The sequence below is a fragment of the Bubalus kerabau genome, chromosome X (assembly GCF_029407905.1).
Source record: "Bubalus kerabau isolate K-KA32 ecotype Philippines breed swamp buffalo chromosome X, PCC_UOA_SB_1v2, whole genome shotgun sequence".
Taxonomy (NCBI): Eukaryota; Metazoa; Chordata; class Mammalia; order Artiodactyla; family Bovidae; genus Bubalus; species Bubalus kerabau.
In genome coordinates, this window is record NC_073647.1 from 88,893,880 (window position 1) to 89,137,672 (window position 243,793).

The 243,793-nt window shown below is 38.1% G+C and overlaps 3 protein-coding genes across 6 annotated transcripts; 1 reads left to right on the plus strand and 2 right to left on the minus strand.

The window, feature by feature from the left end:
* Positions 1–14,310: 14,310 nt before the first annotated feature.
* On the minus strand, positions 14,311–152,106 carry ATP7A (ATPase copper transporting alpha). 3 transcript variants are annotated; one of them, XM_055565107.1, is made up of 25 exons: positions 151,873–152,106; positions 102,404–102,498; positions 89,026–89,166; positions 88,046–88,117; positions 71,325–71,814; positions 70,076–70,801; positions 64,927–65,133; positions 61,243–61,406; positions 50,543–50,704; positions 48,768–48,844; positions 48,344–48,569; positions 47,000–47,233; positions 45,644–45,735; positions 43,692–43,819; positions 42,531–42,685; positions 42,183–42,317; positions 36,316–36,510; positions 32,168–32,350; positions 30,244–30,460; positions 25,325–25,471; positions 24,456–24,598; positions 22,731–22,934; positions 22,097–22,214; positions 19,950–20,052; positions 14,311–19,545 (listed from the first exon to the last, which is right to left on the minus strand). In XM_055565107.1, the coding sequence occupies exons 3-25, from the start codon at positions 89,143–89,145 to the stop codon at positions 19,269–19,271; spliced, it is 4,575 nt and encodes a 1,524-aa protein (XP_055421082.1). In that variant the 5' UTR covers positions 89,146–89,166; positions 102,404–102,498; positions 151,873–152,106; the 3' UTR covers positions 14,311–19,268. The 3 variants fall into 3 exon arrangements, with proteins under 3 accessions (XP_055421082.1, XP_055421081.1, XP_055421083.1); XM_055565106.1 differs by lacking the exon at positions 102,404–102,498 and having other exon boundaries at positions 151,873–152,105; XM_055565108.1 differs by lacking the exons at positions 88,046–88,117; positions 102,404–102,498 and having other exon boundaries at positions 151,873–152,105.
* Positions 152,107–164,540: 12,434 nt separating this feature from the next.
* LOC129639167 (cytochrome c oxidase subunit 7B, mitochondrial) lies at positions 164,541–169,115 on the minus strand. Its single transcript, XM_055564113.1, has 3 exons — positions 168,958–169,115; positions 165,878–166,002; positions 164,541–164,740 (listed from the first exon to the last, which is right to left on the minus strand). The coding sequence occupies exons 1-3, from the start codon at positions 169,010–169,012 to the stop codon at positions 164,663–164,665; spliced, it is 258 nt and encodes an 85-aa protein (XP_055420088.1). The 5' UTR covers positions 169,013–169,115; the 3' UTR covers positions 164,541–164,662.
* A 10,560-nt stretch (positions 169,116–179,675) lies between these two features.
* MAGT1 (magnesium transporter 1) lies at positions 179,676–243,162 on the plus strand. 2 transcript variants are annotated; one of them, XM_055563056.1, is made up of 10 exons: positions 179,676–179,932; positions 195,191–195,360; positions 198,987–199,104; positions 209,290–209,430; positions 210,128–210,268; positions 210,769–210,858; positions 211,498–211,561; positions 219,036–219,110; positions 224,114–224,204; positions 242,894–243,162. In XM_055563056.1, the coding sequence occupies exons 1-10, from the start codon at positions 179,831–179,833 to the stop codon at positions 242,904–242,906; spliced, it is 1,005 nt and encodes a 334-aa protein (XP_055419031.1). In that variant the 5' UTR covers positions 179,676–179,830; the 3' UTR covers positions 242,907–243,162. The 2 variants fall into 2 exon arrangements, with proteins under 2 accessions (XP_055419031.1, XP_055419030.1); XM_055563055.1 differs by lacking the exon at positions 242,894–243,162 and adding an exon at positions 225,467–227,714 and having other exon boundaries at positions 179,677–179,932.
* Positions 243,163–243,793: the final 631 nt, after the last annotated feature.

Sequence of the window (243,793 nt, forward strand, 5' to 3'; positions counted from 1 at the left end):
CTTTAATTCTTCATTTCTGCCTTAAGTGTGGTGTCATTTGCATATCTGAGGTTATTAATATTTCTCCCGGAAATCTTGATTCCAGCTTGTGCTTCCTCCAGCCCAGCGTTTCTCATGATGTATTCTGCATAGGAGTTAAATAAGCAGGGTGACAATATACAGCCTTGACGTACTCCTTTCCCAATTTGGAACCAGTCTGTTGTTCCATGTCCAGTTCTAACTATTGCTTCTTGACCTGCATACAGATTTCTCAGGAGGCAGGTCAGGTGTTCTGGTACTCCCATTTCTTTAAGAATTTTCCACAGTTTGTTGTGATCCACACAGTCAAAGGCTTTGGCATAGTCAATAAAGTGCTTTTTCAATGATCCAACAGATGTTGGCAGTTTGATCTCTGGTTCTTCTGCCTTTTCTCCATCCAGCTTGAACATCTGGAAATTCACAGTTCATGTACTGTTGAAGCCTGGCTTGGAGAATTTTGAACACTACTTTGCTAGCATGTGAGATGAGTGCAATTGTGTGGTAGTTAGAACATTCTTTGGCATTGCCTTTCCTTGGGATTGGAATGAAAACTTACCTTTTCTAGTCTTGTGGCCACTGCTGAGTTTTCCAAATTTGTTGGCATATTGAGTGCAGTACTTTCACAGCATCATCTGTTAGGATTCGAAATAGCTCAACTGGAATTCCATCACTTCCACTAGCTTTGTTTGTAATGATGCTTCCTAAGGCCCACTTAACTTCACATTCCAGGATGTCTCGCTCTAGGTGAGTGATCACACCATCGTGATTATCTGGGTCGTGTAGAATTTTCTTGTATAGTTCTTCTGTTTATTCTTGCCATCTGTTCTTAATATCTTCTGCTTCTGTTAGGTCCATACCATTTCTGTGCTTTATTGTGCCCATTTTGCATGAAATGTTCCCTTGGTATCTCTAATTTCCTTAAAGAGATCTCTAGTCTTTCCCATTCTATTGTTTTCCTCTATTTCTTTTCACTGATCACTGAGGAAGGCTTTCTTATCTCTCCTTGCCGTTCTTTGGAACTCTGCATTCAAATGGGTATGTCTTTCCTTTTCTCCTTTGCTTTTCACTTCTCTTCTTTTCACAGCTATTTGTAAGGCCTCCCCAGACAGCCATTTTGCTTTTTTGCATTTCTTCTTCTTGGAGATGGTCTTGATCCCTGTCTCCTGTACAATGTCACAAACCTCCATCCATAGTTCTTCAGGCACTCTGTCTCTCAGATCTAATCCCTTGAATCTATTTTTCACTTTCACTGTATAATCATAAGGGATTTGATTTAGGTCATACCTGAATGGTCTAGTGGTTTTCCCTACTTTCTTCAATTTAGGTCTGCATTTGGCAATAAGGAATTCATGATCTGAGCCATAGTCAGCTCCTGGTCTTGTTTTTGCAGACTGTATAGAGCTTCTCCATCTTTGGCTGCAAAAAACATAATCATTCTGATTTCGGTGTTGATGTCCATGTAGAGTCTTCTCTTGTGTTGCTGGAAGAGTTTGTTTGCTATGACCAGTGTGTTCTCTTGGCAAAACTCTGTTAGCTTTTGCCCTTCTTCATTTTGTACTCCAAGGCCAAATTTGCCTGTTACTCCAGGTATTTTTTGAATTCCTACTTTTGCATTCCAGTCCCCTATAATGAAAAGGACATCTTTTTTGGGTGTTAGTTCTAGAAGGTCTTGTAGGTCTTCATAGAACCGTTCAACTTCAGCTTCTTCAGCATTATTGGTGGGGGCATAGACTTGGATTACTGTGATATTGAATTGTTTGCCTTGGAAATGAACAAAGATCATTCTGTTGTTTTTGAGATTGCATCCAAGTACTGCTTTTCGAATTCTTTTGTTTACTATGATGGCTACTTCATTTCTTCTAAGGGATTCTTGCCCACAGTAGTAGATATAATGGTCATCTGAGTTAAATTCACCCATTCCAGTTCATTTTAGTTTGCTGATTCCTAAAATGTTGACGTTCACTCTTGCGATCTCCTGTTTGACCACTTCCAATTGCCTTGATTCATGGACCTAACATTCCAAGTTCCTATGCAATATTGCTCTTTACAGCATCGGACTTTTCTTCTATTACCAGTCACATCCACAACTGGGTGCTGTTTCTGCTTTGGCTCCATCTTTCATTCTTTTTGGAGTTAGTTCTCCACTGATGTCCAGTAGCATGTTGGGCATCTACCGACTTGGGGAGTTCATCTTTCAATGTCTTATATTTTTGCCTTTTCATACTGTTCATGTCGTTCTCAAGGCAAGAGTACTGAAGTGGTTTGCTATTCCCTCCTCCAGTGGGCCACGTTTGTCAGAGCTCTCCACCATGACCCATCCATCTTGGGTGGCCCTACACGCTATGGCTCACAGTTTCATTGAGTTAGAGAAGGCTGTGGTGCATGTGATCAGATTGGTTAGTTTTCTGTGATTGTAGTTTTCAGTCTGTCTGCCCTCTGATGGAAAAGGATAAGAGGCTTATGGAAGCTTCCTGATGGGAGAGACTGACTGAGGGGGAAACTGGGTCTCGTTCTGATGGGCAGGGCCATGATCAGTAAATCTTTAATCCAATTTTCTGTTGATGGATGGAGCTGTGTTCCCTCCCTGTTATTTACCTGGGGCCATACTATTCATCATCCCTGGCTCAGAGGTTAAAGCATCTGCCTGCAATGTGGGAGACCTGGGTTTGATCCTTGGGTCAGGAAGATCCCCTGGAGAAGGAAATGGCAACCCACTCCAGTATTCTTCCCATGGACGGAGGAGCCTGGTGGGCTACAGTCCATGGGGTCGCAAAGAGTCGGACACGACTGAGCGACTTCACCCTTCAAACTATGGTGGAGGTAATGAAGATAATGGCCACCTCCTTCAAAATGTCCCCTGCATGTACTGCTATACTCAGTGCCCCCAACCCTGCAGCAGGCCACCGCCGACCCACGCCTCCACTGGATAGTCCTTGACACTCCTGGGCAAGTCTAGGTCAATCTCTTGTGGGGTTACTGCTCCTTTCTCCTGGGTCCTGGTGCACACAAGGTTCTGTTTGTGCCCTTCAACAGTCTACTTCCCAGTCCTTTGTAAGTTCTTGCAGCTCTATGGTGGGGTTAATGGTGACCTCCTCCAAGAAGGCTTATGCCATACCCAAGTCTGCTGCACCCAGAGCCCCTGCCCCTGCAGCAGTCCACTACTGACCCTTATCTCCAAAGGAGACACTCAAATAAGTTCTCAGTCTCTGTGGGGTCTCTGGGTCCTATTGCACACAAGACTTCTTTGCCCTTGGACGTGGTGTATCCCCTCAAAGTCGCTCCAGTGCCACGTGGCCGCCGCTCAAGTGCATATCTTGCTCAAGGGTATGTTTTTCCTAAGCTCTATGCTAATGATTATATAACAACAATATATCTTGATCTGGGACATGTTTCTCCTTAACAAGAACCTTCTGACTATCCTGTTATCTTAAGATGTATGTTGTGTGAGTGGGTCTGGTAAGACCTTTCCATTGTTAGTAACCAATTGAAAAAGTATATAAAGTGAAATTGAAGTTGCTCAGTCATGTCCAACTCTTTGCGACCCCATGGACTGTAGCCTACCAGACTCCTCCGTTCATGGGATTTTCCAGGCAAGAGTACTGGAGTGGGCTGCCATTTCCTTCTCCAGGGGATCTTCCCAACCCAGGGATTAAACCCGGGTCTCCTGCATTGCAGACAGACAGTTTACCATCTGAGTCGTCAGGGAAGCCCCAAAATATATAAAGCCCTACACAAACTAGTGAGTGGGACACTCTCTGCCCCCTTCTGATGTCTATGCCAGAAGCTTTTTCTATCCCTTTTTCACTGTAATAAAACTTCCCACACGAAGCTCTGAGTGCCTGAAGCTGACTCTCTGGTCCTGAATCAAAATTCTCTTCTTCAGAGATCACAAATCTGACACCACTCACCATAAGCCATCACTTCAGAGACATTTTTGAACTTGTAGAAAGAGGAAAGGACCAAAAGAATTTTCCCTCTAAAATGTGGGTAAGGTCCTAGTGAAGGTTTTTAGAAAACACAGTTTCATGACTCACACAGAACCTGAGAGTATGACACTCCTTCATTTATTCCTTGGAAGGAAAGTTATGACCAACCTAGACAGCATATTAAAAAGCAGAGACATTATTTGTCAACAAAGGTCCGTCTAATCAAGGCTATGGTTTTCCCAGTAGTCATGTATGGATGTGAGTGTTGGACTAGAAAGAAAGCTGAGCACGGAAGAATTGATGTTTTTGAACTGTGGTGTTGGAGAAGACTCTTGAGAGTCCCTTGGACTGCAAGGAGATCCAACCAGTCCATCCTAAAGGAGATCAGTCCTGTGTGTTCATTGGTAGGACTGATGTTGAAGCTGAAACTCCAATACTTTGGCCACCTGATGCGAAGAGCTGACTCATTTGAAAAGACCCTGATGCTGGGAAAGATTGAGGGCAGGAGGAGAAGGGGATGACAGAAGATGAGATGGTTGGATGGCATCACTGATTCAATGGACATAAGTTTGGGTAGACTCCGGGAGTTGGTGATGGACAGGGAGGCCTGGCGTGCTGAGGTTCATGGGGTCGCAAAGAGTTGGACACAACTGAGCGACTGAACTGAACTCATCTGCAAACAGGCATTCTAACAGTATTGGCTGAAAGTCTGCCACAAATTGAACTGTTTATATCTTGTTATTACTATTATTTTTTAAATATTCTATGCTTTCTCTGTGAAATTGGAAAGAGTGGATGCTTTTATTTCAATTCTTGGAAGTTTCTTGACAGCATTATGACTTGAAAACTCAGCTGAGGATAGGGGAGATGAGAGCAGAGATGATCCATACTTCATGCTCTACTTTGAGGAGTCTATGGGCCTGACACCCAGAAAAAGACGGTCTGGAATTAGCTCTTTCCAATTTACAGTTCTGTCACATATTTCCCTGAGAAATTTTACAGGAGAGGAAAGGAGGCCAAGACAAGTAGCATGACTTTGCACTCAGCTAGTAACTGATTTCATGGGGTTGAGACTCAAATCCAGGCCTCTTGGTGCAGAGAAAGGGAACCCTCCTACACTGTTGGTGGGAATGTAAATTGGTACAGCCACTGTGGAAAACAGTATGGCATTTCCTTAGAAAAAAACTAAAAATAGAGCTATCATATGACCCACCAATCCCACTCCCAGGAATATACCCAGAGAAAGACATAATTCAAAAAGATACATGCACCCCAGAGTTCATTGCAGCACTCTTTACAATAGCCAGGACATGGAAACAACTTAGATGTCCATAACAGAGGAAAGGATAAAGAAGATGTGGCACATATAGACAATGGAATATTGCTGAGACATAAACAAGAATGAAGCTGTGCCATTTGCAATAACATGGATGGACATAGAGATTATTATACTGAGTGAAGTAAGTTCAAGAAAGATGAATATCATGATATTACTTAAATGTGTGATCTAAAAAATGATACAAATGAAGTTACTTACAAAATAGAAACAGTCTCTTAGACATATAAAATTAGGGTGACTGAAGCAGAGATGGGGAAGGGTAAATTAGGAGTTTGGAATTAGTAGATACAAACTACTATATATAGGATAGATAAACAACAAGGTTCCACTGTATAGCACAGGGAACTATATTCAATATCTTGTAATAACCTACAATGGAAAAGAATATGTATATGTATAACTGAATCACTTTGCTGTACACCAGAAACTAATACAACATTGTAAATCAGCTATACTTCAATAAACAAATATAACAAATCCAGTCCTCTTGACCTCCACTCCAGTGCTCTTTCCACCTCAGCGCAGGTGGTGCAAACAGATCTTGACACCTGCTCTCCAAGTACTGCTGAAGGGACTGTGGGTGACATGGGCCCAGAATGCTATCTAGGATTCTATTCTTTTCTTTTAAATGCTTACTCTTGATACTTCTGAGGTGTTGTGAAACCCAGTCAAGAATTACTGTGGTAGTCAAAATCAAAATTAGCTCTAAACTTGCATATGTAATCTTAGTGAGTTTATTAGACTAACAAGTGCATTTTTAAAGGACTGTGAAAAGTTAGAAAGTATATTCTGCCCAGTAGTTACAGCAGCACCTAATTTAGGATGTACTTGGGGATCCCAAATTCTTTTATTCCAGTTTTATTGTTATATAATTGACATAGAAAATTGTGTAAGGTATACAACACAATGATGTGATATTTGTATATGTTGAAAATGATTATCACAATAAGTTTAGCTAAAATCCATCACCTCACATAGCTACAAAAAATTTTTTCCTTGTGAAGAGAACTGTTAAGACCTACTATTTTTAGCAATTTTCAAATATACAAAATGGTACTTTTAGTTACAGTCATCATGCTGTACATTAGATCCTCAGAACTTATTTATCTTATAACCGGAAGCTTGTACCTTTTGAACACCTTCACCCAATTGCCCTACCCTCACCTCCTGCCTCTGGCAACCACAAATCTGGTCTTTGTTTCTATGAATTTGGTTTTTTAGATTCCACATAAGGGCGAGCTCATATAGTACTTGTCTTTCTCTGACTTATTTCACTTAGCATAGTGCTCTCAAAGTGTATCCATATTGTTGTAAGTGGCAAGATTTCCCTATTTTTTATGGATGAGTTTTATTCCCTGCATATACATACCACATTTTCTTTATCCATTCATCCGCTGTTGGACATTTATTTCCAGATCTTTGCTATTGTGAATAGTACTGCAGTGAACATGGAGGTGCAGATATCTCTTCAGGTCCCAAATTCTTAGAGCTTCTCAGGTCATCGGGTACAGGTGGAAAGGTAGGAAATAAGCATTAGGAAATAAGGCTTGTTGAGTGATATGAAAAGAAATGCTATGCCGCCTCCATGTAATGCCACTGTCTATAGTGGAATTTGTGAACAAATTACTTTGAAAAAAAATTATTCTCTTGATCCTCCAGTCTCTAATACTGCTATCTATCTCTTGCTACCATTCTGGGACGATTTCTTCCCATAATTCCCTGTATATTGCTGGGATGCAACCAAGGGTCAAGGAAAACAAAATACCTGTGAGAAGCTCTTGGTACATATTCCCACTGCTCATCTTTCTGTAGTCAGATTTTCTCTAAAATGAGAAACTTTTCTCTTGGGAATTTTCAAAACCTCAAGATGATTGCTGAGCTCTTAGGACATGTGACCAAGCTAAAAGCATTTTCTTCCTCTTTGGATCGCATCTTTTTTTTTTTTTTCCAGGAACTAAGGGAGTTTCAAATCCTGCTTGACATGTGTTATGAAACAAACATTTTTAGTGAGAAGATTTCACCTTCTGCCCACCACAAGTTTCTCCAGATTTCTTCCTCCCTTGGAGCTCTTGGGGTTACCCCGCTGGTTTAAGCCCTGCATTGAGAGAAATTCTAACCAAAATGTCTAGAATTGCACATATGGATTGGGTGTGCTTCATCTTCATCCAGATCTCAGCTGTGTCTGAGCATTGTGGTCAGGCTGTCTCATCCTGCTTCCTTCCCCTGTGACTCCTTTCTACCACAAACTTGGCTGCCAGTTTGACAGTATTGCCTGTGTTGTCTTATATTTTCTTTGGTTTGAAGTGCAGAATTTGTTACTTTCTCCTAATGATGCCCAAGAGAAGCCTGTTGCTGGGAGCCACCACGGGAGATCCCACCCATGACAAAGGTCATGCGGAAGAGACCTGACAGGCAAAGGCGGATCAGGCCTTGAGGGACCCCCTGAATCTGCTCGAGCATCTACCCCAAAACCACAATCTGTCTACTGTTTATTATATTATGCCTGTCACCAACTCTTCTGACATTAACAAGGGGCTATCCCCGACCACCTTTCTCTGGAAAAAGTCAACTTAGGGCTTTAATTAATAAGTCTCCTGGGCATGAAAGGAATATTTCTATTTTAACCCCTCTGTTGGCATTCTAGCTTGCCTGACAGGTTTATCCATACTCTTGCAATTAACACACATGATTGTTCACAATTCCCCAGCCTTGAAAGGCATGGGAAGCCAAAACATTCTAAAAGTCCTAATGAGCATAGAGTCCTTTAAGGGATGAAAAATTATTAGAATAGATAGTACTGGTGAAGGGCTTCATTATTGGGCCAATGCTTGCTGCCAAGTTCCCATATCCCTTATCCATTGTGCACCTGGGAGTGCATTGGTTAACATAGTTGGAATGTAGGAAAAACAAGTAGCAGCCTTGGAATTAACCACATCAGACCTTTGAGCTAATTGGTTCTTTCTTTGTTGTGACCCACTGCACCTTTGCTCCGTGAGAATGTAACTCTGTTTAGTACTTTCTGAGGCTGGGAGAAATAAAGAAGAAACACTTTAAGGGAAAACAAGTTTTATGGCTGATCAGCCTTTATCAAAAAAGGGTCATAAAATGTCCACAGGCCTCCAAGGCCAGAAGATAATGTACACAACATTGTTTATGGGAAAGGTATGCAGAAAAAATCCTGGTTTTGATAAAGACAAAACAGATGTAACGTTTGGGCTGACTCTGTATGACTTTGCATCTTTCATTTCCCTCTATGTACAAGTCAAGGTATAAAAGTTCCTTTGGAAAATAAAGTTATGGGCCTCGCTCACCGAAGCCTGGTCTCCCCGTGTTGTTCTTTTTTTCCCTTTTCTCTCCTTTTCTCTCTCTGTTCTTCTTTCAGGATGACTCCTTGGAACACAGGAGCTTTATTGGCTTTCTGTGTTAATCAAGGAGGATCAAGCCTCTGATCTCTCCGCTTTGCTATCCTTATCGCCTAGGCCATCATCCTGAGGGTACCCCTGGATCCTGCTGGGGCTGGACCCCGGCAGCCTGTAAAGAGACTGAATTCTGAACCTACAACATGATCAAGAACTAACTTGAAACCATTACTAAAGGGTGGGAGGAAGAAACATCACAAAAACCCATTTACAGGACCAATTCTTGGCAGAACTGAGAAATTTCTAGCCAGGTCTTAGTAGTTTTAACCTTAGTACTCTCTCCTTCATACACCTCTAGAGTATCTGGGGCCAAGATTTTCTACCATGTGTGTCACACTCCTTTGAGAAACCTTCCTTTGATAGCCCAGTCCTTCTCACTTTTAAGTACTGAAACTACAAGATTTCAGTAGAGGTGTTTCTCAGAAAAAGAGATACAAGCAGAATAGTATGTTTTGCAAAAACATCATAATGGGGAGGGGGGTTAACCCCTGGACAACATATTTTTTTGTGAGTCAGGAGACATTCCCTAGCAAGATCCCTGAGGTTTGTAACAATGCCTTTTTTGGGAGGAAAGGACCCCTTTTTGGCTTTTACAAAACTCTCACCTATTCTATGTATCCTCTTTTGTTTTTGAATAAAAATAGGCAATGGCAACTTCCCTGGTGGTCCAGTGGTTAAGAATATGCCTTCCAATGTAGAGGACATGGGTTTGATCCCTGGTCAGGGACATAAGATCCCACATGCCTTGGGGCAACTAAACCTGTGCACCACAACTAGGGAGAAGCCTCTGTGCCACAAGGAAAGATCCCACGTGCCTCAGCTAAGACTCAATGCAGCCAATAAATAATAAATAAATAGAAATAATTTATCATGTGCCAGGTGTAATTAGTATTTTACATGTATTTACTCGGGTAACAAGTAACTCTATGAAGTACATATCATTGTTCCAGTTTTTAGATAAGGAAACAGACACAGAAAAATAAGTAGTCCAAGGTCATCTAGCCGGTAAGGAACAGAGCTGTGATGGTATCACTGTTTACCCAGGACCATGTGGCTTCTCTTAATCCCTATACTTTCTGCTGGTGAACTGGGTTGATACATGGATCTAACTATTCCTATGCAATATCCTTGGCAGGTTCCTATGTAATATTGTTCTTTACAGCATCGAACTTTACTTTGACCACAGACATATCCTCAGCAGAGCATCATTTCCACTTTGGCCCAGCCACTTCATTCTTTCTGGAGCTATTAGTAATTGCCCTCCCTTCTTCGCCAGTAGCATATTGGACCCCTTCCTACTTGTGGGGCTCATATTCTGGTGTCATATATTTTTGTGTTTTCATACTATTCATGGGGTTCTCAGAGCAAGAATACTGGAGTGGGTTGCCATTTCCTTCTCCAGTGGGCCACATTTTGTAGGAACTCTTCACTATGACCCATTTGTCTTGGATGGCCCTGTACGACATGGCTCAGAGTGTCATTGAGTTATACAAGCCCCTTTGCCACAAGGCTGTGATCCATGAATGCAAGAATAGCTGGAACTCTCCTATAATACTGGCAGGAATGTAAGATGGCACAACCAGTCTAGAGGAGTTTGGTTATTTCTTACCAACAGACACTCATCATATGACCCAGCAAACAAACTCCTGAGCATTTACCCTAGACCAGGATTTCTCAACCCTGGCACTACTGACATCTCAGGCCAGCTAATTCTTGATTGGGTGGTGGGAAGCAGGCTGTTCTATCCTTTGGAGGATGTTTAGCAGCATCCCTGATTTGTGCTTTCCAGTGATGCAAGTAGCACCCCCTTCCACCAAGATGAGACAAACAAAATGTCTCCAAACATTGTCAGATATCCCTTGGGATGGCAAAATAGCCCCCATTTGAGAACCACATTGCTAGAGAAATGAAACTTAAGTTCATGCAAACCCAAGTTCATGCAAATACCTAAACCCAAATGTTCATGAGTGTCTTATTCACAACTGCCAAAAACTAGAACAACTAGTTCTATCTAGTTCTAGATAGAACAAATATCCTTCAATGGAGAAAGGAATAAGAAAACAATGCTAAGTCCATGCAATGTAGTACTACTACTAGAGCAAAAAGATAAATAAATAAAGTCATTAATATACACATTAAATTTAATGGACCTCAAAGTTATTATGCTGAGTGAAAGTCAATCTCAAAATGTTACACAATGTATGGTTCCATTTATATGGCATTCTTAAAAAGTCAAAATTATAAGGACAAAAAGGTAGATCGGTGGTTGCCAGAAGTTAGGAATGAAGGGCAAATGTGGCAAAGGGATAACGTGAGTTGAGTTTTGGTGGAACTCCTCTGTGTACTGACTACTGTGGTGTTCACATGTACTACAGCTTACAGAACCGCATACCAGAAGAAAGAGCCAATTTTATTGTATGTTCAAAGTAAAAATAATTAATTTGGCTGCATCAGGTCTTAGCTATGGCCCATGGGCTCTTCCTTGCAGGGTGTAGGCTTCTCTCTCTAGTTGTGCCTCACAGGCTTAGTTGCCCCATGGCATGTGGGATCTTAATTCCCTGATTAGGGATTGAACCTGCGTCCCCTGCACTGGAAGGTAGATTCTTAATCACTGGACCACCAGGGAAGTCCTAAAATTTTTTTAAATAAGAAGTTTTTAAAAACCTGGGACACAAGGTTTTTGGAGGTTATTAAGTGAAGCTGTGATTCCAGGAGCTGCTATAGCCATCTTGTCTTTGATTATGTCAGTGGTAATGAACTTTGGAACTGCCCCTCTCAGGACTTCTTGCTGTGTGACATAATATATCTCCTTTATACTTAGGAGATGTGGTACATATACACAATGGAATACTATTCAGCCATAAAAAGAAAAAAGAATGAAATTACCATTTGCAGCAACATGGATGCAACCAGAGATTATCATATTAAGTAAACAAAGACAAATATCATATGATATCACTTATATGTGAAAGCTTTAAAAAATACAAATGAGAATGGATAAAATAGCTGTGGTACATATACACAATGGAATATTACTCAGCTATTAAAAAGAATGCATTTGAATCAGTTCTAATGAGGTGGATGAAACTGGAGCCTATTATACAGAGTGAAGTAAGTCAGAAAGAAAAAAACCAATACAGTATATTAATGCATACATACGGTATTTTAAAAAGATGGTAACGATGACCCTGTATGTGAGACAGCAAAAGAGACACAGATGTAAAGAACAGACTTTTGGACTCTGTGGGAGAAGGCAAGGGTGGGATGATTTGAGAGATAGCATTGAAACATGTATATTATCATATGTGAAATAGATCACTAGTCCAGGTTCGATGAGACAGGGTGCTCGGGGCTGGTGCACTGGGATGACCCTGAGAGATGGGATGGGGATGGAGGTGGGAGGGGGGTTCTGGATTGGGGACACATGTACACCCATGGCTGATTCATGTCAATGTATGGCAAAACCACTGCAATATTGTAAAGTAATTAGCCTCCAATTAAAATAAATAAATTAAAAAATACAAATGAACTTATTTACAGAATAGAAATAGACCCACAGACATAGAAAAAAAATTTACAGCTACCAAAGACAAAAGGGCAGGGGAGGGATAAATTAGGAATATGGGATTAACATATATACATTACTACATATAAAATAGATAATCAACAAGGACCTACTCAATATTTTATAATAACTTATAGTGGGAAATAATCTGAAAAAGAATGGATATATGTATAACTGAATCACTGTACTGTACACCTGAAACTAACACAATATTGCAAACCAACTATCATACAAAATAAAAATTAAAGATACAAAATTTATTATAATCTGTTAAGCAGCAATAGGAAACTATTAAATAATATAGTCACCCAGCTGGTATATAACAGAACTGGAATATTGCAAATAGGTCTGGTGGACTCCAAAATCAATGCTCTTTCTATCACTATGGAGATGTGGTGCTTTTAAAGAAATGGTGGATGGGACTTCCCTGGTGGTGCAGTGGGTAAGAATCCACCTGCTAATGCAGGGGAACACGGGTTTGGTCCCTGATCCTGGAAGATCCCACATTCCATGGGGCAATTAAGCCTGGTGCTGCAACTACTGAGCCCACGTGCCCTAGAGCCCATGCTCTGCAACAAAAGCCACCACAATGAGAAGCACGTGCACTGTAACTAGAGAGTAGGTCCCACTTGCCACAACTGGAGAAAGCCCGCATGCAGCAACAAAGACCCAGTGCAGCCATAAATAAATAAATAAATATTAAAGAAAAGAAACAGTGGATGCAAAAGTGAAAGGTAAAAAGCTACAAGAAGGAGGAAGAGCTTAGAACTGATTCTATGTTCTACAATGACCTCTTCTACATGGCCTGTTGTTTTTCATTTCAATACTTATAAAGTTATTTGGGTTTAAAATAACCTTTTTAAGTAATTGCTAATACTTCTGGCTAGATCTAAAGGTCATTAGTACTTTAGAATGAATTAATCTCAGTTTTTTATTATGTGATGCTAATAACTGCAATGAAGAAATTGAAATTTTGATTGGGTGAGGGAGAAGCAAATAATGCTCAAGTAATGGCAGCACTTCAGTTTACAGACAGGCCTGAGGGCTGGGGGAAGGGCTTTGACAACGAAAAGCTGGGGGCCATTCAAGGGCAATAGATACGATATGCCAAAGACTATTTCAAACTTTTTCAGGGAACTGCCTGCATAGAAGTTTTCAGATTTAAATTGCATGAGATCCTATTTATACTAGCAATTTCATTTAAACCTTGTCCTCAAGAACCTTGACTTTCACACCTTACTCATCACTCATTTCCACAACTAGTGGTCACATCTATGAAAGGAAGCATTAAGCAATTCACAAATTTGACTAGGGCTCACTGGCTGTAGTCAAATTTGTGAAAGCAGCAGCCCAATCTCTCTCATCTCTATTTGAATTTTAGCAGGGCCTTTAAAGCCTCCCTCAACAGAAGGTTTCTGGCTTCTTTGTTTTGCTTTGGTTTTGTCTGGAAGGTTTTGAAACCTGACTGCACGTCTTTCTCAGAGGTCAGTCAAGACTCCAGTAAGAAAGAGGGCTGGCCAGCCAAGCAGATACCTCAGTGATTTTTTTCTTCTATTTTCATTTCTAATCTTATTTTCATACCCTGAGTAATCCCAAGGATTTGAGAGGGAAATAAAACTTAGTTTTTCCTTACAAATAAATTTAAAACCCTTCCTTAACTTGAATAAGTGTTTAGGTATGGGAATATATTTTGGGCAGGATCCTCATACACACTGTTGTATAGGACTCCCCAGTTGCTAGAAAAGCTCTTGTCTCCATTTAGCTCATTTAGGTTAGACAATCTATAAAGAAAGTATTACAGGCTATGAAGGAAAGGAGGACAATTATATTCCTTTGTTTCTTATCCTCACTAAAAGATACAGCAAGAGGAGTGAAGTCTGAAGGGAAACAGATTTCTTCCCTCTCATAGTGAATTTGTGGTACTGCCTCCAATCCTGCCCCACTGTTGATTAAAAAAAAAAAAGACACCTAAAACCACAAGGTAGTTTGGAACTTCTGGCAGAGGAGTTGGATGATATAACAAAACAGACACTGACAAAAAAATTCTTTTTTTTAGAATACTATAATTGTAAAGTTGAAGGCACATCCTTGGCAGAAATATGATCAATTGCATGCTTATGGAAAAACAAACTACTGAATATCTTGACTACAGAAGATGATTATTGCACAACATTGTCCACTGATGTTTTGGGTATTAACCAACAATGGTTAATTAAACATTTCTTTAAAAGCATAAGATTGAGACGCCTGGTTTTGGCTATAAAAGGCATTTATTATCAATGCCATTACAGAAGCTCTTTTCACTGAAGAACAAGAATTCGTGCTTTTGTCTTTTATCTGGTTACCCATACCAGATAAACTTTCAGAAAGACTACAGAAAGTTAGTGTAAAAATAGCTAATAATTTGGCATGAATCTAAATATTTTATATTTGGTAAAACAGTATTTTTAAAATATAGAAAAGAAACAAAAAAATCTAAAAGGAGTGAGTCCAGAAATGTTTTTATTCTTATTAAAACAACCAGTAACCAGATGCCTCACCCAAAGAAAATAACAAAATAGAGTAAAATAAATATTAAGGAAAATAATTTTAAAGCAAGATCCACAAGTAATGGAAAAAATTCTCTAAGAACATACATTTTTGATTTTTAAGCTGTGTATATAAAAGATATGGACATTTAAATTTTTGGAAACATTTTGTCTACAATGCAATTTTAAGTATTCTTAACAAGGAATACATCCAATAGAATAACTTTTAAAAAGTTAAAGCAAAGTATAAAATTATTTGTTCACAAGGCATCAAATCTAATACTCTAAAATGTTGATGCTAAACTAGGAAAAATAACACTTCTATTGTCACAACTGACAACCATACTTCTTTAGACTATGACACTAAATAGTTATGTTTTAACCTTTGAAATTTAAAAGGCATCTTTGGGTATTTAAGATAAAAGATGCCCCTTAGTTGAGTCTGAATCAGCACTGGATATGAAAACATCCTTGTTATCATCAGACTGAGGGCATGGTTGCTGAATGAATACAAAAGAGTGACGAAGGAACAACAAAAAACGAACTTCAAATATTCTAATATCAAATTCAAATATAAATCCATTTCCTTCTATATGGCAACATGTGTATACGTGTATGATACGAGTAAACACAGATGCATATGCACACATTTATAAAGTTTGTTCTCATAGTAAATAATTACCTAAAGCTAGTTGCTAACTAAAAGCAGGGTTTTTGATCCCCTCCATATATCACCTCTCTGTTTGGTGACTACATATGCTCTAGGAAGCTAATGGGAGCTCAGAATTGCAAGAGACTTGTGGAAGAGAATTCAAAGATAGTGACAGATATTTAAAGCAGGATTCTTTCGAAATGGCATGTTTTCTATTCCTGTACAAAAGGCTAAATTATATTCTTGATTTTTCTCAGATTATATAGGCTCTCTTCTCATTGTCCTATGACGTGCATCTCTTGGCATGTGGGGCCAAATGGACAACTCTAACACACACATGAAATAAAAGTAGTAACTGGCTATGTTCAAGTGCTTCAGAGAGACAGGAATGAGAATGAGGGGAAAGCTGTCTCTTTTTTCAAAAGTCTCTATTATACATTTTTTTGTATTAGCTATTTCTTCTAGAAGAAACAAGTTATGGTATGATGGACCACTGGAATTGAAATAAGAAACAAGTATTAAAATTCAAATTGAAAGCATGGAAGATGGCATAGGCATTGGTCTAAAAAGAGCCTAGATATACAAATTCATTCATTTTTCATTAAAATTGGTTTGCTTTTCTAGATTAAAAGCACCTTCATCACATTTTAGTTCTCTTTTTAAGATAGATGAGATAAAAATGAGATCTTTTCCAAATCTTAAAAGTCAATGTAAAAAAAAATAAGTCAATGTAGAATTATGTTGTAAACTTTTTGAGTCTGTATGAAAGAACAAGAGAAAAAGGAAGTTGGGGAAGAAGAAATCCATCCCCTACTCCCACAGGATTTGACTCTGCTCTGTAAAAACAATTTTTAATATAATAACTAATATTTACTGAGTATAAATCTTATGTGCTAGGCATTGAGTTAGTAGCTTTACATGTGAAAATGGGAATCGATTTTAGGAACTTACGAGTTTTTTTCACTTACATATTCTGCATCTGAAATCCACCTTGCAGATAACAAATTAGTTTAAATAGTCATACAAGTCCCATACCTCTGACCAATGTATTAACTCCCAGGCACTCACAGGGCAATTTCTAAATTTATATGCCAATGAGAAGCCTATAAATCTGCCAATCACACTAACTAGCAACTGCAAATATTTTAAACTACAGACAAATATAGATTTGGCTAAAACGTATCACAATCTAGGGAAATTCTTATTTCTGTATTACAATTTACTATAGTTTTTGGAAAAAGCAGCTTAGTGTAATGGCATTATTTTAAAGTCATTTTGAGAGATTATCTAAAACAATAAGACAATTAAAATCTATTAAATTATAAATATCAGCTAATGTCTTGTATTCTTTCCAAAAAGGACAGATTTAGTGAATCCAGGCTTTCATTCCAATCCCAAAGAAGGGTAATGCCAAAGAATGTTCAACCTACCACACAACTGCACTCATTCCACATGCTAGCAAAGAAATGCTCAAAATTCTCCACACCAGGCTTCAACAGTATGTGGACCAAGAACTTCCAGATGTTCAAGCTGGATTTAGAACAGGCAGAGGAACCAGAGATCAAATTGCCAATATCCACTGGATCAAAGAAAAAGCAAGGGAATTCTAGAAAAACATCTACTTTTGCTTCATTGACTACACTAAAGCCTTTGACTTTGTGATCACAACAAACTGTGGAAAATTCTTAAAGAAATGGGAGTACCAGACCACCTCACCTGCCTCCTGTGAAACCTGTATGCAGGTCAAGAAGCAACAGTTAGAACCAGACAAGGAACAATAGACTGGTTCCAAGTTGGGAAAGGAGTACATCAAGGCTATATATTGTCACCCTGCTTGTTTAACTTATATGCAGAGTACATCATGCAAAATGCCAGGCTGGATGAAGCACAACTGGAATCAAGACTGACAGGAGAAATATCAACAACCTCAGATATGCAGATGACACCACACTTATGGTAGAAAGTGATTAGGAACTAAAGAGCCTCTAGATGTGGACAGTGAAAAAGCTGACTTAAAACTCAACGGAGTGCTCAGCCTTCCACTGAAGACTGGTCTGCAGCCCCCACTGCCCAGGCCACAGAATGGGTAGGAACCACCACTGAGTGGTCGTAAGCTGTTCTTCCAGACACTTGTAGAACTTCCACAAACTTCCACCAAAATGGAAATTTGGTTTGGAAATTGGAAAATAAACTGTTTCTAAAAAAAAAACAAACTCAACGTTCAAAAAACGAATATCATGGCAACTAGTCCTATCACTTCAGGGCAAATAGATGGGGAATAAATGGAAAGACTGACAGACTTTATTTTCTTGGGTTCCAGTCACAGACTGTGACTATAGCTTGTTCCTTGGAAGAAAAGCTATGACCAACCTAGACAGCATATTAAAAAGCAGAGATATGACTTTGCCAACAAAGGTCCATATAGTCAAAGCTGTGGTTTTTCCAGTAGTCACGTATGGATGTGAGAGCTGGACATAAAGAAGGCTAAGCAGCGAAGAACTGATGCTTTTGAACTGTGGTGTTTGAGAAGACTCTTGAGAGTCCCTTGGACTGCAAGGAGATCAAACCAGTCAATCCTAAAGGAAATCAGTCCTGAATATTCATTGGAAGGATGGATGCTGAAGCTGAAGCTCCAATACTTTGGCCATCTGATGCAAAGAAATGACTCACTGGAAAAGACCCTGATGCTGGGAAAGACTCATGGCAGGAAGAGAAGAGGACGACAGAGGATGAGATGGTTGGATGACATCACCGACTTAATAGACATGAGTTTGAGCAAGCTCTGGGAGATGGTGAAGGACAGTGAAAGCTGGCATGCTGCAATCCATGGGGTGGCATAGAGTTAGATGTGACTGAGTTACTGAAGAACAGCAAGAATAACAACGAGGTAACTTTATGACCAGTATATGTTAAAGATGGTAGTGTCAATCTTTGGAAAAAAAATCAATTGTAGAAGTGGCACAAAATCTTAAGTTTCTGAACCAAGGCTGACAGACAATACTAAGAACTTATAGCTGAACTCAGCGGGAATGAACTGAAAGATTACACAGAGCTAAGGAGTCACTGAAGGAAGAATCTGATCTATTTTTTTTAACAGTGGAAAGATGGGAAGCAAGGAAGTATATAGGCCCTTAAGGTCTTTGAGCTACAAGACAAACAAACAAAGAAGGTACTGGAAAAGTTGTCAGTTACTTTTGTCAATGAGAAGCTATCTACACTTAGCTCACTTGAAAGAACATAACAAAAGTAAACACACTGGGGCATCTAAGAAAGCAACCACAAAGACCAAGATGCAGGGAGAATAACAGGGGAAGAAAGCCTGTAATAAATAAGGCACGTCTATTTTTAAACAATTTCTACTGTTTTTCTTCAAAAACTAGATGTTTTATACAGTGCTTTGAAAGCCATTGCTCCCCAATCTGGCAGGCAGGGAGAAGGGCTCAAGAATCTCAAGATTATGCACTCAAATTTTGCAATGTTTAATTATCTTTTCTTGAACTTTTAGTCAAATAAAAAATTATTTATGACTTCAGCAGCAATTCAGCATCTTCAGCTGTAGGACTTGTAAACCTCACTGCTCTACCTTATCTGTTGCTAGTGAAAACAAAAAATACTGGAATTTCATTTTCAATAAAGCTAGGTTCTGAGCTGATGCCCTGAAAAAGATATTTTTGCCATCAGACAAATGCAATTTAAATAGGTTCCCTAAAATGAGAGCATGAGACCAACATAAAGCCTTGCAATATTTTAAAAAGCTAAGGTGATCATGAATACTGTGTCAGTGCAGGACATCATCCTCTAGCAGCATCCTCTGTGGCCTGTTACAACGCACTGTCGTCATCTTCCCTGCAGTCTCCGACCAGGAGTGAGTGCTTGTCAGGTTCACTGGTACCAACGCTGTTTAGTGATCGTTTATCAGACAGTAGTGAATTTATGGAGGCTCTGCTGTAATTAACAATTCGGTCCAGCAAACCCAGTTTAGGAGAATTTCTTGAGGTATCATCTATTCCAACATGAACACTTATTTCTGAAGGACTTTTCTGTCCCATTTGGTTTCGGGCACGTAGTTCATAATTCTCATAAGTTGGTTTCCTGTAACTGGAAAGATGAAAAAGTATACTAGTTTGAAATAATCAAATGTGAACCAGGTGCTTGTTACATTCAAAAATGAAAAGAGATTTGGGAAAAAAAATGAAAAGAGATTTGGATAGTATGAAATGTATAAAGGTGGCCCCTGCTATGAAATGAGCTCAAAAGGAGTTGTGTGAGGTCACATGATCCGAAATCCTACTTCTCAGAGCCGGTGCATAGATTTTACACCCCACAGTGCTTGTGGCTGCTCTGTATAGACTACACAAGGAGGTAATTACATAAAGTTAATATTTATTATTAAAAACAGTTTGGGCTTATCATTAATCAATACAAGAATAAAACCTAGCAAGACTCACTGTGGGTGATAAAAGGAATACAAAAGAGAAGCGTGAGCAAGCCATTATACTTACAGTTTAAGGAAGAGTGAAGAAAGTACTACTGAAACAGATGAAGCAGCCATTGCAGCAGATCCCATCCAGGGCTGCAAAACCAAACCAATGGGCATAAAAACTCCTAGGAAATAAGTTTGGATTAATTAGAGCAGACAGTACTAAACACATTACCAATGTGTTCCTAATACATATATACAAATCATTTCCTTCCTCAATATTTAATCAGCAATTTATCCTTCTGTTGGTACAGATTTATGTCAGTGCCGATTTTTCACTAACAGAGTGTTGCTGTGAACATTCTTGTACATGTCTCCCTGTTTGAGAACTTCCCTAGGGTACATACCTAGAGGTGAAACAGCTGGATTATAACATGGGCACACCTTCAACTTTAGGTAGATGCTTCTCAGTTGTTCTCCAAAGTGGCTATACCAGATCACAAACCCCCCAATAGTGTATTAGAGTTCATATTCTACAAACTTATCTACACTTGGTTTTGACAGACATTTTAAAATTTGTTCAAATGATAGAGATCAGATAGACTTACTGCACTTGTAGTTTTCTTATGTGCTACTCTGTATTTTTGTACTTTTTCTACAGTGACCATATATTACTTGTATAATTTTTCAAAAATAATTTGCTCCATGAATTAATCTCCCTGGACTTTGATTGTTCTTCTACTTTGTCCTCTCTGTATCTGTGTTTCCCTGTTGATAACCAGCTTTGTAATTGTTCTCATGTTCTTCATGTTCATCTTTGGCTCTCTAACCAGAGAGAACAAAATGTGATAACTATTTTTCTTTCTTTTTTAAAAAAATTATTTAATTTTTATTTATTTTTGGCTGTGCTGGGTCTTCATTGCTGTACATGGGCTTTCTCTAGTTGCAACAAGCAGGGGCTACTCTTCACTGCAGTGCGCAGGCTTCTCACCGTGATGGCTTCAGTAGTCGAGAAGCGTGGGCTCCAGCAGTTGTGGCTCATGGGCTTAGTTGCTCCACAGCATCTGGGATCTTCCCAGACCAGGGAAGATTGAACCCGTGTCCCCTGAATTGGCAGGAGGATTCTTAATCACTGGACCACCGGGGAAGTCTGATAACTATTTTTCTCATGTTATTGTTAACACCTACCAAGCCCCTAGGTAACAGGGATGATCAGATGCTTATTAAATAATTCTAACTTGCTTTTTGGGGGGTCATATTCTTTTTTTTGGAGGGGTCATATTCTTTTGTTCAATCTCTCTCTCTCTCTCTCTCACACATACACACACCCCTGGCTCCCCAACCTAAAAAACTGTTGGTATTTTAAAACATTACGAACATTCTCTCTGTGTTATAATTACAACAATGAAACAAGATAAAAACTGATACAGAGTTAAAAAGATCAGAAAGATATGTACAAACTAAAATACCAACAATAGTTGTATTTGGGTAGTGAGATTAAAGGTAAATTTATTCTCTTCAGCAAAAAAAAAAATAAATGACCAAGTAAATAAGTACATATGGAGAAAGAGATGAAGCAATGTGGCAAGATATATTAACTGTGAATTTAGGCGAAGGGTACACAGATTTTATTATATCATTTTTTCCCTTATTTTTGTAGGTTTGAAAATTTCAAAATACAAAGTTGGAGGGGAAAAAAAGGTAAAATAAAATAAACCTGTCTGAATGATTATACATTTTAAGGCATAATGAAAATGCTGAAAATTTAAATTACTGATTTTCCCTGATAGCTCAGTTGGTAAAGAATCTGCCTGCAATGCAGGAGACCCTGGTTCAATTCCTTGGTTGGGAAGATCCACTGGAGAAGGGATAGGCTACCCACTCCAGTATTCTTGGGCTTCCCTTGTGGCTCAGCTGGTAAAGAATCCGCCTGCAATGCAGGAGACTTGGGTTTGATCCCTGGGTTGGGAAGATCCCCTGGAGAAGGGAAAGGCTACCCACTCCAGTATTCTGGCCTGGAGAATTCCATGGACTGTATAGTCTATGGGGTCGCAAAGAGTCGGACATGACTGAGTGACTTTCACTTTCACTTTAATATTATCTCTCACCATACTAGCAGGCTACATACAAAACTGGGCTCAAAACTAGTAAGAAGAAGACTAAAACTTCCAATATGATAGGCATCTAATGACTTAAGGAAAAAAGCAATACAAGTTAACCATCACATACCAGCAGCTATAGGAATTCCAATCAGATTATAAATTAGAGCAAAGACAAAATTTATCCAAATCCTCTTGACTGTCTTCCTTGATAAATCAATACTTGCCACTACATCCAGAAGATCATTCTGAGAACAGAAATTTTTATGATATTAGCAATAGATTCTAACTTAACTAGTAACTTGTATTTGATACCATGTATGACAAAGATGATGCATATCTTAGGGAAATATGTGAATTAACTCAAATCTCAGATACTGCTAAAAATTTGAGTCAGTCTTGGAAGAGGTTTTTCAGAATTTTTTTCTCAGGGTTCTGAAAAAACTTTTAGGGTTGTATGCTGGTACAGGGACTAAACCCCACTAAAATAACTTCAGCAAGTACTTGCTGAAGATAATTGTGCTCTATGTATATTCCTAAATTTAATTCATTTAGAAGTTTGTCATTCTCATTTGCTCCCCTGAATTGAGAAAGTCTGAAAGTAATTACTAAGACTTCTCATACTCCCATCCTGAATTCTCCCTTTCTCAAAGGCCAGGAGGATGGAAATTAGAAGGACAGAGTCATTGTGTTCAATATACAACATCATCTCTGACCATGCAGAGCAGTCTCACACTCCTCAAAGGTCAGGCCACCAGACTTACCCTTATCAAAACCACATCAGCTGCTTCAATGGCTACATCTGTGCCTGTGCCAATAGCAATTCCAACATTAGCCATTGCAAGAGCTGGGGAGTCATTGATTCCATCTCCTACCATTGCTACCCGTTTCCCCTCCTCTTGAAGTTGCTTCACCTTAGCAACCTTGTGGGAAGGTAGAACTTCAGCAAACACTTTAGTAATGCCAACCTACATGAGGAAAAACAAACTCCACTCATTTCAAGAAATATTACTGAGTACGTGAAATATAGGGCTTCCCTGGTGGTTCAGTGGTAAAGAATCTGTCTGCCAATGCAGGAGATGCAGGTTCGACCCCTGGTCTTGTCTGGGAAATTTCATGGACAGAGAAGCCTGATGGGCTACAGTCCATGGGGTAAAAAAGAGTCAGACATGACTGAGCAACTAAATAACAAAAACAACAAAGCCTAAAATATAACTGTTATATTTTATATAAAATATTTACTATTTTATATAGTGATTTTATATACATAACAATGATGGTTCATCATTTTATATGATGAGGCGCCTTCATTTTCCACCTACCAGATGTCCAAATTTTAAAATATTAGTAATATCTAGGGATAGTAAGACTATAGGGAAATGAGCTCTCTTAGATACTGTTGTATCTAAGTGTGTAAATGTGTACTGTCATTTTGGAGGGCATGTACCAGCATCTATCAAAGTGTGCATGTCATTTGGTTAAGGAATTCCATTCCTAGCTATATTTTGGACATTCTTATACATGTATAAAAAGATGTATGCCCAAGGATGTATATTACTGCCTTAGTTGTAACAACAAAATTTTCAAAAGCACATAAATTATTATTTTTTATTAGAGGAATGGTTAAGCCGATTATGATACATTCACACCATGGAATTCAATGCAATGATGTAGAAAGAATGAAGTAACTTTATATGTTCAGACATGGCCAAAGCTCCAAGGACATGGACAAGGCATATATATTATTATCTGAAAGACAGCAAACTGCTAAACAATTTGTACAAAAATGATCCAATTTATGTTGAAAATACCAGAACTATACATCTGTATATGAACAATAAGTATATAAGAAAGTGTAAGGGGAGAGGGCTGGACAGGAAGCTTGGGAAAAGGGTGACAAACTTTTTACTTTATATCCTTCTGTATCTTTTTGTACAAGACAGTATTTATATATTACTTCTATTAGTCAATAGAAGAGGGGAGAAGGCATTCCAAAGTAGAAAAGACTAACATGAGAAAAATTTTAGAGGGAAGGCAAATGTGGGGGATCAGTAGCAGGAAAATGCTACGGAAGAGATGGTTCGTTCTACCCGTGGTATCCAGGATGGACTGGAGAGGGCCATGCATGGAGCTACTGCTGTACTTTAGGCATGAGAGGATGAGAGCCTAGCTTAGGCTGGCAGCACTGGTAGAGACTACGAGCAACATTTCAAAGAAGCATCAACAGAAACTGTGTACAATGTCACTAAGCATCTCATGAATTAAGCAAATAGCTTTTTACTTATAACAGTTCCAGAAAAAAGTGCAAAGCCCTTCCTGCGCAGACAGTATGTCAATTCTTTTTTAAGGAACCAGGTATGGCTACTCAGGGATAATGAAAATAATAGGTAGTACCAATTCTTTAGCACCTGAAGGGAAGAAAGAAAAAGTACATGAAGACTTAGAAGTTAACACATACTCCCACCCCAACTACTAAGTAAACCCATTACCTGAGAAGCAATAGATCTAGCTGTTTTACTGTTGTCTCCAGTCATCAGAACTACTTCTAAGCCCATAGATTTCAGAATATGGACAGCCAGTTCTGCTTCAGGCTTCACTGTATCAGCAATAGCTATCAAACCGCACAGCTCATCTAGTATAGGAGCACCAGAAAATAGAATTTGGAATATGGTGAAAGCAGAAGAAGTCTGACTTAAAATTTCAGAAAGAAATGATTTTTGTTAAACAAAGTTGTTCAGGGCTTAGCTTAACTCCAAATACCCCTAAGCCCACATAACCCCACAGTAAGCCTCTATTCTTGGCTGTGAAAATCTCAGAGTGAGATAGGGGTTACTAATGAAGGTAATAATAGGAAAATGAAAATAAACTTTACTAGATACTAAAAGACTTACATTCTTCCTTTAGAGAAGTATTGCCAAGAGCTCCAAACACTTTAGCTAATTTAAAGGCAAATGAAACTGAAACCCAATACCTTCTTCAAAACTGGCATTTTATACTGGGGGGGAAAAATCACTGCAGTAGCTATTTTATTTCAAAAATGAAAGTAAATGGTATTTTCTGCTTTTCCCTGGACCTAAAAAGGCCATAGTAAGATACTGCCTTCATACTTAGCAAAGATTATAAATGTTAACTAATTAATCTCACAGCTACAAACTTACCCTAAGAAATAATTTAATAAAAGCCAGGCAAATGCAAGAGAATTTTAAATTAATCAGTAACAATTATGCATTGCTGACATTTTTATTTTGCATTCAGGCTGCTTTTGAATAACCCTCATAGTTCAGATATCTCTCAAAAATATACAGAAAACAACTGAGATCACAACACTGAGTCACAGTGTACTTAAGGAAAACCTTACCATCAACTGCTACCAGTACAGCAGTCCGACCTCTTCTCTCATGTTCAGTCATGGAATCATTTACACTGTTATTAATGGCAAGACCATTTCTAATCATCCACTCCCGGTTGCCAATGAGAACTTTGTACTGCTGAGCATTAAGAGCATCTGAAAGAAAGTACAGAAGAAACATTTAGTGAACTTGTTTAATATTTATAGCAACCCTTAAGGGACATTCTTCCTCTCTAAGCTTGCAGTTACTACATCGGTTTTTTTGGTAGAACATAGCCTATGACAGTGATTTCCAAATGTTCAAGGAACATACTCTGCTCTTCTATGCCTCTGGGCCTTTGCACATGTTGCTGCCTCCACCTGGAGGTCCTCATCTCTCCTCTCCAAATACCAAATTGCATCATATTCCTTAGAAGCTAGTTCAAGCATTACTTTCTTGGTGATGCTTTCCATTCAACATTTCCTTATGATCTTCCATGGCAATTGAATAAAGTTAAAAATATTTAGTGTACATCAGTACAACCATCAATGGTTAGATAAGAACACAGAACTACAGTGATATCTTACTAACTTTAAGTGGGCCCTTAGTGCTTTCTGGCAATTCTACTGTATTTCCCTAGTCCATTCATTCTCCATTCCTTCTAGATGGCTATTTTATACCTTTTTTTCTCCCATTCTCATACCAGATAATGATGTGCTTCCTACTTCAGGAAGAAAATAAAAGCAATCAGAAAAGAACTTTCAGAAGCTCTCATTGCCATATATACCCAACTACCTAAGCCTCTGTACATACTGATCTAGTTTATTTTCTGTTACTATGAACAGCCCCAACTCCTATTTAAGGCCAACTTCTCCACTTGCATAAATAGATCCCTCTCCTTCGTCTATTTCAGAACATCTCTCCAACAATTCTCTCCTCTCTCTTCTGCATCATCATATTTTCTACTTCTGCTGCACACAGTCCTATTTTTAAAAAAGAAAACAAAACAGATCTCATTTATCTCTCTAGCTACTGCCCCATTTCTTTGCTTCTGTTCATAGCAAAACTCCTACAAAGTGTTGTCTGTATCAGCTTCCCATTCTCCTGTGAACCTGTTCCAATAGAACTTTTGTCTCTCTTATGCCAAAGAATTGTTCATATGGTACACCAGTGATCTTTAATAAACGTAAAGGGTAATTCTTAGTCCTCATCTTACTTGCTCTATTAGCATTTAACACAGTTGACTTTCTCTCCTTGAAATACTTTCTTCATTTGGCTTCTAGAGCACCACATTCTTATGAGTTACCTCCTACCACTTCTGTTTTCTTTACTGATCATTCTTCATCTCCCTGATCTCTTACTTTGTAGTGTTTCATGGCTTAATCCTTAAACTTCTTCCCCACCAGTCTACTCTCACTTCCTGATTTTTTGCAGGGGCTCACCTCATGGCTTACAGAATCTTAGTTCTCTGACCAGGGATCGAACCCAGGCCCATGGCAGTCAAAGTGCCTAGTCCTAATCATTGGCATGTGTGAATACTCAGTTGCTTCAGTCATGTCCAACTCTTTGAGACCCCACGAACTGTAGTCCACCAGGCTCCTCCGTCCATGGGATTCTCCAGGCAATACTGGAGTGGATTGCCATGCCCTCCTCTAAGAGATCTTCCTGACCCAGGGATCGAACCCACATCTCCTGCATTGCAGGTGGATTCTTTACTGCTGAGCCACTGCAGAAGTCCCCTAACCACTGGACCACCAGGGAATTCCCAACTCTTTGAAGATTTTATGTAGTCTCATCACTTTAAAGACCACCTATATCAGCACTGTCCAAGAGAACTTTCTGTGATGACAGAAATGTTCTATATCTGCTGTTTAATACAGTAGCCACTAAGAACATGAGGCTATTGAGCACTGAAATGTGACTAGTATGGCTGAAGGGCTGAGTTTTAAACTACATTTTAATTAATTTAAATAGTCACATGAAACTAGTGGCTACCACACTGGACAGCACAGATCTATAAATGGATGACTCCCAAGTCTACAGACTTGTACAGCCACCTGCTTCCTTGATAGAACATTTACACATCTCCACTTGAATACGTAACAGGCACTCAAACTTAACATGTCAAAAACTGAACTCCTAATCACTTTTCCTCAACATTATCTCTCCTGTGATCTCTATCTTGTTTAAATGGTAACTCCATCCTTCTAAATTGGTTAGGCTGCAAACTTTGGCCTAATTCTTGACTCTTGTTTTTCTCATACCCCATTTCCAATATGCGAGATATGTCAGTCATCTCTCCCTTCAAGATACATCCTGGAGAAGTCCCTGGCAGTTCAGTGGTTAGGACTTCCATTGCAAGGGGCACAGGTTTGATTCCTGGTGGAGGAACTAAGATCCCACAAGCCATGTGGTATGGTCAAAAAAAAAAAAAGGAAGAAGATACATCCAGAATTTGACCACTTCTTACAACCTCTACTGTTATTACATTGGTCCAAGCCATCATCTTTTACCTAGATTATGGCAACAGCCCACTAACTTATCCCCTTGCTTCTGTCCTTGTCCCTACCCACAGAAACAGTGTATTTTTAGCAGAGAAGCCCAAGTAATACTTTTAAAATATTAAGTCAGATTCTGTCACTCCTATGCTCAAAACTCTCCAATGGCTTTCCACCTCACAGTAAAAACCAAAGTCCGTACAAAGTTCCCAATCATTTACTCCGTTGTAGCCACAGGGTTCCTCAAACTAGTCAAGCACACTTAAGGCTTCTGTACTCAACATTCCTCCTAACTGGAATGCTTTTGTCACAGATATTCACATAACTTTCTCCCTCTCTCGCCTTAGGTTTTTGCTCAGACAGCACCTTCTCAATAAGGCCTACCCCGATCAGCCTATATAAAATAGCATTCCCTAGTATGCCCAATACCACTTGCTCTTCTTCATTTTCTTCATAGCACTATCCATCAGACAGACTCTACTTGCTTATTTATTTGCACACTGTCTAGTGTTCTTTCACCAGGAATGTAAACTCCATGAGATAGGGTCTTTGTCTATTCTGCTCATTGCTGATTCTTTAGTATCTTGAACAGTGCTTATAAAACCTGTCAGATGAACGAAATCACTATGTGTCAGTGTGCTTGATACTATGAATTCATTGACAAATAATAAAGAAATCACAACTTAGTAGAATCAGGCAGAAAAAGAATTATCATGCAGTGTGCCAGATTAAGTATAGTTATGCCTAAAAAGGAAGAGCAAATATCTCTGCCTATGTATGTCAGTCAGTGGAGGCTTCACTAAAGAGAGATGTGAGCTGAGTCTTCAAAGATGAGAAAATAGTAAATAAAGTGATCTAACAGGCATGCAATGACACCATGTACAGAGAAACTTTAAGTAGTTCCATAAGAACGAAACACAGGGTACATGCGTGACAGTGGAAAAACACAAGATGGGTGGTGCAGGGAGGCAGGAGACATATCATGGGGAATAGATCTTGAACAAAAGACAGATAGACTGGACTTTGTCCTGTCAGAGATGGAGAGCCTATAAGGCCAGGATCCTTAACAGATTTCCAAGGAGGGGCTTAGGGATATATACAAATGTCCAAAACAGAAATTTTCTGAGTAGTGGGAATAGCTTTTATCTCATTTCTCTAAAGGTTTGTGACTCAAAAATAGGTTATAAACCACTGCAATAAAGGGTATTCGTCAGAAAGTGATATAATCAGGTTTGAATGTTAGCAAAATTACTCAAGTACAAATGGGTGGGGAGGTGCAAGTACACTTAGGTATGTATATCTTGGTTTTGGTCAGATGGATAGACCAACAAGAAACTCGCTAAAGTGGTGTTGCTGCAGATACGGATTTTAGAGTGGCAGTGGAAACCCTACAGATGGTAGAATAAGCAATAAGCATGAATGAGATTATATAGAGAGAATATGTAAAATCAGCAAAAGACAAAAGACCAAAACTCTGAGGACACCCAACATTTGAGAGTAGGAGAAAAGAGCAATCAGGTGAGGACTTAAAAGAACAGCCAAATTGGTGAGAGGAGACTCTAGAGAAAGCAGGGTCATGGAATCAAGGGAGAAAAAAAATTTAGGACAGAAGAAACGGTCAACATTGTCAAATGCCTTAGCAAAGTCAGGCAGCAATGAAGACTGAAAACTGACCACTGGAGAGGGGACTAAACAAACTTAAATAGTTTCACTAGTATGGATGGGGCAGAAGCCAGACTGTGCATTGAATTTAGCCAGCTTAGACTAGTCCTTCTAGAAGCTTGGATATTAATGAAAAGACAGACAGATGGGACAAAAATCTAGATGGGAATACAGTGATTTCAATGGGAGAAATGTTTCTATGTTTAGGAGAAGGAGCTATGACAAAGAGTTGGAAAAAAAAGAAGCAAGGGGATATACTCTAACAGAGTGTGAGGTCCTTGAGGAATCAAGAGAGGGTGAGATCTGGAGCAAAGATGAGGGGATTCATTAGGTAAGAAGAGGCATACTTCTTTCTCTGAAAATGGAAACATTCTGGGGAAAAAAAAAAAAAAAAAAAAAAAACTGAAAGAACACATGTCTGAGAATCTTAAATTTTTGTGTGAAAAATAAGCCAGACAATTTGCTTAGAGAACTAGGGAGAAGGTCATAAGAGCTTGTGAAAGATACAAAAGGTCTGGAGCAGCTGTGGTGAGAAATAAAGACAGCTGAACTAAGATGGAAGATCAGCTAGAGCTAGGGTTTATCACCCTCTACTGTAATCAAGGAGTGAAGTTGAAAAACATTCTTCAGCAATTCAGTGAAATAATTAGAAGGCCTGTGGTGAAACTGATTTACAAGAATGAAACCATGATGCCAATCTTTGTTTCTTATGTAACAGTTCAATTTATAAGGTTAGATACCTGTTAATAACTGTCCCATAATTGGTACTACAAAGAAAATTAGCTTACTTGAGAACTGAGCATCAATAATCATGGAAGACGAAGTTGATGACTGTTCATTACTCTCATCTATTTGAACCAGGGATGCATTTTTAATATTATTTTCCTCTATCTTCCAGTTATTCTTGTGTAGCAAGGCTTCGATATTGGTGACTTTACAGTTAATGCCACAGCCTGGCACAACCTGGAAATCTATGCAGGTACCCAAGGTTTCAGTATCCAGCTCCTAACAAATAGAAACAGAAGGATTTCCTCTGCTGTTCTAACAATCCAAGGTCATCATTAGCAAGATCAAAGATTACTGCTGGTTAATTCTAAATGTTTAGATACAATCTACAGGCCTGGTTAATTCTAAATGTTTAGAATAAAATTGTCACTTATCATTGCCTATTTGACAGTGGGTTTTGATAAGGACAAAGGAACAGAGCATTGAGTATAATGTTCAAAGTTACAGGAGAACCTCATAATCCTTTTAAAAAATCCCACTCCATAAGATTTATACCAAATTTAGGGGAAGAAAATGTGGAAGGTTTATCAATATTCTCTGTCCTTTCCAGTAGAGAATTACAAGTTAAATATTTAATTCTATTGTCAAGTTAGATTTTCTATTTAGTACAGGGCAAAGGGTAACAAAGAACAGAGCCTTTAGTTACCAGAGGGCCTCTCTAGTATGATTCTGTGTCCTTAGTAAGCCAAAGAATTCTGGTGACCATCACTGTTTCCTGGCTCTTTATATCTTTGTCCTCTCCATTGTTTGATTTGGGTGTATAGAAGCCAGGTCAGTAATAGTTAATAGGTATAAAGGAAAGAACAAATAAAGAAATGGCAACATCAATGGTGAAACTGCCACATTTTAACTGAAAAATTATGTGAGATAATTTACAAAGAACTTATACAAATCAATAAGACAAGGTAAACAATCTTATGAAAAAAATAGGCAACAGATATAAGCAAACAGGGTATAGAAAGAAATGCAAATGACCAATACGCATGTGGAAAGATGCTCAACCTTATTCACAATTAAGACAATGCAAAGTAAACAGTCAACAAATAAATATTTTTTACTTACTGAATTGGAAAAAATTAAGTGTTAGTGAAAATGTGGGGAAATGTCATTCAACTTCTGGTGAAAGTATAAACTGGTATACCTTTTTGTGTGGATGTTGATAACATTTGCCATTTAAGCATTGGCAACATTCATAAAAATTTAACTGTACCTATCCTTTGATCCAGCAATTACATTGATAGGCATTAAACATTAGAGATAAACTTGCAAAAGCTGACAAGGATGTTAACTACAGGTTTTAAGAGCCAAAAAGCCAATCATACGATGGAATATAATATAGGCATTAAAAACAATGAACCAAATCTGTATGTCCTGATAAGGAAAAAAATCACTTAATACAATTTTTTAAAAAGATACCAAAGACTGGTCATTGTATTATCACCTTTCTATGTAAAGTTTAAAAATAACAAATGTCAGTATATACACTAAAAATGGTTAACAGATGTACACTTTTGTAAATATACTAAAAATTATTGACTGTACACTTTACAAGGGTGAACTTCTATTAGAGTATGTGAATTTTATCTCAATAAAGCTGTTGTTCAAAAAGCCTATTAACAGGTTAATACTTGTTAAACTTTGGAGAGAGGAATTATGGAAAGGGGCAGGGAAAGAGGCTTTCCTTTTTCATTATGTAATGCTGAACTATCTAAAATTTCCTCCCATAAATATGTATTATTTCTATTTTATTTCTTAGTTGACTGAGGTTATCTGTGCTGTAGGGTTACAGTTAATTTTCATTTTCATCTTTATTCTTTTCTGTATGAAGACATTAAGACATACAAAATAAAACGAGAAAACACAAATCTCTGTAGTTTCATACCAATTATATATGTAAATCATGAATAAACAAGGGAAAAATTGTACCTGCTTGCAGTATTTCGTTATGGCTGCTCCCAGAGGGTGTTCACTGTTACTTTCAGCAGTTCCCACAATAGCCAGGATCTTATTGCGTGATATTCTATTACTTTCCACTAGAACCTTTACTTGATTCACTACTGGGGTTCCATGGGTAATGGTTCCAGTTTTATCAAATACCACTACCTTTACCTGTAAGAAAATCAAAACAGAATGCACTGTATGACTTGATAATTCTTTTTTTTTTTTTGACTTGATAATTCTTAGTATCAGCATTCCAGAAATGAGAAAAAAGGTTTACTGTGACAAACACATTACTGTTTTGTTTCTTAATAAACTGACTTTGATTTAATTGGACCTAAATGGTCTTTGGGAGACTAAAAACAAGGGAGAATAAGGGAAGAAATATCATTAGTTACACCTAATAACCCTTCCTGGCAAATGTTCAGGGTGCTGTGAACATGTATTAAATAGTTAGAACTACCTGTTAAGAGTTGACTGTTAATAGGTAACTTAGAGATGCCTCTAGTGCCTCTAGGGAAAGAAAAAGACTTTCAATACTAATGAATTTTAGATCTGTATGGAAAAAAAAATCTGGGCAGTAGGTAAATAATTACAATTGAGTAATTAATTTGAAGTGTGCACAGCTAAAACCTTCTGGGTTGCTTTGACTTTATTGAGACTAGATGAGAAGCTTGGCCAGAGAATACAGCTCAGGAAATCAACGAGGGAACCTCAGATCAGGCAGGAAGGAAGAATAATCTGGAATTAGAGAACATAGTTGCCTCACAGTACACTCAATGAACCTTGAGAAATGAATAGCTTGAGGAACCAAGATGAGAAGAGATCAGTTCAGTTCAGTTCAGTCACTCAGTCGTGTCCAAATATTTGCAATCCCATGGACTGTAGCACGCCAGGCCTTCCTGTGCATCATTACTCCTGGAGCTTACTCAAACTCATGTCCATTGAGTCGGTGATGCCATCCAACCATCTCATCCTCTCTCGTCCCCTTCTCCTCCCACCTTCAATCTTTCCCAGGATCAGGGTAATTTCAAATGAGTCAGTTCTTCGCAACAGGTAGCCAAACTATTGGACTTTCAGCTTCAGCATCAGTCCTTCCAATGAACATTCAGGACTGATTTCCTTGAGGATGGACTGGTTGGATTTCCTTGCAGTCCAACGGACTCTGAAGAGTCTTCTCCAACACCACAGTTCAAAACCATCAATTCTTTGGTGCTCAGCTTTCTTTATAGTCCAATTCTCACATTCATACATGACTACTGGAAAAACCATAGCTTTGACTAGATGGACCTATGCTGGCAAGTAATGTCTTTGCTTTTTAATATGCTGTCTAGGTTGGTCATACCTTTTCCTCCAAGGAGCAAACGTCGTTTAATTTCATGGCTGCAGTCACCATCTGCATTGATTTTGGAGCCCCCCCAAATAAAATCTGTCACTGTTTCCACTGTTTCCCCACCTATTTGCCATGAAGTGATGGGACCAGATGCCATGATTTTAGTTTTCTGATGTTGAGTTTTAAGCCAACTTTCGCACTCTCCTCTTTCACTTTCATCAAGAGGCTCTTTAGTTCTTCTTCGCTTTCTGCCGTAAAGTGTGGGGTCATCTGTATATCTGAAGTTATTGATATTTCTCCCGGAAATCTTGATTCCAGCTTGTGCTTCATCCAGCCCAGCATTTCTCACGATGTACTCTGCATACAAGTTAAATAGGCAGGGTGACAATATACAGCCTTGACATAGTCCTTCCTGATTTGGAACCAGTCTGTTGTTCCATGTCCAGTTCTGACTGTTGCTTCTTGACCTGCATACAGATTTCTCAGGAGGTAGGTCAGGTGTTCTGGTACTCCCATCTCTCCAAGAATTTTCCACAGTTTGTTGTGACCCACACAGTCAAAGGCTTTGGCATAGTCAATAAAGAAAAAGTAAATGTTTTTGGCAACTCTTGCTTTTTCGATGATGCAATGGGTGTTGGCAATTTCATCTGTGGTTCCTCTGCCTTTTCTAAATCCAGCTTGAACATCTGGAAGTTCACGGTTCACATACTGTTGAAGCCTGACTTGGAGAACTTTGAGCATTACTTTGCTAGCATGTGAGATGAGTGCAATTGTGCAGTAGTTTGAGCATTCTATGGCATTGCCTTTGGGATTAGAATGAAAACTGACCTTTTCCAGTCCTGTGGCCACTGCTGAATTTTCCAAATTCGCTAGCATATTGGGTGTAGCACTTTCATAGCATCATCTTTTAGGATCTGAAATAGCTCAACTGGAATTCCATCACCTCCACTAGCTTTGTTTATAGTGATGCTTCCTAAGGCCTACTTGACTTCATATTCCAAGATGTCTGGCTCTAGGTGAGTGATCATACCATCATGAATATCTGGGTCGTGAAGATCTTTTTTGTATAGTTCTTCTGGGTATTCTTGCCACCTCTTCTTAATATCTTCTGCTTCTGTTAGGTCCATACCATTTCTGTCCTTTATTGTGCCCATCTTTGCATGAAATGTTCCCTTGGCATCTCTAATTTTCTTGAAGAGATCTTTAGTCTTTCCCATTCTATTGTTTTCCTCTATTTCTTTTCACTGATTGCTGAGGAAGGCTTTCTTATCTCTCCTTGCTGTTCTCTGGAACTCTGCATTCAAATGGGTATATCTTTCCTTTTTTCCTTTGCCTGTCACTTGTCTTCTTTTCACAGCTATTTGTAAGGCCTCCTCAGACAACCATTTTGCCTTTTTCTTGGGGATGGTCTTGATCACTGCCTCCTTTGCAATGTCATGAACCTCTGTCCATAGTTCTTCAGGTACTCTATCAGATCTAATCCCTTGAATCTATTTGTCACTTCCGCTGTAAAATCGTAAGGGATTTTATTTAGGTCATACCTGAATGGTCTAGTGTTTTCCCTACTTTCTTCAATTTAAGTCTGAATTTGGCAATAAGGAGTTCATGATCTGTCACATGCCATAGTCACCTCCCAGTCTTGTTTTTGCTGACTGTATGGAGCTTCTCCATCTTGGCTGCAAAGAATGTAATCAATCTGATTTCAGTATTGAGTCTCTGGTGATGCCCATGTGTAGAGTCTTCTGTTGTGTTGTTCCAAGCGGGTGTTTGCTATGACCAGTGCATTCTCTTGGCAAAACTCTATTAGACTTTGCCCTTCTTCATTCTGTACTCCAAGGCCAAATTTGCTGGTTACTTGAAAAGAGATATGACAACTAAATACAAAGCATGATTCCAGACAAAAGAAAATAATAACTATAAAGGATTATGGAGTCAACTGAGGAAACTGGAATATGGACAAGAGATTAGACCACAGTATTTTATCAGTATCAGCTTGTTGATTTTCATCTTTGTACTATGTTTATGTAAGAGACTGTCCTTGTTCTTAGGAAAGGAGCCTGATATCTTCAATAAAGGGTATGTGAGATTTCTTTATACTATTCTTGCAAATTTTATGTAAGTTTGAAATTATATCAAAATTTAAAATTACTATAAAAATTAGTAGCTTGTATTCACTGGCTAGATGAAGTTCCAAAGCTGTTCTAAGTTGTGTTCTGTGTTTAGTACATGCATGTGTATATAATTTATATCCTCATAATAAGAATATACTAGAAGGAACATGGTTTTAGTTGAAGTCAAGTGGCTTTGATTGAGATTGTAATGGAAATTCTAACATGAGAGAGATCAGGGACAGGATTATATATTCCTGAAATCATAGTTGCAAACTGTCAGCTGGTGGCAGCAAAGACGAAAGTAAGGGCAAGCACTATCAAATGTTGAACAGCACGAACATGGAGTCACACACAAATAGGGGAGAAGCCTGATAGACTTGGGCAAACTGCCTCAGCAAATATCTATGATATCTTCCTGCCCTAATGACCAGTCTAGAATGAGTTGGGACAGGACTCTAGGTTTTCCACACGAGGGTATACTCTAAAGAGAGTAGGTCTGGAGTAGAGATCTTATACTCTCTGCCAATTCAGAGCAGAACCAAAATAACACCTTTTCTACCTCCACCCTCAGGACAATACCAGAAGAAGCTCAGCTTATGGGCAATGTAGAAATAATTTAAGAATCTGTTTTTCAGTAGGGGTGCTATTGCCAGTTTGGATGAGACAACTCGCAGTTCTAGGGACTATCTTACCTTATGAGCCATCTCCAATGGCTCACCACCTTTGATTAGTATGCCATTTTGAGCACCTACTCCTGTACCCACCATCACAGCAGTTGGAGTGGCCAGTCCCAGGGAACAGGGGCATGCAATGCACAGAACTGTGATAGAGGCTTGGAAAGCAAAGCGTATTACTGTTTCTGTTCGGGAGATACTTCTGTTGTAGCCCTTGAGAAGAAAGATGAATTTTGATTACTGATTTAGAGCTGAACAAAACAAAAAGAACAAAGCATAACTCTAAATAAAACCACAATTCTGGAGTAACACATAATCCTACTTAGCTACCAACATGTTTTAATTACTAGTAAGAAAACACTTTTTTTCTTTTATGAATATAAGAAATTATTGACATAACTCTAAAGTTACAGTTCTAAAATTCAAGATTTCAATTTTGCTGATTCCAGAGTTACACACTATGGAGTGAATATAAAAAACAAGAAAAGTAAGCTTCTCCACTCCCCATATTGAGAATAAGTGTTTTTACTAGGCACTTTCAGAAATACTGCAAACATGGGACCTAATTCTCAAGAAATTTGACCCAAAACAAAAATAATTCTGTCCTCCTGTATACTAAGACCATAAAACTGTCTTTCATACTATTCTTTGAAGACAATGAAAAAATCACTCAGTTTGCAAAGGTTGCTTAATTACATCTCAATAAAATTCTTTTGGACAAAGCAATATTAATGAGTATATCTGGTAGTATAGCTCTTACTGACATTGAATATGTGCTTCCATGAGTAAAAATGATTGATAGTATTATGAGAAATCTCCTAAGACCCTCTGAACTCATGAGAAAAATTCCTGAAGGAAACACATTCCAAAATACTTCTCAGCAATCCTCTTGTTTAGTGAGCATTTAAGCAATGGGTGGTGGTTTCATCACTAAGTCATGTCCAACCTTTGCGACCCCATGGACAGAGGAGCCTGATAGGCTACAGTCCACGGGACTCTTCAGGCAAGAATACTGGATGGGTTGCCATTGCCTTCTCCAATTTAACCAATATGAATCATTTCAAGAAACATTTTAATATTATAGTAATGATCACATGATGGAATAGATGTTCTGATTCTACCAGTTCTTTAATTGAAGGGACAAACACTATGAAACAATGTATATATAGCATGGCGTTTTTAAAAGAAAAAAACACAACAAAGATCTTCTCAGTAATAATGGTTTTACAGTGCTGTATGACCTAAATCAAATCCCTTATGATTATACAGTGGAAGTGAGAAATAGATTTAAGGGACTAGATCTGATAGATAGAGTGCCTGATGAACTATGGAATGAGGTTTGTGACATTGTACAGGAGACAGGGATCAAGACCATCCCCATGGAAAAGAAATGCAAAAAAGCAAAATGGCTGTCTGGGGAGGCCTTACAAAGAGCTGTGAAAAGAAGAGAAGCAAAAAGCAAAGGAGAAAAGGAAAGATATAAGCTCTGAATGCAGAGTTCCAAAGAATAGCAAGAAGAGATAAGAAAGCCTTCCTCAGTGATCAATGCAAAGAAATAGAGGAAAACAACAGAATGGGAAAGACTAGAGATCTCTTCAAGAAAACTAGAGATACCAAGGGAACATTTCATGTGAAGATGGGCTCAATAAAGGACAGAAATGGCATGGACCTAAGAGAAGCAGAAGATATTAAGAAGAGGTGGCAAGAATACACAGAAGAACTATACAAAAAAGATCTTCACGACCAAGATAATCACGATGGTGTGATCACTCACCAAGAGCCAGACATCCTGGAATGTGAAGTCAAGTGGGCCTTAGAAAGCATCACTACGAACAAAGCTAGTGGAGGTGATGGAATTCCAGTTGAGCTATTTCAAATCCTGAAAGATGCTGCTGTAAAAGTGCTACACTCAATATACCAGCAAATTTGGAAAACTCAGCAGTGGCCACAGGACTGGAAAAGGTCAATTTTCATTCCAATCCCAAAGAAAGGCAATGCCAAAGAATGCTCAAACTACCGCATAATTACACTCATCTCACACGCTAGTAAAGTAATGCTCAAAATTCTCCAAGCCAGGATTCAGCAATACATGAACCATGAACTTCCAGATGTTCAAGCTGGTTTTAGAAAAGGCAGAGGAACCAGAGATTAAATTGCCAACATCTGCTGGATCATTGAAAAAGCAAGAGAGTTCCAGAAAACATCTATTTCTGCTTTATTGACTATGCCAAAGCCTTTGACTGTGTGGATCACAATAAACTGTGGAAAATTCTGAAAGAGATGGGAATACCAGACCACCTGACCTGTCTCTTGAGAAACCTATATGCAGGTCAGGAAGCAACAGTTAGAACTGGACATGGAACAACAGACTGGTTCTGAATAGGAAAAGGAGTTCGTCAAGGCCGTATATTGTCACCCTGCTTATTTAACTTCTATGCAGAGTACATCATGAGAAATGCTGAGCTGGAAGAAGCACAAGCTGGAATCAAGATTGCCGGGAGAAATATCAATAACCTCAGATATGCAGATGACACCACCCTTATGGCAGAAAGTGAAGAGGAACTAAAAAGCCTCTTGATGAAAGTGAAAGAGGAGAGTGAAAAAGTTGGCTTAAAGCTCAACATTCAGAAAACGAAGATCGTGGCATCTGGTCCCATCACTTCATGGGAAATAGATGGGGAAACAGTGGAAACAGTGTCAGACTTCATTTTTGGGGGCTCCAAAATCACTGCATATGGTGACTGCAGCCATGAAATTAAAAGACGCTTACTCCTTGGAAGAAAAGTTATGACCAACCTAGATAGCATATTCAAAAGCAGAGACATTACTTTGCCAACAAAGGTCCATCTAGTCAAGGCTATGGTTTTTCCTGTGGTCATGTATGGATGTGAGAGTCGGACTGTGAGGAAAGCTGAGCGCCGAAGAATTGATGCTTTTGAACTGTGGTGTGGGAGAAGACTCTTGAGAGTCCCTTGGACTGCAAGGAGATCCAACCAGTCCATTCTGAAGGAGATCAGCCCTGGGATTTCTTTGGAAGGAATGATGCTAAGGCTGAAACTCCAGTACTTTGGCCACCTCATGCGAAGAGCTGACTCATTGTAAAAGACTCTGATGCTGAGAGGGATTGGGGGCAGAAGGAGAAGGAGAGGACAGAGGATGAGATGGCTGGATGGCATCACTGACTCGATGGACATGAGTCTGAGTGAACTCCGAGAGTTGGTGATGGACAGGGAGGCCTGGCGGGCTGCAATTCATGGGATCGCAAAGAGTCGGGCACGACTGAGCAACTGAACTGAACTGAACTGATTCTTACTAAGTTCTCAAATACTTAAACTAAGTGATGGTCTAAGAGTTATATTTAGAGAGAACTGGAAGGTATTTTCATAGACATCTAAGCTTATGCTTTCATATATGTCTTAAATATATACACTAATTCCAATCCTGAAATTTAGGTATTATTATCACTATGTTACAGATGACAAAACTAAAGATAAGAGAAGTTAAGTGAATTAAAGGTTATATCTCTAACATGAGGCACAGTCCAGGTTTACTATGCCACTTTATAACACCATACCATAGAGACTATCATAGACTTTGAGAGAAGCAGACATTAATATTACTTTAATATTGGGATTGGGGGCAGGAGGAAAAGGGGACGACAGAGGATGAGATGGCTGGATGGCATCACCGACTCGATGGACATGAGTTTGAGTGAACTCTGGGAGTTGAGGATGGACGGACTGGGAGGCCTGGTGTGCTGCAATTCACGGGGTCACAAGGAGTCGGACACAACTGAGCAACTGAACTGAACTGAATATTACCTTATATTTATAAAGAGTTCAATAAATTACAAAGAGTTTCTAATATATCATTTAACTTTTATGACAACTGCAAGTTATGTTGGATGAGTATTATTAAAATCTCACTTGAGGAAACTGAAGCTCAAAGAGAAATTAAATTGACCTCAGATCACACTGATTCTGACAGAGCTGAGATTTCAAGGTTTTCCTCAATATATCCATAGTCCTTTGTGAAAGCAAAATCATGCTAGTATTGAGACTATGTATAAAATGTGAAGGGTCAGTATAGGCATCGATTGAGTTCAGTCACTCAGTTGTGTCCGATACTTTACAACCCCATGGACTGCAGCACGCCAGGCTTCCCTGTCCATCATCATCTCCCGGAGCTTGCTCAAATTCATGTCCATTGAGTCAGTGATGCCTTCCAACCATCTCATCCTCTGTTGTCCCCTTCTCCTCCTGCCTTCAATCTTTTCCAGCAACAGGGTCTTTTCTAATGAGTCGGTTCTTCACATCAGGCGGCCAAAGTATTGGAGCTTCAGCATCAGTCCTTCCAATGAATATTCAGGACTGATTTCCTTTAGGATGGACTGGTTGGATCTCCTAGCAGTCCAAGAGACTCTCAAGAGTCTTCACCAACACCACAGTTAAAAAGCACCAGTTCTTCAGCACTCAGCTTTCTTTATGGTCCAACTCTCACATACATACATGACTACTGGAAAAACCACAGTTTGATTAGATGAACCTTTGTCGGCAAAGTAATGTCTCTGCTTTTTAATATGCTGCCTAGGTTGGTCATAGCTTTTCTTCCAAGGTGCAAGGGTCTTTTAATTTCTTGGGTGCAATCACCATCTGCAGTGATTTTGGAGCCCAAGAAAAGACAGTCTATCACTGTTTCCACTGTTTCCCCATCTATTTGCCACGAAGTGATGGGACCAGATGCCATGATCTTCACTTTTTGAATGTTGAGTTTTAAGCCAGCTATTTACACTCTCTTCTTTCACTTTCATTAAAAGGCTCTTTAGTTCTTCTTCGCTTTCTGCCATAAGGGTGGTATCATCTGCCTATCTGAGGTTACTGATAATGATATCAATAACCTCATTATAGGCATACCTCAGAGATACTGTGAGTTCAGTTTTGGACCACCAAAATAAAGTGAGTCACAAGAAGTTTTGAATTCTCAAAGAAGGTAAAAGTTATGTTTATACTATACTATACACTGTGTGTGTTAGCCTCTCAGTCATGTCTGATTCTGCGACCCCATGACAGTAGCTCACCAGGCTCTTCTGTCCATGGGACTCTCCAGGCAAGTATATTGTAGTGGGTTGCCATTCCCTTCTCCAGGGGATCTTCCTTATCCAGGGATCAAACTCAGGTCTCCTGCATTTCAGGCAGATTCTTTACCAACTGAGCCACCAGGGAAACCCATACTGTATACTATACTGTAGTCTATTAAGTATGAAATATCATTATCTCTAAAGAAATACATTTGGTGTTGGTTTAGTTGCTAAGTTGTATCCGACTCTTGCGACCCCATAGACTGTAGCCCACCAGGCTCCTGTGTCTATAGGATTTTCCAGGCAAGAATACTGGAGCGGGTTGCCATTTCCTTCTCCAAGGGATCTTCCTGACCCAGGGATTGAACCCAGGTCTCCTGCACTGCAGGCAGTTTCTTACCGACTGAACTACCAGGGAAGCCCCAAAAAGGCCAAAGAAATATGTATATACCTTATTTAAAAAGTAATGCTGTTGTAAAAATGGCATCAATAGACTTGTTCAACACAGGGTTGACACAAACCTTCTATTTGTAAAAAACACAATATCTGCAAAGCACAATAAAGCAAAATGCACTAAAACAAGGTATGCCTGTACTTGCTTTTGGAAAATCACAAGTTATAATGAAAAAAACTTTCCAAAAGGAAATCTTTTATGTCTACAGAAATGCAAATGTTATTCTTATCAGCTTCTCACTCCAATCTGTTAAAGATACCAGTAATTATTAAAATTATTTTCAAATTAATTACTTATGCAAAAGATTCACAAACTGTTTTATATATGATAAAGAGATGTTTGTAAGTCACTCACGGGAAAGTAGGTTTCCACGACTTCAAAATTCAGAAATCCAATTATAATCCAAACCAAAAGGGTAGCAATGGAAACAATAACAATAAAAGGAACAAAGTAGCCACTGAGTTTGTCTGCAAACTGCTGGATAGGAGCCTACAATTAAAAAATAATAATAATGATATGTATGTGAAAGTCTCTTGTTTTGATAATGAATACAGAGTATATGTAGTATTGAGCAGAAATATTTTAATAAACTCCATATTAATACAACTGGAATTAAACAAAGGAACCTATCAAAACTAGACCAAGATTTATACTGAGTGGGCTTTAATGAAAATACTTTCTGTTTCTAGGGAGTTAAGTTACCTTTGATGTTTGTGCCTCCTCTACAAGTTTGACAATTTGAGAAAGGGTTGTGTCTGCTCCAACATGGGTTGCACGGATAAGGAGTGACCCATTCTGGTTAATGGAACCAGCAATCACTGTGCTTCCAGATTTCTTTGCCACAGGCATTGCCTCTCCTATGTAAGGAAAAAAGATAGATTTAGGGAGCATAAGTAAATACTATCTTAAAATACACCATTATTTGTTAATTATCAAAAAATCATCTAGAAAGGAGATTCTTCCTTCATGCAACAGAATCTGGACAAACCTAGGAGAAAATTGCCTGACTTTTTCCTTATGCCAGTTCTGGGCCAAACCCCAGGGATATATATCTTCAACTGGAAAAACCTAATGTGATAACTCTTTTGGTAGGTACTTTTGGAACTCCACACTAGTCTTAGATCATTGGTTCTCAACCTGTTCCCAAGAAGCATTTATAAATATAAGAAGAGAGTTCTTGTCTGTAATAACTACGGATGGGGCACAGGGTACTGCTACTCCAACTTAGTGGGTCAGGATCAGGGATATTAAATGTACCATAATGTACAGGATAGTCAGACAGAACTAAGAACTGTCCCATCCAAATAAGCAATAGCACCCCTACTGAGAAATGAAGAATCCTAAATTATTTTCACACGCCGTTCATAAACTGAGCCTCTGCTGGTACTATGATAAGGACTGAGGTAGGAAAGGTGTTAGTTTGGTTCTACTTTAGATTGGCCTTAGTTATCTAAGATCTCCAAAACTACTCCAGGTCTATTCTCTTTAGAGCTGACCCTGATGTTGAAAACCTGGAGTCCTATCCCAGCTAAGACTAGATGGGTCTTTAGGGCAGGAACTCAGGAAAATTTGCCAAAGTCTCTTGTATTTGGCTCTACAGCAGGATATGACAACTTCTTCTGGTTATACATTCTAGTAATTAACAATCCTCAGTGAAAAAGAGCCTTCAGTAGCATAAGTAAAATCACAAAGTAAATCTTCAGAAATTGATTTAATATGGTCTTAAAAAGAACTCATATTCTCTATGCTTATTATTTATTCAGTCCACAGTTTCTATAAAAAGCTCTTCACGTTTCATGCAATTTTTAATTAATACTTTGGATTCACTTCACCTTCATGTCATGATCCTCTGAAAGATCATACCTGTGATGAGGGACTCATCTACCATAGAATGTCCTTCAATAACACGCCCATCCACTGGAAATTTGCCTCCTGGAACCACTTTAATAATGTCTCCACGTTGTACAAGTTCCACATCCACTTGCTCTTCACTACATATGAGTTAAAATAAAAAGTACTATGAAAATCTGCTTCTCCCTCTGATCTTTCCATGCAAGCTTTATAGTTCACATCATGCTTGTGGCCCCATTAACTGCTACCAATGGAAGTTAGAACCAACACTTAAGTCAGGAACTACAATGTCAGTCAGTCCTTTTCATTGTTGGGGAATAGCTCGGTACCTGGCACAAAGTAGCACTCTAAATATTTGTTGAATAGTCATTGAACAAATACATGAAAGCTTTAGAAATAAAGTAATAGGTTTTATTTAACAAAACAACTTATTTACACAATTTTATAAGGACAGAAATGAGAAATACAAAAGAATGAAATCTAATCAAGTCTTTAGCTCTAACTTTCAGTTTATAGGTAATATAGGAGTTATAGAACAAGTTAAATGATTCCAGAAGGAAACAGAGACAAATGGACTGTGGGATATTTTCAGGACAACTGACAGATGTTTCTTTAACAAGTTAAATGTATGGAGAGAGGGAGGAGCGGCAAGAAATGAGGGAGGGAGAACTGGAGAGAGGAGTTGTTCTAGATTAAAACAAACGTGTCAGGAGAAAGACAAACTGTATGATGTGTGTGCATGTGTGTATGTGCTCAGTTGTGTTCGATTCTTTGTGACCCCATGGCCTGTAGCTTGCCAGGCTCCTCTGTGCATGGGATTCTCTGGACAAGAATACTGGAGTAGGTAGCCATTTCCTTCTCCAGGTGATCTTCCTGACCTAGGGATCAAACCCACATCTCCTGACTGGCTGTGCTGTGCTTATTCACTCAGTCGTGCCCAACTCCCTGTGATTTTTTCCACTGCACCACAAGTTCTTATACTGTATGATATCACTTATTATATATGTGGAATCTAAAAAATACAACAAACTAGTGAATATAATAAAAAAGAATCAGATTCATGGATACAGAGAACAAACTAGGGGTTATCAGTGGGGAGAGGGAAGGGTGAAGAGCAACACGGGTAAGGGATTAAGAGGTACAAACCATTAGATACAAAAAAACCTACAAGTATATATTTTTCAATACGGAGAATATAGCCAGTATTTTATAATAACTACAAATGGGGTATATAACCTTTTAAATTGTGAATCACTATACTATATACTTGTAACACATAATATCATACATCAACTATAACTCAATTAAAAATAAAAAAATACATGTTAGTCAAATGCAATAACACATGGACTTTGAATTCCATTTTAAACAAAGAAACTCAAAACATTTTGGAGACAACAGGAGAAATGTTAATAAGGACTGTGTATTATACCATATTTAAGAATTATTGTTCATTTTCTTAGATGCAATATGGTATTATAATTATATAAGAATATGTCTTTTTTTAAAGATACAACAGGAATATTGGCAGTAAAACCATATGACTGGGATTTATTTTAAAATTCTACTACAACAAAAGAAAGATAGATCATACAGATGAAGTAAAGTGTGGTAAAATATGAATAATTGTTAAATCTTGGAGAAAGATTATGTGGGTTCATAAACCCTTCTCTCTGGTGTGTTCTCAGTCACCAAGTCATGTTCAACTCTTTGCGACCCCATGGACTGTAGCCCACCAGGCTCCTCTGTCCATGGAATTTTCCAGGCAAGAATAGTGAAGTGGGTTGCCATTTCCTATTCCAGCAGACCTTCCCAACCCAGGGATAGAACCCACGTCTCCTTCATTGCAGGCAGATTCTTTACCACTGAGCCACCAGTGAAGCCCCACCCTTCTCTCTACTTCTGTGTATATTCAATATCTTTCCTAAAAGTTAAAAAAGAAGAGGAATAATGAAGATAAATACCTCAAGAGGATATTATCAGAGTCAAGAGTTACAATAGTTGCTTCTGTAGCTTGTAGTGAAATTAGTTTGGCAAGAGCCTCTGATGTTTTGCCCTATAAATTAAAACACACATGTAAACAATGCCAAGGAAGAAAAAGTCTTATGTAAAATAAAGACACAATCTTTAACATTTACCTAAGAGATCACTTTAGGAATGTTAATTAGTTCATATCAGATGTCTGACTTCGAAAATAAAAAGTACACAAGATATAAAATATATTAGGTATAATTCATAAAAAATAATGTAAATTAATAAGAAAAACATCAGAACCCAATAGGTACAAAGGCAAAGGACATAAATAAGCAATTTATTTAAGAAGAAATATAATACCTGATGTGTAGAATAATGTTTATTACTGATACTAATAAAGGAAATGAAAACTAGAGCAACTCTATGATACCATTTAATACATACTAACTTGGCAAAAATTTAGATAGGAATTGGTGCTGATGAAATTGTAGTAAAACTACTTACATACTCTTGATGGCAAAAATTAAGATTAATAGCATGAGCCATAGAAAAATTCATGTCCTTTAACCATATCTTTTGTAATTTATCCTAAGATATTAATTCAACGTAAATAACTATTAAACATGAATATGTTTAACACAGGATTATCTAAAATTAAACACTGGAAACAATTTAACTTAGAACAAAAGCAGAATGGTTTAGTAAATTATAGCACAAAGACTTGAGAGAGTATTATTTAGAAATACTGGATAATTATCTAGACTGCAAAAATAGGGGAAAAACTTTAAAATGTTAAGGGTACAAAGTGGTATATATACCCTATTTGCCACTCTGTAAAATATAAATGAATATGGAATAGGATTGGAAAGTTATTTCCATTATAGCATGGGACTGTGGGTGAATTTTTTCCCATTGTTATTTTAAATCTTGTGGCCACATCAATTTTTCCATTAATAATGTGATGTAAGTAAAATGTGCTTGTGTTGTGCTTGTGTTTAGTTTGTTCAGTCATGTCCAACTCTTTCGACCCTTTGGACTATAGCCCATCAGGCTCTTCTGTCCATGGGATTTCCCAGGCAAGAATACTGGTAGGCTGCTGTGCCTTACTGCAGGGGATCTTCCTGACCCAGGGATCAAACCATTGGCGGGCAGATTCTTTACCACTGACCCACCAGGAAGCCCCCCAAAGGAATACTTAACCTAAAATACTGCTAAAATAAGAATATTTCTTTTAGTACATGGTTAACAACATAAATCAATGTATATTTCCAATAATTGGTCTAGAAAATATTATAGTCATTTATCTACCCAAGATTTTTAACAAATGTCACCCTTTTTTACTTTACCTTTGCTACATGTTCCAGCCACCGGCCTAGTGCAATAAACACAAATAGCATAGGAGGTGTGTCAAAGAAAGTAACAGGGTTCACTTTGGCTCTCTCATACATTGCAACCAGAAGAATAACCAAAGAGTAAGCAAACGCAATGGTTGTTGCCAGCACAATCAATACATCCATATTTGCAGTTTTATGCTTCAGTGCTTTGTAGGCCTGAATATAGAAGTGCCAGCCTCCAAAAAACTGTAATACAGAAACAGTGATCAGTGCTTTTTTAAAAAAGGCTGACATTCACATTTATACCTCAATAACTAAGATAAAATATCAATGTTAACTTCCTTCGGCTTTTATCTAATCCATAAACAACTAAGGAGAATTTTTTTTTAGCCACACCACGTGGCTTGTGGGAACTTTAGTTCCCCCATCAGGGACGGAACCCAGGCCATGGAGAAATTCCCCTAGAGCTTTTTTAAAGCTGAAACAAAAGTGTTTGTAGTTTAGCAGATACATGTGTGTAGGGATTCAAATTGCTGTAAAGCCCTTGGCAGCCATCCTCAATGATTTAATGAATATTCCATAATATAAAGGAAGTAAAATGATTCTTGGATTTTTCTTTTGAAGCTAGCAAAAACAAGAACTAGGGAAAAAATTACATTGACAATGATTTTTTATATAAAACTTGCCTTCTTTTCAAAATTCAACCTGAATGGTACATCACAAGCTACTGGATCTGTCCACTGTTTTCATTAGAATACATAACTGAAAAGCTTATTTTTCATTAGTTAGAGAAACATACTAGGGTGTTTTAAAAATCATTATTGTTTTTTATGAGGATCAGAAAAAGGGATAAATCTATTAGAAGTGTTCCACAGGAAAAACTTATCTGAAAAGAAGAGTTGAAAACATACAGAGAATAATAAACTTAAGTGCCATGGAGAAATAATAAAAATAGTATCACTGTTATGATTATTTAATAGAATAAATAAATAATAAATATGCTAAAATATATCATATAAAATATTTTAATGAAAATATAAAGAATTAAAATAACATTTTATTATTATAATAACTAAATATGAAGTTGTACAGAGTAGCAGATATGAATGCCAAATTCATATCTAAATACGAATTGAACTCTTATTATTTGCTCTGTCATTAAACAATATTCTTTAGGGATTAAAATGAAATTCATTATCTACTTTAATCCTCAGTTTAAAATTATTTTTGTAAAGCATCCAGCATAAAATGATCATACTTCTGGCCAGTATTTGTCATACAACTGAAAATAGCCTCACCTACTAGTTTTGACTAGTTTTCATTATTAACAAATATACTTGCTAACATTTCACTTGCCTGTACAGGAACACACAATAAAAAAGATAGCAAATTCATAATGGACAATCCTGGCAGGATCTGGCGCTCCAGGAACATAGAAGAATGAATGTTGATCATTTCTTCTTGGCTCATGTTCTGATTATGGTGAAGACTTGCAAGATGGTGGTCCATAACCATCATATATATCATCAGTCCCATTACAGGTATACAGAAAAACAGGCTCACAAGAAAGGCCCGTCGCCACCTAATATAGAAAAGAAAGATCATCTGAGTAAACATCTAATGGTTAAAGATTCTGTGTACCATAGCGAAATATAACTTGTGACCAATTCCCACCCAGTGTATGGATGCTATTGAAAAATTAACTGACATGCTAACAGTATGTTAAATTTGTAAACACAAATCAAAATATGTTTTTTATTGACACTCCAAAAGTACTTACTGTCTTATTTCCCGTTTATGGTCTAGGTGGCTTGCTGACCGGTCCTTCTTGACCAAAGAAGCTTCAAAACCCAAGCTCTAAGGAAATTAATGAAAAAACAATTATTTCTCTGAATGTATAAACATTATGTACAGAAATTTTAAGCTGTGGTATTGTCATTAAGAATAATTCAAGTGCAAATCACTACGGGGAATATAAAGATGAAGATGTGCTTCCTTCTCTTGCATGCTCAATCGTGTCTGACTGTTTTGACACCTCAGACTATAGCCACCAGGCTCCTCTGTCCATGGAATTCTCCAGGCCAGAATACTGGAGTGAGTTGCCATTTCCTTCTCCATTCCTTCTCTTAATTATCTTTGTTTCTAGTCTTTCATCAAAGAAATAAATATTTCCTCAATTCTAGTTAATATCTATTCCTACTATTTCCAAATTATTGACTTAATTCAAGCGTAGTTGTCCTCAGTAGAGGTTCTTCTATCAAGAAGTTAAACTAAAGCCTCTAATAAGTAATTTTGGAAAAAAAGCAGAAATATATTGCTTAGTCAAGCTGACAGACTGTATGATGATCTAATAACGACAGAATTCAGCAGTAAAATCATAAATCTTACACTTTGACAAGCATTTACTAGTACTGATGTATATTAATCAGTTTATTTTTACTTTTAGTTTTGACATCTATCTATCCATCCATACATCCCCGAGAGCACAGAAAACTGAATGATAGGCCATAAAAGTTAGCACCATGCTAAACATATTATTCAAGGCTTTGCATATGTAGTCTTTACTCTTGTTCTAGCAGGAATAAATAACAAGAATGAAAATTTTCCTCAATAAAGTACTGAAAGAAAATTATACCTAAATAACATTCATATGAACATAGACAGTAACATACACTATATTTTCAGCTGCTAGGGAAAATGCTGCCTTCTTATATTTCTTGACAGTGTAGCACAGAGAAAAGAGCAAGCATGAACACTGGAGTCAGGAAGATTAGGCTCAAATCCCTGGAATGACACTTACTAGCTTATGTGACTTTGGGGAAGTAACTTAACATCTCATAACCTGAGTTTCCTCACCTACAAAATGAAGACGACAGTACTGTTGTGAGAATTAAATCAAGAACTGAAGCTTTGCAATTTGCATAACTGGCACATAGAAGATACTCGAAAATGCTAGTTTCACAAATATGTTAATGGTACTACTGTCTACATTAACAGGATCTTATCTAAATGATTAATATGCTTTTTAGGTCATTAGAAAAACAATGCTACACCACACTGAAACAATATATGCTATACTTCACCATGTACTACCATTTATGAGTTACTGAAGAATACAGGATGAATTTGTCACAATGAAAAAGGTTTGGTCTTTTATATTTCTTACTTTAACTAAGGTAGTAGTTAAAGCTTTGACTTAACAAACAATATAGCATCTAGCAGGATATTTCACTTTTGTAATGATTAATATGAATTTTACTCAAAAGAAATTATCCTTTACTTATATTTTCTAAACATTTCAAATGACCTGAGGTTCTACTTCAAGTCCCATCCTGATTAATACTATCAATGTGCCTTTTGCTAAATCCTCCTGACAAAGTCCAAAAAATAAAAAATAAAACGGTAAAATGCTTATTAAATTTTGAGACAATTATTACCTATAAACAAAGCAATCAGATTTTTTTCATCATTTCTTTCTGATATAATCCAGAAGTGATCTGAGGGAGTGCTGACTGGATAGGTAAGAACATGGAAATGTAAAGTCTTGGCACTTACTTCAATTGTATGAATAATATCTCTGGGACCAATAATTTCTGGATCATATTTAATATGTGCTTTGTTGGTTGCCAGGGCCACAGAGCAGTAGAAGATCCCTCTGTGTTTTGTGAGGGTAGACTCTATTTTATGGACACAGGAGGCACATGTCATTCCTCTCACCTGTTAAAGACAAAGGCTTTGTTATTCAGAAATGCACTTATTTCCCTCCATTAAACTTATTATTACTTTAAACTGAAAGAAATCCTATAACACGGTATAAACACACAAAATCTTATCTGCACTATTAATATGCTTTAGATATGACCATTAGATCACTGTTTTTATACCACATTGAACAAAGATATGGTCCCAGCTACAAAAAGTAAAAGGGCTTCCCAGGTGGCACTAGTGGTAAAAGAACCTGGCTGCCAATGCAGGAGATGAAAAAGATGCAGGCTTCATCCCTGGGTTGAGAAGATCCCCTGGAAAAGGAAATAGCACCTCACTCCAGTTTTCTTGCCTGGAGAATCCCATGGACAGAGGAGCCTGGTGGGCTACAGTTCATGGGGTCGCAGAGAGTCAGACATGACTGAAATGACTTAGTTAGCAACAGGTTAAACAGAAGAGGATCTCATTAAAAGTATCCCTCTTCCTGTTACACTCAGTAATAGACGATTTGACAACTATCACAGTTTCTTGTATTCTGTGCCTTGTTTCCCTCTAAATTTTTCTCACCCTGCTCAGTTCAGCTCAATTCAGTGACTCACTCATATCCAACTGTTTGAGACCCCATGGACTACAGCACGCCAGGCTTCCCTGTCCATCACCATTTCTGGTAGCTTATTCAAACTCATGTCCATCGAGTTGGTGATGTTATCCAACCATCTCATCCTCTATCGTCCCCTTCTCCTCCTGCCTTCAATCTTTGCCAGCATCAGGGTATTTTCAAATGAGTCAGTTCTTCCCATCAAGTAGCCAAAGAATTGGAGTTTCAGCTTCAGCATCACTCCTTCCAATGAATATTCAGAACTGATTTCCTTCAGATGGACTGCTTGGATCTCCCTGCAGTCCAAGGGACTCTCAAGAGTCTTCACCAACACCACAGTTCAAAAGCATCAATTCTTTGGCACTCAGCTTTCTCTATAGTCCAACTCTCACATCCACACATGATTATTGGAAAAACCATAGTTTTGACTAGATGGACCTTTGTTGGCAAAGTAATGTCTCTGCTTTTTAATATGCTGTCTAGGTTGGTCATAGCTTTTCTTCCAAAGAGCAAGTGTCTTTTAATTTCATGGGTGCAGTCACTATCTGCAGTGATTTTGGAGCCCAAGAAAATAAAGTCTCTCACAATTTCCATTGTTTCCCCATCTATTTGTCCTGAAGTGATGGGACCAGATGCCATGACCTTAGTTTTCTGAATGTTGAGCTTTAAGTCAACTTTTTCACTCTACTCTTTCACTTTCATCAAGAGGCTCTTTAGTTCTTCTTCACTTTCTGCCATAAGGGTGGTGTCATCTGCATATCTGAGGTTATTGATATTTCCCCCAACAATCTTGATTCCAGCTTATGCTTCATCCAGCCCAGCATTTCTCATGATGTACTCTGCATATAAGTTAAATAAGCAGGGTGACAATATACAGCCTTGGTGTACTCCTTTTCCTATTTGGAACCAGTCTGTTGTTCCATGTCCAGTTCTAACTATTGCTTCCTGACCTGCATACAAATTTCTCAAGAGGCAGGTCAGGTGGTCTAGTACTCCCATTTCTTTAAGAATTTTCCACAGTTTGTTGTGATCCACAAAGTCAAAGGCTCTAGTGTAGTCAATGAAGCAGATGTTTTTCTGTAATTCTCTTGCTTTTTCGATGATCCAACGAATGTTGGCAATTTGATCTCTGGTTGCTCTATCTGTTCTAAATCCAGCTTTAACATCTGGAAGTTCAGGGTTCACATACTATTGAAGCCTGACTTGGAGAATTTTGAGCATTACTTTGCTAGCATGTGAGATGAGTGCAATTGTGCGGTAGCTTGAGCATTCTTTGGCATTGCCTTTCTTTGGGATTGGACTGAAAACTGACCTTTTCCAGTCCTGTGGCCACTGCTGAGTTTTCCAAATTTGCTGGCATATTGAGTGCAGCACTTGCACAGAGTCATCTTTCAGGATTTGAAATAGCTCAAATTTGAATTCCAAAGAATTGATGGAATTCCATCACCTCCACTAGCTTTGTTCATAGTGATGCTTCCTAAGGCCCACTTGACTTCACATTCCAGGATGTCTGGCTCTAGGTGAGTGATCACACCATCATGAATATCTGGGTCATGAAGATCTTCTTTGTACAGTTCTTCTGTGTATTCTTGCCACCTCTTCTTAATATCTTCTGCTTCTGTTAGGTCCATACCATTTCTGTCCTTTATTGTGCCCTACTTTGCATGAAATGTTCCCTTGGTATCTCTGATTTTCTTGAAGAGATCTCTAGTCTTTCCCATTCTATTGGTTTCCTCTATTTCTTTGCACTGATTGCTGAGGAAGGCTTTCTTATCTCTCCCTTCTATGCTTTGGAACTCTGCATTCAAATGGGTATATCTTTCCTTTTCTCCTTTGCCTTTCACTTCTCTTTTCACAGCTATTTGTAAGACCTCCTCAGACAGCCATTTTTCCTTTTTGCATTTCTTTTTCTTGAAGATGGTCTTGATCCCTGTCTCCTCTACAATGTTACAAACCTCTGTCCATAGTTCTTCAGGCACTCTGTCTATCAGATCTAATTCCTTGAAGCTGTTTGTCACTTCCAATGTAAGGGATTTGATTTAGGTCATACCTGAATGGTCTAGTGGTTTTCCCTACTTTCTTCAATTTAAATCTGAATTTGGCAATAAGGAGTTCATGATTTGAGCCACAGTCTGCTCCCAGTCTTGTTTTTGGTGACTGTATAGAGCTTCTCCATCTTTCTGCAAAGAATATAATCAATCTGATTTTGGTATTGACCATCTGGTGATGCCCATATGCAGAGTCTTCTCTTGTGTTGTTGGAAGACAGTGCTTGCTAAGACCAGTGCGTTTTCTTGGCAAAATTCTATTAGCCTTTGCCCTGCTGCATTTTGTACTCAAAGGCCAAATTTGCCTGATACTCCAAGGTATCTCTTGACTTCCTACTTTTGCATTCCAGTCACCTATAATGAAAAGGAGACATCTGTTTTTTGTGTTAGTTCTACAAAGTCTTGTAGCTCAACACAGAACTATTCAACTTCAGGTTCTTCAGCATTAGTGGTTGGGGCATAGACTTGGATTACTGTGGTATTGAATGGTTTGCCTTAGAAATGAACCGAGTTCATTCTATCGTTTTTGAGATTGCATCCAAGTACTGCCATTTCCCTAGTGGTACAGAGGGTAAAGTATCTGCCTGCAATGCAGGAGACCCGGATTCAATCCCTGGGTCAGGAAGATCCCCTGGAGAAGGAAATGGCAACCCACTCCAGTATTCTTGCCTGCAGAATCCCATGGATGGAGGAGCCTAGCAGGTTACAGTCCATGGGGTCCCAAAAAGTTGGACACGACTGAGTGACTTTACTTTCTTTTCTTTCACTGCATTTTGGACTCTTTTGTTGACTAAGAGGGCTACTCCATTTCTTCTAAGGGATTCTTGCTCACAGTAGTAGATATAACGGCCATCTGAGTTATATTAACCAATTTCAGTCCATTTTAGCTCCCTGATTCCTAAAATGTCGATGTTCACTCTTGCCATCTCCTGTTTGACCACTTCCAATTTACCTCGATTCATGGACCTTACATTCCAGGTTCCTAGGCAGTATTGTTCTTTACAGCTCGGAATTTACTTCCATCACTAGTCACAATCACAACAGGGTGTTATTTTTGCTTTGGCTCTGTCTCTTCATTCTTTCTGGAGTTATTTCTCCACTGTTCTCCAGTAGTGTATTGGGCACCTACCAGCCTGGGAAGTTCATCTTTCTGTTTCCTATCCTTTTGTCTTTTCATACTGTTCATGGGGTTCTCAAGGCAACAATACTGAAGTGGTTTGCCATTTCCTTCTCCAGTGGACCACCCTGCTAAAGCTTATGTATGTATGTAGATATGTATGTACATATATATGAATGTACATTCATATTTATCCTTTAGTATTACTTCTGCTAAGTCGCTTCAGTCATGTCCGACTCTGTGTGACCCCATAGATGGCAGCCCACTAGGGTTACCCCCGTCCCTGGGATTCTCCAGGCAAGAACATTGGAGTGGGCTGCCATTTCCTTCTCCAATGCATGAAAGTGAAAAGTGAAAGTGAAGTCGCTCAGTCGTGTCTGACTCTTAGTGACCCCATGGACTGCAGCCTACCAGGCTCCTCCGCCCATGGGACTTTCCAGGCAACAGTACTGGAGTGGGCTGCCACTGCCTTCTCCGTTAGTATTACTTCTAGTGACAAATGTGTCATTACTTCTAATGACAAAAGTGTTCTACCTTTGTTCAAAAATGTATTTTGCCCTATGTCTTGAGTGAAGTTATACTTCATTTACACATAAATTCTACAGTGGAAGGGCAGGACTTCTGGAATGACTGTGCAAGGAGTTCAGCAAATCCTTGCCCCAAATGGCAATGATTAAACTGCAAAAGTTTAATCATTGGACAAAAGTTTCAAAAACCAACCACTGAAATATTATGAGAAGTAACCAAAAGGATTATATAACAACTTACAAAGTGTTTATTCAAGAATATCTACTAAAAGAACATCATCAATAGTAGAGGAAGGATTTCTGAAAATTCTCCCCTCCCTAAAAGCAATGAGAAAATCTGCAAAAGTTGTCAGCACCAACTTTTTCAGAAAAGTTAGAAAGTTGGTGGGAATGAAAATTGCTGCAGCCACTATGGAAAACAGGATGGATCTTCCTCAAAAACTAAAAACACAACTACCATATGATCCAGCAATTTCACTTTTGGGTACAAATCTAAAGAAAGCAAAAACACTAGTTCACAAAGATACGAGTATCTCAATGTTCATAGCAGCATTATTTACAATAGCCAAGATATGGAAGCAACCTAAGTTCCATCAATAGACGAATGGATGAAGAAGATGTTGTATGTATGTATATGTGTGTATATATATACACACACAGGGGAATACTACTCAACCACAAAAAGAATGAATATTTGCCATTTGCAACAGCATGAATGGAGTTGGAGGATATCATGCTTAGCAAAATAAGTCAGAGAAAGATGAATACTGTATCTTATCATGTATATGTGGAATCTAAAAAATAAAACAAATGAATATAATGAACAGGAACAGACTCATAGAGAACAAATTAGTGGTTATCAATGGGGAGAAAGTAGGGAAGAGGGATAATATAGGGGTAGGGATAAAAAGGAACAAACTACTATGTACAAAATAAGCTATAAATATATATTGTACAGCACAGGATATAGAGCCAATATTTTATAACTTTAAACAGAATATAATCTGTAAGAATTCTGAATCACTATGCTGTATACCTGAAACTAATATAATATTGTAACTCAACTACACCTCAATTTTAAAAAACTGATTAAAAAAGAAATTTGGAAATTAAAAGCTTACAGCAATGCAGGAAACATTTATTCAAGACAATCAGATAAATTCCAGTAAAATAGTAAGCTATGTGGTGTTACATTTTGCTGTATTCCCATCCCCTCTCCTCCAGCTCGGTGGTAGCTATGAAGACCAACAGGCCACAATCATGATGAAAAACAGCATCAGGGGAGCCACCAGAGAGAAAAAAAAGGACTGGCATGTCTTCAAAGTCTCATTCCCAGAGAACTGTCATTATTTGACCTGTCTGATGGTTCTCTCAAATATTCCACTTGCAAAGCTGTCTGTCTGTCCCTGACGATCTCAGTGCATACAAAAAGCTTTTTCCCCAGGAGAATTTGTCAAAACAATTAGGGGAAATTATTTAACCTTATGGCTGCCTGAGCCAATGGATAACAGCTGGGGAAAACAGTAGACTAACAAAAGACCCTAAAAGGGAAAAAGCTGGGAAGGAAGATGTCCATAAGAGTTCCAGCACATTCCTAGGAATCTAGAAGACCATGCACATGCATAGGGCTATGCACATGTCCAGGGCTGTGTGTATCTTCAGAAAAGAACTGAAAGAGCCCTAAGTTCTCAACTCAGGCTGACCTTTAGGCTCTGTAGAAGCAGGAATTAAAGGTTAAGGCAAAACTGACAACTGCTTGGCTGAGTGTTCAAGGCATGCCTCAACATTTACAAAGAGCTCTTTAGCAAAGACTTGGATACTTTTTTTTATTTAAAAAAAAATTATTTATTTTTTAATTGAAGGTAATTGCTTTACAGAATTTTGTTGATTTCTGTCAAACCTCAACATGAATCAGCCATAGGTATACATATACACCTATACGTCCGCTCCCTCTATAGGTATACATATATACCTATATGTCTGCTCCCTCTTGAACCTCCATCCCGTCTCCCTCCCAATCCCACCCCTCTAGATTGATACAGAGCCCCTGTTTGAGTACCCTGAGACATACAGCAAATTCCCATTGGCTATCTATTTTACATACAGTAATGTAAGTTTCCATGTTACTCTCTTCATACATCTCACCCTCTCTCCTCCCCCCTCCCCATGTCCATAAGTCTGTTCTCTATGTCTGTTTCTCCATTGCTGCCCTGCAAATAAATTCTTCAGTACCATCTTTCTAGATTCCATATGTATGCATTAGTATACGCTATTTATCTTTCTGACTTATTTCACTCTGTATAATAGGCTCTAGGTTCATCCACCTCATTAGAACTGACTCAAATACATTCCTTTTTATGGCTGAATAATATTCCATTGTGTGTACGTGCCATAACTTCTTTATCCATTCATCTGTTGATGGACATCTAGGTTGCTTCCAAGTTCTAGTTATTGTAAACAGTGCTGCAACAAACATTGGGGTACAAGTTGTTTTTCAATTTTGGTTTCCTCAGGGTATATGCCTAGGAGTGGCATTGCTGCATCATATGGTGGTTTTATTCCTAAGGACTGGGATACTTATTGGTTCCAGATATTTAAGGAAATCACTGTGGAATTGTTAGCTGACTACTGAGCTAACCAAACAGAGACTTCAGTGGACACACAGAACAAAGAACATTGACTTTATATAATCAGCTCAGAAATCACTAAAAAAACAATAACAATGACAAATAACAACAAACAACCAGCCATAAGGCTAACAGCCAATCTTTCAACAGAAACTCTGCAGGCCAGAAAGGAGTGGCAGGATATACTTAAAGTGATGAAAGGAAAAAACCTACAATCAAGATTACTCTACCCAACAAGAATCTCATTCAGATTTGAAGGAGAAATCAAAAGCTCTATAGACAAGCAAAAGCTAAGAGAATTCAGCAGCACCAAACCAGCTCTTCAACAAATGCTAAAGGCCCTTCTCTAGATAGGAAACACAGAAAAGGCCTATAAAATCAAATCCAAAACAATAAAATAAATATTAACAGGATCATACTTATCAATAATCACCTTGATGTAAATGGATTAAAAGCTCCAACCAAAAGACAAAGACTGGCCAAATGTATACAAAAACAAGATCCCTATATATACTGTCTAGCAGAGACTCACCTCAAACCTAGGGACACATACAGACTGAAAGGGAGGGGCTGAAAAAAGCTGTTTCATGCAGACAGAGATCAAAAGAAAGTGGGAGTAGCAATAGTTATATCAGATAAAATAGGCTTTAAAATAAAGACCATCTATAAGAGACAAAGAAGTGAAGTGAACAAGACAAAGTTGCTCAGTCGTGTCTGACTCTTTGCAACTCCATGGACCATACAGTTCATGGAATTCTCTAGGCCAGAATACTGGAGTGGGTAGTGTTTCCCTTCTCCAGGGGATCTTCCCAACCCAGGGATCAAACCCAGGTCTCTCGCATTGCAGGTAGATTCTTTACCAGTTGAGCCACAAGGGTAGCCCAAGAATACTGGAGTGGGTAGCCAATCCCCTCTCCAGTGGATCTTCCTGACCCAAGAATCAACCCAGGGTCTCCTGCATTGCAGGCGGATTCTTTACCAACTTAGCTATCAGGGAAGCCCTAAGGACACTACATAATGATCAAGCGATCAATCCAAGAGGACATAACAATTATTAATACATATGTACCCAACATAGGAATACCTCAACACACAAGGCAAATCCTAACTACTGTTAAAGGGGAAATTGACAGTAACACAATAATCGTGGGAGACTTTAATACCCCACTCACACCAATGGACAGGTCATCCAGACGAAAAATTAATAAGGAAACAAAAGTTTTAAACGATACCTTGGACCAATTGGACCTAATTGATATCAACAGGGCATTTCACCCGCAAACAATGGATTTCACCTTTTCTCAGGAGCACATGAAACACTCTCCATGACAGATCACATCCTGGGCCACAAATCAAGCCTTGGTAAATTTTTTAAAAACTGGTCATTTCAAGCACCTTTTCTGATCACAATGCTGTAAGATTAAAAATCAACTACAGGGAAAATCTATAAAAAACACAAACATATGGAGGCTAAACAACATGCTTCTGAACAACCAACAGATCATGGAAGAAATCAAAAAGGAAATTAAAATATGCCTAGAAACAAATGACAATGAAAACATGACAACCCCAAATCTATGGGATTCAGTACAAGTGGTACTAAGAGGGAAGTTCATAGCAGTACAAACCTACCTCAAGAAACAAGAGAGACATCAAATACACAACCTAACCTAACACCCAAAGCAACTAGAAAAAGATGAACAAAAACCCGCCAAAGTTAGAAGAAGGAAAGAAATCATAAAGATCAGAGCAGAAATAAATGAAAAGGAAATGAAGAAGACTATAGCAAAGATCAATAAAATTAAAAGCTGGTTCTTAGAGAAGATAAACAAAATAGATAAACCATTAGCAAGATTCATCAAGAAAAAAAGGGAGAAGACTCAAATCAGTAAAATTAGAAATGAAAAAGGAGATGTTACAACAGACAACACAGAAATACAAAAGATCATAAGAGACTACTATGAGCAACTATATGCCAATAAAATGGACAACTTCAAAGAAATGGACAAATTCTTAGAAAAGTACAACCTTTCAAAACTGAACCAGGAAGAAATAGTAAATTTGAACAGACCAATCACAAGCACAGAAATTGAAACTATAATGAAAAATCTTCTAACAAACAAAAGCCCACGACCAGACGGCTTCACAGGTGAACTCTACCAAAAGTTTACAGAAGAGCTAACACCTATCCTACTCAAACTCTTCCAGGAAACTGCAAAGGAAGGCAAACTCCCAAACTCATTCTATGAGGCCACCATCACCTTAATACCAAAACAAGACAAAGATGCCACAAAAAAAGAAAACTACAGGCCAATATCACTGATGAACATAGATGCAAAAATCCTCAACAAAATTCTAGCAAACAGAATCCAATAACATTAAAAAGACCATACATCATAATCAGGTGGGCTTTATTCCAGGAATGCAAGGATTATTCAATATATGAAAATCAATCAATGTGATACACCATATAAACAAATTAAAAGATAAAAACCATATGATTGTTTCAATAGATGCAGAGAAAGTCTTTGACAAAATTCAACAGACATTTATGATAAAAACTCTCCAGAAAGTAGGCACAGAAGGAACATATCTCAACATAATAAAAGCCATATACAACAAACTCATAGCAAATATTATCCTCAGTGGTGAAAAACTGAAAGCATTTCCTCTAAAATCAGGAACAAGACAAGGGTGCCCACTCTTAACATTACTTGCCTTTTGACTTTGTTTATGGTTTTTTCTCCAAACATGAAATTCTTATGTACCCGAATTTATCAATCTTGTCTTTTATGGATTTTGTATGATACTTAATAAGATTCTTCCTACTCTAATATTATTTTTTAAATGTTAAATTAGGTGTTATCATTGGAAAAAGCTAGGTAGTGGCTACAAGGAAATCCTCTGTACTATTTTTGCAACTTCTTTGTGATTTTAAAATTATTTCCACAATGGACTGATTAAACAAATAGAGTAAAACGTTAATTGTAGAATACATGCAGTGTATTTGAGAGTGTTCAACTGCACAATTCTTTTGACTTTTCCAATGTCTGAAATTTTTATAATAAAATATTGAAAAAAAACTTTAAATATGTCTTCCAGTAATTTCATGGTTCCATTTTTTACATTCAAATTTTTGTCTGAGCTGGAACTTTGGTACAAGGTTAAATTTTTTGTTTTAATTATTTAAGTTATACAAATTTAAAAAACAACAAAACAAAACAAAAAAAAACAAATAAAATATTTTCTGGGTTGGCAATAATGTCATTTTAAACCAATACCTATACCAATAACTTATACCTAGCTTTATGACTTTATTTATAAAATTTAAGTCTTTAATGCATCTAGAATTTATTATTTTACATACTACTAGGTAGGAATCATACTATATTTTTAAAGTAATTTTCATTTATTCATTCAAACCCAATTCCTGTTTATTTGTTCTTAACAGAAGTGATGATTATCTTTTACATTCTGCACTTGAAGGTCACCATTGTCAATATCTTTCCAGTTTCCTTCATTTTCATTTTATGTTTTACTTTCCCAACATTTTAATTATTTTTGGATCTCTTTTCTGAATTCTCGCCAAGTTTTTCCTGGATATTCTATTAACCACATAAACCTTCTTACTTACAACAAGTTCCAAAACACCATCTCCTTCATCAGCATTTTCTATCACAATGGCTCCAAATCCAAGCTCTCGGATTAACTCAGCTATCACTGGGGGTTGTATGAGAGCAGGGTTATACCTCACTTCTGCCTTGCCAGCCATCAGAGCCACAAGTACGGAATATATTCCTAGGAATATTGATAAGAAAAACAAGTCAGTTAACATTTCTCATAAAAAGAGTAATCTTTTAAAAAACATTTATTTATTTGACTGTGCCAAGTCTTATTTGCCGCATGTGGGATCTAATTCCCTCACTGGGAACTGAACCCAGGTCACCTGAATTTACAGCATTGAGTGTTAGCCACTGACCCATCAGGGAAGTTCCCAAGAATAATTTTATAATAGTTTTCTTTTCATTTAACTATGAAAGGGTTAAGTGAATCTAGAAAAATTTATTTCTTCACTTTTATACAATCTTGAACCCAAATAAAACTATGTGAAAACTTGGCCTCATTTTTAAAAACTTTTTATTATGGAAAATTTCAAATACACACACACACACACACACACACACACACACACTCAAGACAGAACAACATAATAAACTCAATGTACCCATCTCTCAGCTTCAATAACTATCAATAATACTGGGCTGCTCAAGTTTCATATATATATTCCTACCCACTCATCCCTACCCTCTACCCTGATTATTCTGAAGCAAATTCCAGATATCATATAATATGTAAAATTTTAAATATGTATCTCTAAAAGATAAGACTCTTTTTCTTGGACTTCCCTGGTGGTCCAGTGGTTAAGAATCCACTTGCCAATGCAGAGGACATGGGTTCAATCCCTGATCCACGAGGATCCCATATGCTACAGGGCAACTAAGCCCATGTACCACAACTACTGAGCCTGTGAGCCACACTACTGAAGCCTGTGTGCCTAGAGCTCATGCTTCACAACAAGAGAGGCCACCACAATGAGAAGCCCTCGCACTGCAACTAGAGAAGCCCCACTCACCACAACTAAAGAAAGCCCACATACAGCAAAAATTGAAAACCCAGCACAGACAAAATAAATAAATAACCTTTAAAAAAGACTCTTTTCTTTAAAGAAATAATCATAATACCATTATCAAACCTAAAATAATTCTTCAATATCATCAAACATCCAGGCAATATTCACATTTCCACAACTGTCTTAGAACTGTTTAACACTGTTTGAATTGCAATCCAAATATAAAGTATTTTTAGGAAATGAATATAAAGTATTTTTAGAAACCTGTAAGATAGAGTCCTAGAGAAAAGAACTCATTTACTTAGGAAATCAATGTAATTGTAGCAAACAATCTAAGAATATACCAACATACACATTATAATATTATAAAATAACAGTCATTTCTCTCTCAAATTGTATTGCCTGACACACACTAATCTAAAATGCTCTTATTCCTCCCTCCCTCCAAAAAGTGCCACACAGCTTAACAAAGCAGTTCATTTTATGGCAGTCATGCTGTTCTCTGGTATCAGCATTTTGTTAACAACCAATCCACTTCTCTAGGTCAACTACTGCTGTCATTTCCAGGAAGAAAATTAATAACATGCAGCAGAAATGGCAGTTCTTTCTGGGAATCTGTGGCACTTGGTGGCTACCTGACAGGGAATAGGAATCAACAGTCCATAGGTCAGCTCTGGGGTTTGATAAAAAGAAAAAAATATCCAAATACTAATTTAATAATAGTTTTTAATATGAAAATAAACTATCTAATATAATCTAAGCTTTCTATATGAAATTGGCTACCAAAAAAAAGTACTCTTTTCTTTGGAGAAAAAGGTAGTTACACACTGGGCTTTGTGAGTACCAAATAATTCAGAGGATTGGATCACAGGAGAGTATCGGTGATAAGAGAAGGGTATAGAGAAAGGAAAAATATCTTTTCACTTCTGTTGAATGTAATCTATAGTCAAAAAGAAACAGAAAATCTGTTTTTTCAAGTTTCAAAAACATTTTATGCTTATATAAATTATGGACAATTTTTAAAATTTTTACTTCAAAATACAATTAGAACTTTTTTCTATTCATTTTTAAAAATATAATGCAGATGAAACTGAGGGAAGACCAGTGCCACTTAATTAAAAAAAAACAGAAGTGAATATCGTTAGATTGTGAATGCAGTGAATGTTGAACCCAGCTAGGCCAAAGGTATTTCTAACTAGGTTAAAAGGTGGTAAAGGAGCAATAGAAAGTAATTGAAACAATCAGTTTTAGGGATTAAAAAAAAAGATCTGTAATTGTTATCTGTAGTAGCCATTGCTTGTCTCATGAGAAAGTCTATATCTGAACTGCTCCTAAAATAGTTGGTTCTAAAGTTAAACAAGCCCCTTGGAAATTTCTTTTTGCTTTCATTTTCTTGCAAACTTCCTCCTGTTCTTCTTAATCACTCAAACAAAGTATAATTTAGCCCAGACTGCACTCTAATTAGATATAATGCAAGATGAAATGAAGGATGTTGAAATGATAGAATGTGGACAAGGTAATATTGAAATTAAGATGGCTCTAGTATATAACAACACATTTTGTTATAATAATGTTCTGATCTTTACATATAAGTTGAGTTTACTAGCCATAGGTCTGTATTATTACTCTATATACTTTATTTCCCCAATAGTGATGATAAGCTTATATTAATCATATTTATTCAGCCCTTGTGACTATCATTAAGATACCTGGGGCTAGGGCTACTTACCAAACCTATGACTTCAGGCTCATTAAACATAACCACCTATCTCTATGGTTAACAAATCTACTACACTATGCAATAAGTCCATTAATGTGAGTTTAAAATTAAAAGCTAAAACATCTGAGTGTGACTAAATAAAAAACATATTGCAGATTTTCTAAGAATTTGTAACCAAAAATGAAAACTTGTACACAATATTGAGTAACTTTTGAACACTCTTACTGCAAGTAAAGATCAGTAATCAAACTGCTGGAAGAGAACAATTCTAAAACTTGGCTTTGGTCCAGTGCTTGTCCTGGGTATAGTAACACTGAAAATTATGGATTCTAGCTGTTAGTTTTAAGCATAACTTTATCAGAAAATTTATGTTTCTTAAAATCCACTGCAGCCAAGGTCCATAAAGAATAGTAATCTTATGTATTTCCTTCTGCTGCTGCTGCTGCTAAGTTGCTTCAATCGTGTCCAACTCTGTGTGACCCCAAAGACGGCAGCCTACCAGGCTCCCCTGTCCCTGGGATTCTCCAGGCAAAAACACTGGAGTGGGGTGCCATTTCCTTCTCCAATGCATGAAAGTGAAAAGTGAAAGTGAAGTCGCTCAGTCGTGTCCGACTCTTAGCGACCCCATGGACTGCAGCCTACCAGGCTCCTCCGTCCATGGGATTTTCTAGGCAAGAGCACTGGAGTGGGGTGCCATTGCCTTCTCCTTTCCTTCTGCTATTTGACTACAAATTTCACCGATATTAAAATGCAGCCATGAGATTAATGAGACAGGAACTATATCTAAGGGAACAAAAACACTAACAAAAACTGGCTATCAGCAAGTCAAGGTTGTCCTATAAATCACTGATAAGTCTTTATGAGGCCTTGGCAATAATCATAAACATGGTTACAAAACACATAAGAGGACAAAAAGGACAGAGTTCTCAAATTAGTACATAAAATAGCAAGTTTTAAGAGTGTCTTACCTTCTTCTCGTCTTAAATTCCGTTCAATGTTTGCTACACAGGAAGCACAAGTCATACCAGTGACCTGTATATAACACTTGGATGAAGTCTTTGGCTCCTCCTTGTCATGAATTGGTGTCATCATTTTGGTGTGAAATTCATTAGTTGAGGTCAAAAGTGGCATTTCTGATGAGGGCTGAGCTATTACTACCAATGGCTCATTTGTATCTGGTGGACAGGGAAAGATTCTTTTCATTTGAAGTATTCTCCAGCTGCACCCTTGTCACTTATCACAATCCACACACACCTCCTGGCACTGTCAACGCTGCTGCAGCTGCTGCTGCTAAGTCATTTCAGTCATGTCCGACTCTGTGTGATCCCATAGACAGCAGCCCACCAGGCTCCTCTGTCCCTGGGATTCTCCAGGCAAGAATACTGGAGTGGGTAGCCATTTCCTTCTCCAATGCATGCGTGCATACTAAGTCACTGCAGTCGTGTCCAACTCTGTGCGACTCCATGGACAGCAGCCCACCAGGCTCCTCTGTCCACAGGATTCTCCAGGCAAGAATACTGGAGTGGCTTGCCATTTCCTTCTCCAGGCACTGTCAATCCATTCCTTTAAAACTGTCATGGACCTAGAGCCCTGTGCAATGCTATCTTTACACTTTCCAGGATGTGACTTCCAAGTTCAACGCTGCCCATCCCAAATCTTGGGAAAATCGGAACTAGCTGAATAAACAGAACTTTATATCAAGATCTTCAAGCCCATTATCTCTACTTCAAACTCCAGTAGACAGTGGTTTATTAATAGAAAGCTCTTAGTTTTATAATGAATTTCTATCATTATGTTAATGATTTAAATACTGGCAGTAAAGCAATTCGTGTAAGTGGGACAAAAAGCAATCTGCAAAACAGCAATGCAGTACAATGTCATTTAAAAATTGTTAAGAGTGTATACACGAGAACATGCATAAGGAAGCCTAGGAAGGTACATAGCAAACTACTAGTAGAGGCTATTTCTGGGGAATGAGGTTATAGCAGGAATAGAATAACAGAAAGATGAACAAATTTCCTCTATAGACACTGCTGTATGCTTGAATTTTAACAATAATACATAGTGTTTTTTAAATTAAAATGTCTTTGGTGGACAATGGAAGAAGAGGCAAGGAGCAAGTCAGCAATAATCTTAATTTTTCACAAAGTAATCAGAGAATTTTTCTGTAGAATGTTTATGGACTGTGAAACAGTGGAAAGCATCTGTCATCCCAGAAGCTCCCCTGCAGTCTTAGTGGAGACTTAGCTTATCCATTTCAGTATTAATCACCTCCCAAGAAGGGAGAAAGTATTCTTTTTAGCACATCCATATACCTGCAAAAAAGCTAAAGATTTTCATCTCTACTGCAGAGATAAGGAGGAAAAGAAGTGATGTGGAAATTTCCACTAACGTGTTACTTCTTTCCCTTTGGCAAAAAACTGATTCAAATCTATTTGGCTAGTCCATAGAGGAAACCCTTCATAGCAGAGCTGGTTTTTAGGATACAGAAAAAAGGCATCTTTTGAAGAAACTAACAAAAGCCTGACCACTTCCATAACAAAAGCCTGACTTCTCAAATCAGTTATAACAAAGGCTCTTAAATTTTGACATACAATCACCTGGGGGATCTTGTTAAAATGCAGATTCTGATTCAGTACATTGAGGGTGAGGCCTGAAATTCTGTTCCAATAAGCTTCCAAGTGAGGGCAGTACTGCCAGTCTGGGTATAGCAAAGGACACTTTGAATAGCAAAGGATGAGATTCTCCTAATTCCAAAATTAGACAGTCTCTGATCTTATATGTGAATCAATTCAGAAAATGATATTCATTCAGATTACGAGAGTATTATTTAGAACAAAGAGGATAAAATTTACCAAATAGTACCAAAAATTCAAAAAGGAGGCTCATTTGTCCAAAGGAAATAGCTTTGGCTTGGGGGAAAAAACATTATTTTAGTCTAGCCAGGAGCTTATTCATTCTATCATAATTATAATGAAGATTTAAAATTTTGAACTTGGACAATGAAAAGAAAGTTTATATTACTAATTACTTTAAGTCTTATTCCAGAGTAATTTAGTTATTTCAGGTACCTGCTGCTGCTGCTGCTGCTAAGTTGCTTCAGTCGTGTCTGACTCTGCGCAACCCCATAGACGGCAGCCCACCAGGCTCCCCTGTCCCTGGGATTCTCCAGGCAAGAACACTGGAGTGGGTTGCCATTTCCTTCTCCAATGCATCAAAGTGAAAAGTGAAAATGAAGTCGCTCAGTCGTGTCCGACCCTGGAGTGGGGTAAAGGCAAAGTGCCATTGCCTTCTCCATTTCAGGTACCAGAAGTAACTAAAACACCATCTGCAATTTCACACTCTAGAAGTACAGTATTGAATTAAAATAAGTCATAGAGGTAACCCCTTTTAGTTACAATGGCATGATTTCTCAACAAAGATTCAAAAAATTTTGACCTTTACCCCAGTGAATGTGGCAAGAAGAGCAAATGCTTCCATCTTTCACGGAGGCAGTACAGGTGTTAAAAAGCCACAGTGAATTAAATGGCTAGTTTCTTTAAACTGGCTTTTCTATAAACTGTACCAACACTGCTGCTGCTGCTGCTGCTGCTAAGTCTCTTCAGTAGTGTCCGACTCTGTGCGACCCCAGAGACAGCAGCCCACCAGGCTTCCCTGTCCCTGGGATTCTCCAGGCAAGAACACTGGAGTGGGGTGCCATTTCCTTCTCCAATGCATGAAAGTGAAAAGTGAAAGTGAAGGCGCTTAGTCGTGTCCGACTCTTAGCGACCCCATGGACTGCAGCCTACCAGGCTCCTCCATCCATGGGATTTTCCAGGCAAGAGTACTGCAACACTACTTATCCATAAATGAATTCAAAAGAAGACTGACTCTCCTGCATGTGAGGCAACAATCAGAAAAGAATCCAAAAATTTCAAGAAAGGGTTTCAAGTCTGATCCTCAAAACTGGCAGGTTTAGTCTAAAGTAATATGAATAAATATATAATCAGAAAATGGCTTAAAACCAACTATGTTTATGTTTAACTATAAACACCATGTCTGCAACTTACTCTTAAATGATTCAGAAAAAGATAGCTACACGTGTGTGTGTATTGTGTGTTTGAAAATATGTCTTATCTGTCGATAGAGAAAAAGAATGATAAAACAAATGTGGCAACAGTGTTAACAATGGAATCCGAGTAAAATTGGTAAACAGGAATTCTTTGTACTATTCTTGCAGTTTTTCTGTAAGTTTGAAATTAAAGATTAAAAAGTTACAAAAAAGGAAAAGGAATTTAATCGAGTATTTTGTTTGCTTTAATTGGTTAGTGAAGACAACTTCATATATTATATATCTTTTCACGATAATGACGATATTGATGGTCACGATAAAAAGCACCTCCTATATTTCTATTTCCTTTATTAACATTTATGGTCCACCCAGGACTGGTATGACATGAAGGCAAAATGCAATGATCCCTCTTAGTCTACAGGAACAGGTTTCAGAGTGGTAGACTATGAAGCCTGGACCAGCATTGACACTAGCATTCAGAAAATGGGCAGCCACAATTCTGGTGGCATCTTAAACTCTGATTGATCTATAGCAGAAACACACAATGCAGTCAATTGATATTAACTTTTTATCCCAATAATATGGGTTACTGTAGTCACAATTCATAAGTTATTTTATGGTCACAATCACTTTGCCAAGGTTTTCTATCTATTCATCATGGCTTTTAACATGTTTGTTATTGTTGCTGCTTAGTCTCTAAGTCATGTCTGACTCTTTTGTGACCCCATGAACTGTAGCCTACCACGCTCTTCTGTCCATGGGATTTCCCAGGCAAGAATACTGGAGTGGGTTGCCATGCCCACATGCCATGCCTCATCCAAAGGATCTGCCTGACACTGCAATTGAACCCATGTCTCTTGCACTGCAGGTGGATTCTTTACCACTGAGACACTGGGGAAGTCCAATGACACTGTCTAGAAATTAGTTATTCAACTTTTCCATTAATATTCAGAGCAAGAAATTTCATTTAGGGAATTTCCAGTTTAATTAGAGGCTAGGTTCAATTCTAGTTCAAAACAAGTTCACATGGGCAAATTCCATTGGATATACATCTCTGGTTTCAGTTCAAGGTAAGAGCTGCCAGAAAACAGGAAGACTTTGGGCCAGTTGTAGAGTCAGGTTAATTAGAATGCCTAAATTTGAAACCACAGCTTAAATTCTACTATTTATCTCTACTATTTTCATTTTCTTTTTAAAATTTTTGTTTGCAATATAGTTGATTTACAATGTTAGTTTCAAGTGTACAGCATAGTGAATCAGCTATACATATACATATATCCACTCTTTTTTTTTTTAAGATTCTTTTCCCATATAGGCCATTACGGAGCATTGAGTAGAGTTCCCTGGGCTATACAGCAGGTTCTTATTAGTTATCTGTTTTATATATAATAGTGTGTATATGTCAACCGAATCTCCCAATTTATCCCTCCTCCCCTTATCCCCTGGTAACCGTAAATTTGTTTTCTACATTTGAGGCTCTATTTTTTCTTTTAAAATAATATTTGCTTCTCCCATTTTATATATACATAAATACATACAAATATACATATAACCCTGTCACAAAAAACTTAAAATACATAGGAAAGCACAATGAAAACAAATTATCACCTTTATCCTACCACTCACAAATAACTAGGTTAAAATTTTGTTCATATTCTACCAGGAATTTTATTCATATACATAAATAACATATACATAGCATAAACCCTTATACATGTGTTTATAAAATTTTGACCATATGACTTTTTCACTTGCTTTTTTATTTAACAAAATATCTCACTTTCCCATGGCATTAAGTATCTTCAACACCATAATTTTTATGGCTTCAGAGCATTTCCTCATATGGAGGTATCATGCTTTATTTAATGCTTCTAGTTTCTATATAATTATGCAAACATCATTATGCATCTTTATATATGCTTCATATATGCTGCTGACATATGTCATATTTCCAAAAAGTAGAACTGCAGTGCCTATTACTTATTTTTCACTGATAAAAGCCAAAAGAATTAGCAAAGTATAAATAAAAGAACGTTAGAGGAATCAAAGAAAAAAATGATAATTACCTGACAAGGAAGCATCAAATCCCATGTTTTCTATTGCTTCTCTCAAGGTTTCTGGAGAGGTTAGTAAAGGATCATACTCAACAGTCCCTTTGCCATTTGCAAGTGATACTTGTATGGATTTTACACCTGCCTTTTTTGATATGACACCTTCAATAGACTGCACACACGAATTACAAGTCATGCCATCAATGTTTATCACAGTTTCTTGAGTTAGAGGCTGGCTAACTATGTTCAAAGGACTCTTTTGAGGAGATGAGCTGGAGGGAGAGTTTAAGGTACTCTCCATTTCACTTGCACTACTAACTCTATATTGCCCTTGTGATATGGCCTCTATTGCTTTTCTCAGTGTTTCTGGAGTGACTAAACTTGCATTGTACTTTACTATGGCAGATTTATTCTCTAAAGAAACTACTACACTGCTTATATGTTGGAGTGTAGATAAAGCACTTTCAATATTTGACACACATGATTTACAATGCATGCCATCTATGGTGAAAATGACTGTTGAATTACTGGTGTATGATGGACTCTTTTGCTGTGATCCTTCTGAGGATTTGACTGGTGTGTTCTTTAGACGTTCTATGTCAATAGCTCCCAATTTGAGGTACTTGGGCTGTTTTTTGATGAATGCTGTAAAGCCCACAACTTCAATCTGCTTTTTTATTTCCTCTGCTGTGATAAGATGGGGTTGATAAACAACAGTAGCTTCTTGATTGTCCAAGGAAACTAGTTAATAAAAAGAAAAACATTTAATTCAGTTATTCCTGGGCCACTTCAGAAAACATTCTGTAGACCAAATTAATACCACACATAATTGTTTCTCTCTCATTGTTGTCATTATCCTTTCTTAAAATAATTCTGTTCTTTTCAGAAAATTTTACTGATGTGGACTAGAAAAAAGCAAAAGATGTGACCACTGTATCTGCGGTCTCCAAGTTTCTGCATGCCTGAATAGAAACAGAGGTCAAGAGGACCCTAGGCATGTTGCGTTAAGAACCCTGAACTCCATGAATGCCACCTTGGCTGCTGTTTATGCCAGTTCAAGATTCATGTAACTTTTAATTATAATCATTAACTTTACTTGACATTAATCCTGGGAATACACTGTTTCTCAGACTTCAATGAAGCAGCAACATTCTAGTCCCACAGATTCAAAACCCATGTTTAAAGGAAAATGCTAAAGTTCAAAGACCAAAACAGCAAACCAAGCCTTACAAAGCAATCAAATAAACAATATCAGTCATATTACCTTTAATTCGCTGAACACCTTGCAGTTTCCCAATTTTTCCTTCAATGGTGCTAGTACATGAATGGCAGGTCATCCCTTCCACCTTCATCTTCAGCATTACTTCACCTGGTTGAGCCATACTATAATCTTCGCAAGTTCCTGACTTTTTTTCCAGAGTTCCAGTATCTAAACTGAGATCAGGAACCAGCTCTACTATCTGATTGGCAGTCACTATAGAAGGGATTATTGTCACCACTGCAGTTCTCTGCTGAGGGGAAATTTTAATATCTGTTACACCCTTGGTCTTGAGCAATGTGCTTTGGATATGGTCCCATGGCGGAACCAGTGAAGCAGTAACAGTCAGAAACACAGTTTCAGTTAAAACAGGGAGAGGCTTAGGATTGTGGAGAATAGCATCAAAGCCCATGTCATCAATAGCTTCCTGCAGGGTCTTTGGAGTTTGTAGTTTTGGGTCATAAATAACAGTTGCATTTTTTTCTTCCAGTGAAACCTTTTGGAAGGAAATTGCAGAAGTCATTTTAATTAAATTTTATGATATGGAACTTAAAATTATCAATCATTACACCACCATAAAGAATGAAACAAATAATTAAATCAAATAGAGTTTCTTTATTAGTTCTCATCTTTCCTATTCTCTTTAGAAAGCAGCACAAAATGTCTTGTGTACCTACAGGAATGGTAAAGCTCTGTGTAGGTGTACTTAACTCAGGTAATGATCAGGCATTTGAAACGTGCACAGACAAACACACCCTAGAATTTCATAACAGAGAACAAACTACTCTTCATCTCCTTTCACAAAGTATTCCAACACTTAGCATTCTACCAATTCAAAAGATAATTTCAGGAAAGAGGATCAGCTACATAAAACAAATTGGAAATCAAGTTTAAAGTTTTAAAATGTTCAATTAAGATAAACTTGTTGCAAGAAAAGATATAAACATGCTGGTTTATGAAGGCAATATTCATAGGGTTTTGTAGCAAGTATTTCTATAACCTTCTAAGTCACTATAGTCCAGTATTACTTTTGTGCAAAATAAGAATATATCATTTTTCCTGATTTGATTATTAAAATAATGATTGTATTCTTAAAGCTCAGCAACTGAATATAATTTAACTACTACCTGGACATCTTACCCTGCATCTCTTTGGGTAACATATGGGTTATAAAGATTTATGAAGTAGTCATACATACACACACACACACACACACAAAACTGGGTTGAGAGTCAGAAGATTTGAGCTCCAGTGTCAATTCTCCACTTATTAGTTAACCACACTCACTAGCTCTACCATCATAAAAATGAAGAAATGTGCTCTACTATCTTCCAGGGTTATTATAAGGATCATATGAGTAAACAGGAAAGTAGTTCTTTGAAGCAGTAAGTCATATAAAAGTAAACACTGAAAAACTAATATTTATCAAACACTTATTATATGTGCCAGGAACTAAGATTCTCATGATACAAAGCTGATCATGACATAGTCACAGGGAGCAATGCTAGAACAGAGGACAGAGAAAATGAACACCCATTCATCCCTGGGAATGTGTGTCAAAAAAGCTTTTTAGGGGAGATAATACCTGAATGTTAAAGGAATAACAGAAATTAGCAAGGACATTTGAAGCAGGGAACTCATGACAAATGTAAACACAAAATTAGAGAAAAATGAAAGGCTGCATAATTAGGTAACTGCTTTATCATGGGGGCTCTTGTACGCCAATAATCATCTGTACTTCTATAGGTAATAGAGAGTCATGGAAAAGTTAAGCAGGGGATTGACATAGTTATATTTGCATTTAGAGAAGAATCATTTTGGAGTGACGTGGGTGATGGAACTGCGCTGTCCTGGCTTGGGGTAGTTAAATTAATCTATGTGTGTCAGTCGCTCAGTCGTGTCCAACTCTTTGTGACCCCATGGTTTGTAGCCCGCCAGGCTCCTCTGTCCATGGGATTCTCCAGGCAAGAGTACTGGAGCGGGTTGCCATTTACTTCTCCAAATTAATCTACACATGTGTTAAAATTAACCAAACCTAAGAAAAGCAAGCAAGCAAACAAACAAAAAATTCACAGAACTGTATGCCAAAAAGAAGTCAATATGGGGGTATAATTTTAAAAACAAAAATGAAAAGATTAAAAAATTCAGTTCCTCAATTGCATTAGCCACATTTCTAGTGTTCAATGGCCAATGTTGCTGCCACAAGGGACAGAGTAAATACAGAACATTTTCATCATTACAGAATGTTCCATTGGACAGTACTGCTCTATGTACTACTCTATTTCTGATCAAGTGCCAAACTTTTAAAAGAGGGAAGGGGAATTTTTCCCCCTCTAGGCTTAAATATATCTGGTATTTCATAAACAAGTCCTGATTTTGAGCTAATCCCCCACTCCCCCTGCCAAATTTCAATTTACCAACATACCCAATAAGGAAGTGTTGTGAAAATTGATTTTTAAAAGCAAAAATCACTTTATCACCCAATGATTTGCTATACTTTTGATTGCCATAGCCTGTCTTCTAGATATAAAAGACATAAAAAAAAACAAGGAAACTATGTATATAAAATACTATACAAAAAAGTTGTATTATCCTATGTTGTTTTCATGCTGCAAACCAGAAAACACTTCCTTATTCAGTAACTTCTATTTGTGTGTTTTAAGGCCAGGTCAACCATACCTAGCACAAAAAAATGTTCCCCTTTGGGATAACAGCACTTGACTTTTCCTCTGAATGTTAGATATCAAAGAGATTTTTCAAGCCCAAAGTCTCAAAGGAAACAAAAACAGGCAGCACCTTGTGTAAGAGGAAATTCACAAAGTGTTTATCACAATACTATTCTGGATGCCAAATCCTTGAGCAGGAAGCTAAAATAGCACTGATTTATTTAACAAACATTTACTGAATACCTATTACGTGCTAGCTGCTAGGGATCCAATGGTGAGTAAAAGCAAGCACAGACTCCAAAGAACTGGAAATTGCTGGGAGCAATCTGTCTGATTCTGGGTCTGTGCCACTCTCCTTGATCACCACCAACGCAAACCACCTTCGCCTATTCCCCACAGTGCTCTGAAGTTTCAACTGCTTGTTTTTCTTCTCAGAATCTTTCACTAGGAATCAATGTTGTTTTGATTTTTCCCAGAGGAACTATGTTTCTATTTTATCAATAGTTCCCCTGAAAATAAACATCCAAAAGTCTACAATCTATAATCTATAATCTATAAATGTGGCTCTTATGAAGGACTCAAGATGGTGCACTGTTCACTATATTTAGATGAAGGTAGGAGTGAAAGACGGAGAAGGCGATGGCACCCCACTCCAGTACTCTTGCCTGGAAAATCCCATGGACGGAGGAGCCTGGTAGGCTGCAGTCCATGGGGTTGCTAGGGGTCGGACACAACTGAGCGACTTCACTTTCACTTTTCACTTTCCTGCATTGGAGAAGGAAATGGCAACCCACTCCAGTGTTCTTGCCTGGAGAATCCCAGGGACGGGGGAGCCTGGTGGGCTGCCGTCTCTGGGGTCGCACAGAGTCGGACACGACTGGAGCAACTTAGCAGCAGCAACAGGAGTGAAAGAAGAAAAGAAACCAAACACGCTCTGTGTCCTCAACAGTATTTACAGAGGTGTAGAGGGTGCTGTCCATAGATACTGTAAAGATCCATTATTTTAATGCATAAGGAGTTATTTGTCTACTGAAATGTCTAAAACATGAAATTCAAGCATCATATACTTTATCTGTATGTAATTTCTGTATAATTTGCATAAATATAAAAAGGCTGCATCATCTATTCTCAAGTAAGAAACTTAAGACAAATCTAAGGGCTTAAGTTTCTTGAAAGACAGTTCTTTTGAGTTCTAATTTTCTACAAAAGCTAAAAACTGTGTTATTACCACTTCTTGGGTTGTCATTAGTATATTTTCTTTTGTGTATTCCTTCTCATCTGATAATAAAAGGTGATCCAATTTCCTATCTGAAGGCTAGGACACTGAACAAATTGCCCAAGAAACTCAGCAAGAAAATTAAAGAGCTAGAATTCAAATGTATGTCTCTGGAACTCCAAAGTCCATACTCTTTCCATTTATAAATGATGAGGCTAGATGATCTTTGATCTCCTTGAAAAACCAAAATTCTATGTGTGTGATTTGAGCAATTTGTGACTTATAAATAAAAATACCTGATAAGTATGAAATATTTCTAGTGTGTGAACTAAATTTTAGTTCTATGTTTACTTTTCCCCTCTACATTTCATATCTTCTCCCATACCAGTTTAAATTAAAAAATGACTAAGAGAATGTATTTCTTTAGGTTTTTACCAAGATTTGACAATTAGTATATTCTAACATTTCCCCATTTTTAAAAGTCACTTTGGGAAAGGTACTTTGCTTTAGCACACTGAAATTCCTTTTTATCTCCCCAGGAGTTAATTGATACGTCAACATAATAAATTCATATTAGCATGCTTCTAAGCCAGTGGGGAAATCTTCAAATGGTTTAAAGCCTATTTGCTAACATTTTCATAACAACTCAATATAGAGGGATTCAGAGGTTTTGCGGGAGCTTGAAAGGATCCTGTCCTTCTACAGAGACTAAACTCAGAAAAGTAAAATGATTTATCAATAATCTTGAATTTCTAATATGTCTGATTCTTCTTGCACAATATATTTTGCCAACTAAATACCATATAAAATACATAATAGGAATCCCATTTATATTACATATGTCTCAATACAAATTTTATTACTGTTTGCTGAAAGAATAATATATATATTTTAACTGAGTAACACTCTGATGTTTCAATAAAGGATACTGAAAATTAAAGTATAAGAGGAAGGCATCAAGTTCTATTGATATTTATCCAATTTGACCAACCTAAATAAAAGTTACAACTTAAAAATTTTAAATCAATGTATGAACTAGCAAAAGACAATTCTTAGAGACTAAGACAACAGCCCAAAACCACTCTAAAAATTCAAAGGTCAGATGTTTTAAAATGAAAAAGATGTGGAGATTTTGTTAGTTTAAGTTGTAGTATTGTTTTTCTGTAAATTGAGTGTTTTGTCTGAATTTTCATTACTAATATAATTTCATTTTCTTCAAAAATTACATAACTAATGAATGATTATTCATTATAAAAATTTATATACAAAGAAAGGAAATAGTAAAAGTCCTTCTTTACATGATTCCTTTACTGCTAGTTTTTAACCTTGGATTTGATATTTATTTGATCCTTGGTTCAACTAAATCAGAAACCTAAGACTGTTTGAATAACTGATTCTACATCTTCATGGATGGCCATTTATTACCTAAGAATTTATACAAGGCAAAATGCCTATATTACTGTAATACAACATTTGAAAAAAAGAAATGTTCAATGCACTATCATCATTTGCCATACCAAATGTTAGAGGGAAAAAGTTCCAAATAGAAATAAAGACGGATTTCTGTATGCTGACAGGAAACAATAAGATGTATTTGCTAGGTGAAAAAAAGCAAGGTTAGAACAGTATGTATACAGTATGCTTCCATTTATATAAAAAGGAGATACACACACATATATACACAGTTAACCCTTAAACAACAAGGAGATGGGGGTGTGGGCACCCACCTCATGTATAACTTTACATTTGGCCCTCCATATCCTCAGTTCCACACTCTCGGATTCAACCAACCACAGATCGTGTAGTACTATAACACATATTTATTGAAAAAATGTGTATAAGTGGACCCGTGCAGTTCAAACCTAGGTTGTTCAAGTCAGCATATAGATCTACAAATGTTATTCATCTTATATTCAGTCTATTTCTAGGAGAATTCATACATAGGAAATTGATAACTGGTTTCTTTTGGGAAGGGGATTTTACTCTGGACATATGTTACTTTTCCAATAATTAAAAAAATAGTTAATATTAAGGGGAGCAAGGAATGTATTGATCCACAGGATGAACTTGGTAACAGCTAGCATCTAGATTGGTTTTTTTTTTTTTTTTGGCCACACTGTGCAGCTTGTGGGATCTTAGTTCCCTGGCCAGGGATTAAACCCAGGCCCTCAGCAGTGAGTCCTAACCACTGAATTGCCAGGGAATTACCTAAGTGGTCATTTTTTTAAAGGATAGTCTGTGTTAGGAAAATGGACTGCAGCCTTTATCTGAATAAAGGAAAAAGCACACAAAATGCAGTTAAGTTTCAAGGACAAAGTAATCTGTTAATAAGGCATTAGCCTTTAAAGCCATTTGGTGCTTATATCTAATTAAATTTAATTTTACATTACCACTTTCAAAAAGGCCAATCTCAGAGAAAGACCTTCACATTATCTACCCATTTTATTTTCCCCCTGAACAGACCACTGGGGTGATTAAATAAAGCTTCAAGTTAATCTCTTTAAAGTCTACAGTCTTGGCAGAACAAGAGTATAACACTCATTTATAAACTTTGCAATTTAAGACATAATACCCCAAATATATTTAAATGCTGAAGATGCAAAGAGGTATAATCATATTCATTCTACTTATTTCAAAATTAGAGACTTCTTGACTATTCACTTGCCTTGAATCCTGTTAATTAAATCTCTAATCTGTTCCACTGCAACATTTTCTAAATAAAACAATCATACTCAATTTAACATCACAATTATATTAATTCATATCAGAGTTTTATTCCAAACACAACAAACATCTCTTTGACTTTAACATCATAATTATATTAATTCATATCAGAGTTTTATTCCAAATACAACAAACAGCTCCTAGACTTAGCTGAAACAATGTCCTCTTTAAATCTGGTTTCTGAATTGACTACTGCTACTGCTGCTGCTAAGTCGCTTCAGTCGTGTCCGACTCTGTGCGACTCCATAGACGGCAGCCCACCAGGCTCCCCCGTCCCTGGGATTCTCCAGGCAAGAACACTGGAGTGGGTTGCCATTTCCTTCTCCAATGCAGGAAAGTGAAAAGTGAAAGTGACGTCACTCAGTCGTGTCCGACTCCTCGAGGCCCCATGGACTGCAGCCCACCAGGCTCCTCCGTCCATGGGATTTTCCAGGCAAGAGTACTGGAGTGGGGTGCCATTGCCTTCTCCTGAATTGACTACACATTAGTCTTAATTATAATCTCAGAAACTATGATCCAGAAAATTTAAACCTTAACAGTCTTTGAGAAGTGACCAATATTTATGTGTTAACATCTTAAGCTGCATTCTAACTATAAATTATGTTCGGACAAGGACAATTTTCCATACAGTGCCTAGAAAGAGGTGAATCCACCTTTTGTGGCCTCTGAAATGTAAGCATTTTGAGGGACCTTCATTAAGGAAAATAGCACAAAACTATAAATGAAAAAACATCTGTACAAATGTAAATATTCTAAATGAGTAACAAAATTACAAGTTATAAAGTTTTGAAACTTACCAAATACCATAAAATCCACTAAAGTAACTTTTTTATTAATAATACCTCCTACACCTGTATAATATTTTCTCTTTCTACATGTTTGGCTATATATGTACTCTGCTGCTTCATTTAACAGTGATTCTGTAAAATCATTTTATGTATGATTGTCAAATTTGGGAAAACTACCAAGTTTCTTTCATATATGAACAATAAGATCTCGGGGCATTTCAGAAAAGTTTACTTGTGCAATGAACTAGTTTTAAATACTCTTTGAATTGATAACACTCATTTATCACTTTTACACTAGGCCCTAACTCCTTTGTGCCATGACCCTGGTGAGTTGGCATCATGGGTGGTAAGGACATTATCCTACCAGAACCTGTAGCACAAATTTCATTATACACAGAAGCAACTAAGAACCGTGTGTGTATGTGCGTGCATGCCCACGTGCGCACACATGCTCAGTCATGTCTGACTCTTTGCGACCCCATGGACTGTAGCCTGCCCAGCTCCTCTGTCCATTAAATTCTCCAGGCAAGAATACTGGAGTGGATAGCCATTCCCTTCTCCATTCCCTTCTTCCTGACCCAGGGATCGAACCCGTGTCTCTTGCATCTCATGTGTCTCCTGCATTGGCAGGCAGATTTTTTACCACTAGCACCACCTGGGAAGCCCCTTACAGCCAAATATTTTACTAACCCCAAACTAAACATATCCTCAATTCAACCTATTAATCAGATCCCCAAAATGCCTATGGCACATCCAATACTACTTACATAAAAGGGAAGTCTAAAACAGGTGGGTCGAAGTGGAAGTAGACAATGGATTTAAAGGATTGTGGTTAAATTATTTTACTTTCACAAAAACAGATAACCAAGGGAACACTGCTACAATTCCTTCCAGGTCTTAGAAGGGGTAGATGCAAGTGGCAGGCTTTGACACTTAAGCTTAACTTCACCATAAATCTGTCTCTGGGCCTAGAAAACAACACTTAGTAATATACTTTTTAAAGGAAGGAGAAAAGAAGAAGGATTACTAGTATACTCTGTATCATATGGGCTTCTGACTGTAGAGGCAGAGCTGGAAAAGGCAGAAAAAGCATGTCTACCTTCATTTTTAGCAAACAAATTTTGAATGTACTCAGGAAATTATAGCCTTAAGTTTCTGTCACTAGGATCCATATAAATCACTGTTGATAACACAAAGTGCTTTCATGTTATACTTCTGCTACTTTTCTTGTACAGCATAATCCAATTTAATTGCATTTTTCTGACTTTAGACAGGTCATATTAAGCAGAGGTGAATTCTGGGAAGATGCAGTAAACATAGCAGCCTTACATATGAGTGGGGTGCAATAAGTCTCTAGGGGAAAATTTATACAGGAATGTACTTGCAAATATCAAAGAGAATGTCATCCTTTAGTTTTACATAGATAACTAGGAAAAATTTAATAATCTAAACCAGTTTGTCAGAGAGTTGAGGGTTTTGGAAAATACATTAGTTGTCAGTAGACAATAAGAACCTAAGTAATTTGGAGAAAAACTATGTGAACTAGTTTCTAGATGGTTAAAACAGCTTTACTGAAATTAGCACACACTTAATTATTAAGACTTAGCTTCTATTCTGCCCCTCAGTTCAGTTCAGTTGCTCAGTCGTGTCTGACTCTCTGAGACCCCATGAATCACAGCACGCCAGGCCTCCCTGTCCATCACCAACTCCTAGAGTTCACTCAGACTCACATCCATCAAGTCAGTGATGCCATCCAGCCATCTCATCCTCTGTCGTCCCCTTCTCCTCCTGCCCCCAATCCCTCCCAGCATCAGAGTCTTTTCCAATGAGTCAACTCTTCGCATGAGGTGCCCAAAGTACTGGAGTTTCAGCTTTAGCATCATTCCTTCTAAAGAAATCCCAGGGCTGATCTCCTTCAGAATGGACTGGTTGGATCTCCTTGCAGTCCAAGGGACTCTCAAGAGTCTTCTCCAACACCACGGTTCAAAAGCATCAATTCTTTGGCGTTCAGCTTTCTTCACAGTCCAACTCTCACATCCATACGTGACTACTGGAGAAACCATAGCCTTGACTAGACGGACCTTTGATGGCAAAATAATGTCTCTGCTTTTCAGTATGCTGTCTAGGTTAGTCATAACTTTTCTTCCAAGGAGTAAGCATCTTTTAATTTCATGGCTGCAATCACCATCTGAAGTGATTTTGGAGCCCCAAAAAATAAAGTCTGACACTGTTTCCACTGTTTTCCCATGAAGTGATGGGACCAAATGCCATGATCTTCGTTTTCTGAATGTTGAGCTTTAAGCCAACTTTTTCACTCTCCACTTTCACTTTCATCAAGAGGCTTTTGAGTTCCTCTTCACTTTCTGCCATAAGGGTGGTATCATCTGCATATCTGAGGTTATTGATATTTCTCCCAGCAATCTTGATTCCAGCTTGTGCTTCTTTCAGTCCAGCATTTCTCATGATGTACTCTGCATATAAGTTAAATAACCAGGGTGACAATATACAGTCCTGACGTACTCCTTTTCCTATTTGGAACCAGTCTGTTGTTCCATGTCCAGTTCTAACTGTTGCTTCCTGACCTGCATATAGGTTTCTCAAGAGGCAGGTCAGGTGGTCTGGCATTCCCATCTCTTTCAGAATTTTCCACAGTTTATTGTGATCCACACAGTCAAAGGCCTTGGCATAGTCAATGAAGCAGAAATAGATGTTTTCTGGAACTCTCTTGCTTTTTCCATGATCCTGCGGATGTTGGCAATTTAATCTCTGGTTCCTCTGCCTTTTCTAAAACCAGCTTGAACATCTGGAAGTTCACGGTTCACATATTGCTGAAGCCTGGCTTGAAGAATTTTGAGCATTACTTTACTAGCATGTGAGATGAGTGCAATTGTGCAGTAGTTTGAGCATTCTTTGGCAATTCCTTTCTTTGGGATTGGAATGAAAACTGACCTTTTCCAGTCCTGTGGCCACTGCTGAGTTTTCCAAATTTGGTGGCATATTGAGTGCAGCACTTTCACAGCATCATCTTTCAGGATTTGGAATAGCTCAACTGGAATTCCATCACCTCCACTAGCTTTGTTCGTAGTGATGCTTTCTAAGGACCACTTGACTTTACATTCCAGGATGTTTGGCTCTAGGTCAGTGATCACACCATCGTGATTATCTGGGTCGTGAAGATCTTTTTTGTACAGTTCTTCTGTGTATTCTTGCCACCTCTTCTTAATATCTTCTGCTCCTGTTAGGTCCATACCATTTCTGTCCTTTACCGAGCCCATCTTTGCATGAAATGTTCCCTTGGTATCTCTAATTTTCTTGAAGAGATCTCTAGTCTTTCCCATCTGTTGTTTTCCTCTATTTCTTTGCATTGATCGCTGAGGAAGGCTTTCTTATCTCTCCTTGCTATTCTTTGGAACTCTCCATTCAGATGCTTATATCTTTCCTGGCCCCTAGCACCAGCCATTTCAGCTCAAGTGGAGAAGTTTAATTGATTTCACTTGAGGATAAGTCAAGTACAGATGTCATACTTATTCACTGAAATTAAATTATTCATTTTTAAAGTTTTGAGACAGAAGGTTGCAGAGCTATTTTTTTCATCCTCTTTTCTAATTAACAAATTGCAAAAATATCTGTCTGATTTTTGGACAGTTACAATTAGTGAAAAATTGCAAAATATTTTTATAAATTTGAGTATTTTGAATACAAACACTTTGGAGAAAACCTGTAGTGGAGTTAATAAAAGTTACCTGTCATCTCTCAGCTTTTCCAACTTGGCTCTCTCTTCAAAACAAATTAAAGGCAGCAATGTCCTTAGGGCAGGGAGGAAGGGAGGAGGCAATGAGAAAGCCTCTAAGATTGTAGTTATGCCAAGGTGGATGGTAAATGAGGCTTCCCAGGTGGCATTAGTGGTAAAGAACCTGCCTGCCAATGCAGGAGACGTAAGAGACACTGGTTTGATTCTTGGGTCAGAACGATCCCCTGAAGGAGGGCATGGCAGCCCACTCCAGTATCCTTGCCTGGAGAATCAGAGGAAACCCTACATTTGGAGCATGTGAAAGTGAAAATTTCATATGTAAGTATTCACATGGATACCTACAGGACAGAAAACTCAGCAGAAAGCATATTACACTGTGTAAAAAAAGATTTTCCTGCCACAAGCATCAATATAGTCTCATCTGACCAGAGTGTGTAGTTTAGTAAGCAAATGAGAAACAGTACTTTCTTCCCAAATAGTAAAATGGATACAGTTTACTTTGCCCTCTCTGGCCAAGATGAATGTAAGATTTAGACATGGAAAAAAACACGTAGAGTTTCAGATGTAGAAAATAACTGTCAACATATTGGCAACACAACATGTGGTGAAATTTTGTATCAAATTCCATGAAAAATCACTATGTGCCAATTTTCCAATTTTTTGGTAATAAAAACAAGGCAAACTGAAGCTAATCTGCTTAAGATCTTATGAGACGTATGAATCACAGACAAGAACACTGTAAGGACAAGAAAGCATGAATCCCGTACTTCACTGAAAAGCTAAAATCCATTTGAAATCTCTGAAGAAGGGGTAAAAACTTAATGTTTAGATTAAGATTAAAAGAAAGAACTCCCATAAGTATTTAATCTGGAGATACACAGAGCATTCTGGTTCCAATTTAATGATTCGAGCATTTAAAATATGTAATGAGCTTCTGATTATTAGAATCCATCAGATTCCTAATTCTAAATCCTGTAGTAAATCTGATGTCCAGTTAGATAAAGCTCCCTTTAGAATATTTACATCTACTCTGGGCAGCATGTCTAAAATTTATCTTTTGCATATGGATCTGAACTAGTCAAAGAAAAACCTTTTTAGGACTGATGCAAGCTGATCAAATTCCAAAGTTGCACTAACTTTCTGTCATCATTGTAATGAATACTGAATAAAAGAAAAATTACAGAAAACTTCCAGTAAATAGAACCACAACCAATATAAAGTTGTTTTAATGATGATAAAAGCTTAAACAATATATTAAAACAATAAGTACATTATACAAATGAAGACACAACTCAGTTAAAATTACACATTGACTCATTAAGCCCTGGAAATAAAAATAAACATGCTGAAGAGTCAGCATTTCACAGTATATTTAAGAAAAAGCCTCCATATATTAACATCATTATAGTAGAAATCCCCAAACTTTTGGCAAGGAGATATTGTTAATGTCTTTGGGCCCTTGGATACAAGTTGGAGAGAAATAGGAGAGAACAAGTGGGGAACCAAACTGAATGAAGCATGGGAAAGAGTGCTGAAATTATGCTCCAAACAATGCTGAGAATTCTGAAGAGTGACAAGAAAAAAGGAAATGGACAAGGGGCAGCAAAAAGGCTTGAAAATGGCATGGAGATATACTAGGAATTTCCAATCCATTAGTCAGGTATTTCCTGGTGGCTCAGACAGTAAAGAATCCTTCCACAGTGTGGGAGACCTGGGTTCGGTCCCTGGGTTGGGAAGATCCCCAGAGGAGGGCATGGCAACCCATCCAGTATTCTTGCCTGGAACATACCCATGAACAGAGGAGCCTGGCATGCTGCAGTGGGGTCGCAAAGAATTGGGCATGACTGAGCGACTAAGCAGAGTCAGGGACCTCTACCTTAAACAAAGTACAACAGGCAGGAAGGCCCAGAACAAATCTTCAAAAGCATCAGCAAAACACATTATCAAAATCAAATGATGCTGTCATGAAAATAAATAGCAAGGAATTCTATGGGTGACAGGTACAAGTTGTACTTCTGTGTATGTTTGAAATTTTTCATTAAAAGTATTATTTGACCAAGTTGGGCTTATCCTGGGAATGCATGGCTAATATAACATTTGAAAATCAATCAATGTAATTCACCATATTAACAGCCTTAAAGAAGAAAAACAATATGATCACCTCTAGATGTAGAAAAAGCACTTGAAAAAATTCAACATTTATTCATGATTACAAATAAAAGCTCTCAGAAAACCAGGAAGAGGAAAGAATTTCCTTAACCTGATACAGGGCATCTACAAAACCCTACACTAATACAATACTTAAAGGTTCTGAAGGACAATGTTTTCCCCCTTAATCAGGAACAAGACACAAATGTCCACTTTCAACACTCCTATTAAAAATTGTAATGGAAGTTCTAGACAGAAAATGAATAAAAGACATACAGACTAGAAAGGAAGAAATAAAACTATTTTTATGCCCTGATGATATAATTGCTTATGTGGAAAATCTCAAAGAATCTACAGAGAAGCTAACAGATTTAATGACAGTTTAGCAAAGTTCAGGATACAAAGTCAACATACAAAAACCAACCGCATTTCTGTATGTTTGTAATGAACAACTGAAATTGAAATTTTTTAAAAAGTACCATTTAAACATCATCTAAAAACAGAAAATACTTAATATAAGTTTAATAAAATATATGCAGGATCTGTACAATGAAAACTACAGATCCCTGATAAGGAATACCTAAATAAATGGAGAGCTATATCATGTACAAAGGTTTGAATACTTAGTATTATTAAGATGTTAATTCTATCCAAATAGATCTACAGAATCAACACAGTCACAGTCAAAATCCCAGGCTATATTTTTGTAGAAACCTATATACTGATTCTAAAATTTATGTGTACAGGGAAAGAAAATAGAATAGCCAAAACAATTATGAAAAATAACAAAGTTGAGAAATTATACTACTTGATTTTAAGGTTCATTACAAAGCTACAATAATCAAGATTGTGTGATATTTACAGGACAGACACACAGATCAATAGACCAGAACAGAGTATACAGAAATATATCCATAAGTATATGGTAAATTGAGCTTCAACAAAGGTGCAAAGGCAATTCAATGGAGAAAAAATAAACTTTTCAACAAATAGAGCTGCTTAGCAAACTGGACATCCATATTTAAGACAATTAACCTCAACTCATACCTCATAATGTATACAGATTAATTTAAAATGGATCATAGATCTAAATGTAAAATCTTTTAGAAGACACAGGTGTAAAATCTTTGTGATCTTGGGTAAGGTCAAGATTTCTTAGCAATGACACCAAAAGCATGCTCCATTAAAAAAAAAGTGGATAAACTGGAATTCAACAAAAGTAAAAACTGCTGCTCTGGAAAAGACACTTTTAAAAGATTAAAAAGTCAACCCACGGACTGGGGAAAAAATTGGAAGACACATATCTAAGAGAAGACGTATTCAGAATATATAGAAAACAATTAAAATTGAATAATAAAAAAACATGCAGCTAAAAATTTCACAAGAGGTTTGACAGACATTTCACAGAGAAGGTATACAAGGTATACAAATGCCTAAGAAGCACAAAAAAAGATACTCAATATCATTATCCATTAAGAGAACGAGAATTGAGATACCACTACATACCCACGAGAATGTCTAAAACTAAAAGGACTGGTAATACAAAGTGTTGTAGAGAATGTGAGAAAAGTGGAATCCTCAAACATTGCTGGTGGGAACATAAAATAGTATAGCCACTATGGTAAATCATTTGCCAATGTCTCAAAAAGTTGAACATACACTTACCACATGATAGAACAAATCCAGTCCTAGGAATCTGCCTAAGAGAAATTAAAACTTATGTCCACACAAAGATTTGGATGTGAACATTCAGAGGATTTTTCATAATCATAAAAGAAAGTGAAAACAATCCAATGTCTCTCAATAGATGAATGGGTAAACAAACTTTGGTACAATCCACACAGGAGAATAATGCCTCAGAAACAAAAAGGAAAGAACCAGTGATACATGCAACAACATGGATGAATCTCAGATGCACAACGTTAAATCAAACACACCAGGCTCAAAAGACTATATATTATATGATTCCATTTACATGGTAGTTTTTAAAAATTAAAGCTATAGGAACAATAAATAAATCAGCGCTTATGAGGGTCTAAAAGTAAAGGAGAATGATTTCAAAGTAGGTTACCAACTAGATTTAGTAAATGAAAATATAGGACAGACGCAGTTAAATTAAATTTCAAACAAATGACAAATAATCTTTAGTGTAAGTATAACTCATGCAATACAATGGTTCTTAAACTGTGGTCCCAGAACCACAGATTTAGTTAAGTTCTTAGGCCCCATTCAGATCTACTACTAAAACAGAAACTCTGGGCGTTTTATGTTTTAAAGCAATCTATGTTTTACAAGCCTTACAGGTGATTCTCATGCTGTGGTTTAAGAAACACTGTTCACTATACCCGTCACTGGCAAAAAAGAACCATAAGAAGCTAATATGAAGAGAAAGGGGCACATGAGCCTGTTTGAAAATCAATTTACCATCATCAAATAATAACTAAAGAGCCAAAGGGTATATAATAGAGGTTCTCTGAGAAGGGACTACAGGAGTGATCTTCAACCAAGGGCAATTTCATCCCTAGGGAACAGTGGTAATGTCTAGAGACATTTTTGGTTGTCACAAGTGGAAGGAGAGGCTACTGGCATCTCATGGTTAGAGGCCAGGGATGTTGCTAAAACATCCTTCAAAGCACTCTCCTAAGACAAAGAGTTATCTGGCCCAAAACGTCAACAGTGCTGAAACTGAGAAAGTTGGACTTCATCAAAACATATTTTTAACCCCAAAGGCTTTAACATCAAAGACACCTTTATGAACATGGAAATAGAAAAATTAAAAAGACAGTGACAAATAAAATATAATTCAAGGCATCTCATGCTAAAAATATTAGAATTATTCTGAGAAGAATTTATATAGAGAATAGTGACACAGAGCTAAAACAGCAATTTTGTGGTAGGAAGCAAGTTGATGATGAAAATAGCAGGCTGTTTTTTTTTTTTTTGGAAGTTATGTGACAGAATAAATTGGAGACCACAAGTTTGAGAACCATATGCAAATTAAAATGCATCTGTAAACACTGTATGACCAGAAAACATTCTGGCCCAGGAATCATGGAACTTGAGTTCTAGTTTTATCTGGTATTAGGTAGCTGTGTAATTTAGCACAAATCACTTCCTTATCTGGGCTTCAGGCTGTCCATGTGTAAAATGAGGGGGTTAGACTACTTAAGTCATATCTAAGACCACTTGCAGCTTTAACACACTATGTCTATGTCAAAAAAAAAAAAAAACGAGCACAGGAAACATTCAAAGACATTTTTTACAGGATATAGGGGGCATGGTATCATTTTGTTTCCTTTGGGGTAGTCCTGTGCTGACTTTGCTACTTTTGGCTTTTGTGTTTAAAAGGTGTTAAACAAAGCTTGCTACTGCTGCTGCTGCTAAGTTGTTTCAGTTGTGTCTGACTCCTAGTGACCCCATGGACTGCAGCCTACCAGACTCCTCCATCCATGGGATTTTCCAGGCAAGAGTACTGGAGTGGGGTGCCATCGCCTTCTCTGGTTTCTCTGTAGTGAACATGAATTGTTATTATAATTATTATACATAAGTAAGAAAAGCTATGGGGTCACGAAGAGTCGGACATGACTGAGCGACTTCACTTTCATTTTTCACTTTCATGCATTGGAGAAGGAAATGGCAACCCACTCCAGTGTTCTTGCCTGGAGAATCCCAGGGACGGGGGAGCCTGATGGGCTGCCGTCTATGGGGTCGCACAGAGTCGGACATGACTGAAGCGACTTAGCAGCAGCAGCACAGAGAAACTATAATATATGATAAATCACTCTTTTTCACTAAGTAGGATTCTGAGATGAATTACAGTAGGAATGTGTTAAGATTGTCTAACAAAAGTCTATTTTAGTTTTGCAATTAAAAACTAAAGTGAAATGTTTAGAAAATTAGTTACACTTTGTATGCATGTTCTTAGGGAAGACTACATTATTACTAAACATACTAACTGTCATGATATAAAAGAGAAAGAAACCCCATAATCCTTCCTTTGATAACATGTATTTTAGTTTAATATGACATCAACAGTAATAAAAAATACTGTTGTTGTTCAGTCGATAAGTCTTGTCTGACTCTTTGCACACCAGGATTCACTGTCTTTTCACTATCTTCCAGAGTTTGTTCAAACTCATGTCAGCACCTATACTTATAAAATATAAACTGATACAACCATAACATCAAGACTCAATCTTCAGATGTTTTTAAATTTTAAAAATATATAATTTACTATTGTCTTTAACAAGAAAATAAGTTAATAGGCCAAAGAAAACTTACTCAGCTTCAAGGTTTGAAGTATGACAGTCTTTATGTCATACACGTTAGTGTTTCTGCATCTATTTCAGTGTTAGAAGTATAATTTCCCAGAAGAATTCCAGTCAACAGCACTGATTTCCAAGGAGTAACTTACTTTAATATGATGTACACCATTCAGTTTTCCAATCTGCTGTTCAATGGTCCAAACACAGGAACTACATGTCATTCCCTCAACAGAGATGGTGACAGAATTCACACTCATACTCAGATCCATTTTGATTTCTTCTTTACATTCCTATTAGAAATAATAAACTTATTAATATCAGCCATGGAAATAACCCTTCCTCTTACATGTACCCCAGTGTTCATTGCAGTGCTGTTTACAATAGCCAAGGCATGGAAACAACCTAAATATTCACCAACAGATGAATGGATAAAGATGTGGTACATACAGTGGAATATTACTCGGCCATAAAAAAGAATGAACCATGCCATTTGCAGCAACATGGATGGACCTAGAGATTATCATACAAAGTGAAATAAGTCAGACAGAGAAAGACAAATATCATATGATATAATTTATATGTGGCATCTACAAAAATGATACAAATGAACTTATTTACAAAGCCAGAAGCAGACTCACAGACTTAGAAAAGGAACTTATGGTTTTGGGGGGGGAGGTGGGAAGCAGGCATAGATTGGGAATTTGGGACTGTCACATATACACGGCTAAGCTGCTAAGTCACTTCAGTCGTGTCCGACTCTGTGCAAAGCCATAGACGGCAGCCCATCAGGCTCCCCCGTCTCTGGGATTCTCCAGGCAAGAACACTGGAGTGGGTTGCCATTTCCTTCTCCAACATATACACTACTATATTTAAAATAGATAACCAATAGGGACCTATTGTATAGCACAGGGAGCATCTGTAATAACCTAAACGGGAAAAGAATTTGAAAAAAGAATACATACATGTATATGTATAACTCAATCACTTAGCTATACACCTGAAACTAACACAAAATTGCTAATCAAGTATGCTCTAATATAGAATAAAAACTAAAAAAAAAAAAAAAACTTTAAGTTAAAAGAAAAAGAAAAAAGAATCCTTCAACGTTCCCACCTGCCCAATTGAAAATACACTACTAATATACTACGGTTAGCATTCTTTTCTCTTGCCTCATTTTACTCCCATCCCAGCACTTTTAGGTCACCTATTCCTTTGATTTAGTGCTTTCTTCTCTTAGATATCTGCTTAGCTAACTTCTTCATCTCTTTCAAGTGTTTACTCAAATCTAATCTTCCTAACGAGTCTTACACTGACCACCTTGTTGAAAATTGCAACCTACATCCCTTCCACACACACACATACTCTAATTCCCCTTATTTCTGTCCTCTTTTTTTCTTATTTTCATAGAACTTAAAACCTTCTAATAAGCTCCATTAATTTACTTGCTATGTTTATTGCTTATTATCTGTCTTCCTGTTGTTGTTTTAAAATGTGTTCATGAATTCTTTGTCACTCCTTCGTTCAAGAGATCAAATTTAACAACTCCTTCGTTCAAGATATCAAATTTGATCAAGAGATCAAATCACATGTGGCCTCAATTCAGTGACTTGCTTCCAAATCACTAGTGGAAGTGACAATGTGTGATTTCCAAGGTAAAAGGCACTGTAGTTAGGGGAAAAAGTCATTGTGGCTTGCTCCTTGTCCTCTCTCTTCAATCACCCCATCTAGGGGAAGCCACCTGCTATGTCATGAGGACACTCAAGCAGCATTATGGAGAGGCTGACATGGTGAGAAATTGAGGCCTACAATCACTAACCAGCAAAGACATAAGGCCTCCTGCCAATAAACAGGTGAGTGAACTGTCTTGGATGCTGATTCTTCAGACTCAGTTACGTCTTTAGATGCCTGCAGCCTCAGCTGACATACAGACTTACAACCTCATGAGAGATCATGGGCCAGAACCATCCATCTATACCACTCTCAAATTCATGACCCACAGAAACTGTGAGATAATAATTGTTGGTTTTTTTAAGCCACTAAATTTTGGAATAATATGTTATACTGTAATAAACTCCTCATTAAAATGAAAATTCTATGAAGGCAGGAGTCTTTTTTTTCCCATTGATAATTAGTTTGAATCACATGAAATTTCCATTTTATTGATATAATTGATATATAACATATTAGTTTTAAGTGTACAATACAATGATTTGATATGTGTATATACTGAAAAAGTACCACCAAAAGTTAACATCCATCACCACACATAGTTACAATTTTTTCTTGTGATGAGAACTTTTAAGGTCTACTGTCTTGCTGCTAAGTTGCTTCAGTCGTGTCCAACTCTGTGACCCCATAGACGGCAGCCCACCAGGCTCCCCTGTCCCAGGGATTCTCCAGGCAAGAATACTGGACTGGGGTGCCATTTCCTTCCCCAATGCATGAAAGTGAAAAGTGAAAGTGAAGTCGCTCAGTCGTGTCCGACTCTTAGCGACCCCATGGACTGCAGCCTACCAGGCTCCTCCACCCATGGGATTTTCCAGGCAAGAGTACTGGAGTGGGGTGCCATTGCCTTCTCCGTCTACTGTCTTAGTGACCTTCAAAAATACAATAGAATATTGCTAACTATAGTCACCATGCTGTACATTGTATCCTCAGGACTTATTTATCTTATAGCTAGGAGTTTACATCTTTTAACCACCTTCATCCATTTCGCCCACTCCTCACCCCCTACCTCTGGTAACCAACCCATCAATCTGTTCTCTGTGTCTGTGAGTTCAGGTTTTTTCAGATTCCACATATAAGTGAGTTCATACAATATTTGTCTTTCTCTGTCTGACTTATTTCACTTAGCATAATGCCCTCAAGGTCCATTCATGTTATCACAAGTGGTAGGATTTTCTTCATTTTTATGGCTGAATAATATGTATATGTATATCACATTTTCTTTATCTATTCATCCACAGACGGACATTGGTTGTTTTGACGTGTTGACTGTTGCAAATAATGCTGCAATGAATATGGGGGTGCAACTATCTTTGAGATAATGATTTCATTTCCCTTGGATAAATACCCAGGAGTTAGTAGATCATATGATAGTTCTGCTTATTAATTTTTTAGAACATCTATACTGTTTTCCATATCCATTTTTTAAATGTAAAAATTTTCACAAAGCTGAAAGAAAAATTCAACACTAGCTGCATCTTTCTCAGTCTTAATTTCAACTAGCACTAATTATGGAACTGTACTTTATAGTGTGATTTGATCTGAAATAGCCTATTTTTGTTATTTACTTTTAAAGTTAGAGCCAAAGTTATTCCAAATGCAACACTTAACAATTCAGTTATGTCCACTAATTCTTCTTATGAAGTTAGTATTATCAATTTTTACATAGATTATAATATCCATTCAATATAAAAGAATATAGTTTATCTAACTTTGTTTTTAATGACTTGAAACAGCCTTTATTCAAAGTAAAAAAAAAAACAACAACAACAATCTCTAATTAACCACACTGCCAGTGATACTCTCATTCTGGTAATCTATGACTTATAATCTATATGTAAAAATAAGCTGTCATCACCCTGAGAAACTTCATCGTCCTTCCTCTAGCTTGAGCAGCTGCTGTCAATAGGACAAAATCTGAATCTTTGAATGAATGGTAAGTGGAATAGGGAAGAAGCAGTAAAAATGAGGGCTTCCCTGGTGGCTCAGTGGTAAAGAACCCGCCTGCCAAAGTGGGAGAAGTGGGTTTGATCCCCGGGTCGTGAAGATGCCCTGAAGAAGGAAATGGCAACCCACTACAATATCCTTACCTGGGAAAGCCCATGGACAGAGGAGCCTGGCGAGTTACAGTCCACGAGGTCGCAAAAGAGTTGGACACAACTTAGTGACTAAACAACAACAGTAGAAATTTAGAGGAGCTAGAACTAGCTACTCCAGCTCAAGAAGTTCTTCATGCTGTCTGAATTCTCCACTGCATGAAATTTACAATTTAAATATTATTGTATTAATGAATAGCTTTCCTGTTTTCCAAATCTTTATTATGAAAAATTTCAACTACGCATAACAGCTGAAATAGTACAATGAACATCTATCTGTATATCCTCCACGTAAATTCAACAACTGCTAACATTTTGCTGTATTTGCTTTATTTTTCTAATCTAAGTTTTAGAGATCATAATACTTCAGCATGCATTTCCAAAGAATTAAGGACTGCTGCATAACCACAATACTATGACCACAGCTAAGAAAATTAATCGGAGGCAGTCCTAAGATGGCGGAGGAATAGGACAGTGAGATCACTTTCTCACCAACAAATTCATCAAAAGAACATTTAAACGCTGAGTAAGTTCCACAAAACAACTTCTGAATGCCAGCAGAGGACATCAGGCACCCAGAAAAGCAGCCCATTGTCTTCGAAAGGAGGTAAGAAAAAATATAAAAAGCAAAAAGAGAGACAAAAGAGGTAGGGATGGAGTTTCGTTCCAGGAAAGGAGTCTTAAAAAGAGAGAAGTTAACAAACACCAGGAAACACTCTCACTGCCGAGTCTATGGTGAGCCTTGGAACCTCAGAGGGCAACATAACTGGGAGGAAAAATAAATAATTAATTAAAACCCACACATTACGTGCCCATAGCTAACTCTCAGTGGAGAAGCAGCGGAGACGCCTGCACCCGCCACTAGCAAGTGGGGGCTGGGCAGGGAGGCACGGTCTGCATTGCTTAGAGTAAGGACCGGGCCTGAATGCCCCAAGGGCAATCTGAAGGAACTAACTTGGGCTAGCAAACCAGACTGTGGGATAGCTACCACGCGAAAAGCCCTAACCTGAGACACCGTCAGGTACCCTCACAGAACAAAAGACTGAACAGAGACAGCCAGCTGCAGACCATCCCCCTCCGGTGACAGGCAGCCAGAGCCAGAAGGGGGCAATCGCAGCCCCAGAGAGGCATTATCTACCACACTGCAAGCAGGCTTCTTTGCTAAACAAGACTTCTTGAGGTTCTGGATGGTCAACATCCACCTGAAAAGGTGCATTGGTTGTACACCCAGAAAACCGAGTGGCAGGGACAGGGGAGGTGATAAGTCGCAGCAACCGCGCTCACCAAACATCTCATCACCTGAGCGGCTCAGACCTGGGAATGGCACAAAATGCAGGCCCAACCAAGTCTGCACCTCTGAGGACTACCCGAGTACCTGAACCTGAGCAGCTTAGACCTGGGAGGTGCATGCAGCCCGGGCGGCCTCGGACAGTTCCCGGTGGAGCAACCTAGAGCCTGAGCAGCATGGGTGGGGACAGGCCCAGTGTGACTGAGACACTGCAAGCACATGCCAGTGTTATTTGTTTACAGTGTCCCTCCCTCCCCACAGTGACTGAACAAGTGAGCCTAAAAAAGTGTCCACCACCGCCCCCTTGTGTCAGGGTGGAAATCAGACACTGAAGAGACCAGCAAACAGAAGAAGCTAAAACAGAGGGAACCGTCTTGGAAGTGACAAGTGCAACAGATTAAAACCCTGTAGTTAGTACCGACTACATAGGAAGGGGCCTATAGATCTTGAGAAATATAAGCCAGATCAAGGAACTAGCTGAAAATGAACTGACCCAACACTGCCCACAACCACACCAGAGAAAGTCCTAGATATATTTTTACTATCATTTTTTTAAATTTTAAAAAAATTTTAAGTCTTCTATTACTCTATTTTTCATTTTTATAACCTACTATTACTTTGCAAAAAAAAGAGACACTATTTAATAATTATATATTTTCTATAATTTTTGTGACTTTGTTTTTCTTTTTTTCTGTTCTTTAACATTGTATTTTTGAAAATCCAACCTCTTCTCTAGATTTTTAATCTTTGCTTTTTGGTATTTGTTATCAATTTTGTACCTTTAAGAACCCAATCTTCAGTACCCATTTTTACTTGGGAGTGAGATTACTGGCTTGACTGCTCTCTCCCCTTTGGACTCTCCTTTTTCTCCACCAGGTCACCTCTATCTCCTCCCTCCCCCTTCTCTTCACTACCCAACTCTGTGAATCTCTTTGTGTGTTCCAGACAGTGGAGAACACTTAAGGAACTAATTACTGACTGGATCTGTCTCTCTCCTTTTGATTCCCCCCTTTATCCTCCTGGCCACCTCTGTCTCCTTCCTCCCTCTTCTCTTCTCTGTATAACTCCTTGAACATCTCTGGGCAGTCCAGACTGTGGAGCGCACATAAGGAAGTTGTTACTGGCTAGCTTGCTCTCTCCTCTTTTGATTCCATCTCATCTCATTTGGGTCACCTCTATCTCCCTCCTCCCTCTTCTCTTCTCCATGTAACTTTGTGAACCTCTCTGGGTGTCCCTCACTGTAAAGAAACTTTTCATCTTTAACCTAGATGTTTTATCAATGGTGCTGTATAGATGGAGAAGTCTTAAGGCTACTGTAAGAATAAGACTGAAAACCAGAAGCAGGAGGCTTAATTCCAAATCCTGAGAACACCAGAGAACTCCTGACTCCGGGGAACATTAATCTACAGGAACTCATCAAACGCCTCCATACCTACACTGAAACCAAGCACCACCCAAGGGCCAACAAGTTCCAGAGCAAGACATACCACACAAATTCTCCAGCAACACAGGAACAGAGCCCTGAGCTTCAATATACAGGCTGCCCAAAGTTACTCCAAACCCACTGACATCTCATAACTCATTACTGGACACTTCATTGCACTCCAGAGACAAGAAATCCAGCTCCACCCACCAGAACACTGACACAAGCTTCCCTAACCAGGAAACCTTGACAAGCCACCCGTACAACCCCACCCACAGCAAGGAAACTCCACATAAAGTGAACTCCACAAACTGCCAGAATACAGAAAGGCCACCCCAAACACAGCAATATAAACAGGATGAAGAGACAGATGAATACCCAGCAGGTAAAGGAACAGGATAAATGCCCACAAAACCAAACAAAAGAGGAAGAGATAGGGAATCTATCTATGACAAAGAATGACAAAGAATTCCAAATAATGATAGTGAAAATGATCCAAAATCTTGAAATCAAAATGGAATCACAGATAAATAGCCTGGAGCCAAGGATTGAGAAGATGCAAGAAAGGTTTAACAAGGACCCAGAAGAAATAAAAAAGAGTCAATATATAATGAATAATGCAATAAATGAGATCAAAAACACTCTGGAGGGAACAAATAGTACAATAATGGAGGCAGAGGATAGGATTAGTGAGATAGAAGACAGAATAGTAGAAATAAATGAATCAGAGAGGAAAAAAGAAAAATGAATTAAAAGAAATGAGGACAATCTCAGAAACCTCCGGGACCATGTTAAATGCCCCAACATTCGAATTATAGGAGTCCCAGAAGAAGAAGACAAAAAGAAAGACCATGAGAAAATACTTGAGGAGATAATAGTTGAAAACTTGCCTAAAATGGGGAAGGAAATAATCACCCAAGTCCAAGAAAGCCAGAGAGTCCCAAACAGGATAAACCCAATGTGAAACACCCCAAAACACATAGTAATCAAATTAACAAAGATCAAACACAAAGAACAAATATAGAAGAAGCAATGGAAAAACAAATAACACACAAGGGGATTCCCATAAGGATAACAGCTGATCTTTCAATAGAAACTCTTCAGGCCAGAAGGGAATGACAGGACATATTTAAAGTCATGAAAGAAAATAACCTACAGCCCAGATTACTGTACCACAAGGATCTCATTCAAATATGAAGGAGAAATCAAAAGCTTTACAGACAAGCAAAAGCTGAGAGAATTCAGCACCACCAAACCAGCTCTCCAACAAATGCTAAAGGATATTCTCTAGACAGGAAACACAGAAAGGGTGTATAAACTCGAAACCAAAACAATAAAGTAAATGGCAATGGGATCATACTTATCAATAATTACCTTCAATGTAAATGAGTTGAATGCCCCAACCAAAAGACAAAGACTGGCTGAATGGATACAAAAACAAGACCCATACATATGTTGTCTACAAGAGACCCACCTCAAAACAGGGGACACATACAGACTGAAAGTCAAGGGCTGGAAAAAGATATACCACACAAACAGAGACCAAAAGAAAGCAGGAGTAGCAATATTCATATCAGATAAAATAGACTTTAAAACAAAGGCTGTGAAAAGAGACAAAGAAGGACACTACATAATGATCAAAGGATCAATCCAAGAAGAAGATATAACAATCATAAATATATATGCACCCAACATAGGAGCACCACAATATGTAAGACAAATGCTAACAAGTATGAAAGGGGAAATTAACAATAACACAATAATAGTGGGAGACTTTAATACCCCACTCACACCTATGGATAGATCAACTAAACAGAAAATTAACAAGGAAACACAAACTTGAGATGATACAATAGACCAGTTAGACCTAATTGATATCTATAGGACATTTCACCCCAAAACAATGAATTTCACCTTTTTCTCAAGCGCACATGGAACCTTCTCCAGGATAGATCACATCCTGGGCCATAAAGCTAGCCTTGGTAAACTCAAAAAAATTGAAATCATTCCAAGCATCTTTTCTGACCACAATGCAGTAAGATTAGATCTCAATTACAGGAGAAAAACTACTTAAAATTCCAACATATGGAGGCTGAACAACACGCTGCTGAATAACCAACAAATCACAGAAGAAATTAAAAAAGAAATCAAAATATGCATAGAAACGAATGAAAATGAAAACACAACAACCCAAAACCTGTGGGACACTGTAAAAGCAGTGCTAAGGGGAAGGTTCATAGCAATACAGGCATACCTAAAGAAACAAGAAAAAAGTCAAATAAATAACATAACTCTACACCTAAAGCAACTAGAAAAGGGAGAAATGAAGAACCCCAGGGTTAGTAGAAGGAAAGAAATCTTAAAAATTTGGGCAGAAATAAATGCAAAAGAAACAAAAGAGACCATAGCAAAAATCAACAAAGCCAAAAGCTGGTCCTTTGAAAGGATAAATAAAATTGACAAACCATTAGCCAGACTCATCAAGAAACAAAGGGAGAAAAATCAAATCAATAAAATTAGAAATGAAAATGGAGAGATCACAACAGACAACACAGAAATACAAAGGATCATAAGAGACTACTATCAGCAATTATATGCCAATAAAATGGACAACTTGGAAGAAATGGGCAAATTCTTAGAAAAGTACAGCCTTCCAAAACTGAACCAGGAAGAAATAGAAAATCTTAACAGACCCATCATAAGCACAGAAATTGAAAGTGTAATCAGAAATCTTCCAGCAAACAAAAACCCAGGTCTAGATCGCTTCACAGCTGAATTCTACCAAAAATTTAGAGAAGAGCTAACACCTATTCTACTCAAACTCTTCCAGAAAATTGCAGAGGAAGGTAAACTTCCAAACTCATTCTATGAGGCCACCATCACCCTAATACCAAAACCTGACAAAGATGCCACAAAAAAAGAAAACTACAGGCCAATATCACTGAGGAACATAGATGCAAAAATCCTTAACAAAGTTCTAGCAATCAGAATCCAACAACACATTAAAAAGATCATACACCATGACCAAGTGGGCTTTATCCCAGGGATGCAAGGATTCTTCAATATCTGCAAATCAATCAATGTAATACACCACATTAACAAATTGAAAAATAAAAGCCATATGATCATTTCAATAGATGCAGAGAAAGCCTTTGACAAAATTCAACATCCATTTATGATTAAAACTCTCCAGAAAGCAGGAATAGAAGGAACATTCCTCAACATAATAAAAGTTATATATGACAAACCCACAGCAAACATTATCCTCAATGGTGAAAAATTTAAAGCATTTCCCCTAAAGTCAGGAATAAGACAAGGGTGCCCACTCTCACCACTACTATTAAACATAGTTTTGGAAGTTTTGGCCACAGCAATCAGAGCAGAAAAAGAAATAAAAGGAATCCAAATTGGAAAAGAAGTAAAACTCTCATTGTTTGCAGATGACATGATCCTCTACATAGAAAACCCTAAAGACTCCACCAGAAAATTACTAGAACTAATCAATGAATATAGTAAAGTTGAAGGATATAAAATCAATACACAGAAATCCCTTGCATTCCTAGACACTAACAATGAGAAAATCAGATCAGATCAGATCAGTCGCTCAGTCGTGTCCGACTCTTTGCGACCCCATGAATCCCAGCACGCCAGGCCTCCCTGTCCATCACCAACTCCCGGAGTTCACTCAGACTCACGTCCATCGAGTCAGTGATGCCATCCAGCCATCTCATCCTCTGTCGTCCCCTTCTCCTCCTGCCCCCAATCCCTCCCAGCATCAGAGTCTTTTCCAATGAGGAAACTCTTCGAATGAGGTGCCCAAAGTACTGGAGTTTCAGCTTTAGCATCATTCCTTCCAAAGAAATCCCAGGGCTGATCTCCTTCAGAATGGACTGGTTGGATCTCCTTGCAGTCCAAGGGACTCTCAAGAGTCTTCTCCAACACCACAGTTCAAAAGCATCAATTCTTCTGTGCTCAGCTTTCTTTACAGCTTTTATATTTTTCCAAATCAGGATCCAGACAAGGTTCACACTCTGCATTTGGATGTATCTCTTTTGTCTCATTTAATCTAGAACAGCCTCTCTCCCATATCTCTTTCCTGGTAAGTAACTTTTTGAAGAACCTAGGTCAGCTGTCTGAGACATTGTATCCTCTTTCTAAAATACAAACTCCTCTTTGAGAGTTTAAGACACTGACAGCTGGAATTACATCTCCTAAAAACTAGGTAAGATCAATTACTACAATAGAACAGAAGCCCAAATGGAACAGGAAAGGCAGGTAATTGTGAACAAAGAATTCTTGGGATATAGGGAATTCGTAGGCCCAGGTTAAAAGTCCAAGCTGGGGTACTTAAGGCAAGCATGAAGGCATTAGGGCTACCACTAGGGAGAGGGTCACTGGGATGCACTAATATATATGAAAAGGTAAGTAGAATAATGTCTAAAACAAACATATTTTATCAAAATTTTGCCTACCATTAGTCTTATCCTTCAAAAAGAATACACTTCCTCTTGTAGCACATGGCTGCCTGCCTCTAGGTCAAAACATTCACACTTAGTACCTATATGGCTCAGATATGTTATGGGTCAAAATAGAGCTTTTCAGGGCTCATCCAGGTACATTACCAAAACTGACTCAATTGTTTTATAAGCAACTGTCAAGTTCAAAAAACAGAATTGGTAACAAACTTTTGGAATACAATATACTCAGCATATGAAGGCTAGTTTACCTGGTTAGTTAGGAATGTAAAACTGAAATACAGTTTTATTTGGGGCTATGTCCCAGGCCAAAGAGGAACTGATAGAGACTAGTTAAGCAGCAAAGCACTTTTTAAAGTGACTGGATTATTTACCCTGGAAATGTGTGTATGTGTGTGTGTGTGTGTGTTAGTCACTTAGTCGTGTCCAACTCTTTGCAACCCTGTGGAATTCTCCCCACTAGGCTCCTCTGTCCATGGAATTCTCCAGGCAAGAATACTTGTGTCAAGCCATTTCCTTCTCCAAGGGGTCTTCCTGACCCAGGGATCGAACCCAAGTCTCTTGCATTGCAAGCAGATTCTTAATTGTCTGAGCCACCAGGGAAGTCCCGGAAATATGTATTAGGGAGCAAAGAAATTCTAAGCATGAATGAAAATTACATTAATACAGCCACTTTTCCCACTACATCCTAATTTAAGCATATCAAATCATCTATGAATAACATATATTTCCCTTGCCTTCATAATTCACCTGCATTTTTCTCCAAAACTGTATTTAAAGTGGGCCTCACACTCAAAACCTGAGGAATTCTATCCCCTACATACTATTTTATTTTTTCATATATTGTACATATATTTATATATAATATATAACACACAACTCACTGATTTTGTAAATATATGCTATGCCCATCTTTTGAATTTTAAATGTCTCAAAAACAGATACAAAGTCAAGAACATCTTTTTTAACTCTCACTGCATTTAGCAGAATGACTCAAAAAACAAAGTAACAATATAAATAATTGCATACAGTGTCAATATCAAAGAAACAAATCTGGCACGCAGCTATTAGTAATGAGGTGACTGAGAAAAAGAGCATCCAACAACATTGAGGGAAATAACTTCTAGTTATTAAAGTATTTTCAACCACTCCCTAAACACAGATGGTAATCACTATCAGTAATAACATTTTGTAAGAGGAAGAAGAGTATTATGACTAGATCATCATCTCTGGTTTGGAAACAGAAACTGTAGAAGTTGAGTACAAACAAGCATGACATGTATGAAGTCTGATGGCTCAAAACCACTTCTTAAAGCTGATCAAAGAAGCTCAAACATTATTTTTAAATCCACCTAAAATAATGTGTCCTCATAATTTGAGAAAGGTTTCTGGATTCTTAATAAATTATATGGTAATGTTAATTTTGTTGGATACAGCTCCAACTGCATAATTTTTTTATCACTACAGTAATCAAGAAAATGCAAATTAAAACTACAATGAATATCATTTACACCTATCAGGTAGACAAAAATTTCAAAATCTGACAATACCAAAGTGTTAATGAGAATGTGGAGCAACAGGATCTCCCTTATTCAGCTGGTGAGAGTGTAAATTAGTACAACTATTACAGAACATGGTTGGCAATATCTGGTAGAGTTAAAGATATGCATATATTAGAACTCAACATTTTCACTCCAAAGCCTATTACCCTACAGAAAATCTCACATTGTGTAAGAAAACATGAACAAAAATATTCACTGCAGAAAAAAAAACTTTAGAAATAACCTAAATGTCTATCAACTGGAAAATGGAAAAATAAGTGGTGATATATACATCATGAAGCATGACAGAGTAGTTAAAATAAATGAAGTAAAATAATGGTTCTCACTGGGAGAAGGGAGATTTTGCCATGAAAGGGACATCGGCAATGTCTGGAGACATTTTTGGTTATCACAACTAGGGTGGGGAGTGGAGGGGAAAGTGCTACTGGGATATCCTAAACTTCCTATAAAGGACAAGAAAGGGCCTCACAACAAAGAAATAGCAACAAATGGCAACAAAACAGAGATTGAGAAACTGAAAACTAGGGCTATAAGTAGCAACATGGAAAAATCTCATAAACATAGTTGAGGAAATAAAAAGTTTCAGAAGGATACAAAAGCCTAAAAATGTAAAATAATACCAAATATTGGTTTTGTATATATTCATATATAGTAGTGTTAGTTAAAATATTAAAATATGCATGGGAATAATAAACTCAAAATTCAGAAGTTTGGGGAGGGGGTAAGGGATGCAATTGGAGCACAAAGGGAAACTTCAACTATATATGTAATGTTTAATTTCTTAGGCTAAGAAGAAGATACACACATATGTTATAGGGTTTCCTATACTCTTTGTAGGTCTAAGTTATTTCATTATAAGAATTTTTAAAAGGAAAATAAATGAATAAACCAGGAGGACATTATGCTAAGTGAAATAAGACAGACACGGAAAGACAAAAACTGCATGATCTTACTTACATGTGGAATCTAAAGTCTGAGTCTTAGAAGCAGAGACTAGAATTGTGGTTATCAGGAGCTGGGGAGTTGGGGAAATGATGCAGGATGAATAAATTCTGGAAATCCAAAACACAGCGTGATGACTACAGTTAATAATACTGTACTGTTTACTTGAAATTTGCTAAAAAGAGATTTTAACTGTTCTCAACAACAAAAAATGGTAACTATGTGAGGTGATGTATATGATAATGAGCTTGATTGCAGTAATCATATCACAATGTATATGTATATCAAAGCATCGAATTGTACAACTTATATATCAACAGTTTCTATTTGTCAATTATACCTCAATAAAGATGGAGGAAAAAAGATTCTTTAAAAATACAGCCCACTTTAGGGGGAAATAAAGAAGAAAAAATCTAGGGAATGTGCAGCAATTAAGAGAAAAGTTACCAAAATTGAAATAATTCAGTAAGTGAGACTAATAATAAACTGAAACATATAAACAGGCATAAATTACCCAGTCTATTACACCAGGGCTATAAAAAATACCCCTATTTTGTTAAGCAAACTGATAATTTTTAGCTATGCAAACAACATTGAACTAGCTGTCTCTAGAGTATATATTGCTAAATCAAATTTTTTATTTAGTTTTTTCCTATTTGCTTTTATTTAAAATCCACTACCTCTAAATTGAAAACAAAAGGGAGAAAGTATTGGCTTCTTTATTATTTTATATAACACATCTTGTTTAAATTGCTTGAACATTTAAAATGAACACATCTTACTCCTTAACTTGTTTTCAAAATATCGAGTGTCTAATCTCTTTCATCAGACAGTTGTCATTATACAAACAGAAGACTAAGATTCCAGATGAAACAGGTGGAGTAGACAAATGTATGTTTCAAAACATAGTTGTTCTACTCAATTGATGATTCCCAAAATTGACGCTAATGATAAAGAACCCGCCTGCCAATGTAGGAGATGTAAGACACGTGGGTTCGATGCCTGGGTCAGGAGGACCCCTGGAGAAGGATATGGCAACCCACTCTAGTATTCTGCCTGGAGAATCCCATGGAAAGAGGAGCCTGGCACGCTACAGTCCATAGGGTCACAAAGAATCAGACACAAGTAAAGCAACTTAGCACGCATGCACAAAAGATTAGGAGTTAGGACTTCAGGCATATTAGTTAAGGTCAAAAAAGATCAAAACATTCAAATTAGGAAAAGGCAATGTGCTCTGCTGGCTATTTTTGTGACTCCTAGACAAATCGCTGCCTCTTAAAAAAGTGTTATCCTTTGGATAACTACAGATATTTCAGAGTCCTATAGCATTGCATAGTTGACAAAACTTTCATATACATAATTTCACAACAATCCTGCAATATAAATAAGGTAGTAGCCTCCTTTTATTTTAAGGAAGCTAATACTCAGACTTTGTTGTTGTTGTTCAGTCAACAAGTCGTGTCTGACTCTTTGCAACCTCATGGACTATAGCACGCCAGGCTTCCCTGTCCTTCACTAACTCCTGGAGTTTACTCAAACTCATGATTATTGAATCGATGATGCCATCCAACCATCTCATCCTCTGTCGCCCCCTTCCCCTCCTGCTGTCAATCTTTCCCAGCATCAGGGTCTTTTCCAATGAGCAGGCTCTTCACATCAGGTGGCTGAAGTAATGGAGCTTCAGCATCAGTCCTTCCAATGAATATTCAGGGTTGATTTTCTTTAGGATTGACTGGTTTGATCTCCTTGCAGTCCAAGGGACTCTCAAGAGCTATCCCCTCCTCCAGTGGATCACATTTTGTCAGAACTCTCCATTATGATCTGTCCATCTTGAGTGGCCCTGCACAACATGACTCATAGCTTCACTGAGTATACTCAGACTTACCTATGCTCATACAGCCAATTCAAGCTAGAGTCTAGAGCTAACAACAGCCTCAAAGGAATTAACTTAATAGGGTAACGTCTGCAAAAGGCATAAAATAAAACCAGCCAAAGATGCTCCCATCTTTGGAATTGAGGAAAATGCTTGAAAAAATAGTTACCCTGCAATGAATACAGGTGAGGGGACAAGTTACTCAGAAACTGAGAAACAGACCTCAAGTTCTATCTGCCTTTCTACCAGGAACTGAACATTTGCTGCCTTGTCAATAATAGACTAGAGGAAAATGTTTTTGGGTGAAACTTTTCTTGCCTCAGACAAGGCCATTTTTATCCCAGATAAAGTAGAGGCAAGTAGTTTTCAACAATTTGACATCAAAATGTGTCAACTACTTTTCAATCACATTATGGGTTAAATATGGTCTAGGTGCAGTAATCTAACTTAGATTCTAAGATTATTTAGTAGCTGGAATGCTTTTTTCCCCCATAAAAACAATCACCTGTTTCAAGCTTCTCAGATATAATCTGTAGGTAAGTCATGGTCCACTTGTAATGCTATAGCTCTTTTTGCAAGGAAAAATCCATCTTCTAATTTTAGTTCTAAGACAAAACTGTGCCCCAAACCACCGATGAAATAACATTAAATACCTATGAAAAAGAAAAACAACTGACAGTATTTAAACACTAGATACAGTAAGTTGAAAAAGCACTTATTTTATATTTGCTATAACTGATTAAGAAAACATAAACCATAAAATAAATGATAAAGGTTTGATGAGGTTGAAAATGACAATTCAGTATGACTAAACTTTCCAAGTATGTCATTAATTTTATAAAAACCATCACTAAAAGGATAATAATGCTAATTACCCTACGACACATTAAAATGTTTTTAGAAGTTTTATTTTTTAAATTGGTTTATAACATTATATAAGTTTCATGCGTACAATACTACTAATGTCAGAACAGACAGATTCTTGGTAACAAAACAGAAAGTACCAGAAACAGACATGTGTGTATATATAAGAATTTAGTATATAATAAGGGAAATATTCAAATTAATGGAGAAATAAGTGGTGTTGCTATAACATGCTAACCATGTGAGGTAAACATGTTTAGACTCCATATTATTCCAAAATTAATCCTAAATGAATTAAAGACTGAACTGTAAAAAAAAAATTAATGCTATAAAAAAGTAGATAATAATTAACAACAACAGCAAAAACAAAATTTGGGGTGGGAAGGCCTTTCTAAGCCTAAGCCAAAAGCAGATAGAAAAGATTTTTAAATTTAACTTTTATGAATTTTTAAAATGTCATGTGGCAAAAAAAAAAAACCCATGTGTTGATTCATGTTGATGACTGGCAGAAACCAATACAATTCTACTTCAATTAAAAAAATAATTTTTAAAAGGTTTTTAAAAATAAAAGAAAAAATATCCATGTAAGCAAATTACAAAAATATATATGCATGGGGTTTCTTTCTGGAGTGATGTTCTGGAATTAGGTAGTAGTAATGGTTGCACAAGTCTGTGAATACACTAAAAACACCAGAATTACACATATAAAATTATAGTGAATTTTATGACATCTAAATTATATTTCAAAAAATCCCATATATGTAATATATGTCAGATAATTAACAAAATAAGTTTTATAGTTTCTGGTCTTATGTTGAGGTCTTTAATCCATTTTGACTTTATTTTTGTGGACGGTATTAGGAAGTGTTCTAATTTCATTATATGTAGTTAACCAGTTTTACCAGCACCACTTGTTGAAAAGATTGTCTTTTCTCCATTGTATATTTTTGCCTCCTTTGTCAAAGATAAGATGCCCAAAGGTAAATGGATTTATTTCCATGCTTTTTATCTTGTTCCATTGGACTATATTTCTGTTTTTGTGCCAGTACCATACTGTCTTGATGACTGTGGCTTTGTAGTATAGTCTAAAGTTAGGCAAGTTGATTCCTCCAGTTCCTCCCGTTCCATTCTTCTTTACCAAGACCACTTTGGTGATTCAGGGTCTTCGGTGTTTCAATACAAATTGTAAAATTATTTGTTCTAGTTCTGTGAAGAATACCATTGGTAGTTTGATAGGGATTGCATTGACTCTATAGATTGCTTTCAGTAGTACAGTCATTTTCACTATATTGATTCTTCCAAACCAAGAACATGGTATATCTGCCCATCTGTTTGTGTGGTCTTTGATTTCTAAATGTAAGATCAGAAACCATAAAACTCTTAGAGAAAAACATAGGCAGAACACTCTCTGACATAAACCACTGAATTGATGCATTGATTTGTTCCCCACTGAAGACTCAAGGGGGACCCTCTGCAGATCTTTGGATATCTCCCCAGCCTCCATATATGAGATCCTCTATGACCCACCTCTGAGAGTAATGGAAATCAAAACAAAAATAAACAAATGGGACATAATTAAACTTAAAAGCTTTTGCACAACTAAGGAAACTATGGGCAAGGTGAAAAGACAACCCTCAGAATAGGAGAAAATAACAGCAAACAAAACAACTGACTAAGAATTAATCTCCAAAATATACAAGCAGCTCATGCAACTCAATACCAGAAAAACAACCCAGTCAAAAAAGTGGGCAGAAGACCTAAATAGACATTTCTCCAAAGAAGACATACTGATAGCTAATAAACACATGAAAAGATGCTCAACACTGCTTAATATTAGAGAAACTCAAATCTAAACTACAATGAGATATCATCTCATACAGGTCAGAATGGCTATCATCAAAAAGTCTACAAACAATAAATGCTGGAGAGAGTGTGGAGAAAAGGGAACCCTCTTGCACTGTTGGTGGTGATGCAAACTGATACAGCCTCTATGGACAACAAACAGTATGGAGATTCCTTTAAAAACTAGGAATAAATATACCATATGACCCAACAAACCCACCATTGAGCATATACCCTCAGGAAACCATAATTGAAAAAGACACACGTACCTCAATTTTCATTGAAGCACCATTTACAATAGCTAGGACATGGAAGCAATCTAGACGTCCGTCAACAGATAAATGGATAAAGAAGCTTTGGTACATATATACACAATGGAATATGACTCAGACATAAAAAGGCATGCACTTGAGTCAGTTCTAATGAGGTGGATGAAGCTAGGGCCTATTATACAGAGGGAATTAAGTCAGAAAGAGAAAGACAAATATTGTATATTAATGCATATATATGGAATCTAGAAGGTCAGTATTGGTGATCCTACTTGCAGGGCAGCAAAAGAGACATAGACATAAAGAACAGAGTTTTACACACAGTGGGGGAAGGAAAGGGTGGGATGATTGGAGAGAATGGCACTGAAACATATACAATACCATATGTAAAACATATAGCCAGTGGGAGTTTGCTGTGTGACGCAGGGCATCCAAAGTCGTTGCTGTGTGACAACCTAGAGGGGTGGGACAGGGAGCGAGGTGGCAGGGGGGTTCAAGAGGTAGGGGACATATGTATACCTATGGCTGATTCATGTTGATATATGGCAAAACCCATCACAATCTGGTAAAGTAATTATCCTCTAATTCAAAATAAAATTAAAAAAAGAAAAAACAACATAAAAAATCCAAAATTCCAATAAACATATGAAACTATTATATATAAATTTTATATTAGTTATAAATAATAGTTATATCATATATAACTTTTATATTAATTATAAATAATAATTATATATAAATTTTATATTAGTTATAAATAATAATATTATATATAACTATTTAAAGTTATAAATTAAAACAACTAAGATATAATGTTTTCTACCTACTGGATTAGTAAAATGTGTCTATTACCATGTAGCTTAAATCAGCAAAATAGGAAACAACCTACATTTTTTTTTACAGTAGGGCACTGGTTAAATAAACTCTAGTATATTCACACTTTTACAGATGGTTGTCATATTTTTGGCTACCCAGTATCCAAACACACACTCTAGGTTAAGGAAATCCCCTGCTGTGAGAGAGAGTCTTGGTGATAGGCAGTAGGACTGGGCCCTGACTACTGAAGCCCAAGTTTGGAGGAGGAGATATTCCTTTTCCCTTCATCCTTGAAGCTGAGATGCTGCTAAATAAGTCTAGATCTGACTGGGCAGATGCTTCTGCCCAGGGATTTGAATTCTGAGAAAATGACACAAATACACAGTGATAATTTAAAAGAATTTGCAGCAGCTGCAGCAACACAGTCAAGATGCTAGCAGTGGTGGTGGCAGAAGTCCTGAGAAAGCTAGTGCCAAGGCAGACTACTACCAGACTGTCATGGGGACTGTGACCTTGGCTGTTTTAGCCTCCCTGGGCTTCTGCCCATTTTTCCAAGCCTGGCTGATCATCTTTCCTGTTGACTCTATAAACAGTCTTAATAGCCTACCCATTAATTCCTTGTCTGGTTAAGTGAGTCAAGCTGTTTCATGTCACTTGCCAGCAAAAACTCATCATAATACGTGTACAATAAATACCATGTGGCCATTAAAAACAATGATGTAGATCTCCATTTACTGATGGGAAAATACAGAATACATTAAGAAAAAGCAAATTTTCACTCTGCAAAAAGTTCTCTTAACCAACCATCAGTGGATTAACTGATAGTCTCCATTCTATCACTAAAATATTCAGATGCCCACAGCAAGCTTAAGTGCACTCCTTGTTCCATCAGCAGTGTTGACATGCTTAGTTTCAACTGTGTTTGTTCCCAAGCCTGTGTATGCCCACTGACCTTTCTTTAATGTGACTTAATTAAATATTATGTAAACTGATGAAATGTGAGTATAAAAGTCAGTTATTATTTCTATGAAAACAAAGGTGAATGCTTTAGAAACATTCAATAAAGGTGAACAGTAACTGCCAAAATAGCTGTACATGAAGCAACTTTAATAGAATGGGGGTGGAGATCACAAAAATCTAAAAATTCTGTTCTCTACTTTCATGAAAGCAAACTAGAAACTGGAAATTTGGAAACCTGGAATGAAACAATATGGATATGGCTATACTAGAAAGAAAAGGAGGATTTCAAAAGACCCATATACAAACAAAAAGCCTTGGGCCTACATATAAATATTGGGGGATGAATGACTATATGTTCCAGGTTTTTACAAAATGAACAGACTACATATATATAGTTACTACGGTTCCTTTCTTCAACTGACAAACCACTGGATGGTTTAGGAGTTTCTATCGTTATTTCCAACTTCTGTGAGGAAGTCTCTAGGATATACCATAGAACAAAGAGGAAAAAATATCTGATTCCATTTTGTTTTAAAGGGCCCTAATAGTTTTCATTTTCAGCCTTGACTAAAAATTTTATAAATAGTTGAATAACAAGGTAGGTTTCAAAGAGTATATCCCTAACAAGGACATCACTGAAATTGAGACTTTAAAGAATTTTCTTCCCATTATGAATGTCCTGTTTGTCCTCTAAAGGTATGAAATGTTATAACTGTCTATTACAATAGCTATGTCCAATACATTATGCTATTTTTTGTTTCCATTCAGAATCCTCAATGGAAGCCAGAGATGATTTTCCTCACATAGTTTTATATGGCATTTCTTTTTCCTCTAGAAGTATTTATGGGCTTAGAAAAATTACTATTTCCTGATAAAGACAGATACTTCATAAAAGTCTGTGTGTGTGGTAAAATATACATAAATTGATCATTTTAACTACATTTTAAATTATAGTTGATTTATAATATATTAGTTTCAGGTAATACAGTAATTTGATATTTTCATAGAATATATTCCATAAAAATATCATAAAATATTATGTTCCCTGTGCTATACATTACATCTTCGTAACTTATTTACTTTATAGCTAGTAGTCTGTGCCTCTGTGGAGAAAAGGGGGCCTTCATACACTGCTGGTGGGCATGTAACTTGGTACAACCACTATAGAAAGCAATATAAAAGTTCCTTAAAATATAGAACTACCATGTTATCCAGCAGAGTGCTGCTTCAAGGTATTTATCCAAAGAAAATGAAAACACCCTTCAGCTCTTTTGCACCTCCTCCCACACTTCTCCCTCTGGTAGACACTAGTTTGTTCCCTGTATCTATGTTATTTGTTTCTGTTCTATTTGTTTATGTATTTTGTTTTTTGGATTCCAAATAACATTAAAATATACAATATCTGTCTTTCTCTCTGAGTTATTTCACTAAGCATAATATACTCCAGGTCCATCCATGTTGTCACAAATGGCAAAATTTCATTTTTCAATGGCTGAGAAATATTCCATTGTGTGTGTGTGTATGTGTGTATATATTCACACATACATATATATATATATATACACACACACACATATATATACACACATACACACACGACAACTTCAGTATCCATTCATCTGCTGATGGCCACTTAGGTTGCTTCAATATCTTTGCTAACTGCAAATAAAGCTACAAACAACATTGAGGTGCACATATATATATATATATTATATATATATATATATATTTATTATTATTATTATTGGTGTTTTCATTTTCTTTGGATAAATACCTTGAAGCAGCACTGATGGATCACATGGTAGTTCTATATTTTAAGGAACTTTTATATTGCTTTCTATAGTGGTTGTACCAAGTTACATGCCCACCAGCAGTGTATGAAGGCCCCCTTTTCTCCACATCCTCGCCAATATTTATTTCTTGTCTTTTTGATAATAGCCATTATGACAGGTATGAGGTGATATTTCATTGTGGTTTTGATTTCTGTGATGGTTAGTGATATTCAGCATCTTTTCATACATCTGCTGGCCATCTGTATGTGTTCTTTGGGAAGAAACGCCTATTCAGGTCCTCTGCCCATTTTTTAATCAAACTGTTTTTTTAATATTGAGTTGTATGATTTCCTTATATATTTTGGATTTAACTCATCAGACATATTGTTTGCAAATGTCTTCTTCCATTCAAGGTTGTTTCTTCATTTTGTTGATGGTTTCCTTTGCTGTGCAAAAGTTTTTAAGTCTGATTAACTCTCATGTTTAAATGCTTGCTTTTGTTTCTCTTGTCTGAGAAGACAAATGCAAAAACTATTCATAAGATCAATGTCAAAGACGATGCTGCCTATGTTTTCTTTTAGGAGTTCTATGGTTTCAGATGACTCCACCCATAAGGCAAAAAGCAAAGAGGAATTACAGAACCTCTTGATGAAGCTGAAAAGGACAGTGAAAAAGCTGGCTTAACACTGAAAAAACGAAGATCATGGCATCTAGTCCCATGACTTCATGGCAAATAAATGGGGAATAAATGGCAACAGTGACAGACATTCTTTTCTTGGGCTCCAAAGTCACTGTGAATGATGACTACAGCCATGAGATTAAAAGACGCTTGCTCCTTGGAAAAGCAATGACAAACTAGACACAATATTAAAACAGAGATATTACTTTGCCTACAAAGGTCCATATAGTCAAAGTGAAAGTTGCTCAGTCATGTCCAATACTTTGCAAGCCCATGGACTATACAGTCCATGGAGTTCTCTAGGCCAGAATATTGGAGTGGGTAGCTGTATAGTCAAAGCTATGGTTTTTCCAGTAGTCATGTACAGATGTGAAAGCTGGATAATAGAAAAGGCTGAGCACTGAAGAATTGATGCCTTCGAACTGTGGTGCTGGAGAAGATTTTTGAGAGTCCCTTGGACAGCAAGGAGATCAAACCAGTCAATCCTAAAGGAAATCAACCCTGAATGTTCATTGGAAGGACTGATTGCTGAAGCTGAAGCTCTAGTACTTTGGCCACCTGATGCAAAGAGCCAACTCACTGGAAAAGACTCTGATGCTAGAAAAGACTGAAGGCCAAGGAGAAGGGGAAGACAGATGGTTGGATGGCATCACTGACTCATTAGATATGAGTTTGAGCAAACTCCAGGAAACAGTGAAGGACAAGGACACCTGGCATGCTGCAGTCCATGGCACTGCAAACAGCTGGACATGACTGGGCAACTGAACAACAACAATGGTTTCAGATCTTACATTTAGGTATTTAATTCATTTGGGGCTTATTTTTGAATATGATGTGAGGAAATGTTCAAGTTTCATTCTTTTTATGCAGCTGTCAAACTTTCCCAATACCACTTATTGAAGACACTATTTTTCCCCATTGTATATTCTTGCCTCCTATGTCATAGATTAACTCAACAACATTTCAGAAAATTCTGAAACAGATGGGAATACCAGACCACCTGATCTGCCTGTTGAGAAATTTGTATGCAGGTCAGGAAGCAACAATTAGAACTGGACATGGAACAACAGACTGGTTCCAAATAGGAAAAGGAGTACATCAAGGGTGTATATTGTCACTCTACTTATTTAACTCATATGCAGACTACATCATGAGAAATGCTGGACTGGAAGAAGCACAAGCTGGAATCAAGATTGCCAGGAGAAATATCAATAACCTCAGATATGCAGATGACACCACCCTTATGGCAGGAAGTGAAGAGGAACTAAAAAGCCTCTTGATGAAAGTGAAAGAGGAGAGTGAAAAAGTTGGCTTAAAGCTCAATATTCAGAAAACGAAGATCATGGCATCTGGTCCCATCACTTCATGGGAAATAGATGGGGAAACAGTGGAAACAGTGTCAGACTTTATTTTTTGGGGCTCCAAAATCACTGCAGATGGTGATTGCAGCCATGAAATTAAAAGACGCTTACTCCTTGGAAGGAAAGTTTTGACCAACCTAGACAGCATATTCAAAAGCAGAGACATTACTTTGTCAACAAAGGTCTGTCTAGTCAAGGCTATGGTTTTTCCAGTGGTCATGTATGGATGTGAGAGTTGGACTGTGAAGAAAGCTGAGTGCCAAAGAATTGATGCTTTTGAACTGTGGTGTTGGAGAAGACTCTTGAGAGTCCCTTGGACTGCAAGAAGATCCAACCAGTCCATTCTGAAGGAGATCATTCCTGGGTGTTCTTTGGAAGGACTGATGCTGAAGCTGAAATTCCAGTACTTTGGCCACCTCATGCGAAGATTTGACTCATTGGAAAAGACTCTGATGCTGGGAGGGATTGGGGGCAGGAGGAGAAAGGGATGACAGAGGATGAGATGGCTGGATGGCATCACCGACTCGATGGACGTGAGTTTGAGTGAACTCTGGGAGTTGTGATGGACAGAGAGGCCTGGTGTGCTGCGGTACATGGGGTCGCAAAGAGTCGGACATGACTGAGTGACTGAACTGAACTGATTGTTTCCCCATCTATTTCCCATGAAGTGATGGGACCAGATTCCAAGGAAAAACTTTCATGTGTCAAAGGACACTATCAAGAGAGTGAAAAGACAACACTTACAATGGAAGAAAATATTTACAGAATGGTTATCTGATAAGAGATTGTATTTTTAGAATATATAAACAAATGGTACAACTCAACAAAAAATCAGTTGAAAAATGGGCAAAGGACCTGAATAAACATTTCTCCAAAAAAGATAAATGGCAAAAAAATACATGAAAAGATTTCAACATTTCAGCCATTATGGAAATGTAAATCAAAACCTCAAGGAGATACCACATCATACCTACTGAGGATGACTATAATTAAAACAAAAAGCATTGGTGAAGATGTGGAGAAATTGGGATGCTTGTGCATTGCTGGTAGGAATGCAAAATGGTGTACTCTAGCTGCTATATAGCACAGGGAGCTCAGCTCTGTGCTCTGTGATGACCTAGAGGAATGGGATGAGGTTGAGGTGGGAGAGAGGCTCAAGAGAGGAGGGATATATGTATACATATTGCTGATTCACATTGTTGTACAGCAGAAACTAACACAATATTGTAAAGCAATTATGTGTGTGTGTTAAGTCACTCAGTCGTGTCCAACTCTTTGCAATCCCATGGACTGTAGCCCGCCAGGCTCTTCTGTCCATGAAATTCTCCAGGCAAGAATATTGGAGTGGCTTGCCATGCCCTTTTTCAATGGATCTTCCTGGCCCAGAGATCGAACCTGGGACTCCTGCATTGCAGGTAGATTCTTTACCGTTTGAGCTACCCGAGAAGCCCAAAGCAATTATACTCCAATTAAAAGTAACACAAATAATACAAAAAATAAAATGTATAATAAACTTGTATAATTTATAATGTATATAATAATGTGCATAATGTATAATAAACCATTCTAATAAATAAATTAAATTAAATAAGATACTGCACTCACTGTGGAAAAGTTTAGCAGCAGTTCCTCAAAGAGTTAAACATAGAATTACCATATGATTCAGAAATTCTGCTTCTAGGTCTATGTCCAGAAGAACTGAAAGCAAGGACTCACAACAGATAATTGTATACCCAAGTATTCTTTTTAATGTTTAGCAATATAACAGGTAAAAATATTTCATTCTTTATGTGTTTCTTAGATTATTAATGAGGTTGGTTATCTTTTTATACATATATTAATCACTCACTTTTCTTCTCTTGTATACTGATTAGTTGACCATTTTTCTGTGTTTGTGTGTGGGTGGGAGGATATTCTAAATGAAAAACAAGAACTTTGAAAGTTCTTGATACATGCTGACAAATTTTAATAGCTAACATTTATGCTTTTATAATAAATCTGATTCACTCAGCATTTACTGAATTTTTACTCTACACAGGCATTAGAGGATATGGGAAGAAACAACCTGTGTCTTCAGGGATTTATAAATCAGAATTATTTTCCTATTAATACATACAAGTATAAGTTTGATTACCTCATCTTTTTTGACAAATATGTTCATGATTGAAATGCAAAATCTAATATAAAAAAGTTTTAACATATATGAACATATGGGATGACCTTAGAGGTTAGAACTACTCATCAACATATCTTGAAGTTACAAGACTATAACTCATCAAACAAACAAGAGATAATAAATCTTGGCAAGGACATAGAAAAGAGGGGAACTTTATGCATTTCTGGTAAGATGTAAACTGGTAAAGCCACTATGGAAAATAATAGGAAGTTTCTCAAAAAATTAAAAAAAGAATTACCATAGGATCTAGCAATTCCACTCTGGGTATATATCCACAGGAAATGAAATTACTGTGTCAAGGAGAGATCTGGACTTCCATGTTCACTGCAGCATTATTTATAATAGCCAAGTCACAGAAACAACCTAAGGGTCTATCAATAGATAAATAGATAAAAAAATATGATATATATATACACACACATAAATATGATGGAATACTATTCCACCATTAAAAAGGAGGAAATCCTGTCATTTGGGACAACATGAATGGAACTTGGTTGCATTATGCTAAGTGAAATAAGTCAGAGAGAGAAAAATAAATACTGTATGTGGAATCTTAAAAAAAAAAAAAAAAAAACTTAGAAAAAGACACCAGAGGCAGGGAGTAAAGGGTAAGAAAATTGAATGAAGGCGGTTAAAAGGTACAAATTTACAGTTATAAGATAAATAAGTACTAGGGATGTAGTGTACAAATGATGATTATAGTTAACACTGCTGTATGATATATTTGAAAGTTGCTAAGAGAGTAAATCCTGAAAGCTCTCATCACAAGGAAAAAATGTTTTTCTTTTTTCTAGTATCTATATGAGGTGATGGATATTATTAAACTTATTGTGATAATTATTTTGCAATATATGTAAGTCAAGTCCTTATGCTGTCCTCCTTATACTTATACAATGCTGTACATGTATTATACCTCAATACACCTTTAAGAAAAAAAACTGCTAACTTCAGTCCACCTTATTATATCTATAAATTTACTTTAAATCACACCTCTTGATGGACAGTAAAAGTCAGAATTAAATCTATACCTGTTCTGGGCTTCCTTGGTGGTACAGTAGTTAAGAATCCACCTGCCAATGCAGGGGACATAGGTTCGATCTCTAGTCCAAGAAGATCCCTTATGCCCATGTCCCACAACTACTGAGCCCACATGCCACAACTACTAAAGCCCACGCACCCTGGAGCCCGTGCTCCACAAAGAGCCACTGCAACCAGAAACCCATTCACCACAATTAGGGAAAGCCCCCATGCAGCAACAAAGACCTAGCACAGCCAAAAATCAATAAATGAATCTTCCAAAAAATCTGTATCTGTCCTTTGTGTATATATATATATATATATATATATATATATATATATATATAAAATTTGTAGCCTTAGAAATATAACAATATAGAATCACAGAAGTCTTAACAAAGGTCAGCAAATAAAATCCCTCAGGTGAAGGCAGTGTTATAATATATATTATATAATTATATAATATATTATATATATATATATAATCACAGTTATATATATAATCACTGAAGAGAGAAGAATCTGTCCATTTTTGAAGTTTCAATGAAGACCACAAATCCCAGTGACTCACAATTTATCATTTCAGTGTCAACTTACAGAGATTATATGGCAAATTACACTTCTACTGTCTTTTGGCTCTGTGATTTTATTGTGTAATTCTGGTCAATTTAGTGCATATACCTACAGGGACTTTGGCCTATAAGCATAAAGTAAATAAACAGGTCTCATAGCAGGTTGATGTTAAATAGAAGTGAACTAATCAGTCATCAGGTTAAAAAAGATCTATAAAGTAAAAAAAATTAGCCCACCATCAGGAATGATATAACTATCCACAAAGCTAAGTCACCCTCACTGACAGACTTTAGCAGTGGCCTTTTCAGGGAGATAACAGGTGAGAGGGCAGCCTAGGAAAGAGACAAGCCATCAGCCCAACACATTCTGAAATCTATCAGTTGGGATTTCTATATATGCACCTGAACAGATGACCAATTCATACAAAATTCACACATTCATTACTTCTTTCCCACCATATGCAAGAAATGAGAGGATAAAGATTGTATGATTTCTTCTAACACTTACATTTTTTCTTACTGAGTGATTATAGTGTATGCTTACAATCCTTTATTTAACATATAATGTAATTATTTTTTTTTTATAATGTAATTATTAAGGGCTTCCCTTGTGGCTCAGCTGGTAAAGAATCTGCCTGCTATGCAGGAGACCTGGGTTCCATCTGTGGCTTGGGAAGATCCCCTGGAGAAGGGAAAGGCTACCCACTCTAGTATTCTGGCCTGGAGAATTCCATGGACTGCGTAGTCCGTGGGGTTGTTATTAAAAGAATAATGTTATTAAATGGGGTAGTTATTAAACTACTTATTAACTTATTAATGTTATTCAATGAAAATTTGTTTAAACTAGCTAAAAATAAAATTTGGGAAATACAAATTAAATATTAACTAAAACAGTAACATCATATATTTTGCTTATCATGGTGGCAAAAAATTAAAAGACCAATGTATCTATTCAATATGATCAAGGATGAGAAAAATATTTTACCATCCTGTCAATCAAGTATAAAACACTATGGGGCTTTCCTAGTGGTCCAATGATTCAAACTCCATGCTTCCACTGCAGGGGGCTCAGGTTCCATCCCTGGTCAGGGAACCAAGATCCCATATGCTGCACAGCACAATCAGAAAAAAGAAAAATGTATAAATCACTATTGTCGGGGAGTGTTTAACAGGAGGATTCCTACGTGCTGTTTCTCACAAGTCCTTTGTTTCTTTTCAAGCGGAGCAGCATGCTGCTCCCAGGAACTGAGGTCATTGTGTGAGACAGGCTTGAATCTCCTTTAGTAAACATTCTCTTTACGACAAAACTGCTTAGTCTCGATCCCCTTTCTTGAGATATGGATTGTCTCCTGACCTTGTGACCATTATTAATCCCTTGTTCCCTTGGTAACGGTTGCTGTACGTTTGGTTTTCTGATCTTTATCATTGTCAAAAGAAATTTCTTGTACCACAGCCTATATATACTCACAGAAAAATCATTAAAGCACCTTTGCTCCATCAGAGTTTGGGTCCCCGTATCTGTCTTTCTTTCTTCCTTTCTTTCTCTCTCTCCCTCCCTCCAGCTCTCTCTTTCACTTTCTTATTGTCGACTCCAGACCGCCAGGTCCCGGTCCATTAAAGGACCCCAACAACTATAGCTTTTTTTGGAGGGCAGTTTTGCAATGCCTATCAAGATTATCACATGTATATAACCCTTAGCCAAGCAATTTTACTTAAAAGACTATAATCTACAAAAATATGTACACAGATGTTCAAAGCCATAGGATAAGCACACTTAAAATAGTTAAAACTGGGGATTCTCTAAACATCAACAAAGAAATAGATTATGATACATTCATACTATAGAAGATTACATAGCAGTTAAAGAGAATAAGCTAAATCTACATATACTGACATGGAACCATATCCATAAATAAAAAAAGGTCTAGAAAGAGACAAACCATTAAAAGTGATTACCCTTTGTGGGGATGACTTTCTGGTTTTGTTTTTTTTTTTTACTTTATATACTTATAACCTCATTAAAATAAGCATGTATTACTTTAGTATTCAGAAAAAAATAATAAGGAAAAAGCTAAAATTCGCTAAACATACTTCCTTTGCTTGAACTGGATATGTCTATTTTTTTCTAGAGCTTTAGACATCTGCAGATAGCGTTTTTCCAAACACAAGAGGAAGCAGGTCACATACAGTTCCTGTTTTTGAAAACAAAAAAAAGTTAAGGGTGACAAAGAAAAAGGAGACTGTATAAAATAAAGGAAGTGAAGGAAAGAATAGTAAAAGATGGTTGATAGAGAAGTGTGGGAAAAGGGATTCTTTTAGTGCTGGGCCTGAAAATAATGAACAGAATATAATACTTTAACCTTAAATTAAAAAAAGAAGCAAAAAAGAAAAACTGAGAAATAGGTTTCTTCAGTCACAGAGAATGTAAGCAGCAACAACAATTAATCTCACTACAATTAGTTTAAAAAGACTAGAAAAATCCAACTGTGATCAGGAAATTTTACATACTTTCAGAAAAAGAAGAACAAACTAGTTACCAAACTGGTTGAGAATCTTTGGAATAGCAAGGAAAACATACAGCATGTCCTAATAATCTGACTTTAGGGATGGATTTGGGACAAAGGAATTTGCAAAATTTCCATAAGCAAAATGAACTGTTTTCTTCAATCCTAGTAATATCAACAATCTATCAAATTAGAAATGAGACACATATAAATTAGTTAAGTCTCCTACATACTAACCTTCAAGTTGCAAACTTTCAAAGATATGAATCTCCATTCACATGTCTGATCACATTAGTTTACATGTACGGCATACATTGTCACATGCATGCATCCTCTACAAGTGGCTGTCCTTTTGTGTACTAGCATGAGCTAGAGCAGCAAAAGGATGACTTTACTGAACTCCTTGTCATGTAACATGAGAAGCTTACTAATGAAGACCTGATGAAACCAGAGGCTGAGAGAAAAGATGAAGAGAGACAACAGGAAGAAGAAGTAACTGAAGAAACAAACAGATTCACAATGCAGGAAATGGCAAGATTTTCTTTGAGGACGCATTGTTAGTTTCTGAGGCACAGGACCCAAAGGTTGCAGCAGCCATTCAGAATGCAAATCCAGTGCAACAATGTCATCTATGACGAGATATAAAGAGCTACTACCCAGACATTACTGGATCGTCTTTTCAAGAGGGTAGACAGAACTGAATCCAGCAAGGAACCAGAAACTGTGCCATCTGCATTAGGCGTGAGTGAAATTGTAGCTTACACTTTGTCTCCTATTGTTGACAGTCCTTCAGCTCTACCGTCTCCCACCTCCTCTCCTTCCTCCAGGAAGTAACTCTTCTTACTTGTTCACTCGATGCCAGCACCTGTATACCAGGTGTTGTATTGTGCATACACTTATAAATTAGTGTATGCACAATATGTGCATATGTGCTAAGTCACTTCAGTCATGTCTGACTCTGTGAGACCCCATGGACTGCAGCCCGCCAGGCTCCTCTATCCATGGGATTCTCCAGGCAAGAACACTGGAGTGGACTGCCATGCCCTCCTCCAGGGGATCTTCCCAACCCAGGGATCAAACCCACGTCTCTTACGTCTCCTGCACTGGGAGACAGGTTCTTTACCACTGGCTCCACCTGGAAAGCCCTGTCGTACTGTACTACTGTATTTTTCAAGGTACTTACTGTAAAATTTAAAATGTTTTATTATTGTTTTATGTATTATTTCTGTGAAAAGTACTATAAACCTACTACAGTACAGTACTTTATAGCCAAGTGCATTAGTTGGGTACCTAGGCTAACTCCATCGGACTTAATTTTTTAATTGGACTTATGAACGCACTCTCAGAATGAAATTCATTCATATATAGGGGATTTACTGTACTTATAAAACTCTATGAATAAGCAGTTACAGAGGGTTGCATGTTAAATGAAAATTTTGACATTAGGAGATAATATGGTGGTTTGATTTTGAGAGAATCTTTCTGTTTTTAGGCTCAACAACAACAAATAACACCAATAAATCTGCCCTGGGAAAAATAATTTTAGAGGTTATACTGCCTTGATAATTAAAACATTAGTCATTTCAACCTGCCTAAAAATGGGATCAATAAAACTGATAAAACACTTTGCTGAACATTCTCTCTACTCAAAATGCTGAAAGACCTGGATCTCTACCCTGTCACATCATTTCTATCTGAGACTTACAGGTTGACACTGTTCCCAGAGAAAAAAATTCTTTGTGCAATATACTACAAGCAAAGGAATACAGTAATTTATTCTCATAACTTTTAAGGTACCTAATATAAAGATATTTTATATTTAAATTATATAGTACATGATGTTAGTTCTCATGTCCAGTCAACAGAACTTTTAACACAACTGGAAACAAGTGAAAATAACTTATTCCTGAATTATATTCTAAAGATACAAATGAACACTTTATTATTATTTTAGGAATCACACAGACAGAGCACATAGACATGTGGTGAGCACTAAAGGTGGAGTTAGGAAACATGGGGTCAAGAATAAATTATCTATGCAAATTTGGGGAAGTCATTTAATTGCTCTCACAGTCGCAGTCTTTGCTCCAAAGATTCCCAGACTTCAAGGCAGAAATCCAATTCTGGATTTCGAAGCTCTCTACCCAAAGATCTTATTCATTACGAGAGAAATGATGTCAAACAATCTGCACTTTTTAACAAACACCTCTGAAGATTCTAACACAGTAACACAGAGACTATACATTGACAAACATAGTCCTATATAATATGGGAATGATAGCTACTTAAACTGTATCATAAAGTTGTTATTTGGATCTAATGAAAAAAGCAAGTAAAATAAGCAGATATGTTCATAAAAATGTATACATTTTATAGAAAGTTTATGTGTATTAGATGATACACTTGATTTCCTGAAATGTAACTCTAACTACAGAGTTTATTAAGGTTTAGTTACTATAGAGAGGTATTAGTGAGTATAGTAGGATTGACAATTAAATATATCAAAATCAATTGCTTATACACTGACAATGAAAGTGAAAGTGAAAGTCGCTCAGTCGTGTCTGACTCTTTGCGACCCCATGGACTATACAGTCCATGGAATTCTCTAGGCCAAAATACTGGAGTGGGTAGCCATTCCCTTCTCCAGGGGATCTTCCCAAGCCAGGGATCGAACCCAGGTCTCCCGCATAGCAGGAGGATTCTTTACCAGCTGAGCCACAAGGGAAGCCCAAGAATAGTGGAGTGGGTAGCAGAATAATCAACTAGAAAGTAGAATGGTAAAAGATCCATTCATATAGCACTGTACATTTCCCTGAAGAAAATATTTTAAATACTCAGTAATAAATTTAATAAGAAATGTGTAGGAAGATATTGTTAAAAGAGGTTAATTCTCTGCAAATTGGTCTATAAATTTAAGAGAGTCAGTGGAATTTTGAGGTGGGAAGAACCTGACACAATAATCCTAAGGTTCAAATGAAAGAATAAATATTTGAGGACACACTAATTTTGAAAGAGTGATAAGGAGGGTGTCTCTATATATACAACTTTATATCACTATATATAAAATAGTGACAGCATTTCAAGTAGGTGAAGAAACAGTGGTTCATTAACAAATGACCTTGGGGCAATCAGTTACTCACTTTGAAAAAAAATAAAAGTTAATTCTCTATATAATATACTTAAACTAAACTAAATTCTATATCAGGACTTCCCAAGCAGTCCAGCGATTAAGACTCCACACTTCCACTGCAGAGGGCACAGGTTCAATTCCATGTATTTAGTGGAATACTGTACAGCTAGGAAGTTTAAATATTCTGACATACAAAGACAGTCAATAGCATACTGAATAATAAGTCTTTGTTTTCAAAGGCGACACAGACAGACCAAAGTGAATGTTTGCATAAGAAAAAGTTTGGAAGACTATATAAAGTTATCTTGGACAGTAGTAATACTGATAGTACTGTCTAACCACACTTAGGCAGATACTGTTAGAAGTATTAGGGTTTCCCTGATAGCTCAGCTGGTAAAGAATTCACCTGCAATGCAGGAGACCCTGGTTCAATTCGGGATGGGGAAGATTCACTGGAGAAGGGATAGGCTGCCCACTCCAGTATGGTTAGACAGACACACTCCTACACTGCTAGTGAAAGCATGAAATTATATTTTTCTGGAGGACAACTTGGCAGTATGTATCAAAAGTCTTTTAAAGTACTCACCACTTTTATATGCTGTTAGTAGCAGTATAAATGTGTACCACTTTTCTGGAGGGCAATTTGGCACTATTTACCAAAATTTAGAATGCACATGCCCTTTGATCTAGCAATTTCACTTCTAGGAATTTTATCTAGAAGGTCAGTTCAGTTCAGTTCAGTCGCTCAGTCGTGTGCGACTCTTTGCAACCCCATGAATCGCAGCATGCCAGGCCTCCCTGTCCATCACCAACTCCCGGAGTTCACTCAGACTCACGTTCATCGAGTCAGTGATGCCATCCAGCCATCTCATCCTCTGTCGTCCCCTTCTCCTCCTGCCCCCAATCCCTCCCAGCATCAGAGTCTTTTCCAATGAGTCAACTCTTCGCATGAGGCGGCCAAAGTACTGGACTTTCAGCTTTAGCATCATTCCTTCCAAATAAATCCCAGGGCTGATCTTCAGAATGGACTGGTTGGATCTCCTTGCAGTCCAAGGGACTCTCAAGTCTTCTCCAACACCACAGTTCAAAAGGATCAATTCTTCGGTGCTCAGCTTTCTTCACAGTCCAACTCTCACATCCATACATAACCACTAGAAAAACCATAGCCTTGACTAGACGGACCTTTGTTGGCAAAGTAATGTCTCTGCTTTTCAATATGCTATCTAGAAGGTAGCCTCTAGGAATTTAATCTAGAAGTTAGCTCATAAAGATATATATACAAGGATATTCATTGAAGCACTGTTTATTATAGAACAGAACTGAAAACAACTTTAAATGTTAACCAAAAAGGAACTAATTAAATAAAATACAGCACATCCACATGATGAAATATCATACAATCATTATCTAAAATGAAGTAGGTCTATATTTCTTCACACAAGATGAACAAGATATGCTAAATGAAACCTGCAAAGTGCAAAATAGTATAAGCCCATGTGTGTAAAGAGGAAAAAGCAGAAATAGGTATTACAAAGGCTTGAAAATGCACTGAAGTGTTTTAGAATACACAAGAAAGTGCTAACACTTTCTCTGAGGAGGGGCTGGGAATTCAGAGCATTTTACTTTTTTCACCCTGTGACTTTTTATTATTATGAGCATATATATTATTTCTGTTATGAAAAAGAAGCTTTCCATTTATTTCTTTACAGTATATTCCTGAAAGCAGTACTGCCATGTCAGAGTGGTAGTTGTAAGGAAATAAATGGAAAGACAATCAAAGATACTGTATAAACATAATATTCTTCACACACAAAAAAACTGGATACAAGTTAAGACTCAAAAAAATGAGGATTAGTAAAATAAATGATGATCTGTGTATTTAGTGGAATACTGTACAGCTATGAAGTTTAAATATTCTGACATGGAGAGACAGTCAATAGTATACTGAATAATAAGTCTTTGTTTTCAAAGGAGACATAGACCAAAGTGTATATTTGCACATGAAAAAGTTTGGAAGACTATATAAAGTTATCTTGGAGAGTAGTAATACTGATAGTACTGTTATGATTTTTTGCTGTGCTTTATGAAGTTTTCTACAGTTAATATATTATTTACTGAAAGAGAGTGACTAACAACCCATGTGAGGTCAACCCCATGCCTGCCTGTGCTATGTGCTCAGTCGTGTCCGACTCTTTGTGACCTCATGAACTGTAGACCACCAGGTTCCTCTGTCCATGGAACTTTCTAGGCAAGAATACTGGAGTGGGTTGCCATTTCCTCCTCCAGGGGATCTTCCTGACCCAGGGATTGAATCAGCATCTCCTCTGTCTCCTGCATTGCAGACAGATTCTTTATCCACTAAGCCATAGGAGAAGCGCTGGTCAAACCCATAAATCCTAGGAATTAGACAATTCAGACCACTGCCCATGTATATTCCTCAAAGAAGTTGAAATTCCACTTTGATTAATCCAATCCTGTTAGAATACTGGGCTATGTCTAGCTCTAGCAAGCTGTTTTACAATGGTCATATGATTCCTGATGTTTATGAGAAGATTAGAAGCACTAAAACTAAATAAGCCTTTTGAAAATGTATATTAAAATCTTGCTCTCGATAATATTTAAAATTTCAGAATACTTGTGAAAGAAAAGTACTTATCTCTTGTTAGCACCTTCCATTTTGGGCTGCCTAGAGCGCAAGATAAATGCTTTTCTGTAAGAGTCCAAGAAGCTCAAGCAGATATACTATGCTCAAAAAATTTATCATTACCTTACACAAATGGTCTACTGAATGACCTAGCAGTGGTAAAAGTTTTCCTGGTATGATCAGTAAATACGAGTGAAGTGAAAAGGTTTTTTTGTTTTGTTAATATATGATTTCCCATTTTTAATTGAAAAGGACATTTCTATGACTTTCTACATGACTTGAGAGTTAAAAAGTTACATTTACTTTCATTAATTGAATTGTAGTGTATATATTACCAACTTGACATACATCTTAAAGAGAATAAATAGTTCCCTTTATTTCTTCAGAACAAATATTAACACTAAACAACAGCATATCTATTGATTTGGTGAGAACTGGCAAGAAGGGTATGTGGGAGGGGTGGGAGGGAGAGAGAACCATTCCATTACTTCCAAACTTCTCTCATGCTGCTCCTTTATAAACACTTCCCTATATCCCCAAACCCTGGCACCCACTAATCTCTTTCCCTTCCTATAGTTTTGCTTTTTCAGATTATCGTATAAATGGAATAATACATTATGTAGCCTTTTAAATCTAGCTTCTTTCACTTAGCTAAATGCATTTTAAGATTCACCTGTGTTATTGCACGAATCAATAGGTAGTTCCTTTCTTATCATAGAGTAGTATTCCACAGTGTGGATCTATAACAACCTGTTTATCCACCAGTTGAAATAACTGAGTTTTTTCCAATCCGGGGTGACTAATGCTGAATAATGCTGCTATAAATATTCATGTCAGGTTTTTGTATGAACATAAGTTTTCAGTTCTCTTGGATAGATAGCTAGAAATTAGTGCTGAGTCATATGATAAAAATATGTTTAATTTCATAGGAAACTAACAAATTGTCTTCCAAAGTGGCTCTTTCATTTTTCATTCCCACTAGCAATGTTCCAGTTGCTCTAACTTGCTAACCTTTGGTATTGTTGGTTTTGTTTTGACATTCTAATAGGAGCAATATGGTATCTCATTGTGATTTTTTTTAATTTTACTTCTCAGAGCATTTTTAGATCAGAGAAAAATTGAACAAAAAGTACAGAGATTTCCCATTTACTCCTTTCACCCCAACATGCAACCTCCCCGACTATGAACATCCTGAATCAGACTGGTATATTTATTACAATCAACACTGTGGTTTTAATTTGCATTTCTCTAATGATTTTAATTTGCATTTCTTTTATTTGTTACTTGTATATCTAGGTGAGGTGTTTATTCAGATCTTTTGCCCATTGGATTATTTCTCATTATTTTTTTCTTTATAAATCATTTTGCCTTGATTTTTTTAATATTTATTTTTAATTGGAGGATAATTGCTTTAAAATGTGTTACTTTCTGCCGTACAAAACCGTGAATCAACTATGAGTATAGATATATCCCCTCCCTCTAGAGCCTCCCTCCCTGCCCCCCCCATTGTTGACTTAGGCTTTTTAAATTTTATTCTGGATATAACTTTCTGTCAGAAATGTGATTTGCAAATATTTTATCCCAGTTTGTGACTTGAGTTTTCATTTTCTTTCACAGTTTTTTTTTAATTTTAATAAAGTCCATATATCCATTTTTTTTCACTTATGGATTATGCTTTAGGGATAATATAGATTTTTAATCCCAATTCTTTATGTCTTTCTTTATATGAGTAATATTTCTCCTAACTACCAGCCTCAGTCATAAAGTTGAAAGCAAATAAAAACTGCCATCAATTTTGTTTAAATGGGTACAGAGTTTCATTTTGGGAAGATAAAAAGTTCGGGAGATGGATGGTGGTGATGGTGGCGTAACAATGTGAATGTATTTAATTTCAACAAACTGTACACTTAAAAATGGTTAAGCTGGGACTTCCCCGGTGGTCCAGCACTTAAGACTCCGAGCTTCCACTGCAGGGGGTGCAGTTTCAATCCCTGGTCAGGGAACTAAGATCTCACATGCCGAGTGGCCAAAAAGAAAAAAAAAAGTTTTGCTTTGTTTTATAATTTTACCATAATAAAAAGAAAAAATTGCCATCAAGCAACAGTATGTCAGGAAAGTGTCTGTTCTACAGCTCATGGACACTGTATGGCAGTGGTGAAACCAAAGTAATGGAACCAAAGCTTCACTTTACATGGATGATGAATGAGGATCCATTTCCAGGATGAGAGGTAGCCAGCCAAAAGGGACATTGCCCAGGACTTTATAGAAAGGTTGCCTCATTTAGTCCTCATACTTACAAGGAAGATACTATACTATGCTTTTTTCACAATTAACGGAGCTACGGCCTGGAAGGCAAAGTTGCCTATTCAAGTTTGACTCAGTAAATCAAGGAATACAGATGAGAGAACAATCTGACACCAGCGCTCTCACTCCAGACCATTCCCTTATACGGTTTCCAAATCCATGAAGAAAAAGTCTCTATTCAGGTTTTGTTTTTAGATATATAAAAGTCTTAGGAAATTACAAATAATTTAACAAATGTTCCTTGGGAACTGTTAACAGTAATTTCAATATATTGATTTCCCAAGGTACACTGAAAAAAGAAAAGCTATCTGCTATCTTTTTTTTTAATATATTTATTTAATTGAAGGCTAATTACTTTACAATATTATAGTGGGTTTTGCCATACATTGACAGGAATCAGCCATGGATGTACATGTGTCCCCCATCCTGAACTCCGCCTCCTACCTCCCTCCCCATCCCATCCCTCAGGGCCATCCCAGTGCACTGGCCCTGAGTACCCTGTCTCATGCATTGAACCTGGACTGGCGATCTGTTTCACATATGGTAATATACATGCTTCAATGCTACTCTCTCAAATCATCCCACCGTTGCCTTCTTCCACAGAATCCAAAAATCTGTTCTTTACATCTGTGTCTCTTTTGCTGTCTCACATATAGGGTCATTGTTACCATCTTTCTAAATTCCATATATATGTATTAATATGCTGAATAGGTGTTTTTCTTTCTGACTTACTTCATCCTGTATAATAGGCTCCAGTTTCATCCACCTCATTAGAACTGATTCAAATGCATTCTTTTTCATAGCTGAGTAATATTCCATTGTGTATATGTACCACAGCTTTCTTATCCATTTGTCTGCCAGTGGACATCTAGGTTGCTTCCATGTCCTAGCTATCGTACACAGTGCTGCAATGAACATTGGGGTACACGTGTCTCTTTCAGTTCTGGTTTCTTCGGTGTGTATGCCCAGCAGTGGGATTGCTGGGTCGTATGGCAGTTCTAGTTTCAGTTTTTTAAGGAATCTCCACACTGTTCTCCTTAGTGGCTGTACTAGTTTGCATTCCCACCAACAGTGAAAGAGGGTTCCCTTTTCTCCACACCCTCTCCAGCATTTATTGTTTGTAGACTTTTGGATAGCTGCCATTCTGACTGGTGTGAAATGGCACCTCATTGTGATTTTGATTTGCATTTCTCTGATAATGAGTGATGTTGAGCATCTCATGTGTTTGTTAGCCATCTGTATGACTTCTTTGGAGAAATGTCTGTTTAGTTCTTTGGCCCATTTTTTGATTGGGCCATTTATTTTACTGGAACTCAGTGACAAGAGCTGCTTGCATATTTTTGAGATTAATTCTTTGTCAGTTGCTTCATTTGCTATTATTTTCTCCTATTCTGAAGGCTGTCTTTTCACCTTGCTTATTTGCAATGGAGTGGGTAACAGTACTACACCTGAAGTCAAATGGCTTGGTATCAAATCCTGGCTCTGGCTTTGTGTTAAAATAACTTATGCATATTAGTTCTTATAAAGTTTCTAATTGGGGTTGATAAAATCATAGAGCACTAGAAGCTATTCACTCAAAATATGTTACTTATCCTATTTTGAAGCTCCAAACTATGCATAAGCTTCTCTGAAATTGTGAAGACCCAGTAATGTTTAGAATAGTATTTTGAATCTCTATAAAAGTTAGCTATTATTGTTTATTAAAAAAGAGTTACCTTGGAGAAATCCCTTCATCTATAAAAATGGAAATTATTTAAGAACAATGGCCATGGAATCAGGCTACCTTGGTTTAAATCCTAGTTCTGCTACTTGCCACCTTTAAAGCCCTAGGCCTGTCACTTTGTCTCTTTAAGCTTCAGTTTTCCATGGCTGAAAAATAAGAGTAATAATAACATTGCTGAGGTTAAAATGAGACAATCTGTGCAAACTGCTTAGCACAGTCCTTTGTATACAGTAAGCCATCAATGCCCATGAAATGTTGCTCTTTACTAACGCATATATATGGAATTTAGAAAGATGGTAATGACAACCCTGTATGCGAGACAGCAAAAGAGACACAGATGTATAGAACAGTCTTTTGGACTCTGTGGGGGGGGGGGGGAATGATTTGGGAGAATGGCATTAACACATGTATAATATCATATAAGAAATGAATCGCCAGTCCAGGTTCGATGCAGGATACAGGAAGCTTGGGGCTGGTGAACTGGGATGACCCAGAGGGATGGTATGGGGAGGGAGGTGGGAGTGGGGTTCAGGATGGGGAACACGTGTACACCCTTGGCGGATGCATGTTGATGTATGGCAAAACCAATATAATATTGTAAAGTAAAAAAAAAAGAAAACCAACATATTGCACACTTTAAACTTAAAAAAAAATAAAATAAATAAAATAAAAACAAAATTTATAGGTTCAAACTACTGCACAATTGCACTCATCTCACACACTAGCAAAATAATGTTCAAAATTCTCCAAGCGAGGCTTTAATGGTACATAAACCGAGAAGTTCTAGATGTTCAAGTCAGATTTTAAAAAGGCAGAGGAACCAGAGATCAAATTGCCAACATCTGCTGCATCATAGAAAAAGCAAGAGAATTCCAGAAAAACATCTACTTCTGCTTTGTTGACTACTCCAAAGCCTTTGACTGTGTAGATCACAACAAACTGTGGAAAATTCTTTTGTGTGTGTGTGTGGGGGGGGAATTCTTAAAGAGATGGGAACATCAGACCACCTTATCTGCCTCTTGAGAAATCTGTATGCAGGTCAAGAAGCAATAGTTAGAACTAGACATGGAACAACGGACTGGTTCAAAATTGGGAAAGGAATACAACAAGGCTGTATATTGTCACCCTGCTTATTTAACTTATATGCAGAGTACATCATGTGAAATGCCAGGCTGGATGAGGCACAAGCTGGAATCAAGATTGCTGGGAGAAACATCAATAACCTCAGATATGCAAATGACACCACCCTTATGGCAGAAAGCAAAGAGGAACTGAAGATCCTCTTGATGAAAGTGAAAGAGGAGAGCAAAAAACCTAGCTTAAAACTCAACATTCAAAAAACTAAGATCATGGCATCTGGTCCCATCACTTCATGACAAATAGATGGGGAAACAATGCAAACAGTGACGGAATTTATTTTCTTGGGCTCCAAAATCACTGCAGACGGTGACTGCAGCCATGAAATTAAAAGATGCTTGCTCCTCGGAAGAAAAGCTATGACCAACCTAGACAGCATATTAAAAAGCAGAGACATTACCTTGCCGACAAAGGTCCATCTAGTCAAGGCTATGGTTTTTCCAGTAGTCATGTATGGATGTGAGAGCTGGATCATAAAGAAAGCTGAGTGCCTAAGAATTGATGCTTTTGAACTGTGTTGTTGGAGAAGACTACTGAGAGTCCCTTGGACTGCAAGATCAAACCATTCAATCCTAAAGGAAATCAGTCCTGAACATTCACTGGAAGGACTGATGTTGAAGTTGAAGGTCCAATACTTTGGCCATCTGATGCAGAGAACTAACTCCTTAGAAAAGACCCTAATGCTGGGAAAGACTGAAGGCAGGAGGAGAAGTGGACAACAGAGGATGAGATGGTTGGATGGCATCACCGACTCGATGGACATGAGTATGAGCAAGCTCCAGGAGTTGGTGATAGACAGCGAAGCCTGTCGTGCTGCAGCCCATGGGGTCGCAAAGAGTCGGACGTGACTAAGTGACTGAACTGAACTTGAGGTAGCATTAGGAATTAAATCACAGGAAGGACATTTTGTAAATCTGTAGACAGCAGTACACTAAGCAATCAGTTCCTAGAGAACTGTCCCTTATCTCATCTGGTGCTCATAAATATAAACCACTTCACTGAAAATTACCCTCCGCCAATCCTGCTAGATCACAATCTTCTTGTTTTACATTTTTTCATATCATTTATTGCTATTTGATTTTTATTTTCTCTATTTACTGTTTGTCTTCTTCTAAAATGTAAGCTCCATGAAAGCAGGGAGGCATAACAGTTAAAAGACTGAGTTAAGAGCCAGAGGGACTGGATATGATTCCTGTCTCTACTGCTTTCTAGCTGTGTGACCTCGAGCATGCTACTGAAGCTCTGCACCTCAGTTTCCTTATCTGTAAGACAAGAATGTTAATGGCATCTGTTTCATAGAGTTCTTATGAGAATTAAGTGACTTTATATAAAGCACTTAGCAAAACCTAGCATACAATAAGTACTCAGTAAATGCTAGTATTGTTATCGACCCACTTCATGGCTATCATTCCAGCAGATTGAACAGTCCTTGGCATAGAGCAGGCACCCAATAAACATTTATAGAGTAAATTAATAAGAAGAGCTCATTGCTGAGCCAGTCTTATAGCTCAAAAGGGTTCCTAAAAGAAAGTGTTGGGGATGATGGACAGGGACTGGGGTAAGTTACCTACTGTGAGGTCAAAGCCTCTGTTCAGGTATCAGCTTCCACACTAAGGAAAAAAGTCTGCTGGTCACTGTGGAATATCATTTAAATTCTAGAACTGCCTTTGGCAGCTATGCTATGCCATGCTATGCTAAGTCACTTCAGTCGTGTCTGACTCTGTGCGACTCCACAGACGGCAGCCCACCAGGCTCCCCCGTCCCTGGGATTCTCCAGGCAAGAGCACTGGAGTGGGCTGCCATTTCCTTCTCCAATGCATGAAAGTGAAAAGTGAAAGTGAAGTCGCTCAGTCATGTCCGACTCTTAGCGACCCCATGGATTGCAGCCTAACAGGCTCCTCCATCCATGGGATATTCTAAGCAAGAGTACTGGAGTGGGGTGCCATTGCCTTCTCCGATGGAAGTCCCTGAATACCACCTCTTTCCTCAGCTAACACTTATTGAGTGGTTACTATGAGTAGTACTTAGCATGTGTTAACTCATTGAACCCTTACAATAACCTTGAGGTAAACAGTACAATTACTCCCATCTTACAAATGAGAACACAGAAGCACAAATAGTTTAAGTAACTTGTGCAAGGTCACACAGCTAATAAGTAGCTAAGCCTGAATTTAAACTCAAAAAGTCTAGTTCTAGACCCCATCCTTTTAGCAGCTAGCTGTTTTGTTTTTTTTTTTTTCATTGTAAAACACTGACATGTTAGTGTCTGGAATTCTTTTCTATAGGGTCATTTGTTTTTCAGAAGAATAATTCTCCAATCTCCTGCCTGGTAAGCATATACCAGGACACTAAATTTAAAGCAAGGTGAGGGGAAGAGGCTAACCACTCGGTCTGAAGACTTCCACTCAATCTCCCTGTTCTCAGCCTTTTGTTTCAGTGCCCTTCATTCTGCCCACTGTCCAGGAGCTCAAAGCCTGTCAGGTTCACTTAGGTCAGAGACTCTCCTCTGGGTCTCCTACCACTCAAGGTGGGTGGAAGTGGGGGTGGGGGCAGGTGGACGCATCACCTTACTGCAGCATGAAAGGGAAGAGACCTAAGGGGTTCAATCCCATTCTGTCAGTTTTTAAAACATTTCCCTTATTTTCAGCCCTGGATCACCTCCTTACCTTTTAGGAAAAACCACTTACCTTCAAATTCTAACCCTCTCATGTGTCCTGTGAGATAAAATAACTCACTTCTCCAATGGAACAAGATAGCCCAGAGATAAACCCACACAACTATGGGCACCCTATCTTTGACAAAAGAGGCGAGAATATACAATGGGAAAAAGACTCTCTTCAATAAGTGGTGCTAGGAGAACTGGACAACTACATATAAAAGAATGAAATTAGAACACTTCTTAACACCATATACAAAGATAAACTCAAAATGGATTAAAGATCCCCGATTCTTATTGCAGCACTGTTTACAATTGCCAAGACATAGAAACAACCTAAATGTCCATTGACAGAAGAATGGATAAAGAAGATGTGGTACATATACACAATGGAATATTACTCAGCCATTAAAAACAACGAAATAATGCCATGTGCAACAACATGGATAAACCTGGAGATTATCACACTAAGTGAAGTAAGTTGGATAGAGAAAGACAAACAGCATATGGTATCACTTACATGCACAATGTTTTAAAAAATGACACAAACAAGTTTGTTTCCAGTGGCAGAGTCTGGGGAAGGGCTGGCAGGCACCATATTGGGCAGTAAAGGTGGCAGGAAGCCCCTGAATCAGCCCAAGAATCAAGCCAAGGAGATGGATGAGGAAGATAAGGTATTCAAGCAGAAACAGAAGGAGCAGAAGAAACCTGAGGCTAAAAGCCAAGGCTGTGGGGAAAAGTCCCCTGGCCACAGGTACAATTAAGAAATCTGGCAGCAAGTAAGCTCTTCCTTGTGCCTGAGGCAATGATGATGATCCTTAGTTTTATTCCTATTTAAATATCTGAATCCCCTGTCATAACATCTGTTGCCACCTATAGCTAGAATGTAGTGTTGTCTTGGAATCCACTGTACATTTAAGAATAAACTTTTGGGACTTCCCTTGTGGTCCAGTGGCTAAAACTCCAGGCTCCCAATGCAGGGAGCCCAGGTTCAATCCCTGGTCAGGGAACTAGATCCCACATGCCACAACTAAGACCTGATGCAGCCAAATAAATAAGTATTTTTTATTTATTTATTTTTTAAATAAGTATTTTTTAAAAAGAATAAACTTGTATAAGAAATTTAAAAAACATGATACAAACAAGCTTACTTACAAAACAGAAGCAGACTCACAGAGTTTTTTTGGCCACGCTGCATGGCATGCAGAACTTCGCCAACCAGGAATCAAATGCATGCCCCCTGCACTAGAAGTGTGGAATCTTAACCACTAGACCACCAGAGAAGTTCAAGGCTCACAGACTTAGAGAAGGCACTTATGGTTATTGGTAGAAGCTGGCAGGGGGCAGGGGGAGGTAGTAGCTTAGGCGTTTGGGATTGACATGTACACACTGCTATATTCAAAATGGATAACCAAATACTTCGTTGGTGGGCCAGTGGTTAAGACTGTACTTCCAATGCAGGGAATGTGGGATCGATCCCTGGTAGGGGAACTAAGATCCCACATGCCACGTGGTATGGCCAAAAAAATTAATTAGTTAATTTAAAAAATAAATAAGATAACTAACAAGGACCTACCTACCTACTATATAGCACTGGGAACTCTGGTCAATACTCTGTAATAACCTAAATGGAAAAAGTATTTGAAAAAGGATACATATATATGTATAACTGAATCCCTTTGCTGTACACCTGAAACTAATACAAGATTGCTAATCAACTCTACTCCAACATAAAAAATTTTTAATGGTAAATAATAATAAATTGAGTGCTTTATGTTCAAAAAGTAAAATAAAAGCTGCTCTAGTAGAGCAAAAAAAAAAAAGTAGCAAAGCACTACAAAAAAAGTAGTGCTTTACTACAAAGGAGCCTTTTTCCCCATTTTAAACAAGCAGTTTTCACAAGGTAGATGCTTCCCTTCAGTTAGTTAACTAATTTAAAGAGGTTTAGGAACTTGCTTGGTGGTCCAATGGTTGGGAGTCTGCCTGTCAATGCAGACGACATGTGTTTGATTCCTGCTCCGGGAATATTCCACATGCTGCAGGGCAACTAAGCCTGTGTGCCACAACTGATGAGCCCATGTGCTGCAACTACTGATGCCTGAGCACTCTAGGGCCCATGCTTTGCAACAAGAGAAGCCACCACAATGAGAAGCCTGAACTGGATAAAGTCCACTTACATCAATGAAAACCCAGTGAAACCAAAAATTTAAATAAATAAATAAAAATAATTAAAGGGGTTTACCTTCTTAATTCTTAAAACTCTGTGGGCCCATGCTTTGCAACAAGAGAAGCCACTGCAATGAGAAGCCTGTGCACCATAGCAAACAGTAGCCCCCATTCGCCACAACTAGAGAAAGTATGTATGCAACAATGAAGACCCAGCATAGTCAAAAATAAAAAGATTAATAATTAATTTTTTTAAGAAACCTAAATTCTATTTTTTTTTGCATCCAGCCTTTTTTTTTTAATTTTATTTTATTTTTAAACTTTACATAACTGTATTAGTTTTGAATTCTAAATTATGGTTTAGTATATTGTTAGGTCTTTGAAATAAATTATTAAAGCACTTCTTCTCTTGCTTTATCTGCCCTTTTTTGTTACTTCTGATGAAGGGTTCACGTGCACAAACACACAAAGATGTATACATATATATACACATACACATAAGACATAGATTTAACTTATTAATATCTTCCATCTAAAAACTAATTCTGACAACACCTTTTTTTGAAAAAGGTATAGCTATGAATGTAGGACAGAAAGGGAATTGAACCCAGGCTGTGGCGGGGACAGCACCAAATCCTAATCACTAGACCACCAGGGAGTGTCTGATTCAATATGGATCCTCTTAACTCCTTGGGGAAAGTATGTGAAATAAAAGCTTTAGGCAATGCTTTATAATAAACTATAATATCATTTTTCTCTCTCAGTAATTGCTCAGGTCTCCTATTTATTCCATCTTTGCCTCCTCCTCCTGACCTACTACCAAGTGATCAGAATGTTATAAAATGAAAGCTGAAAAGGAGGAAGAGTTTTAGGATCTCCCAACTGCTTGAACCTATAAATATTTCAAAATATTTTGAAATTTACAGGAGTGTTCCTGCATGCTAGCTGATTAAAGGGAGGGTATGTGCTTTCTTCATGTATCTCAGTGTCAGCTATGAAAAAGGATCTGATCCCTAAGGCAGACTCTCCCAACAGCTATTGCTATAACGTGAGGGTTTGCTAAACCTTTGTTAGACCAAGAAACAAACTTTCTCTGGGTTTTAGCAACAGTTGAATTATGCATCTTTTTTCTTTTTTAAAAAACTATGTGTGTGCGTGTGTTAGTCAGTTGTGTCTGACTCTTTGCTACCCCATGGAATTCACCAGGCAAGAACACTGGAGTGGGTTGCCATTCCTTCTCCAGGGGACCTTCCTGATCCAGGGAAGAACAAACCTGGGTCTCCTGCACTGCAGGCAAAGTCTTTACCATCTGAGCCACCAGGGAAGCCCTTCTAAACTATACTGGCTTTTATCTTACCCCAATAGCTGCTAAGATTGGGACTTGATAAGTCCACCTGATGTCTCCCAAGATTCCAGCATCTAACATATGGAAAAACTCCCACAAATAAATCAGCAAAGCAAATAAGCACTGAGAATTAGGTAGCATTTTAAGGTTTACCAAAAACTCCAGAAGCAGGCTTTTGATTAAGAAACAAGTAGACAAAAGATCTTTTAAAACACACAAACTAGTAAAAAATGTATAATGGGTCCCAGTTTCCATACTATTAGCTACCTCTTTGGGAATAAATAGAATATTATAAATAGTGGTGTATTAATTTCATAACATGAATCAAATCAATGTTTCCAGAGCCACAAAAAATATTGTCTTCTAAACGTGGTATCATTGATACTTTATTTTTTATCACTGAAATGAGCCATTCATATCAATCAATTTCACTGATTAAAGTCTTCTAGAATGTACTCCATAGGTTGTAGAATACTGACACTAATGCATTCTTATCCATAAAACTGCAACAGAAAACTGACGATAATGCAAAGATTCCTTTTGATAGGAATGTAAAAGACAATTGAATGTGAGGACTTCCCTGGTGGTCCAGTGGCTGAGACTTCATGCTCCCAATGCAGAGGGCCTGAGTTTGATCACTGGTCAGGAACCTAGATCCCACATGCCGCAACTAAAAGATCCTACAGGCCACAACTAAGACCCAGTGCAGCCACATAAATAAACAAATACCACACTCACAATACTTCTGACACCAGACACGTGGAGATTTTTCCCCACAAAGCAATTCTCTGCAACACCAGCTAGGTGGCCTATAATTTAACTAAATTCTAACACTATCCACATGGAGATGGAGACAGATCCCACAGGTTAAGGCCTCAGTCCCACAAGACTGTTTCCACACCACTTCTCATAGACTTAAATAGCTGTTCAGAGAGTTACAAAATACAGCCCACATCTATCACATTCAATATTCCTCCAAGAAATAAAATCTCTATTACAATCAGGCAACTGCCCTCACTGCCACACAGTCCATGCTTGCCATGTCTACGATTCTGTTTAGACTGTCCCCTCACCTTCTACATATTTAAATCCTATCACCTCACTCATCTGTAAACTCCACAAAAATGGGATCATATCTGTTGTGTTCACTATCATATCCTAGCATGCTATACATGATAGCTATTCAAAATAACTGAGTGAGCAAATGAACCGAAATACCACCTCGTTCATGAAAAACACTGTCAAAAACTCATATCCCATAATAAAAGCCATATATGATAAACCCACAGCAAATATTATCCTCAATGGTGAAAAATTGAAAGCATTTCCCCTAAAGTCAGGAACAAGACAAGGGTGCCCATTCTCACCATTACTATTCAACATAGTTTTGGAAGTTTTAGCCACAGCAATTAGAGAAGAAAAAGAAATAAAAGGAATCCAGATTGGAAAAGAAGAAGTAAAACTCATACTGTTTGCAGATGACATGATCCTCTACATAGAAAACCCTAAAGACTCCACCAGAAAATTACTAGAGCTAATCAATGAATATAGTAAATTTGCAGGATATAAAATTAACACACAGAAATCCCTTGCATTCCTATACACTAATAATGAGAAAATAGAAAGAGAAATTAAGGAAACAATTCCATTCACCACTGCAATGAAAAGAATAAAATACTTAGGAATATATCTACCTAAAGAAACAAAAGACCTATATATAGGAAACTATAAAACACTGATGAAAGAAATCAAAGATGACACAAATAGATGGAGAAATATACCATGTTCATGGATCAGAAGAATCAATATAGTGAAACTGAGTATACTACCCAAAGCAATCGATAGATTCAATGCAATCCCTATCAAGCTACCAACGGTATTTTTCAGAGAACTAGAACAAATAACTTCACAATTTGTATGGAAATACAAAAAACCTCGAATAGCCAAAGCAATCTTGGAAAAGAAGAATGAATTGGAGGAATCAACCTGCCTGACTTCAGGCTGTACTACAAAGCTACAGTCACCAAGACAGTATGCTACTGGCACAAAGACAGAAAGATAGATCAATGGAACAAAATAGAAAGCCCAGAGATAAATCCATGCACCTATGGACACATTATCTTTGACAAAGGAGGCAAGAATATACAATGGAGAAAAGACAATCTCTTTAACAAGTGGTGTTTGGAAAACTGGTCAACCACTCATAAAAGAATGAAACTAGAACACTTTCTAACACCATACACTAAAATAAACTCAAAATGGATTGAAAATTTAAATGTAAGACAAGAAACTAAAACTCCTAGAGGAAAACATAGGCAAAACACTCTCTGACATCAATCATAACAGGATCCTCTATGACCCACCTCCAAGAGTAATGGAAATAAAAGCAAAAATAAACAAATGGGACCTAATTAAACTTAAAAGCTGTTGCACAATGAAGGAAACTCTAAGCAAGGTGAAAAGACAGCCTTCAGAATGGGAGAAGATAATAGCAAATGAAGCAACTGGCAAAGAATTAATCTCAAAAATATACAAGCAACTCCTGTAGCTCAATTCCAGAAAAATAAATGACCCAATCAAAAAATGGGCCAAAGAACTAAACAGACATTTCTCCAAAGAAGACATACAGATGGCTAACAAACACATGAAAAGATGCTCAACATCACTCATTATCAGAGAAATGCAAATCAAAACCACAATGAGGTACCATCTCACCCCAGTCAGAATGGCTGCTATCCAAAAGTCTACAAGCAATAAATGCTGGAGAGGGTGTGGAGAAAAGGGAACCCTCTTACACTGTTGGTGGGAATGCAAACTAGTACAGCCACTATGGAGAACAGTGTGGAGATTCCTTAGAAAAAATGGAAATAGAATTGCCATACGACCCAGCAATCCCATTTCTGGGCATACACACCGAGGAAATCAGAATTGAAAGAGACACGTGTACCCCAATGTTCATCGCAGCACAGTTTACAATAGCCAGGACATGGAAGCAACCTAGATGTCCATCAGCAGACGAATGGATAACAAAGCTGCGGAACATATACACAATGGAATATTACTCAGCCATTAAAAAGAATGCATTTGAATCAGTTCTAATGAGGTGGATGAAACTGGAGCCTATTATACAGAGTGAAGTAAATCAGAAAGAAAAAAACACCAATACAGTATATTAACACATATATATGAAATTTAGAAAGATGGTAACAATGACCCTATATGTGAGACAGCAAAAGAGACACAGATGTAAAGAACAGACTTTTGGACTCTGTGGGAGAAGGCGAGGGTGGGATGATTTGAGAGAATAGCATTGAAACATGTATATTTTCATATGTAAACAGATCGCCAGTCCAGGTTTGATGCATGAAACAAGGTGCTCAGGGCTGGTGCACTGGGATGACCCTGAGGGATGGGATGGGGAGGGAGGTGACAGGAAGGGTCAGGATGGGGAGCACATGTACACCCATGGCTGATTAATGTGAATGTATGGCAAAAACCACCACAATATTGTAAAGTAATTAGCCTCCAATTAAAATTTTAAAAAATCTCATATCCACTTTCTTATTGAATTCTGAATATTGTCAGAATCAGCATCATAGTTGTAGTACCTAATTTCTATGCAATTGTTTGGTATTAGACTTATTTCTTAACTAGACATTCAATGTATATTTTATGCTTCTATGCCTATCTCACAGGGTCTATGTAAACACTAGACGTACAACAATCACAAGTAACATTTATTCATTAGAGTGCTGATGTTTTTTATAAAAATTCAATTTATATACAACTTTGTAAGAAAGCAGCTATTCTGTAGAATAGGTTAGACATGCATAAAGCCTTTTCTGTTGCCTACATTTTATATTTCAGAAATCATTCAGCAGAATTAAGGTTCACCATTTGGCAGAGAAATAATCTAGAAAATCTGATGTCCCAAAGTCTGCAGCTCATTAATTGCACAAAGGAGACTGCTCTGAGCTTTCTTGGTGGAAAAGTAGAGAACTAGAATGAGTATATCAGGGTGATTTGACTTGCTAGCTGTCATGAGTTTTGAAATGCTATGGTTAGCACACTATCGGTAGACTGTAGGTTACTATGCCCTCCCAATTTGAGTTTCCCATTTTCTGTGGCATAATTTAGAAATTAAATATCTCATTCAGATACTGACAGGTATGCTATTCCTCTAGTTCACTAAATTTATAGTACAGTAAAACTATCATTTAGGCCTTCCCAGGTGGCTCAGTGGTAAAGAATGTGCCTGCCAATTGAGGAGACACAGACACACAGGTTCGATCCCTGGATCAGAAAGATCCCCTGGAGAAGCAAATGGCAACCCACTCTAGTATTCTGGTTTTTTTAACTGAAGGATAATTGCTTTACAGAACTTTTGTTGTTTTCTGTCACACCTCAAGATGAATCAGCCATAGGTATACATATATCCCCTCCTTTCTGAACCTCCCTCCCTATCCCACCCTTCTACATTGATACACAGCCCTTGTCTGAGTTTCCTGAGGAATTTATTTGCAGGACAGCAATGGAGAAACAGACATAGAGAATAGACTTATGGACATGGAGAGAGGGGAGGAGAGAGAGACATGTATGGAGAGAGTAACATGGAAACCTCCACTCCAGTATTCTTGCCCAGAAAATCCCATGGACAGAGGAACCTGGTGCGCTACAGTCCATGGGGTTGCAAAGAGTCAGACACTACTTGGCAACTAAGTGTCACACAGTGAACTATAACTTACAATCTTCGGTAAATAAAACAATATAATTAACAATTTTACAGTAAATCTATAATATACAATTTAGTGGGTGCTCAAAGTTATGACCAACCTAGATAGCATATTCAAAAGCAGAGACATTACTTTGCCAACAAAGGTCCATCTAGTCAATATGGTTTTCCCAGGGGTCATGTATGGATGTGAGAGTTGGACTGTGAAGAAAGCTGAGTGCCGAAGAATTGATGCTTTTGAACTGTGGTGTTGGAGAAGACTCTTGAGAGTCCCTTGGACTGCAAGGAGATCCAACCAGTCCATTCTAAAGGAGATCAGCCCTGGGTGTTCTTTGGAAGGAATGATGCTAAAGCTGAAACTCCAGTACTTTGGCCACCTCATGCGAAGAGTTGACTCATTGGAAAAGACTCTGATGCTGGGAGGGATTGGGGACAGGAGGAGAAGGGGACGACAGAGGATGAGATGGCTGGATGGCATCACTGACTCGATGGACATGAGTTTGAGTGATCTCCGGGAATTGGTGATGGACAGGGAGGCCTGGCGTGCTGTGATTCATGGGGTCACAAAGAGTCGGACATGACTGAGCGACTGAACTGAACTGAAAAATATCTTTATAGTGAATTATATATATATATATATATATATATATATATATAAAGACAATATATATATATATAAAGACAATTTCCTGGTTCCAAATAGGAAAAGGAGTATGTCAAGGCTGTATATTGTCACCCTGCTTATTTAACTTACATGCAGACTACATCATGAGAAATGCTGGGCTGGATGAAGCACAGCTGGAATCAAGATTGCTGGGAGAAATATCAATAACCTCAGATATGCAGATGGCACCACCCTTATGGCAGAAAGCGAAGAACGAAAGAGCCTCTTGATGAAGGTGAAAGAGGAGAGTGAAAAAGCTGGCTTAAAGCTCAACATTCAGAAAACAAAGATCATGGCATGCAGTCCCATCACTTCATGGCAAATAGATGGGCAAACAGTGGAAAGTGGCAGACTTTATTTTGGGGGGCTCCAAAATCACTGCAGAACGCTTGCTCCTTGGAAGAAAAGTTATGACCAACCTAGACAGCATATTAAAAAGCAGAGATATTACTTTGCCAACAAAGGTCCATCCAGTCAAAGCTATGGTTTTTCTGGTAGTCATGTATAGATGTGAGAGTTGGACTATAAGGAAAGCTGAGCGCCGAAGAATTGATGCTTTTGAACTGTGGTGTTCGAGAAGACTCTTGAGAGTCCCTTGGACTGCAAGGAGATCCAACCAGTCTATCCTAAAGGAAATCAGTTCTGAATATTCATTGGAAGGACTGATGCTGAAGCAGAAACTCCAATGTTTGGCCACCTGATGTGAAGAACTGGTTCACTGGAAAAGACCCTGATGCTGGGAAAGATTGAAGCCGGGAAGAGAAGGGTACGACAGAGGATGAGATGGTTGGATGACATCACCGACTCAATGGACATGAGTCTGAGTAAACTGCGGGAGTTGGTGATGGACAGGGAGGCCTGGTGTGCTGCAGTCCACGGGGTCTCAAAGAGTTGCACACGAATGAGTGACTGAACTGAACTGAAAGATAATTAACAATAACTAAACTTCATTATGTAGTTACTACCTGCCAGGCACTGCTCTTAGGGTATTACATGTATTAATTCATTGACAATCATACCATTATTGTTGCTATTTTAGAAATTTGAAGAAATTGAGGCACAAAAGGTAAGAGACCAGTCCAAGGTCATATAAGCAGTAAACAGAGGAGCTGAGGTTCCAACCAAGGCAGTCTGGTCCTGAAGCCCCACTCTTAACTCTATATTATACTGCCTCCCTCAAAAAAGCAAATTACAGTACAATGGTTAAAAGTTTAAAAGCCTTGAAATTATCAACAGAATAATATCCACTAATCCATAAAAATGTAACTAGCAATGTCTCAATTTATGCTTGCTTATTAACTTTTATTATATGTTCTCTTAGTACAGTTTACATTCTAAGCATGTGGTAAATGTCAAAGTCTTGCCAAGTTCAAAGATGTGCTTACTGTAAAGATAAAAAAGGGAGGAGGGAGGGGGGTTCAGGATGGGGAACACGTGTATACCTGTGGTGGATTCATGTTGATGTATGGCAAAACCAATACAATATTGTAAAGTAATTAACCTCCAATTAAAATAAATAAATTTATATTAAAAAAACATAAACCATTTCTTTTCCTGGGAGAACTCTGAGACTACAAATCAAATAAGACTAGCACCATTTTAAGTATTAGGTTATTCAGCATATCTTTTAAAAACGTATAATTAGCCAAAAACAAAACTATGAGTCTTTACTTTTAGGGAATTTCATTTGAAAGTACTAAGGAAATTTTGAGCTAACAATAATTTTTAATCATCAAATCAGTTTGCTCATTCATACTTTCAAATAAGATAAATGAGTATTTCCCTCTTTAGGACAAACAAGGAACTTAATTACAATAGACCTGATTTTGCTCAAATGTTATGTATTCTTTTTAAAATTTCCCTGGTTTCCCAGTGGTTAAGAATCTGCTTTCCAATGCAGGCAACTTGGGTTTCATCCCCGGTAGGGAACTGAGATCCTACATGCCATAGGGCAACTAAGTACCCGTATCACAACTAGTGAACCCATGCCTGCAACAAGAAGCCCTTGTGCTGCAACTAGAGAGAAACCCTCAGGCACTCCAACTTGAGGAAGTCCGCATGTTGCAACAAAGAGCCCATGTGACACAATGAAGATCCAGTGCAGTCAAAAATAATAATAATAATAATAAATTTAAAAAACAGGGGTAGGAAGGAGGTTCAAGAGGAAGGGGACATATGTATACCTATGGCTGATTCATGTAGATGTATGGCAGGAGAAGGCGATGGCACCCCACTCCAGTACTCTTGCCTGGAAAATCCCATGGACGGAGGAGCCTAGTGGGCTGCAGTCCATGGGGTCGCGAAGAGTCAGACGCGACTGAGTGACTTCCCTTTCACTTTTCACTTTCACGCACTGGAGAAGGAAATGGCAACCCACTCCAGTGTTCTTGCCTGGAGAATCCCAGGGACGGGGAGCCTGGTGGGCTGCCGTCTATGGGGTCACACAGAGTCGGACACGACTGAAGTGACTTAGCAGCAGCAGTAGCAGCATGACAGAAACAGAAACAACATTGTAAAGCAATTATCCTCCAATTAAAAATAAATTAAAAAAAAAGAATGCTAGGATCATAAAAACTTTTTTAAATATATAAATAAGTATTTACTTATTTGGCTGCACCAGGTCTCTGCTGTGGCATGCATGAGGGATCTTTTAGTTATAGCATGCGAACAGTTGCAGCATGTGTGACCTAGTTCCCTAAACAGGGGTTGAACCTGGCACCCCTGCATTGTCATAGCCACTGGACCACCAGAGAAGTCCCATCAAATATCTATGTATTTTTAAAAACTACAGTTCCTTTATGTTTGATAAGAACATAGTTTCTAAAGCCAGACTGACTAGCTTTAAACCTCATTTTAGCTGCTTGCTAGGTCTAGGAATAAAATTTGGCCCTAAGAAAGAATGTGTCAACTTTTACCAAACTGCAAACAATAGACAAAGTAAAAGATAAATTTTTTTCCATAACAGAGGAACAGTTCTGGGCTTCTTCACTTTGTTGTTATTGTTGTTCATTCTGAGCTTGTCCGACTCTTTGCAATCCCATGGACTGCAGCATGCCAGACTTCCCTGTCCTTCACTATCTCCTGGAGTTTGCTCAAATTCATGTCCATTGAGTCAGTAATGCCATCTAATCATCTCATCCTCTGCCATACCCTTCCCCCTTTGCCTTCAATCTTTCCTGTCATCAGGGTCTTTTCCAATGAGTCAGCTCTTCACATCAGGTAGCCAAAGTAATGGAGCTTCAACTTCAGTCTTTCCAATGAATATTCAGGGTTGATTTCCTTTAGGATTGACCAGTTTGATCTCCTTGAAGTCCAGGGGATTCTCAAGAGTATTCTGCAGCACCACAATTTGAAAGATCAACTCTTTGGCACTCAGCCTTCTTTATGGTCCAACTCTCACATCCTTACATGACTACTGGAAAAACCAAAGCTTTGACTATAGGGACGTTTGTCAGCAAAGTGACATCTCTGTTTTTTAATACACTGTCTAGGTTTGTTATAGCTTTCCTTCCAAGGAGCAAGTCTTTTAATATCATGGCTGCAGTCACTGTCTGCAGTGAAATTGGAGCCCAAGAAAATAACATCTGTCACTTATCGCCCTTAACTTGCCATGAAGTCATGGGACCAGGTGCCACGATCTAAGGTTTTTTAACGTTGAGTCTTAAGCAAACTTTTTCACTCTCCTCTTTTACCCTCATCAAGAGACTCCTTAGTTCCTCTTCACTTTCTGCCATTAGAGTGGTATCATCTGCATATCTGAGCTTGTTGATATTTTTCCTGGAAATATTGATTCCAGCTTGCGATTCATCCAGTCTGGCATTTCGCATAATGTACTCTGCATATAAGTTAAATAAGCAGGGTAACAATATACAGCCTTGTCATACTCCTTTCCCAATTCTGAACCAGTCAGCTGTTCCATGTCTGGTTCTAGCAGCTGCTTCTCAACTCGCACACAGGTTTCTCAGGAGACAGATCTGCTATTTCCTTCTCTTTAAGAACTCTCCACAGTTTATTGTGACCCACACGGTCAAAGGCTTTAGCATTGTCAGTGAAACAGAACTAGATGTTTTTCTGGAATTCTCTTACTTTCCCTATGATCCAATGAATGTTGGCAATTTGATCTCAGGTTCCTCTGCCTTTTCTGAATCCAGCTTGTACCCCTGGAAGTTCTTGGTTCACCTACTGTTGAAGCCTAGCTTGAATGATTTTGAGCATAACCTTGCTAGCATATGAAATGGGCACAACTGTATGATAATTGGAACATTCTTTGGCATTGCCCTTCTTTGGGATTAGAATGAAAACTGACCTTTTCCAGTCCTGTGGCCCCTGCTGAGTTTCCCAAATTTGCTGACATACTGAGTGCAGCACTTTCACAGCATCATCTTTTAGGATTTTAAATAGCTCGGCTAGAATTCTGCCAGCTTTGTTTGCAGTAATTTTAACTATGGTCCACCTGAATTCACACTCCAGCGTGTCTGGCTCTAAGCAAGTGACCAAACCATCGTGGTTAACCTGGTCAATAAGATGTTTTCTGTATAGTTCTGCGTATTCTTGCCACCTCTTCTTAATCTCTTATGATTCTGCTAGGTCCTTAACCATTTCTGATCTTTATCATGCCCATCCTTGCATGAAATGTCCCCTTGATATCTCCAATTTTCTTAAGGAGATTTTTAGTCTTTCCCATTCTATTATTTTCCTCTATTTCTTTGCAGTGTTCATTTAAGAAGGGCTTCTTATCTCTCCTTGCTTTTCTCTGGAACTCTGCATTTAACTGGGTATATCTTTCCCTTTCTCCTTTGCTTTTTGCTTCTCTTCTTTCCTCAGCTATTTGTAAAGCCTCCTCAGACAACCACTTTGCCTTCTTGCATTTCTTTTTCTTGGGGATGGTTTTGAACACTGATTCTGTATAGTGTTATGAATCTCTGTCCATAGTTCTTCAGGATTTTGCCTACCAGATCTAATCCCTTGAATCTATTTGTCTCCTCTACTGTATAAGCATAAGGGATTTGATTTAGGTCATACCTGAATGGTTAAGTGGTTTTCCCTACTTTCTTCAATTTAAGCCTGAACTCTGCAATAACAAGTTCATGATCTGACCCACAGTCAGCTCCATGTCTTGTTTTTGCTGACTGTATAGAGTTTCTCCAGATTCAGCTACAAAGAATATAATCAATCTTACTTCAGTATTGACCATTTGGTGATGTCTGTGTGTAGAATCGTCTCTTGTGTTGCTGGAAAAGAGTGTTTGCTATGACCAGTGTGTTCTCTTGACAAAACTCTGCTAGTCTTTGCCCTGCTTCACTTTGTACTCCAAGGCCAAACTTGCCTGTTATTCCAGGTATCTCTTGACTTTCTACTTTTGCATTCCAGTCCCCTATGATGAAAAGGATCTTTTTTGGGTGTTAGTTATAGAAGGTCTTGTAGGTTTTCATAGAACCAGTCAACTTCAGCTTCTTTGGCATTAGAGGTTGGGACATAGACTTGGATAACTGTGATGTTGGTTTGCTTTGGAAACAAACCAAGATCATTTTGGAGATTGCATTTAAGTACTGCATTTCAGACTGTTCTGCTCACTATGAGGGCTACTAAATTTCTTCTAAGGGTTTCTTGCCCATAGTAGTAGACATAACGGTCATCTGAATTAAATTCACCCATCCTCATCCATTTTAGTTCACGGATTCCTAAGATGTCGATGTTCACTCTTGGCATCTCCTGCTTGAAGATGTCCACTTACCTTGATTCATGGACCTAATCTTCCAGGTTTCTATGCAATATTGTTTATGCTTTATAGCATCAGGCTTTACTTTCACCACCAGACACATCCACAACTAAGTGTGATTTCCGTTTTGGCCCAGCCACTTCATTCTTTCTGGAGCTATTAGTAATTGCCCTCTGCTCTTCCTGTAGCATACTGGACACCTTCCAACCTCGGGAGCTTAGCTTCTGGCATCATCATATCTTTTTGCCTTTTCATACTGTTTATGGGGTTCTCACAGCAAGAATACTGGAATGGATTGCCATTTCCTTCTCTAGTAGACCCCATTTTATCAGAACTCTTCACTATGACCCATCTATCACAGGTGGCCCTGCAGAACATGACTCATAGCTTCAATGAGTTAGCCCCTTCGCCACCACAAGGTGGTGATACATGAAGGGATCACTTATGCATAACAGAAAGAAAAAGTAAGATTCAAAATCCCATGACTTATCATTTGCCCTGAAGTTAAGAAACAGGAATTCACAGGTTAGTTTTATCATAAACAAAGTGGACAAACTCTAAGGCAATCTTTTTTTTTTTTTTTACTGAGATATAGTTGATTTACAGTATTATGTAGGTTTCAGGTATTACAATATAGTGATTCACAATTTTTAAAGGTTATATTCCTTTATAGTTTTTATGAAATATTGGCTATATTTCCTGAGTTGTACAATATATCCTTTATAGCTTCTTTATTTCATATGCAATTGTTTGTACTCTTAATGTCATACCCGTATCTTGCCCCTCCATTCTTCCCTCTTCTCACTGGTAACCACTAGTTTGTTCTCTATTATCTATGAGTCTGTTTCTTTTTTGTTATATTCACTAGTTTGCTGTATTTTTCAGTCTCCACATGTAAGTGATACCATACAGTATTTGTCTTTCTCTGTCTGACTTATTTCACTTAGCATAATACCCTCCAAGTCCATCTATGTTGTTGCAAATGGCAGGATTTCATCCTTTTTTATAGATGCGTAATATTCTACCGTGTGTGTGTGTGTGTGTGTGTGTGTGTGTGTGTATGCAGTTGCTTTATCCATTTATCTGTTGATGGATGCTTAGGCTGCTTCAATATCTCAGCAATTGCAAACAATGCTATTATAAACATTGGGGTACACATATCTTTTCAAATCAGTCATTTTGGTTTTTTCAGGTGTATACCCAGGAGTAGAACTGCCAGGTCATATAGTAGTTCTATTTTTAGTTTTTTGAGAAGTTGCTATACTGTTCTCACAATGGATGTACAAATTTGTATTCTCACCAACAGTGTATGAGGGTTTCCTTTTCTTCACATCCTCATTAGGCAATCTTAATCATACTGTGACATTCAAGGTCAAATATTAATTTATTCCTTTATCTATCATCATACAATGAATTTAAGGCTTTAAAACAATCTGAAGGTTACAAAGGTTTTTATGACTAAAATAAATCCTGCTGCTGCTGCTGCTAAGTCGCTCCAGTCATGTCCAACTCTGTGCAACCCCATAGATGGAAGCCCACCAGGCTCCCCCATCCCCGGGATTCTCCAGGCAAGAACACGGGAGTGGGTTGCCATTTCCTTCTCCAATGCATGAAAGTGAAAAGTGAAAGTGAAGTCGCTCAGTCGTGTCTGACTGCAAGAGTACTGGAGTGGGGTGCCATTGCCTTCCTATTATTACCTAATTAGAAACAGATGAGCAAGATAAAATACCTTGCTTTAGATGGACAATACTTAATGACATACGACACCAATTTGATTGCTAATATGTAAAAAAAAGGTGCTTACAGTTATGATAAGTAATTATTACCAAGATATTATGGCTATAAATCTGGACTAAAAATTGATATTAATAACTAACAGTAAAATAAAAGAAAGCATTTATTGGTCAAAATGAAATTAGCTGTATACAAACAATTAATATTAATATTACTGTTTTAATAATATTATTAATATACTTACCAATAATCAACACAATATACTTTCTATTTTAATACTATTATATTAATGATTAGTAGTTCAATTAGAATTCTTAGACTAAATAATTTTATCATTACCAAAAAAGCCAGACACCTTTTCTCCCTACCATTTTAAGTGAAAGGATCAACAAAGGAAATTACATGTACTCTTTAACAACTAAGCTCTCTAAGCTTTGGTTAGCTCAATATCAACTCTTAGTATCCTAATGACCCTAGAGATCAGCTACAAATTTATCCTAAATACACTGAACAATTTTGTTCAGCAGGCTCTCCACTGTGAAATTCTTGCCTTCCATTCTTCTATCTTTGTTGATAGTGTTTTAGGTCTTAACAGAAACCCTCTTAATGCCCTTTTCTCCTGAGTGGCAGGTAGCATGCTTCAAGTAAACATTCAGGAGTTGGGAAACAATTTTCTCCACATTTCCAAGAAATATACAGTGTTCTGTAAACTCAGGTGGGATCAGGGGAAGGAAGTAATTCCAGTATTATTCCCTCCCTATCTGCTTTGGTTGTGACATCATATACACAAGCAGATCAGAGCAATTACAATATCAAACAAAACACTTTAACTGTTTAGAAACAAAATTAACTAAGGTAAATAATTTCCGTAAGATGTGGAATAACCCATTTATTCCAATTAGTAAATTGTTAAAATGCTCCCCTAACTACAGGTCTGGAAAAATCTCCTGATTATAGGTCTAGAAAACCAAATGTCTACACTGCTGCTGCTGCTGCTGTCGCTTCAGTCGTGCCCGACTCTGTGTGACCCCATAGACAGCAGGCCACTAGGCTCCGCTGTCCCTGGGATTCTCCAGGCAAGAACACTGGAGTGGGTTGCCATTTCCTTCTCCAATGCATGAAAGTGAAAAGTGAAAGTGAAGTCGCTCAGTCGTGTCCGACTCTTAGCGACCCCATGGACTGCAGCCTACCAGGGTCTTCCATCCACGGGATTTTTCAGGCAAGAGTACTGGAGTGGGGTGCCATTGCCTTCTCCGAATGCCTACACTAGAGAACTATAAAGCAAAAATAGGTTAAAAAATTTAATCCTTCAGCCATAGTTGTATAATTCTAAAAAAAGATGGGCAACATGGGACAAAGCACTTGCTAATTGGCTTACTTTATATTCATTTCCTTCAAAGATAGAAGTATCTGTGAAAACTGATGTAATCTACCAATATCAATACATTTGAGCCCACAAAGATGATGAAATCAGTTTTCTAATAGTGCTGGAACATATTTGTGAAACCAGAAACACCTTACCCTTTCACTTTAATGCAACACATTCGAAAAGTATTGTGACACTATTTCTGCCATACTATCTCAGCAATTAAGTAAACAAGTGATATGAAAGCCATCTGAAGACAGATCTACAAATGAAACACATGGTTGCTGGGGGAACAAACTGAACTGAAATAGGCCAACTGTCATCTGTTTCTCTCCCACCCTGCACCCTCATTGTGATTTATATCCTAAGAAAGATTTGTTTAAAAGCAAAACTGTAAAACCTTTAAAAGGTGATCTCCCCTTAAATAAAGATGAGTAGAAGGACTTTTGAGACAAAACCCCCAAATATCTTTCTCATTTATGCCAATGCCTGTATTACGACAGACAAATCTCTCCTCACAATTTACTTTCCCAACTGGCAAGAGAAAATTTTCACTCACTGGGGTGTCAAAAGTCGAGATGAAAGTTTGCCATGCATTTTTAAATATGTAGATAAAAGCAGTTATAATGAGGAATTTATAAGAAAGAATATGTTGCCTTAGATCTCTCACAGAAGTAAAGCTTGTGGTATGTTGGGGTTATTTTTGCTTGCTCTTTTTGAACTCAAATTGAATGTAAACTCTCTTAAGGCCAGGGACTTTGTCCTGTTTCTTGTGTATATCCCTACCACACCCCACACCTCAATACTACCTAATTCAATGTTCTGCACATATTCTCAATACAAAGTCATACTACTGTAGATGAAGAGGCTGTAATTAAAACAAATATCAGATGCTGAAAAAAAAAAGGCTTGTGAAAAGATAGAAGAGTTGCTAGTGCTTAGGATAAACCTCAACATACACAACAAAAAGTGTCAAAGACAAAGAGTCCACAGAGTACAATAAGGATGGAGAGTAGCTTTACAGGGAAGGGGGCAGAATGAACAAAATGAAATGGAAACAAAAGTGTTCTCCCAGTTTAGTGCATACTCCCAGAACGAGACAAGAAGCAAGATATACAATATCTTTACATTATTTCATTAACGGTGATCAGTCCATGTGACTTCCAATACAGTGCACAGACCTTGTACCATCAATTAATTAGGTAACATGGGCTATGGACGACCAGGACACTTCCTCAGGAGGGGACAAGAAAGCGACAGGGGGTCAGGACCTAATCTCCCCTCCTCTATGCTCTGCTAGGGGAGGTAAAACAAGACTGTAGTAAATACCTGACTTGTATAGAAGAGAGAGTTTGGAAACACCCTCATATTAAAATGATATTCTTGTTCCACTCAGTAGTACAGACAGACAGTACAGAATACCCCTCCAATAGAAGGGGACTGATATAGGACTTACCTGTATTTTTCTCTGTCCTATGGTTAAACCTCCGGAGCTACGCAGCCGGCGGCGGCAACAAATCCACACGCGTGGACTCCGATCTCACACTCCGGCAGAAGTCACCGTAGCCCCGGCGGCGATGGCGACGGCGGCGGAGACCACCGCGATTGCGGCGGCAGCCCCAACTCCTCCCTCAGCTGCTTCTCTTGCTCCACCCAATGCCGCCAGGCCACCGCTTTGACCCAACCCTCCCTCCCCTCGACTTCCGGGTGATGCCTCGACCGGAAGCAGCCAGCGAGGCGGAGGGACGCGTCACGTGAAAGGAGAAAAGCGCAGCGGACAGTCAAGCGTCTCCCGCCCCCTGCTGCTCCCAGGCTGACACACCGCTTCGGTTGGAAATTTTCCTTCTTGGTGCTGAGAGGCCTCTTCCCATTTCGCCAAGGGCAAAACAACGCCCTCCCGCCACCAAAATCCGTAGTTTCCTGATGTGAAACCAAGAAATACTTTAGACCTCCTTATAAATCTTCTGCGTAGTTCAGCCTCTCACAGCATGAAATTAACGTGCTCTTATCAGATTGTGTAGCGTAACCCCGAGTGTGAATGTCAGAACTATGAACTTATCCCTCGATTGAGAAATGATCTCTGTACGCGCTCTGGTTAGGCCTTGGGAAATCACGTTCTTTGCGCGAAGTGGAATTCGCTTTGCTTCACTTCCGTGTTTCTCCAACAAAAAGGTGAACAGATGTACCTCAAAAGTTTAAAAAAATCCATGGCTGAGGTTTGAAAGAGTGACGTCAGATTCTGAGTTAGAATACCACATGTATGTGAACTCGTAAGGCTTTCTTGCAAAACAAATGCGGGGGACAAGGAGGGATCTGTTCCAGCTCAGCACCCTACTGAGAAACCTTGTAAGTGGATTCTGCTCTGCTTTTCACCATGCCAATGCAGTCAGTCAGGCTGGGCGGTTTCGCTCTCCGGAGGAATCGGTTTGTCTTGGGCGGGCCGGAGAAAACCCAAACATTGGAGCAAAACCAGAAACAGAACCAGAACACACTATTTCCTTTTGAGGAAACTAGTGAACTTACTAGTGGGCTTCCCTGGTATGTCCGCTGGTAAAGAATCCTCCTGCAACACAGGAGACCATGGTTTGATTCCTGGGTCGGGAAGATCTGCTGGAGAAGGGATAGGCTACCCACTCCAGTATTCTTGGGCTTCCCTGGTGGTTATGACGGTTAAGAATCCGCCTGCAATGCGGAAGACCTGGATTCGCTCCCTGGGTTGGGAAAATATCCTGGAGGAGGGAAGGGCAACCCACTCCAGTAGTCTTGCCTCGAGAATCCCCATGGACAGAGGAGCCTGGAGGGCTGCTTGCTATCCATAGGGTCGCAAAAGAGTTGGACACGACTGAGCGACTAAGCACAGCACACAGCAGTGAACTTACATGATTGTTAGCATTCAAGGAAAAGCTGTTTTATTCCCTGGAAGATTGTATAGCAGTAGTTTAGAATTTATTCATCCTGCATAACTGAAACCTTATACCCATTGATTAGCAACTCCTCATTTCCCTTACCCTCTGCCCCAGGCAACAACCGTTCTAGTCTCTGCTTGTAGGATTTTGACTATTTCAGGTTTCTTAGCTAAGTGGAACCATGTAGTAGTATATGTCCTTCTGTGACTGGTTTATTTCACTTAATGTTCTAAAAGTTCATTTATGTTGCCACATATTGCAGAATTTCCTTCTTTTTTAAAGTCTGAATAATATTCCATTGTGTGTATGTATGTGTGTGTGTGTATATATATATATATATTTTTTTTTTCTTTAGTCATTCATCTGTTGATGGGCATTTAAGTGCTTTCCACGTCCTGGCTGTTTCATATAGTGCTGCAGTGATCATGGGAGTGCTACTATTTCTTCAATTCTTTTGGAAAAGTACTCAGAAGTGGAATCAGGGGATCATATGGTAGTTCTATTTTTAATTTTTGGAAGAACTTCCCTACTGTTTTCCTTAGCAGTTGCACCAACAATATACAAGGGTTCCACTTTCTCCACATCCTTGCAAACACATGCTGTCTTTTGGGGGTTTGTTGTTGTTACTGTTCATAGCCATTCTAACGTGTTTGAGGTGATATTGTGGTTTTGATTTGCATTTACCTGATGTTGAATGCCTTTCCATTTATTTGTTTGCCATTTGTGTATCTTTGAGAAATATCTAATCAAGGCTATAGCCCATTTTTAAATAGAGCTATTGCTTCCCCCCCCCCAAATATGGAGTTGTGGGAATTCATTATATAATTTGGAGCATAACCCCTTATGAGATATATAGCTTGCAAATATTTTCTCCCAATCCTTAGATTGCCTTTTCACTCTGTTGTTTCCTTTGATATGCAGAAACCTTTTCGTTTGATATAGTCCAACCTGTTCATTTTTGCTTTTGTTACTTACACTTTCGGTACCATATCCATAAAATCATTGTCAAGACAAATATCATGCAGTTTTTCCCCTATATTTTCTTCTACAAGTGTTAATTACATTTAAGTCTTTAATTCATTTTGAGTTGATTTTTGTGTGTGCTGTGCATTCTCAGTCACTCAGTCATATCCGACTCTTTGAGACCCTGTGGACTGTAGGCCACCAGACTCCTCTGTCTATGGGATTTTCCAGGCAAGAATACTGGAGTGGGTTGCCATTCCCTACTCCAGAGAATCTTCCTGATCAAGGGATCGAACCCACGTCTCCTGCACCAGCAGGCAATTCTTTACCACTGTGCCACCTGGGAAGCCCTATATGCTGTTAAGATAAATGCCCAAGTTCATTCTTTTGTATGTGGCTATCTAGTCTCATTTGTTCAAGAGACTATCCATTCCCCATTGTGTATTTTTGTCACTCTAATTCAGTACAGTTGCAAGTTACAAAATCAACTTATAAAAATCAGTTTCATTTCTATGTTTTAACAATGAATCATCTCATTTATTGATTAACAACAAAACGTTTATGAGAGAAAAAAATGAGAATGGAGACACATATGATGTTCATTGATGGGAAGACTCAATATTGCTAAGATATCAGTTCATCCCAAATTGATATGTATATTTAATTAAATAACAATCAAAATACAGCCAACTGGGGGCTTCCCTGGTGGCTCAGTGGAAAAGAATATGCCTGCCAATGCAGGGGACACAAGTTTGATCCCTGGTCTAGGAAGATCCACATGCTGCAGAGCAACTAAGCCTGTGTGCCACAACCTTTGAGCCTGTGTTCTAGAGCCTAGGAACCACAACTACTAAGCCCAAGCATTGCTACTACTGAAGCTTGTGCACCTGAGAGCCCCAGCTCCGCTTCAAGAGAAACCACCACAGTGAAAAACCTGAGCACCACTACAGAAAAGCCCAAGCAGCAATGAACACCCAGCACAGCCAAAACTAAAAAATAAATAAAATTTAAAAACAAAAAACACAGCCAACTGTGTGAAAAATGGTACAAATGACTTGAAAAAAAATACTATTTGGCAATTTTTCATATAATTAAACATACCCTACCATATGACTCAGCAATCCCATTCTTAAGTACTTATCAAAGATTAATAAAAATATATATCCACAAAAAAATGTACAAAATGTTGTACAAAAATTGTTTAGTGACTTTATTTATAATAGTCAGCAATTGGAAAAAGCCCAAACATCTATAAAAGGAAATGGATAAATAAATGATGGTGTATTCAGACAATAAAAGGAAAATTTTAAGACACATGCAATAGCATGTATGAATATCAAAAATATTGTATTGCATGAGGGAAGCCAGCAACAAAAGAGAACATGTACTGTGATTCCATTTATATGAAGTTCAAAGAAGGCAAATAAACTGTGGTAATAAAAATCAGAAAAGAAAAACAATAAACTATCTGAAAAGGGAATTAAAAATCCCATTTAAAATAGCATGAAAATATAAAACACTTAAGTAAACTTAAGTAAGGAGTTGAAAGACCTTGTACACTGAAAACTTCAAGATACTGATGAAAGAAATTTGAAATACAAATAAATAGAAAGATATCCCCCCAAAAAGCTCAAAAATTTTTAATTCATAGCTTTTTTAAATTCATGTTTTAGTTTCATAATTTTTACATGTGCATTATTTGGAGTTGGGACAGAGATCTCACCTCACACTACCTTCATATCACTGTTCTAAGCCCTCAACCACTTCCCCATTTATTCATTCATTTGTCCAAGATCTTAAAAATCTATAGAACTCCAAAAATGCAAAGAACATTAGAGTATCTATCACCCTGAGATTAGACAGAATTGAGATGGCTAAAATGTAACAATACGTTTTAAGTGTTACATTTAAGTGGTACAGAAAGCATTTCAGGAAAAAATGTATTTTTTATTCCTCAATCTGTCATTTTAAAAAGCAGCCAAATTCTAGAATTTTTTAAACTATAAATATTGAAAGTAAGAGGGAGAGGCTCTGTGTTGCTAATTTTGAAGCAACGTGTGGTCTTTTCTTACTTTCTCTCATTAAACATCAGTCATAAGATGTTGGGGGAAAATAATCACAGGATTATTTATATTTTCATCTTGAACCACTTAACGAGTTAAACAGTTGCAGAACTAAGTACACAAAATGGAAATTTTATTGTATAATTGTAAAAGTGGCAAATAGTATCTGTATTTACATGTTTATAATAATTTTTATCCTGTTTCAAATCCCTATTAAGCCTTGACAGGCAATACTTTAAAAACTGCCAATAGAGCATATACTGCTGCTGCTGCTAAGTCGATTCAGTCGTGTCCAACTCTGTGCGACCCCGTAGACGGCAGCTCACCAGGCTCCCCCGTCCCTGGGATTCTCCAGGCAAGAACACTGGAGTGGGTTACCATTTCCTTCTCCAACGCATGAAAGTGAAAAGTGAAAGTGAAGTCGCTCAGTCGTGTCTGACTCTTAGTGACCCCATGGACTGCAGCCTACCAGGCTCCTCCGTCCATGGGATTTTCCAGGCAAGAGTACTGGAGTGGGGTGCCATTGCCTTCTCCAGAACATATACTGAGGAAACCACAGTTGAAAAACACACATGTAGCCCAATGTTCACTACAGAACTATTTACAATAGTTAGGACATGAACACAACCTAGATGTCCATAGACAGATAAAGAAGCTGTGGTACATATATGTATAATGGAGGATTACTCAGCCATAAAAAGGAACACATTTGAGTCAGTTCTAATGAGGTGGATGAACCTCAGTTCAGTTCAGTCAGTTCAGTTGCTCAGTCGTGTCCGACTATTTGCGACCCCATGAATCTCAGCACACCAGGCCTCCCGGAGTTCACTCAAACTCATGTCCATCGAGTCAGTCATGCCATCCAGCCATCTCATCCTCTGTCATCCCCTTCTCCTCCTGCCCCCAATCCCTCCCAGCATCAGGGTCTTTTCCAATGAGTCAACTCTTCACATGAGGTGGCCAAAGTATTGGAGTTTCAGCTTTAGCATCAGTCTTTCCAATGAACACCCAGGACTGATCTCCTTTAGGATGGACTGGTTGGATCTCCTTGCAGTCCAAGGGACTCTCAAGAGTCTTCTCCAACACCGCAGTTCAAAAGCATCAATTCTTCAGCGCTCAGCTTTCTTCATAGTCCAACTCTCACATCCATACATGACTACTGGAAAAACCATAGCCTTGACTAGATGGACCTTTGTTGGCAAAGTAATGTCTCTGCTTTTTTAATATGCCATCTAGATTGGTAATAACTTTCCTTCCAAGGAGTAAGTGTCTTTTAATTTCATGCTGCAATCACCATCTGCACTGATTCTGGAGCTCAAAAAAATAAAGTCTGACACTGTTTCCACTCTTTCCCCATCTATTATTTCCCATGAACTGATGAGGCCAGATGCCATGATCCTCATTTTCTGAATGTTGAGCTATAAGCCAACTTTTCCATTCTGCTCTTTCACTTTCATCAAGAGGCATCTTAGTTCCTCTTCACTTTCTGCCATAAGGGTGATGTCATCTGCATATCTGAGGTTATTGCAGCCATGAAATTAAAAGACGCTTACTCCTTGGAAGGAAGGTTATGACCAACCTAGATAGCATATTCAAAAGCAGAGACATTACTTTGCCAACAAAGGTCCATCTAGTCAAGGCTATTGTTTTTCCTATGGTCATGTATGGATGTGAGAGTTGGACTGTGAAGAAGGCTGAGTGCCGAAGAATTGATGCTTTTGAACTGTGGTGTTGGAGAAGACTCTTGAGAGTCCCTTGGACTGCAAGGAGATCCAACCAGTCCATTCTGAAGGAGATCAGCCCTGGGATTTCTTTGGAAGGAATGATGCTGAAGCTGAAACTCCTGTACTTTGGCCACCTCATGCAAAGAGTTGACTCATGGGAAAAGACTCTGATGCTGGGAGGGATTGGGGGCAGGAGGAGAAGGGGACGATAGAGGATGAGATGGCTGGATGGCATCACTGACTCGATGGACGTGAGTCTGAGTGAACTCCGGGAGGTGGTGATGGACAGGGAGGCCTGGCGTGCTGCGACTCATGGGGTCGCAAAGAGTAGGACATGACTGATCGACTGATCTGATCTGATCTGATCTGATTTTTCTCCTGGCAATCTTGATTCCAGCTTGTGCTTCTTCCAGCTCAGCATTTCTCATGATATACTCTGCATATAAGTTAAATAAGCAGGGTGACAATATACAGCCTTGATAAACCAGTCTGTTGTTCCATGTCCAGTTCTAACTGTTGCTTCCTGACCTGCATATAGGTTTCTCAAGAGGCAGGTCAGGTGCTCTGGTATCCCCATCTCTTTCAGAATTCTCCACAGTTTATTGTGATCCACACAGTCAAAGGCTTTGGCATAGCCAATAAAGCAGAAATCGATGTTTTTCTGGAACTCTCTTGCTTTTTTGATGCTCCAACAGATGCTGGCCATTTGATCTCTGGTCCTAGAGCCTATTATACAGAGTGAAATAAGTCAGAAAGAAAAATAAATATCATATATTAACATATATATATGGCATCTAGAAAGGTGGTACTGATGAACCAATTTGCAGGGCAGCAATGGAGATGCAAAGATGAGCTTGATAAAGGACAGAAATGGTATGGACCTAACAGAAGCAGAAGATATTAAGAAGAGATGGCAAGAATACACAGAAGAACTGTACAAAAAAGATCTTCATGACCCAGATAATCACGATGGTGTGATCACTGACCTAGAGCCAGACATCCTGGAATGTGAAGTCAAGTGGGCCTTAGAAAGCATCACTATGAACAAAGCTAGTGGAGGTGATGGAATTCCAGTTGGGCTATTCCAAATCCTGAAAGATGATGTTGTGAAAGTGCTGCACTCAATATGCCAGCAAATTTGGAAAACTCAGCAGTGGCCACAGGACTGGAAAAGGTCAGTTTTCATTCCAATCCCAAAGAAAGGCAATGCCAAAGAATGCTCAAACTACTGCACAGTTGCACTCATCTCACACGCTAGTAAAGTAATGCTCAAAATTCTCCAAGCCAGGCTTCAGCAATATGTGAACCGTGAACTTCCTGATGTTCAAGCTGGTTTTAGAAAAGGTAAAGGAACCAGAGATCAAATTGCCAACATCCACTGGATCATAGAAAAAGCAAGAGAGTTCCAGAATAACATATATTTCTGCTTTATTGACTATGCCAAAGCCTTTGACTGTGTGGATCACAATAAACTGTGGAAAATTCTGAAAGAGATGGGAATTCCAGACCACCTCATCTGCCTCTTGAGAAATTTGTATGCAGGTCAGGATGCAACAGTTAGAACTGGACATGGAACAACAGACTGGTTCCAAATAGGAAAAGGAGTTCGTCAAGGCTGTATATTGTCACCCTGTTTATTTAACTTATATGCAGAGTACATCATGAGAAACGCTGGACTGAAAGAAACACAAGCTGGAATCAAGATTGCTGGGAGAAATATCAATAACCTCAGATATGCAGATGACACCACCCTTATGGAGAAAGTGAAGAGGAACTCAAAAGCCTCTTGATGAAAGTGGAGAGTGAAAAAGTTGGCTTAAAGCTCAACATTCAGAAAACGAAGATCATGGCATCCGGTCCCACCACTTCATGGGAAATAGATGGGGAAACAGTGTCAGACTTTATTTTTCTGGGCTCCAAAATCACTACAGATGGTGACTGCAGCCATTGAATTAAAAGACGCTTACTCCTTGAAAGGAAAGTTATGACCAACCTAGATAACATATTCAAAAGCAGAGACATTACTTTGCCAACAAAGGTTCGTCTAGTCAAGGATATGGTTTTTTCCTGTGGTCATGTATGGATGTGAGAGTTGGACTGTGAAGAAGGCTGAGCGCCGAAGAATTGATGCTTTTGAACTGTGGTGTTGGAGAAGACTCTTGAGAGTCCCTTGGACTGCAAGGAGATCCAACCAGTCCATTCTGAAGGAGATCATCCCTGGGATTTCTTTGGAAGGAATGATGCTAAAGCTGAAACTCCAGTACTTTGGCCACCTCATGCGAGGAGTTGACTCATTGGAAAAGACTCTGATGCTGGGAGGGATTGGGGGCAGGAGGAGAAGGGGACGACAGAGGATGAGATGGCTGGATGGCATCACTGACTTGATGGACGTGTCTGAGTGAACTCCGGGAGTTGGTGATGGACAGGGAGGCCTGGCGTGCTGCGATTCATGGGGTCTCAAAGAGTCGGACACGACTGAGCGACTGATCTGATCTGTTCTGATCTGAATGGAGATGCAGACATAGAGAACAGACTTGTGTTCTGTTCTGGACAAGGGGGGAGGAGGAGACGTTGGGACCAATGGACAGAGTAGCATGGAAACATATACACTACCATATGTAAAATAGCCAGCCAGTGGGAACTTGCTCTATTACTCCGGGAGCTCAAACTAGTGCTCTGTGACAACCTAGAGAAATGGGATGGTGTGGGAGGTGGGAGGGAGGTTCAAGAGGGAGGGGATATGGCTTCCCTGGTGGCTCAAACGGTAAAGCGTCTGCCTGCAATGCGGGAGACCCGGGTTCAATTCCTGGGTCGAGAAGATGCCCTGGAGAAGGAAATGGCAACCCACTCCAGCACTCTTGCCTGGAAAATCCCATGGATGGAGGAGCATGGTAGGCTACAGTCCATGGGGTCGCAAAGTTGGACACGACTGAGTGACTTCACTTTCACTTTCATGGCTGACCTCATGTTGATGAATGGCAGAAATCAATACAATTATCCTTCCAATTAAAAATAAATATTTTTAAAAACTGCCCATACATTTAAATCTTAGGCCTACAGTTAACTATTTCAAAAAGGATCGCTCTTTGTCCCTCTGCGTGCATGCTCAGTCACATTCCACTTTGTGACCCCCATGGACTGCAGCCCACCAGGCTCCACCATCCATGGGTTTTTCCCAGTAAGAATACTGGAGTGGGTTATCATTTCCTCCTCCAGGGGATGTTCCTGACCCAGGGATCAAACCTGCATCTCCTGTGTCTTCTGCATTACAGGTGGATTCTTTTTTGTTGACCAAGGAAGCCCTTGACCCTCTACACCCATCCACATAAAAATTCACTTGAGGACTTTACCTCCCTGGTTATCAATTGTAGTTGTCAGTGTGCATAGCCTTAACTATTAAGATACAAATTCAGACCCAAATTTAAAATCTTGACTCACTTTACACAAAATTAAGATGGCTTTTAAGTGGGCTTCCAATTATTAGCAAATTGGTTTGTAGCTCATTAACAGTGTCAAGCTTTCAAAGAAACTTACTGAAAGGCAGAAACCAGAAAGCTTTATCAGAGTATCAGTCTATTAGCTCTCTACATTTTATGTAAAGTTTATTGTTATGAACTCCAAGATCTTCTATATCCTTAGTCACTGGGTCTTTCCCTCACTTTTAAAACACTTCATACCTCTAAATGAATCATCCCCAATCTCCCTTATCACTGCATGAGCATACCAACACTTTCAAAATTACTGTGTTAAACTGAGTTTTCAAATAGAAGGGAATGTCTTTAAGTACATCAGTTTTCCTGGCATTGGGCAGATAGTAGGTGTCCTCCAAATGCATATGAAGTGGTTATTGATATCACTCAACATGTGTCTCTACAACTACCACAGTACCTAGTTCTAAGTAAGCTTAATTAAAATAGAATGTGTGCTAAAATAGTTTGAGTCTAAGAATGGCATTTATGACCTTCACCCTAATTTATCTAAATTCTTCAAACATATATTATAGGGGAACTAACTGGATAACCTTCACACAGAATGAGTGCATCTGTGAGAGGATAAATCTTCGAATACACTAAGAAAGCAGCAAGGTCAGAATATTGTGATAGCACAAAACAATTTAAACTACAGCTTCATTTCTGGTAGGGGCCATAGTAGTTTTATAACTACTCATTAGGCCAAGATTAACGATTAAGTTTTAAAAAGTATTTTCAAAGATGCAGACTACCACCATCAGACTTCACCACATAAGGCAACACATGCTAGTAAAAGTCATACTATTTCTTTTTGCCTATTAGGTGACAATTATCACTTATCTGACAGAAGTGGTACTAATTATACTGAAAATTACATTAGAAATTCTTTTATTTAATTAGAGGCTAATTACTTTACAATATTGTATTGGTTTTGCCATACATCAACATGAATCCACCACGGGTGTACGCGTGTTCCCAATCCTGAACCCCCGTCCCACCTCCCTCCCCATACCATCCCTCTGGGTCATCCCAGTGCACCAGCCCCAAGCTTCCTGTATCTTGCATCAAACCTGGACTGGTGATTCTTTTTTTTTTTTTTTTTTTTTTTTTATTTTTAAACTTTACATAATTGTATTAGTTTTGCCAAATATCAAAATGAATCCGCCACAGGTATACATGTGTTCCCCATCCTGAACCCTCCTCCCTCCTCCCTCCCCATTCCATCCTTCTGGGTCAGTTTCTTATATTATACATGTTTTCATGCCATTCTCCCAAATCATTCCCCCTCCTCTCCCACAGAGTCCAAAAGACTGTTCTATACATCTGTCTCTTTTGCTGTCTCCCATACAGGGTTATCCTTACCATCTTTCTAAATTCCATATATATGCGTTAGTATACTGTAATGGTGTTTTTCTTTCTGGCTTACTTCACTCTGTATAATTGGCTCCAGTTTCATCCACCTCATTAGAACTGATTCAAATGTATACATTAGAAATTCTCAGTGCCAACTGAGGAACAAAGGTTGAAACTTCCTTAGACATGTTTATTTTGCTTAATCATGTTGGTTACATGCATTTGAATACTTTTAGCATTCTAAATATGACATGTTCAAATTTAATCAAACAGTGGCACTATGTAGTTTCTAATCTTGGAACCTTTTATTGAAATGACATTCAAATAATTTTTCCTACTTAAGACTTGAAATTACTGGCTTTGGTACATTTAATGAGAAAACAGGACATGTTGCCATAAGAGCAATTCTTTTAGTATTTCATATACTGAGTAAACACTCTTCAAATGTTTGCTTAAATATGAATCCTTATCTACATCAGGAAATTCTGGAGATTCCTAAGTCACTTACCTGATAACCTACATTATAAGTGAATTTTAGAAATCTTTTAATTTAGCCAATGGGCTTCCCTGGTGGCTCAGTGGTAAAGAATCCACTGCCAATGCAGGAGATGCAGGTTCAGTCCCTGGGTTGAGAAGGTCCCCTGAAGAAGGAAGCAACAATCCATTTCAGTATTCTTGCCTGGGAAATCCCATGGACAGAGGAGCCTGGTGGGGTACAGTCCATGGGGTCGCGAAAGAGTTGGATGCAACTTAGCAACTAAACAATTAAGCAATACAGATAGGTTACTCAACTCAAATTTCATTCTCTGCTTACTTGAGCACTATAAACAAACTACTACAAGAGGCTTACTTCACAGCCTTTGAACAAGGAGTAAAGCAGCAGATGGTTTAAGATATTGCGCTTTATTCAGTTACTATTTTACACATAAAATCCAATGTTATAATGAATTCAGGACAATCCACAAATCCAGAAGTTGGTACAGTTACAGCAAGCCAACAGCAGAGGTCACTAATAGATAAGTGAAAGTAAAACCACATCTCACAGATCCTTCAATAATATCATAAACATCTCAAATAAGTATGCTGAAAAGGTTATTAAGATAAATGTACCAAGGGAGCCAAGGAGCTAGCTAGTCTTCAAACATCTTAGGAGTTCATTTGATAGGACCAGTTTTCTCATGGATCTGGTGACAACTTACGTTCTCTTGGCAGGAGTTAAAAGGACTTAATAATGGCAATTCCAAATATAAACAAGACTGAAAAGTAGATATAACCAAGATATGGACACCAAGTTTTAAACTCAAAAATGACAAAAGTAACTCTGTGATAAGTTATTCATGAACTGTAATTTCAGCCTACCATAAAGTTGACTTCCAGGTGATAGCCAAACTTTCCTTTCAAACTACCTAAGACAGAAAAGCTATTCAAGAAGTTGTACAAACCCCGCTGCCCTGGCCCCTCATTCACCTGCATACAGAGGTGCATCAGCCTGGCCTCCAGCTCAGGCTCATGTCAGCACGAAGGAGGCAGCATAGGGCATTAAAAAAATTGTACAGTGTTTTGACCTTAATATTAACACAAAGGTTAAATAAATAAAAGCAACCAAGCCTGGTTTCATTTACAAAAGAAACAAACAAACCTACAATGAAGGTTTCAAGTACTTTATTTCTTCAAACATGCTATATTTTAATGGGTACATAGTACTTTTACTTGGAATTAATTATGAGTTGATTTTGAAACAATTCAGTATTAAATCAGCTGGGATGATTACTGTTCTCTCCATTCCTTTGGGGTGACTCTGCCAACAGGCGATGGGTTCCACTCTATTCCAATTTGTGTTGCCATCTGTAAGAATTAAATTGCTGTCAGTTATCAGTTATGTTTAAATCAGAGTCCATGCTCCCTTGGAGATTATTTCCTAAAGTGGCAAAGGTATTCTGCTCTATAGGTTAAAAACACACAGTGCCCTCCATGTAGGCCAAATCTAATTGCTGTTCTAATTCTCTAGGGTAGTGCTGTTCAATAGAACTTCCAGAGATGACAGAAATGTTCTGTATCTGCACTGTCCAATACAGTAGCCACTAGCCACATATGGCTAGTGAGCAACTAAGATGTAGCTAGCATGACTGAGCAAGTACATTTTTAAAATTTTTTAATTAATTCATATTGATATTTCACATTTCTACACTACCTCCTCAAAATATTGTTTCACTCAACCACAACTAACTAAGTACTGCCAAGGAGGACATTTGTAATATCCCTTCATCAAGGAGCATTTCACCTCCAAAAATGTCCGTGATAACACATTTGAATATTCAACATCTGTTCACTCTTCTAATTAAGTACACACTTAGACTCCTACTTGAACCAGGAAGTACAGTAACTGGTAAATAAGACTGGTAAATGTTAGATGTAAAAAACTAAAACATTAAAAGCAAGTCATTTTATATCTCATCCATCAAAAACACTGTACTCAGTTCCAAGGGTAGAATGCAGAGGACTGACTAAGCAAAGAAAGGTGACTTAAGATGGTGAAAACTCCGGAAACCATATAACAAAATGACTGATAGAACTAAGAATGTTCAATATGAAAGAGAAGATCCAGGAAACATAGAAATTTTCTAGTATCTAATGGCTGATACATGGAAATATGATCAGAATTTGTGTTGCAATGGAATGATGGGTAAATATGGAGGCGGCCGATTTTAACTCAATATAAGATCTTTTCAACAGCTACACAAAATGGAAGAGACTGCCTTTTGATCCATAAGTAACTTGTTATTGGAAATGTTAAGAACAGATGATGAACTAATGCTCAGTGCTGAGGAAAAGTTCCTGCAATGAGTGAGTAATTACGTTAGAAAATCTCTAAAGCCCCTCCTAACTAGAAATGTACACTACTGTGTGAAAACATTTTGAATACATAAACTAAATGGCAATAAGAAAAATCTAAAACAGAGATTATCAGTCAATAGTACTTACATATACCCATACAGCAACACAGAAAGTGGCTCCACTAGCTAATACAGCATTACCATATTTGTCATGGAAATCAGGTGCCCGCTTTTGATGGATCTGCCTTGCCACTGCTTGCTGAATGCTTTGAGCTTAAAGAGAAAGAAAAAAAGAATACAGGAGCATATCTACCAATTATCAGGAAAAGAGAACATTTGTAATTGATATTACCACTTAACGAAAGCCAAGGAAGTTACTCTATAGCATTATGCAGTATAATAAAATGTTAAAACATTGTAGCTAAAAGCAAAGTTGCATACTTTGAAATGCTTCACAAATAAGATGAATTGACAAATGGATAATATGTGATATAACAAAAAGTGCAAAATGTTAGTTGTAGAATCTACATGCTGGGTATGTGGGTGTTCATTAGACAATTATTCCAACTTTTCAATATGTCTGAAATTTTCCCCAATACAATGTTGAGTGGGTAAAACAAAGAACAAGTGATGTCAGTAACAACCATGATAAATCGGTATTTGTATAATTCTTGAACTTGGCTCCTACTTCATTAATCTGAGTATTTATGATTTTGATTTTCACAAAAGTTTACTCAGCAGTGCTCAACAACTTGAAAAGTTTAATACATAGACACTGTTCTCAGGTAACTTCCAGTCTAGAGAAGGCTATTATATACACAGACACAAACCATTATAATATAAGGAGGTAAAATGTTAGCTAAGCACTTTGAATAGCAGGTACGATTTGGTTATGTAGATATGGGAAAAAGAAATCTGAAAAAAGCAGAAACAGAAAACCCAGTGTACTATAAAACCAATCACGTTTGAAGGATAAGTTGTATAGATTAGTACATGTGTGCTAAGTCGCTTCAATTGTGTCTGACTCTGCGACCCTATGGACTGTAGCCCACCAGGCTCCTCTGTCCAAGGGGTTTTCCAGGCAAGAATACTGGAGTGGATTGCCATGCCCTCCTCCCAGGGGTCTTCCTGACCCAAAGATCGAACGTGCAGGTTTCTTATGTCTCCTGCATTGGCAGGCAGCTTCTTAATCACTAGCGCCACCCGGGAAGCCCCTATACATTAGTAACAGGAAATGAAGCCACTTTTTTGGTAGAGCTAAGTTTCTGAGCAGAATGACAACATTAAAACTTTGCCATTACAGTTATTTTAGTAGAAATAGTTTCCAAACTGCCTCTGGAGGCACTTGGGGGGCTTGGGAAAGAACGAAGACTAGAAAATGCTTGTTCCCAGCTGCTTTTTTTCTTCCTTTCCAATCTAAGTAGCAGGTCCTTATTGTTTCACAGCCTCAAAAGGTATTTGAGTATGTAATGAAAATCGTATTTAAGAATAGCAATGTTGATTGGGTCATTTATTTTTCTGGAGTTGAGCTGTAGGAGTTGCTTGTATATTCTCGAGATTAGTTGTTTGTCAGTTGCTTCATTTGCTATTATCTTCTCCCATTCTGAAGGCTGTCTTTTCACCTTGCTAATAGTTTCCTTTGATGTGCAGAAGCTTTTAAGGTTAATTAGGTCCTATTTGGCAAAACTAATACAGTTATGTAAAGTTTAAAAATAAAATAAAATAAAAAAAAAAAAAAGAATAGCAATGTTGCCCATTCCTTAGCACTTACGAATATAATGGCTTCTATGTGATACAATGGGTTACTTCTAGAGTTATTTGACCATGTAATGGTTTCCTTAAGTGCCTTACAGGTTTTTGTCACCTTTGGTTACATTTCCAATGGGCAAATCTACATTTCACGGTATATTCTGTTCTAGAGCAGTTAAAAGTGAGCATGTGAATTCCGCATTGAAAGTAACAACTCCCAAACCCCGTTCCCTAAGGTCCAAGGCCCTACCTTCTCAAAAGGCAAAGAAAATAAAATTACCAAACAGTTCTGCAACACCTCATAACCTCAACACTCATGCTACACAAGTGGATTTCTTTAGACCTCTTCTCTGTGACAAAAAACGGTTAAGTTACCACCTACTGATAATTTTATATAAACCTCAACAACTCCATGATGTAGGTATATTTACTAAACCCCTATTTTACAAAAGAGGAAAATGAAGTTCAGAGATGTTAAATTATTCGCCCAAAGTGAAAGGGATAATAGACGTGGCTTTCGGAATATGAAAAACCAGTCAGGCAACTATTTTTTTGTTATTATCAAAGGTGCTTCAGTGTTTCGTACACAATCTAGTAATACTTCTAATGACTTTAAGCTGAAAATAAAAAGGTGGCTAAAGAACTAAATGCTAATTGCTCAAGGTCACTTTCATTGTAAAACTGTTCACGGTACTCAAGGTCACCTTCCGTGCAAATGAAGTATGGAAATGACTTATATTTCTCTAATCTAGAGCATTCTCAATACATAACTCTGGTTTCAAATTTTCCCTGTACTTATCTAACTTTTCAGTTCAGTTCAGTCGCTCAGTCATCTCCGACTCTTTGCGACCCCATGAATCGCAGCACGCCAGGCCTCCCTGTCCATCACCACCTCCCGGAGTTCACTCAAACTCATGTCCATCTAGTCGGTGATGCCATCCAGCCATCTCATCCTCTGTCGTCCCCTTCTCCTCCTGCCCCCAATCCCTCCCAGCAGCAGAGTCTTTTCTAACGTTTAGGTAAGAATAAAAACAACCACAATTATTCAGTTAATAATCCACAAAAAACATGAATGCCAAAGTGCTACCATTTAGCAGGTAGCAGCACTGCAATGAAACCAGGAATAGGATAAGAAGCTCTTATGCGGGTAAATTGTATCCCCAAAGCTAAAATTTATGAAATTACTTAAGGAACAAGAAGTGTTTACTAAGTGTCCCCCTTGAAATTGTAGGCTACCGAATAATGAAACAGAGCAGGGTTATGACTCCAGTAACAGAAAGAGAGCTGGGAAACCAAACAGAAACGCTGTGCAATGAGGCTAATGCTAAGGACATCTTCCCAATTACTTAGCGTGCGGTGGGAGACCGAGCCTTTAGAATTACAAGGTCGGGCTGCAGATGGAAGGAAAGGGCACGAGAGACCACGAGCACAAAAGGATAAAAGTTGATTGAAAATTATCTGTTTACAATTTTTGCTCACCTCTCAGACGACTTAGTGCGTTTTTGGCCAAGGGAAACATCCTGAGGTTGAACATAAAATGGCTGCAACTACAGCTGCTGGCCTCTAGCAATTCGGCGTCTTGTACCCTTGCAGAGTCCTGAAAAACAAAATGGCTCTCGGCTGCGCTCTTCAAAGAGATTTGATGAAATCTCTCGCGAGACCTGTAAAGACCTATAGAATTCGTCCTCTTTACAGCACGCAAAGATACACGCCTTTTGGGAAATGTAGTTTCACGCTTTATAAATGACTTTATCAGGGTATTTATTGAACAATGAGAAAATCGCTTGCCTAGAAGCCAGGTTTAGGGCTCTTTAGAGGAGAACTGAGACATTAATCTTAGACTAGTCATCAAAAGCATCAACTTCAAGATAGTGTTCAGAGGCTTGAGCTTGTATCTCGCTCCACACTAGCCAGTACTTTCTGTTCCCTCCAAACTTCGTTTATTTCTTTGATTTTTTGTTTCCTATTACTACCTACTAATATGTTTAATTTTGAATTTTGAAATGATTTCCAGTTATGAGGAACGTTGCAAGAACAATAAAAGGAATTCTTACTACGTAGAAAAATCTATGATAAAGCAAATTTAACAAATTGTTGATCATAGAATCTTGGCTGTGTGTGTGCAGAATACAATTAATTATTTCAATATTTCTGTATGTTTGGACATTTTCATAATAAAATATTATCAAAAACGTGTCTATTATGTCTCCTGCATGGCAGGCAGTTGCCACCTTTAGTCTCCTATAAAACTGAGGAGTTCCTCCGCCATTCTTTGTCTTTCATGGTATTAATTTTTTTCTTAATTTTCAGTTCAGTTCAGTCGCTGTCTTGTCTGACTCCTTGCGACCCCATGGACTGCAGCACACCAGGCCTCCTTCTCCATCACCAACTCCCAGAGCTTTCTTAAACTCCTGTCCATTGAGTCGGTGATGCCATCCAAACATCTCATTCTCTGTCGTCCCCTTCTCCTGCCTTCAATCTTTCCCAGCATCAGGGTCTTTTCCAGTGAGTCAGTTCTTTGCATCAGGTGGCCAAAGCATTGGAGTTTCAGCTTTAGCATCATTCCTTCCAAAGAAATCCCAGGGCTGATCTCCTTCAGAATGGACTGGTTGGATCTCCTTGCAGTCCAAGGGACTCTCAAGAGTCTTCTCCAACACTACAGTTCAAAAGCATCAATTCTTTGCCACTCAGCTTTCTTTATGGTCCAACTCTCACATGTATACATGACTACTGGAAAAACCATAGCTTTGACTAGACAGGCCTTTGTTGGTAAAGTAACGTCTCTGCTTTCTAATATGCTGTCTAGTTTGGTCATAGCTTTTCTTCCAAGGAGAAAGCATCTTTTAATTTCATGACTGCAGTCAGCATGTGCAGTGATTCTGGAGCCCCCAAAAATAAAGTCTCTCACTGTTTCCATTGTTTCCCCATCTATTTTCCATGAAGTGATGGGACTGTATGCCAGGATCTTAGTTTTTGAATGTTGAGTTTTAAGCCAGCTTTTTCACTCTTTTCTTTCACTTTCATCAAGAGGTTCTGAAGTTCCTCTTCACCTTCACTTTCTGCTATAAGGGAAAATGTCATCTGCATATCTGAGGTTATTGATATTTCTCCTGGCAATCTTGATTCTATCTTGTGCTTCATCCAGCCTGGCATTTCACATGATGTACCCTGGTGGCTCAGACGGTAAAGAAGCTGCCTGCAGTGCAGGAGACCCAGGTTCCATCCCTGGGTCAGGAAGATGCCCTGCGGAAGGTAATGGGAACCCACTCTAGTATTCTTGCCTAGAGAATTCCATGGACAGAGGAGCCTGGTGGGCTACAGTCGATGGAGTTGCAAAGAGTCAGACATGACTGAGCAACTAACACTTACTTATTCACTTATTCTGCATATAAGTTAAATAAGCAGGGTGACAATATACAGCCTTGTCATACTCCTTTCCCAGTTTGGAACCAGTCTGTTGTTCCACGTACATGTTCTAACTGTTGCTTCATCACTTGCATTTCTCAGGAGGCAGGTAAGGTGATGTGGTATTCCCATCTCTTTAAGAATTTTCCACAGTTTGTTGTGATTCAGTCAAAGGCTTTGGCGTAGTCAATAAAGCAGAAGTAGATGTCTTTCTGGAACTCTCTTGCTTTTTCGATGATCCAATGGATGTTGGCAATTTGACCTCTGGTTCTCTGCCTTTTCTAAATCCAGCTTGAACACCTGGAAGTTCTCAGTTACTTACTGTTGAAGCCTCACTTGAAGGATTTGGAGCATTACTTTGCTAGTATGTGAGATGAGTGCAATTGTATCATAGTTTGAACTTGCCTTGGCATTGCCTTTCTTTGGGATTGGAATGAAAACTGACCTTTTCCAGTCCTGTGGTCACTGCTGAGTTTTCCAAGTTTGCTGGCATATTGAGTGCAGCACTTTAACAGCATTATTTTCTTACTATATGTAAGCTTATTCTCTCTATTTTACATATGAAGGAAGTGAGTACAGTATCAAGATTAGGTAATTTTAAGCAACAGAATAGGTAATGGACCTTCTGACTATACAAGTTTGTGCTCTGTAATATATTTGAAGAGTACAGGCCAGTTATTTTGTAACAGTTCCCTCAACTTTTGTGTACTTGATGTCTTCTTATAATTAGATTCAGTTAAGGCACTTAAGAGTTGACTCATTGGAAAAGACTCTGATGCTGGGAGGGATTGGGGGCAGGAGGAGAAGGGGACGACAGAGGATGAGATGGCTGGATGGCATCACTGACTCGATGGACGTGAGTCTGAGTGAACTCCGGGAGGTGGTGATGGACAGGGAGGCCTGGCGTGCTGCGATTCATGGGGTTGCAAAGAGTCAGACACAACTGAGCGACTGAACTGAACTGAACTGAAGGCACTTCTAACGGAAATACTACATAACAAGTGTGTTTTCTTAGGGTAACTTATCAGTAAGCCTATATATAATATTAGTTTGTCTCTTTTTTTAATTTTAATTTTCTTTTTTTATTTTTGGCTGTGCTGGATCTTTGATGCTGTGTGTGGCCTTTAGTCTCAGTGAGTGAGGTTGAATGGGGGCTACTCTGTAGTTGCGGTGCACATGCTTCTCATTGTGGTGCCTTCTCTTATTGCAGAGGGCTCTAGGGCACTCAGGTTTCAGTAGTACAGCACTGGCTTAGTTGTCCAGGGGCAAGTAAAATCTTCCCTAAGCAGGGATGGAATCCATGTCCTCTGCATTGGTAGGTGGATACTTAACCATTGGACTACCTGGGAGGTCCTTGTCTCATTACTGATAATGCCAGCTGTAATCATTTGGTCAAAAGTGTGGCCTCCAAGTTTCTATACTAAAAAGTTACTGTTTCTATTTTTCTAATTAATAAGTAATATAAGAATACATTGAGACTAAGTGTATATCCTATTCTTTATCGAACTTCCACCCACTAGTTTTTGTATTCATTGATGATTTTTCATCCTGGATGAAGCACCATCTGGAATCAAGATTGCCAGGAGAAATATCAATAACCTCAGATACACAGATGATACCACCCTTATGGCAGAAAGTGAAGAACTAAAGAGCCTCTTGATGAAAGTGAAAGAGGAGAGTGAAAAAGCTGGCTTAAAGCTCAACATTCAGAAAACGAAGATCATGGCATCTGGTCCCATAACTTCATGGGAAATAGATGGGGAAACAATGGAAACAGTGAGAGACCTTATTTTCTTGGGCTCCAAAATCACTGAAGATGGTGACTTCAGCCATGAAATTAAAAGATGCTAGCACCTTGGAAGAAAAGCTACGACTAACTTAGACACAGCATACTAAAAAGCATAGATATTACTTTGCCAACAAAGGTCTGTCCAGTCGAAGTTATGTTTTTTCCAGTAGTCATGTATGGGTGTGAGAGTTGGACTATAATGAAAGCTGAGTGCCAAAGAATTGATGTTTTTGAACTGTGGTGTTGGAGAAGACTCTTGAGAGTCCCTTGCACTGCAAGGAGATCCAAACAGTCAATTCGAAAGGAAATCAGTCCTGAATATTCATTGGAAGGACTGATGCTGAAGCTGAAACTCCAATGCTTTGGCCACCCAATGCGAAGAACTGGCTCATTGGAAAAGACCCTGATGCTGGAAAAGATCGAAAGCGGGAGGAGAAGGGGTCAACAGAGGATGAGGTGGTTGGATGGCATCACTGACTCGATGGACATGAGTTTGATCAAGCTTCAGGAGTTGGGATGGACAGGGAAGCCTGGCGTGCTGCAGTCCACGGGGTCACAAAGAGTCGGACACGACTGAGCGACTGAACTGAACTATGCTTTTTGCCTAAAAGAAATATTAGTGTGAAAGTTGCAAAATGATTTTTCTAACTCTATCATTCCTTCCATATTTAACACTAGGTATTCTACTACAAGGAGAAATTTTATCTTCTTCCCTATTTATTTGTTTATTATCAGTTTGGATTCATGGATTCCAAAGGTTATAATCCATTGCTATCATGATTTGTTTTAAGGCTCAGTAGTCTCAGATGTAGTCAGTAGGATTCCCTTCTGACTTATATGTCTTATATAAGACATATTGCTTCAAATTGCTTGATCTTGATATTGTACTCACTTCCTTCATATGTAAAATGGAGAGAATAAGCTTACCTATAGTAAGGCTTATATGTCTTTTCTTTTAGGTCTCCATCATTTTATTTTTTTGAGGACTTCTTTATTTTCTGACACAAGGCTCATCTTGTACTTTCTTTACCCCAGCACTGGAATCTATCTTCCTAAGGAGCCTTGCTTTCTTTTAGGGATGGCATTTATCAACCTACATTTGGCATTAGGTTTGCTCATTTGTACTGGAGTGTCATTGCTTCTAGTCATTTCAGTGAATAGAGCTAGAAATATATGTTATGAATGATAAATTTATGCAAATACTGCCAATTCCAGTCCAACCCCCAAAAGTTCTTTTTCACCTTTCCCTATTTCATATTGGTATCTCCCTGCTTACACAGTGAGAATCCTAGCTCTCAACGTCTATGTTATTACATATTACATTATACAAAATATATTTCCACAATTGTTATCTACGAAAAACAAATCTACTTAGTAGAGTTTAAGATTTGCTTGTAGTTATTGTTTTCTTTAGACTAATAGTATATAATCAAAATAGTGTGTTCATAAATTATTCAGATTAGTTCTATTTTCTTTAGTGCAGTTGTTTTTCTTTTGAAATAGAGTTGTGCTCCGTTTTTTTCTGTTTTGTATTCAGTTTCAGTTTTTTAACCCATTCTTACTGATGTGATTTTTAAATGTTTAACTTATTTTTAATTGTGGTAAAATATACATGACAAAAAAATCTACCCTTTTAAGCTTTTTAAAGGATCCAGTTCAGTGGTATTAAGTACATTCAGATTGTTGTACAACTATCGCTACCATTCGTCTCCAGAACTTTTTTCATCTTGCAAAACCACATGATTTACTCTTATATTTTATTTTAAAACCATTAACATTATTCCAAAAGTCAAAACTATACAAACTGGTATACTTACAGAAGTGTCATTCCCTTCCTTAACTGTTCCAATCCATTTTCTACAACTCCTGTAGGAAACCAATTTCATTAGTTTCCGATTTAAGCTTTCTGTGTTTCCTTTTGCAAAAATGGTAAAACATGTATATATTTTCTTATTTCCTCTTCTATTTCATACAAATGTAGCATAATAGTACATACTTTTGCATTGGGCTTTTTCACTTTAACAATAGATCTTGAAAATCCCTATCATTTATACAGCTCTTCCTCATTTCCTTTCCTTAGAGTTGTGAAAAACTCCAAGGTATTTATGTTCTATAGTCATTCTCCTACATTTGATCATTTAAGTGGTTTTGAGAATATTTCAATTACAGATAGTGCTGAAATAAATAACTTTATGCACATATATCTTATTATTGAAGTAGATCCCCAAAAGTGGGATTGCTGAATCAAAGGATAAATGTATTAGATATTGTTAAGTTATCCTCCATTTTGCATAGCTACCAGCAATGTTTGAGGGTGCCTGTTTCCTCATAGACTCAATGACAGCACTTATTGAATTTTTGCCAAAATGATAGTTGAGATTCCTCTGTGTACTTTAAAACCTTAATTTTGTATTTGTTAAATTTACATGCAGTAAATTTCACTTTTTTTAGTGTAATATTCTGAGTTTTGACAAATACAAACAGTAAGGAGAGAAAGGTTGCACCCTCACAAAAAAATCTCCTTGTGTGGCCCTTTGGTAGTCAATCCCTCTCCCGACCTCCAGTCCCTGATAGCTACTGATCTGTTCACTTTCTAGACTGTCACATAAATGGAATGATATTGCATGTCCAAGTGTTTTTTTGTATTTTTCATATTATGAGTGTCTCTTAAAGTTTTAATTTTTTTTCACCTCTCTATATCAAAACAAATCTCTTCAGAACCAGCTCTTTTCCCTTTCATGCCATCTCTTTGTCTCTCCAGCTTAATGAAATTATTTTCCTCTGTGTGTTTGTGTCCCGCCAGGCCCTAAAAGAATGGTCATATGATATTCCAAAGCATGAAAATAAATCCAAATTACAGGCGATTGATTTTGTTGGTGCTTTTCCTCTTGAATATATTATTCTTCTTCAATAAAAACATCCCAGTTTTATAACTCACTATGGTACCTACAAGACCTTTTAGAACTAACACCCAAAAAAGATGTCCTTTTCATTATAGGGGACTGGAATGCAAAAGTAGAAAGTCAAGAAACACCTGGAGTAACAGGCAAATTTGGCCTTGGAATAAGGAATGAAGCAGGGCAAAGGCTAAGAGAATTTTGCCAAGAGAACGCACTGGTCATAGCAAACACCCTCTTCCAACAACACAAGAGAAGACTCTACACATGGACATCACCAGACGGTCAACACTGAAATCAGATTGATTATATTCTTTGCAGCCAAAGATGGAGAAGCTCTATATAGTCAACAAAAACAAGATATGGAGATGACTGTGGCTCAGACCATGAACTCCTTATTGCCAAATTCAGACTTAAATTGAAGAAAGTAGGGAAAACCACTAGACCATTCAGGTATGACCTAAATCAAATCCCTTATGATTATACAGTGGAAGTGAGAAATAGATTTAAGGGCCTAGATCTGATAGACAGAGTGCCTGATAAACTATGGACAGAGGTTTGTGACATTGTACAGAAGACAGGGATCAAGACCATCCCCATGGAAAAGAAATGCAAAAAAGCAAAATGGCTGTTTGGGGAGGCCTTACAAACAGCTGTGAAAAGAAGAGAAGCAAAAAGCAAAGGAGAAAAGGAAAGATATACGCATCTGAATGCAGAGTTCCAAAGAATAGCAAGAAGAGAGAAGAAAGCCTTCCTCAGCGATCAATGCAAAGAAATAGAGGAAAATAACAGAATGGGAAAGACTAGAGATCTCTTCAAGAAAATTAGATATACTAAGGGAACATTTCGTGCAAAGATGGGCTTGATAAAGGCCAGAAATGGTATGGACCTAACAGAAGCAGAAGATATTAAGAAGAGGTGGCAAGAATACACAGAAGAACTGTATAAAAAAGATCTTCACGACCAAGATAATCACGATGGTGTGATCACTGACCTAGAGCCAGACATCCTGGAATGTGAAGTCAAGTGGGCCTTAGAAAGCATCACTACAAACAAAGCTAGTGGAGGTGATGGAATTCCAGTTAAGCTATTTCAAATCCTGAAATATGATGCTGTAAAAGTGCTGCACTCAATATGCCAGCAAATTTGGAAAACTCAGCAGTGGCCACAGGACTGGAAAAGGTCAGTTTTCATTCCAATCCCAAAGAAACGCAATGCCAAAGAATGCTCAAACTACCACACAATTACACTCAGCTCACATACTAGTAAAGTAAAGCTCAAAATTCTCCAAGCCAGGATTCAGCAATATGTGAACTGTGAACTTCCAGATGTTCAAGCTTGTTTTAGAAAAGGCAGAGGAACCTGAGATCAAATTGCCAACATCTGCTGGATAATGGAAAAAACAAGAGAATTCCAGAAAAACATCTATTTCTGCTTTATTGACTATGCCAAAGCCTTTGACTGTGTGGATCACAATAAACTGTGGGAAATTCTTCAAGAGATGGGAATACCAGACCACCTGACCTGCCTCTTGAAAAACCTATATGCAGGTCAGGAAGCAACAGTTAGAACTGGACATGTAACAACAGACTGGTTCCAAATAGGAAAAAGAGTTCATCAAGGCTGTATATTGTCACCCTACTTATTTAACTTCTATGCAGAGTACATCATGAGAAACGCTGGGCTGGAGGAAGCACAAGCTGGAATCAAGATTGCCGGGAGAAATATCAATAACCTCAGGTGTGCAGATGACACCACCCTTATGGCAGAAAGTGAAGAGGAACTAAAAAGCCTCTTGATGAAAGTGAAAGAGGAGACTGAAAAAGTTGGCTTAAAGCTCAACATTCAGAAAATGAAGATCATGGCATCTGGTCCCATCACTTCATGGGAAATAGATGGGGAAACAGTGGAAGCAGTGTCAAACTTTATTTTTTGGGGCTCCAAAGTCACGGCACATGGTGACTGCAGCCATGAAATTAAAAGACTCTTACTCCTTGGAAGAAAAGTTATGACCAACGTAGATAGCATATTGATAAGCAGAGACATTACTTTGCCAACAACGGTCCATCTAGTCAAGGCTATGGTTTTTCCAGTAGTCATATATGGATGTGAGAGTTGGACTGTGAAGAAAGCTGAGCACCAAAGAATTGATGCTTTTGAACTGTGGTGTTGGAGAAGACTCTTGAGAGTCCCTTGGACTGCAAGGAGATCCAGCCAGTCCATTCTGAAGGAGATCAGCCCTGGGTGTTCTTTGGAAGGAATGATGCTAAAGCTGAAACTCCAGTACTTTGGCCACCTCATGCGAAGAGTTGACTCATTGGAAAAGACTCTGATGCTGGGAGGGATTGGGGGCAGGAGAAGGGGACAACAGAGGATGAAATGGCTGGATGGCATCACTGACTCGATGGACGTGAGTTTGAGTGATCTCCGGGAAATGTTGATGGACAGGGAGGCCTGGGGTTCTGCGATTCATGGGGTCACAAAGGGTTGGACACGACTGAGCTATGGTTTTTCCTGTGGTCATGTATGGATGTGAGAGTTGGACTGTGAAGATGGCTGAGTGCAGAATAATTGATGCTTTTGAACTGTGGTGTTGAAGAAGACTCTTGAGAGTCCCTTGGACTGCAAGGAGATCCAACCAGTCCATTCTGAGGGAGATCAGCCCTGGGATTTCTTTGGAAGGAATGATGCTAAAACTGAAACTCCAGTACTTTGGCCACGTCATGCGAGGAGTTGACTCATTGGAAAAGACTTTGATGCTGGGAGGGATTGGGGCCAGGAGGAGAAGGGGACGACAGAGGATGAGATGGCTGCATGGCATCACCGACTCAAGGGACGTGAGTCTGGGTGAACTCCGGGAGTTGGTGATGGACAGGGAGGCCTGGCTTGCTGAGATTCATGGGCTTGCAAAGAGTCGGACACGACTGAGCGACCGAACTGAAGTGAACTGAACTGAGCTACTGAACTGAAATGAACTGATGATAAACAGAACTGGGACAAATAAATGGAAAGTTCTGCTATGTAGGATTTTTGTTATTTTTTAGAAAAGGGATTTGGATATTTCAGACAACCGATTATGAAACAAAACCTTTAAAAAGACCTAAGTGCTTTCTTACTACCTTAGTGTGGCATCCACCCCTCAAACAAACTAATGACAAGTAAAACAACAAAACAGAAAAAATTTGCTGTCTATAATCAAAATTTAAGTCCTTGTTGGTGCCCGCCTCATACATCTAAAAGATTGCCAAGAATAAGGACTTTAGAAAATAACTTTTGACATCTGCTCTGTTCAGCACACATGGCACCGTCTTAAAAAAGATCTCCTTCAGCAATATTGTTTTTCCTTTCTTGCTTTTACCTTTCTTGGATTTGAAACACTTTGGAGGCCAAACCACGGGCTTGGGATAGGTCTTATCAGTTATATGGCTAGGCAAAATTTTTCTAGAATAGTACACGAAAAAGGTGGGTTTCTTTTTTGAAATTAATTTAGTTTTTATTTACTTTTGGCTAGGCTGAGTCTTTGTGTCTTCCTTCCTGAGCGGGGGGGGGGGGGGGGGGGGGGGGGGGGAGGTGTGGTGGTGGTTGTGGAAGGGGCGGGGTTGTCGGGCGCTTTCTCTGGTTGAGGGGAGCAGGGGCTATTCTCTAATTGCGGTGCCTGGTTTCTCATTATGGTGGCCTCTATTGCTCTGGAGCACGGACTCTAGGGCCCTCTGGCTCAGTAGTTGTGGCCTGGGGCTTAGTTGCCCTCGCAGCATGTGGAATATTCCCAGACGGGGGAAGATCAAACCGTGTCCCCTGCATTGGCAGGCGAATTCTTAACCACTGAGCCACCAGTGAAGTCTGGTCGATTTCAAAGACTTCTAAAAGGATCTGAGGAGAAAATATGCTGTTTTAGTAACCTTAAGCCATCTCCAACACTGAAAAGCCGCAATGCTTCACAATTGCGCAGGCGCGTTTAAAGAGCCTACACCCGCCATCTTTACGTTTAACGAAAGGGGTGGTCCATCATCCTTAGCGGACCAATGTAAAACCTCCAGATTATCGTTTTTGTATTGGCTAACGGAGACCAATTAGAAGCGAGCCATCTTTTAGCGGGCGTTTGGCAGTACAGCGTCGTGACGTTTTGTGAGGGGACTACCGACAGGGCTGAGCTGGGCCAATGAGAAGGGAAAAGGGGGCTGGTTTGCCTTTTCTCACGCCCAACCAACCCTCAGACCCAGCCCTAGGAAAGTTTCCCTTCTAGGCGGGAGAGAAGGCGAACATGGCAGCGCGTTGGTGGCGTTGGTGTGTCTGTGCAATCATGGCGGTGGCACTGCTGCTCGTTTTCGGGGTTCCCTCAGCCTCTGCCCAGAGAAAGAAGGAGGTGAGGACGCTGTTTCCAGCAACATGGGCTTTTCCGAACGAGAGGGGCTTAAGAGAATCCGTTTTGTTCTACCCGATCCCTTTCCCCGCCAGTTCTGTGTCTTTGGTGGCTTCAGTTCTGCCGTTTTTAGAATTGTGGGGTTCGCAAGAGAAGAAACCGTAACACTTTGTCTTATGGGATTGTCGAGTCTGAGAGTGGGGTGGAGTAGGTGACAGCCGGGCTTCTGTAGGCCTGTGGATAAACAAAGCTACGAGTTTTGACACTTCTTTGAATATGGGCCCCATCAGGTGGTGGAGGGAAGTTCGACTTTAGGTTCAAGGGGTAGAATATCTGACTCTACTGTCAATAGATGTAACTTCCTTTAGGACATATAAGAACTATATTATGTAGCATTTTCACTCCAGGAATGAGAGAATTAAACAGAAGAGCGGAGCTATGCCAAATTTATTTCATTGTCCAAAAAACTGATTGATCATTGTCCAAAAAACTGATTGAAAGCAATTTTAGTTCAGTCGCTCAGTCCTGTCCCACTCTTTGTGACTCCCATAGACTGCAGCATGCCAGGCTTCCCTGTCGATCACCAACTCCCGGAGCTTACTCAAACTCATGTTGATAGATTTGGTGATGCCATCCAACCATCTCATCCTCTGTCGTCCCCTTCTCCTCCTGCCTTCAATCTTTCCCAGCATCAGAATCTTTTCCATTGAGTCAGTTCTTCGCATCAGGTGGCCAAAGTATTGGAGTTTCAGCTTTAGCATCAGTCCTTGCAATATTCAGGACTGATTTCCTTTAGGATGGACTGGTTGGATCTCCTTGCCGTCCAAGGGACTCAAGAGTCTTCTCCAAAACCACAGTTCAAAAGCATCAATTCTTCCGGGCTCAGCTTTCTTTATTTACCGGAGTGAAGTTCTTAAGCCATTTTCAACCATTTACCAAATATCAAGCGTGCCAGCCATTGTTCTGGGAACTTAGTATACATAAGTGAACAAAACTAAGGTCCCTCCTTGTGGAATTTACTGGCTTTGACAAGTGGAGGAGATACAATGTTCTTTACTCACTGTAAAGCAATCCAAGGTGAGGATTTTTAACATCATTGTTTTGAAACATTTGTGACTTAGAGCCGTTTGCTCTTAAGAGCTTTACAAATTACTAGCAATTGTTTATGCGCTCTAATTTTAGAAATGAGGAAACCTAAGGCCTAAGCTTACACTGTTAACCATTGAAGAACAAAGACTAAGATCTTTGGTTAGTCTTATGCTATTTCCTATACATTTTGTGCTTCCTTTTGTACACAATACCTGTGTGTGCGTGCTTCTTAAGTCGCTTTTGTCGTGTCGGACTCTTTGTGACCCCATGGACTGTAGCCCACCAGGCTCCTCTGTCCGTGGAATTTTCCAGGCAGGAATACTGGAGTGGGTTGCCATGCCCTCCTCCAGAGGATATTCCCCACCCAGGTATTGGACCCCTCATCTCACATGCACTTTATTTATTTTTTTTTTATCATTTATTATTATTATTTTATTTTACAGTATTGTATTGGTTTTGCCATACATCAACATGAATCCACCACGGGTGTACACGTGTTCCCCATCCAGAACCCCCCTCCCACCTCCCTCCCCATACCATCCCTCTGAGTCATACCAGTGCACCAGCCCCAAGCATCCTTTAAAAATGCTATTTAATCGGCTCAGATGCTTGTCAACTTGAGCTGAATTTTAAAAGAACCTGTTTTCTCTGTTGCTGAGTATTTGTCCTAGTCCATAAAAAAAGGTAGCATATTAAAACGAATTACTTATTAGATTGGCAAAAGGTGAAGTTAAAAATATACAATATACAAAGTGTACAAAATGAGCAAGCGCCTATACTGGAACTAGAAATCGACGGGCTTTTTAAAGAGGATGCCAAGCCATTTTTTACGTGGAAAACAAGATGTAGAGCAATACATAGTTTTATATTCTGGAGACCTTTTATGTTAAAATAAAATAAAATAAAATAAAAACTACAAGTTAGGTATACATAGAAAGAAACCTTTGTAAGAATATAGAACAGTGGCTACCTCTGGATAGTTGGGATTGTTCATTAGGGGAAGACTAACTTTTTGCCTTGTATGCTGGTATTGTCTAAATTTCTACAACCACCACTTACCCTTTTTAAGTAAAAAAGTGTAGATTTTTAATAACAAGTATTTCTACTAATTAAATTATTTATTCATTTAACCTCTCACTAAACAAGCAGGGGATAAAGGACTTTTAAAAGGGATCAGCAATGAATTGTGCACTTTAAAATTGTTAACACGGTAGATTTTATGTTATGTGAATTTTATCTCAATAAAATATTTTAAGGAATCAGATTCTAACTCCCCTCTCACCATGCCCACTGTTCAAGACTGTTATTGCTCTTGCAAATTTATTGCCATAACTGTCTAACTGATCATCCTTGAACTCATCCTTCATAGTGTTGCCAGAGATGGTAAGGAGAAAAACTGAAAACCAAAAGGTTAAAAAAATGTATTTTGCAAAGTGTAAAAGAACTTATATATATAATCTGTTTATTCGCAGACTCATCTCAATTCTAGCTCCTCCCTATACTGGCTGCAAGTCATGTGGGATCTTAGTTCCCTGACCAGGATCGAACCTGGGCCCCATGAGTGAAAGCACTAAATCCAAACCTATGGGCTGCCAAGGAATTCCCTGGAAAAGAGTGAATGCACAAAGCATACGAAACATTAAAAAATGGTCTTAATAATGCTAGGATGGCAGATAGTTTTCCCTCCGTTTTCTCAGTTTTCAAAATATTGTGTAAAATTTTAAAGAGCATATATGTTAATGCAATCCAAGTGATCTTTAGCCAGTTACTCTGAGTCTCATTTTCCTTTTCAGTAGAATGGGAAAATGCCTATTTCTTTTCATATTGTGAAAATTAAAGGAGATGGGGCCTGTAAAGTGCCTAATATATCTGGCATGTAGAAGACATTAGATGAATATTAGAAAATAAAATAAAATTGTGTTCCTCTGCAGTATACATTTTTAAAAAATTTATTTGGCTGTGTTGGGTCTTAGTTGTGGCCTGTGGGATCTCCATTGCGTTATGTGGGATCTTTCATTGAGGCAAATGGCCTCTCTAGTTGTGGGAGCTGGCGCAGTAGTTGTGGCGCATAGGACCAGTTGCTCCACAGCATGTAGGGTCTTAGTTCCCCAACCAGGGGTCAAACCCACGTCCCCTGCATTGCAAGGTGTATTCTTAACCACTGGACCACCAGGGAAATCCCAATATAAAATATTTTTCAATTGATCTTTTTGTGTCAAGATTTTATGAAGATTATTCAGAAAATAAAATTATCTGCATATTTTGACAAGGCAGGCAATACTGAAAAAACTTCTATATTCTCTGACATTGCTTTGAGAACTGATACATACAAATGTCACATGCACAAAACCCCAGCAATTACTTAGAAAATACCTTATTACCAAGAACCAAAGGCTCAATAGCATTGCAAAACAAGCAAATTGAGACATCCTCCAAAAATAAAACATCAAGAAGAAGGGATAGTGGAATATTTTAGCCCTATCCAGGAAATATGTAAACTGAGAATGGAGCAGATAGCATTTAAGGATTACAAATACTCTCTTCTCTGTTTACTGTCTTTCTCCTTCAGTCATTATCTGCCAATTATGTTTCCAGATCTGTTCAGTCTCACTCTTAATTTAAGGATAGAATTGGAAATTTATTCCTTAACCAGGAGTTTTCTAAACTAACATTTGTAGACTAGTGGATTATTAGGAAAGCTAAAAATCAAGAATTTTTATGAATAAACCATGATGGTCTAGAACACAGATACAATGAAGTAAGTTTTGAGGGAAAAGGCGGTGCATTTTAGAGGAATTCAGACTGGTGATGCTTAGCTTTATTCTGAAATTTAAAAGTAATCTTAATGGCAGGATCAGGATTTAAGTGATAGTGAATTCTTATATGCTATCTTTGATAAATGATATTCAGTGATAGAATTTGTAATTGTTAAAGCTTAATCTACTTTGCTGAGCTAATTGAGATATTATGCAAGGAAGTAGAATAAAATTAAACTGTTGTCACTTCAATTTCTTATACTCCTAAAAGATTTATCATACTTGATTATTACTAACAGAATTAGAGATATTAATTGACTTCCTGTTAGTGGGATTATTTTGTGGCCATACTAATTTACACGTTTCAAGAGGAGAGAAAGACTTTAAGCTTACTACTTAACTTTGTTGGTATTATATTTTGATTGTGAATATTAGCACTCTTCTTTTTGTTTTATTTGAGTACTTGAAAGTAATGTACTCCAAGAAGGGGAGAAATAAATCTAGTGGTTTTTCATAGTAAGCTTTTGTTTTGAATAAATATATCCAGTGCAAATTTTAAAACTGGATGGATATATTTTCTCAAATGTTTTTTTAAAACAATTAGTGGAAAAAATATTTGAAATAAAGTTGGTTCCAAATCAATTACTACTTTGAGTTGCTGAGTTCGGTTGATAAATCTCTTACCTTCATGTACTATCATCCTTGGAAAGTGTGTTTCTTACTGATAACTTTAAAGTATTAAATAGTAAGTAGAAGGACCTGAAGGGCTCAGGTGACATTTTCACTGTTTATGTTTTAAATATATGTGTGTGTGTGTGTGTGTGTGTGTGTGTATATATATATATATATTTTTTTTTTTTTTTTTTTGCTGTACTGAGTCTTCGTTGCTGCTTGGACTTTTTCTCAAGTTGTGGAGAGTGGGGAATGCTCTCTAGTTGTGGTGTGTGGGCTTGTCATTGCAGTGGCTTCTCATTACAGAGCACAGGCTCTAGGGTGCACAGGCTTCAGTAGTTGTGGCAAGTGGACTCAGTAGTTACAGCTCCTGGACTCTAGAGCACAAGCTCAGTGTGGTGCACAGGCATAGGTGCTCCCTGGCATGTGGGATCTTCCCAGACCAGAGATCAAACCTGCGCCTCCTGCATTGGCAGGGGGGATTCTTTACCACTGAGCCACCAGGAAAGCCCCTTAACCCTTTACTTTTGATTATTATGACTTTGAAAGATAAAGGAATATCTAGAGAGTGATTAGTGGGACTTAATGTAGAGGCTTGGAGAAGGAAATGGCAACCCACTCCAGTGTTCTTGCCTGGAGAATCCCATGGACAGAGAAGCCTGGTAGGCTGCAGTCCATGGGGTCGCACAGAGTCGGACACGACCGAAGCGACTTGGCAATGTAGAGGCTATAGGAAAACGAAACTTTTGTTTCTGAGCCATAGCTTTCAGAAACAAACAAAGGGCTCCTAACAATGGATGAGAGGCACCCCTAAATAAGAAGTTTCTTCATTACTAGAGATTTACTCTAATGAAGAAAACTTTTAACTCAAATATTAAGAAAACAGAAATTCTTTTATAAAATCAGAAAAGATGAGAGGAGTAGTAAAAGAAGTCTCTAGGAATTATTAAGGCATTATATGTGTTATATTTGAGTTATCTTGAATATATCACATGCTTCAACCATTTCAGAAACATCATGTGAAGGTTTATTTTTAGGAATGGTGTATTTTTTCCTGTTGTTTATAAGTTAAATTGCTTAATGCTTATTTAATTTCTGTATATAATTGCATGCTGCTGCTAAGTCGCTTCAGTCATGTCCGACTCTGTGCGACCCCAGAGATGACAGCCCACCAGGCTCCCCCATCCCTGGGATTCTCCAGGCAAGAACACTGGAGTGGGCTGCCATTTCCTTCTCCAATGCATGAAAGTGAAAAGTGAAAGGGAAGTCACTCAGTCGTGTCTGATTCTTAGCGACCCCATGGACTGCAGCCTACCAGGCTCCTCCATCCATGGGATTTTCCAGGCAAGAGTACTGGAGTGGGGTGCCATTGCCTTCTCCAATATAATTGCATAGAAATTATATAACATGAGATCCTTGCTCATAAGAATTTTTTAATATAAATTTATTTATTTTAATTGGAGGCTAATTACAGGCCAAATTCTTTTAGCCTGTAAAAGAATTTCTCTTTTCTTTACAATATTGTAGTGATTTTGTCATACATTGACGCGAATCCACCACAGGTATACATGTGTTCCCCATCCTGAACCCCCCTCCCACCTCCCTCCCCATCCCATCCCTCGGGGTCATGACAGTGCACCAGCCCTGAGCACCCTGTCTCATGCATCGAACCTGGACTGGCGATTCGTTTCACATATGATAAGATACATGTTTCAATGCCATTCTCCCAAATCATCCCACCCTCACCCTCTCCCACAGAGTCCAAAAGACTGTTCTATACATCCGTGTCTCTTTTGCTGTCTCGCATATAGGGTATTGTTACCATCTTTCTAAATTCCATATATTTGCGTTAGTATACTGTATTGGTGTTTTTCTTTCTGGCTTACTTCACTCGTTATAATAAGCTCCAGTTTCATCTACCTCATTAGAACTGATTCAAATGTATTCTTTTCAATGGCTGAGTAATATTCCATTGTGTATACATACCACAGCTTTCTTATCCATTTGTCTGCCGATGGACATCTAGGTTGCTTCCAGGTCCTATTATAAACAGTGCTGTGATGAACACTGGGGTACATGTGTCTTTGAATTCTGGTTTCCTCGGTGTGTATTCCCAGTAGTGGGATTGCTGGGTCATATGGCAGTTCTATTTCCAGTTTTTAAAGGAATCTCCACACTGTTCTCCATAGTGGCTGTACTAGTTTGCATTCCCACCAACAGTGTAAGAGGGTTCCCTTTTCTCCACACCCTCTCCAGCATTTATTGCTTGTAGACTTTTGGATAGCAGCCATTCTGACGGGCGTGAAATGGTACCTCATTGTGGTTTTGATTTGCATTTCTCTGATAATGAGTGATGTTGAGCATCTTTTCATGTGTTTGTTAGTCATCTGTATGTCTTCCTTGGAGAAATGTCTGTTTAGTTCTTTGGCCCATTTTTTGATTGGGTCATTTATTTTTCTGGAATTGAGCTGCAGGAGTTGCTTGTATAGTCTCGAGATTAGTTGTTTGTCAGTTGCTTCATTTGCTATTATGTTCTCCCACTCTGAAGGCTGTCTTTTCACCTTGCTTATAGTTTCCTTTGTTGTGCAGAAGCTTTTAACTTTAATTAGGTCCCATTTGTTTATTTTTGCTTTTATTTCCAATATTCTGGGAGGTGGGTCATAGAGGATCCTGCTGTGATGTATGTCAGAGAGTGTTTTGCCTATGTTCTCCTCTAGGAGTTTTATAGTTTCTGGTCTTACGTTTAGATCTTCAATCCATTTTGAGTTTGTTTTAGTGTATGGTGTTAGAAAGTGTTCTAGTTTGGTTCTTTTACAAGTGGTTGACCAGTTTTCCCAGCACCACTTGTTAAAAAGATTGTCTTCTCGCCATTGTATATTCTTGCCTCCTTTGTTGAAGATAAGATGTCCATAGGTGCGTGGATTTATCTCTGGGCTTTCTATTTTGTTCCATTGATTTATATTTCTTTCTTTGTGCCAGTACCATACTGTCTTGATGACTTGCTCATAAGAATTAAAATGTAGAATAGCAGTACTGAAACTTCAATGCATACAAAATCACTTTGGGTTCATGTTAAAACTCCGTATTCTTGGAATCCACCAGAAGCTTAAGAACCGCCCCCTCCCCCAGAAAGAAAATGGGAAATCACAGCTTTGATTAAAGACTTAAAGGCATCAGAGATGGTAAGTGATGTAGTATCTCAGCCCTTAATGCCAGTTAAAAAAAAAAAAGACTAATAGGAACTGAAGTCTTATGCTGCTGCTGCTGCTAAGTCGCTTCAGTCGTGTCCGACTCTGTGCGACCCCATAGACGGCAGCCCACCAGGCTCCCCCATCCCTGGGATTCTCTGGGCAAGAATACTGGAGTGGGTTGACATTTCCTCCTCCAGTGCATGAAAGTGAAAAGTGAAAGTAAAGTCGCTCAGTTGTGTCCGACTCTAGCAACCCCATGGACTGCAGCCTACCAGGCTCCTCCGTCCATGGGATTTTCCAGGCAAAAGTACTGGAGTGGGGTGCCATTGCCTTCTCCACTGAAGTCTTATAGCAGCTTATTATCAGCTGATTGCAGTTGTTGCTCCCAGACATTGTGACTGCAACTAAATCCATTACACAGTCTGATGACAGGTGGTATACAGTCTTAGACATCACTAACACCTTCTTGTGCCATCTTACTGACATGTGAGGATCAAGGTCCGTTCATATTCAGGTAGCAAGGCCTCCTATATATGTTGATAGTCTCCCCTGCAAGTACCAAAGCTCTTCTGCCATTTGCTACTAGTTGGTGAGTCAGGATTTAGCATAAGTTCCTCTCCCTTTCCATGTTTAAAGCATTCACTATATGGATGATGCCTTGTTGGCAAATAAAAGCCTCAGTCTCAGTGACTGATGGTGGTGCTATCTTACCATAGAGGTAGCCAGAGCAGTAACTGATAAACCCGACAAAATTCAGGGGCCTGCTCACCAAGCAGTTTCTTAGAAGTAAGTGAATGGATTTATAACACTCAATTCCTATTGGGTTCACGGAAAAACATCTGTGTTTTTAGCCCACCAAACCAGACAGGAAACCCAGCACATTATTGGACAAACAATATGTCTCACTCAGGCATGCTGCTAGGTCTTTTATGTCAGCTAACCTGCTAATCAGCATCCTTTGAGTGGGGCTTATGCAGATCTACTGAATCAGATTTACTGGAGGATGAAACCTAGAAGTCTGTACTTTTAATAGGCTCCTTTACATTAGCCACACTTTGAGAAACACAGGCCTAGGAAGTTTATTATCTATCATGCTAAGGGCTTGCTTCAGGAAGTTTTTACTTACTTTTATTACCAAATCTTTCTTTTACGTTGTGTTCTGATCAGTAATTAATAAAAATATTTTTGAATACATAATAAAATTATAAAAGCTTGAGTTGAGCTCTTAAAATCCTTTTCAGTTTAGAACAATGTTTCTCAGTGAGGGAGTGAAGAATTTTACTTCCTAAGGATTACCTGGCAATGTCTGGAGACATTTTTGGTTGGTAGATGGTGATGGTACAGACATCCAACAGGTAGAGGTCAGGGATGCTGCTTAATAAGCAATGTGCCAGACAGCTCCCCACAACAAAGAACTACCTGGTCCAACATGTTAGTAATGCTGCTATTGCTTGATTTAGAATGATCTGTTTGAATCCTAGCTTTGTGTCTTACTAACTGTGACACTTTGTCCAAATTACTTAACCTCTCTGATCCTGTTTGCTCAACATTTAAATGAAATAAAAATAGAGTATTTAACCTCATTGTGTTGTAGGGATTTGTGACCCCATGGATTGTAGCCCGCCAGGCTCCTCTGTCCATGGAATTCTCCAGGCAAGAATACTGGAGTGGTGGGTAGCCATTCCCTTCTCCAGGGGATCTTCCCAACCTAGGGATGGAATCTGGGTCTCCTGCATTGCAGGAAGATTCTTTACTTGTCTGAGCCACCAGGGAAGCCTCCCATTGAATTGAATATTCATTCTGTAAGAAGAGAAGTTGCTGCCTGACACATACATGGAAGGCATTCCAAATAGTAGCTTCTATTTTCTCAATAAAACCAATTCAAGATGGGTTTACCTTAAGACATATTAAAATTTTAAAGGTTAGATCATTGTGAATAAGGATTATAACTTTTAATTATCATGCTCCAAGCTATGTTTATGTACTTTTTTTGTAAAAGTTTAAAACTAGTTCATATTTTGTTGTGATCTGTCTTCAGTTCATTTTTCAAAAATGAACTCAGAAAGTAATTAATTGCTTCTGTATTAAGCAGTGTTTTGAGGTGATAATCCCATTTTGTTGTTGTTGTTGTTGTTCAGTCGATGAGTTATGTCTGACTCTTTGGGAACCCATGGACTGCAGCATGCCAGGCTCCTCTGTCCTCCACTATCTCCTAGAGTTTGCTCAAATTCATGTCCGTTGAGTTGGTGATGCTATCTAACCACCTTATCCTCTGTTGCCCTCTTTTCCTTTTGCCTTCAGTCTTTCCCAGAATCAGGGTCTCTTCCAGTGAGTTGGCTCTTTGCATCAGTTGGCAAAAGTACTGGAGTTTCAGCTTTGGCACCAGTCCTTCCAATGAATATTCAGGACTGATTTCCTTTAGGATTGACTGGTTTGATCTCCTTGCAGTTCAAGGGATTCTCAAGAGTCTTCTCCAGCACCACAGTTCAAAAGCATCAATTCTTTGGCACTCAGCCTTCTTTATGGACCAACTCTCACAACCATACACGACTACTGGAAAAAAACATACCTTTGACCAGATGGACCTTTGTTGGCAAAGTGATGTCTCTCCTTCTTAATAATGTCTAGGTTTTTTGTAACCTTCTTTCTAAGGAGCAAGCATCTTTTAATTTCATGGTGGCAGTCACCATCTGCAGTGATTTGAGAGCCGAAGAAAATAAAATCTGTCACTGCCTCCACTTTTCTCCTTATATTTGCCATGAAGTGATGGGACAAGATGCCATGATCTTAACTTTTTGAATGTTGAGTTCAAGCCAGCTTTTTGACTTTTCTTTTACCCTCATCAAGAGGCTCTTTGGTTACTCTTTGCTTTCTGCCATTAGGGTGGTATCATCTGCATATCTGAGGTTGCTGATATTTCCCTGGCAATCTTGATTACAGCTTGTGATTAATCTAGTCCAGCATTTGGCATGATTCAGTCTGCATATAAGTTAAATAAGTAGGGTGACAATGTACAGCCTTGACAAACTCCTTTTTCAATTTTGAAATAGTTTTTCCATGTCTGGTTCTAACTGTTGCTTCTTGACTGACATACAGGTTTCTCAGGAGACAGGTAAGGTGGTCTGGTATTCCTATCTCTTGAAGAATTTTCCACAGTTTGTTATGATATGATCCATACAGTCAAAGGCTTTAGTGTAGTCAGTGAAGCAGAACTAGATGTTTTTCTGGAATTCCTTTGCTTTCTCTATGATCCAACGAATGTTGGCAATTTTATCTCTGGTTCCTCTGCCTTTTTAAACCTAGCTTATACATCTGGAAGTTCTCAGTTCACCTTCTGTTGAAGCCTAGCTTGACCGATTTTGAGTATTACCTTGCTAGCATGTGAAATTTGTGCAATTGTATGCTAGTTGGAACATCCTTTGGCATTGTCCTTCTTTGGGATTAGAATGAAAACTGACCTTTTCTAGTCTTGTGGCCACTGCTGAGTTTCCCAAATTTGCTGACATATTGAGTGTAGCACTTTCACAGGATCATCTTTTAGGATTTGAAATAGCTCAGCTGGAATTCCATCACCTCCACTAGCTTTGTTTGTACTAATGCTTCCTAAGGCCCACTTGACTTCACACTCCAGGTTGTCCATCTCCAGGTGAGTGACCACACCATCGTGGTTATCTGGGTCATTAAGACCTTTCTTGTGTAGTTCTTCAGAGTTTTAAAGTGTTTGTAATTCCTTTGAACTAATCTCTTCTACTTGGTAAGTTACTTAGGGATTGTATAGCCAGATATCTGGTCCCTCTAGTTAACAAACAGAAAGAGGAATATCACAAAATTTTGCACAGACCTATTTGAGATTTTGTTTAACAAGACTCCACCTGTTTATCACTAATTCAAAGCATGTTTATTTGTTTTATTGGAATGATCATGTATTTATATGACTGAATAGAGATAGACTATATGAAACTCTATCTGCTGTTGCTTTACTTTTTCTTTTCTAAAATAGCTCCAAATAGAATCTGTAGTTAATAAAATAGCCAAGTTATGTTTCAATTTGCTGGTAACTGTCAAATTTAATTTGAAATATAAAGAAATCGATGACTGCTTTAGAATATTGAATGCATATTTTTAAACTGTGAACTAATATTGTTCTCTCAGCTAAGAGGATTATTAATTCTGTATCAAATAACAATTCATTTGTTTTGAATAACTAAGTTTAATCTATGCAGCCTTACTTTAAATCAAATATCCTGTTCTTGACAATTTTTTGTAACTAATTGTATTGTTTAACTAGACACCACCACTTGTTCCTTATCCTGTCTGCCTTCTGTTTCACTCTCTTCTACTGTCTTTACCACCAACCTGTTTCCTTTTTTAAAAAAATTGAAGTATAGTCTATTTACAATGTTGTGTTAGTTTTAGGTGTAAAACTATCCCTCCCTCACAGCCTGTTTTATCCCTTTTATCCCTCCCTCACAGCCTGTTTCCTTAGTATCATTCATTGTTCCACAAGTCTTGTTAATTATTTGTTATACCAGTCTTTTGAGAGTGTATATATTTCTCTGTGGGCTTGTTAAAGACTATATTCATTTTTCCACATGTGACATATTCATTTTGAGACTCCTACTGGAATTATCTTTTATCTGCTACAAAACTATTTTCATTAAAATTTATTTATTTATTTTTACTGTACTGGGTCTTCTCTAGTTGTGACAAGTGGGGATTACTTTCTCATTGTGGTATACAGGCTTCTCATTGCACTGATTTCTCTTGTGGAGCATGAACTCTAGGGTGCACAGTTTTCACTAGTTGTGGTGCATGGGTTTGCCCCATGGCATATGGAATCTTCCTGGACCAGGGGTCAAATTGAACTTGTGTCCCCTGCATTGGCAGGCAAATTTTTAACCACTGGACCATCAGGGAAGTCCCAGCTGCAAAACTATCTTTCTATGCTATCTTTCTCTATTGTTCATAAAAGTGTACTCAGGTAATAAATACTTTTTTCAGTATTGGTTGAATTCAGACATGCTTTAAAGGTCAGTCAGTTCAGTTGCTCACTTGTGTCCAATTCTTTGTAACCCCATGGACTGCAGCGCACCAGGCTTCCCTGTCCATCACCAACTCCCAGAGCTTTCTCAAACTCATGTCCATCAAGTCAGTGATGCCATCCAACCATCTCATTCTCTGTCGTCCGCTTCTCCTCCTGCCTTCAATCTTTCCCAGCATCAGGGTCTTTTCTGATGAGTCAGTTCTTCACATCAGGTGGCCAAAGTATTGGAACTTCAGCTTCAGCATCCATTCTTCCAATGAATATTCAGAACTGATTTCCTTTAGGATGGACTGATTTGATCTCCTTGCAGCCCAAGGGACTCTCAAGAGTCTTCTCCAACACCACAGTTCAAAAGCATCAATTCTTCAGTGTTCAGCTTTCTTTATGGTCTAACTCTCACATCCATACATGACAACTCAAAAAACCATAGCTTTGACTAGATAGACCTCTGTTGGCAAAGTAATGTCTCTGCTTTTTGATATACTGAAGTGACTTAGCAGGCATACAGTGACATCTGTCTTTCAAAGAGTGCTGTTTCTCTATTAGATTCCTGATCTACTTTCAAAGTGAAAAGGCACATCTTAACATCTGTTCCTTGATGATTGAGTTTAATGGGAAGGAATTGTTTTTACAGTTTGAATGCCAGTGCCCTGGCCAAAGTTCAGTGTAAATAATAGGAAATGTAATTGGTCAGATGCTTCTGAATAGTGAACCACTCCACGATTTACCAACCATTAACAAACATACCCCTGTCTTGTAAAGAAGAACAAAACCATGAATTAGCATTAACCCTGCACTGAGATTCTTGTCTTCTGCACTTCTTTTTTATCTTTTCCCTTCTTACTAATTTTGCAAAGTTTGAACATAAAGGTAGAGGTGAGAGGAATGATAAATGAATATGATTTCATTTATTTCAAACTGAAATTCTCATTGACTAACCATACTTCTCTTCCATTGCCTTTTTATGACTGACTTATAAAAATACAAACAAAATTTAGCTCTTTCTTTGTATAGACATACGTTTTCATTTCTCTGAGATGTATGTTTGAGAATGCAGTTGCTGGATTATATGGTTAGTTCCCTGATAGCTCGGTAAAGAATCCGCCTGCAATACAGGAGACCCTGGTTCAATTCCTGGGTTGGGAAGATCCTCTGGAGAAGGCATAGGCTACCCACTCCCGTATTCTTGGGCTTCCCTTGTGGCTCAGTTGATAAAGAATCCATCTGCAATGCAGGAGACCTGGGTTCGATCCCTGGGTTGGGATGATCCCTTGGAGAAGGAAATGGCTGCCCACTCCAGTATTCTGGCCTGGAGAAATCCATGGATTGTATAGTCCATGGGGTTGCAAAGAGTCGGACATGACTGAACGACTTTCACTTTCACAGGTCACTTGCTTAATTTTTTAAAGAAACTGCCAAACTTTTTCAAAGACTGTACCATGGTATAGTCCTACCACCAATGTAGGAGAGACCCAGTTTCTCTACATCCTTGCCAGCATTTGGTATTGTGACTATATTTTATTTTAGTAACAGACATGTATTGATGGCTCATTGTGCCCTTAATTTGCATTTCAGTAATGACTGATGTTGAACATCTTTTTGTTTGTTTGTCATCTGTAGATCATCTTTGATGAAGTCTCTTGATGTCTTGTCTATTTTGTTTGCTTTTCTGAATTTTGATGGTTTTAAAATATATTCAAACTACTAATCTGTTTTAGGTGTGTAGTTTCAAAATATTTTCTCCCATTCTATTGCTTGTCTTCATATCCTCCTTACAGGGTCTTTCACAGAGCAAAAGTTTTTAATTTTGATGAGGTCCAGTTTATCATTTTTTTTTCTTTTTTGAATCATGCTTTTGTTGTCAGTCTAAGAGCTCTTTGCCTACTCATTGATCCTGAATATTTTCTCCTAATTTTTAATAATTTTCATTTTTACATTTAATTTTGTGATCCATTTTTAAATTAATTTTTGAATAAGGTGTGAAGTTCTGTTTGAGGTTCTTACTTTTGACTATGGATATCCAGTTGTTTCAGTACCGTTTATTGAAAAGGCTGAGTTGATCCTGCACCTTTGGCTATAATTGTGTAGGTCTGTTTCAAGGTCTTATTTCTGTTCCATTGATCTATGTATCTATCCTTTTATCAGTATCACCCTGCCTTGCTTACTGAAGCTGTATAATAAGCCTTAAAATTAGATAGAGTAGCTCTTCCCATTTTCTTTGGAATCATTGGCCAATGAAAATTTTTATGATTTTATCTTATTTTATTTATTAGGAAATAAGTCATGCACATAAAAATGTAGTATATGTTTAAATCTCATCATGAAATAATATAATTTTAAGAATAATTATCATCATCAGGCCCAAGTACCAAATTTAATTTTTAGTTCTCTTATTTTTTTTTATGTACCTCTGCTTATTTTTCTTGATTTTCAGTTGCCTAGTTAAAAAAAAAACTTTAAATTCCAAGTTGAGAGTATTAATGGCATTCTTTCTTTATCTTTGTTTTAGATGGTGTTGTCTGAAAAGGTTAGTCAACTGATGGAATGGACCAATAAAAGGCCTGTAATAAGAATGAATGGAGACAAGTTCCGTCGCCTTGTTAAAGCCCCACCGAGAAACTACTCCGTTATTGTCATGTTCACTGCTCTCCAACTTCATAGACAATGTGTCGTGTGCAAGTATGAACTTTCAACTACACTTTAAAAATTAAATAACTCAAAATATTTTAACCATTTTTCAATCCCAGAAGAATGAGATTAGTTCAGTGGGTACATAAACAATAAATGTGTATACCTTACTTAGTGTGTCTGTAGTAACACATAGTGTGCTGTGCTTAGTTGCTAAGTCATGTCCAACTCTTTGTGACCCCATGAATTGCAGCCCATCAGGCTCCCTTGTCCATGGGGATTCTCCAGGCAAGAAAACTGGAGTGGGTTGCCATCCCCTTCTCACTAACATATAATAGTACTACTCTTTTATAGTCTTTTTTTAAAGGTTTTGTTTATTTATTTATTTTGGCTGCACTGGGTCTTCATTGCAGCATACCAGCTTTTCTCTATTTGTGGTGTGCAGGCTTGGTAGCCCTGCAGCATGTAGCATCTTAGTTCCTTGACCAGGGATTGAACCTGCCTCCCCTGCATTGGACGGGAGATTCTCAAGCACTGGACCACCAGGGAAGTCCCCAGTCTTTGTCCATATTAGTGGGGGAGGGGCAAAAAGCAAGGATAAAGTATCATGGTAACCATCATAGAAATAACAGAAAATCTAAAAATCATAAATTGATATCAAGTTATATAAATGCATGTCGATAGCATTGATGTAGTACTTGTGTGCTCTTGTTTTATGACAACAGTCCCAGAAGTTACGTAAAACAAATCTTTCATTTTTGGAAGAAACAGTTTCCAGTTTTTTAAATGGTATACTGAAAGCTAGAGATATTTATTATCGCAATAATGGTGACTGCATCCAAAATTTGGAATTACAGGAGAACTTTTTAAGAAAACAAAGATTCATGATGTAGAGGTATTTCTTTTTTCTAGATTATTTTGTAGTAATTTTATTTATTTTTTTTGTAGTAATTTTAAACCTTAGAAATGGAGACTAATCTCACTTAAACTTTCATCAAACAATGCTTAGTTGATTTGATTTTACTATTTCTGAATGCTTTTAGGAAAAAAGGTATTTCCTTAAACAAAAACATTATAGATAATTAAAAATAGTGGATACTAAAAAATAAAATAGCTTTTGCTTTTTGTTATTCATTTACTTATATTTTTAGATCATATGTGTGGTCTGGGAAATCACTTTAAAGGAAATGATACAGCTACCCTGTGAAAAACTAGTAAAATCTTGGGAGGTTTTCCAAATTCTGATAGCCTGAGCCCATGTGAAGGAATAAACAGCCTTCTTTCAGAATAGTGTGTTATGCTTCCCCAAACCTTTATAATACTTCTTAAAGATTTCCTCCCCAGAGGTAGGAGATAGGTCAGATATTTGGTCCCAGAGTGCTGTTCTTCTTTTTCAGGGATGGGATTATGCTGAATATAAATGGAAAGTAGGTAGAAGAAGGAAAAAGAACAGTAAGTGTTAACTATGAATAAACTTAAACTCTGCAATTACTCATAATTCAGTCAGTTTACTCACTGGCAATCATGAGTATACAAAAATGTCAGAAAACAAAGTCCTTCATAATTATGCAAATTAATGGAATTCTTAATGTTTTTAATAGTATCTTTTTATAAGACCAAATTTTAAATTAGCTCACATTTTCCTAAACTCATTCAAATAACTAAAATTAAGCAACAGTAATTAGTATAATACTATGTAGTTGGTGCTCTTAGGATGAGAAGTATAAGAGTGCTTGATCCCAGAGTGCTGTTCACTCTTATCATCTGGCTAGGGAAATGAGTTCCACATATGAAAATTTAGCTGTCAGTATGAGACAGTTTATGATTAAGTACTAAATGAATTGTGTACATAATAAATGCTATAAAATTTCAGGAAGGACATATAACAGGAATGGTTAGGTTTGGCCTAATAGAGAAGGTAGGACTTGTACTAGGGCTAGACAGATGGGTCAGATTTACATGTCAGTAGGATATTCTGTTTAGAAGCAATGATGTGTGGAAAGGTACAGAGATAGGAGTAAAGTGCTGGAATTAAGAGATCCTGTTTGAGATTGAGTAATACCAACCTAGACAGAGGCATTAGAAGGCAGAGACATTACTTTGCTAACAAAGGTCTGTCAAGTCAAGGCTGTGGTTTTTCCAATAGTCATGTGTGGATGTGAGAGTTGGACCATAAAGAAAGCTGAGTACCAAAGAATTGATGCTTTTGAACTGTAGTGTTGGAGAAGACTCTTGAGAGTCCCTTGGACTGCAAGGAGAGCCAACCAGTCCATCCTAAAGGAAATCAGTCCTGAATATTCACTGGAAGGACTGATGCTGAAGCTGAAACTCCAATACTTTGGCCACCTGATGCAAAGAACTGAGTCATTTGAAAAGACCCTGATGCTGGGGAAGATTGAAGGTGGGAGGAGAAAGGGATGACAGAAGGTGAGATGGTTGTATGGCATCACTGACTCAATGGACGTGAATTTGAGTTAACTCCACGAGTTGGTGATAGACAGGGAGGCCTAGTGTGCTGCAGTCCATGGGGTCGCAAAGAGTTGGACATGACTGAGTGACTGAACTGACTGAAGGTTGTGTAAAAGCTAGATGCATTATTTGGAAATAGATGATAAAGAACCTTGAATAAGCAGTGAATAAGCTTGACATTGTGTTCTGAAGGTAATAAAAAAGCAACAGTGGTTTCTGAGAAGAGGAAGAGTATCAAGAAAGTAGTTATTTATAAAGATTGATGTATATTGCAATGTTTAAGGATTGGAGGAGGAGAAAATAGAGTTAAGAATTTTAATATTCAAATGTCAGATATTAAAGATCTAACTTTAGGTGACAGCAATGAAAATAAATGTGGAGGGATAGAATTAAAAGATAATCACACCCTGAAGAAGGAAATGGCTACACACTCTGATGTCTTGCCTGGAAAATCTCATGGACAGAGGAGCCTGGCAGGCTACAGCCCATGGAGTTGCAAAGAGTCAGACATGACTTAGCGACTAAAACAACAAACAACAATTGGAAACTATAGAATAAACTTTAAGGTTTACTTCACAATCATGTAAATTCCATTTTGAGGGGGAAAGATTTTTTTCTTGTCATTTAGAATTCACTGAAAATATTTTTTCTTATACTGTTACTCATCTCTTAATTTAATGTTATGATTCCTATTTACACTCCTTAATCTTTCAGTTAACTTGTAGCTGTCATTGCCAGTTGTTAGTGTTACCATATTTATGAGGTGAAAATGTATGATACTATTAAATTCAAATTTAAGATAAACCAAAAAAAGATAATCACAGATGAAAAAATGTCAGATCTTAGAACTAAAAGCATATGGGAAATCAGGGAAAAGTAAAATATAGCTTGAGCTTTCAACTAATCTCAATTCTTTGTCTTTGAACTCTTAGAAGTAATTTAGCCTATTAAAAATTGTAGCTAGATTTTTTTCCCAGTGAATTTAGAAGGAGCTTTTTGATAAGAAACAGGCACAAAGTATGAAGCAGAGTCAGATAATCACTACGTCTTGTTGAAATCCCCAACTCTTGATATAAGATTTCTCTTATGCCAAAACAGAGGCAGTGTTTTCCAAGGTTTGTCCTAACCCTATCAACAGAGCCTGACTTGCACTAGATTGTTTTTAAAAATGTTTTATATGTTATCTTTACAAATCTAATTGCATCCAGGCAAGCTGATGAAGAATTCCAGATCCTTGCAAACTCCTGGCGATACTCCAGTGCATTTACCAACAGGATATTTTTTGCTATGGTGGATTTTGATGAAGGCTCTGATGTATTTCAGATGGTAAGCTATTTGGTTATTCTGTTAAATAGAAATTGGTCAACTATATATAATGTGGAATACCTCTTTTTCAATGGCTGCAATAAGTTCAATAGGACTTGTCTTATGTAAGATCTAGAGTAGTTAGTGAAATAAAAGCTGAACTTAAGCTAAACATGAAATATGGTGGTCAATACTAACTTATTAGAATATGGAAATTGGGTAGAAATCATGTAAACTTATATATATATATTTTATGGTAAAATACAATAAAAAAGTACCACTTTGTTTTTAAGTGAACAATTTATCAAGTAACTTTTTAATTCAGAACAAGAATCCCACTATTGTGTAATACTGTAGTTCTTGGTAAGAGCTAGGTACCTGTCTTTAACCTCTTGTGGCTTGTCTTAGTGGAAAAGCTCCTTCTTGTTCAACACTTAACTTTTTCCTGTGCCCTATATCCCATACCTACTGGCTCTATCAATCATGACCTCTCTTACCTGTTTTTTTTTTTTTAATTAAAACTATTCTTTGAGGAGCTTATGGTTCACAGCAAAATTGAGAGGTAGATACAAAGGTTTTCTGTTATATCTTATGCCCCTGCACATTAATAGCCTCTCCATTATCAACATCCCCCACCAGAATGGTATGTTTGTTACAGTTGGTGAACCTCCATTAACACATCATAATCACCCAATGTGCATAGTTTATATTGTAGTTCACTCTTGGTCTTGTACATTCTGCTGATTTGGACAAATGTATATTGAGATGTATCCATCAATATGTATTCATAAACAGTATTTTCACTGCCCTAAAATTCTCTGTACTCTACTAATTCCTCCCTCCACACTAACCCTTGGTAATCACTGATCTTTTAGCTGTCTCCACAGTTTTGCCTTTTCCAGAATGTCATATATTTGGAATCATAAAGCATGTAGACTTTTCAGATTGACTTCTTTCACTTGGTAATATGAATGTGAATTTCCTCCATGTCTTTTCATGGCTTGATAGCTCATTTCTTTTAAGAGCTAAATAATATCCCATTGTCTGGATATACCAGATTTTGTTTATTCTTTCAGGTACTGAAGAAATCTTGGTTGCTTCCAAGTTTTAGCAGTTATGAATAAAACTGTTATAAACACCTGTATGCAGGTTTTATGCAGACACAAGTTTCAACTCCTTTGCATAAATACCAAGGAGCACAGTTGCTGGATCATATAGTATGTTAGGGCTTCCCTTGTAGCTCAGTTGGTAAAGAATCTGCCTGCAATGCAGGAGACCTGAGTTCAATTCCTGGGTTGGGAAGATCACCTGGAGAAGGAAACGGCAACCCACTCCACTATTCTTGCCTGGAGAATCCCATGGACAGGGGAGCCTGGCAGGTTACATACAATCTATGGGGTCGCAAGAGTCGGACACGACTGAGCAACTAAGCACAGCACACACATAGTATGTTAAGTTTTGTAAGAAACTTCCAGACCATCTTCCAAATTGGCTGTACCATTTTGCATTCCCAAGAGCTGTGAATGAAAGTTCCTGTTGCTCCACTTCCTCATTAGCACTTGGTGTTATCAGTGTTCTGCATTTTGACCATTCTAATTCCCAGGTAGCTCAGGTAGCTCATGCAGGAAACATGAGTTTGATTCTTGGGTCAGGAAGATCCCCTGAAGAAGGGAATGGCAACCCATTCTAGTATTCTTGCCTGGGAAATCCCAGGGACAGTGGAGCCAGATAGGCTGCAGTCCATGGGATCCCAAAGTCGGACACGACTTAGCGACTAAAACAACAACAGTTGTGTAGCAGTATCTCATTGTTGTAATCTGCATTTCTTTGATGACATATAATGTGGAGTATCTTTTCAACTGCTCATTTGCCATCTGTGTATCTTCTTTGGTGAAATGTCTGTTAAGGTCTTAGGCCTATTATTTATTTATTTTTGGCTATGTTGGGTTTTCATTGCTAAACATGGACTTTCTCCAGTTGCAGTGAGTGGGGGCTATTCTCTAGTTGTGGTGTACAGGCTTCTCATTTGCAGTGGCTCCTGTTTTTGCAAAGCATGGAATCTAAGGTGCTCAGGCTTCAGTAGTTGTGGTTGGAGGCCTCCAGAATGCAGGCTCAGTAGTTGTGGTGCACAGGGTTTATTCTTCCATGACATGTGGAATCTTCTTGGACCAGGCACCAAACCTCTGTCCCCTGCTTTGGCAGGCAGATTCTTTACCACTGGACCACCAGGTGTCCCCCATTTTTAAAATTGGATCGTTTGATCCCCTTGTTGAGTTTTAAGTCTGTGCCTTGTCATCTCACTCTCTTACTTTTTGTCTTTTGCACAGCAAAAACATGTAAATTTAATGAAGTACAACTTATCAGTTATTCCTATCATACATTGTGTCTTTGATGTTGTATCTAAAAAATCATCACTATATCTGACGTCATCTAGATTTTCTACTATGTTATCTCTTAGGAACTTTATATTTTGTCTTTGTATTTTAAGGCCTTTGATCCATTTTGAGTTATTTTCTTTTTTCTATTTTTGACCATGCCTTGCAGCATGCAGGATCTTATTCCCCAACCAGGGATTCAACCCATGTCTCCTGCACTGGAAGCACAGAGTCCTAACCACTGGACTGCAAGGGAAGTCCCATTTTGAGTTATTTTTTGTGAACAGGATAAGGTCTGTGTCTAGGTTTTGTGGGGTTTTTTTGTTTGTTTGTTTTTTGCTCATGGATATCTAGTTATTTTAACACCATTTGTTAAAACTATACTTTCTCCACATAATTGCTTTTTCTCTTTTGTTGACAATCAGATGACTATATGTGGTTCTACTTCTGGGCTTTTTATTCTGTTCCTTTGGATACCACACTGTTTTGATTGTTGTTGTTCAGCTGCGAAGTCATGTCTCACTCTTTGCGACCCCATGAACTGCAGCACACCAGGCTTCCCTGTCTTCACTGTCTGCTGGAGTTTGCTCATTTCTGTCATTCATTTCACTTATATATAGGTACATACACACACACAATTGAATACATTGCTTCTATTATTTTGAACAAACTGTTATGTGTTAGTTAATTAAGAATAAGAAAAACAAGTTTTTATTTTACCTTCACTTATTCCCTCTTCAGTCCCTTTCTTTCTTTATGTAGATTCAAGTTTCCAACGTGCCTTATTTCCCTTCTCTCTAAAGAACTTCTTTTAACATTTCTTGCAAGGGATTGTTTGTCTTAAAGTATTTCTCCTTCACTTTTTTTTGGAAGAAGTTTATTTTTAAAATTTTTACCTGTGCTAGGTCTTCACTGCAGCACACAGGCTCTTTGTTGGGGTGTGCGGGCTTTCTCCAGTCGCAGTGTGAGACGGCTTCTCTAGTTGTGGCACATGGGCTTTAGGGTGTGCAGGTTCAGTAGTTGCTGCACACAGGCTTAGTTGCCCCACAGCATGTGGGATCTTAGTTTCCCAACTAGGGATTGAACCTGGATCCCATGCATTGGAACATGGATTCTTAATCACTGGCCCACCAGGGAAGTCCCTCTCTTTCACTTTTGAAGAATAATTTCACAGGGTATTTTTTTCTCTCAACACTTTAAATATTTCACTCCACTTTCTTCCTGTTTGCATGGTTTCTAAAAAGAAGTTGGATGTAATTCTTATCTCTCTTACTTTATGGGTAAAGCAGTTTATTCCTCTGACTTCTTTAAGAGCTTTTTCTTTGAGTTAAATTATATGCATGGGTATGTTATTGGCATTTATCTACTACTTATTCTTAGAGCTTCCTGAATCTGTGATTTAGAGTCTGACATTACTTTGGGAAATTTCTCAGTCATTAATATTTCTTCTGTTCCTTTCTCTTTCTTCTAGTATTCCCATTATGTATATGTTACACCTTTTGTATACCCACAGTCCCTGGATATTCTGTTTTGTTTTTGTCTTTGTTCTCTTTATTTTTCAGTTTTCAAGGATTCTATTGATAGATCCTCTAGCTCAGAGATTCCTCAGCCATGTCCTGTATACTGAGTCCATCAAAGGCATTCTTCATTTCTGTTACAGTGGTTTTCATCTCTGGTATTTCTTTTTGGTTGTTTTTAGGATTTCCATCTCTCTTATGTTATTCAGCTGTTGTTGCTTGCTATCTACTTTATCCTTCAGCCCTAGGGTTGCTTGACAGCCCTTTTTAGAGTATACTTACTTATGGACAGAGCCAGTATCTTATAGCTATTAGTGCTAAGCACATAATAGATGTTCAAGTAAATATCAAACAAATGGCTTAATGTTCCATTTTACGGTATGTTACTGTGCTGGTCATATTTTAGTCTCACACAGTGCCATAAATCAAAATCAGTGTATTCATAAAACATGCTGCAACCTAAAAGATTAGTGCATTTAGGCTTTTTTAGACCAAAGGAAACAGTTTTTAGAGTTTAAGAAATTGCTTTCTCATTCTCTACTATTCAAGCAAGGATTGTTTTGGAAATTAAAAATTGTAATTTCATTTATCTTACCAAGATACACATAAAGTTTTCTTCTACATCAAATAGCTTTTAATATCAATGTCCATTTTAGAGCTATATTTAGAGTTAGTGGTATAAGGATGGTAGTGTGTCCATCTGTGGAATAAATTCAAATCTTTCTCCAAAGAATATTGTTATATGCCACAGCATACAAAAGCCATGCATGGATAAAAAGTGATAACCTCCCAAAAACCGTACATCTTATTTTGGCTCTTTAACATCTAAGGATTGTCAAAGCCTATAAGATTTAAAAACAAATTTTAATTGTGAGAAAATATGTGTGTGTGCATGCTAAGTTGCTTTAGTCATGTCTGGCTCTTTGTGATCCTGTGGACTGTAGCCATCAGGCTCCTCTGTCCACGGGATTCACCAGGCAAGAATACTGGAGTGGGTTGCCATGTCCTCCAGGGGATCTTCCCAACCCAGAGATTGAACCTGCATCTCTTGTATCTCTGATATTGGTAGGCAGGTTCTTTACCACTAGCGCTGAAATGTACTATCTTAACCATTCTTGAATATAGTTCAGTAGTGTTTACTACATTCACATTTCTGCATAACCAATCTCCAGAACTTTTCACCTTGTACAATGAAACGGAAACTCTTTACACATCACATAACTCTTTATTCCCTCTTCCCCCAGCCCTTGGAAACTTATCATTCTGCTTTCTATCTCAGTGAACTTGACTGTTGTCAGTACCTCATATAAGTGGAATCATACATACTTGTCTTTTTGTGACTGTCTTATTTCACTTAGTGTACTGTCCTCAAAGTTGATTCATGTTGTTGCATGCATCCAAATTTTCTTGCTTTTGGGACTTTCCTGTTGTGTCCCAGGGACTTCAACAGTGGCTAAGACTCCACACCCCGAATGCAGGGAGACTGAGTTTGATCCCTGGTTGGTAAAGTAGATCTCACATGCCACAACTAAAACCCAGAGCAGCCAAATAAGTAAATAAATATTAAAAAAATTTTTTCCTTGCTTTGAAAGGCTGAATAATGTTGCATTGTATGCATATACCACATTTTATTTATTCATTCATCTGTTGATGGACACTTGGATTGCTTCCACCTTTTGGCTATTGTGAATAATGCTTCTATTAACATAGGTATGCAGCTATCTCCTCAAGACCCTGCTTTTAGTTCTTTTAGATTTAAACCCATAAGTGGAATTCCTAGATCATATGATAGTTCTATTTTTCATTTTTGTAGTAACATTCATATTGTTTTCCATAGCAGCTGCACCATTTTGCATTATTTTTTATTTTTTGATAGTAGTTATCCTAATGAGTATGAGATGGTGTCTCATTGTGGTTTTTATTTGTAATTCTTTAATGATTAGATGTAGAATATCTTTTCATGTGCTTGTTGGCAATTTGTATATCTTTTTTGAGAAATGTCTATCCATATCCTTTGCCCAATTAAAAAAAAAATATTTGTTTATTTTTGTTATGATGAGTCTTCATTGCTTTGTGTGGGCTTTCTCTAGTTGCGGTGAATGGGGGCTACTCTTTGTTGTGGTGTGTGGATTTCTCATTTTGGTACTTCTTGTTGCAGAGCACAGGCTCTAGGCACACGGGCTTTAGTAGTTGTAGCACATGGGCTCAGTAGTTGTGGCTCCCAGGTTCTAGAGCACTGGCTCAATAGTTTTGGCTCATGGGCTTAGTTGCTCCATGGCATGTGGAACTTCCCAGATCAGGAATCAAACCTGTGTTCCCTGCATTACAAGGCAAATTCTTATCTACTGTGCCACCAGGGAAGTCCCTTTGCCCAACTTTTTTTTTCTTATGCCCAGTTTTTAGTAAATGTGTTTTTTAGTTGTAGTTCTTTATGTTGTCTCAATATTAGCCCCTTATCAGATATATTATTTTTTTCCCATTGCTTTTTCACTGTTGATTGTGTCTATAGACTACAAGATACTTTTAAAGAGCTGATTTGGTGTAAAGATGTTATACTAGTACTCATGGAAATACAAATTATAATAATGGTGTTATTATATAAATTATATAGTATATAAATGTTGTTATATAATTATATTATATAAGTTAAATTATATATATTATATACATTATTACAATATTTACCCATTAGATCAACTTTTGGCAAGAATGTGAGGAAACATACCTTCCTGTGTTGCTGGGTAGGAGTGTAAATTGGTACAGCCACTTTTGAAGGCATGTTGGCTCTATCCATCTTCATTTAAAATGTTTCTGCTCTATGAACTAATTATTCCATTTCTAGAGAAGCATTCTTACATATATACAGGAAAATATGTACATGACTATTTCTTAAAACATCCTTTTTAATTGGGAAAAAAGGAAAAAACTAAATTGCCAACAATAGCATAATTACTTAATAAACTATGAGAGCATACATATATATGTATATATATATATGTATGTATACCGGCCTCAACATATATATATAATATATATATATGCTGTGCTTAGTCACACAGTCGTGTCCAACTCTTTGTGACCCCATGGACTGTAGCCCTCCAGGCTTCTCTGTCCATGGGGATTCTCCAGGCAGGAATGTTGGAGTGGGTTGCCATGCCCTCCTCCAGGGAATCTTCCCAACCCAGGGATTGAACCCAGGTCTCCTGCATTGCAGGTGGATCCTTTACCATCTGAGCCACCCATATTATATGGGGCTTCCCTGGTGTGTGTGTGTGTGTGTGTACTGTTATGGATAGATCTCTCAAACACGGTTGAATAAAAAAAGCAAAATGAAATGCAGAATATTTCAGTTAATGTGATACCATTTTTGTTAAATAAGGCAGACACAAAACAATATTATGTTTTCATTTGGTATATACACATCTATGTGAATAAGTTCAGAAAGGTCTATAAATGGTAATAGTGGCTGGCAGAATGGACTGGAGTTGGTCCCTATAACCCTGTAATTTTTTGTTTTTAATTTTGTATAGGAAATGGATTTCATATATTACATAGTTCTTTTAGACACACATGTATATATGTATATTTTAAATCCAAAGGTGGTATAGTAGTCCCCACTTATCTACAGGGGATACATTCTAAGACTCTGAAACTGCAAATAGAACTGAACCCTATATGTAACTATATTTTTTCCTATATATACATATGTACATACCTACCTATGATAAAGTTTAACTCATAAATTAAGCACAGTAAGAGTAGCAATAATAATAACAAAATAGAAGAATTAAAACAATATAGGCTCAGATGGTAAAGAAGGGGCCTGCACTGCAAGAGACCCAGGTTTGATCCCTTGGTCGGGAAAATCCCCTGGAGAACGGAATGACAACCTACGCCAGTATTCTTGCCTGGGAAATCCCAAGGACAGAGGAGCCTGATGGTCTACAGTCCATGGGGTTGTAAAGAGTCTGGTTGACTGAGCGACTAACAGATTCACTGTAATGAAAGTTATGTGAGTGTGGTCTCTCTCACAATATCTTATTATCCAAATTTATCTTTTTATCTTTTCTATCTTGATTAAGCACTTGTCACTTACCGTAATTTTTACAGTCGAACAACAAAGTTAGCAGATTTCTTTTCCTTTACAATTTCACAAAGATAGCGACCTCAGCAAGTGATTTTTTTTCTGTACTTATTGAGAGCTTTCATCTTTCCACTTAAAGGAAGCACTTTATGACTTCTCTTTGGCATATTTCATTGCCAACATCACTACTCTTGTGTTTTGGGGCATTCTTAAGTAAGATAAGGGTTACTTGAATACAAGCATTGTGATACCACAACAGTTGATTTGAAAACCAAGACAGCTACTAAGTGTCTAATGGGTGGGATATGCTGGACAAAGGGATCATTCACATCCTGGGTAAGATGGTGAGAGATTTCATTACACTGCTCAGAACAGCTGCAATTTAAAATTTTTGAATTGTTTATTTCTGGAATTCTCCACTTAGTATTTTCAGACTGCAGTTGACCACGGGTAACTTAAACTTTAGAAAGTGAAACTGTGGACAAGTGGGGACTACCATATAAATAAACTACTATTGAAGAGTTTGGCCTAAAATTTGGGAAGCACTTGGGCGGCATGAACACTATTCAGGTCTTAGTTTTGCGGACTCAAACTGATTTAACAGTGTAGCCAGAATTTATCTAGCTCTGCAGACTTTGTGTACACTCGCCAAACCATAAAAATCCATGGACATTGGTAACCAAAGAGCTAATTTTTAAATTCACTAATTCAGCATCTTTTACTGACAAGAAGGCCAAACTAATCATATACCTAATTGGTATACCCTCTCCCTTTATAGGAAAGTCTAAAAAAACTACTTTTATAAGGGTTACTCTTAAGTATAGAATCAAAGCAAGGGAGTGGGTTATTTTATTGGTTGATGTCTTTAAAGTGAAAGTGAAAGTGAAGTCGCTCAGTCATGTCCGACTCTTTGCGACCCCATGGACTGTAGCCTACCAGGCTCCTCCTCCATGGGATTCTCCAGGCAAGAGTACTGGAGTGGGTTGCCATTTCCTTCTTCAGGGGATCTTCCCAACCCAGGGATCGAACCTGGGTCTCCCACATTGGAGGCAGATGCTTTAACCTCTGAGCCGCCAGGGAAGCCCAAAATATTTCTTTGAGCCCCCTTTTTTTGGGGGGGCAAGAATACTGGAGTGGGTTGCCATTCCCTTCTCCAGGAGATCTTCTCAATCCAGGGATTGAACCTGGATCTCCCACACTGTAGGCAGATGCTTTACCATCTGAGCCACCAGGGAAGTTTTTAAGTTATAGTTATTTTATAGAAGCCAATCTCTGTTACAGGGTTACCTGCTGAGGGTACCTGAATGCTTGCATCTGTTGGTGAATATCTTTTCCCTGGACTTAACATTTTCTATTTTCTACAAGTATTATCACATCAGGAAAGATACAATGCAAATGAGTAGGTCATAGATTCTTTACCTTAGCAATTCCAGTGTTATCTTAAGAATACCATGGCCTCATGACAGAGAAATGTTACGCTTATCACTAAATACTTATGAACCTTTTAGAATTGACTATTTCTGCCGATTCGTTACCATTTTGTATTGGTTTTCCCTACAATAGAGTACTCTCTTACTCCAGTCTTCTTTCCTCCACATTGAGAATGTGCTCTATTTGAAGCTTACCTAAGCTGCTGCTGCTGCTGCTAAGTCGCTTTAGTGGTGTCCGACTCTGTGCAACCCCATAGATGGCAGCCCACCAGGCTCCCCCCGTCCCTGGGATTCTCCAGGCAAGAATACTGGAGTGGGTTGCCATTTCCTTCTCCAGTGCATGAAAGTGAAAAGTGAAAGTGAAGTCGCTCAGTCATGTCCAACTCTTTGCGACCCCATGAACTGCAGCCTACCAGGCTTCTCCATCCATGGGATTTTCCGGGCAAGAGTACTGGAGTTGGGTGCCATTGCCTTCTCCTATTACCTAAGCTACATGAGACAATTTTAGTTCTCATAAATGTATTCTTTTTTTGCATAATCTCTGAATAGATTAAAGTAATTGTGGTATGGGAAATTTTCCTTTTTAAAGGAGTAAAATGTAGGTTTCTTAGCTAGGAATTTATATTTCACAAGCAGCCTTGGGTTTGACTCTTGGATTACTTACCACTTTGCTTAGATGAATCACTTAACCCACCTAAACCTGGGCTTATTTGTCTTCATAAAATGCCTAAATTTCAAGATGTTTGCTGTTAAGATTATTTTTTGGTAATCTGTATTCTCGTGGACTACTTTTTATTCAGCTAAACATGAATTCAGCTCCAACTTTCATCAACTTTCCTGCAAAAGGGAAGCCCAAACGGGGTGATACATATGAGTTGCAGGTGCGTGGATTTTCAGCTGAGCAGATTGCCCGGTGGATTGCTGACAGAACTGATGTCAATGTAAGTTTCCTTGCTTTGTAGAAAGTTACTTTGTCATTATCCACTTATTCTTCTGGGAGGTCCTAATTGGTCTTGTCCTCATATCACTGAGATGGTGATAGTTTGTCAGTCCCTTTATAAGTAGCATTTAACAGAATCATCCTGATGAGTGACATTAAAACATGCTCTATTACTTAGTCAATTCAGCATGGAAACCACTCTTTCGTCCTCACTAAATCCATGGAGTATCTAGTTGTACTTGGCAAATACTTCTTAATCTAAAAGATGTATATGTGTGCTCAGTCGCTTCAGTCATGTCCAACTCTTTGCAACACCATGGACTGTAGCCCACCAGGCTCCCCTGCCCATGGGATTCTCCAGGCAGGAATACTGGAGTGGGTTGCCGTTTCCTCCTCCAGGGGATCTTTACAACCCAGGGATTAAACCTTTGTCTCCTGCATCTCCTGCCTTGGCAGGTGGATTCTTTACCACTGGGAAGTCCCTAAAAGATGTTATGTTGTGGTTAAAAAGAATATTGCATCCATACCATTTTAGGATACATTATAGGCTATTTTAATTAGGATGAAAAGAAAAAGTGTGATTTTTTTCATGAAAGTAACCACACTAATTTTGATTGTTTTCATTTCAAATTATTTTGATCTATATACTTAATGAATAAATTTCATACTTTAAAATGTTTTTCTCTCCTTTTCATTAGATTAGAGTAATTAGACCCCCAAATTATGCTGGTCCCCTTATGTTGGGATTGCTTTTGGCTGTTATTGGTGGACTTGTGTATCTTCGAAGGAGCAATATGGAATTTCTCTTTAATAAAACTGGATGGGCTTTTGCCGCTCTGGTGAGTGAATGTTGGAAGAAAAATTGTTTAGATAAAACTCCTAATATTACATTGTTAGGTGGCATTTTGTTTCTTTCTTACCTGTGGTAAAAGATTTTATATATTGATATTTTTACTTTATACCTTAAAATCAGTTTGTTTCCTCCATTATCTCATTAGTATGGCAAGAGCTTGAAGGAACTCCTTGTACCTAGTTTTTATTCAACCTGAAAGACTGTCAACCCTATGAAAATCTCCATTTTTTTAATTCTTCTAAAAGGCTTTTCAGTATTCAATTTTAAACTTGTATCAGTTTATTTGTAATTTTAAAACAGTGCTTTCCTTTCAAAGTAAATATTGATTCTTGTGATCCTTATGATGAAATATAAGCTTTTTTGTCATTTATGGAAAAATTTTTTTCATGTATTACTTGAGAGGATATACTTTTCATATACCTGTTAATTTAATTAAAGTGGGACCATACCATATTATGAGTATTTCATTATTTTTTTGTTTCCTAGTGTTTTGTGCTTGCTATGACATCTGGTCAAATGTGGAACCATATAAGAGGACCACCATATGCTCATAAGAATCCCCACACGGGACATGTGGTAAGGGAAGTCCAGGATTTCTTTACATTATATACCAAAGTTAACCTTAATGATTAATATCCTGTTAGATCAGTGCTAGTGTATGAAGGAACTCAATTTAGTTTTGACTTTTCAATCGCTCTGTATTAATGAACTTCGATTGCTAAAAAGACTATGCCATACTCTCAAAAGGGGGACTTTTTTTTTAAATCCCTTTTGAGTAAGCTGGCTAAGAATGAAAGCCAGTCCGCAACTAAATAGAATAATTGATCAAGTACTTGACCATTTACTGTTTCTAGGCACTGTACTAGGTATTATTAGATAAAGTGATAAGAAAAATGTAGTCCCTGTTTTCATGGAGTTTATATTATTTTACCTCATGGTCTTATACACTAAAATACTAGTTTTCTCATTTGTTGAAAACATAGTATAAGTATAGTGAATAAGTACAAATAAATATAAGTATGAATAAATAATAAATAACACAGAAATAGCATTTATTTTAGTCAAACTTTTTACAGGTGAATTCTACAGATCCAATGTTTACATACATCAGATGAATTAATAATTTCATAGTGTTTAAAAATAGCCAATTTTAGGATTACATTATCAAATTTTAACATTTATTTAAAGATTAAATTTTGTCTTTTTTTCCCCCAGAATTATATCCATGGAAGCAGCCAAGCTCAATTTGTAGCTGAAACACACATTGTTCTTCTGTTCAGTATCCTCTTTATAATAAGTTCTTGGTGCCACATTTTAATTTGTGTATTTTCTGACATTCCAGTATTTTCTCTGTAACATTTGGTTGAGGCTGCTGTCTTATTAATGCAAGTCATAATATCTTTGAAATTATATTACTGTATCACTTGCCATAGCCTGATCAACTGAAGACCTCTAGGGACAAACCTGCAGTCTGATAAAGCCAAGTTTATTAGATCATTGCTACAAGGGGGACTATAAATCAGAGGAACCATGTGATTTCTTACCTATGGAAAGATAGAGTTGTTAATAGGACTTAAGGAAAGATAGTGCTTAGATGAAATGTAAATGAAGCAATGTTTTGATGAGCTCAAAGCAAAGCCAGGCTAAGTGTAAAGAGGTCAATGTCAAGTCTGGACTGAAGTGGATCCAGGATTTTGTTTCCTGGAAACTACAAAGTTCAGATAAATGTACAGTTTGTTTTCAGAAACTCCTTTTTTGAAGCTCTGTCACTTTGGTTCTGAATTGAGGCTACTTAGAAATTGTACTTGTAGATCGAGTGACTTAAATTCTCCAGGTAAGAATGGAATATTTCCTTCTTACTTATGTAGTTTGAATAAGTTTATGATTTTAGATTACAGTGTTCCTCATTGAGTAGGAAAGCAGTAGTTACTCAAAGATGGAGTTTGTTTTGACATTTACAGCTTCAGCATGTCCTAGGGAGAAATATTATTTCCTGTGAACTATGCAGCTACTTTATATGTGTGTTTTCCCGTCCTCTGTCCCATAGGACAGATTTCTCACATCTGAAAATAGATGTCTCTGTAAGCTGCAAGGGTAGATAACAGTGATATCAGATAGGTAAGAGTATACATTTCTTAGTATTACTGAGCATAGTTTACCTACCTGAATGCATAAGCAGTGACTCTGTGAAACAAATCAACAAGGTAAACAGATGTAATGTTTAGGTTGTGCTTCTCAGGTTGTGCTTCTCAGGCAAGGAGTCCTGATATTGACATATTGGAATTAGTTGTAGCCCAGACGGTTAGAGAATCTGCCCAGTGACTTGATGGTAATGTCATTTGCCCTGCTTTGTGTCATCTGGATGATTTAGAGGAATTCCATTTTTTGTAGTTATAGACATACTTTTCATACAGTTTAGTTTTTTAGTGTATTATAAGCATTTACTAAATTGTATGGCCTTCGTAGTATGAAAATGCATGAGAATTACAGAAAAATAAGAAAATATAAGCAAGGAAAAGGAAAATAGTCACCATTATTAAATGTCCTCCAGGGGATCTTCCCAACCCAGGAATGAAACCCAGGTCTCTCGCATTATGGGCAGATTCTTTACTATCTGAGCCACCAGGGAAGTCCATAATGGATATGTCATAATTCAATTATTCTCTATTGGTGAATATTGCAAAAAATATTTTCTTACACATAAAAATAACTGATGGACTTCCCTGACAGTTCAGTGGTTAAGACTCTATGCTTCCATTGCAGGGGGCACAAGCTCCATCCCTGACCAGGAAACTAAGATCCCACATGCCCCACAGCACAGCCACCCCCCAATAGAAGGTAGGGAAATACATATGTACTCTGCTACCCCTGGAAAGTCCTAATTATTGTTACGTATTATTTTTTAAAACTGCTCTTTCAGTAGGAAAATAAATTGTTTAAATATAGTTTGGACAATAATAATCAAAGTAACTTAAACATTTCTTTAGAATTCTGTAATTATGCTTCATTTTATACAAATATCTTTGTCTTTATCATCTATGATACGCTTTATTTTACTGGCTCTTTTATTTTTATTTTTTATTGAAGTATCATTGATTTACAATATTGTGTTGGTTTCAGGTATACAGATAGTGATTCAGGTTTTTTTAGGTTATATTCCATTATAGGTTATTACAGGATATTGAATATAATAAATCCTTGTTGCTTATCTATTTTATAGATAGTAGTTTGTATTTGTTAATCCTGTACCCCTAATTTGTCCTTCCCTCCCTCTCCCCTTTCATAATCAAGTTTGTTTTCTATGCCTATGAGCCTGTTTCTGTTTCTTACGTGGATTTATATATATATTATGTACCATGCTCATGTTTAGTTGCTCAGTTGTTTGTGACTCTTTTTGTGACCCCACGGACTGTAGCCCACCAGGTTCCTCTGTCCATGGGATTCTCCAGGCAGGAATACTGGATTGGGTAGTTATTCCCTTCTCCAGAGGATCTTCCTGATCCAGAGATTGAACCTGGATCTCCTGCATTGCAGGCAGATTCTTTACTATCTGAGCCACCAGGGAAGCCCTTTTTATGTATATATGTATGTGTATGTGTATATATATATATATATATGTATTCATATATGTGCATATACTCCCCTCCCCCACATTTTGTGATTTTGATGTCCTGTTTTACATCTTCATGCTTATCCTTTTACTGTTTATTATAGTTATAATCACTTTTACAATTTTTAAATTGCTTTTTAAATCTATATACTGGTTTATTTAAGTGATCTTAAATCCTTCTATATATTTGCCTTTCTTAATGTGACTTTTTCCCTTTCCCATATATACTTTCTTCTTTTCTATTTAGAGAAAACATGTCAATATTTCTTTTAGGGTAGGTTTAGTATTGCTGAATTCTTTTAGTTTTCACTTGTCTGAGAAATTGTTTCTCTCTCCTTCTATTCTAAATGATAATCTTGCTGAGTATAGTACCCTAGGTTTTAGGTTTTTCCCTCACAGAACTTTGAATATATCATCCCACTCCCTTCTAGCAGTGTTTCTACAAAGAAATCAGCTGATAGCCTTATTGGCATTCTCTTGTAACTGACTCTCTTTTTCCCTCTTGCTGCCTTTAGAATCCTCTCTTTATCTAGTTCCTTGTTATAATGATCTGCATTTCTAGCCATCATCTTTCTTAAATCAGTTCTTTTTATTACTACCTTTTTGAACTTGGGGTCTAGTAGACTGGTGAGCTCTATTTCATTATTTTTTCTTTCAGGGGATTTCTGCTGTTCTTTAATTGGAAGTAGTTCCTCTGCCCTGTGTTTTAGGTTTTTTTTTTTTTTTTTTTTGCTGCACTTGCTGCATGCAGGATCTTAGTTCCCTGGCTAAGGATCAAACCCGTGCCCCCTGAAGTAGAAATTTGAAGTCTTAACCATTGGACTTTGCCTTTTCATTTTACTTATCTTTCTCTGTCTCTATGACTTTAGGAGAAAAAATTATCTACTGTGATGTTAAAGGGGTGTTTTTAAGTGGGAGCATCCCTATGTAGACTGTGTATGTCCAGTGTTTCTGCTGCAAGGTAGTTTTGGTATGGACGCCAGCCACGTCTTCCCTCAGGGTGTGCTGGCGATTGTCCCCTTGATAGGGGATGTGATTGGTGTTGGAGTATCTGGAGCCTGTGCTAGACTGAGGCAGAGCTTCCTCCCTGCTCTGTGGTTGTCACTGTCCTGTCAGGGATAGGGTCTGCTCCTCAGTTGTTGGAGTAGAAGCCCTGAAGTTCAGGTTTAATCAGGCTCTATTGCCCTTGAATGCATGCCCTGCCCCAAAAGAGGTGATTGCTGAAGCAAGTGAGGCCTGTGCAGTCACAGAGGACTTATATGCTGTCTGTGTAAGTGTCTGTGGTTCCACTCAGAAGCAGCACAAGGTTGTGTCCCTTTGTTGTGTTTGTCCCAGATCTAGTGCAAGGCTGTGGTGAGGAATAGGCTGGGGACTGGGGCATTGTGGCTGCAGGAATTGAGATGGCTGCACTGCCACAAGAGATCTGGGCTGCCTCTGTGGCAGTCTTCTCCCAGGACCTGTCTGTCTCAGATCAAGGGCTAAGCTGTGGTGTGGAGTGGGTGGAGGCTGAGCACAGCTGGGATAGAACCACTGTGTACACCCAGACCATACCCCAGGCCCTCCAGTCTGTCCTACATGAGTCCTGTCCCTGAGTTTCTCTGCCTGGTATTTCAGCACTTAGCTGCTGCCTGTTCTTGTAGCACCACCCCAGGCAACCTGATATGTCTCTGTATAGTTAGACCGAGTCTTTGCCCAGGTCTCACGCCAGGCTGTGGTCTGGAATGAACACAGCCAGGGTCTTCTCCGCCCCTTCAGTTTGGAGTCGTGGTGAGGTGACAGCCAGCAGTGCAAGGCTCTGTCCACTCTGCCATCGTGTGTGTGCTCCGTGCAAGTAGAGTCTAGGCTCCTCTCGCCCTTTTGTCTGTCCCAGTGGATTTCCGAGAAGGCAAGGACTGGGATACTCAGATTGTGGCTCCACGTGATCGCTCCCCAGAGTGAGGATCTGCCTGTGTGGACCTTCTCTTCATTACAGATCCCTCTGAGGTTGGTAGGTCCTAAGCTGACACTTTGCTGGTTACATGGAGATGTTTCTTGCAGTTTCGGTTGTATAGGATTTCTTCTACCAGTATCCAGTTAGTTTTCCATGAGAATTATTCCAGTATAGATGTATTTTTGGCATGTGTATTGGGGAGAGGTGAGCTCTACATTCTCCTTCCTACTCTGCCACCTTGAACCACAAATCTACTAGCTTGTTTAATAGCCTAGTTCCTGTTTATTATGTAATAACACCTCCTCTATTTTCTATTCAGTTCTCTCAGGGTAAGATGATTATGTAATTATTTACTATTTATTGTTTGTATACCCTACTAGAGTGTAAACTTGTTCAAGGAATGGTCTATATTTCCTCTAACTTTGTAACTCCAACTAATAGTGCCTGCCTATAATAGACAGTGTTAGTAAAAGTTTAAAGAGTCTATAAATGAAATAAGTTTAAAGAGTCTATAAATGAAATAAACCAATACATATGGAAGTGCATCATAGCTCTTGATAGCTAAGAACAACAGCACACGAAGACCTTGATGGTATAGTGTAAGATGGAAAGCTCTAGACCATGATACAGAAGCAAACTAGTCCAAAAACAAGTCTCGACCATTAATCAGAGTGTCTATAGCCAGAGCCTTTAGAAATGATCAATCTTCATGCATGTGCGTGTATTAGTCACTCAGTTGTGTCCAACTCTTTGTGATGCCCACCAGGCTCCTCTGTCCATGAGGATTCTCCAGGCAAGAATACTGGAGTGGGTTGTCATACCCTCCTCCAGGGGATCTTCCCAACCCAGGGATCGAACCCAGGTCTCCCATATTGCAGGCAGATTCTTTACCAGCTGAGCCACTAGGGAAGCCCAAGAATACCGTAGTGGGTAGCCTATCCCTTCTCCAGGCCATCTTCCCAACCCAGGAATCAACCTGGGGTCTCCTGCATTGTAGGCAGATTCTTAACCAACTGAGCTACCTGGGAAGCCCATCTTTATGCATACCTGCATATAAGTATGCATCAGTTCAGTTCAATTCAGTTCAGTTGCTCAGTCGTGTCCAACTCTTTGCGACTCCATGAATCACAGCATACCAGGCCTCCCTGTCCATCACCAACTCCCAGAGTTTACCCAAACTCATGTCCATCGAGTTGGTGATGCCATCCAGCCATCTCATCCTCTGTCGTCCCCTTCTCCTCCTGCCCCCAATCCCTCCCAGCACCAGGGTCTTTTCCAATGAGTCAACTCTTCACATGAGGTGGCCAAAGTACTGGAGTTTCAGCTTCAGCATCAGTCCTTTCAATGAACACCCAGGACTGATCTCCTTTAGGATGGACTGGTTGGATCTCCTTGCAGTCCAAGGGACTCTCAAGAGTCTTCTCCAACACCACAGTTCAAAAGCATCAATTCTTTGGCACTCAGCTTTCTTCACAGTCCAACTCTCACATCCATACATGACCACTGGAAAAACCATAGCCTTGACTAGACAGACCTTTTTTGGCAAAGCAATGTCTCTGCTTTTTAACATGCTATCTAGGTTGGTCATAACTTTCCTTCCAAGGAGCAATCGTCTTTTAATTTCATGGCTGCAGTCACCATCTGCAGTGGTTTTGGAGCCCAAAATAATAAAGTCATCACTGTATGTATAGGTGTATAATATACAGAACACTAGTAAGGTGTATAATAAAGAATCCTAGTAAGAAAAAAAGATCACTGAGGAAAACAACTTAGCTAAGCAACAAAACCATGAATGAGTATCATCCCTAAGAAGAGACTATTAAAAAGAGTATGTAAAATGGTAATGAAAGGATGAACAGACAAATTTAGAGCCAATTATAAATTCAGGCCTTATCTGAACACCTATTTTCCCCTTTCTGCTTATTTTTACCCACATGAGATAGCATACAATGTGCATGTGTATATGAATAATTAATATGAGCATTTTAAATTAATCTTTGTATTCACCAAACTGCAGGGTGAATCTCTCTTTTCTACTTGAACACATTTTATTTTGTTTCAGAATTTGATTTTTCTTTTTTTTTTTTTTTTTTTGATTTTTCTTATTTTACTGTTCAACCAAGCCATGTACTACCTATTTGCAAGAGTACATCTATTTTGTATTTATGTAGCTTCTATATTAAGGTGAATAAAAGTGAAGTCATGGCTCATAGGATTTTCTTTTTTTATTAAAATAGGACAGTTTAAGTAGTTTAGTAGTAATTTGTGCTTTGAGGTTAATTGTTGAAATTCTAAAAAATATTTGTTAAGTTATTTTTCAAATAAAAGTTAGTTGCTGTTTTCTCTAAATGGTGTACATTTCAAATGTGTTCTTTTTTGGCAAGTAGTTGAAATATTCAAAATGGCTACTTAATTTATTTTAATGTATACAAAATTGACTCAATAGTTGGAAGAATGTTTCAGAAGTTTATTTCAAAGTACAATTTTAGAGGAAAACTCATGTTTTATCTATAAGTTATAGTGGGACATTTGTTTAAAATATCAGTTTTTATTTGTACAAATGAAGTAATTTTCTAACCTTAATTTTTTATTATATCTTCATAGTAAATAATTGTCATACTATATAGGCACATGATTACTTGGTTATGGGGAGGATAAATTGGAAGATTGGGATTGACATATACACACTACTATATGTAAAATAGATAATAGGGACCTACTGTATAACACTGTATGGGCTTCCCTGGTGGCTCAGCTAGTAAAGAATCCACCTACAGTAAAAGGAGACGTGGGTTTGATCTCTGGGTTGGAAAGATCCCCTGGAGAAGGGAAAGGCTACCCACTCTAGTATTCTGGCCTTGAGAATTCCATGGACTATACAGTCCACGGGGTCACAAAGAGGCGGACGTGACTAAGGGACTTTCACTTTCACTGCAATGCACAGAGAGCTCTACTCAATGCCCTGTAGTGGCCTATATGGGAAAAAAGAATCTGAAAAAGAGTGGATATATGTATAACAGATTCACTTTGCTGCACACTTGAAACTAACACAACATTGTAAATCAGTTCTACCTGAATACAATTTTTTTAATTACTTATAATTTTTGTAATTGAATTGAAGGTTTATATATTTATTCATTCTATATTATTCTAGGAATATTAAAGTTTGTGTTATTTCTCTCTGTGAATTTCTCCTTAAACGATTTTTCTAAGATGGTGGGGTTACCTTAGGGATGGTGCTTTTATGTGAAGCTGCTACATCTGACATGGATATCGGAAAGCGAAAGAGTAAGTCATATAATATGCCAAGATGTAGCAGTTCTGCCTTTATACGGAAAAAAGGAATATCCTCTTAATCACTTCTCCTCTTAGTTATATTATTTTACTTCACTATTATAAAAGTAATATGTGCTCATTGTAGAAAGTGTTGGGGGAAGTAAGAGAATGAAACATTTGGAGGGGGAGTTACCCATTATTCCACCATTAAAAAGCTAATAATTTTAACATTGTAATACAAGTTTCTTCCATTTCTAAAAACATCTTTTCAACTTATGTATAATATTTTTAATCTTATACCCCCTTTTTTAATTGGAGTTAAAATATTTCACTAATATTTTCCCACACATAATTTTTAATTTATTGTTTATGCTATTTATTTAACCATTCTGATTTTGTTAAACATTTAGTTTTTTCTTTTCATTATAATGAATAGTTATTTAGTGACTATTATGGTATATATTAAACTTTATCTTCTTTTCATATTAATTCCTTAAAGTAGTATGACTGTGTGGTCCTGTGTATGAGTATTTTCAGTTATCTTGATGTTTTAAGCTGATGATGCCAAATTCTTTACCCAAATGTTTAATAGTTTAGATTCCTATTAGTGGCATTTCAGAATGCTTGTTTTCACTGTAACTTTTTATCAACATTAGAGAACTTTATTAAAAATATGTATGTAAGTGTGTATTTGCTAATCAGATAAAGGGGAAATGTTATATTATTTTGTACTTCTTTGTTTATTACTGTAGTTGAATATTTTCTTAGATGTTTATTAGCTGTTTTGTTTTCCTTTGTCTAAAATACCTTTTTGTCTTTTGCCATTTATGTATGTTACTCCTTTTCCTGTTGGTTTGCATGGACTTTTTATATATTAGAATTTTCATATGCTGATATTTGTTACAAAGAAATGCTAACAATGTAATTTACTTAACATGAAGTCAGTTTGAGTTTTTATTTTATGGTTAAAGAGTTAAATGTCATCAAAATTAACCTAGGTTAATAAATCTATCTACTTTTTCCTTCTAGGAAAAAAGATGATGATATTGGATTTTGAATTTGGGAGATAATTTTTCTGTTGCATTGAAATGAAGTTTTACATATTAGAAAAATAGAGCTAATGTAGCAATTTTTCATCCAGTCAATATACATCCTTTAATTCCTGACTTTTGAAAAAATGCCTATTTCAGTATTCATTTTTGGAGAAAGGCCATCTGGGTACTACTGCAATGCTGGGATGAATTTAAGTTGTAAAACATTTTGGTGACATATATTAAGTTAGTCACAATTTGATCTATTTCTAAGATTGTAATTAATGAAATTATCACAAATATTAATAATAAATATTTCTTTAGCACTTATTATATATCAAGAACTTTCCTAAGCACTTTTAGATATGTGAAAAAATTAGAATACAAATATATATTCGGGGTGAAGCTATATATACATGTATATGTGCATTTGATTAGGAAGAAAAAAAGACTTCTACAAAGAGCATGTGTTAATACTCATAAAAAATTATTTAAGATTTAAATTTTTGGCCCCTAATCATATTGTGTGAGAATTGTAAAGGGAAAATGGATTATTCTCTAAGTATAACAAAACTAAAAATTGTCATTAGTATTGTCCAATAAATGTTTCCCTAGAGCTTCCATGCTTTTCCACACCTACCTCTCTGCTTCTTAGCCAGTCTTAGTCCAGGGATTTAAAAATTCTCATGTTATGGGAATCATACTTGAGCATTGTAGGGTCATCGTCTAGGGTAAAGGTTGGTAACTGCTATGCTGAACCAGAGCATAGAGAGCTATGAATTTGGGGGTAGGAATCAGGGTTTTTTTTCCCCTCATAATTCAAATAAGTAATCTGAGTTGAAGGATGTCCTCATACAAGCAGTGTTCACGAATAAAGTACTTTCAACTAAGGCTGTCAGAATGATATTACCAGATGTCTTTAAGTCAATATTTATCAATAATACAATAAGGCCATACATAATAAGGACTTAAAAGAAGTTTAAAAAGTGAGTATATTAAAGCAATTATCCTTTGATTAAAAAACAAATTGTTTTAAAAGAGTGAGTTATTTTCTTGTCAGTTGTAAAACAGTGTTTCTAACACTAAATTCTGTGGTGGTGTTTAATGGAATTCATTATTTCACACAATTAAATTACACAAGTGTAAATAGAACTATTCTATTATAGTGTTCAGTTCAGTACAGTTGCTCAGTCATGTCCGACACTCTGTGACTCCATGGACTGCAGCATGCCAGCCTTCCCTGTCCATCACCATCTCCCAGAACTTGCTCAAATTCATGTCCATTGAGTCTGTGATGCCATCCAGCCATCTCATCTTCTGTCATCCCCTTCTCCTCCTGCCATCAATCTTTCCCAGCATCAGGGTCTTTTCCAATGAGTTAGTTCTTCACATCATGTGGCCAAAGTATTGGAGCTTCAGCCTCAGTCCTTCCAATGAATATTCATAACTGATTTCCTTTAGGATTGACTAGTTGGATCTCCTTGCAGTCCAAGGGACTCTCAAGAATCCTCCAACACCACAGTTCAAAAGCATCAATTCTTTGGCCCTCAGCTTTCTTTATAGTCCAACTCTCACATCCATACATGACTAGTGGGAAAATCATACCTTTGACTAGATGGACCTTTGTCGGCAAAGTAATGTCTCTGTTTTAATATGCTGTATAGGTTGGTCATAGCTTTTCTTCCAAGGAGCAAGTGTCTTTTAATTTCATGGCTTCAGTCACAATCTGCAGTGATTTTGGAGCCCAAGAAAGTAAAGGCCTGTCACTATTTCCATTGTTTCCCCATCTATTTGCCATGAAGTGATGGGACTGGATGTTCTTCTGTGTATTCTTGCCACCTCTTATTATCTTCTGCTTTTGTTAGGTCCATAAGGTTTCTGTCCATTATTGTGCCCATCTTTACATGAAATGTTCCCTTGGCAAGTCTAATTTTCTTGAAGAGATCTCTAGTCTTTCCCATTCTGTTTCCTCTATTTCTTTGCATTTATTGCTGAGGAAGGCTTTCTTAATCTGTCCTTGCTATTTGGAACTCTGCATTCAGATGGGTATATCTTTGCTTTTCTCCTTTTCCTTTAGCTTCTCTTCTCAGCTATTTGTAAGGCCTCCTCAGACAACCATTTTGCCTTTTTACATTTGTTTTTCTTGGGGATGGTCTTGATCACTGCCTCCTGTACAATGTCACGAACCTCTGTCCATAGTTCTTCAGGCACTCTGTCTATCAGATCTTATCCCTTGAATCTATTTCTTACTTCCACTGTATAAATCGTAAGGGATTTGACTTACATCATATCTGGATGGTCTAGTAGTTTTCCCTACTTTCTTCAGTTTAAGTCTGAATTTGGCAATAAGGAGTTCATGATCTGAGCCACAGTCTGCTCCCAGTCTTCTTTTTTGCTGACTTTATAGAGCTTCTCCATCTTTGGGTACAAAGAATACAGTCAATCTGATTTTGGTATTGACCATCTGGTGATGTCCATGTGTAGAGTTTTCTCTTCTGTTGTTGGAAGAGGGTGTTTGCTATGACCAGTGCGTTCTCTTGGCAGAACTCTTTTAGCCTTTGCCTTGCTTCATTTTGTACTCCAAGGCCAAACTTGCCTGTTACTCCAGGTGTTTCTTGATTTCCTGCTTTTGCATTCCAGTCCCCTATGATGAAAAGGACATCTTTTTTGGTATCAGTTCTAGAAGGTCTTGTAGATCCTCATAGAACTGTTCAACCTCAGCTTCTTCAGCATTAGTGGTTGGTGCATAGACTTGGATTACTATGATACTGAATGGTTTGCCTTGGAAATGAACAGAGATCATGCTTTCATTTTTGAGATTGCACCCAAGTACTGCATTTCAGACTTTTTTGTTGACTATGAGGGCTGCTCCATTTCTTATAAGGGATTCTTGCACCCACAGTAGTAGATATAATGGTCATCTGAATTAAATTTGCCCATTCTGGTCCATTTTAGTTCACTTATTCCTAAAATGTCAATGTTCACTCTTGCCATCTCCTGTTTGACCACTTCCAATTTGCCTTGATTCATGGACCTAACATTCCAGGTTTCTATGCAATATTGTTCTTTACAGCATCGGACTTTACTTCCATCACCAGTCACATCCACAACTGGAATTGTGTTTGCTTTGGCTCCGTCTCTTCATTGTTTCTGGCATTATTTCTCCACTCTTCTCCAGTAGCATATTGGGCACCTACCGACCTGGGGAGTTCATCTTTCAATGTCATAATCTTTTTGTCTTTTCATACTGTCTATGGAGTTCTCAAGGCAAGAATACTGAAGTGGTTTGTCATTTCCTTCTCCAGTGGACCACATTTTGTCAGAACTCTCCACCATGACCCGTCCATCTTGGTTGGCCCTACTCGGCATGGCTCATAGTTTCATTGAGTTAGACAAGGCTGTGCTCTATGTGATCAGTTTGGTTAGTTTTCTGTGATTGTGGTTTTCATTCTGTCTGTCCTCTGATGAATAAGGATGAGGATTCCAGAAGCTTCCTGATGGGAAGGACAGACTGTGGGGGAAAATGGGTCTTGTTTTGATGGGTGGGGCCAGTAAATCTTTAATCAAATTTTCTGTTGATGGGTGGGGCTGTGTTTCCTTACTGTTGTTTGAGGCCGAACTGTCAACTGTGCCTCCACTGGAGACTCCTGGACACTCACAGGCAAGTCTGATTCAGTCTCTTATGGGGGCACTGCTTCTTTCTCCTGGCTTCTGGTGTGCACAAGGTTTTGTTTGTGCCCTCCAAGAGTCTGCTCCATTATAGTGTAACAGAGCAAATTAAAGGTGAAGGCAGACTCCTGAAGATATAAGAATGGGAATGAAATTTGTTGTAGTTTAGACTTACCAGTAGATACAGCCCTTGCATTTTACTTAGAAGTGTAGCCTAAAAAAAAAAAAAAAAAAAGAAGTGTAGCCTAAAATTTATGTTCTTACTCTTTACTGTGTTTAACATGCTCATTTTACTCTCCTTTTATTTTTCTGCAGTAATGTGTGTGGCTGGTATTGGACTTGTTGTATTATTCTTCAGTTGGATGCTCTCTATTTTCAGATCAAAGTATCACGGATATCCATATAGGTATTATTTTTTCATTTGTATAGTGATTACCTATGCTTTCAATGATTAGAGTTGATGTGCTATATAGTTTTTTTACTTTACCTCCAGATTACTCTAGCTTCTGACGTAGAGATAGGCTTTAATTGAGTTATGTTGCATATAGAAATTATAATAATTATGATATACTGAATAAAACTACGTGATTTCTCAGGAAAATCATTCAGGACTATTCTGACATCATTTAATTTAACCTAGAAATCTATCAAACACATAATGATTAGAACATTTCATACCCTCGCACAGTTCCTTATTTGCATACTTTACATCTTTTTGAGGACAAATTATTTTTTAATGTTTTTTCCAAAACTTCTCACTCTGTTTTTCAGGCTGTTTAGGTAGAATAAACAGAACATTTGAAAAGAATCCAATTTGTAGACTGTAGAATAAGAAAGAGTGTTTAAGAAGGTCTAATAGACTTGAAATATTCATAGTGATCTCTAAAGCTCAGAGAAGAAATTATTCTCCTAGTTATAACTTCTTGATTTTATTCTGTTAATAGCCAAAAGAAATGTACCTGTACACAACAGGCAATATCATGAGTTAGTTTTATAATCTGAGTGCCATTTATTACAATTCTTGTTTTAATACAACATTGCTTTGTTTTATAAAGGATCATGAACACTAAACGTAAAGTATATCAAGTGATATTTTTGAGACACAAATTCATTCTTCGTATTTTCAACAGAAGTTTTTAGTAGATAATTTTGAATAACTCCCTGGCCGGCTCATTATATTGTAACATTTCTAAATGTATTTTAATCAGTGAACAACTTAAATTAATCTCCTTTTGCATTTCTTTCAAACTTGTTTAATTCTAAAGATTAAAACCTATTAGAACTTTGATCCTTGACTAAATCCTCCAGCTCTATACTTTTATTCTTCTGTCTATATGTATTTTAAAATAATTTATCCCCTATAGAATACTAACTGGGATGCAGGGGTAATCTTTCTGGTATTTCTATTATTTGATCACTGTGGTTAATTCAGTTATTAATTGGTATCTCTTCAGGAGATATTTTAATTTGAGGTTATTTCTACTTCCTTTTCTTCTAAGACTACCTCAGCATCTCAGTGTCTCTTACTTTTTGTTATTGGTACTCAAAGTTTATTATACATGTACCCAGATGTTCTTTAATCTGCTTTGATAAAATCAAGATATTTGTTAGAGGTAAAGACTATTTTTCTTTTAGATATTAATAGACTGGTATATATTTTTGTTTCAGCTTTCTGATGAGTTAAAAAGGATTCCGGAAATATGTAGACACTGGAGTAATGGAAATTGAAAAATGAAAAATATGTGTGTGAAAAGAAGAATGCAATTTATGTATTTTGGATTACCTCTTTTTTTTCCACGTGATTAAAATAGTTAATCATTTAACCAAAGAAGATGTATAGTGCCTTAACAAGCAATTTTCATGAAGTATTTGGATATAATTCTTCTCTTAACCTTCCCTTCCCAGTAAACTTTCTGGAACATTTAATTTAGTGGAATTTTATAAAAAATTTAAAACTACTACATTTTAATTAGAACAAGGTTCAAAACTGTGTTGCTTAACTTTTGGCCATGTGATTTTTTTATCTTATCCAAAGGTAGTTGGGACTTGTGACCAGGTGTTCTTGCATATGCCTGTTACTGATAACAGCGTCAGGAATCCATTCTTAGCTTTTCCAGTGTTGCACGGATGTGCATACTTCACACATCTTTCCTTTTAAGCAGAGAAATCATATATGCTATGTGTCTTCTGAAAATGGAACACCATTCTTCAGCATACACATCTAGACTTTAGAAAAAGATCACTAGCCAGTCCTCCATCTTCCCTCCTGAAATTCTGTGCAGACTTTGTTTCTTGGTAGCTGTAGACATTAAGAAGTATTCCTAAATACAGGATTATGATTTCTTCATGAGTGTGGTGTTAGCTGCCTATATTTGGAACAATTTCAGGCTCATTCTGTTTCCCTAATTTATTTGAGATGAAAGTGAAGTTGCTCAGTCATATCCGACTCTTTGCGACCCCATGGACTGTAGCCTACCAGGTTCCACCGTCCATGGGATTTTCCAGGCAAGAATACTGGAGTGGGTTGCCATTTCCTTCTGCAGGAGATCTTCCCGACCCAGGGATTGAACCCAGGTCTCCCGCATTGTAGGCAGACACTTTACCGTCTGAGCTACCAGGGAAGTCCTTTATTTAAGATGGGCCCCTCTCTAATAAAAATGTAGCTTAGTATTAAAATCAGTGTAAATTTACAATTGACCAAAATGTTTCTGCAACTCAGAGATTATCACTTATTTCATTTGTACCTAAGAGAAAAAAATGGATTTATCTGGTTAAATCAATTTCTGTATTACAGTGACAACACATTTTATTAACCCTTGTATTTAGGAAAAGGACTCCCCTAGATTGGGAAAATAAAATGATGAAATATTAAGTTGTTGCTTATGAATAGAAAGTAAATTTTTCTTGTAAACTGTTCTGTTTTCTTGCTATTACGTTAACCTTTGTCTTCTCACTTTATGTGGAGAAACAAAGTTATCATTTGAAGAAGTTCTGTTTGAATTTGATCTTTTTTCTGTCAATGAAAATAAGCATATGCGCTAACCAAATTTCTGTGAAGAACGAAAGTTGATGGTTATCAGTGGATATAGCTATAATCTCCTCCATGGCTGTAAAGAGTATCCAGAAATGCCACTATTATAGAAATATGCAAATTCCAATTGTGAAGAAATTTTAAGAAATCTTAGAAGTATTACATTAAGATAATATTGTGACTGCCTGCTACTATTTACCATCTAATATACTCTCCCTCATGGTCTAGAAATCTTACATAATAGACATTTAAAGAAAGAGATGATTATAGTTGCCTATGAAGAAATGTTCTATGTGGGGCTTTTGGTTTTTTTTTTTTTTTAAGTAGATTTGGTGGGTGAGGTGATATTTACTCTCTACTGGAGCCCATTTTTGTTACTCCACTGTAAATTGCGTGATTCTGGATTCCTTATCTGCTGTTTTTGTACTTGTCTCAGGCCAAATAAATTTACGCTGTGATTCTTATGAGACTTGTATGAATATGCCCTGATTTGTACAGACTAACCAGGGGAATATTACTGCCATGTAACCTATAGCTCCAGATAATTTGCAATGAGCATTGAAGAATGACAGTTCTTTGTATTTTTTGTGTCTCTCTTAAGAGCACATTCTTCTTCTTTAAGGAGAGAAGTTGTGTTCTGGCTAAACTCTGTAGAGGGCAGATTTACTATACTTAGAATAGTGTTACTTTTGTGGAAATGTTGAAAGTAGCTTTTATCTGAAGTGCCTTAAGTAGATTCTTAAATTTACTTTTCTAGTATTGATTTAAATATTATTTGTTATGCATTTTAAAATACTATTCAAAATTATACATTGTAGTGGCAGAGATAAACAAATGTCTGGCTGTTTGCTTTTTGATCATATCAATAAACTTCTACAATCTAAATTCTGAGTTTTTGGTTAACATCTAAAGAAGGGTGAATTGAAAACACTACACTAGAAGTATAATATTAGGATATTCCATTTTGAAATTATAATTAAATTTACTATTGTCCTAATGGCAGTAATTTGGTAGGCCAATTTACTTAGGCATTTCTCAATTTAAATACTTTCTTCCAGGATTCTATTCATTATCCTTTATTAATGCTGTCACCCTCTAGATTAGTCAGAACAATCAAGATATGTAAATGAATGACTGTTTTCATTGGTTTGTTACGTTTTGTCCTAGTCAGTGAATATTGTGACTAGGTAACAGAATGGGAAAGACTAGAGATCTCTTCAAGAAAATTAGAGATACCAAGGGAATATTTCATGCAAAGATGGGCTCGATTAAAGATAGAAATAGTATGGACCTAACAGAAGCAGAAGATATTAAGAAGAGGTGGCAAGAATACACAGAAGAACTGTATAAAAAAGATCTTCATGACCCAGATAATCACAAAGGCGTGATCCCTCACACTCACCTAGAGCCAGACATCCTGGAACGTGAAGTCAGGTGTGCCTTAGCAAGTATCACTAAAAACAAAGCTAGTGGAGGTGATGGAATTCCAGTTGAGCTATTCCAAATCCTAAAAGATCATGCTGTGAAAGTGCTGCACTCAATATGCCAGCAAGTTTGGAGAACTCAGCAGTGGCCACAGGACTGGAAAAGGTCAGTTTTCATTCCAATCCCAATGAAAGGCAATGCCAAAGAATGCTCAAACTACCGCACAATTGCACTCATCTCACACGCTAGTAAAGTGATGCTTAAAATTCTCCAAGCCAGGCTTCAGCAATACGTGAACCGTAAACTTCCAGATATTCAAGCTTGTTTTAGAAAAGGCAGAGGAACCAGAGATCAAATTGCCAACATCTGCTGGATCATGGAAAAAGCAAGAGAGTTCCAGAAAAACATCTATTTCTGCTTTATTGACTATGCCAAAGCCTTTGACTGTGTGGATCACAATAAACTGTGGAAAATTCTCAAAGAGATGGGAATACCAGACCACCTGACCTGCCTCTTGAGAAATCTGTATGCAGGTGAGGAAGCAACAGTTAGAACTGGACATGGAACAACCGACTGGTTCCAAATAGGAAAAGGAGTACGTCAAGGCTGTATATTGTCACCCTGCTTATTTAACTTCTGTGCAGAGTACATCATGAGAAACGCTGGGCTGGAGGAAGCACAAGCTGGAATCAAGATTGCCCGGAGAAATATCAATAACCTCAGATATGCAGATGACATCACCCTTATGGCAGAAAGTGAAGAAGAACTAAAAGCTTCTTGATGAAAGTGAAAGAGGAGAGTGAAAAAGTTGACTTAAAGCTCAACATTCAGAAAACAAAGATCATGGCATCTGGTCTCATCACTTCATGGCAAATAGATGGGTAAACAGTGGCTGACTTTATTTTTCTGGGCTGCAAAATCACTGTGAATGGTGATTGCAGCCATGAAATTAAAAGATACTTGCTCCTTGGAAGGAAAGTTATGATCAACCTAGATAGCATATTCAAAAGCAGAGACGTTACTTTGCCAACAAACGTCCGTTTAATCAAGGCTATGGTTTTTGCAGTAGTCATGTATGGATGTGAAAGGTGCACTGTGAAGAAAGCTGAGTGCCAAAGAATTGATGCTTTTGAACTGTGGTGTTGGAGAAGACTCTTGAGAGTGCCTTGGACTGCAAGGAGATCCAGCCAGTTCATTCTAAAGGAGATCAGTCCTGGGTGTTCTTTGGAAGGACTGATTTTGAAGCTGAAACTCCAATACTTTGGCCACCTGATGCAGAGAGTTGACTCATTTGAAAAGACCCTGATGCTGAGAAAGATTGAGGGCCGGAGGAGAATGGGACAACAGAGGATGAGATGTTTGGATGACATCACTGACACAATGGACATAGGTTTGGGTGGACTCTGGGAGTTGGTGATGGACAGGGAGGCCTGGCATGCTGTCGTACATGGGGTCGCAAAGAGTCGGACACGACTGAGCAACTGAACTGAACTGAATTCCCTTTTGATACTAACTAATTTGAAACAGTTACCCAGACAGGTTCAGTTCAGTTCAGTCGCTCAGTCATGTCCTACTCCTTGCGACCCCATGAATTGCAGCACGCCAGGCCTCCCTGTCCATCACCAGCTCCCAGAGTTCACCCAAACCCATGTCCATTGACTCGGTGATGCCATCCAGCCATCTCATCCTCTGTCGTCCCCTTCTCCTCCTGCCCTCAATCCCTCCCAGCATCAGAGTCTTTTCCAGTGAGTCAACTCTTCGCATGAGGTGGCCAAAGTATTGGAGTTTCAGCTTTAGCATCATTCCTTCCAAAGAAATCCCAGGGCTGATCTCCTTCAGAATGGACTGGTTGGATCTCCTTGCAGTCCAAGGGACTCTCAAGAGTCTTCTCCAACACCTCAGTTCAAAAGCATCAGTTCGGCGCTCAGCCTTCTTCACAGTCCAACTCTCACATCCATACATGACCACTGGAAAAACCATAGCCTTGACTTAGACCGACCTTTGTTGGCAAAGTAATGTCTCTGCTTTTGAATATGCTATCTAGGTTGGTCATAAGTTTCCTTCCAAGCGGTAAGCGTCTTTTAATTTCATGGCTGCAGTCACCATCTGCAGTGATTTTGGAGCCCCCAAAAATAAAGTCTGACACTGTTTCCACTGTTTCCCCATCTATTTCCCAAGAAGTGATGGGACTAGATGCCATAATCTTAGTTTTCTGAATGTTGAGCTTTAAGTCAACTTTTTCATTCTCCTCTTTCACTTTCATTAAGAGGCTTTTCAGTTCCTGTTCACTTTCTGCCATAAGGGTGGTGTCATCCGCATATCTGAGGTTATTGATATTTCTCCTGGCAATCTTGATTCCAGCTTGTGCTTCTTCCAGCCCAGCATTTCTCATGATGTACTCTGCATAAAAGTTAAATAGACAGGGTGACAATATACAGCTTTGATGTACTCCTTTTCCTTTTTGGAACCAGTCTGTTGTTTCATGTCCAGTTCTAACTGTTACTTCCTGACCTACATATAGGTTTCTCAAGAGGCAGGTCAGGTGGTCTGGTATTCCCATCTCTTTGAGAATTTTCCACAGTTTATTGTGATCCATACAGTCAAAGGCTTTGGCATAGTCAATAAAGCAGAAATACATGTGTTTCTGGAACTCTCTTGCTTTTTCCATGATCCAGCGGATGTTGGCAATTTGATCTCTGGTTCCTCTGCCTTTTCTAAAACAAGCTTGAATATCTGGAAGTTCACGGTTCAAATATTGCTGAAGCTTGGTTTGGAGAATTTTAAGCATCACTTTGCTAGCGTGTGAGATGAATGCAATTGTGCGGTAGTTTGAGCATTCTTTGGCATTGCCTTTCATTGGGATTGGAATGAAAACTGACCTTTTCCAGTCCCGTGGCCAGTACTGAGTTTTCCAAATTTGCTGGCATATTGAGTGCAGCACTTTCACAGCATCATCTTTTAGGATTTGAAATAGCTCAACTGGAATTCCATCACCTCCACTAGCTTTGTTTGTAGTGATGCTTTCTAGGGCCCACTTGACTTCCCATTCCAGGATATCTGGTTCTAGGTGAGTGATCACACCATCGTGATTATCTTGGTCGTGAAGATCTTTTTTAATACAGTTCTGTGTATTCTTGCCACCTCTTCTTGATATCTTCTGCTTCTGTTAGTCCATACCATTTCTGTCCTTTATCGAGCCCATCTTTGCATGAAATGTTCCCTTGGTGTCTCTAATTTTCTTGAGGAGATCTCTAGTCTTTCCCATTCTGTTGTTTTCCTCTATTTCTTTGCATTGATTGCTGAGGAAGGCTTTCTTATCGCTCCTTGCTCTTCTTTGGAACTCTGCATTCAGATGCTTATATCTTTCCTTTTCTCCTTTGCATTTCACTTTTCTTTTCACAGCTATTTGTTAGCCTCCCCAGACAGCCATTTTGCTTTTTTACATTTCATTGCCATGAGGATGGTCTTGATCCCTCTCCTGTACAATGTCACAAACCTCCATCCATAGTTCATCAGGCACTCTATCAATCTAGTCAGGTTATATAAGACTGGGCAGCTGCTGCTGCTACTGCTGCTAAGTCGCTTCAGTCATGTCCGACTCTGTGCGACCCCATAGACGGAAGCCCACCAGGCTCCCCTGTCCGTGGAATTCTCCAGGCAAGAACACTGGAGTGGGTGGGAAGTAAAGAAATCTGGCTTTTAAACAACTTTTAGTCCTTACTTTGTTACTGACAAAGTACGGACTAAAGCTGTCTGACCACAGGCAAGGCAGTGAACCTCTAGACCTGTTTCTTTATTCTCATGTCAGTGCATTGGATTAAATCACCTCAGTGTTACTTCTAGCACTGCTGTTCCATGATGTATAATATTAAAGATGCATTTAAATCTCAATAGACATCATTTGTGATATTCACGGTTGGTGTTGAATTAAATCAATTGAAATGTAGGATGGTTTGTAGTCAGATTTCTGAAGACACTGTGAAATGCTTGTGGGGGCCATTATACCTGAAAACTTTAATAATATGCATTGAAATATTTTAGAAAGAATACACTTGACATGGTTATGGTAATATCAGATCTTGATTTAAGTGGGTTATATTAAATTTTTAGCAAGAATGAGATGAACAAGTGTAGTAGTATGCTAATATTATAAAATATCAAAACCAAGGGAAGCTTAGATACCATTCAATATACTACCTTCCTTTTGACTACTAAAGAATACCTGCTCTAGAGAGGTGAAATGATTTCCTGAAGGTTATTCCAAGGAAATGCCTACAGGTTTCCTATTTTGTTGCACATTCCCTGTGGATTAAATTTCACTCAGGATGTAGATTACTCCCTGACGAAATGGAAACCATAGTGAGTCTATCTTGATTGCTTCCTTATATCTAGATTGTAGGGACTTGGGGAAGGGGGAATGGGAGTTGTTTATAATTAAGAGTTTCAGTTATGCAAGATGAAAAGAATTCTGAAGGTTGGTCATAAAACAGTGTGAATGAACTTAACAGTACTAAACTGTGCATTTAAAAATGGTAAGAAAGTATATTTTATGTATGTTTTACTACAACTCAAAATGAAAACAAGTGCTAATGCCTTGGTGCCAATGTCATATTGACATATCCTTACTGACACCACTTTTTATTTGATCATTGTCCTGAAAATTGAGTACAGCTGAATAGAGTGTAACTCAGGGTGGAAATATTGAAGTATCGTCTTTAGACACTTTGGGTGACATTTTTAAGGACTTACAGGTAAACTCTGCCTGAAGAATCAGTGACTAGTATATTTCAATGACTACTCTTTAAACAATGACTTTCAGCTGGAAAAAAAAAAAAAAAACTCATGAAGATATGTTGGCTCCACCAAAACATCCAGACTCAGAAATAATGCATTTGGTCTGAAACTTCCAATTTATTAATATCATGCCTGGCCGTGGCTCTGTGGTCAGCAGTTGTACCTAGAAAACTTTGGGTCTGAAGTTCTTTTTATGCTCTTCAAATAAATGCAGTGTTTTCTCTATTCCAAACACAGCTCAAAAATTATAATTTCCAGGAAGCTTTCTTGACCTCCCAGTTTGAGTTTTATGCTCTTTTCTTCTTCAGTGCATCTCTGTTATCCTATCTTGTAATTGCCCTGTCCCTCCCATAAACTGTAAGTTCCTTGGGAACAGAGGTGTTGCCTTACTCATGTTTGTTTGTTCCTTTTCAAAAATACATGCATAGTACACATGCGGTGAATTTTCACTGATTGAATAAAGAAGAAAAAACCTTTATTCTCAGGGTGTTTGCAGTCTTGTGGTGGAAAAAAAACATATAAACAAATGTAATCCCAGTGGGGAAAATCTGTGTTGTATCATGGATACAGAGAAGGGTTTGATCACTTTTTTGAGGTTAGGAGGTACAGGAAGGGAGACATTTAAGTACCAAAATGCCAAATTATTCTTATCAGTATAGAATCATTTTGTTGTTCAGTCACTTAGTCATGTCTGACTTAGCATGTCTCTCCAAAAGAGAGCACAGATCAGATCAGATCAGATCAGTCACTCAGTCATGTCCGACTCTTTGCGACCCCATGATTCACAGCACGCCAGGCCTCCCTGTCCATCACCAGCTCCCGGAGTTCACTCAGGCTCACGTCCATCAAGTCAGTGATGCCATCCAGCCATCTCATCCTCTGTCGTCCCCTTGTCCTCCTGCCCCCAATCCCTCCCAGCATCAGAGTCTTTTCCAATGAGTCAACTCTTCGCATGAGGTGGCCAAAGTACTGGAGTTTCAGCTTTAGCATCATTCCTTCCAAAGAAATCCCAGGGCTGATCGCCTTCACAATGGACTGGTTGGATCTCCTTGCAGTCCAAGGGACTCTCAAGAGTCTTCTCCAACACCACAGTTCAAAAGCATCAATTCTTCGGTGCTCAGCCTTCTTCACAGTCCAACTTTCACATCCATACATGACCACAGGAAAGACCATAACCTTGACTAGATGAACCTTTGTTGGCCAAGTAATGTCTCTGCTTTTCGATATGCTATCTAGGTTGGTCATAACTTTCCTTCCAAGGAGTAAGCGTCTTTTAATTTCATGGCTGCAGTTACGATCTGTAGTGATTTTGGAGCCCAGAAAAATAAAATCTGACACTGTTTCCACTGTTTCCCCCATCTATTTCCCATGAAGTGATGGGACCGGTGCCATGATCTTCGTTTTCTGAATGTTGAGCTTTAAGCCAAATTTTTCACTCTCCACTTTCACCTTCATCAAGAGGCTTTTTCGTTCCTCTTCACTTTCTGCCATAAGGGTGGTGTCATCTGCATATCTGAGGTTATTGATATTTCTCCCAGCAATCTTGATTCCAGCTTGTGTTTCTTCCAGTCCAGCGTTTCTCATGATGTACTCTGCATATAAGTTAAATAAGCAGGGTGACAATATACAGCCTTGACATACTCCTTTTCCTGTTTGGAACCAGTCTGTTGTTCCATGTCCAGTTCTAACTGTTGCTTCCTCACCTGCAGACAGATTTCTCAAGAGGCAGATCAGTGGTCTGGTATTCCCATCTCTTTGAGAATTTCCCACAGTTTATTGTGATCCACACAGTCAAAGGCTTTGGCATAGTCAATAAAGCAGAAATAGATGTTTTTCTGGAACTCTCTTGCTTTTTCCATGATCCAGAGGATGTTGGCAATTTGATGTCTGGTTCCTCTGCCTTTTCTAAAACCAGCTTGAACATCAGGAAGTTCACAGTTCACATATTGCTGAAGCCTGGCTTGGAGAATTTTGAGCATTACTTTACTAGCGTGTGAGATGAGTGCAATTGTGCGGTAGTTTGAGCATTCTTTGGCATTGCCTTTCTTTGAGATTGGAATGAAAACTGACCTTTTCCAGTCCTGTGGCCACTGCTGAGTTTTCCAAATTTGCTGGCACATTTAGTGCAGCACTTTCACAGCATCATCTTTCGGGATTTGGAATAGCTCAACTGGAATTCTATCACCTCCACTAGCTTTGTTTGTAGTGATGCTTTCTAAGGCCCACTTGACTTCCCATTCCAGGATGTCTGGCTCTAGGTGAGTGATCACACCATCGTGATTATCTTGGTCGTGAAGATCTTTTTTATACAGTTCTTCTGTGTATTCTTGCCACCTCTTCTTAACATCTTCTGCTTCTGTTAGTCCATACCACTTCTGTCCTTTATCGAGCCCATCTTTGCATGAAACGTTCCTTTGGTATCTCTGATTTTCTTGAAGAGATCTCTAGTCTTTCCCATTCTGTTGTTTTCCTCTATTTCTTTGCATTGACGCTGAAGAAGGCTTTCTTATTTCTTCTTGCTATTCTTTGGAACTCTGCATTCAGATGTTTATATCTTTCCTTTTCTCCTTTGCTTTTTGCTTCTGTTCTTTTCACAGCTCTTTGTAAGGCCTCCCCAGACAGCCATTTTGCTTTTTTGCATTTCTTTTCCATGGGGATGGTCTTGATCCCTGTCTCCTGTACAATGTCACGAACCTCATTCCATTGCTCATCAGGCACTCTGTCTATCAGATCTAGTCCCTTAAATCTATTTCTCACTTCCACTGTATAATCATAAGGGATTTGATTTAGGTCATACCTGAATGGTCTATGGTTTTCCCTACTTTCTTCAATTTATGTCTGAATTTGGCAATAAGGAGTTCATGGTCTGAGCCACAGTCAGCTCCTGGTCTTGTTTTTGCTGACTGTATAGAGCTTCTCCATCTTTGGCTGCAAAGAGTCTAATCAATCTGATTTTGGTGTTGACCATCTGGTGATGTCCATGTGTAGAGTCTTCTCTTGTGTTGTTGGAAGAGGGTGTTTGTTATGACCAGTGCGTTCTCTTGGCAAAACTCTATTAGTCTTTGCCCTGCTTCATTCCGTATTCTAAGGCCAAATTTGCCTGTTACTTCAGGTGTTTCTTGACTTCCTACTTTTGCATTCCAGTCCCCTATAATGAAAAGGACATCTTTTTTGGGTGTTAGTTCTAAAAGGTCTTGTAGGTCTTCATAGAACCGTTCAACTTCAGCTTCTTCAGCGTTACTGGTTGGGGCATAGACTTGGATTACTGTGATATTGAATGGTTTGCCTTGGAAACGAGCAGAGATCATTCTGTCGTTTTTGAGATTGCATCCAAGTACTGCATTTCGGACTCTTTTGTTGACCATGATGGCTACTCCATTTCTTCTGAGGGATTCCTGCCCGCAGTAGTAGATATAATGGTCACCTGAGTTAAATTCACCCATTCCAGTCCATTTAAGTTCACTGATTCCTAGAATGTCGATATTCACTCTTGCCATCTCTTATTTGACCACTTCCAATTTGCCTTGATTCATGGACCTGACATTCCAGGTTCCTATGCAATATTGCTCTTTACAGCATCAGACCTTGCTTTTATCACCAGTCACATCCACAGCTGGGTATTCTTTTTGCTTTGGCTCCATCCCTTCATTCTTTCTGGAGTTATTTCTCCACTGATCTCCAGTAGCATATTGGGCACCTACTGACCTGGGGAGTTTCTCTTTCAGTATCCTATCATTTTGCCTTTTCATACTGTTCATGGGGTTCTCAGTGCAAAAATACTGAAGTGGTTTGCCATTCCCTTCTCCATTGGACCACATTCTGTCAGATCTCTCCACCATGACCCACCCATCTTGGGTTGCCCCATGGGCATGGCTTAGTTTCATGAGTTAGACAAGCCTGTGGTCCTAGTGTGATTAGATTGACTAGTTTTCTGTGAGTATGGTTTCAGTGTTTTTGCCCTGTGATGCCCTCTTGCAACACCTACCGTCTTACTTGGGTTTCTCTTACCTTGGGCGTGGGGAATCTCTTCACGGCTGCTCCAACAAAGCGCAGCCAATGCTCTTTACCTTGGACGAGGGGTATCTCCTCACCACCGCCCTTCCTGACCTTCAGCGTGGGATAGCTCCTCTAGGCCCTCCTGTGCCCGCACAGCTACAGCGTGGGGTTGCTCCTCCCGGCCGCTGCCCCTGGGCTCCAGCGTGGGGTAACTCCTCCTTCCCGCCGCCCCTGGCCTCCGGCTTAAGGGCGTGGGGTATCTCCTCTCGGCCACGGCCCCTGACCTCGGACGCGGTGTAACTCCTCTTGTCACGGCCCCTGACCTCGGACGCTGGGTATCTCTTCTCGGCCGCATGCCCAGAATAGGCTTGATAGTTCCATAAGCTTTCACCTCTAATATTTATGCTCGGTTCTAGCAGGAAGTGAAAGCTAAGGCAGAGTTGTAAAAAGACTGGCTGTGTTACAGGACTGTACCAAAACAGGGCCAATCTACAAAGACTGAAAGACATTTTTTTTTGTTTTGCCTCCACGTGTTTAAGGAAATCACTCTCATATCATTAGGTGATTGCTAAGCTAGTGAAACAGATTTCAATGTCCACATATGATGAAGAATACAGTCTTTACAAAAATAGTTTAGGAAGTTCACTAAGCAAAGCCTATAACTTGCAACATGCAGAAACAATGGGAAAGAAGAAGAATCTGATTTCAGGAGTTATCACATTATAATACTCAAAATGTGCTATTTTCAACAACAAAAAATTATGAGATAGATGAAGGAATAAGAGAGTATGGCCTATTCACAGGGAAAAAAAGGAAATTATTAAAAACCATACCTGAAGAAGCCCAGACAATCAATGGACATACAGGAAAAATATTTTAAATCAGCTACCTAAAATATGTTCAGAAAGCTAAAGCAAATCATGTCCAAAAAACTAAAGGAAACAAGGTAAACAATGTCTCATGAAACAGAGAATATCAATAAAGAAATAGAAATAACAGCAAAATGGTAATTATGTGAGGTAAAGGATGTGTTAACCTTATTGTGGTATTTCATAATATATATGTGTGTATCAAATAATCATGTTGTACACCTTAAACTTACACAACATTATCTGTCAATTATATCAATAAAGCTGGAAAAAGTAGAACACATTACTCTAAAAAATAAAAATTCTTGGTCTGAAAGATACATTAATGAAAAACAATTTACTAGAGGGCTTCAGAAATACATTTATGCTGACAGAAGAAATAAATAGTGAACATGAATATGAGTCAATTACAATTATCCTGTCAGAGAAACAATTAAAAAACAAGAATGGAGAAAATGGACAGAACCCAGAGACATGAGGGACAACATCAAATACACCAGTATACAAATAATTGAGAGTCCCAGCAGGAGAGAGAGAGAGAAAAGGCAGAACAAAAAAAAAAAATGAAATGATGGCCAAAACCTTCCAAAATTTGATGGAAGACATGAATTTACACATCTAAGAAGATCATCAAACTAAGTAAAATAAACACAGAGATCCATACCAAGAAAGACAGAGAATCTAGAAAGTACCAAGAGAGAAGTGATTTTTCACTTAGATCCTCAAGAAGGTTAATAGCCAATTTCTCACATGAATAGATGTTCAGCATCACTAATTATTAGAGAAATGCAAATCAAAACTAAAATGAGATATCACCTCACACCAGTGAGAATGGCTATCAGCAAAAAATTCACAATAAATGCTGGAGAGGATGTGGATAGATGAGAACCTTTCTACCCTGTTGGTGGGATTGTAAATTGGTACAGCCACTATGGAGAATAGTATGCAAGTTCCTAAAAAAACTAAGATCTACCATATGACCCTGCAATCCCACTCCTGGGCGTATAAGAAAAACATGATCCTAAAGGATACATGCACCCCAGTGTTCACTGCAGCACTGTTTACAATAGCCAAGACACAGAAGCAACCTAAATGTCCATCGACAGAGGAATGCTAAAGAAGGTGTACATATATACAATGGAATATTGTTGTTTTAGTCGCTAAGTAATGTCTGACTCTTGTAGCCCGCCAGGCTCCTCTGTCCCTGGGATTTCCCAGGCAAGAATACTAGAGTGGGTTGTCATTTCCTCCTTCAAGGGATCTTCCTGATCCAGGGATCGAACCCACGTCTCCTGCATTGGCAGGCAGATTCCTTATACTGAGCCACCAGAGAAGCCCAATGGAATATTGCTCAGCCATTAGAAAGAATGAAATAATGCCACTTGCAGCAACATAGATGGGCCTACCTAGGGATTGTCATACTGACTGAAGTAAGTCAGACAGAGAAGGAGAAATATCATATGACATCCCTTATATGTGGAATCTAGAAAGAAATGATACAAATGAACTTACAAAGCAGAAAGAGACTCACAGACTTAGAGAACGAACTTAGGGTAACCAGTGGGACATATGAGGGGAAGGGATAGTTAGGGAGTTTGGGATGGACATGTACACAGTGCTATATTTAAAATGGATAACCAACAAGGACCTATTTTATAGCACATGGGACTCTGCTCAATGTTATGTGGCAGCCTGGATGACAGGGAAGTTTTGGGGGAAATGGATACATGTATATATAAGGCCAAATCCCTTCTCTGTTCACCTAAAACTATCAGAACTTGGTTAATCAGCTATATCTATAGAAAATAAAAAGTTCAAAGAAAAAAATATTAACAGCCAATTTCTCATTAGAAACCAAGGAAGTCAGAAAGCAGTGAGATGACATATTTAAAGTGTTGAATGAAAAAGATATTCTATATCTGGCATAATAATCTTTTAAAAATATTTACTCATTGACTGATTTACTGATTTGGCAGCATCAGATCACAGTGGTGGCAGGAGAGATCATTGCATCATGTGGATCTTTCACTGCAGCACAAGGACTTTCTAGTTGCCTTGCATGGGCTTCAGTAGTTACAACACACAGGCTTAGTTGCTCCCCAACATGTGGGATCCTAGTTCCCAAACCAGGGATCAAACCTGCCTCCCCTGCATTGCAAGGCAGATTCTTAGTCTCTGTACCCCTAGGGAAGTCCTCCCTCAACAATCTTTTAAAAATTAAAGAAAGAACTTCCTTGGTGGTCCAAGTGGTTATGACTCAGTGTTTCCACTGCAGAGTGCATGGGTTCGATCTCTGGTCTGAGAACTAAGATCTCACATGCCACAAGTTGCAGCCCCCAAATAAATAATTAAATGAAGGAAAAATGAAGACACTGGCAGATAAAGAAAAGCTGAGAAAGTTGATTTCCAGTAGATCTGTCCAACAAGACTTGTTAAAGCCTTCAGGCTGAAATTAAAGTATACTAGACATTAACTCAAAGCCGTTTGAGGAAATAAAGGACACTGATACACAGGTAATTATAAAAGCCAATATTATTGCGTTCTTGGTTAATAACTATTTTCTTATATAATTTAAAAGAATGTGCATAAAACAAAAATCACAAATTAGTTAATGAACACACAAAGTTTAAAGATGTAAGTTTGATGGTAACAACATAAAAGAGGAAAAATGGAGCTGTATGGGATCAGTTTTACATACTGTTGAAGTTAAGCTGGCATTCATTCACACTAGATTGTATAAATTTCAGAGATTTATTGTAGTTCCCAGGACAACCACTATGAAAATAATGTAGAAGTATAAAGAAAAGGAAATGACAAAGGAATTAAAATGATGCACTCCAAAAAAATCAATTAAATGCAAAACTAAGACATAATGGAGGAACTGAAGAAAAGAGTATATATGACGTATAAAAAACAAATAGCAAAATAGCAGAAGTTAGTTTTTCCTTATCACTAATTACTTAAATGTAGGACTTCCCTGGCGATCTAGTAGTTATGAATCTGCCTAGTAATTCAGGTTAGGGTTAGGGTTCAATTCCTGGTCTGGAAAGATTGTATATTCTGTGGGGCAACTAAGCCTGTGTGCCACAACTACTCAGCCCGTGCTCTAGAGCCCACATGCTGCAGGTACTGAAGCCCACGTTCCTAAAACCCTCACTCTGCATTGAGAAGCTACTGCAGTGAGAAGCCTGAGCACTGCATCTAGAGAGTAGTCCTCACTCACCACAACTGGAGAAAGCCCATGAGCAGCAATGAAGACCCAGTGCAGCCAAAAATAAATAAATTTAATAACAACAACAAAACCCACTATCCAAATATAGGCTGTCTACAAGAGACTCATTTTTTTCTTCTTTGAAGTATAGTTGCTATACAACATTATATGTTGTTATTGTTGAGTCTCTAAGTCATGTCTGACTCTTTGTTACTCCATGGACTGTAGTACACCAGGCTCCTCTGTCCTCCACTATCTCCTGGAGTTTGATCAAATTCATGTTCATTGAGTCGATGATGCTATCTAACCATCTCATCCTCAACCCCCTTCTCCTTTTGTCTTCGATTTCTCCTAGCATCAGGGTCTTTTCCAACAAGCCGGCTCTTTGTATCGGGTGGCCAAAGTATTGGAGCCTCAGCTTCAGCATCAGTCCTTCCAATGAATATTCAGGATGATTTCCTTTAAGATTGACGGGTTTGATCTCCTTGCTGTCCAAGGGACTCTCAAGAGTCTTCTCCAGCACCACAATTTGAAAGCATCAATTCTTCAGCACTCAGCCTTCTTTATGGTCCAACTCTCACATCTGTACATCTGTACATGACTACTGGAAAAACCATAGCTTTGATTATATGGACTTTTGTTGGCATTGTGATGATGTCTCTGTTTCTTAATACTCTGTCTACGTTTGTCTTAGCTTTCCTCCCAAGGAGCAAGTGTCTTTTAATTCATGGCTGCAGTCACTGTCCGCAGTGATTTTGGAGCCTAAGAAATTAAAATCTATCTCTGCTTCCACTTTTTCCCCATCCATTTTCCATGAAGTGATGGGACTGGATGCCATGATCTTCGTTTTTTAAATGCTGAGTTTCAAGCCAGCTTTTTCACTCTTCTTTCACCCTCATCCCTGGAGAAGGAAATGGCAACCCACTCCAGTATTCTTGCCTAGAGAATCCCATGGACGGAGGAGCCTGGTAGGCTACAGTCCACGGGGGTCGCAAAGAGTCGGACACGACTGAGCGACCTAACTTTCACCCTCATCGAGAGACTCTTTAGTTCCTCTTCTCTTTCTGCCATTAGTGGTGTTATGTGCATATCTGAGGTTGTTGATGTTTCTTCTGGAAATCTTGACTTTAGCTTGTGATTCATTCAGCCTGGCATTTCCCAATGATGTACTCTGCATATAAGTTAAATAAGCAGGGTAACAATATACACCCTTGTCATATTCCTTTCCCAATTTTGAACTAGTCAGTTGTTCCATACCTGGTTCTAATGGTTGCTTCTTGACCCGCATGCAGCTTTCTCAGAAGACAGGTAAGATCGTCTGGTATTCCCATCTCTATTACAGGTGTGTAGAATATAGTGATTCACAACTGTTAATGATTATACTCTATTTATAGTTATTGTAAAATATTTGCTATGTTCCCCAAGTTGTAAAATATATTCTTGTAGCTTATTCTATACAGAATAGCTTATACCTCTTAATCCCCTAGCCTTGAAGTGCCCCTTTCAACTTCTTTCTCCCCACTGGTAACCACTAGTTTGTTCTCTATATCTGTGAGAAGAGACTCTATTTATTTATTTTTCTGAACTTTAAACTTCCTATTAATATTTTGTATTGGTGTATAGCCAATCAAAAATGTTGTGTTAGTTTCAGGTGAACAGTGAAGGGACTCAGCCATACATATACATGTGTTAGGGGAAGTACACTGACTGAAACTGCTCACCCTGGCCAGGCACCATAGTTACCATGTGCATGACTTGTTTTATGGCAGGAGGTCCTGGTAAGGAACATGAAACTAATAAGCCACCACCAACTGGAAGAGTTCAGGAAGGGTCAAAAGGTGACACCACGTGTCCATCCACCTCTCAGAATCCTTCTCGCTGGCGTCCATCTTGGCTGAGCAATGCATGGGCCACCAGGAAGGCCTCTGAATGAGAATGATTGGCCAAAGACAACCTGGAAACTAATCCAATCACCATAAAACCCGAGACTGTGAGCCATGTGGCAGAGCAGTTCTCCTGGGTTCCCTTACCCTACTGCTCTCTGCCTGGGTGCCCCTCCCCAATAAAATCTCTTGCTTTGTCAGCACATGTGTCTCCTTGGACAATTCATTTCTGAGTGAGCTTTTGGGCCCTGGAAGGGGGCCCCTTCCTGCAACAAATGTATCCAAACTCCCCCCAAACCCCTCTCCTATCCAGGCTGCCACATAACATTGAACAGAGTTCCACATGCTATATGGTAAGTCCTTTTTGGTTATCCATTTTAAATATAGCAGTGTGTACATGAGCTTCTCAAAGTCTATAATTATCCCTTCCTCCTTGCAACCATAAGTTCTTTTTCTAAGTCTGTGAGTAGAAGACTCCCTTTATTTTTAAAATTAATTTATTTGTAATTGGAGGATAATTGCCATATATCAACACGAATTGGCTATCAGTATATGTATGAAGGCAATGGCACCCCACTCCAGTACTCTTGCCTAGAAAATCCCATGAACGGAGGACCCTGGTAGGCTGCAGTCCATGGGATCGCTAGAGTCGGACACGACTGAGTGACTTCACTTTCACTTTTCACTTTCATGCATTGGAGAAGGAAATGGCAACCCACTCCAGCGTTCTTGCCTGGAGAATCCCAGGGACGGGGGAGCCTGGTGGGCTGCCATCTCTGGGGTCAC

What these genes read in the sequence shown, in the direction of transcription:
- MAGT1 (XM_055563055.1), top strand. Translation starts at nt 179,831, where the DNA reads ATGGCAGCGCGTTGGTGGCGTTGGTGTGTCTGTGCAATCATGGCGGTG. An exon ending in GATGGGCTTTTGCCGCTCTG is followed by an intron (nt 210,269 to 210,768) that starts GTGAGTGAATGT and finishes TTTGTTTCCTAG; the next exon opens with TGTTTTGTGCTTGCTATGAC. An exon ending in ATCCCCACACGGGACATGTG is followed by an intron (nt 210,859 to 211,497) that starts GTAAGGGAAGTC and finishes TTTTTCCCCCAG; the next exon opens with AATTATATCCATGGAAGCAG.
- ATP7A (XM_055565107.1), bottom strand. Translation starts at nt 89,145, where the DNA reads ATGGATCTGAGTATGAGTGTGAATTCTGTCACCATCTCTGTTGAGGGA. An exon ending in CATAAACGGGAAATAAGACA is followed by an intron (nt 48,570 to 48,767) that starts GTAAGTACTTTT and finishes TTTCTATATTAG; the next exon opens with GTGGCGACGGGCCTTTCTTG. An exon ending in TGGAATTCCTATAGCTGCTG is followed by an intron (nt 20,053 to 22,096) that starts GTATGTGATGGT and finishes CTTATTTCCTAG; the next exon opens with GAGTTTTTATGCCCATTGGT.
- LOC129639167 (XM_055564113.1), bottom strand. Translation starts at nt 169,012, where the DNA reads ATGTTCAACCTCAGGATGTTTCCCTTGGCCAAAAACGCACTAAGTCGT. An exon ending in CGCACTAAGTCGTCTGAGAG is followed by an intron (nt 166,003 to 168,957) that starts GTGAGCAAAAAT and finishes TTTCTCTTTAAG; the next exon opens with CTCAAAGCATTCAGCAAGCA. An exon ending in GTGTTGCTGTATGGGTATAT is followed by an intron (nt 164,741 to 165,877) that starts GTAAGTACTATT and finishes TAATTCTTACAG; the next exon opens with ATGGCAACACAAATTGGAAT.